Source organism: Chlorocebus sabaeus, chromosome 11, assembly GCF_047675955.1.
Source record: "Chlorocebus sabaeus isolate Y175 chromosome 11, mChlSab1.0.hap1, whole genome shotgun sequence".
Classification (NCBI taxonomy): domain Eukaryota; kingdom Metazoa; phylum Chordata; class Mammalia; order Primates; family Cercopithecidae; genus Chlorocebus; species Chlorocebus sabaeus.
The window spans coordinates 121,334,536-121,621,471 of NC_132914.1; the positions used below are offsets into that span (position 1 = coordinate 121,334,536).

Genomic DNA, 286,936 nt, shown 5'->3' on the forward strand with positions numbered 1-286,936 from the left:
GATCTCATGCAAGAAAGAATTCAGGGCGAGTCCATAAAGTGAAAGCAAGTTTATTGGAAAAGCAAAGAAACAAAAGAATGGCTACTCCATAGACAGAGCAGCACCAAGGGCCGCTGGCTGGCCATTTTTATGGTTATTTTGTTATTATATGCTAAACAAGGGGTGGATTATTTATGAGTTCTCTGGGAAAGGGGGAGGCAATTCCTGGAACTGAGGGTTCCTCTCCTTTTAGACTATATAGGGTAACTTCCTGATGTTGCTGTGGCATTTGTAAACTATCATGATGCTGGTAGGAGTGTCTTTTAGCAGGCCAATGCGTTATAATTACCATATAATGAGCAGTGAGGATGACCAGAGGTCGCTTTCATCACCATCTTGGTTTTGGTGGGTTTCAGCTGGCTTCTTTACCACATCCTGTTTTATCAGCAGGGTCTTTATGACCTGTATCTGTGGTGCCAGTCCTGCGGACCTCCTTTCTCATGCTGTGACTAATGATGTCTGACCTCCTGGGAATGGGGCCTTGTAGGTCTCAGCCTTATTTTACCCAGTCCCTATTCAAGATGGAGTTGCTCTGCTTGGAACGCTTCTGACAGTATGAGTTTGGGAAGAGATAGAAATGCTGAAGAATTGACCTGGAGACAGCGAAGGAGACACAGGGTTTACTGGGGAGATTACATACAGGGACAGTCCAGTGGTGGCAGGCTGGCCAGGAGAACCACTGCCATTGGTAAAAAGCATGTAGTTGATATACCGTTTTCACTTAGCACTCTCCACCTAGCAACCTCCATACCAAGAATATGGACAGAAAATTGACAAAACAAACATAAACTATGAAAAATATGAAACACACCTTTTAAAAGGTCAACCTAAATTGGATTCAAAGAAATGCAAATTAAAATATTTGGTCATCAAATCAGCAAAGAAGAAAATAAAATAATATGCAATGCTGTTGCAGTGAACGAGATTCTAACGGAAATATGTTTTTTGGCATAAATATATTCAACATATATAAATATTAATGTATATAAATAATATGTAAACATATTATAAACATATACACAATAATTATATAAACATATAAATGTATAAATCAATAAGTATCAGAGCAGTGATGAAGACAATAATAATTATGGTAATAATCCCAAACGTAAATGTGAACATTTGTTGAGGGCTTACTCACACTACTTGTGACATTTTATATATATTATCTCACTTAATCCTGACAACAAGCCCCATTGTCTGAAGTACATACCCAAGGCTTGTCCAAGGATATCAAGGATGCAGACTGGCAAGGAGGGAATTTAAAAGCAGAAGTTTAATAGGCAAAAGAAAGAGGAAAGCTCCCTCGTGCAGAGGAAGGGGTCCTGAACAGGTTTCCGGGTTCCCGGCAAGATGCCGTTGGTTTTATAGATGAGCTTGAGGAGGTGGTGTCTGATGTACATAGGATGCAAAAGATTGGTTGGATCAAGTGTTCCATTTACATAGCATGCAAAGAAGCTGGCTATCCCATCTTAATCTATTTTTATACAGATGTGTTCTCTACCTGGCCAGCGCCATGTTGCCTGTTCCCTTACTGCACACATGGTGACAAAGAAAAGGGAAGCCTCCATGTTGGATATGCCTGGCTCCTAGGTGTCAGGCCTCTGAGCCCAAGCAAAGCCATCATATCCCCTGTGACCTGGACGTATACATCCAGATGGCCTGAAGCAACTGAAGATCCACAAAAGAAGTGAAAATGGCCTTAACTGATGATATTCCACCATTGTGATTTGTTTCTGCCCCACCCTAACTGATCATGTACTTTGTAATCTCCCCCACCCTTAAGAAGGTTCTTTGTAATTCTCCCCACCCTTGAGAATGTACTTTGTGAGATCCACCCCCTGCCCACAAAGCATTGCTCCTAACTCCACCGCCTATCCCAAAACCTGTAAGAACTAATGATAATCCCACCACCCTTTGCTGACTCTCTTTTCGGACTCAGCCCGCCTGCACCCAGGTGAAATAAACAGCCTTGTTGCTCACACAAAGCCTGTTTGGTGGGCTCTTCACACGGACCCGTGAGACATGTGGTGCTGAAGACCCAGGTCAGCAGGATTCCTTCGGGAGACCAGTCCCCTGTCCTCACCCTCACTCCACGAAGAGATCTACCTACGACCTCGGGTCCTCAGACCAACCAGCCCAAGGAACATCTCACCGATTTTAAATCGGGTAAGCGACCTCTTTTTACTCTCTTCAACCTCTCTCATTATTCCTCTTCTCCTTTCAATCTTGGTGCCACCCTTCAGTCTCTTCGTTCTCTTAATTTCAATTCCTTTCATTTTCTGGTAGAGACAAAGGAGGCACATTTTATCCTCACTCAAAAATGAGTGAGGATATGGTGGACCCAAAACTGTGGACCAAAAATGAGTGGACCCAAAACTCCGGCGCCGGTCATGGACTTGGGAAGGCAGCCTTCCCTTGGTGTTTAATCATTGCGGGGACGCCTGCCTGATTATTCACCCGCACTCCACTGGTGCCTGATCTTCGTGGGGATGCCTGCCTTGGTCATTCACCCACGTTCCCTTGGTGGCAAGTCAATTGCGGGGACGCTTGCTTTGGCTGCTCACCCACATTGCGGCCCAGGGCTGCTCCCCACTCCCTTCTCCGTGTCTCTACCCTTCTTTTTAAACTTGCCTCCTTCACTGTGGGCAACCTTCCACCCTCCATTCCTCCTCCTTCTCCCTTAACCTGTGTTCTCAAGAACTTAAAACCTCTTCAACTCTGGCCTGACCTAAAATCTAAGGGTTTTATTTTCTTCTGCAACACCGCTTGGCCCCAGTACAAACTCGACAATAGTTCCAAGTGGCCAGAGAATGGCACTTTCGACTTGTCTATCCTACAAGATCTGGATAATTTTTGTCGAAAAATGGACAAATGGTCTGAGGTGCGTGACGTCCAGGCATTCTTTTACGCATTGGTCCCTCCCTAGTCTCCGCTCCCAGTGAGACTCGTCCCAAATCTTTCTTCTTTCTCTCCTGGTCTGTTCTTCAGTCTCCACCCCAAGCGCTGAGTCCTTTTAATCCTTCTTTTCCACAGACTCATCTGACATCTGCCTTTCTCCCCAGGCTGCTCCTCGTCAGGCCCAGCCAGGTCCTAATTCTTCCTCAGCCTCTGTTCCCTCACCCTATAATCCTTCTATCACCTCCCCTCCTCACACCTGGTCTGGTTTACAGTTTCATTCCATGACTAGCTCTTCCCCACCTGCCCAACAATTTCCTCTTAAAGAGGTGGCTGGAGCTAAAGCCATGGTCAAGGTTAACGCTCCTTTTTTCTCTATCTGACCTCTTCCAAATCAGTTAGCATTTAGGCTTTTTTTTCTTATCAAATATAAGAACTTAACCCAGTTCATGGCCCGTTTGGCAACCACCCTTAGACGCTTTACTGCCCTAGACCCAGAGAGGCCAAAAGGCCACCTTATTCTTAATATGCATTTTATCACCCAGTCAGCCCCTGACATTAGAAAAAAGCTCTAAAAATTAAATTCTGGCCCTCAAACGCCACAACAGGACTTAATTAACTTCGCCTTCAAGGTGTACAATAATAGAGAAGAGTTGCAATTATTTGCCTCTGCTGTGAGAGAAACCCCAGCTATATCTCCAGCACACAAAAACTTTAAAATGCCTAAGCCACAGCAGTCAGGTGTTCCTTCAGGACCTCCTTCCCCAGGATCTTACTTCAAGTGCCAGAAATCTGGCCACTGGGCCAAGGAATGCCCGCAGCCCGGGATTCTACCTAAGCCGGGTCCCATCTGTGTGGGACTCCACTAGAAATTGGACTGTCCAGCTGACCCAAGGCTCTGAGTGACTTCTTCCCAGATCTCCTCGGCTTAGCAGCTGAACACTGCCCGATCACCTCAGAAGCTCCCTGGACCATCACAGATGCTTCGGGTAACTCTTACAGTGGAGGGTAAGTCCGTCCCCTGTTTAATCCATATGGAGGCTACCCACTCCACATTACCTTCTTTTCAGGGGCCTGTTTCCCTTGCCTCCATAACTGTTGTGGGTATTGACGGCCAGGCTGCTAAACCTCTTAAAACTCCCCAATTCTGGTGCCAACCTGGACAGTATTCTTTTATGCACTCTTTTTTTAGTTATCCCCACCTGCCCAGCTCCCTTATTAGGTCAAGGCATTTTAACTGAATTATCTGTTTCCCTGACTATTCCTAGGCTAAAGTCACACTTCATTGCTGCCCTTTTCCCCAGTTCAAAACCTCCTTCACATCCTCTCCTTGTATCTCCCCACCTTAATCCACAAGTATAGGATACCTCTACTCCCTCCTTGGTGACAAATGATGTACCCCTTACCATCCCATTAAAACCGAATCACTCTTACCCCACTCAATGCCAATATCCCATCCTGTAGCACGCTTTAAAATGATTAAAGTCTGTTATCACTCGCCTGCTACAGCATGGGCTTCTAAAACCTATAAACTCTCCTTACAATTCCCCCATTTTACCTGTCCAAAAACCAGACAAGTCTTACAGGTTAGTTCAGGATCTGTGCCTTATCAACCAAATTGCTTTACTTTTTCAACCATGTAGTGCCCAACCCATACACTCTTTTGTCCTCAATACCTTCCTCCAAAACTCACTGTTCTGTTCTTGATCTTAAAGATGCTTTTTTCACTATTCCCCTGTGCCCCTTGTCCCAGCCTCTCTTTGCTTTTACCTGGTCTGACCCTGACACCCATCAGTCCCAGCAGCTTACATGGGCTGTGCTGCCGCAAGGCTTCAGGGAAAGTCTTCATTACTTCAGCCAAGCTCTTTCTCATGATTTACTTTCTTTCCACGCCTCCGATTCTCACCTTATTCAATATATTGATGACCTTCTACTTTGTAGCCCCTCCTTTGAATCTTCTCAACTAGACACCCTCCTGCTCCTTCAACATTTATTCTCCAAAGGATATTGGGTATCCCCCTCCAAAGTTCAAATTTCTTCTCCATCCATTACCTACCTTGGCAGAATTCTTCATAAAAACATACGTGCTCTCCCTGCTGATTGTGTCCAACTGATCTCTCAAACCCTAACACCTTCTACAAAACAACAACTCCTTTCCTTCCTAGACATGGTTGGATACTTTCGCCTTTGGATACCTGGTTTTGCCGTCCTAACAAAACCATTATATAAACTCACAAAAGGAAACCTAGCTGATCCCATAGATCCTAAATCCTTTCCCCACTCCTCCTTCCATTCCTTACAAACAGCCCTAGAAGCTGCCCCCACGCTACCGCTCCCTAACTCATCCCAACCCTTTTTTATTACACACAGCCAAAGTGCAGGGCTGTGTGGTTGGAATTCTTACACAAGAGCCGGGACCACGCCCCTGTAGCCTTTCTGTCCAAACAACTTGACCTTACTGTTTTCGCATAGCCCTCATATCTCTGTGGGGTGGCTGTCGCTGCTTTAATAATTTTAGAGGCCCTCAAAATCACAAGCTATGCTCACCTCACTCTCTACAGTTCTCATAACTTCCAAAATCTGTTTTCTTCCTCATACCTGACACATACACTTTCTGCTCCCAGGATCCTTGAGCTATACTCACTCTTTGTTGAGTCTCCCACAGTTACCATTATTGGTAATGTACTGGCCCGGACTTCAATCCGGCCCCCCACATTATTCCTGATACCACACCTGACCCCCATGACTGTATCTCTCTGATACACCTGACATTCACTCCATTTCCCCATGTTTCCTTCTTTCCTGTTCCTCACCCCGATCACACCTAGTTTATTGATGGCAGTTCCACCAGGCCTAATCGCCACACAACAGCAAATGCAGGCTATTCTATAGTATCTTCCACATCTATCATTGAGGCTACTGCTCTTCCCCCCTTCACTATCTCTCAGCAAGCCAAACTCATTGCCTTAAGTTGACCCATCACTCTTGCAAAAAATTATGTGTCAATATTTATACTGACTCTAAATATACCTTCCGTATCCTGCACCACCATGCTGTTATATGGGCAGAACGAGGTTTCATCACTATGCAAAGGTCCTGCATCATTAATAAAAACTTTAATCTCCATCTTTAATAAAAACTCTTCTCAAGGCCGCTTTACTTCCAAAGGAAGCTGGAGTCATTCACTGCAAGGGCCATCAAAAGACATCAGATCCCATTGATCAGGGCAATGCTTATGCTGACAAGGTAGCTAAAGAAGCAGCTTAGCATTCCAACTTTTGTCCCTCACGACCAGTTTTTCTCCTCCTCATCAGTCACTCCCACCTACTCTCCCACTGAAACTTCCACCTATCAGTCTCTTCCCACACAAGGCAAATGGTTCTTTGGTCAAGGAAAATATCTCCTTCCAGCCTCACAGGCCCATTCTATTCTATCATCATTTCATAACCTCTTCCATGTAGGTTACAAGCCGCTAGCCTGCCTCTTAGAACTTCTCATTTCCTTTCCATCGTGGAAATCTATCCTTAAGGAAATCACTTCTCAGTGTTCCATCTGCTATTCTACTACTCCTAAGGGATTGTTCAGGGCCCCTCCCTTCCCTACATATCAGGCTCGGGGATTTGCCCCTGTCCAGGACTGGCAAATTGACTTTACTCACATGCTTCGAGTCAGGAAACTAAAGTACCTCTTGGTCTGGGTAGATACTTTCACTGAATTGTTAGAGGCCTTTCCCACAGGGTCTGAGAAGGCCACCGCAGTTATTTCTTCCCTTCTGTCAGATGTAAGTCCTTGGTTTGGCCTTCCCACCTCTATACAGTCCGATAAGGGACCAGCCTTTATTAGTCAAATCACCCAAGCAGTTTCTCAGGCTCTTGGTTTTTAGTGGCTCCTGGTTTTACCTCAAATCACCACCCTTAAGTCTCTCTTGAAGTGGATAGAAGATCTTCAGTGGCACGGTACCCTCCAATAATTTCAACCTGATGAAGTCCTATTCTTTACTTTTATACTCACTCTTATTCTGGTTCCTGTTCTTATGCCACCCTCTACCTCTCCTCAGCTATCTCCACTACCCTATCAAACTCGCTCTCTCCTAGCTGTTTCCATTCCTTCTTTAACAAACATTTGCTGGCTTTGCATTTCTCTTTCCTCCAAAATCGCTGAGGCCCCGACTTACTGACTGCTAAAAAAAAAAGGGGGGGACTCCATATTTTTAAATGAAGAGTGTTGTTTTTACCTAAATCAATCTGGCCTGGTATATGACAACATAAAAAAACTCAAGGATAGAGCCCAAAAACTCGCCAACCAAGCAAATAATTGTGCTGAACCCCCTTGGACATTGTGTAATTGGATGTCCTGGGTGCCCCCAATTCTTAGTCTTTTAATACCTGTTTTTCTCCTCCTCTTATTTGGACCCTGTGTCTTTCACTTAGTTTCTCAATTCATACAAAACCGCATCCAGGCCATGACCAATCATTCTGTACGACAAACGCTCCTTCTAACAACCCCACAAATCACCCCTTACCCCAAAATCTTCCTTCAGCTCAATCTCCCCCACTCCGGGTTCCCATGTCGCCCCTAATCCCGCTCGAAACAGCCCTGAGAAACATCACCTCTTATCTCTCCATACCACCCCCCAAAATTTTTGCCACCCCAGCACTTTTCCACTATTTCGTTTTATTTATTAATATAAGAAGACAGGAATGTCAGGCCTCTGAGCCCAAGCTAAGCCATCATATCCCCAGTGACTTGCATGTTTACATCCAGATGGCCCGAAGCAACTGAAGATCCACAGAAGTGAACATAGCCTTAACTGATGACATTCCACCACTGTGATTTGTTTCTGCCCCACCCTAACTGATCAATGTACTTTGTAATCTCCCCCACCCCTGAGAAGGTTCTTGGTAATTCTCCCTACCCTTGAGAATGAACTTTGTGAGATCCACCCCCTGCCCGCAAAACATTACTCCTAACTCCACCGCCTATCCCAAAATCTGTAAGAACTAATGATAATCCACCACCCTTTGCTGACTCTCTTTTTGGACTCAGCCCGCCTGCACCCAGGTGAAATAAACAGCCTTGTTGCTCACACAAAGCCTGTTTGGTGGTCTCTTCACACAGATGCCTGAGACACTAGGTAGCCCTCTTCTATTAGCACAGCTGCCGCCATTCACCTGTGCAAGCTTCTAGCTTGCTTTTCTATGTCTGCAGCTGATTTTTCAGGCTGCTGTTTGTTAGAAAAGAAATGACTTGGGGGCTGCTTTTTATTAAAAGAGAAGACTTGCCGAGGACCCTCTTACCCTCATTAACTGCCTAAAGAATTTCTTTCTGGCTCCCATATCAGATGGACTGTTATCATCATCCCCATCTTACAGTGGAAGAGAGAGAGGCAAAGAGCATTTAAGTAGCTGTGCCGAACCCCTATGGACTCCAGTAGGGATGACATTGTGTCTGAGAGCTGAAGAAGTGACCTGGAGACAGCGAAGGAGACATAGGGTTTATTGGGGGGACTTACATACAGGGACAGTCCAGTGGTGGCAGGTTGGCAGGAGAACGACTACCATTTGTGAAAAGCATGTAGTTGATATAGCATTTTCACTTAGCACCTTCCACCTAGCAACCTCCATTTAACCCACCCAAAGAGGCTTGACCCCCTGTACAGCTTGCATTCCACGGGATGGCTGGGGACTTGGGTGTCCTTCTTAGATAAGGGGTTGGCCACTCCTGGATTCCTTCGCTTAGGACTCTGAACTCACATTCTTCTTAGACCACAAGGTTATTCTCAGACGATGCTTCAGCGATTGCTGTCAGGTGCGTCTGCCACACAGTAGTTTGCCGAAGATCACCCGGCAGCAACGTAAGTGGGATTTGAACCCAGGCAGTCCTCTAAAGTCTATGCTTTACTGTCCTACCTAAAAAATGTTTATGCCCCTTGGCCTTCTGATTTCACTTCTGGGAGTCTAGCTCAAGGAAGCATTTCTAAATAAAGATTATCATGCACAAATATGTTCGCAGAACCATTATCCATAGATGATTCTGTTGTCTTTAAAAAGGTGTTTACAGCTGGGTGTGGTGGCTCATGTTTGTAATCCCAGCACTTTAGGAGGCCCAGGTGGGAGGATCCCTTGAGGCCAGGAGTTTAAGATCAGCCTGGGCAACACAGCAAGAACCCCATCTCTACAAAATATTTTTTAAAAAGTTAGCAGGATGCGGTGACTTGTGCCAGCTACTCAGGAGACTTAGGCAGGAGGACTGCTGGAGTTCAGGAGTTCAAAACTGCAGTGAGCTATGATTGCGCCACTGTACTTGATCCTGGGCAACAGAGTGGGACCCTGTCTTAAAAAATACATATTTATGATGAATACAAAACAACATAAAAACATTTGATGAAATTTTATGTGGCAACAAGCTCAGACTTACACCATATAGGATGTCAAACTGCACACTAGCCACACTAATCATAAAACAGAATCTATAAGATACAATATTTTTTGTTTTGGAGATGGGAGTCTCACTCTGTCGCCTGGGCTGGAGTGCGGTGGAGTGATCTTGGCTCACTGTAACCTCCGCCTTCCAGGTTCAAGCGATTCTTCTGCCTCAGCCTCCCAAGTAGCTGGAATTACAGGCGTGCACCACCACGCCTGGCTAATTTTTGTATTCTTAGTAGAAACAGGGTTTCACCATGTCGGTCAAGCTGGTCTTGAACTCTTGGCCTTGTGATCCACCCGCCTTGGCCTCCCAAAGTGCTGGGATTACAGGCGTGAGCCACCGTGCCCAGCCCTATAAGTTATAGTGTTAAGTCGTAAGAGCTAGATCCAAAATTAAATGCATCACATGATTACCAACACAACTATGCCTCAAGGAAGGACTGAAAGAAAATCCACCAAAATATTAGCGATCAGGCTTGGGTGGTGAAATAATGGACAATTTTCATTTCTTTTTTGTGCTTTCTCTGATTTTCCATTTTTTTCATTCACAAACACCATGGCTTTTATAATTAAAAACATTGTTTAACATAAAGGGAAACAAGGTTTGTGTGAGGGGGTAAGTTGACAGGGTAGCAGAAAGGGGAAAATTTGGCCTGGAGGAAACTGACGGATAGATATTTCTCACTGTGTGGATATCCAAAGAGGCTGAGAAGTGGGTCCTTCTGAAAATATTGCTTCCGGAGCATTTGGGGACTGTGCCACCTGCAAAGGCCTTGGGGTCTTGAGCACTTCACTTTGTAATTGATGGCTCATTGCAATGCCCTGCAGTACTGACTTGGGAGAAGTATCCTATAGCTGTCTGTTTTGCAATTCCCCCCCACCCCCCACCATCATTTTCTTTCTTCTCCTTTGGGATTGATTTGGAAGGCATCTGGAGTGACTCATTGTTCTTGTCCAAAAATATGACCCTGCCTCTGGGATCCTAAAAGCAGGTGCTCTGAGTGCTGGTGTCCCCTCATGCTGTCACACTGTAGCATGTGGTCCGTGCCGCTTGTCTCCTCAGTCTCCTCCTCCCTCGCAGAATTTCTCTTGGAAACCTTATTCTCTAATCACTGAAACTATTGGCTAGAGCCCCAGCTCCACCGTCTCCCCTTCTGTGAAGTGTCCTGAGTCACCCCTTCCTTCGCACTCTCTTAGTCCTTCTTCACCCCCTTTATACTCATGGCATGCTGGAGTGGGACACACCCCACTGTCCATGCCTGCCGCAGCCATGTCCTCTTCCTGTTTGTTTTGTAGAACAGACACTCCATAAACGCTCATAGCAGAAATGAATAAATGGATGAGTCTCATTATCACATTGGCGGTGACAATTTTCTGATTGCCCAGAGGCTCCAGAATTGGATGTCTTTCTGATACTGGAAGATCTACTTAGGAGGTATGGCTATGAAAGCTTAGCTCTGTATTAGAAAAATTATTCACCAGATACTTGTTAAAAATGGCAAGGAAAACTTTATTCAAGACTCTTGCGACAGGGGTGAAGACTGCTGAAGAGGGCAGAGAGGTTGAGCTCCACTCTGCACACAACAGGGACAGCGAGGCGTTGATAGCTGGAGTGAGGGAGTGAGTAGAGGGAACATGACTCAGAGGAACTTGATTCCACAACCAGGGTAGGCGGAGTCTTGCTTGACTGGTTTTGTAGGATTCTCACTAAAGGCAGACCAAGGATGTAGATATCAAGGGTGGGGAAAGAAGAACTTGATCAGATATCAAGGGTGGGAGGATTCTTGATAAATGAGCAGGATTCTTTTTCTAAAACTGGCTTGGGCAGGTGAAGGGCTGGGGGAGGCCGACATCAAAGCCTAGCTGAGAAGAGGACTCAGAGGAACCTGACTGAAGTTTGGTGGAGGAGGAAGTCTCTGTTAGATCCATGGAAGACATATGCAGTTTTCACTGTCATGTGCCACTGTACAGCATTTGACTGCAAAACCCATGGTGCAGGCATCCTATCTCTAAGTGCGATTTTTAGACAAGGAAGATGTATCAGTTATTCACAGCCACAGTAATGCTGTGTAACAAACATCCACAAACCCCTGTGGCTTAGAACAAGACGTATGTATCTAGCTCACGGGTGTGCAGGTCTGTGGGGGCTTCTGCTGGGCTTGCTTATATGCCTGGGGGTTGGCCAACTCTGGCTGATCTAGGAGGTCACTGCTGGGAAGCCTGAGACAGCTCTGCCTGCTTTATGTATTTTTCCTCCTGAAGCAGGTCAGTCTGGGCATGTTCTTGTGGCCAGGAGGTCAAGAGGCATGCAGAAATGCCAAGGGCTTCTCTGAGCTTCTGCATGTCTTAAGTCTGCTGAAATCTCATTAGCCAAAGCAGGCCACACAGATGAGCCCAGAGGCTGTGAAGTGTCCTGAGTCACCCCTTCCTTTGCACTCTCTTAGTCCTTCTTCACCCACTTTATACTCTACTCATGGCCCTGGAGTGGAAGGGCCCTGGAGGGCTCCATGGACCTGAGTTGAGGCCATTAATGCATCAAGCTACTAGACAAGAGGGAAAGTCATACTCACACTCACAGCACTGACCCGGGACTCCAGCCTCACTGGCACCCACCACTCTGGTTGCATTAACGAAGCTATCTTAACCTGATTTCTTTTCTTTGGTCATTTATTTTTTTTTTCCCTTTCTTTCATTCTTTTTTAAGTTTTGTAAGAGATAGGGTCTCACTATGTCATCCAGGCTAGAGCACAGTGACGTGATCACAGCTCACTGCAGCTTTAACCTCCCAGGCTCTAGAGATCCTCCTGCCTCAGCCTCCCACGTAACTGATACTACAGGCATGTGCCACCACACCCAGCTAATTTTTAAACTTTTATAGGCTGGATACGGTGGCTCACGCCTGTAATCCTAGCATTTTGGGAGGCTGAGGTGGGAAGATCACCTGAGGTCAGGAGTTTGAGACTAGCCTGGCCAACATGGAGAAACCCCCATCTCTACTAAAAGTGCAAAAATTAGCTGGGTGTGGTGGTGGGCACCTGTAATCCCAGCTACTCAGGAGGTCGATGTAGGAGAATCACTTGAACCTGGGAGCCTGGGAGGCGGAGGTTGCAGTGAGCCAAAATCATGCCACTGCACTCCAGCCTGGGTGACAAGAACAAGGCTCTGTCTCAAAAAAAAAAAAACTTTTTATAGAGACAGAGTCTCACTGTGTTATCCAGGTTGGTCTCAAACTCCTGGCTTCAAGTGATCGTTCCAGCCTCAGCCTTTAAAAGTACTGGAGTTACAGGTGAGAGCCACCACTACTGACCCTCTCTTTTATTTGTGGAGCTACAGTATTTTTCCCTGGACATGCAAAAAGGATCCGAGACCGTTTCAGAAGGCTGGTATTTTGGAAGTTAACCATGTGAAATAGGGGTTTTTCCTGTGTTCCCTCCTCATGCAACTCACAATATGACAGTGGAGAGGGATATATATTTAGAAAATTGTACTATAATATGGCACATATTATAGACGTGGTATATAGAAGATTATTTTTATAATACACAGGACATGGTATTTAGGTGATCTTAACAGGCAAGTGGCCCCTCTCTATGATTATTTCCAGGACAAATCAGGGTATCATTTCAATTTTTTTTTTTTTTTTTTTTTTTTTGAGACAGAGTCTCACTCTCTCCCCCAGGCTGGAGTGTAGTGGCACGATCTTGGCTCACTGCAAGCTCTGCCTCCTGGGTTCACACCATTCTCCTGCCTCAGCCTCCCGAGTAGCTGGGACTACAGGTGCCCACCACCACGCCCGACTAATTTTTTGTATTTTTTTTTTAGTAGAGACGTGTTTCACCATGTTAGCCAGGATGGTCTCGGATCTCCTGACCTTGTGATCCGCCCACCTCGGCCTCCCAAAGTGCTGGGATTACAGGCGTGAGCCACCGCGCCCGGCCTTCAACTTTTTTTTAAAGCCACTGTTAGTAACTTTTAACAGGTGAATAAATAGCAAACTTTTGTTTTGTTTTGTTTTGTTTTTGTGATGGAGTCTTACTCTGTTGCCTGGACTGGAGTGCAATGGCACCATCTCGGCTCACTGCAACCTCCTGCTCCCCAGTTCAAGTGATTCTCCTGCCTCAGTCTCCCGAGTAGCTGGGATTACAGGCACCCGCCACTAGGCCTAACTAATTTTTTGTAGTTTTAGGAGAGATGGGGTTTCGCCATGTTGGTCAGGCTGGTCTCGAACTCCTGGACCTCATGATTTGCCCATGTTGGCCTCCCAAAGTGCTGGGATTACAGGTGTGAGCCACTGTTCCTGGTCACAAACCTTTTTTTTTCCCACCAACTTTTAATAGGTGAATAAATAGCAAACACCAATGGTAGGACATATGAGTTAATGCATTTATTGTAGAATGTAAATGCTCTGTCTTTGGAGGGTATATGCCAACTTTGCATTCCCCTAATGCAGATGCTGAGACAAGCACTTGGGGGCGGGAAGTATAGGCAAATGGGGACTGTGGCCTGGGGAAGGTAGAAAGCTCCAGCTGAGTGCATTAAGGAGCTGGTTACCAGTGGGCAACTGAGGTTTAATCCCAGGGGTCCCCTGAAGAACTGCAGAGCGGGCCTCGGAATTGCCCCACAGAGGGGCAGGCAAGCTGGCCTAGCTGTCTACTGACTGCCATTTCTTATTGGTTGATGGTTTGCCTTGGAGGCATTAAATCCCTAGTCCTGCAAGCTGCCCTGGAGACAGGCTGAGCAGCCTGCAGAGAAGGCCCTGAGTGGGTGAGAAGCAGAGAGGCAGTCATTGGAGAAGCACTGTCAGCATGCACAGTTAATGCTCAGTGTAGCTGCAGTCAACCCAGGTGAGCCAGGGGATGGTGGGTAGGGCCTCAAGGTACTGAGACCCAGCACCAGAGAGCACCTGTCACAGTGCTGAGCAGTCCTCCAGGCTTTGTTGAGGAGTTTGATTTGGGTACATGTATTCTTTTTTTTTTTTTTTTTTGAGATGGAATCTCGCTCTGTCACCCAGGCTGGAGTGCAGTGGCACAATCTTGGCTCACTGCAGCCTCCCCCTCCTAGGTTCAAGCAATTCTCTGCCTCAGCCTCCTGAGTAGCTGGGATTACAGATGCCCACCACCACGTGCAGCTAATTTTTGTATTTTTAGTAGAGACGAGGTTTCACCATCTTGGCCAGGCTGGTCTTGAACTCCTGGTGCATGGATCTTAAGAAATCTCTGGGCTAGGGCCGGGCATGGTGGCTCACGCCTGTAATCCCAGCACTTTGGGAGGCTGAGGTGGGTGGATCACGAGGTCAGGAGTTCGAGACCAGCCTGGACAACCCCATCTATACTAAAAATACACACACACACAAACTAGCCAGGTATGGTGGCGGGTACCTGTAATCCCAGTTACTTGGGAGGCTGAGGCAGGAGAATTGCTTGAACTCGGGAGCCGGGTTGCAGTGAGCCGAGATCACACCACTGCACTCCAGCCTGGGCAACAAGAGCGAAACTCTGTCTCTAAAAAAAAAGAAACGTCTGGGCTAAAACGAGTGTGGCCATGCCCCACAGACAGAAACGTGAGTTGTAGGGTGCTCGTTACCTGTGTGTGAGTGGGGATGCAGTTTTTTTTTTACAAGATATACTTGGCTCTGTCAACGGAAGCTCTCTTCTCTCCCTGCTGAGCGATGGCACAGAGGTTTCCTATGTGGGCACCTGCCCTTGTCACAAGTCTGAAGGTTGACATACAATGTTAGCTCAGGCATGTGGTTCCATTTATAACTGCCAGCATAGAGTGGCACATTGGTACTAGCCAGGAGATGCAATCTTCACCTCACTCCTGCCACGTATCTACTGGGAACCTGGCTGAGAACAGCCCTTATGGAGGGGTGACATGAAGGACATGTGGTCCCCCACTCTTCTAGACTTGGGGTTGGCTTTTCTTTTTCTTTTTTCTTTTTTTGTTTTTGAGACAGAGTCCCACTCTGTCATCCAGGCTGGAGTGCAATGGCGTAATCCTGGCTCACTACAACCTCCGCCTCCCAGGTTCAAGCGATTCTCCTGCCTCAGCCTCCCAAGTAGCTGGGATTACAAGGCGCCTGTCACTACGCCTGACTAATTTTGTATTTTTAGTAGAGACGGGGTTTCACCATGTTGACCAGGCTGGTCTCGAACTCCTGACCTCAGGTGATTTGCCTGCCTCGGCCTCCCAAACTGCTGGGATTACAGGCGTGAGCCACCGTGCCCCTGCCGGTGTGCTTTTTCTATAAAGGGCCAGACGGTAATGACTTTAGGCTTTGTGGGCCAGAGAGTCTCTGCTGCAACTACTTAGCAAGGCTTCTGTAGCTCCAACACAGCCACAGACAATACATTAAGGAATGGGTAGGCTGTGTGCTGATAAAACTTTAATTACAGAAACAGGATGTGAGCTGGTTCAGCTCGTGGGCCATAGTTTGCTGACCTCAGAGTGCTCCGGACAGTAGAGCCTAGTGCTGGATAGCAGTGACAGCTGTCCTGGGACTGTGGCATGTCGCTCTTTAGAATTAATTTAGTCACATGACCTAGCATAGGGGATTGTGATTAACCTGTAATTAATTGCCTTTACTGGATTGCGGGAAGTAGGATGCATTGAACCATGACATCAATGCTGGAGAAGCTGCCCCATCCAAGTCTCCTTTCAGATGGCCTGGAGGGTGTCTGCCCTCACATTCCATGCCGTTCTCTTTTGTTTTTTTTTTCCGAGATGGGGTTTTACTCTTGTTATCCAGCCTGGAATGCAGTGGCACCGTCTCAGCTCACTGCAACCTCTGCCCCCCAGGTTCAAGGGTCCAAGTGATTCACCTACGTCAGTCTCCCGAGTAACTGAGATTACAGGCGACCACCACCACACCCAGCAATTTTTGTATTTTTAGTGGAGACGGGGTTTCACCATGTTGGCTAGGCTGGTCTTGAACTCCTGATCTCAGGTGATTTTCCCGCCTTGGCCTCCCAAAGTGCTGGGGTTACAGGCGTGAGCCACTGCGCCCAGCCCAGAACCCTGTTCTTTAGTGCATCACTCCTCACCATCTGGTGCTGGCCGGTTGACCTCTGACTGTGGCATACAGGCCCATCCCTTAGTTCCCCAGAGCACTGTGAAGAGCAGGCGGTAATTTGTAAAAACAAAACAAAAACAAAAACAAAAACACAAAAAACCCCAAAAAACATGGCTGAGGTCTGGGGGTGGCAGAAGGGACTGCAGTGTAGCAAGAACAAAGCAACTTGAAGAGATTTTTCAAGAGCTGCAGATGTGGGGTCCGTCAACGAAGGCCCGTGGGCTGAAGCCAGCCAGCTGAACGGCCCTGCCAGCTAAAAATGATTTTTGCATTTTTAGATGGTGGGGGAGAAAACATCAAAAGAAGAATAACATTTTATAACATCTGAAAATATGCAATCCAGTGTCCATGAATAAAGTTTTATTGGCACACATTCGATTAGCATCTGTCTCTGCCCCAGACAGAATGCTCCATTCCCCAAAGCATTTGAAGGCAGTTAGAGGGAAACATAACACACAGCACGGGGAGAATGCAGGTGCCTGTTTTTGCTCAGAGTCCCAGCACCTCCTTTTTTTTTTAAAGACAGTATCGCTCTGTCACCCAGGCTGGAGTGCAATGGCATGGTCTTGGCTCACTGCAACCTCTGCCTCCCAGGTTCAAGTGATTCTCCTGCCTCAGCCTCCCCAGTAGGTGGGACTACAGGCGTGCGCCACCATACCTGGCTAATTTTTGTATTTTTAGTAGAGACGGAGTTTCACCATGTTGGCCAGGATGGTCTCGAACTCCCAACCTCAGGTGATCCACACAGCTCGGCCTCCCAAAGTGCTGGGATTGCAGGTGTGAGCCACCACGCCCGGCCTGTTTTTGCTCAGTTTCCTAGCACTTTGCCCAGGACCTGGTACCTGGAAGACCTTCAACATGTATATATGAACTGACCAGATGAAGAGTTCGGATGAGAAGGGGAAGGAAGATGAAGGCATGGAGTTGAAGGGACTGAGGGCTGAGAAAAGGGGCTGGTAGGAGAAACTGGAGAGGCAGCGTGCACAGTAGTTAGAGCTGGGGTGGGTGTGACTGGTGGGATTTGGGTTTTGGGCTCTGCCACTGATTAGCTGTGTGATCCTGGGCTAATTACTTCACCTCTCTGGGCTTCAGCTGTAAATCAGGTACCATACTAGTACCTGCTCATGGGGGGTGTGTGAGACCTAAATGAGTGAATGCATATAAAGCACTTAGGGTAGAGCCTGGCCCGAGTCAATGCTTGTGGGTTGAGTTGCATGCTCCAACAAGTTACATTCAAGCCCTAACCCCGGTACCTGTGAATGTGACCTTACTTGGAAATAGGCTCTTTGCAGGTGTGATTGAGTTAAGATGGGGTTGCACAGGATTAGGTGGGGGAGGGTGCCTGATCCAATGACTGTTGTCTTTATAAAAAGAAGGAAATTTGGACACACAGAAAAGAAGTCCAGGTGACAACAAAGGCGGAGACCTAAGTGATGTGCCGGCAGGGACAGGGAGAGATCCTCCCCTTGAGCCTTTGCACTGCTCTGCTCACACCTGGATTTGGACTTCTCGGCTCTGTTCTAAGTTTGCAGTTTGTGGTCATTTGTGACAGCAGCCACAGGAAATAACTCCCGGGGTCCACAAACCCTAGTGCCATGGCTGTTCCAGGTGACACTGGGCTGGGGGAACAGGGTGATGGGGGCTGCGGGTGGACTGCCGCCTGTGTTCTCTCAGCACCTATGTCCATGTATGGAAGGCAGAGAGCTCCCTCTGCAGCCATCCATGGTGTGCACGTGGCAGGCCAGAGAGCTGACGCCCCACTGCAGCCTCCACCAACGACACACACCTCGGTGTCCTTCGCCATGGTTGGGCTGACGCCGGGGTGTGCACTAGGTGGGGCCGAGTTCCAGTTGTCCCCTCAGTGGTATTTGCCTGAATACACATCCTTAGTGACTTCCTTCCCCTCCCTGCAACCTGGCTGGGGCTTCCTGGGGTCACCTCCCCAGTAAACACCTGCACTCACTCCCTCATCTTGGTGTCTGCTTCTGGGGCAGCCTAGACAGAGACAGAGCTTGTGGATGGTGGATGAACAAGGCCTGTCTGAGGGCACAGGGTATCCGGGAACCTGAGGGAGGTGCGGGCACCGGACCATGGGTCTGGAGGAGGAAAAGGGACTCTTGGAGTAGAGAAGAAAAGGTAGGTGGAGGGGATATAACCAATAAGAAACCCGAGAAAAGAACCTCCAGGGCAAGAAATCCAATAGGGCTGATTTCTTTTCTTTGCACTCTTTAAACCATCATTATCATAGTAAAATATGCACATAGTTAAAAAAAAAAAAAACTGCCTAGAATAGTGGTCTAGTGAAGGCACAGCTCCTCACTCTACCTCCTGCCTCCAGCTCCTGCCTGGCTCCCTGCAGGCAAAACTTCCTTTGAGCAGTTTTAGGCTTTGGCTCTGGAGGTCACCCCCAGGTCTCTGAATGACAGCTGCTGTGGTTATTTGGACTTTATCAGCCTCAGGTATTGTCTGTTGACCTGCTGTGGTGAAGGATGGCATAGTAGGCGGAATTATAAAATGGCCCAGAGTCCGGCCCCTGGTGCACAGCTACCTCCCTGTTCCCGTGCATTAGTCAAACACGGTTCTGGGTGCAGCTGATAACAGCCGAGATCATTGGACTTTAAGATAGGGAGTGAGCCTGAGTGGGCCTGGTCTAATCACAGGAGCACTTTACACTTGGGGTTGGAGGGCAGCTGTGGAGAAAGTCAAAGATTCAAAGCACAAGGGGAATCTGAAGGGTGAGAAGTGCCCCGCTGCTAGCTTGAAGATAGAGGGGCCATATGGCAAGGAGCTGTGGGTGGCCTCTGGGGACTGAGGGTGGCCCCCAGCTGACAGTCACCAAGGAAACAAGGACTGAGGTCCTATAGCCCCAAGGAACCGAATTCTGACTCAGCCATGTGACCTTGGAAGAAGACTCCATGCTTCAGACTGCAGTGCAGCTTCAATTTCAGCCTTGTGAGGCCCTAAGCACAGAACCCAGCCATACTATGGTCTCCTGATGATTTTTGTTGTTGTTGTTGAGACAGGGTCTTGCTCTGTTGCTAAGGCTGGAGTACAGTGGCGTAATCATAGCTCACTGCAGCTTGAATTCCCAGGCTCAAGTAATTCTCCTGCCTCAGCCTCCCGAGCGGCTGGGATCGTAAGTGTGCGTCACCACATCTGGCTAAATTTTATTTTATTTTTTTAGAGATGAGATCTCACTATGTTGCCCAGGTGGGTCTCCTGGCCTCAAATGATCCTCCTGCCCCAGCCTCCCAAAGTGCTGGGATTCCAGGCGTGCACCACTGCCCTGGCCTATGGTGGTTCTTTATGCAGAACAGGTAGCTAGCACAGTGGTGTCAGATGGTGTAAGGACTGAGCTGTCACACCATCACCCCACCGCACCTGGGCCAGCCTGGCGTGTTGCTACTTTAACCTCCTCTGCAACTTCCAACAGTGCCTTTCCATGTCCCTTGCCAATTCCAGCCGTGACAGGCAGAGTCTCTTGGCTCCCCATGTTATAAGTTGTGGACATCTTCAGTGTTGCAGGCCATATGGTCTCTGTCAAAATGAAACTCTGCCCTTCCAGACAGCATCCATAGGCAGTATGTAAACACACGAGCATGGCTGTGTGCCAATAAAACTTTATTTACAAAAAAGAAATAAGGGCCCACCCACCCTTCAGGCTCCTACTCCACCTCTCGTCCTCTGTCCAGGGAACCATTACTGTCACCAGATCCAGGTTGCTACCCTTGGGAATCTCTTGGCCTCATTCTTAGTATTCCATTTCCAATGTATGAAAAGCAGATTTCTGATTAATGTGTAGTAATAGGAAGCGCTGGGAATATCCAGGCTTATCTCTCCTGGCCAGTGACTTTTAAAACGGTTGCTTCTATCCAGTTCTGTCTGAGAGAGGCAGAGGCCCCATGGGGCATGAAGCTGGAGACCCAGCTCCTGCTGGCCCATAGTATAGGATTCCTTGTCTGAGACTGTGTGTTTGAAATACCCTTTATAAACAAAGTCAAGCCTCCTTCAGCCCATGCATTGCAAGCCAGGGGTCACAGCTGGAAGCATTTTCATGGGAAATTCAGAGTTGTCAAAGGCATTTATCTGGTATTTTATTGTAATTGGTTAATTTATACTTTATTTACCTTGTGGATAGGATCTGAGAGCTAAGGCTGGGTACTGCTGCCTTTTTCTGTTCCACACTGTCAGGGAAATATATGTCTCCTTAGGCTTAAAAGCATTTTTTTTTAAATGAGAAATGGAGCTTTGGAATAAATTTTTCATTGCTCATGACACAGAGCCCCCGGGTCACCATGGCCTGTGTTCTTTAAAGTCATCGAAAACCAGTTTCTGCTGAGAACATGCAAATGTTTCACCTTGTGCTGAGGAATTTGGAACTAATCTTCTCAGATCAGTGTTGCTGGAAGTCAGTCCAGGAGCTTTTTGGATAATCCACCTCATGAGTGGAAAACAAGGAAGAAACCCGGTAGCTTCTTTGCCGTGTGGATTCAGACCCCAGGAGCCCAGGCCTGCACCTGGAGAGCTTCTCCCTGCACGTGGCCGGACATATGGAGTATGGAGCCCCGCAGCCTTGGAGTCAGAGAGCTGCCAAGTAGAATTTGCATGTAATGCTGCTCATGATTTTCAACTGCTCTCCCGGTAAAACTGGCCCCGGAGCAGAGATGAATGCCGTAGAAAGCATTTTTCCCACTGGGTGTGGGTCCAGAATAAATAATCAAAAGAAAATCCGCTCATCCAAGCGGCTTCTTGGAGATAGGTTTTAATTCAGACCAGTTGGAGGCCCCTGATAGATGCAGACTAGAGCGAGGAGCATCAAAGCCAGCGTCGGCGGGCTGCCTCACTTGCTCCACCAAGGACATCACTCCCGAGTGTGTCATCTGTGACCCATCTCTCCTTCTCTCTCCCTTTCCATCCCTCTTGCCTCTTTGGCTGTGTCTGACCTCTTTCTGCCTTCCCTCTCTCCCTTGCTCCTCTTCCCGACCTCCTCCTCTTTCAACCATAAGTCCTTTACCTCAAACAAACAAACAAACAAAAAAACTTTTCTAATCTTGCAATCAGTATATATGTTTTTATTTTTACTGTTCTGAGACAGAGTCTTGCTCTTGTCACCCAGGCTGGAGTGCAGTGGCGCGATCTCGGCTCACTGCAACCTCCACCTCCTGGGTTCAAGCGATTCTCCTGCCTCAGCCTCCCGAATAGATGGGATTACAAGTGCCCGTCACCATGCCCGGCTAATTTTTGTATTTTTAGTAGATGGGGTTTCACCATGTTGGCCAGGTTGGTCTTGAACTCCTGACCTCAGGTGTGAGCCACCGCACCCGGCCTGCAATAAGTATAGACTCTACAAAAGTTGCAAAAAATCTGTGGTGGAGCTGGTCCCCAAGTACTCTGCACCCAGCTTGCCCCGTAGTTGCATCTCACATAATAACCGCACTATGTCACAACCAGGAAATCAGCACAGACACAGGTTATCTCTGTCATCAAGCCCTTCAGCTTCTAGTACTCACTTTTTTATGTAAGCTTATTCCATTTTCAGGCCTCTTAACTTGCTCAAAGAACATGTATCTAATATGTATTTTCTTCCAGATAGAGGTGCCCTCTTTTCTCCATTTGCTCATTTTTGAGTCATGTGACAGGGCCCCGGGTCCTCCCGCCAGACACACCTATGGGAGAAAAGGGGAGTTTGAGGAATGGGGTCCTGACCTTGCTGGGCACCATTTGAAGTGCTCACACGTCCTTTGTCTTATGCAGTCTCCATTTGTTTTCATTTATGAGTGAAAGGAGATGAAATTTAGATGGACTCACCTTGCTCTTGGTGCAGAGCTGTGATTGCAGAGTTGATGAGAAAGCTGTTCCAACTGTTCACGGAGATGCATTCCGCATTCAATCTGCACACACCTGTCAGGTGGGCAGCCTCCCGTGACGAGGGTCATTGCAGGCTGGCTGATCTGCAGGGAGCCTTGGTTCCTGCAAGGGCCAGGGGAGCCCTCTCTTCAGTCCCTTGGCCTGGTCACTTGGCTGGAGCTGGTACCAGCATGGAATTTGCTGGTAAGCTGGAGAGTAGATGGACCCTGTGTTTTGCTGTCTGGCTGAGAAGTTGGATCTGTGGGTGCTCTGATGACTTCACTTGAGTGAATGAATGTGCAGCTTCTGGCCCCTTTGACCTCTAACAGTGGCTTTGCATGGAGCATGGGACAGTTGGTTAGGAGACCATGGACTAGGTACCCAGGCGTGATATGACTGGGGCACTCAGACAGGGGCTTGGGCTGATCTTGGCTCTCTTTGCACTTGTCTCTACTTTCTTCCCCAGGAATTAGCAGGAGTCAGCAGGAGAGAGAGCAATGCATTGTCCATCCATCCAAGTGGGGCTCCAAGAGCTTCCAAACCAATAGATAAGAAGGAGGAGCCACAGAGGCTGGAAAAGACTGCCGACCACAGTTTGTCCTATGTAGAACTTTCTGGAACATTCAGCTGCAGAAAGTGAATGGACTTGAGGTTTTCTTTCTCCTTCTGAACAGCCTGTCTATAAAAACAAAGGAAGCCCAGCTGCCTGGGAGACAGTTCTTGATGATTTCAAGACAGGCTGCAGTGTCTCTCTTGGTTGCGGGATGGGATGGTTACCAGGAGTGAGGAGCATAGTTCAACTAGGCTGCCCTTGTCGGGATGGGGGAAAGGTGAGAACAAAAAATTTCATTCTCAAATCCATGTGTGTGCATAGCTCATGGAGAGTAAAACATCTCAATCAAATTGTTTGCCGGGAACGTTTATTTCAGCTAAATGATACTTCAGGGAGTCCATCCTTCTTCATGTTCTCTGAAACAATCCATTAACATGGCATAAGGCATCCAGGAAATAATGGCTGCAAACAAGCCTGGGAGCCAGAAAGAATGGCTTTGGTGGGTGGACTGGTGTGGAGGGAGCCAAGACCAGTAAGAAGCCTAAGGTCACAGAGCGTGCACCAGGATCTCAGTGGTGGGAGTAACAGAGAAGAGTTGGGTCTAAAAGATGTCAAGGAATGAAAGTCCATGGGACTTAAGCGGTGTGAGCTCACATGAGTTACTTAACCACTCTCTTTTTTTCCCATTTGTAAAGTGGGATGTGGGAGGCAGAAAAATGTCCTCCTGCATAGGTCCATGTCCTAATCCATAGAAACTGTGAATGTGTTAGGCTACCCAGTAAAGTGTTGGATAAAGGAATTAAACACTTAGGGAAAATAAGAATATAGATGACCTCATTAATAATTTGTTATGTTGATTAAGATTACTTACCAGCAATCTTACCATGTTGAGATGGTAAGACTTTGGATATATCAGGTTAAATGACACCTATTCACTGAATTAATTTCACCTCTTTTTACTTTTAAAAATATGGCTACTGGAATTAAGGTTGTTAATCAGGTAATTTTAAGGTGAGGGGTTATCTTGTATTACCCTAGTGGGCCCAATGTAATGACAAGGGTCCTTAAAAAATGGAAGAAGAAGCCAGAAGAGGAGATCGGAGAGATGGGATGTGGGAAGGAATCAACTGCTGTAGCTGGCTTTGAAGAAAGAAGAAGCCATAAGCCAAAGAATACAGGCAGCCTCTAGGCTGGAAAAGGCAAGAAAATGATTTTCTCCTAGAAGTGTCAGAAGGGAATGTAGACTGCTGACACCTTATGCTGACACCTTAATTTTAGCCCAGTGAGGCCCACATCAGACTTCTAACCTACAGAACTACAATGATAAGACATTTATGTTGTTTTTAAGTCCCTGAGCTCGTGGTAATTTGTTACAGCAGCAAAAGGAACCTAATACATGAAAGGCAATAATAGTGCCTTCCTCTTGAGGTAGCTGTGAGCTTTACAGGAATTATGACATGGCAGCACTTAGAACAGTAGATGACTCAATATAACACCAGCACTGGTGATGATGACGATGACATGATGATGATGATGGTGACGGTGATGATGGTGATGGTGATGATGATGGTAGTGGTGATGATGGTGATGACAGTGATGATGATGGTGGTGATGGTGATGATGATGATGATGGTGATGGTGATGGTGATGGTGATGATGATGATGGCGATGATGATGGTGGATATGGTGATGATGATGATGGTGATGGTGATCATGATGGTAGTGATGATTGTGATGGTGGTGATGGTGATGATTCTGGTGATAGTGATGATGGTGATGGTGATCATGATGGTGATGGTGATCATGATGGTGATGTGGTCATGATGGTAGTGATGATTGTGATAGTGGTGATGATGGTGATGATGGTGATGGTGATGATGGTGGTGATGGTGGTGATGGTGATCATTATGGTGGTGGTGGTCATGGTGGTGATGGTGGTCATGATGGTAGTGATGATTGTGATGGTGGTGATGGTGATGATGATGATGGTGGTGATGGTGATGGTGGTGATGGTGATCATGATGGTAGTGATGATTGTGATGGTGGTGATGATGATGGTGATGGTGATGATGATGATGGTGATGGTGGTCATGATGGTAATGATGATGGTGATGGTGATGATGGTGATGATGGTGATGGTGATCATGATGGTAGTGATGATTGTGATGGTGGTGATGATGATCATGATGGTGATGATGGTGATGGTGATCATGATGGTAGTGATGATTGTGATGGTGGTGATGATGATGATGGTGATGGTGATGATGGTGATGGTGGTCATGATGGTGGTGATGGTGATGATGATGGTGATGATGGTGATGGTGATCATGATGGTAGTGATGATTGTGATGGTGGTGATGGTGATGATGATGATGATGGCGATGGTGATGATGGCGATGGTGATGATGGCGATGGTGATCATGATGGTAGTGATGATTGTGATGGTGGTGATGATGATGATGGTGATAATGGTGATGGTGATCCTGATGGTGGTGATGATTGTGATGGTGGTGATGATGATGATGATGGTGATGATGGTGATGGTGATGACAGTGATGGAGAAGAAAGTCATTACTATTTTCATTGATATACTTACCTTGAGGGATGTCCACATTTTAAGAGTGTTAAGAGGAAAGCGGAGTCAGGAAGGCAGCAGGAAGAGGGGTTAACATGAAAACCCAAAGGATGCAGGATTGCAGGATCATGGGAGGTGAGAGTGGACAGAAGTGGCGATGGCCCAGGGTCAAGTTATGTGGGGAAGTCAAGTGGGGAAGGCATGACAAGCAGAGACCAGAAGGGCCTCACTAAGCTTGGCATCATAGAGAGAGAGCAATGGACTGGGAGTCTGGCACTTGAGCACTAGAGGTGAGCTGTTTAGCCTGGCAGCCACCAGCCACACGTGGCTATGGAGCACTTGAGATGGGGCCAGTGTGAATCTAGATGTGCTGGAAGTGTAAAATGCTCGCTGGGTTTCAAAACCTAGAGGAAAACAACAAGGTGTTTTTCTCTAAAATGATCTTGGTGACAATTTGTTATGATGGTTACATGCTGAGATAGTAAGATTTGGGATATATCAGGTTAAATGAAACCTATTAAATTAATCTCACCTCTCTTTACATTTTGAAATGTGACTACTTGAATATTTAAAATGGCATCCATAGCTCACATTCTATTGCTACTGGACAGCACTGTGCCAGGCCTGACTGTGCCACTAAATATAGGTGTGACCTTGGCCAAGTCCTTTGTGCATTCTGGGTTCCTGTCTCCTTTGTTTGTAAAGTCAGGTGCTCTTCAAGGTCTGTGCAGGGCATTCTGGGTGTGGTGTCTAGGTCATGGGGAACACAGAGAGAACATGGAACTGTACCAGCACGCAGGTATATTTAAGGACCAGGGCCAGTAGAGGCATAAGAAAGCCAAGGTGAGGACTGCTTGCTGCGGAGGGTTGACAGTGCTGGTGAGAAAAGGGAAGGGGCTAAAAATCATTATTCATGTTCCTGCAGAGACTTGGCAGTTTGTAATTCAAAGAGAGGGAAGTAACGTGGAGAGAGATTAGATCGACGAGAGAGTGGGTGAATTGATGGAAGAAAGTGCCGCGAGAGTGGCAGAAAGGAGATTTAAGGTCAGGGCAGGAATTAACCTTGGAGGGCCAGGAGAGAATGAACAGGTGAGAAATAAATTAAACAATTAGCACACTCATCAAAACGGTGTCTCAAAGCACAAATGAAATGGAATCGGTGCCTCCGAGGACAGCACAGCCAACAGGTGTTGTAGGAAGTCAGGACAGCAGAGAGGACTTCCTGCAGAAAGGGAAATTGGAGCTGGCTGAGGAAAACGAGTGTGCTTGCGCAGGACGCGTCACAGAGGAGTGGGGAGGCGTGGACTCGCTGGGATGGGCAGGATGTAGGCCAAGTGAGGCCATGATAGGAAAGGCCCCAAAGCCCAGATAAAAGCTATTGCAGCCCAAATGCCAAAGAATAGAAAATCAAAGGCAAAAATAAATGTGCTGTGCTCTTTAACCCTATCCAACCTCTTTTTCCAGTTTGAGCTGGGGGCTGGAAAGTCAGGCCAAGGAGGTGCTTTGCTGCTCCATGCTGAGGGCAGTGGCTGGGCATGGACCCAGACATCGGTGGGTATTTCATTTCAGCACCTCCACTCACTTGCTGTGTGGCCTTGGGCAGATGACCTAACCCCTCTGAGCCCAAGTGTCCTTAGGGGGTGTTTTGGGCTTAATTATGTCACCCTGCAATTCATATATTCAAGCCCTAAGTCACAGTAATGTGACTGTATTTGGAGACAGGGACTTTGAAGAGGTGATTTAGTTACAATGAGGCCATTAGAGTGGACCCTCATCCAGCATGATGGGGGTCCTCATAAGAAGAGATTAGAGGCTGGGTGTGGTGGCTCATGCCTGTAATCCCAGCACTTTGGGAGGTTGAGATGGGCAGATCACGAGGTCAGGAGTTCAAGACCAGCCTGGCCAACAGAGTGAAACCCCGTCTCTACTGAAAATACAAAAATTAGCCAGGCGTGATGGCGGGCACCTGCAGTCCCAGCTACTTGGGAGGCTGAGGCAGGAGAATGGCGTGAACCCGGGAGGCAGAGGTTGTGGAGAGCTGAGATCGCGCCACTGCACTGCAGCCTGGGCAACAGCGAGACTCCGTCTCAAAAAAAAACAAAAACAAAAAGACAAAAAACAAAAAAAAGAAGAGGTAAGTTATGACACAGATACACAGAGGGAAGATTGTGTGAGGACACATCTTGGTGAGAAGACGGCCATCTACAAAGCAAGGAGGGAGGTCTCAGGAGGAACCAGCCTTGCCTACGTCTTGATCTTGAGCTTGTAGCTTCCAGAACTGTGAGGAGGTCATTTCTGTAGTTGAAGCTGTTCAGCCTGGTGCTTGGCTATGGGAGCCTGAGAAAACTAACGTAGGAAGATGGCAGGACCCTTTACGAGGTATTGTGAAGACTCAGACATGGTATGTAAGTGTCTCAGCACACAGCTGAGAGCCAGGGAAAGACATTTCCATTCACATGGCTTGGAAGCTTCTGTAAGGGAGTGAGAGGGGGAAAACCCAGGTCTTCATGGTGTCCCCCTCTGGGGACAGTGCTCACTTCTCTTCAGGCTGGTGAACGTCTTGCTGATGTGGACACCACCAAGGGGAGTGTGGGTCACTGGGGTGAAGTCCTGTACACACAACAGCCTCGGAGACACACACAATTGGACCAAGCGTTCAGGAACACCGGCTTAGCGTGCTGCCGGCATCGGAGGGAAGCTGCCCCTAGTGACGGTCGCCCTGGCTGTGACAGCTTCCTCTGGTGCCCTCCCTGGAATCCCAGGGTGTCCTGGGGGGAATTAAATTAAATCCTGCCAAGGACCTCAGGGGCAGCTGCTGGCCAAAGCTCTCCCCTCTTCTCGACTCTCCACCCTGACGAGATAAACGGGCGGTTTCTCTCCTACTTTTCTCTGTGGATCAATTCACTTTAGACCAGACCTTGTGTCTGTAACATCAATACTGTTGCTGATAGAGACTGTCCTCAGAGGAGGTATGGTTCCAGCGTGTCTACCTGCCCATCTGGAAAGGGCGAATATTCTCTGAATTCCTCCAAATCTTTTGGGGCTGGAGCATCCTTTGCAAATCACTGATTCTAAGATCAGCGTTGAGGGGCACTACCAGAACCTCATGTTCAACCCAAACGTGGAGAAATTCCTCCTCTTCTTCAGAATCTCACTTCTGGCTCATCTCTCAAGTGTGTGAGAAATCATCATTTTTCCATAGTGTCTCAGCTTCAGACAGAGTTTGGGAAAGCCACCATCATTGCCTTCTTATTTTGACTCTGTTACCTGTTCCTGTCTGTCCGTCTCTCCCAGGAGGAGAGGGCTATGGTTGGGCTAGGCCATTCCCAGGTTTAGCGGGTTGATCTAGACTTCATCCTCACGACCTTGAATGTCTGGCCCTTCCATTCTCTCACCTCTGTGTGCAATCCTCCCTTATGCTCCTTTAGTGAGGGGAGCCAGCCTGCCAGCTGGTAGCAGCACACAACAACTGATCAACAGTCTTTCCCGGCTCAGAGCCTTTGTTCCTTTCTTTGTTTAGAGACGGTCTCACTATGTTGCCCAGGCTGAAGTACAGTGGAATGGGTCACGGCTCACTGCAGCCTCAAACTCCCTAGCTCAAGTGACCCTCCTACCTCAGCCTCCCAAATAGCTGGGACTATAGGTGTGCACCACCACACCTAGCTAATTTTTTGTAGAGATGGGGTCTTGCTATGTTTCCCAGGCTGGTTTTTTCAAACTCCTGGCCTCAAGCAATCTTCCCGCCTGGATCTTCCACAGTGCTCCGATTATAGATGCAAGCCACAGTGCTCAGATTATAGATGTGAGCCAGAGTGCTCAGATTATAGATGTGAGCCACTCTGCCTGGCTCTATTTTTCTTCTTTTCCTCTCCAAGAAAGAAGACAAGGAGATGAGAAACCTCAGCACTATTTCTTTTTACTCTGCAAAATCCAAACCCCATCTTTTTCACGTTGCCACCAAATTGAGGGCAGCCCCATGTTCCTTTCGCTGGCTTCTGACCCAAAATTCAGACAAATAAGATCTTGGCATTTCGTGGGTCAAACATGAGAGGTTTCTTTTCTTTCTTTTCTCTCCCCTGTCCCCCTTTTAAAAGTGGGCCTCGGAGGTGTTGCTTCTCCTGCTGAAAGTTCCATCCGATTGGATTTCATGACAGGAAATACCTCACCTTCTCTCCCTTTCTGTCTCCCCACTGTTCTCTCCCTTCTCTGGTATGGCCTGTTTTGGGCTAAGGAGGCCAGCAAGTCAAACTGAAACAATATATTACTTGGAGCCAGGCGTGTAAAATGAGGATGCTTGAAGTCGAGCCCAGTGTCTTCTCTTTCCAAATAAACCCCGATGCCCCCAAATGGAAAAATCCAGCTCTCAGAACACGAGCCTGCTGGCTGCTCTCTGGCTGAAAGGTGCTGCATTTGAGCTATTAAACGGACTCTTTCTATTCTGCAAAGACCAAAGCTCTCCTTGGCGGTTTATGCTGTTCCACGGGGGACTGTTTCTTAGCTGAATGCTGAAAACAAAGGAAACACAACAGTGGCGCTTGCATGTGTGACCTCTGATGGATTGTGGAGAGGCTTTGACAGGGCTTGTCTCAATGAATGCTGAGGACACTGTGAGGACGTTGGGGCACAGGGTGGTGAAGTGCCCAGTGTCACATGATAGGAAGCAGCCATGGCTGCACTGGAGCTAAGGCTTCTGACGCTGGGCGCACACCTGTCCTCAACCAGCTGAGGCTGTCTGGACGCTCTGGTTGGAAGGAGAGAAGGAAGAGTGTTTCACAGCCCTGGGTCATGCAGTCTGGTCCAGATGCTCAGTCCTGATCCCCGTGGGTGTTCCACTTACCATATGTTGGTGCTTCCAGCCTCCAGTCCTAACCCAGGGGCATCACCCTCCAGGAATTGCCCATCGGCCTCTGCGGTGTTGACTCTGCTCTTTTTGGATGCTGACTCTGTGTGAGGGTGGGAGATCCACCTTGGATCCCAGCTCTGGCTTTTGGATGTGAGGATAAATTCAGGGTCTTTTCGTCTTTAGAGGAAAAAAAGGCTGCATTCTTCCTACCAGCCCATCAGAGCTTTACTTAGGAATAAAGTGTCCTGAGCTTCCAAGAAATTTCCTATCCCTGGGGAGCGCCCCCAGGGTTCTCTGTGAGGGACGGGAATGGTTGCCTTGGAGGAATTCTGAGTTGCTGTTAACTCCCAACAGCCTGCCCGACTGGGGCCCCTCTCCTCCTGCATCCTGAACTTGATTCAGGTTTTGTCCTTGCTAAGGAAGCCAAAAGAAATGGTCTTACTCCATCTTTCTGCTCTTGGCTTCCTCATTTTCCTTCTCCTGTGAGATCTTGAACAAGCTGTCTTGAATGGCTGCTTATGAATAGCCCGGGATGTGGGCTGGGTCCTCCTTCCCTGTCACCCGCCTCCAGGGTGGATACGCCTGCCTGCCGCCCCCACCTCTCTGCTGCGTGACATTGTCTTCATAATAAACATCTCTGGGTGACACAAGATTGATGCCTCCATAAAGGCTTCCCGCAGCTCACACAATGCCCCTTTTATAGGAATTCATGTTTTTCTGCAGGGCAATGCTTGCTGACACTGAGCTGCTTTTGCCAAGATCATAACCCCCACTCCTCACCCTAAAGCGTTCAGGAATGAAGAATTTGGAGCTGCCGTTAGGCCTGCATCTCCGCTGGGTTTCTGCTCGGAGCTGATTGCCACTGAAGGCTGCTTGGACCAAGTCCAGATCCCATGGAACTCTGGGCTAGGATGATCGGCCCCCTTACAAAGGACTGTCCCCAGGAATGCCATGCAAAGCATGGTCCCCAGCCTCCTCATTCAGATCTAGAAGCCCCTCAGTGTCTCCCAGCTCGTGACATTTTGCTGAAATACCAGAGCTATCCCTGCCCCCATTAGCCTCAACTCTGCCTAACCCTCCAAGGACACAGACAGGTTGGCCAACCTCCACTCAGCAGGCTGGCCCTACAGTATCCAGGCTGGGAGCTTGGGCTGCTGCTTTTCCATTTTCCGTGGGAAATGTCTGAAATGTACATTGGACCTTACAGATCATCAGAAAGATCTCAGGTGGTCTTTGGGAGGCAGAAGGCCCCTAAGGGGTGAGGGGATGTGCCTCACTCTAGTGCTGGGACGGTGACAAGGGGATGTGCTTCACTCTAGTGCTGGGACGGTGGCGGGGGGATGTGCTTCACTCTAGTGCTGGGACGGTGACAAGGGGATGTGCTTCACTCTAGTGCTGGGATGGTGACAAGGGGATGTGCCTCACTCTGGTGCTGGGACGGTGGCGGGGGGATGTGCTTCACTCTAGTGCTGGGATGGTGACAAGGGGATGTGCCTCACTCTAGTGCTGGGACGGTGGCGGGGGGATGTGCTTCACTCTAGTGCTGGGACGGTGACAAGGGGATGTGCTTCACTCTAGTGCTGGGATGGTGACAAGGGGATGTGCCTCACTCTGGTGCTGGGACGGTGGCGGGGGGATGTGCTTCACTCTAGTGCTGGGACGGTGACAAGGGGATGTGCTTCACTCTAGTGCTGGGATGGTGACAAGGGGATGTGCCTCACTCTGGTGCTGGGACGGTGGCGGGGGGATGTGCCTCACTCTAGTGCTGGGATGGTGACAAGGGGATGTGCCTCACTCTAGTGCTGGGACGGTGGCGGGGGGATGTGCTTCACTCTAGTGCTGGGACGGTGACAAGGGGATGTGCTTCACTCTAGTGCTGGGACGGTGACAAGGGGATGTGCCTCACTCTAGTGCTGGGACGGTGGCGGGGGGATGTGCCTCACTCTAGTGCTGGGATGGTGACAAGGGGATGTGCCTCACTCTAGTGCTGGGACGGTGGCGGGGGGATGTGCCTCACTCTGGTGCTGGGACGGTGGCGGGGGGATGTGCCTCACTCTGGTGCTGGGATGGTGACAAGGGGATGTCCCTCACTCTAGTGCTTGGACGGTGGTGGGGGCTTGGCTGTAAAACTCTGGGGAGCAGAAAGCACTCATGGGCTTGTCTCCTTTGTGCCTGAAGCTTCCCTCGGGCCATGTGTCCCATAGGAAGCTGACTCTGATTTGATTAGTAATTATAACATCAATGTGTGTGCTCCCTGCAGAAATTTCAGAGGACACACAGGACAGCAGAGGATTATTAGTACAGACTTAGAATTCACCTAGACCCCTCCTCTTTTTTATTATTTTCTCCCTTTATTTATTTATTTATTGTGAGACAGGGTCTCACTCTGTCACCCAGGCTGGAGTCCAGTGGTGTGATCATACCTCACTGCAGCCTCGACCTCCTGGGCTTGTTACCGGCGGGTCTTCGTTCTTAGAGCTCCCAAGATGGCGACAAGCCTTTTGTTCTCTGACCTGGGGTTCTTGGCCTCATGGATTCCAAGGAATGGAACCTCGGGCCATGCAGTGAGTGTTATAGCTCCATTAGAAGCCGTTGGTCATGGAAGAGAACCGTGGAACCCAGCGACGAGTGTTCAGCTCCGTTAGTATGAACCAGGGCACTTATCCACACAGGAACAATGGCCAGCCTCTAGCCCCATCAGGAACAGCAATGGGTGCTTCCCTGCATCAGAAAAGCAGCGGACACCCTGCCGGATCCGGAGGGGTGGAAGTCAGTGCGGGTTTGCGACAGTGGCGATCGGCAGTGGTGGACAGCGAGCAAAAGCTCAGCTCGAGCCGGAACAAACATGGACCAGAAGAGTGTGCAGTTGTAAGCTTTAATAGAGTGAAAACAGAGCTTCCATACAATGAGAGGGGGCCCAAAGGGGGTTGCCACTGCCGGCTCGAATGCCTGGGTTTGTATCCCGATCATTGTCCTCCCCCTGTGCTCTCAGGTGAGAGATGATTGACTATTTCTTTACCTCCTGCTTTTAGCCCAATTGGTATTTCAGTGAGTCACTTAGGTTTTTAGAAAGTTTATTTTATACTAACATGATGATGGTATAATGTACATATGATAAAATGTATCCACTTTAAATGTACAGGGTGATGCGTTTTGACAAATGTATGCACCTGTGTAACCTCTACCCTGGTCAAGACTTAGAAATGTTTCCAGCATCCCAGAGAGTTCCCTCCAGTCCTTTTGCAGTCAGTTTGCCCCTCCCACTTTTGGGCAACTACTGTTCTGATTTCTATGAGTTTTGAAGTTCTAGAACTGCAAATCAACGGAATCCTGCAGGATGTTCTGTGGCCATCTTTCTTCACTCAGCAGTACCTTTTTGATCCCCCTGTGTTCCTTCATGGGTCTGCAGGCCTGTTCTCTGTCACTGACTACCATCCAATTGGATGACCAAACAAACAGTGTGAATATAACTTTTTATGAATAAACAAATAAGTAAAAAGTTTATCCATTTGTTCTCCTATCGATGGATGTTTCACGTAGTTCTGTTACAAATCTTTTCTGTGTTTCTAATAACTTCACAATTTTTTTTTTGAGATGGGGTCTTGCTCTGTTGCCCAGGCTGCAGTGCAGTGGTGTGATCTCTGTTCACTCCAACCTCTGCCTCCCAGGTTCAAGTGATCCTCCCTCCCCAGCCTCCCAAGTAGCTGGGACCACAGGTGTGCACCACCATGCTTGGTTCATTTTTGTATTTTTTGTAGAGACAGGGTTTGACCATGCTGTCTAGGCTGGTCTTGAACTCCTGTACTCAAGCCATCTGCCCGCCTCGGCCTCCCAAAGTGCTGGGCTTACAGATGTGAACCACCACGCCCGGCCAAACATCACAATTTTTAATGCCCGCCTCATTCATAGGGTGCCTTTAAGAATTATGCCGAATGGCTGTTTTATTCACAGGTGTTTGTCTGTTGTGATAAATATCCTTATACGCAAAGTATTGTCCAGGAGAGATGCTTAAAAGCAAATGGCAAAACCAAAACTCAGAACATTTTAAAGGTTCTTGACACACACTGCCACCTTTCTTTCTCTGCACATTATGTGTATAAAAGAGCCTAAATCAGCCATCTCAGCAGTGTGGAGGAGTTTGGCTTTTTCATCTTTTGCAAATTGGATGATTTGAAGAATGATTCCAGTGTGAGCAGAAATGATTCTAATTTGCTTTTTTATTATGAAGAGAGACTGAACATTTTCCCCCATATGTTTATTTGACTCTTATATTTCTTTTTTGTGAATTAACGTTCATTTTCTTTACCCACTTTTCTTTACCCACTTACCTATCAAAGAGACAGTGTTTTCTTTTTTCTTTCTTTCTTTTTTTTTTTTTTTGAGATGGAGTCTCATTCTGTCACCTAGGCTGGAGTGCAGTGGCGCGATCTTGGCTCACTGCAACCTCTGCCTCCCAGGTTCAAGTGATACTCCTGCCTCAGTTTCCCGAGCAGCTGGGTCTACAGCGTGTGCCACCATGCCCAGGTAATTTTTGTATTTTATTAGAGACAGGGTTTCACCATATTGGCCAGGCTGGTCTCGAACTCCTGACCTCGTGATCCACCCGCCTCGGCCTCCCAAAGTGCTGGCCAGAGAGACAGTGTTTTCTCATGTATCTGTATGAAGTCTCCCTCTATGAAGGCTATCGACTCCTTGTCATGTTTGTTTCAGGTATTTCCCTCAATTTGGTATCGTGGATTGGTTTTGTTGATGATGTTTCTCAATTCAAGGCCAATGACAAAATTATCTAGCCAGCCTATTGTTTTCCATGGTTTCTTTGTGAATTTCTTTCATTGTCTTAAATCACATAAAGTCCTCCTGTACCCCAAGATTAAAGAACTGTTGTATTTTTTACAGTTTTGGTTTATGCATTTAACCATCTGTAATCTATTTTGGTATACAGTTTGAGGTAAAAATCTAAATTCATTTATTTTCCCCAATTGCTACCACCCAGTTGTCCCAGCACTATTATGAAATAATTTGTATTTTCCCCCAGTTAACACTACCTTTGTCATACATCAATTCTTGAATTTCTGTCAACTGTTACATTTATTTATGCAGGGTGTTCTGTTTGTTTGTTTTTTGAGATGGAGTCTCACTCTGTCGCCCTCAGGCTGGAGTGCAGTGGCACGATCTTGGTTCCCTGCAACCTCCATCTCCCAGATTCAAGGTTCAAGCCATTCTCTTGGCCTCAGCCTCTCGAGTAGCTGGGATTACAAGCACCCGCCACCATGCCTGGCTAATTTTTGTATTTTTAGTAGAGGTGGGGTTTCACCATGTTGGCCAGGCTGGTCTCAAACGCCTGACCTCAAGTGATCCACCTGCCTCGGCCTCCCAAAGTGCTTTGATTACAGGCATGAGCCACCACACCTGGTCATTAATGCAGTTTTATAAGTGTAGTTTATTGAGACAGTTTTAATACATGGAAAGCCTAGATCCCCTCTCTTACAGCTTCTTTAAAGTTAGCTACTCTTGCCAGGGCAAGTTTTTAGATGAATTTTAGAATTATTCTGCAAAGGTTGAAAAATTCTATCAAGGGTCTTGACTGATTTACACTAAACCAACACACTGATTTGGAAAGAATCTGCATCTTGGCAAAGTATCATTGTAAATGAGTTGCATTGTGTCCTTCCTTGTTCGCAGAGCTCCCAAGATGGCAGCAGGCCACTTCCAAGATGGCGGCAAGCCTCTTACTCTCTGACCTGGGGTTCTTGGCCGTAGGATTCCAAGGAATGCAATCTTGGGCCATGCAGTGAGTGTTCTAGCTCCGTTCAGCTGGATTAGGACGAATCCCGGGCACTTAGCCCGCACCGGAACAATGGCGAGCCTCTAGTCCGATTGGGAGCGGCAATGGGCACGGCCTCACTGGATCAGGAGCACCGCGGACACCCTGCCAGATCCAGAGGGCTGGAACTCAGGGACTGGTCTGCGATGGCGGCAACCAGCAGTGGTGGATGGTGAGCAAAAGCTCAGCTCGATCTGAGACCAGAGAGAGTGCAGTTGCAAGATTTAATAGAGTGAAAATAGAGCTCCCATAAAATGGGAGGGCACTCAAAGGGCGTTGCCTTGCAGGCTTGAATGCCTGGGTTTATATCCTGATCATTGTCCCTCCCCCTGTGCTCTCAGGCGATAGATGATTGGCTATTTCTTTACCTCCTGTATTCGCCTAATTAGCATTTCAGTGAGCTCTCTTTACTACCTGATTGGTCGAGTGTGAGCTAAGTTGCAAGCCCCATTTTTAAAGGTGGATGCAGTCACCTTCCCAGCTAGGCTTAGGGATTCTTAGTTGGCCTAGGAAATCCAGCTAGTCCTGTCTCTCAGTGTCTAGGGTATAGTCCCTAGAGCTCACCTGAACTGGCTTATAGAGATGAGGGGAAGGGGCAGGGGAGAGGCGTGTTGGCACTTTGTTTTTAGGCCTTACATCTGGAAACTTGTTAAAGCTTTGGCAACAGAATTTCCAAATTTGGCGACACCTGATGATGAAACTCCCGCTGTGGAGCTCTGTCGGGGCCATGCTAGAGGGTATTTATCATTCATGTGTGAAACCAGCACCGCCCAAAGCCTCCAGTGCCCACACAGAGCACCAGGCAAAGCAACAAAGAACTGGGGTGTCCCATCATGGCCCAGTCGCCCATGCCAGGGTTTAATTGTAATTTCTCTGTACCTGGCTTTGCCACTGGGACTCCCGGGTTTCACGTGCAACACAGCCACCCCACCCGACAGTCCTTTCACAAAGGGCAAGATCAATCCGGCTGTCTAGTTTGAGCTTTGCTTGGGGCAGGCCCTGGGAATGGGCGGAGCCGATCGGATAAGCCCCAGTGAACTCATATTGAGCAGTATCATGGGGGCAGAGCAGGGACAAAGCGAGAATACAGTGAGGAGATGACGTACTGGCCACAGTGAGGCTTCAGTCTTACATCGCTTCTTTTGTATTTTACCAGCAGGACCTACTGGCATTTCTCTTCTTTCTGTCTTTGTTTCAAAGGACATGGGGGCCATTACACTGTTATGCCCATCCGTGTGAAGAGACCGCCAAATGGGCTTTGTGTGGGCAATAAAGCTTTTTAATCACCGGGGTGCAGGCGGACTGAGTCCAAAAAAGGAGTCAGCAAAGGGAGATAGGGGTGGGGCAGTTTTATAGGATTTGGGTAGGTAGTGGAAAATTATAGTTAAAGGGGGTTCTCTTGCGGGCAGGGGCGGGGGTCACAAGATGCTTGGTGGGGAGCTCCTGGGACTCATTGTCTAGGAGAAGGAATGTCACAAGGTTAATGGATCAGTTAGGGTGGGGCAGGAGCAAATCACAATGGTGGAATGTCATCAGTTAAGGCAGGAACCGGCTATTTTCACTTCTTTTGTGGTTCTTCAGTTGCCTCAGGCCATCTGAATGTGGACGTGCAGGCCTGGGCTCAGAGACCTGACACAAACATGCACCCAGAGGCAGGAGCTAACATCAGCAAAAGCCCATACCTCTCTCAACAAGATTCCAGTTCCTCCCTGTTGGCCACCTCCTTCCGGGGGCTTCTGCTCTGTATCCCATTGGTTGTGTGATATCATCAGCTTCCTCTAAAAATTCCAAAGGACACAGGATCATTTTGCCTCAGAGCTGGGCTGCATGAGATTTAGTATTGCAGACAGCTCTCTGTATGTGTGGGTTCTGCATCCGGGGGTTTAACCAACCTCGGATCGAAAATATTCAGGAAAAAATGGTACTGAACATGTACAGACCTTTTGGTTATTATTTCCTAAACAATATAACAATTATTTATATAGTATTTTCATTGTATTAGGTATTATAAGCAATCTGGAGATATTTTGAAGTATACAGGAGGATGTGCATAGGTTATATGCAAATAGCACACCATTTGATATCAGGGACATGAGCATCTCCACATTTTGCTGTCTGTGGGGGCCCTGGAACCAATCTCCCACAGACACTGAGGGACGGCTGTACTTAGAACCAGTGGTGTGCTGCTGATTGTATAACAATCAGCCCTCCGGAAAGAAAGAGAGAGAGGGAGAGGGAAAGAGAGAGTGTGTGTGTGTCTTACAAGTTTCACTAATGTAAAGAATGTGTGGCACGTACTTTGCAAATAATAATAAAACATATAATATTTTTAATATAAATTTCATATAGCCAATGGATTCTTTTTTTTTTTTTTTTTTTTTTTTTTGAGACAGAGTCTTGCTCTGTCACCCAGGCTGGAGAACAGTGGCCAGATCTCAGCTCACTACAAGCTCCGCCTCCTGGGTTCATGCCGTTCTCCTGCCTCAGCCTCCCGAGTAGCTGGGACTACAGGCACCCACCACCATGCCCGGCTAATTTTTTGTATTTTTAGTAGAGACGGGGTCTCACTGTGTTAGCCAGGATGGTCTCGATCTCCTAACCTCGTGATCCACCTGCCTTGGCCTCCCAAAGTGCTGGGATTACAGGTGTGAGCCACCGTGCCCAGCCGAGTCATCTCATTTTTATATTCTGATTGTGTAGACCACGTCTGGGACATGTGGCCCAATTCTGGACCCCTGACTTCTAGAGGCACATTATCAGAAGAGGTTTTAGCAAACATTGAACTACTAGTTGCCTACCCAACATCATTCTTCCCTATTCTAGCTAATGAAACTACATCTCCCAGGCTCCCTTGTGCCTAGGGTGATCACATGGCACAACTCTGACCAATCAGCTGTAAGTGGAAAGCCAAGGGCGCCTTCTGAGATTGTTTTGCTTTCCTTAGTTAAGCACCACTTCTTCCTTTTGTCACTGTTTTTTCTTGCTTCAAGCAGGGACATGAGGCTGGAGGTGGAACGGCCATCTTGTGACCTTGAAGGGACATTCTCAATAATAGATAGGGAGGGAGAAAGATAGAAGGAGCCTGAGATATTGATAGGATCATGAAGTAACTGCATAAACTAATTTTATAAGAAAGAGAATCCCTTGTTAGTTCATGCCATAATGAATGACTGAATGGATGAGAACTAATGCTTATGGAGCACTTACTATGCAGCCTATTGCAGCCTATTTCACATGCATAATGTCAGTCTAGGTTACTGAGTTTGGAGTTTATCCTATTGCAATGGACAATGAAGTGAAGTTTTAACAGGAGAGTGGCAACCACTGGACCCAAGTCTCCATCCAGGCAGCCAAATTCAGTGCCAACTGAGAGGGTCTTCTTGATGAGGAGACTGTGTCTTAAGACAAATTGTGAATGAAACTAAGAATATTTGACCTGTTTCAGAGGGTATCACAATAGAACACTATGTGAGGGGCCAGGCATATTCTACTGGCCTCAGAGGCCAGATCCGGGACCAATGAGTGAGAATTTCAAAGAAGACAGTGAGCCTATAGAAGGAAGAAGTTGTTTTACTTAGGAAGTCAGTGAATTCCTTGTCAACAGAGATATTTACATAAGTGGACTGCCCATTTGGGAGGAATGTGGAAGCAGGTACAAGCAGGAAGCAATGTGACCTCTGAGGTTCCCTCTTACTCTGAATTTGGTTTTATGACCCAACTCTAATGGGCTCATCTTTCTGTCTTTTGATTCTGTCAAAGCTTGAAAAGTGGCCATAGGACTCCTGGGCCCCTTTCATCTTATGTCTTATAAGATTCTAGAAAGTTGGTTGATGTGTCTTTTAAACTTGAGCTCCCACTGCCCCACCACCAGGCACACGCTTATCAATCTCTTTCTTCTGTGGTTTTGTTAAAGGGTCTTTCATGTGTATTAAAAATGCAAAACATCTGCCCAATGCTAGTTTCAGAAATGCACAAATGTGAAAGGTTTGGTTTTTACAAGTTTTCTTATGACAGCTGCCACAGTGTCATTAATATGTAAATTCCATCGGCTGAGAAGGTTGACTTTTGGTCATAAATCGGCTGTTTCCTCTTGATAATCCTGTCTGACTCTCCAGCTGTCTAGACAATGGAAAAATTAACACCACGAAACAGAATAGTTTAAAAACCTTTGGAGCCAAATACTCAAAAAAAAAAAAAAAGAATCAAAATCCGTGGCAAGAAATGTGAGACCAATTAGTTAATTATGCAAGGAATCCCTCTGGGGCACCGACCTTGAATAATAATAAGACCTTATGTATGAATAGCATGATAATAGTGTGAAAAAGTACTTTCCATACTTTTTGATCCCTTGGAATGTGTGACTATTCCCGTGACCTTCCTGCGAGGTTATAAAGACCACCAAAATGTGACACCTCATCTCTCCAGCATTGCCATCACACTCTGAACTTTAATTTTTTTTTTTTTTTTTTAAGAGTTTTTTATAGGAGTCTCGTTCTGTCACCCAGGCTGGAGTAGAGTGGCGCAATCTTGGCTCACTGCAACCTCTGCCTCCTGGGTTCAAGCGATTCTCATGCCTCAGCTTCTCAAGTAGCTGGGACTACAGGCGTGGGCCACCACACCCAGCTAATTTTTGTATTTTTAGTAGAGACAGGGTTTCACCATATTTTGGCCAAGCTGATCTCAAACTCTTGACCTCAGGCAATCCACCCGCCTTGGCCTCCCAAAATGCTGGGATTACAGGTGTGAGCCACCGCGCCCAGCCTATCTTTAACTCATTTCTTGCTAGAAAATGCAACCCCAACCCATTCAGCTAGGTCAGTATGTGTCCTAATTAAGGGAAAAGAAAATTACACATAAATCATTTTTTTCAAAGTCTTAAAATCCTTCATTGGCTTTCCATTGCTTTTGATATCAAAACCCCTGAGATTTTAACATGAATACTGAGTGATTTGACCATAGTCTACCTCTCTCCATTTCTTGGCAGTTTCCCCTGAGCCTTCTCTCCTCTGTCTAAACTGACTCTTTTAAACTTCTTCCAGTGTGCAATGATTCTCCCTCCACTTGCCCGCCACCATCCATGCACCCCCTCACCTGGTTAATGATTACTTATTCAAAAGTCACTTCCTAAGGGAAAGACTCCCTATCCCAAAGTACATCAGGCTTTTTTGTTATACATCTTGATAGAAAAATGTTCCTTTCCTCCAGAATAGAGGTCAACACATGACAACCATTGGGCTAAATGTGGCCCTCCACCTGTTTTTGTAAATAAAGTTGTTTTTTTTTTTTTGAAATGGAGTCTTGGCTCTATTGTAGTGGTGTGATCTTGGCTCACTGCAGCCTCTGCCTCCTGGATTCAAGCAATTCTCCTGCCTCAGCCTCCCGAGTAGCTGGGATTACAGGTGCGCGCCACCACGCCTGGCTAATTTTTGTATTTTTAGTAGAGACAGGGTTTCACCATGTTGGCCAGGATAGTCTTGATCTCTTGACCTCATGATCCACCCACCTCAGCCTCCCAAAGTGCTGGGATTACAGGCATGAGCCACCAGGCCTGGCGTAAATAAAGTTTTATTTGCACACTGTGATACTCATTTTTTTTTTTTTTTCTGTATTGCCTATGATTGCTTCTTGCAGAGTTGAGTAGTTACAACAGACACTGTATAGCTCACACAACCGAAAATACTTTCTATCTGGCCATTTATAGAAAAGTTTGGCAAGCTCTGTCCCAGAGCATTGGTCTTGATTTGTAATGATACACTTATCATTAGATTATTTGATTATCTGTTTCCTCTTCTAGACTCTGGGTTCCAAGCAGACAGGAACTAGGTCTTGTTCACCCCATGACTCCATGTTCCCAGTGCTCAGCATTTGGCAGTTGCCCAATAAATATCATTGACTAAATGAAGAAAAAGAAGAAGAAATAAGAGAATGAAAGAGAGGCCGGGCACGGTGGCTCATGCCTGTAATCCCAGCACTTTGGGAGGCTGAGGCAGGTGGATCAGCTGAGGTTAGGAGATCAAGACCATCCTGGCCAACATGGCAAAACCCCGTCTCTACTAAAAATACAGAAGTTAGTGGGCGTGGTGGTGGGCACCTGTAATCCCAACGACTTGGGAGGCTGAGGCAGGAGAATTGCTTGAACCTGGGAGGTGGAGGTTGCAGTGAGCCGAGATCACACCATTGCACTCCAGCCTGGGTGACAGAGTGGCAGAGTGAGATTCCATCTCAAAAAAAAAAAAAAAAGAAAAAGAAAAAGAAAAAAAGGAACAAAGGTTGGGCATTACTGTGATTATCTGTGATGCTAAAAATTCAGATCTTTTAAAAACATATCTACAAATTCTTAGACACTCCTGTCTTTGAGAGCTGGAGGGTAGGTGCTCTTCTCTGGAAACTAGGCAGCATTGGACTGCTTTGACCAATAGACTAGAGTGGAAGTGCCTCCATATGACTTCCAAAGCTAGGTCATAGAAGGCCACGAAACATCTACTTTGTTTGCTGGAACACTCACACTTGGAGTCCTGAGCCGTTATGTAAGAAAACCAGTTATCCTGTGCCTGCCATGCTGGGGTGACCACATGTGACCTTCTAGTTGATAATCCGTCAGGGTCCAGCCTTTCAGCCATTCTCCCAAAGGTGCCAGGTGTATGAATGAAGCCATCTTGGACTCTAGACCAGCCTATCAGCTGGTGAGGTACTACTGAATGATCTCTGTTGAGAGCATAGAACAGAAGAATCACCCAGCCGAGCCCTGCCTGACTTCTGCATGCACAGAATTGTGAAATATAATAAAAGGGCTCTTATTTTAAGTCCCTGTGTTTTAGACTTGCTTGTTATGCAGCAGCAACTCACTGCAACACACTATGACTGAGCTGGTGACAAAAGGGTATCTTGTTAAAGTTGGTGTTTATGGAAAGTCATCAAAATTGCCTGTTTGCCGGCCCCGCCAGGCAGTTCCAGATTGGCAGAGCTCATTTTTATGCTCATTTTTCCAGGGAAGGAAATGAACACAGGTTAATTCAGTTTAACAGATGAATCAAGGGCCTGCAATGTGGATTGTTTTGTCCCTACAGGAACTACAGGTACGCTTTGTTTCAGAGCTGGTGGGGAGACATTAAGTGCTTGGAGGGGGAAGTGATATAAACCTTCCTAAATAGCCTGTCTTTCTTTCCAGGCCAGCGAACCTGTGACCTTCTCACATTTAAGTAGAACACCAAGAGTGTTTTAAAGGAAGTTTTCAAAGACTGGACAGGACAGTATTCCTATTGGGTGGCTGCCAGGGAATGCTGGGTCCGGGGAAGGATGGGTTTGACAATATGCAGAATGACATTCAGGGTCTGGGGTTCTGTTCCAGGAAATGGCAATTGTTGGCAGTACAGTTTCCACCCTACCTGTCCCACCTCCAACCCCTCTAAAAAATCCTCTTTTCCTCTTTTATATTTTTAATAAGGAGATGATTGGCATGAAGAGCAATAAGTCTTTCCTACTGTTCACTTGGCTTCTGATGGGCAGGCGCCAGGTTGCGTGGCACGAATGTTTCCTTGTTGAGTTGCTCTGTGTGGGTGGGTAACTGGACTCTGTGGGGTCAGGACCAGGGGTTCCACAGGGGTATGCATTTGGAGGTTTATGAAGGGTGGTCTATGGCCTCAGGGTTTGGAATATGTACGAGTCTAAAGCAAATGTACTAATCCATTGCAGAGCAGTCCTACTTTTTATTCCTCCCCTAAAACACAGCACCCTTTACCCAAGTGACTTTGGAAGGCAGTTATGCTCCCCACTATAAACCAGTGCCGCACTACTTAAGTGATTTGGATTCCTGTTCCACCAAGGGACAATTTGGATAGACATTTATACCCCTAAGTCTGTAAATTGTGATGAAGGAAATTTTAACACGGGTCTGGAAACAACCACCTTTTTCTCACAGCCAAAGTAATCCGATGAAAGATTTCTGAAAGGTGGAGACATCATAAATCCCAAATAGAAGGATAATTTTACAACAATTTGGAGGCTGAAGAAAAAAATAAAAGAGTGAAAAGAAAGAGCTGGAGCTCAATGTATGGGGAGTTGGAAGAAGTGAAGGCAGAAAAGTTCAGAAGGAAACCATTGGAGTTTTCCAGCCAGAGAGCAATTCTGAACTGAAACGAATGAACCAGAACTAAAAGTCTCAATTTCCTTCCTGCATTGTAGGAAAATTGAAAATCTCAGTCCTCGTTGGATTCCAGTGGAAATAATTGTCTGCTCCCTTAAAAACGGTGAAGCGCAGATCTGGATGGTGTCCCGTCTGGACATCTCCCTTTTGCCCCTGTGGCCGGCTCCAGGCCCCCAGCCCCAGCCTCTGTCTCCTGACTGCTGTCACAGTACAAAATGCTTTTAAAAGTCCCATGAAAGTGGCATTGGGATTTGGCTTAGAAAAGAATTGTTTGTTTTTTTTTTTTTTTTAAAAAAAACTCAATTTGTGCCTGTCCCAGAACAGCCCATTAAAACGTGCCAGAGACACACAGGGTCTTTGCCTCTCATCTTCGGCCAACCTGGCCCGTGAGACTTGTGATCTCCTCGGCCTCACCGGTTCTTGTCCTTCATCTACAAATCGCAGTTAAAATGCATTATCCCTCCTGTGACTGTTAGACAGGTAAATAAAAGTGATACACACAGAAGCAGCTTCAAGTTCCTGGGAAGGACAGGATTTTAAAAACCCATGTTGTGATCAGGAGTCGCACTGAGACAGGAGCAGCTGACTGCGTGGGCATCGTGTACCCCGGTCCTCCTTCTGAAAACCCCAAGTCCTGTCAGTCCCAAGGGGCCATCTCCTCCTCTGTGGCGTCCTCAGCCTTGGGGTCTTGGGGGTGAGGGTCAGAGGCACCTGGAGACACAGATCCCTGGAAATAGAACAGGATGGAAGAGATGCAAGGGCTTCTTTGCCACTGTTAATGAAGCACAGGAAAAATCCATTTGTCCCCGTGCCTTTGAAGCCGGTCGATAGAAGAGGCTGCCATTCTGTTTTTCCAGATGGGAGGAAACCACTGTGCTGCTGGTGCCTGGTCCTGAAAAGAGCTGTGTTTTGGAGAGCAGAGGGAAGGGAGGGCTGCTTCTGCCTAGGAAAACAAAAACGGGGCTCCCAGAAAGGGTATTTGGGGAATGGTGTGGAGGCAGGGATTGAGAGGTGTATTTGGGGGCTGCGGTTTCTTTCTTTTTGTTTGAGACGGAGTTTCGCTCTTGTTGCCCGGGCTGGAGTGCAATGGCACGATCTCGGCTCACTGCAACCTCTGCCTCCTGGGTTCAAGAGATTCTCTTGCCTCAGCCTCCTGAGTTGCCAGGATTACAGATGCCCGCTACCACTCCTGGCTAATTTTTGTATTTTTAGTAGAGATGGGGTTTCACTATGTTGGTCAGGCTGGTCTCCAACTCCTGACCTCAGGTGATCTGCCCGCCTTGGCCTCCCAAAGTGCTGGCATGAGCCATGGCGCCCGGCTGGGGCTGCGGTTTCTAAACCCTGTGTTATGAGGGTGGTTAGGACGTGGTATTTGGGGCCAGCAGTGCCCTTAAGCTTGGCCAGTGGGGTGGAGGCCTACCCTGGGACTGTGCTTCACAGAGCCACGCTGTGCACCTCTTTTAGCTGTGCCCCTCCCCAGGCGGGTGAGGAGTCCACCCAGAGCTTACAAAAGCCCCAGCAGGGCATGGTCAGACTAGAAAGAGCCCCAGGGGCAAACTTTAAGGAGGCACTCACACTCCAGATGGTGCAGGCGCAGAGGTGGAACCTGTGAGTGGGTGCCCCCTTAAACCAGGCTCCCCAGGGCAGCTCTTTTGCTTGCTCTCATCCCAGCCCTGGCCCTAGACAACTCCTGATACTTAGGACCCCAGAATTCTCTGCCCAAATGACTAGAGTCTGGGACAGACCACCTTGCTGGGGTGAGGTGGCTGATCCAGGGAGCATGAGGGGAGCATGGACACACAGGCTGGAGTGTCCACTGTGTGTGCAAAAGGCTCCTTTATCCAGTGTAGATACAACACATGGGATATGTGGGATATGTGGGGTAGGTGCATGTGTGTAGAATGTGTGTATAATGTTGAAGAAGTATCCTTTTTTTTTTTTTGAGACTGCACCCTGTTGCTCAGGCTGGAGTGCAGTGGCACAATCTCGGCTCACTGCGACCTCCGCTTCCTGGGTTCAAGCAATTCTCCTGCCTCATTCTTCCAAGTAGCTGGGATCACAGGCGTACACCACCATGCCAGGCCAATTTTTGCACTTTTAGTAGAGATGGGGTTTCACTGTGTTGCCTAGGCTGGTCTTGAACTCCTGACCTCAGGTGATCCACCCGCCTTGGCCTCCCAAAGTGCTGGGATGACAGGCGTGAGCCACCGCACCCGGCCTGAAGAAGTATCCTTTTATTCCCACCCTGCTCAGTTTAAGAAAATTTACATCAGGAACTGAGTTTTTCTAACACCCTTGCCAATGTCTTTTGAGCTCATTATACACATAATAAATATTTGGAAGCTGAGCGGTTACTAGTATTAGAGTTGCTGCATCTCCAGACACGACCAGAGTAGGAAAACCAGAGCACACTTGGATAGATATTGACTCTCACCCACATGTAAAGTGCTGCTATTGCTGCAATTACTCTCATGCACAAAAACAAGAACAATTTTTCTCGAAGTTCAGCAATTTAACTTTCCATCGTGGCAACCCAGGAATCCAGGCGTGGAGCACTTAGGTATCTGTGTTCTCTGCTCTTCCATCCGGCTTCCTACAACATGGTGGCAGGACTTCGTGTGGATGAGTAAGCAGGTGAGGATTCTGGGTTTGTGCCTGACTTTCCCTGCTCAGTTCCAGTGTCCAGTGGGGCATCTGGCTGTCAGGTTCCAGGGACAGGCAGACCCCATGAGAGGAGCTGGAGTAGTCTGTGTGGTAATGGGGTATCCTGGGGAAGAACCATTGTGTGTTTGTGTAGTTATCATGAGGTTTGTGGTCTGTCTTCACAGTCACTAAAATAACAGATCACATCATTTCGGAGGTTGGATTCTATTTTTTAATTTATTTAACAAATTTATTTTTCCAGGTTATGCTTGCATTTATTTTTTTCCATTACCATTAAAATAAAAACTATACATTTTCAATTTCTTTTTTTTTTCTTTTTTCTTCTTTTTTGGGACGGAGTCTCGCCCTGTCTCCCAGGCTGGAGTGCAGTGGCGCGATTTCAGCTCACTGCAACCTCCTCCTCCTGGGTTCAAGCGATTCTCCTGCCTCAGCCTCCCGAGTAGCTAAGGTTACAGGCGCCTGCCACTACACCCAGCTAATTTTTGTATTTTTAGTAGAGAACGAGTTTTGCCATGTTGGCCAGGCTAGTCTCGAACTCCTGACCTCAGGTGATCCGCCCGCCTCAGCCTCCCAAAGTGCTGGGATTACAGGTGTGAGCCACCACGCCCGGCTACATTTTCAATTTCTTATAGAACTTATATGCATCTGGATATTCATAGATATCTATAGATTTTTAAAGTAGTTTTTTCTTTCCAGCTTTAGTGAGGCATAATTGATGGACAATGAATTGCATGTATTTAAAGTATACGATGTGATGGGTTTTGACAGATATATGTACCCAAGAAACCAGCACTGTAATCAAGATAATAAGTGTTTTCATCCCCACCCCCCAGCTGCTAGATTCTTTTTGGTGATGTATTTAGTGTATGTGTGTGTGCGCGTGCGTGTGCACACGTGGTGCACCACATGTTTTGATATACATAAGTATAGTAACATGATTGCAACAGTCAAGCAAATTAACACGGGTCTGGGATTTTAAAGACAATGCTGTCCTCTCCCTCACTTGGGAACTGAGTCCAGAGAGAGGACGTGTGGTCCACAGCCACTCTTGAGTCAGATACCGGGGCTCTCGCCCCCCAGCGCTGACAGATGAGCCTGTCAGTCCTCCACACTGCATCTGTGGTTGACCAGAGAAGAAGAAAAGTTGCCAGAAGAGACTCTAAAGAGTAACTTTTAAAGTTATGTGGTGCTGCTTTGTTAATTTTCCAGACAAATTAGCTTAGGTCTCTTTTGGTTGCAAGTGACAGAAAATCCAACGAGGTTAAGCTCTAACATAATTTACTGCCGTATTTGGCCAAAGTTGCAGGCTTTGGGTGCAGCTGGATGTAGAGGCCTCAGCAGTGTCATCAGGATGTGATTTCAAGCGTCTCTTTCTCGAATTCTTGTCCCCATCTTCCCCATGTTGAGTCTGTTCTTGGGCTTCTCCTGTGGCCACCTGCAGCAGCAGCCTCACCTGGCGCTCACAAGACGGCGGCACCAGCTCCCGCTCTTGGAAGAAAAGAGGAAACCGGGTAGGGCGCCGTGGCTCACGCCTGTAATCCCAGTTCTTTGGGAGGCCGAGGCAGGTGGATCACGAGGTCAGGAGATCGAGATCCTGGCTAACACGGTGAAACTCCGTCTCTACTAAAAATACAAAAAATTAGCCAGGCGCGGTGGTGGGCCCCTGTAGTCCCAGCTACTCGAAAGGCTGAGGCAGGAGAATGGTGTGAACCCGGGAGGCGGAGCTTGCAGTGAGCTGAGATCCGGCCACTGCACTCCAGCCTGAGCAACAAAGCGAGACTCCATCTCAAAAAAAAAAAAAAAAAGAAAAGAAAAGAAAAGAGAAAACTGGCGTCTGGATCCCAGCATTCTCATTGGCTCCTGTGGAGTCATGTGTAACCCTTGAGCCAATTACGTGGCTGTGGGTCCCTGGGTTCCTGCCGCCTGGGTGGGGCCCCGTCTCACCCCCTTCTCTGAAAGCTCAGGGGGTGGGTCCCTGGAGGAAAATTGGGTGCTGTTTAGGAAGAATATCAACATGCCCAGATGTCTGCTGGATCAGTGAAACCGAGTTTGATAAAATAAAAGTATCGAGAACTCTCAAATTTGCCTAAGCCTGGACACCCCGGGTGTTTGCCCATTAGTGCCTCTGTATGAGTCACCTTGGTTTTCTAGGTTCATGGGTCTACCCCATGTCTCCACGTTCTTGGATCTTTATAAGAACCTTTCCACATTCAGAGTGGGGCCAGAGGAGGAAAAAACTTGCTTGCTTGATTAATTAAATCAATTACTTAATACCCTAAAGCTTTCTGATGCTGTAAAGTGCAGGTTTCATATACTGGGCATGAGGGGTTTTCATAGACTCCACTTGTGTTGCAAATTAAAACAACGTTAAATTCCTTAGTAATCCTAGCAGAAAGAAAAAAAAAGTAAGAAAAAAGAAAAGGGAAAATAAAACTCTTATTTCCAAATCACTACCAGTGGAATTTTAAAAATTATTTACACACTTAGCCATGAGTCCCTTTATACCTGACGGGTTTGGCAGTAAGGCCAGAGCAATAATTTAAAACAGAAGTTGGGAGTATGGATAATGAACTCCCTCTCTTTTCCAAAATAAATGTACCATCGGATCCACAAGAGAGGTGACTTTTCCTAAGAAAGGACTGTACGTTTGGGAGTCAGGGGCCCCTGATGCTGTGTGAGGTAAGCCGATAGCACAGTGTGTTACTGTCTGTGGACGCGAGAATGAAATGAGGGGTATTTCTTTGATTTATAGTGGAAGGAAACACCGATTTCTTGTCACAGATCATTACAGTTGAATTTAGGTCAAACTCATATGCTTATATGGAATTACTAATGCATGGAGGTACTTTCTGCTTTTTGTTTTTAACTCACCAATCATTATCTACAGGATTTTTTTTTTTTTTTTTTTTTTTTTTTTTTTTTGAGATGGAATTTCACTCTGACGCCCAGGCTGTAGTGCAGTGGCATGGTCTTGGCTCACTGCAACCTCTGCCTCCCAGGTTCAAGAGATTCTCATGTGTCAGCCTCCTGAGTAGCTGGGATTACAGATGTGTGCCACCATGCCCAGTTAATTTTTGTATTTTTAGTGGAGAAGGGGCTTCACCATGCTGGCCAGGCTGATCTTGAACTCCTGACTTCAAGTGATCTGCCTGCCTTGGCCTTCCAAAGTGCTGGGATTACAGGTGTGAGCCACCATGCCTGGCCATCAACTGAATTTTATACTGAATTTTATTCTGAAAACAGAGAAGACTCCATTATCTGCCTGCTGATGTACACATTCCAGAAGGGGTCATTGTTGGACAGTTGAGTGCACTGGGGTTATATTGAAATTGATTTGGAAAGACACTACAGCAAGGAAGGAATCTTGAGGTCTCTAGAACGTTCCTAGGCTGCTTCTCAGAGTGAGAGTTTGTAATGGACACTGCCAGGGTCCAACCCATATCTGTACGATGGCCATGATGCTCAGCTGAACTCCCAAACACCAGTGCCCGAAGGCTTTTCACCTGCACGTTGGAAGACCACTTTTCCCAGCCAGCAGCTGGAAGTACTGGGGGTTCCACTGCCCCCAGAAACCCTCAACCAATGGCCCTAAGCAGTTGGTATGTAAGTACCTCAGTTCCCTCGTTCCTCAGGTGGCATCATTCTTCTTTTAAAGAAAAACTTTCGGCCGGGCGTGGTGGCTCAAGCCTGTAATCCCAGCACTTTGGGAGGCCGAGATGGGCGGATCACGCGGTCAGGAGATCGAGACCATGCTGGCTAACATGGTGAAACCCCATCTCTACTAAAAAATACAAAAAATTAGCCGGGTGAGGTTGCGGGCGCCTGTAGTCCCAGCTACACGGGAGGCTGAGGCAGGAGAATGATGTGAACCCGGGAGGCGGAGCTTGCAGTGAGCTGAGATCCGGCCACTGCACTCCAGCCTGGGTGACAGAGTGAGACTCCGTCTCAAAAAAAAAAAACAAAAAAAAAAACAAAAAACAAAAAACCTTTCTTATTTTGTAATTATTTTATTTTACTTTATTTTATTTGTTTTTGAGACAGAGTCTCCCTCTGTCGCCCAGACTGGAGTGCAGTGGTGTGATCTCGGCTCACTGCAACCTCCGCCTCCTGGGTTCAAGTGATTTTCCTGCCTCACCTCCTGAGTCGCTGGGATTACAGGTGTGTGCCACCACGCCTGGCTAATTTTTTGTATTTTTAGTAGAGACAGGGTTTCCCCATGTTGGCCAGACTGGTCTTGAACTCCTGACCTCAAGTGATCCACCTGCCTTGGCCTCCCAAAGTTCTGGGATTACTGGCATGAGCCACCGTGCCTGGCCTATTTTGTAATAATTTTAAATTTACAGAAATTTGCAAAAAAGAGCTGAGAGTTTCCACATACCCTTTTCCCGGATTCCTCTAATGTTGAAATCTTATACAACCACAGTATGATGATCACAGTGAGGGAACTGACATGGATATGATACTGTTAACAAAACTACAGACCGAATCCACATTTTGTAGGCTTTTCCACGAACGTCCTGCTTCTGTCCCGGGATCCAATCCAGGGTCCTCCTCTGCCTTTAGCTGTTGTGTCTTGAGTCTCTTCCTTGTCATGGTTTCTCAGTCTCTCATGACCTTGACATTTGTGAAAAGCACTGGTCAAGGATTTTGAGAATGGCCCTCCATTTGGATTTGTCTGCCGTTCTCCCATGTTCAAGACGAGGTTATGCATTTTTGGCAAGAATGCCACAGAGGCGATGTTGTATCTGTCTCGGTGTTACGTCAACATTAACCTCGATCACTCGGTTAAACTAGTGCCTGCTGATGTTCTCCTTTGTAAAACTTCTATTTTTTTCCCTTGTAATGAATAACTTCCTTGGGGGAGAAACTTTGAGACCTTGCAAATATCTTATTTCTCTTAGAACTTCCGCCTACTGATTATGGCATCCACTGAGGGGCCCAGCACACAATGGCTAGTGTGGTGTTTGCCTGTGTGATGATTTTCTATTTTCTTTGCTTATTTATTTGGAATTTGTTAATTTATTGTTTCATTTTATCTATTTGTATTTTAATTTATTGATGTGATTATTTATTTTTAATTTATTACATTTATTAATTAGAATGCCTTTTCTAAGGAGGATGTCCCTTCTGGGTGGCGTAATTCCAGGTCATGAACTTTGCACCGTTGCCCAGTTTCCTCGTGGGGTCAGCTCCATGGCCCACAGGGGTAGCTTGCTTGAAACTCAGGACACCCCTGTGGCTCTCTTCCCTTCCCTGCCTTATTTTCTGACTCCCCAGGGGTACATCCTGCACCTTCCAAACAGCATCGCTGCACTTAAATCCTGACTCAGGATCTGCTTCTTGGATAGTCCAAACCCAGACAGCCCCTCTCACAGTACAGCACTTCTCCCTACCCCCACAGATGGGACAGGGACGGAGACCAGGTCACTCCAGGGAGAGCCATGGCTAGTGGAACAGCTCCACTGTGAAACTGGTTGAGGTAGAATCCACAATCTGAATGAAACCTTTATTCCACCTATTTCCCCAGCAGCCTCTTTTCTTTGTGAACGCTCCTATTTTCCCCTGTATTTTACCTAAATGAATGCAACCGAACAGACCGTGTTTTAGAGCCTCTGGAAGACACCCAGCAGAACGTTCCGAAAAATGCGATTACTTTTACACAAAATTGCCAATGTAAATTCAACTTCTTGTGACCAGCCTGGGATTCCCACACAACTGCATGCTGAGGTTGCTTTCCAGAAGGACTGAGGGTGTCCAGCAGAGACTGACGGAGCTGTGAATAGCCCAAGGTGCTGTCTTACATTTTAGGCAGCCAAGGGGTTGACAAAACAAAGGCTTTGGAGCTAAATGGTGGCTGATAGACTTTGGCAATAGCTGAAATCCGTGAATTTCACAGATTTTGAGCTTCTGATTTCAGAGACACGTGGTGTCTTGATCTCTGGTTTCTAGGAAGCTTGGCTGGGGGGATGTGTGGTAGTGTTTGGCTGGGTGGATCAACACACCAGATTAAACCACTAGATGGTCGTCCTCCCTCCCCACTCCCTCTTCCAGCCCCCTCCCTCCCCCAGCCACTGACAGTTGGCGAAGAGGCAGTTTGGTAGGGCTCAGGTCAGGCATCTGCCTGAAAAAGGGGTCAGGGATGTGGATAAAACAGAAATTGACCCACTCTTCCCATTGAGCCTTTGCCCAGTTTTGAAATTTTCATGTCATTTTCTGCTAAAAATATTCTTGAGGGAAACAAGATTTTTTTTTTTTTTTTTTTTTTCAATCTTAGATTCCTAGGAGGACACAGAGGGGGAAAATGCAGATGTAATGAGAGACGCAAATCTAGAACAAATTCACACTGCATTACCCAAAAACTTCATGCTATCCAAAGTCAGGTATGTTTAGAGATGTGGAATTTTCTCTAAACTTTGGAAAGTAATATGTTACATATACTGTATATTACAGAACACCCCCCAGCCAGCAGGGTTTGGGAAAGAACTCTGTAATAGCACATTATTTTCTGTAGTAAATTTCAGGAATAATCACACTAAGCCGGATCAATAAAAGCTCTAAGTCAACTCACATCAACTCAGTTCAGGTTTTGGTGCCAAATGATTTATAAGAAAACTTGTGGTTTTAAGACCTTTCTGTTTTTTCTTTTCTTTCTTGTTTTTTTTTTTTTTTTTGAGATGGAATTTTACTCTGTCGCCCCCTGGAGTGCAGTGGTGTGATCTTGGTTCCCTGCAACCTCCACCTCCCAGGTTCAAGCAATTCTCCTGTCTCAGCCTCCTGAGTAGCTGGGATTACAGGCACCACCACGCCTGGCTAATGTTTTGTATTTTTAGTAGAGACAGGGTTTCATCATGTTGGCCGGGCTGGTCTCGAACTCCTGACCTCAGGCGATCCACCAGCCTCGGCCTCCCAAAGTGCTGGGATTACAGACGTGAGCCACTGCGCCCAGCCTGAGACCTTTCTTGATTCTGGATTTGTGGATGTGGATAAGGGATTGTGGACCTATTTCTCCTTTCTAGCCTAGCATTAGAAATTAGGCTGACCCAGAGAAGCCTGCAGTATTATTTCTGTTCGCTGGAAAAGTTTGCATCAACATCTTTGATCAGACCAACCAGACTCTGGTACAAAAGTTGCTTCCCTGTTTTTTGGTAAGCCAGGGTGCGCTTCTGGGGAGAGAGACAAGAGTGTGGGTGACCAAGAGAGGCCTCTGTGCTATGGGATGTGTGTGAGTGGGGAGAGGCATGAACCTGGAACGTCTGCGTGGGTTTGACCTCCTCTTCCCCAGAGTCCGGCCAGGTTCCCTAGGGCTGGCTACAAACACCACCACCTCGCTTGTCATCCTGAGGATCTCATTTTTGGGCAGCCAAGATACCGCAAAGTGGCCTTATTTCCTTAGAGGGGTGGCTCAGAAAGGGAGAGCAGTTTGGCAATGAAAGAGACACACCACTGCAAGGAAAAACATACGCCCACTGTCAGTTTATTTTCATTGTAACCCCAGAGTCCTCTCGAGGGTGCTCACTGAGGACTATCATTTGCTCTGCACCATTTAGAGAAGAACTGAATTGAAACATATAAATAGGACTTTGAAAATAGAATGGAACACAGATCTTTTCTTTTTTTCCTTTGCAGAAAAGATACTTTGAATAAGTCTTTCAGGCTTTTTGATTTATAGGTTTGCTATTAACCATGGCATTGACCAGTCAAATACAAAGCATGCACGGCTGGAGTTCACCGGGGCCCGACGGGCAAGGGTTTCTCAGTATCAGCAAGTCAGGGCTTGTGCTGGTTTCCTGCTTCTGCTGTAATAAATCACCACAAGCTTAGTGGCTTCGGACAACACTCATTTATTATCTCAGAGTGCTGGAGGTCTGAGGTCTGAGCTCTGAAACGGGCCTCATGGGCTAAAGTCAAGGAGTCAGCAGGGCTGTGTTCCCCTTGGAAGCCCCGAGGAGGACCTATTTCTTGCCTCTTCCCCCTTGTCGAAGCCACGGGCATTCCTCAACTCGTGGCCCCCTCCCCCATTTGAGTCTTTCTGATGCCGCATCGCTTTGAGCTTCTCTTCTGCCTCCCTCATCCATCTTTTAGGGACTCTTGTGACTACACTGGGTTCACCTGCATACTGCAGAATATTATTATTATTATTTGAGACAGGTTCTCCCTCTGTCACCCAGGCTGGAGTGCAGCGGCATGATCGGGGCTCACTGCAGCCTCGACTTCCCAGGCTTAGGTGATCCTATCACCTCAGCCTCCCAAATAGGTGGAACTACAGGCGTGTGCCCCCATGCCTGGCTAATGTTTGTATTTTTAGTTGCGATGAGGTCTCTCCATGTTGCCCAGGCTGGTCTCAAACTCCTGGGTTCAAGTGGTCCACCTGCCTTGGCCTTCCAAAGTGCTGGGATTACAGGTGTGAGCCACCGCACCTGGTCAATCTCCTTACTTTAAAGTCCACTGATTGACAACCTTAATTTATATGTAACCTTAATTGCCCCTTGCCATGTAACCTATTTGCAGCTTCCCAGAATTAGGACATGGATATCTTTGGGTTAGGACCAGTATTCTGCCTACCACAGGGTGAATCCCAAAGATATGGAGTGAGCTGGACGCCGGAGAAGCAGGAAGATGTGGGCAGGGAGGAGAGAAACTATCGTGTATCGAATACCATTACTCTTGATGATGGCATGTATTAAGTACCCACCAGTAGCTTGGCCCGGTACCTACTCTTCTCATCTAACTCGATGAAGTAGATACTGTGACTGTCTTCATTTTACCCATGAGGACAAACAGAAGCTTATAGAGCAGTGTTGTTCAATACGGTAACCCCGAGCCATATGTGACCATTAACGTGTAAATACATTGGTTAATGAAGATGAGTTCATCAAACTGTGGCATTAGACAATATCTTAAGCCATACCCATGTGGCTGGTGGCTACCATACTGGACAGCACAGGCACTGGTCGTTTCCTTCGCTGCAGAGTTCTCTGGGACAGGGCTGTTGTAGAGGATAAATATGGGTGCCAACGTCACATAACTGGAAAGTGGGAGAATCAAGATTAGAACCTGGTGCCTTAGGCTTGAGAGCCTCCTCTTGGAATCACCCATTACACGGATGTCCGGTGTTCACTTCTCTGACTACATCTGGGACCTTTAAAATCTGCCATATGTTGGGTAAAACTACTCTACATCTTAGCCACGCCATCCTTCCTTAACCCCTTCTTAAGAACACGTGGTTCTGGCCATGTTTGTCCGATGTTTGCATTTAGCACCTGGTGTAAGTCGTAAGAGGAAACCAAATGACGGTCAGCTTGGCCTTTCTGCTTCCCCAGTAAGCTGCACGGCAGAAACTGGTCGCAGCTGTCTCTTTCCTACCCCTTCACTTGTCTCCCAAAGGTGGATGGAAGCCTCCTAGTTACCAAATGAATAAGAAGTGGAAGGTGACCGAGGGCCATGCATGATCAAATCAAAGGAAATGGTACGTATTCCTCAAGCAGCCTCCTTGTGCTGCAGTGTTGGCGGGACGAGAAGTGCTGCTCTGCCGAGCCCAGTGTGGAAAATAATCCAATTTTCCTCTGACTTTTTCTGTTGAGGATTGCCATAGAAGATGGCCCCTTTGGCTTCAATAATAGGAACAGCTAACGTTTATCCGGCACCCAGAACACACCCTTGTCCTAATAGCTCCCCGTGGATTAATCCATTGCCCTATGAGACGGGTGCTATTAATTTCACTGCCCCGAGGTCACGGGGCCAGTCATGGTGGTGCAGGATGTGGACCAGGAAGCCTGGCTTCAGGATCTGGGCTTTTTAGCCTGTGTAGTACTTCTTATCTACCTTGGGTATGTCAACCCGGAGGCAACTTTCTTCCCTTTTTCAGATGCCTGTAGTTTGCTGATGGAGCCAGAGACTGATCTGGTACTGAAGAGAGGCAAGCTGGGCATGCCCAGCCCTGTCTGTGGTTTGAAGCAGGCTCTCCACCTCTTCATTGCTGGGTCTCAGCACTGGCCCCAGGAGGTCTCCAGGATCTGTGGCATGTTCCGAGCTACAGGGAACACAGTAGAAGTGTGAACCAGGCTGAGTGTGGTGGCTCACGCTTGTAATCCTAGCACTTTGGAGAGGCTGAGGCAGGAGGATCACTTGAGCCCAGGAGTTCCAGACCAGTCTGGGCAACATAGTGAGACCCCATCTCTGCTAAAAATACAAAAAATTAGTCGGGCGTGATGGTGCGTGCCTGTAGTCCCAGCTACTCAGGAGGCTGAGGTGGGAGGATCACCTGAGCCCAGGAAGTTGAGGCTGCAGTGAGCTGTGACTGTGCCACTGCACTCCAGCCTGGGTAACTTGGAGTGAGACCCTGTCTCAAAAATAAATTTTTTTTAATTCATAAATGTACGGATTACACAGTCACTAAAAGTGTCAATGATTCACTATTGTCGCTATTCTGAAGATTAATTATTAAGATTAATAGTTAAGATTAATAAGTAATATTAAGATTAATATTAAGATAATAATAATGATTAAGATTAATAGTGCAATAATAGTTTGAAACCAGAATGATAGGAATGAGAGCGCATCTTATGATTTCTACTTTGAAAAAGAGAGGAATTTCATTTGTGGCACAAGAGTAATTTTAACAAAACCCCAACAACCTGGGAGCATTCGGGGCTGGTTAAAATGAAATGTGGAGTCAGCGCACGGGCCACCTGACAAGTACTCCCCTCTGTTTCCACTTCTCTCTTGCTGTGTTTGGCTTGGCTTCCATCTCTGGGATTTTCTTTCAATTCATTGACTATTCAAAGGGCCTTCATTTTCAGGTCATTTTTCACATAAGATTTTAACCCTTTCTTCTCTCTGCCCATCAGCCTGGAAAGTGCTTCTTTATTGCCCTTCTTTTCTACTGACATTGGGCTGAACTGTTAAAACTTTAAAAATATGCACATAACATTTAAGAGCTTTTTGTTTGTTTGTTTGTTTGAGACGGAGTTTTGCTCTTGTTGCCCAGGCTGGAGTGCAATGGCGCGATCTCGGCTCACCGCAACCTCCGCCTCCCTGGTTCAAGTGATTGTCCTGCCTCAGTCTCCCCAGTAGCTGGGATTACAGGCATGCACCACCATGCCCCTGCTAATTTTGTATTTTTAGTAGAGACGGGGTTTCTCCATGTTGGTCAGGCTGGTCTGTTACTCCCGACCTCAGGTGATCCGCCCGCCTCAGCCTCCCAATGTGCTGGGATTACAGGCGTGAGCCACCGCTCCTGGCCAAGAGATTTTTATAAATTACAAAGAACAAAGAAGAAAACAAAATAAACAAAAATGGTCCATACCTCCCATAATCCCTGTTTACATTTTGTTGTTGTTGAGACAGGGTCTTGCTCTGTGGCCCAGGCTAGAGTGCAGTGGTGTGATTGTGGCTTACTGCAACCTCTGCCTCCCAAGCTCAAGTGATTCTCCCACCTCAGCCTCCAGAGTAGTTGGGGCTATAAGTGCGTGCCGCCATATCTGGCTAATTGTTTTAATTTTTTTTTTTTTTTTGTAGAGACAGGATTTCACCATGTTGCCCAGCCTAATCTCAAAACACCTGTACTTAAGCAATCTGGCCGCCTCAGCCTCCCTAAGTGCTGGGATTACAGGTATGAGCCACCATGCCTGGCCCTGTTTCTATTTTTTTAAACCCACTAAAATTTTTAATGTTTGATAATTTGAACAATGTAGAAAAATCCAACATAGAAAATAAGCTCCTCTCTCCTGTTTTTCCTGCAGATTCTGCTTCCTAGGACTGTGTAGATTTAGTAAATTAAAATACAGGATGCCCAGGTAAATTTGAATTTCAGAGGAACAACAAATAATTATGTAACATAAGTATATCCCATTTAAACATTTCAGGGAACAAATAATTTTTTAGTATAAGTATGTCCCATATATTGCATGGAATATACTTACACTAAAAATTATTCCTGAAAAATTATGGCAAGACACAAGGCTGGCAGCATTGTAGCAAATGGATTTTTTCTAGGTCTAAGGGTTGAATGATACTCGCCACTTGGAATTCATGAAATTACTGGTTGTTGTTGAATCTTATTTCAAACAACAGAATTTGCTTCTTTTTTTTGAGGCAGGGTCTTTTGCTGTCACCCAGGCAGAAGTAGTGCAGTGGCGTGATCTTGGCTCACTGTAGCCTTGACCTCTTGGGCTCAAGTGATCCTCCTGCCTCTTTTTTTTTTTTGAGACAGAGTCTCACTTTGTCACCCAGGCTGGAGTTCAGTGGTGTGATCTCAGCTCACTGCACCCTCCATCTCCCGGGTTCAAGTGACGATTGTGCCTCAGCCTCTGAGTAGCTGGGACTACAGGTGTGCGCCATCATGCTTAGGCAATATTTGTATTTTTAGTAGAGACAGGGTTTCACCAAGTTGACCAGGCTGGTCTTGAACTCCTGACCTGAGGTGATCATCACACCTTGGCCTCCCAAAGTGCTGGGATTACAGGTATCAGCCACTGTGCCTCCCCTGCCTCATATATATATATATTTTTTTTTTTTTTTTTTTTTTTTTTTTTTGTAGACATGAGGTCTCTATGTTGCCCAGGCTAATCTTGAAGCCCTGGGCTTGAGCAGTCCTCCCACCTTGACCTCCCAAAGTGCTGGAATTACAGATATGAGCCATCATGCCTCCCCTCATATGATGAGGTCTCACTGTGTTGCCCAGGCTGATCTTAAAGCCCTGGGCTTGAGCAGTCCTCCCACCTCGGCCTCCCAAAGTGCTGGAATTACAGATGTGAGCCACCGCACCTGGCCAGAATTTGCTTCTTATTTAGTGCTTAAAGAGCTGGTCGATTTACATTTTCGTCATTACTGGATGTTGATCATGCTGATTTAGTGGATAAAGGCAGCAGCTTGTCTCTTCCTTCTGCTGTTAAGCAGGATTCCTCCCAAGCCCAGACGTCTCTGGATCATCTCTGGATGTTAGCCAGAAGTTGGACCTTAGCTGCAAGGTCATGATCATCTCCTCTGATCTTCTGTCCTCGCCCCCTCGCCTTCCGGTGTGGGGCTCAGCGTGTGTATTTACTCACCTCGCACTGTTTGTTTTCAGATTGAATCCGTGGGAAGGAAGCAAAGGCCTCTGTGTGTTTACTTTGCCCTGTGAGAGCCAGCCCAGGAGGTCAACTCCCTCTCCCACAGCCAGCGTACCCACCCCTAACCCACACCGCCCCCTGAGAGACCTTGCCCCTTGACAACATTTTCAAACCTTATACATAATCTCAATCCATTTTAACATTCCAATCCATTACACACACCGACGTGCATGGGGGTGCGAGCCAAAATATTTAACATCTGGGAAGGCCAGGAGGCTGAGCCATCAGATCTGGTCTCAAAGCTGAGCTGCGTCCTGGAAGTCCCCTGCTGTGCCAGAATCAACATGAGAGTTTGGGGAGGGGTGCCCCAAGGCAGTAGGGGGGCAGCAGGTGGGCAGCAGCTGTCTAAAAACCTGTAAAAATGCGTTTTGATAACCAGTAGGACTGTAAGGCTGAGCACCAGCTGAATCTCAGCTTTGCATATGTAAGGCTGAAACCAAAGTTTCACAAAACAATACCAACCTTTGAAACCACCTTTGCAAAATTATAACTCAGGAAATGACGACAGTGAGAGAAATCAGACCTGACCGACTCCAACCTTTAAACTGTCCTTGTTCATTCCTGCGCGTGGGCCGAACGAACTTTGGGACACAATTCAGTTCATGGTTTGACTCTGACACAAAATTGATAATAGCCCTTTCCGGAACCCTTCTTGCCTAGGGACCACCCTGCCTTTGCAGGACTAACAAATCAGCTACAAGATTAGAAGTTACAATTTAGGGGTCATGCAGCCTCTGGCTCCAGGAGTCTCAACCTCCCCAGATTGCACCTAGGAATCACACCACTGTTGTAAAACCTGAGACCAGTGCTGAGGTATTCTGCAGCCCCTGCGTTCTGATGTGCCAGCTAATGCCACCCCAACTGGTCATCTGGCTCAACCAGTTCTGCCATCCCACCTGGGAATAGAAGACAGCAAGAAAAACTCACTTCAAACCCCTGATTCCATCTCCAGCCTGGCCAATCAGCACTCCCCATTTCCCAAGCCTCTACCCGCCAAATTATCTTTATTTTATTTCATTTTTATTTTATTTATTTATTTATTTTTGAGACGGAGTCTCGCTCTCTCTATCCTAGTCTGGAGTGCAGTGGCGCGATCTCGGCTCACTGCAAGCTCCGCCTCCTGGGTTCACGCCATTCTGCCTCAGCCTCCCGAGTAGCTGGGACTACAGGCGCCCACCACCACACCTGGCTAATTTTTTGTATTTTTAGTAGAGATGGGATTTCACTGTGTTAGCCAGGATGCTCTCGATCTCCTGACCTCGTGATCCGCCCGCCTCGGCCTCCCAAAATCCTGGGATTATAGGCGTGAACCACCGCGCCCGGCCTGTCTTTAAAAGCTCTGATCTCCGAACGCTGGGAGAGTCTGATTTCAGTAATAATAAAACTCCGGTTTCCCACACAGCCAGCTCTGTGTGAATTACTCTTTATCCATTGCAATTTGCCTGTCTAGGCACCGGGCAAAGTGAGCCCATTGGGTGGTTAATCTTTACCTCTGTGACACATTCTCAGGTGTTTTGTCTGCTTCTGTTTTGTTCTGTTCCATCCTATGCCAACTCATTCTGTCATTAAAAGAAGAAAAAAGCTGGTCAGGCATGGTGGCTCATGCCTGTAATCCCAGCACTTTGGGAGGTCGAGGCTGAGGTCAGGAGTTTGAGACCCGCCTGGCCAACAAGGTGAAACCCTATCTCTACTAAAAGTACAAACATTAGCTGGGCGTGGTGGCAGGCGCCTGTAGTCTCAGCTACTCAGGAGGCTGAGGCAGGAGAATCGCTTGAACCCAGGAGGCGGAAGTTGCTGTGAGCTGAAATCGCACCATTGCACGCCAGCCTGGGTGACAAGAGCAAGACTCTGTCTTTAAAAAAGCAAAAACAGGCCGGGCACGGTGGCTCAAGCCTGTAATCCCAGCACTTTGGGAGGCCGAGATGGGCGGATCACGAGGTCAGGAGATTGAGACCATCCTAGCTAACACTGTGAAACCCCGTCTCTACTAAAAATACAAAAAACTAGCCGGGCGAGGTGGCAGGCGCCTGTAGTCCCAGCTACTCAGGAGGCTGAGGCAGGAGAATGGCGTGAAGCCGGGAGGCGGAGCTTGCAGTGAGCTGAGATCCGGCCACTGCACTCCAGCCTGGGTGACAGAGCGAGACCCTATCTCAAAAAAATAAAATAAAATAAGAAACTGCTTAAATAATTTCCCAAATCATAAATGCATGATGTTCTTATGAAAATTCAGGGAATACTGTAGACTAAGAAGTAAACATGTCTTGCCTTCTATTCACCTTTCAATCTTTCTTCTTTCCCTAGAAGTTAACTATAGTATTGTTACCAGCTTGATGTGTGTTTTATTATTGTTACTAATTATTCAAAGACAGGGTCTCACTCTGTCACTCAGCTAGAGTGCAGTGGTGCCATCATAGCTCACTGCAGCCTTGAACTCCTGCACTCAAGCAATTCTCTTGCTTCAGCCTCCCAAGTAATTAGGACTAGAGGTGCGTGCGGCCATGCCCAGATAACTTGCTTTACTTTTGGTAGAAATGGGATCTACTGCGTTGCCCAGGCTGGTCTCCAACTGCTGGCCTCAAGTGATTCTCCCAACTTGGCCCCTCAAAGTGCTGGGATTACAGGCATGAGCCACTGCACCCAGTCATGTTCTAGTCTTTTCTTAACATTTGTATATACTTATAAGTACTCATAAAAGTGTTTGGTATTGTCTAACATAAATGGGATCATATGTACATATCATTCTGTAATTTGCATTTTTGTTCAATGATATGATATGTTTTGGATGTATTCTCATTTTGATTTGTATAGTAGATACAGATCAGCCCCCCACGTTCTTTCTGACTGATTCAGGAATTAGACTACATGGTGTTCTTGTACCATAGTTTATTTCACCAGTCCCTAATGGACGGCATTTATATTGTTTTCGAGTTTTTGCAATTGCCACAGATACTGGACTGAGCATCCTTGTGGTGCCTCTTTGCGCACCTGTGCTTATATTTTTCAAAGAGAGACCTCTATACGTAAAATTTCTGGTTCTAAAGCAGCAGTTTGTGGACCTGGTTGTACATCTGAAACACCTGGGGACTCTTTCAAACACCCTGTCAGGGCCACATCCCAGGCCCCCCCCTTTTTTTTTGGACAGAGTCTCGCACTGTTGCCCAGGCTGGAGTGCAATGGTGTACTCTTGGCTCACTGCAACCTCCGCCTCCTGGGTTCAAGCTATTCTCCTGCCTCAGCCTCCCAAGTAGCTGGGACTACAGGTGCCCGCCACCGTGCCCAGCTAATTTTTGTATTTTTAGTAGAGACGGGGTTTTGCCATGTTGGTTAGCCTGGTCTTGAACTCCTGACCACCAGGAGGTGATCCGCCCACCTCCCAAAGCGCTGGGATTACCGGAGTAAGCCACTGCGCTAGGCCCACTGGACCCATTAAGTCTGAATCTCTGGGATGTGGAGCTGGTCCTCAGAATTTCTTCAAGAACCCCCTAGGTGATTCTAATTTGTAACCAGGGTGAGAACTGAAAGTGTCTGTGTTTAAAACCTAACTGCGGCCCTCAAACAGGAGTGTGGAATGCCTGTTTCCCGGACCTTTCCCACACTGAACATTGTCAAACTTGTAGTTGTGCAAACCTAATGGTGAAAAAACCAAATCTTGTTGTGCCCATAGTTTGCATTTGATTTAACTACCAGCATGGTGGAGTAGCTGGTCAAATGTTAGGCACCGACCTTTACTTCTTTTGTGAATTATTCGTTCACATTCGTTGCTCACTTTCTGTGGTGTGTGTTCCTTAATCTTGTGTAGGAGTCTTTTATAAAATCTTAATGTGAATCTTTTGTTTTTATGTATGTCGTAACTAACTTTACCTGTAATGTGAACTTGTGTCCTCTTTTTTTTTTTTTTTTTTTTTGAGACAGAGTCTCACTCGGTCAACCAGGCTGGAGTGCAGTAGTGTGATCATAGCACACCGCAGCCTTGATCTCCTGGGCTCAAGTGATCCTCCTGCCTCAGCCTAACTGAGTAGCTGGGACTACAGGTGTGCACCACCAAGCCTGGATACATTTTTATATTTTTTATAGAGACAGTGTCTCACTATGTTGCCCAGGCTGGTCCTGAACTCCTGGGCTCAAGTGATCCTCCCACCTTGGCCTCCCAAATTGCTGGGATTACCACACACTTTGAGGCACCATGCCCAGCCTCTTTTATCATGTAAGCATTTTACATTTTAATTTCTATGTTTTTCGCTTTATGGCTTCTAGGTTTCCTGTTTTGCTTTAGAAATCTTATTTACCTCAAGATTATTATTTTTTAAAAAAACAACAGCCATGCCCCCCCCAAAACCTATCTCATTTATTTTCTTTTAATACTCGCATAGGATTTTTTAAAAATGGTTGGCATTTTAATGCATTTGAAATTTCCATTTGTGAACAGTATGTGGCAATAATCTAATTTTATTTTATTTTCAAAATGGGTAGTTAATTTTCCTCATACTATTTATTAAATAATCTATCTTTTCCCCTGTGATTTAAAAATGTCATCTTTCTCATATACGAAATTTATATTCACATACATACACACATATGGTGCACATGTGTACATGTGCATCCCTCCCCACACACAGCTTTTTCTAGACACTCTTTGCTGTTCCATTTATCTATGTGTTCAATCTGTATTGACGCAGGGTGGCTACTTTTAGTTGTAAACAGCTAAAAACTCAATGTAAACTGATTAAAACAATAAAACGAATGTGCAGCTCATAGCTGAGACGTTCAGGGCCTCAGACCAGGCAAGATCCAGCAGCTCAGGTGATATAATAAGGACCTGCTTTCTTTCTTTGTGTTATTGACTCCACCTCCTTCATGTTGGTGCCATCTTGGTCTGAAGCCAGGAGCTTCCAAGGCTAGATGCTTCCATGATCATATCCAACATGAAAAAGGGGTAGTCTACCTAAACAAATTCCAGAATTGGGTCTTGTCCTTTGACTTGGTTTGATCCAAGCACTATGGTTGGAAGAATGGAATATACTGACTGCCTTAAGCCAATCAAATCCCCACTAGTGTTGGGGATGGGGTCAACCACACATTCATCCATTGGCTGGGATATTCAGGGTATTCTTTGGGAGCAGGAAGAGGGCATTAGATGCTGGAGATGGCAAGGAATCGCCAAAGCACCTACATGTACCAGTATCACACTATTTTAATGGTTAGAGCTTTGTAGTATATTTTAACATCTGACTGTTGTTTTTTTACACAATTGTATACCTTTTCATCTTAGACGGATTTTGGAATCAGCTTCTCAAGTTATATTTAAAATCCTCAGCCAGCCATGGTGGCTCACACCTGTAATTCCAGCACCTTGGGAGGCTGAGGTGGGTGGATCACCTGAGGTCAGGAGTTCAAGACCAGCCTGGCCAACATGGTGAAACCCCGTCTCAACTAAAAATACAAAAAAATTAGCTGGATGTGGTGGCAGGTGCCTGTAATCCCAGCTACTTCAGGAGGCTGAGGCAGGAGAATTGCTTGAACCCAGGAGGCAGAGGTTGCAGTGAGCTGAGATTGCACCATTGCACTCCAGCCTGGGTGACAAGAGTGAAACTCTGTCACAAAATAAATAAATAAATAAATAAATAAATAAATAAATAAATAAATAAAATCGTCCTAGGAGTCTTCTTGGTATTTCATTGAAGATCTGGATTAAAGTCAACATGAAATCATCATCTTTACAAGGTTGAACCTTCTTACCTAAAGAACTAGATAATCCTCCTGTTTATTCAGATCCACTCATGGTATCCAGTGAAGTTTTGTAATCATCACACAGGTCTTGGGAATTTCTTGTTAATTTTATACCTCATTATTCTTTGTTTTTTTTGTTGTTAATAAGATGGATCTTTTTGCCCCTGGCATTTTGTAATTGGTTGAGGCTGCTGTAAAGGAAAGTTACTGGTATTTATATATTTATCTTATATCTGGCCACTGACTGAACCTCTCAATTGGCTATAATGCTTTTTCAGTTGATTCTCCTCCAAGCGGTCTTTACCTCCTTTTCCTCCTCCGTGTTCTGCCATTTGGCTCATTCTCTCCTCTTGGAGTCATATGTAGTTCCTTAATTGTCAGCTCCCTCAACCTCCTCTTATAGTTTCTCCTTCTTTACTTTTCCTCCTCCATCCTACACTACCTTCGTTCCCCAAGAACTGTTCCATTCAATGAGTCAAAAACATTCAACACCTTCAGGTTTGGTGTGTAGTACGAAGTAGACAGTTTCCCCCAAATGTATAAAATTTTTTGCAGAATAAATTGAAGGCTATCATTTACAAGCTGCCGTACTTTAGGGTAGTAATTAGTCTTATACTTGTTATCCAGTTTAACTGTCTAATAGGTCCAGTGAAAATACCACCATGTTTCTGGAGAGAGAAACTCTTTTGGGGGTTATAGCAGGGTGTAATTTAGCTCTCTTTGTTAGAGCTCCAATACATGTTTTCTTGCTGCTGCTTTTGGAGATAGGGAAGCAAGTATTTTTGCCCAAAATTCATTAGATTTTAAAAAATTGCATATTTTACTCTTTACCACAGGCTAGATAGCATAGAAACAGGTTGCTCATTGGAACAGTTCAATAACATAGAAATAAAAAGCATATTAATAATCCCCCTAACTCCCACCCCCAGGTAACAAATAGTAACAATTTAGTGTGTGCCCTGCTATGCCATGTTTATACATATGGACCTACTATAGGCTTTGGTTTTTTAAAATAAACAAGAGTATACTATTCACATTACAACTTGCTGCTCTTTTTAAAAATACACTGTGTAGAATAGTTTTATTTTTACAAGAAAGTTGCAAAAATAGTAGAGAGTTCTCATCTATTCCTCACCCTGTTTCCTGTATTGTACATTTATCAAAACCAGGAGATCAACCCTAGCACGTTACTATTAAAGAAGCTCCACACTTCACTGAGCCATCACCAGTTTTCTCCAAAATTTCCCTGCTGTTTTAGGGAACCAGCCAGGACACCACAGGACATTCAGTTGTCATGTCTCTTAGTCACCTCCAATCTGAGATGGTTCCTTAGTCTATATCTTTTTTTTTTTTTTTTTAAGATGAATTTTCACTCTTGTTACCCAGTCTGGAGTATAATGGCACGATCTTGGCTCACTGCGACCTCCGTCTCCCAGGTTCAAGTGATTCTTCTGCCTCAGTCTCCTGAGTAGCTGTGATTACAGGCACCTGCCATCATGCCTGGCTAAGTTTTGTACTTTTAGTAGAGGCAGGGTTTCACCATGTTGACCAGGCTGGTCTCGAACTGCTGACCTCAGGTGATCCACTCACCTTGGCCTCCCAAAGTGCTGGGATGACAGGCATGAGCCACCGCGCCTGGCCAGTCTACATCTTTTATGACCTTGATACTTTTGAAGAATACTGGCCAATTATTTTGTAGAACGTCTGTCAATTCTGGTTTTTCTGACATATTTCTCATGGTTAGACCAGGGGTATATGTTTTGGGGAGGAAGACACCAGGGTAAAGTGCCATTTCCATCACATCGTATCAGTAGGACATGCTATTGATGTGTCACTGATGATGCTAACCTTGACCAAACACTGGTTGTTTCTGAACTTAATATATCAGCTAACCCTTCAGGTGAACACCCTGCCCTCGTGCACTCTTTTTAGCAACTGCATAATATTCTATACTGTTGATAAAACATGGTTCATTCAAGTCTTCCAAAGTTGTCATACACATGTGAAAATGCGGTGAAAATTCAGTTCACTGTGTGGATAACTCAATACGTGTGTTGAACTGGAATGCACCTCTGTGTCACTGTGGGTGAGTTAACGTTTTGGGGTCCTGGTACAGGGAGGCACTAGGTAGAAGGTAGCTTCAAGGAGGGGAGGATGAACCCACAGAGGCTGATGGAACCAAGTGGGGAACCTTCAGAAAGTGAATAAATAGTTGGAAAAAAGGATTGGGTGAAAATTATGACTTGACTTCAGGTGAGAAAAGAAAATCATTATAAATGGTGGCATGCAGGGAATGCTAGGGCACCATGGAGGACCATGGGGAGGACTTTGGGAAGGGCCAGATTAAACCCCAGCTTGATCCAGGCACTTCAAGATCATTCAGTGACATCTCCCTGTCTAATGGGGCAAATGGAAAAAGGACTCTTTGGGGTAGGGTGCGGTGGCTCACGCCTGTAATCCCAGCACTTTGGGAGGCCAAGGCAGGTGGATCACCTGAGGTCAGGAGATCATCCTGGCCAACATGGTGAAACCCCGTCTCTATTAAAAATACAAAAATTAGTCTGGCGTGATGGCGCACACCTGTAATCCCAGCTACTTGGGAGACAGAGGCTGAGGCATGAGAATTGCTTGAACCCAGGAGGTGGCAGTTGCAGGTGAGCCGAGATCGCACCACTGCACTCCAGCCTGGGCAACAGAGCAAGACTCTGTCTGGGGTTAAAAAAAAAAAAAAAAGAGGCCGGGTGCGGTGGCTCACGCCTGTAATCCCAGCACTTTGGGAGGCCGAGACGGGCGGATCACAAGGTCAGGAGATTGAGGCCATCCTGGCTAACACGGTGAAACCCCGTCTCTACTAAAAATACAAAAAACTAGCCGGGCGTGGTGGCGGCGCCTGTAGTCCCAGCTACTCGGGAGGCTGAGGCAGGAGAATGGCGTAAACCCGGGAGGCGGAGCTTGCAGTGAGCTGAGATCCGGCCACTGCACTCCAGCCTGGGCAGCAGAGCCAGACTCCGTCTCAAAAAAAAAAAAAAAAAAAAAAAAAAAAAAAAAAAAAAAAAGAAAAGAAAGAAAGAAAAGGAAAAGAACTTTTTGGAAGTCAGGAGGCCTGGGCTTGGTCTTCTGTCACATCATCTGTGAACTATCTCTGAGGGCAGATGCCAGCCCAGTGACCAAACTGGCAGCCAATGCACAGGGTGCTCCAGGTGTGTTATCAATGGTGGCTCCTGCAGAAGCCAAGAATCCAAATATTTTCCAAAAGTTCTTTGTTTCACGTGGGAAGCTGGGGTTCCCCTTTCCACTAGATGAAGGCCTCTCCCCACCCCACTCCCCCTTGGGAAATCTGGAGCCACACCACAGGGTGGCTTTGTCATTGACATGCCAGCGTTTCGGACATGCAGAAGGGTCGCTCAGTTTTTGAAAGTTAAAAGTTAGGGTCACTGCAATTTTCCTTTCCTTTGGATGTTTGTGGCCAGGAGCTCTCCACGCAGGCCCCTTCTTCTCTGCCTGCTCTTGCCCTCCCTGTCCCAAGCAGACAGAAACCAGATCTCTCCCCCCATCCCCGAAATGAAATTTCAAATCAGGAACACGTGAGGCTTTGTCTAAAAGGTAACCGATGTCAGAGAAAGCACATTGCCAATTCAATTATTCTCCTTCCTGCTTGAGACCGCAGCTTATTTCGAGCCTAATGATTGCATTTGGGGCCACATGCTAATTTCATAGCTGTTTCCTGGGGCGGAGGGAGAGTTAGCCGGCCTTTCTGATGGTCATATCCATCAATGTGGTGTTTTGCTGCTTCCTGAGCCGGTTCTGCAGAACTTCGGCCCTCAAACAGTAATACCCTGGTTTCTTAAAATGATGATAAATGGTTAGATTAGGTCACTCTATATACGGCAACAAGACTTGGTGGAGACAGCCCAGTGCCTGAGCGCTTCCTCACAGCAGCATCCATGCTCCTTGGAGTATCACCTCTCACCCCACCTGTTGGGAGAGGACTGGCTGTGTTGCTTTCAGAGAATGTGATAATTACTGTAAACCCAGAAAGTCTGAGACAGGTCTCAGTTAACTTAGAAAGTTTATTTTGCCAAAGTTGAGGATGCACCTGTGACAGCCTCAGGAAGTGCTGGCGACACGTGCCCAAGGCGGCTGGGGCACAGCCTGGCTTTATACATTTTAGGGAGACATGAGACGCCAATCAATACATGTAAGAAGTACACTGGTTCTGTCTAGAAAGGTGGGGACAACTCGAAGAAGGGAGGGGGCTTCCAGGTCACAGGTAGGTGAGAGACAATTGGTTGCATTCTTTTGAGTTTCTGATGAGTCTTTCCTAAGGAGTCAACCAGATATGCATCTATCTCAGTGAGCAAGGGGTGACTCTGGATAGAATGGGAGGCAGGTTTGCCCTGAGCAGTTTCCAGCTTGAGTTTTCCCTTGAGCTGAGTGATTTTGGGGGCCTGAGATTTTCCTTTCATATTATAAAGCTGGAGAGTGACTTTCTCTTTTCTTCTTTTCTTTTTTTTTTTCAAATTGAGCTGAAATTCACATCACATAAAACTAACCGTTTTAAAGTGGACAATTCAATGACATTTAGGACAGTCACAATGTTGTAACCACCACCTCTACCTAGTTCCAGAACATTTTCTTCACCCCAAAAGGAAACCCCGTATCCATTGAGCAGTCACTCTGCATCTCCCCTCTTCCCAGCCCCTGGCAACCACTGATTTGCTTTCTGTCTCTATGGATTTACCTACTCTGGATATTTCACATGAATGGAGTCATGCACTACGTGGCCTTTTATGTCTGGCTGCTTTTACTCTGCATCGTTTTTGTGGTTCATCCATGTTGTGCCTGTGTGAGTGAGAGAGGAAAGAAAGAAACCAGTCAGGCAGGCAGTTTGGGTGGGTCCTCGGTTGAATTCTTCCAAACAAAAGAACAGCCTGAAAAATCAAGCTGCAGGCACAGATGAGGGAACGTGCACAGGGGGGCTTGCCTAAGACATGCCCACAGCCGCACAGATAAGATTACACAGGTGACTTGCCCAGACATGCCCACAGTGGAAAATTCCATCCCCTGACACATGTGCAGGAAGGGGAGCAAAGCAATATGGAGTAATTCAAGCTAAGGGTCCTGCAGGCGCATTAGGAGGACAGAGTGGAGCTACCAGAAATTCATGCCTTATGCAAAGGAGACACTCAGCCCTCATCAGTTTCATATAAAAGTCTTCGCAGTCTACTGTAAAAACGGCAACCCTCTTTCAGGCCCGCTGTCTGCAGCAGAGAGCTTTCTTCTGCTGCTTATTAGACTTTAGCACCAACTTCACCCTTGGTGTCCACGTTCCTTAATTTTCATGAGACAAAGAACTCCAGGTGATACCTCAGACAAGGACAGACTGCGGATTGGGGTGCATTGGCGAGACTGTAACACTAGTGCTTCATTCCTTTTCATAGCTGAATCATAGTCCGCTCTGCAGAGATCACAGTGATCACATTTTGTTTACCCACGTATCCTTTTAAAAAACGTTTTCGTGGAAATGAGGTCTCACTATGTCACCCAAGCTGGTCTCAAACTCCTGGCCTCAAGTGATCCTGCCCTGCTTGGCCTCCCAAAGCACTGGGATTACACGCGTGAGCCACTGCACCAGGCCTAACCATTTATCCATTGATGGGCATTTGCGTTGTTTCTACCTTTTGGCTTTTATGAATAAAGCTGCTATGAACCTTTATGTATACATCTTTTAGAGGAGTGAGTGATTTTTGAAACAAAGGGTCAAGAAGACCACTATCTCCCCAGGAAACGTTTCCATGCTCTTTTCTTCCCGGCATCTTTACACACCAATTCTCTGCATTGCCTCCATGCACGGCCATTAACTGGATTACTGGGGATTCCTAAATAATGATGACAATGCCGAGAACCAGCCTCATATATGATCTTTGCTGCCTGTCACCAGCATCCATGCCTAAGAAAGTATTCCAGTGCTAATAAAGTGCCTGATTCCAGTGCCTAATAAAGTATTTCATCCATGCCTAATAGAGTGTTCCAGTGCTAGGAAGATGCTTGGAATGTCACAGAGGTGGGAATAGCTTAAAAGCAAGCAAATAATTATTGTTAGGCTTAAGTGAAACTCCGGGCTCTGCCACTTACTTGCTAGGTGGTAGCCTCAGGTGAGTCACTGAACAACTTCTCCAAGCTGTTAATGTGTATTTGCAAGCCAAACCCTAAAGATAACACCCACCTCCCAGCATTCCTGGGAGGGGCCAGTGAGGTGAGGAATGGAGGATACTCCATATAGTGAGTGAGGTGAGTAAGGATACAGTGAGGTGAGGAGTGGAGTCAGATACTTGGCACAGGGCGACAGCCTATCACAGAGGGGACTTTTCTTATTCTGATTTTTTTTTTTTTTTTTTTTTTGAGACAGTTTCGCTCTTGTTGCCTGGGCTGGAGTGCAGTGGTGCGATCTCAGCTCACCACCACTTCTGCCTCCCGCGTTCAAGCGATTCTCCTGCCTCAGACTCCCTAATAGCTGGGATTACAGGCGTGTGCCACTATGCCCAGCTAATTCTGTATTTCTAGTAGAGACGGTGTTTCTCCATGTCGGCCAGGCTGGTCTCGAACTCCTGACCTCAGGTGATCCACTCGCCTCGGCCTCCCAAAGTGCTGGGATGACAGGCATGAGCCACAGCGCCTGGCCTCTGCTTTTTAAAAACAATGGCAGGTTTGGTGTTAGGCTCTGTGCATACTGATTCAGGGCTAGTGGGGAGACTTTGCAAACACGGCTTTGCAGTTTAGGATGCAGGACTGATTACAGGGTGATGTTGTTAGATATTTGGGAATTCTTTGAGGTGTTCTGTGTCTTGAGAGTTCAACTGTCCCTTTTTTTGGAACAGTGAAGCCATATCTTTGCAAGGGGAAGAAGACAAAAGACTGGCTTGAGTTCTCTCCCATCTCTCTGGATCTTTCTCTCTGTCATCTTTCTGGCTCTTTCCCTCTCTCTTTCAGACCCACTTCTGAATCAGGCTAAACTTTGTGTGACCCCATACTGCTTATATGTGACACCAGTCTTTTCTAAACACAGGCTGAGCTCAAAATCCATTACAGAAACACCCAGAACGTCTGTACGTAGTTATCTCTGAATTGAATCGAGCCAGGAATTTGGGCCCTTTTTTGTCTTAACCTTATCATTATTGGCACTCGATCAGATAGAGACTGTCAAGGCAAAGCTTTGTCTGTCAAGGCAAAAGACCAAAGGGCTGGGAAAAGATTAATTTCACATGTTTTGCATTTAGAACAGGTAGTTTCCCTAGCCTGCAAAGAAGCTGAGTATAAACTTGTTGGTGTGACGACTCTCTTAGTTGGTGTGATGACTCTGTTGGTGTGATGACTCTTTGTTGGTGTGATGACAACTCTTAGGTAAGAATGTGTCATGAAAGAAGCTGATAAAGGCAGAAGATGTTGGTTTTCCATCTAACAGTCATGTTCCCTTCTCCCATGTCTTACTTGCTCTACCAAGTAAGAAGTACTGTCAGGAGTCTAACAACTATTTGCTCGCTTTAAAGCTGTTCTCACCTCCATGACATTCCAAGCATCTTCCTAGCACTGGAATATTTTACTAGGCAAGGATGGTGGTGGCAGGCAGCAAAGATCACTTAAGAGGCTGTTTCTTTCTTTCTTTTTCTTTTTTGAGACGGAGTTTTGTTCTTGTTGCCCAGGCTGGAGTGCAGTGGCGTGATCTCATCTCACTGCAACCTCTGCCTCCCAGGTTCAAGTGATTCTCCTGCCTCAGCTTCCCGAGTAGCTGGGATTACAGGTATGCACTGCCACATCACCCAGTTAATTTTTTGGATTTTTTAGTAGAGACGGGGTTTCTCCACGTTGGTCAGGCTGGTCTCAAACTCCCGACCTTAGGTGATCCGCCTGCCTTGGCATCCCAAAGTGGTGGGATTATAGGCGTGAGCCAGTGCACCTGGCCTAGATCAATACTTTTTTGTTGTTGTTTTTGAGATGGAGCCTTGCTCTGTCACTCAGGCTGGAGTGCCATGGCGTGATCTCAGCTCATTGCAACCTCTGTTTCCCAGGTTCAAGTGATTCTCCTGTCTCAGCCTCCCAAGTAGCTGGGACTACAGGAATATGCCCGGCTAATTTTTGTATTTTTGGTAGAGATAGGGTTTCACCATGTTGGTTAGGCTGGTCTTGAACTCCTGACCTCAAATTATCCACCCACCTCAGCTTCCTGAAGTGATGGGATTACGGGTGTGAGCCACCATGCCCGGTTGGCAGAGGCTGTTTCACAGCATCATCCTTGTTTAGGAATCCTCAGTAATCCACTTAATGGCCATGCATGGAGGCAATGAAGAGAATTGCTGTGTAAAGCTGCCGGGAAGAAAAGATCATGGAACCATTTCCTGGAGAGATAGTGGTTTTCTTGACCCTTTGTTTCAGATTCGGATTGGTTGAAGTTGTTGACAAAAAAGCCAAACTGTAAAATATTTAAAGAGGTTTATTCTGAGCTAGTACGAGTGACCATGGCCTGAGGAACAGCTTCAAGAGATTCTGAGAAAATGTGTCCTATGTGGATAGGTTGTAGCTTCATCTTATACATTTTAGGGAGACAGAAGTTACAGGCAAAGACATAAGTCAGTACATGGAAGGTATATATTTATTTGCCCCCAAAAGGTGGGAATCTCAAAGTGGGAGGGGAGACTGGTTACAGGTCACAGGTGGATTAAAAGATTTTCTGATTGGCAGTTGGTTGAAAGAGTTAAGCTTTGTCTGCAGACTTAAGGTAAATGCTTAAGTTAAGATAAGAGGGGTTGCAGAAGCCGAGGTTCTTGTTATGTAGATGAAGCCTCCAGATGCAGCCTCAGGGAGAATACAGTAAATACCTCTTTTCAGACCTTGAAGATGTCAAACTGTCATTTAATCTCTTCTAGATCTGGGTAAGATGGAGAAAAGGAAGAAGATTCTCTTCAGATGCAAATTTCTCCCACAAAAGACAACTTTGGGGCTGGACGTGGTGGCTCACGCTTGTAATCCCCGCGCTTTGGGAGGCCGAGGTGGGCAGATCATGAGGTCAGGTGTTTGCGACCAGCCTGACCAACATGGGGAAACCCCGTCTCTACTAAAAAATACAAAAAAATTAGCTGGGTGTGGTGGCAGGCATCTGTAGTCCCAGCTACTCAGGAGACTGAGGCAGGAGAATCACTTGAACCTGGGAGGTGGAGGTTGCAGTGACCTGAGATCGCACCATTGCACTCTAGCCTCGATGACAGAGCAAGAGTCTGTCTCAAAAAAAAAAAAAAAAAAAAAGACAATTTTGAAGGGTCATTTCAAAATATGTCAAGAAATAGATTTTGGGGTAAACAATTTTGATTTCCCTCAGGGTCTGCTGTCATGTGATGTTATATTAGAGTCAGGTTAGAATTTAGTATCTTATGGCCACAATAAAGTCTTCTGTCAACCTTATGATCTATTTTATTTTATTTTATTTTATTTTATTTTATTTTATTTTATTTTTTGAGACAGTCTTTCTCTGTCTCCAGGCTGGAGTGCAGTGGCATGACCTCGACTCACTGCAACCTCCACCTCCTGGGCTCAAGCAATCCTGCCTCAGCCTCCCAAATAGCTGGGACTACAGGTGTGTGCCACCATACCCAGCTAGTTTTATATTTTTAGTATAGATGGGGTTTCACCATGTTGGTCAGGCTGGTCTGGAACCCCTGACTTTGTGATCCACCTTCCTCAGCCTCCCAAAGTGCTGAGATTACAGGTGTGAGCCACTGCATCCAGCCTATGAGCTCTATTTTAATGTTAATGCCAGTCAGCTGTGCCTAAACTCCAACAGGGAGGGGGAATAATGAGGTATATCCGACCTCCCTTCCCATCATGGTGGGGAATTCATTTTTTCAGGTTTCCCTTGGCCCAGAGAGAGTCTGTTCAGTTGGTTGGGGGTGCTTAGGATGTTATTTTTAGTTTCCAAAGCAAACATATGGTCCCACTCTGTTTGCCTGTTTTTGGCTCAGGCAGGAACATGTGACCCAGTTGCAGCCAATGAGATGTCAGGAGAAGTCAACTGGGGGCTTCTGGGAAATGGTTCTTAGCTCCTAGAAAGAGATAGAAGGAAGAGATGGCCCCCTTCTCACCTCAGGATGTTGTGTGTGGATGTTTGCCTGGAGCTGTAGCAGCCGTTTCAATGCCATGAGGAGAGACATGAAGATAGCAGTGAAGACAGAAAGAACTGGAGTCCTTGCTGTTGTAATTAGCTGCAGAATTAACCACCTCTCGAACTGCCCTACCTCTGAATGCCTTGTAAAGGGAGAGGATAAATGTCTTTACCATTGAAGCACCTTTTGTTGTGTTTATTATTTGCAACCAAGCAGATCCTGACTGTTAAAATGCTTGATGCTCCATTTCATGCCAGCTACCAGAAAAAGGTGGGACAGTTGGTCAGCCAGCTGAGTCTAGGGAGAATCCTGAGCTTATTAACCCGTTGCTGCCTGCGTCATTGGCCTGTGCCTATAAAACGAGAGATGTTGCTTCCTTTTTAGGTTCACATGATGACAGCACAAGCCTTCACCAGCCTCTGTAAAGGAAATGAGATTCTTTACAATCCCACTGGGGAGTTTCGAGAGGGCCCCCTTACAGACATGGTGGAAGAGGAAGCACTCAGTCTCTTTTCTTCAAAGCTTCTCATCTGAATGAGGCTGCTCTCTCCCTCTGCCTCCTGTGTTAATCGGGGACAGCATTAGGGGAAGTCTGCATCTGCAGACCATTTTGGAGGAGTGAGCTAGTGACTGCAAAGTGCTTAGAACAGTGCCTAGCACATAATAAACACTCAGCAAATGTGGCTGTTGTTATAACTAATTTTTTCGTTTGTTTTGAGATGGTGTTTTGTTCTTGTTGCCCAGGCTGGAGTGCAGTGGCACAATCTCAGCTCACTGTAACCTCTGGTGCTGCACGAGGTGATGTGTTTGCAGAGTTTTTTTTTGCCCTTGAAGAGCACTTATGACTGGAGAGCAAGATACATGCCTACAAGCAGAAGCTGACGGGCTTGCTGTCATGTGGGAAAGTCCTTGGACGAGCTGTCTGCTTGCAGGGAGGTGTCTGCAGTTCAGGTAGGGTGTCCCAGCTCGGTGGATCTCTGGGTTCTAGAGTTTATTTGGTGTAACCTCTGCCTCCCAGGTTGAAGCGATTCTTATGCCTCAGCCTCTTGAGTAGCTGGGAATAATTATAGGCGCCCACCACCATGCCTGGTTAATTTTTTGTATTTTTACTAGAGATGGGGTTTCACCATGTTGGCCAGGCTGGTCTCGAACTTCTGACCTCAGGTGATGCGCCCATCTTGGCCTCCGAAAGTGCTGGGATTACAGGCATGAGCCACCATGCCCAGCCTGTTATAACTAATTATTCTCCTCTTTGTCTTAGGGATGTGTTTGGCTTTAAATGCCACACAATCTGCAATGCTTGAGGGATGTCCCCTGAGAGGACTAAAGAACTGACAAAGGAGGAGAAGGAAATAATGGGACAGGAGGAAGAAACAGTGAGAAGAGGAGGGGAGTGGGCAGGAGGAAATAAGGAGAGGAAGAAAAAGAGGCCAAAGTGGGGGAGAGAGGGGCAGCTGGTCCCTGGAGCCATCTATGTCCCTGGTTTGCAGAGAACATTCCCAAGGGAGTCATGTTCCTGTTGCTCATTAATTCCCTGATCAACTGGCCCCTTGTCGGGCTCTTGCTGGGAGCAGTTGAGTGTCTTCTAACTGGGAGCAGCTGAAACTTAAAGGGTTTTGCATCGTATATTGTTTCCGGAGCTCCCTTTTTCCTGTAGCTTCTGTTTTTCGTATTAAATGCTGCTGCTGAATTTGCAGCTGAAAGAAAGACAGAAAGTACTGAGGAAGGCCTTGCCGCCCTTAAAGCTTCAGTGGAGCAGTGGGTCTCCACGCTCAGAGGTGCTTTCTAGCTGTCCAGTTTACAAATGAACTGGCAAGGCAAGCTAGACCTTTCATCCAAGAGTCCAAATTAATGTTGCCTCTGAGTGTTTGAAGGAGCCACGAGGTCTGACTTACGCACGGCTCTTTCTTCCTGGCAAAACCTGATGGGTCTGTTTCTGTTGTTATATCTGGGGAGCTTCTCACCAGGAAGGGACAAGCTTGTTGTAAAAAACTTGGTGAGTTTCTGTCTGGTCGGCAGTCGCAGGAATACTGGACCACTTGAGGGAGGCTCTGGGATCCCTACATCTTTCCACTGCTTCCTGAGCCAGAGAGTATAAGGGGACAGGAAAGAATTCACTCTTCTCTGCTGAAGTTCAGAAGCTCTAATGGGGTAACAGCCAGAACAGGGGAGCCTTGGGTTTCCTAGAGGCCTAGAGGCTTGGGTTTCCTGCTTATGAGTGCACCCCCCAAACATCCAGAACTGCGGGGGCCTCCCAGGGTTGAAGCAACAAGCCACAGGTCCAGCACTTGGCTTCCGGACCCCCTGGTCTCAGCAGTGGCTGTGTGTCCACCCATACATTTGTTACTCAGCATCACTGTGGCCACTGCTGACCCATACTTACGAGGTGTTCAGAAGTCACCGACAAAGTAGTTGCCTGAGCTCAGCTTCTCCTCGTCACCTTTTCTCCTTTCCAGGCTGTACTTGTGAGAGTCTTCGTGGACCATGGTGCTGCACGAGGTGATGTGTTTGCAGAGGTTTTTTTGCCCTTGAAGAGCACTTACGACTGGAGAGCAAGACACATGCCGACATGCAGAAGCTGACGGGCTTGCCGCCACGTGGGAAAGTCCTTGGACAAGCTGTCTGCTTGCGGGGAGGTGTCTGCGGCTCAGGTAGGGTGTCCCAGCTCGGTGGATCTCTGGGTTCCAGAGTTTATTTGGCGAAACACAACAGGGGTTATCACTGTGGCCCACTGTGGCCCATGGCAGGGCTGAGCTGCCAACTTGATGCCCGTTGTTAGGAACAGATGTGAATCGTGTGTCCGGATGAATAAGCCTCACCCTGTGGAGCCTCCATGCTGTAGAGAACTGGAGGAGCCCAGGTTTGCAGAGTCTGCAAGCTGATTGTGTCTATGCGAGGAGAAATCCCTCACTCAGAGGGACTGCGTTCCAAGAGGGCTGGGAAGTGAAGCCCAGTCTTTGTGACTTCTCTTTTCAGACCCAGGAAACATGGGTTCTGTGTTCCCTAAAAGCACTCTGTAGACCATTTATCACGTGAGACCTAGTTATTTGTCTACTATATGCCAGGCAGTAGAAGTAAAATGATGATGAAGTCATGGACCCTGAGTTCAGAGAGCTCGGTGGCTAATGAGAGAGGTGATTACAATGCAGCATGATGAATGAGATAACAGGAATAAGAGGAGGCTCACTTGGCCCAAGCATGATGGCTGGAGGGAGTCTTTTCCCAGGAGACAAGGGGGCCATTGCAAGAGGAGGCCAGATGGGGAGAGGAGGAGCGCGGCCGGCAGAGGGAACAGCCCTGCTGAAGACAGGCAGGCTGGAGAGAACTCCATGTGCTATGGACCTGGGAGTAATTAATTTCCCCTGAAAGCAGAGGGGGGCTGTTTTCGTGCTTATTTGTATCATATATTTCATCTTTTGTAAATTTCCCATTGTGTTTTAACATTTCCCTTTGGGTTTTAAAAATGCCTGCACACATTGTTTGATACTCTTCCCTTCAAAGAAGGGAGTGTGGGTTGGATTTAATGGCCAGGTTCTAATGAATTAAGTTAAGTGGAAGTGCCTGTGTGTCTTTGGAGACTAGGCAGCGGGCGGTGAACTCACTCTCTCTCTCTTTCTCTGTCTCTTCATATGTATCTGTCTTTCTCTCTTTCATTTGCTCTGAAGTGAGCTGCCATGTGGAGAGGCCCACATGGTGAGAGACTGAGGCCTCCCGCCGACAACCAGGAAGGAGCTGAGGCTCTCACTAACAGCAGAGGTGTGACCTTGGAGGCCCAGCAAGCCTTTTAATGGCCACAACCCCAGTGTACCTCCTGACTGCATGAGACACCCTGAATTAGAATCCCCCTAGTTAAGCTGCTCCTGGATTCCTGACCTTCAGACAGTGTGAGATAATACATGTTTGTTGTTTAAGCTGCTGAGTTTTGGGATAACTTGTTACACAGCAGTAGGTAACTAATACACCAGTCCATGTTCCCTGCTCACTTTGTTTGAGGGAGTGTTTGTCTTTAATTGATTTTTGGAAGTTCTTTATATATTAAATTATGAACCCTTGGTATAGATACATGTTGCAAAAATTTTCCCATTGTAATCTTGTATATGCTTTTGAAAACATATATATGTATACTTTTTAAAAACCCAAACACCATTCATTATATTTTCTGTCTTTGGTGACATTTAGAAATGTATTAGGTTGAAATTGCTAATATTCAATTGTTATTGACTGGCAAGAAATTAGACCTAATAGTCCCCACCACAAAATCATGTACATTTTTTTCCCTGTATTTTTCTCTCCACACTTTTATGGTTTTGATATTAAAATTTAAGATCATTTGTTGCAGGACAGGTGAGCACCAAAACTGGGGCTTAGCCTGGGAGGATTCTTAGCTCTGCCCAGGAAAGAACCGAAGGGCGATCTGGTGGTGTTAAACAGCAATATTTTATTCAGTGCTATTTCTCCTTGTGGAGCAGGGCTAACTGATAGGCAGTGTGCCCAGAATCTGCAGCCTATGAGCTACTGCAAACTGTGTTTATACCCACTTCTATCCGCTTTCAATAACATGCAAATTAAGGGGCAGGTTAATGCAAATTGAGGGGTGGCTTATTTAGAACTTTCTAGGAAAGCAGCAGTAACTTCCGGGTCATTGTCATGGAAAGGAGTGATAACTTCTGGGTCGTCGCCATGGCATTTGTAAACTGTTATGAGGCTGACGGGAGTGTCCTAGGTTAATGAGCAATGAGGACAGCCAGGGATCACTTTCATAGCCATCCGCTTGTTCCTGCCTCTGTTTCTTTACTTTATTCTGTCTGAACCAGATTTTGTCTTGGTCAACAGGGTCGTGATCAGAAAATAAGTCCTGCTGGTTTCCTACCTCGTCTTGACTTGTCTTTGGCTTCTTCCTTCACCTGCTTCTTAAATGATGCTATTTCCCTGACCATAATCTATTTCTATCCCCTCTTCATATTCTCCTTGGGCAACTGTGTGCAGCCCACATGTCCGCTCCCTCCTGTGACGATGGCTCCAGCTTCACTTCCCAGCCTGGACCCACCTCTCCAGGGTGGGCTAGGCATCTCCACTTGGGTGCCTGGAGACATTGTAAATTCCACATCTCACCCTCAGACATGTTCTCACATTCCCATTTCTTAGCAAACAGCATCCCTAGACATGCAGATCCCGAATCCTAAAACCCTATGCCCAGTCCTTCACCAGCTGTCACAGGCCACCAACTGACTCTTCTCTAAAATGTCCTCAGCACGCTGACTCCCCTATCTGTCAACATAACCACTTCCCAAGTTGAATTCTTCCATGTTTTTCTCCAGAACAACAGCCGAGGCATCCTAAGAGGTCTTCCTGCCTCGGTTCCAATTCATACGAGTGATCTTTCTAGACCCCCAAAGTGACTTGAGAAGTGACTTGCACAATGTCACGCAGCAGAAACAAGAATCCTGCTCGGTGGCCTCCCAGTACTTCCTTGCTCCATAATTCATGAGAGAAGCATCTGCAGAACATAACCCTGTCCCAGCTTTCAGGGTGGTGTGCAGCTCAGACAGGAGCCAGACACGTGGCTAGCCAGTCCCATGAGATGTGAATGCCGTTATGGAGGAGTGGGGGCAGGTCGTGGAAGCAGGGAAGCGACTCAGCTACTCAGCCTCCCTAGTAGCTGGGATTACAGGCACCCACCACCATGCCTGATGCTGTTAACTCTACATCATTCCACGGTTTCACATTCCTGGCAGGACAATCTCCAAGGTTCCTGGCTTCCCATAAAGGCACAGCCACCCTGAAGCCAACCATGTTGGGCGTCCTGTGGTTTCCCAAGCATACCACACTCCTCCTGGCCCTCTCTTCTGGGAGTCCCCTCCCCTTCCTTGCCTGTCAACATGGCCACTTCCCAAGCTGAATTCTTCCACATTTTTCTCCAGAACAACAGCCTTCAAAACTCAGCAGGAGCATCCTCTCCTCTCGAAATGCCGAGCCAACACTTCCCTGCTTCCACGACCTGCCCCCACTCCTCCATGACAGCATTTGCATCTCATGGGACTGGCTAGCCACGTGTCTGGCTCCTCTCTGAGCTGCAGCTTCCCTGAAAGCTGGGACAGGGTTATGTTCTGCAGATGCCTCTTTCATGAATTGTGGAGCAAGGAAGCACTGGGAGGCTGCCGAGCAGGATTCTTGTTTCACTTCTCAGGGTCTCAAAACATTTCACAAAGTTCCATGTTTGTTGTTGTTGTTGTTGTGAGATGGAGTTTCGCTCTTGTTGCCCAGGTTGGAGTGCAATGGCACTATCTTGGCTTACCACAACCTCCACCTCCCAGGTTCAAGCAATTTTCCTGCCTCAGCCTCCTGAGTAGCTGGGATTACAGGCACCCGCCACCACGCCTGGCTAATTTTGTATTTTTAGTAGAGAAAGGGTTTCACCATGTTGGCCAGGCTGGTCTCGAACTTCCCACCTCAGGTGATTCACTCACCTCAGCCTCCCAAAGTGCTGGGATTACAGGCATGAGCCACCGCACCTGGCCTAACTTCCATGTTATTAAGGGAAAAAAGGTAGAAATAAAAAACATGCCTAAAGAAGAAGACAAAAGGCAAAAACATTTCTGTTGTTTCCCCTGCCCCAACACATACAGCCTAAATACTTCCTTTCTCATATGAGGAAATCCTACGTAAAGGGACCAGATTGGTTTTCAGTTATGTGAAACATCCACTGAACTAAGGAGTTTTGTACCAGTGAAGCAATGGTGGTGAGGGAGGGAGGGTTTGGGAGTTGACTAGTTCTCTAGACAAGTTGGGGGAGAGAATGAGGTTTGGCCTCGGGTAGAGTGCCGTGGATGTGTTGGGGAATGCAGCTTAGGAAAGGTGAGTAAAACCACAGAGGAGGTGAGTATGACCCCAACAGATGGGATGGTTAGGAATGGGAGGCTAAGGACAGCTGCACTGTCTTCTAAATAAATGTCTCTCAACCTGGGGAGCATGACTATGTGTCAGAGCAGTGGTCCCCAACCTTTTTGGCACCAGGGACCGGTTTTGTGGAAGACAGTTTTTCCACAGACCGGGCTGGAGGGTGCAGGAATGGTTTTGGCATAATTTAAGTGCATTACATGTGCTGTGTGCTTATTTCTATTATTATTACATACTCATTATAATGTAGAATCAGTGGGAGTCCTGAGCTTGTATCCCTGCAATGAGATGGTCCCATCTGGGGGCGACAGGAGACAGTGACAGATGATCAGGCATTAGATTCTCAAAAGGAGCACAGAACCTAGATCCCTCACGTGCGCAGTTCACAATAGGGTTTTCACTACTGTGAGAATCTCATGCCACTGCTGATCTCTGACAGGAGGCGGAGCTCAGCTTTGCTTTGCCCACCTGCGGCTTACCTCCTGTGTGGCCTGGTTGCTAACAGAACTGATACCCATCTGTGGCCCAGGGGTTGCGGACCCCCATGTTAGAGATTCTGAAAGCTCTCTCTGAGAATGTTTTTATTTTGTCTCCATTTCAATGAGTTTCAGTTCTCTCTTGTGACTTAAAACCCAACAATGTCTATTTCTCACCATTGTGGGATCAGCTGGGTGGCTCTCCTGTTCCCCGTGGTGTACGCTGCATCTGGAATGTCCGAGATGGCTTCTTTCAAGATGGCGGCTGGCCCCTCAGCTGGATGATTGGCAGGTTGGCACCTGGACGGTCATCTCTCTCTCCTTATTGCTACCGTAGGCTTTGCTGTGGCACTGTGTGCTCAGAGTAGCTCAAACTCCTCACACGGTGGCTGTCTCCAATAGAAGGGACGTGGAAGCTGCCAGTCTCTCGCACAGCCTCACTTCTGCCCGTTTTATTGGTCAAAACCAGTCCCAGGCCTGCCCACATGGGGGGTGCAGCACACACATCTGGCGTGGGGGAAGGCGTTGATGGCAGCTGTCTTCGGAGACACTTTACCTCACAATGACAATATTCCCAATCACTTGCTTGAGTGTTTTGTGACTGAGGACATGTGACTTTGGTGTCCACGACTGCCTTTGTATTTATGATTATATTTGAACCAACTACCACTACTTTAATTGCTCTGGATGTTAAGCAAAGAACAGAGGTTGACTTACTGTGCCAATGACCATCCCTGCCCAGTGAGGCCTGAATGGCCGTGGCATATGGTGCCAATGTGGTTTCCCACTCCTCTGGTGGACTTAGCTCCCCACAGCGGGTCCAGAGGCCAGCACCTTATTTGAGCTGTGAGAGGTGACTCCATTCCAGGACAATGGCATCAACTGCCACATTATATCACTGTTTTTTTAATTAAAAAAAAAAGTTTGGCCGGGTGCGGTGGCTCACGTCTGTAATCCCACAACTTTGAGAGGCCAAGGCAGGCAGATCACCTGACATCGGGAGTTTGAGACCAGCCTGACCAACATGGAGAAACCCCGTCTCTATTAAAAATACAAAATTAGCTGGGTGTGGTGGCGCAAGCCTATAATCCCAGCTACTCGGGAGGCTGAGGTTGTGGTGAGCCGAGATCACGCCATTGCACTCCAGCCTGGGCAACAAGAGTAAAACTCCATCTCAAAAAAAAAAAAAAAAAAAATTATTGAGAAGATGGTATAGAAATTCCCCTATACCTCCCCTCGACAGTTTCCCCATTATTGACATCTTGCATTTAGCACAGGACATTTGTTACAATGAATGAGCCACTATTTATACATTACAGTGGTCCCCTATTATCCTCAGGGGACATGTTCCAAGACACCCAGTGGATGCCTGAAACTGTGGATGCCACCAAGTCCCATATCTCCTATGTTTTTTTCCATCTGATAACTGAGGCAGCGACTAAGTGACTGACAGGTAGGTAGTGTCCACGGCGTTGATATGCTGGACACAAGGAAGGCTCATGTCCTGGGCAGGATGGCACGAGATTTCCTCACGCTGTGCAGCATGGCGCGCGGTTGAAAACTTACGAATTGTTGATTTCTGGAATTTTCCATTTAATATTTTCAGGCAGCTGTTGACGGTGGGTAATCAACCACGGAAAGCAGAACTGCGGATAAGGGGGAACTCCTGTGTTACTAATGAAAGTTCTTAGCTTACATTAGGGTTCCCTCACTGTTTGCTTTCTGCAGGCACTGGGTTTTGACAAATGCATAGTCCCAGAGCCCCCATGACAGTATCACATAGAGTAGGTTTACGGCTCTGAAAATCCTCTGTGCTCCGCCCACTCAATCCTCCATCACCCTAAACCCCTGGCAGCCACTCATCTTTTTACCGTCTCTATAGTTTTGCCTTTTCCAGAATGTCATTTAACTGGTATGGAGTCTTTTCAGATTGGCTTCTTTCACTTGGCAATATGCATTTAAGGTTCTTCTAGGTCCATCCGTGGCTTGATAGCTCATTTCTTTTATCACTGAAAAATATTCCATTGCATGGGCATGTCACAGTTTATCCATTCAGCTCTTGAAGGATGTCTTGGCTACTCCCCGGTTTTAGCATTTATGAATAAAGGTGCCATAAACATTTGTGTGCAGGTTTTTTATTTTTTATTTTTTGAGGCAGAGTCTCAGTCCATCGCTCAGGCTGGAATGCAATGGCGCAATCTCGGCTCACTGCAACCTCTGCCTCCTGGATTCAAGCAATTCTCCTGCCTCAGCTCCCCGTGTAGCTGGGATTACAGGCACCACCACCATGCCTGGCTAATTTTTGTATTTTAGTAGAGACAGGGTTTCACCATGTTGGCCAGGCTGGTCTTGAACTGCTGACCTCAGGTGACCTGCCTGCCTCAGCCTCTCAAAGTGCTGGGATTATAGGCATGAGGCACCACACCCAGCCCATATGTAGGTTTCTGTGTAGACATAAGCTTTCAGATCAGTTTGACAAATTCCTAGGAATATGATTTTTGGATTGTATGGTAAGATTATAATTATCTTTGGAAGATGCTGTCAAACTGTCTTCCAAAGTGGCTACACCATTTTGCATTCCCATTGGCAACCAGTGAGGGTTCCTGCTGCTCTATGTCCTCGCAATGTTTGGTGTATTTCGGATTTTAGCCATTACATAGTGGTATGTAGTGGTAAAAACAAGTAATTGTTTTATAAATTTAAAAAAATGTAGTTTTATGTTATTTATAAGTTGGTTTTAGATGGATAATTGTTTAAGAAGTCTAAGCATCCTCATTCATTAATTCAGTAGATATTTGTTAAGCACCTACTATGTGCCAGATATGTTTTAGTAGCTCAAGACATAGCAGTGAACAAAGTAGACCAAAATACTTGTCCTCTCAAAGCTGAGATTCTAGTGGGAGCAGATGGGAGATCTATAAGGTCAGCAAATAAAACAAATAGGAAGATGAGTGGGGATCAGAGCTTTGGAGAAAGAGATCAAGGGAGTGGGGTAAGGGGATGCTGGGGAGGGCTGTGTGCATCATCTCAGATGGGGGCCAGGAGGGGCCTCCCTGGGAGGGACATCTGCATGGCCTTAGAAAGGTCAAGACAAGGAGTAGTGGGTGTGGATGGCCTGCCTGAGGACCAGCAGCACCACCAGGAGGCAGGAGTGGAGGGAATGAGGGCACCATTAGGAAGGGCAGCCAGCCGAGCGACTGGGAGGAGATGGGGGATCACACAGGGCCTCCTGGACCATTGTGAGAACTTAAGCTTTTGCTGTGAGTGAGATGTGAGCCCTGGCAGAGTTTTGTGCAGAGGAGTGACAGGAACGGGTGAATGCTTTAAAAGGATCATGTTGCAGTTAAAATACAAGCCGGAGCATGTCACTCTTCTGTTTAAAGCCCTGCAATGGTTCCGCCTGAGATGCCAGTGGCCTTGCCGGGAGTGGACAGCAGGCGTTGCATTCTAGAGGTGTCCAGAAGGCAGAACCAATAGGATTTGCTGACAAATGGCACAAATGATACAAATGACAGAGAGCAATTGGGGATGGCTTGAAAACATTTGACTTGAACAGCTGGGAGGCTGGATGGCGACTTTATACCTGGTTTCAGGTTTTTGTGTTTTAAATCACATTCTCTGTTGCATAGTTTAAATAAACAGCTTGAGGTGTCTTTGTGGGAATTTTAATGCCTTGCCATGGAGTCCGGCACATTGTTCAAGTTGATGAACTCTGGCTCATAAAGGGTATTCCTGTGCAGCAGGACCATAGAATTTATTGTCCAAACTGGGGCATCTCGAGTGAAAAGGCTGCTGTTTCTAATCACACTGGGACAACCCACGTAAACCTGGGCTGCCCCAGGCAAAATGGGATGTATTGATGGTTTAGTGGGTGATATTTCCTGAAAACCCAAAGAGCGAGGCAAAAGGCAGAAAGACGGGGAAGAAGGGAGAGAAAAAGGCAAGGATAGACCTGCCCACAGGTGAAGGTTGAGGGGCACGTTATCAGGAGGGACGGAAAGTGAAAGGCAAGGTTTCTTCTGCCCAGGGAGGTCTGGAATGGCAGGGGCCCTGCTGTGGGTGTTGAGCCCCCAAGTAGCTACCACCCTCATTTTATCTAGGGTGCTCTCTCTGTCATCACTTCACTTCCAGGTATGTCAGCTCCAGATGGCAGTCAACACGTGGGACTGGACACAGGATAAAGAGCTCGGGAAAAGGAAGTCTCTAATCTGGAGCGCAAGGGAAGAGCTTGTAACTGATCACGCATGCCTGTGGGTCCAGGTGTCGTTTTGGAGGCAGCTCTGTTTCCTGAGACCCCGGGCTGTGAACAGGAGCCAGAGGGCTGGACTAGGCTGAATGTTGGTCCTCCCAAAGATGTGTCTACCCAGAACCTGGGAATGTGATTTTATTGGGAAAAAAGGTCTTTGCAGATGTGATTAGGTTCCGTGTCTTGAGTAGTAAACAAAACAAAGTCCCCTGCCCTCGGAGCGGGCGCCATAGCACGGTGACATCCCTGATGTCATGCTGGTTAGTGTGGGAGCTGGGAAAGAATGTGTCCCAACAAGGTCCTTTCCACTCAACCTGCTGACATCTCTGATGAGACCTGCAGGGGTTCCCCATGTCTCTCCAAGCAAAAGTCAGAGCTTTTTCCAAGGTCTCTGTCACCACACACACCAACCTACTCCCTCTCTCATCTCTTCCTCTCATCCACACTGCCCCAGCCACCCCAGCCTCCCCACTGTTCCTGGAGCCTTCCAAATATGCTCCCTGCCTCAGGGCCTTCACACCTGCTGTGGCTGTGCCTGGAACACTTCCCCCAGCTTGCCTAAATCCCTGTGATCGCCTCCTGTTGCTGCTGTAACAGATGATCACAAGCCGAGTGCTTAAAACAATGCACATTCATTATCTCACACTTCTGGAGGCCAGAAGTCCAAAATGCTTCTCACCAGGCTAAAACCAAGTCGTCCACAGGGCTGCATTCCTTCTGGCATGCTATGAGAGGCTCTGTTCCCTGACCTTGTCCAGCATGTAGAAACTTCCTGAATTCCTTAGCTCATGGCTCCTTCCTCCATCTTCGAAGTGCACATTCCAACCTCTGATTCCGTCATCACTTCTCCTCTGACCTGATCCTCCTGCCTCCCTCTTTTATTTATTTATTTTTTTTGAGATGGAGTCTCGCTCTGTTGCCCAGGCTGGAGTGCAGTGGCGAGATCTCAGCTCACTGTAACCTCCACTTCCCGGGTTCAAGAGATTCTCCTGCCTCAGCCTCCTTAGTAACTGGGATTACAGGTGTGCACCACCACATCTGGCTAATTTTTGTTTGTATTTTTAGTAGAGATGGGATTTCACCATGTTGACCAGGCTGGTCTCAAACTCCCGACCTCAGGTGATCCGTCTGCCTCAGCCTCCCAAAGTGCTGGGATTACAGACGTGAGCCACTCACCACGCCCGGCCACATGTATTCTTTATTATCTGCTTCCCCCAGTAAAATGCCAGCCCCAGAGGGCAGGGATCTTGACCATTTTCCTGCTTCCTCAACAGGAATTCAGAGGACCTGAACAAGGGTGCTATTTACTGAAAGAAAACACGAGAGCAATTAGCCAGTGCCACCCACAGGCACGCCTAGCTCAGACTCCAGACGGACGATTCCAGACTCAGACAGCTCTGTGCTGTTCCCCTGCACACGTGGCTTTGAAAGCAGCTGGCTCAGTGGCCCGGGTTCTAGGCTTGCCACAGCTCTGCTCTTCCTGACCTCCAGCCTGGGGCCTGGGGCCTTTTTCCAATGTCAAAAAGATAGTAAAAGGAAATTCAATAGCACTCCAGTGATGATGGGATGTTTTCTAAGATACAATTTTCTAAGTCTTGATGCTTCCAGTTTCTGCCATGTTGAGAGCGTCTGGCCATCTTTTAGAAGCGAAGTCTGTTTTATTGGTCTTAATCTTGTTCAATTGTTTCTCCGGGCCCTCAGGACACTGTCAGGGCCTTGGAGACAGCTTTGGCAGGCCTTCTGGGGGAAAGTGCCTACTGGTGATAGAAAAAAACGGGGCCTTGGTCTGCTGGATTCCCAAAAATGCAGGCATTCCCAGCTGCTGGCTAGCTGGCACTCAGGGCCCAGGCTGCAGCTGCAACTGGAAAAAGAGAAGGGAAAAAAAGGGAGGAGGAGGCTTTGAGAGCAGCTTTTCCGCATGGTTCCAGGAAGCTAGACTGGGTATATCCGAACGAGGTAGTTCATGGGAAAATCAGAAAAAAAAAAAAAAGAAAAAGAAAAACCACAATGGAAAAGCAAGGGAAAGAACAGTTTCTTCTAATGAGAAACCCACAAAGGCCATGTGAGTTAATCCCACCCTCCCCTTCGCTAGTTATCTTTTTGCTGGGTTGCATAACTGGGGAGGGAAAAAGATCCTAGGACTGAGAGTTGGAACACAGAGGTTTTGTTTCATTTTTTTAATTAAAAACATTTTTTTATTTCCATAGGTTTTTAGGGGAAAAGATGGTGTTTGGTTACATGAGTAAGTTCTTTAGTGGTGATTTGTGAGATTTTGGTGCGCCCATCACCCAAGCAGTACACACTGAACCCAACTTGTCGTCTTTTATCCCTCACCCCCTTCCCACCCTTTCCCTGAGTCCCCAAAGTCCATTGTATCATTCTTATGCTTTTGCATCCTCATAGCTTAACTCCCACCTATGAGTGAGAACTTTTGATGTTTGGTTTTCCATTCCTGAGTTACTTCACTTAGAATGATAGCCTCCAATCCCATCCAGGTTGCTGTGAATGCCATTAATTCATTCCTTTTTATGGCCAAGTAGCATTTCATTGTATATATATATGTCATGGTTTCTTTATTCACTCGTTGATTGATGGGCATTTGGGTTGGTTCCACAATTTTGCAATTGCAAATTGTGCTGCTATAAACATGTGTGTGCAAATATCTTTTTCATATAATGACTCCTTTTCCTCTAGGTAGATACCTAGTAGTGGGATTGCTGGATCAAATGGCTGTTCTACTTTTAGTTCCTTAAGGAATCTCCACACTATTTTCCATAGTGATTGTACTAGTTTACATTCCCATCAGCAGTGTAGAAGGGAACGCGGAGGTTCTAACCGAACTCTGCCTTGAAGATGAGCTGTGTGACTTTGGGTAAATCACTCACCCTTTCTGAGTCTCATTTTCCTAATCTCACCCTTTCTGAGTCTCATTTTCCTAATCTGTACAATGAAAGGATAGTAATTACTCCAGCTTCTGAGACTGTGGGGAAACTCAAATGAGATAATGTACAGTGTTATTAGTATTAGCATCGCTATTGTTATGATTCCAGTTTTGCAGATGGAGAAATAGGGCTGGACTGTTGAGATGTGGACTCCCAGGTCATTACTTCTAATTTCTAGAATCCTTGCTGGATTCCTCCTTTAAGGCAACTTATCTAAGCTAAATTTAATGTAGTCTATTTCGGTAATTGTTTAAAATTTTGAAGATTCACCTGAATAGCAGAACTTTCTTACCTAAAGCAAATAATATCTAATTTATAAAAAGTTAACTTCTCAAGAGTGTCACCTCTACCTTCAGGAGGTTCATGTGTTTATAAAGATGTGGTTTCTACTTGCTATTTGGACATAAAAAAGAGGTTCTTAACTAGGGAGAGGTTTGAAATAATGATTTCAGGATGTTATAATACACATTTGGTACTTAAAAAAAAAATGGAGTAGGGGAGAGGTTTGACTGGGAAGAGTAATGTTTCACCACCAAGTGGCTCAATTAGAGCCTGAATGAGAATTGCTTCTCACCTCCTATATTCATGCCTTTTGTAATGTGACCTTGAAGTTTCTCCAGTCCACAGGTGGCAGGTATTCCCCACCTTCTGTGACTTGCCTTAGCCAGGAGAATGAGAAGAAAGTGATGATGTGCCAGTCCTCAGGCTAGGCCTCAAGGGGTGTTGTATGTTTCCACTTAATCGCTTCAGTCTCTGCCACCATTGTGAGAACAAGCCTAGTTAGACATGTGGAGCATAGGTGAGCCATCTAGTGGTTCCTGCTGAGGCCAGCCTGGATTAGCCAACATCTAGCCAACTCCTAGACATCCGGGAGAGCCCAGCCAAGATCAACAGAGCCTCCTACCAACCACCCCAGATGTGTGGATAGTGAACGCTCACTGGTGTTTGCCTCTGAACTTCTGCAGTTGTTTGTTTTGCAACGATAACTGACTGATACAAGTACCAAAGCCAGAGGAGTCTCAGAGGAGCCATTGAACCCACCCTCCTTTACCAAAGCCCCTCTAGGAGAAATGTCCTATTCCTGGAGCATTATAGGTACATTAAAGACTGTGCCTGACTTTGAGTGACACATGTGAGGTGTTTGGGAATGTGCTTGGTGCAGCCTCTGCTGCTGCCAGCTGGTGCCCTGCCCTAAGTCACTTTCTGGATGTGGCTTGGGTTGGGTTGGCCTGGAGGGGAAAGAGCCACCTCATCTAGTTTCCCTGCACTTTGTGCTGGCTTCTGGAGGTTCCATATCCACTGAGTTCCGCAATAGGAAAAATAGTAATCATTGTCATCATCATCACCACATATATTTATCAGGCCCTTACATACTAGGAATGAACTGGACTGTTTCGTTATATTCTCTCATTTCTTTGTCACAATAGTCCTCTGAGGAAGGTTGTTATCCCCCATTCTATAGATGAGTGTATTAGTCCATTTTCATGCTGCTGATAAAGACATACCTGAGACTGGGAAGAAAAAGAGGTTTAATTGGATTTACAGTTCCACAGGGCTGGGGAGGCCTCAGAATCATGGTGGGAGGTGAAAGGCACTTCTTACATGGCAGTGGCAAGAGAAAAGTGAGGAAGATGCAAAAGCAGAAACTGCAGATAAAACCATCAGATCTCATGAGACTATTCACTACCACAAGAACAGTATGGGGGAAACCACCTCCATGATTCAAACTATCTCCCGTTGGGTCCCTCGCACAGCACACGGGAATTATGGAGTGCAATTCCAGATGAGATTTGGGTGGGGACACAGCCAAACCATATCTTTCCACCCTTGGCCCCTCCAAATCTCATATCTTCATATTTCAAAACCAAACCAATCATGCCTTCCTAACAGTCCCCTAAAGTCTTAACTCCTAACAGACCTCCCAAAGTGCTGGGATTACAGGTGTGAGTCACCTCACCCAGACTGGAATGCTTTTAACAGCACTCAAGTCACCTCTTGAATGCTTTGCTGCTTAGAAATGTCTTCCAGCAGATACTCTAAATCGTTTCTCTCAAGTTCAAAGTTCCACATTAACCCCAAAGTCCACAGCCCAAAGTCTCATCTGAGATAAGGCAAGTCCCTTCCACCTACGAGCCTGTAAAATCAAAAGCAAGCTAATGACTTCCTAGATACAATGGGGGTACAGGTATTGGATAAATACAGCTGTTACAAATGGGAGAAGTTGGGCAAAACAAAGGGCTTACAAATCTGACACCCAGTGGGTCAGTCAAATTTTAAAGCTCCAAATGATCTCCTTTGACTCCATGTCTCACATCCAGGTCATGCTGATGCAAGAGGTGGGTTCCCACAGTCTTGGGCAGCTCCGCCTCTGTGGCTTTGCAGAGTACAGCCTCCCTCCTGGCTGCTTTCATAGGCTGGCGTTGAGTGTCTGTGACTTTTCCAGGTTCATGGTGCAAGCTGTCGATGGATCTACCATTCTGGGGTCTGCAGGACAGTGACCGTCTTCTCACAGCTCCACTAGGCGGTGCCCCAGTAGGGACTCTCTGTGGAGACTCTGACCCCACATTTCCCTTTTGCACTGGCCTAGCAGAGGTTCTCCATGAGGGCCCCACCCCAGCAGCAAACTTCTGTCTGGGCATCCGGGCGTTTCCACACATCTTCTGAAATCTAGCTGGAGGTGCCCAAACCTCACTTCTTGTCTTCCATGTGCCTGCAGGCTTAACACCACATGAAAGCTGCTAAGGTTTGGGGATTGCACCCTCTGAAACCATGAGATGAGCTATACCTTGGCCCCTGTTAGCAACAGCTGGAGCACCTGGGATGCAGGGCACCAAGTCCCTAGCCTGCACACAGCATGGGGACCCTGGTCCTGGTCCACAAAACCATTGTTTTCTCCTAGGCTTTCAGATCTGTGATGGGAGGGGATGCCATGAAAACCTCTGATATGCCCTGGAGATATTTTCGTCATTGTCTTGGGGATTAACAGTCTGCTCCTTGTTACTTATGCAAATTTCTGCAGCCAGCTTGAATTTCTCCTCAACAAATGGGTTTTTCTTTTCTACTGCAACATCAGCCTGCAAATTTTCCAAACTTTTATGCTCTGTTTCCCTTTTAAAATGGAATGCATTTTTTTTTTTTTTTTTTTTTTTTTTTTTTTTTTTTTTTAAGAGATGGAGTCTCGCTCTGTCATCCAGGCTAGAGTGCGGTGGTGTGATCTTGGCGTACTGCAACCTCTGCCTCCCAGGTTCAAGTGATTCTTCTGCCTCAGCCTCAGTCCCGAGTAGCTGGGACTACAGGTGCCTGCCACCAAGCCTGGCTAATTTTTGTGTTTTTAGCAGAGACGGGGTTTCACCATATTGGCCAGGTTGGTCTTGAACTCCTGACCTTGTGATCCACCTGCCTCAGCCTCCCAAAGTGCTGGGATTACAGGCGTGAGTCACTGCGCCCGGCCTGGAATGCTTTTAACAGCACTCAAGTCACCTCTTGAATGCTTTGCTGCTTAGAAATGTCTTCCACCAGATACCCTAAATCATCTCTCTCAAGTTCAAAGTTCCACAAATCTCTAGGGTTGGGGTAAAATGCCTCCATTCTCTTTGCTAAAACAAAACAAGAGTCAGCTTTGTTCCAGTTCCTAACAAGATCCTCATTTCCATCTGAGACCATCTCAACCTGGACCTTATTGTTTATGTCACTATCAGCATTTTTGTCAAAGCCATTCATCAAATCTCTAGGAGGTTCCAAACTTTCCCACATTTTCCTATCTTACTCTGAGCCCTCCAAACTGTTCCAACCTCTGCCTGTTACTCAGTTCCAAAGTTGCTTCCACATTTTCGGGTGTATTTTCAGCAATGCCCCACTCTGCTGGTACTAATTTACTGTATTAGTCCATTTTCATGCTGCTGATAAAGACATACCTCTGACTGGGAAGAAAAAGAAGTTTAATGGATTTACAGTTCAGTCATGGTGGGAGGTGAAAGGCACTTCTTACACGGTGGTGGCAAGAGAAAAATGAGGAAGATGCAAACGCAGAAACCCCTAATAAAACCTTCAGATCTCCTGAGACTTATTCACTACCACAAGAACAGTATGGGGGAAACCATCCCTACAATCCAAATTATCTCCCACTGGGTCCCTCCTACAATATGTGGGAATTATGGGAGTACAATTCAAGATTCCAGATGAAATTTGGGTGGGGACACAGAGCCAAACCATATAAATGAGCAAAGTGAGGCTCAGGAGGTGACTTCATTTAATTGCCCAAAGCCACCCAACTAGAAAGTGCCGCAGTCAGCTTTGCACTCAGACAGTCTGCTTGAGTGAGAATCCCGACTCCACCACAGCTGGTTGTGTGATCTTGGGCAACGCACTTCACTCCTCCAGACTCAGTAACCTCCACCAGGAAACAGTGGTAAGAATAGCGCCTCTCTTACTGGGTTGTGGTGAGGACTGAAAGAGGTGCTACTTGGGAAGGGCTTGCAACATGATCTGATGTTCAAGAAGTACTCTAGTTGTGTTAGCTACCACTATCATTGTTATTATTGTTGCTATTTTTATTACTCAAGGTCATGCCTTTTCTCCCCCAGGGTCAAGGATGGTCTCACTCAAGGTGAGAGAAGGGACCATGAACTAGTGGGGTTTTCTTTTCCTTTTTTCTTTCTTTCTTTCTTTCTTTTTTTTTTTTTGAGATGCAGTCCCACTCTGTCACCTAGGCTGGAGTACGGTGGTGTGATCTCAGCTCACCACAACCTCCACCTCTCAGGTTCAAGTGATTCTCGTGCCTCAGCCACTCAAGTAGCTGGGATTATAGGTGAGCGCCACCACACCCTTGCTAATATCTGTATATTTAATAGAGACAGGTTTCACCATGTTGGCCAGGCTGGTCTCGAACTCCTGACCTCAAGTGATCCACCTGCCTCGGCCTCCCAGTGTGCTGGGATTACAGGTGTGAGCCACCTAGCCTGGGTTTTTTCTTTAATTTGGAGGAGGGAGGGGAGCTTTGGTTCTGACCACAGAGTGTGAACAAATTTTGGTGTCTGTGGCAGAAGTAGTCTAAGGTGACCCATTGTCCTGTGGTGATGTCTGTGATGGGGGGGTTTCCTGGGATTTGAGATTGTCAGTGCTAAAACTAGGAAGGTCCTGGGCAAACCAGGACAAATGGGTTACCCTACAGCAGAGCCAACTTGCCTGAAGCTGTTTCCCCGGGCTTGGTTCTGACTTCCAGAGGTTCCACTTCCAGAGGTTTCCTAATAATAAACATAGGTTAGATTAAAAGCAGACTGGAGGGAGAAGGCAGCTGCCCTCTCAGGAGGAAAGTGAGCAGTGGCTGCTAAATCACAGACCTCACCTTAATCCAGGGGGCTGGATTAATCCAGGTGTCCCTGGACAGCGGCCTGGACCTCTGCATGTGTCCCCTTGTTGGGTCCCCATTTTCCATCATTCTTGGGGCTTCCTCCAGGCCTACTCTGGGCAGGCAATATAACAGCCTCCTCCTGAGGGTTCTCTGCTGCTCTGACCCTGAGAAGGAAGCTGGGGTTCTTGGGAACCTATGGCCTGTCACAGCTGCCTTAGGGATCATGCACCTTCATCTCTCCATGTGAAGGTGCACAAAACCTTACTGTTTGGACATGTCACGAGTGCCAGCAGCCCCTCCTCTGGTTTCTGGTCACACATGATGGCTTGAGCTTGGAGGCTCTGCTGTGCAGGAGACAGATTCTGCCGCTTTCGCCACTCAGGTCTGTTTTTCAGCCATGGCTCTGGCAGTGAGTCTGATTTTATCCCGCAAAGTGATGTCCTGTGACCGTTCGATAGTTCCCTGAGTCACTCAATAAGCTGGTTGGGCCCCATCTCCCTGCCCTCTTGTGAGTGCGGAGCAGAGCCATGCTTCTTCGTCACCCCTCTTTCTGGCTCTCACATTTGCCGGCTCATTTTAGAGTTTTCTGAATACATGGGAAATTTTCACATCCCACAGTGTTCCCTCTTCCAGCCTGGTGCAGAGGCTGTGTGGCCTGACAGTCAGGAACCTGTGCTCCAGGAATCTTGGTTCTGCTGCTTAGCAACTGAATCGGGCAATTCTTTTCACCTCCAAGATCTCAGTTTCCCCAACTGCAAATGGGAAACAAGTATGTTCTAGTTATCCATTGCTGCACTAAAAAATCACAGCAAAATATGGTGGTTAAAATAATAGTTGGTTACTAGTTCTTATGGTTCTATGGTGTATTAGTCCGTTTTCACACTGCTGATAAAGACATACCCGAGACTGGGCAATTTACAAAAGAAAAAAATTGAACTTACAGTTCCACATGACTGGGGCAGCCTCACAATCATGATGGAGGGCAAGGAGGAGGAACTCCTGTCTCACAAGGGTGGCAGCAGGCAAAGAGAGAATGAGGAAGATGGAAAAGCAGAAACTTCTGATAAAACCATCTGATCTCATGAGGCTTATTCACTACCATGAGAACAGCATGGGGAAACCACCACCATGATTCAATTATCTCCCACTGGGTCCCTCCCACAACACATGTGAATTATGGGAATACAATTCAAGGTGAGATTTGGGTGGGGACACCAAGTCAAACCATATCATATGGTGTGAGTAAACAGGGCTCCATCACTGTTCTTGCTAACAGTGTCTCCTGAGGCTGCAGTCAGATATTGGCTGGAGCTAAAGTTGTCTGAAGGCCCGCCTGGGCTGGTGTCCAAGATGGTGCACCTCTACGGCTGGTGGTTGATGCTGGCTGCGGGCTGGGAGCTCAGCTGGGGTTGTTAGCCTCAGTGCCTATACATGGCCTCTCCATGTGGCTGGACTCCAAGAGGGAGTGTCCTCAGAGCAAATATTTCAAGAGAAGGGAAGCAGAAACTTCTAGATCTCTTGAAAGCTAAGCACTGGGCTGGCATGACATGATTCTATTAGTCAAAACCTTCACGGGGGTAGCAGAGTTCCCCGTGTTGGGGGGGATGGCAGTGTGTACAGGGAAGGGACAAGTGGGCGGCAGGCTCCCACAGAACATAATATATCCTAGCATATATCACAGCATGACACCCAGCCCACAGTGCTGTGGCAATGCTTTGAAGGGATATGCAGGGGCAGTGTCTGGCACTTAGCATGTACTTGTGAAATGCTGCTTGCTCCCAGCATTCATTGTTAAAGAAGCAGAGGTTGGAAGAGTCTTACACACATGTATCAGTCTAACCAGGCAGGAGTGAGGCTGGAATCTAGGGGCCCCATCTGCTGAAGCCAAGCTCTCCAGTGCTCCAGAGAATAACCAAAGACAAACTCAGGAACAGAATAATAATCATAATAGTTACAGGTATTATATATTATCGAATGGAGAATAAGATAACTGTAATAATATTAGTTGTAAGTATTATATATTATAGAGGATAATATAACTATAATCATAATAGTTACAAGTATTATGTATTATCTAATGGAGAATAATATAATTATAATCATAATCATTATAAGTATATATACTATATAGAAAATATTAACTATTTTATTAATTATATGCTATATATACTGTATAGTATATATAATATAATTAACTATTATGTATTTGTTATGGTTTGGCTGTGTCCCCACTCAAATCTCATCTTGATTTGCAGCTCCCACAATTCCCACATGTTGTGGGAGGGACCTGGTGGGAGGTAACTGAATCATGGCGATGGTTTCCTCCATACTGTTTTCCTAGTAGTGAATAAGTCTCACGAAATCCGATGGTTTTATAAGGGAGAGTTTCCCTGCACATGCTCTCTCTTTGCCGGCCGCCATGTAAGATGTCACTTTGCTCTTCATCTTCTGCCATGATTGTGAGGCCTCCCCAGCCTTGCGGAACTGTGAGTCCATTCAATCTCTTTCCTTTATAAATTACCCAGTCTCAAGTATGTCTTTATTAGCAGTGTGAGAACAAACTAATACAGTATTATATATACTACATCACATATAATTATTGCATGTAATATGTATACTATTATATACACCTTCTTGTATAGAATGTATAACACTCTACCTGTTGTTATTGTTGATCCCCCTTATCGCACCCTCATTCCCTTTGTAGAGCTGGGAAACTATACAAGTAACAGGAAGCCTCTCCTTGCCTCCCTGATGACAAAGGCATCTTCTGCTTTGCAGACCTGGGTGGAAGGGGGGTGGGGTGGGGCCTGACTGATTACCAGCAGTGCTGGGCTATCTCAACTCACCACACACCTTCAGTGTTGACCTTTAATGGCCGTACAGCACCCTGCTCCCCAGCCCTCCACGCCTCTGATATCTCACCCAGCCCAGGCAGCCTGCAGGTTTTCAGGATCCATCTGCACTAGCACCATGAGGCACTAGCATCTTGGGGGCCCACGTGCTCCAGTGCTGATATTTACAAGCACTCAGCATTGGAGCTGCCTTTGTTACATCTAAAAATACAGTAACTTCTGGGATGGGGCCAAGGCACAGAATTGTTCAGGTAGTTATTGGAGGACAGAGAAATAATAATAGTAGAGATAAGAAACCATCATGGTAATAATACTGAACAGATCAGCAGCAGCTGCTTTGCCACTTAATATTTCACAGGCATTGTAATCACTTCATCCAGTCCCAGCCCATCTTACAGGTGAGACAATGAAGTCAGAGAGAGGTAATCATTTACCACATTCACATGGCTAAGAAGTGACAGCACTAGACCCCCGATGGAAATCACTCTAATTCCAAAGCCCCTACACTGACCACCCTCCACAAAACTGTCAATCTGTACAAATACATAATTATTGAGTACAATGGAATTTTTGTTATATTTGCCTTTTTCACATAATATTATTTTATTAAGATTCATTCTGGTCCTTAAATAGTCTTTGGAAACATGATTTTAATTGCTGTATAATATTTAGCCACATGAATATACCATAACTTGTTTACTCTCCTTGTTTTGGATATTGGATTGTTTCTACTTTTTTTTTTTTTTTTTTGAGACAGGGTATTGCTCTGTCACCCAGGCTGAAGTGCAGTGGTGCAATCTTGGCTCACTGCAACCTCTGCCTCCGGGGCTCAAGCCATCCTCCCATCTCAGCCTCCTGAGTAGCTGGGATTAGAGGTGTGTGCCACCACACGCAACTAATTTTATTTTTTGTAGAGACGAGATCTTGCTGGGTTGGCCAGGCTGGTCTCAAACTCCTAGGCTCAAGCGATCTTCCTGCCTTGGCCTGCCAAAGTGCTGGGATTACAGGCATCAACCACTGCGCCCCGCCTACTGGAATCATTTTTATGAGGTTGGGTGTTCTCTGGAGAGACCTTCCAATCACAGGAGAGTCTCAGAGATGATAATTGTGTCTTGACCAAGAAAATGAGCCTCTAGGGGTGCCTTTCCTGAGAGAAGACTCCCCAGATCCAGCCCTCGAATGCCTGTTCCCAGCGAGCTCCCTCCGTGAAATCGTAGTTTGCTTTGCACTTTCAAATGAGCACCACCACCTCCCCGGCTGGCTAAGCCATACCCTGTTTCAAATTGTTTTGGTTTCACGTTCCACAGAGGTATTTCCTGATGTTCACTTCATACAGCAGTGTCTGTCTAGCCCCGGGATTACTGAGAACCAAGAGACAACCCTGAATTTTTCCTTTTTTTTTTTTTTTTTACTTTCCCCTAAAACCTCACAGTCTTTTGCCACCTGCCTTCCTTGACCATTCCCTTCTAGCTCCCTTAGGGGTATTGTGGGAGAATCATCTAAAGCAAAGTCGTTTGGGGTTTTTTTTGGTTGTCTTCTCAGAAAGTGTTTTGAAATCCAATCTGAATCTCAAGTATGTTTTGAGTTGTGTTCAACTTTTAATGTTCTATGAAAATTTGGATTTAATTAATTTCCCTTGCATTCTGAAACAGTGTGATACTTTTCTTTTTTCTGTTTCCTGGACCAAGGCCTTACCACATTCGTGGAAAAAATGAGGTGGTGGGGAGTATTTTCTCATAAGGCTTCATATAAAATGGATTGGGCAGGCATGGTGGCGTGTGCCTGTAGTCCCAGCCACTCGGGAAGCTGAATGGGAGGATCACTTGAGTGCAAGAATTTGAGTCCAGCCTGGGCAACATAGCCAGACCCTGTCTCTAAAAAATGATAATAATTTTAAAATGGATTGAAATTGTTGCATAAGGGGAAATGACTGATTTCTGACCCTAAGGCTATGCTAGCAGTAATCTGCAGGTGAATTTGATTGGGCGTATTTCAACCCCAAAGGGGAACTTGTCATGTCATCTGGTGTAACTGACACTGGTGGTGGCCTTCGTGACTTCATGGGCCAATAGGCTTGTATTTCTTTTGTGTGGTGGAGCCCCATCCACTGGACTTGAGTCTGTAATGCTGTGTGCTTGAGTTTCCTCTTGCAGCTGTAACAAACTGCCACAAACTTAGTGGCCTCAACACAAATGTGTCACCTTGTCCCAAGTTCCAGAGGGCAGAAGTCCAAAATGGGTATTATGGGGTTGAAATCAAGGGATCAGCAGGGCTGCTCCTTCTGGAGGCTCTAGGAGAGAATTCATTGTTGTTTGAGACAGGGTCTGGCTTTGTTGCCCAGGCTGGAGTGCAATGGCATGATCTTGGATCTGCAACTTCCGCCTACCAGGCTCAAGCCATCCTCCCACCTTAGCCTCCCAAGTAGCTAGGACTACAGGTGTGAGCTACCACACCTGGCTAATTGTTTCTGTACTTTTAGTAGAGATGTTGTTTCACCATTTTGCCCAGGCTGGTCTCGAACTCCTGAGCTCAAGCAATTCACCTGCCTTGGCCTCCCAAAGTGTGGGATTACAGGCATGAGCCACTGCATCTGGCTTCTAGGAAAGACTTCATTCCTTGCCTCTTCCAGCTTCCAGAGGCTACCACTTTCCTTGGCTTCCAGCCACATCACTCTGACTTGGGTTTCCATGGTCACGTCTCCTCTGAGTCCGACCCTCCTCCCTCCCTCTTGTAAGTGCCCTGGGACTACATTGGGCCCTCCCAGATAACCCAATACCATCCCCCAACCCCAAGATCCTTCACATCATCACGTCTGCAGAGTCCCTTTAACCATGTGAGGTCAAATGTTTGCAAATTCTGGGGACATCTTTGGGGACCATTATTGAGCCTGTCCCTCCAGGCTCGCCACCCTAAATGCCAGGACATCCCAACAATTGCCTGTCAGTGTTGGGAGAGGAAGTCTTCCCCTGCTATGGATTCCAGCTCACAACCTCACTTCCAGGGTGAGTAGGTATGATCTGGTGGTACAGAGGTGATACTTGAGGACACTTCTGAAACATTTGCGGGGCAAAGTGAGTCAGGAGCATGCCCAGATGGTGGTGGCATTTCCTGTGGGAGGAGGCCCCCCTGGGGAATTTTGCTGTTAAGAGACTAAGAGTTGAACCCCACCCTGAGTCACCAGAATGCCTTTGGGCTTCAGAGTCTCCATCTCTAAGATGCGGATGAGAAACTGTCCCTGGGGTTCTCGTGTGAATTAATGGATGTGAACGTAAATCCAAGAAAGCGCCTGTCATCCCAGCACTTTGGGAGGCCCAGGCAGGTGGATCAGCTGAGCTCAGGAGTTTGAGACCAGCCTGGCCAACATGGTGAAACCCCATCTCTACTGAAAATACAAAAAGTAGCCGGGTGTGGTAGTGCACACCTGTAATCCCAGCTACTTGGGAAGCTGAAGTGGGAGGATGTCTTGAGCCCAACAAGGCGGAGGTTGCAGTGAGCCAAGATCACACCACTGCACTTCAGCCTGGGTGACAGCAAGACCCTGTCTCAAAAAAAAAAAAAAAAAAAAGAAAGAAAGCACCTCGCCTGTGTCCTGTGATCATGCTATTGCCATCGCAGACCCTTAGTACTGGCATATGAAGACTTGGTTGATATTGCATACTTTATAAGGAAAACCTGAAATAACCTTTTAGATTCTAGTTAAAACAACAACAACAACAACAACAACAAAAACTAGCACATGAACCCCTGAAGGACCAGTTAATCAGAAAGGCAAGTCCAAGAATTCTCTACCTCCCTTTGCACGTGGTGGGGTGGCACCTTTGCAGAACCATGCCTGGTGCTGATAGATTTGGTGGACTTGTGGGGCCAGTGTCAAAAGTGCTGTGGGAAGCCGGGTGGGGAATTTTCAGGCTGCTCAGTGGCAGACACGATGGTCTAACTCCAGGCAAAGATCTGAATCTTGGCGATCGGTTTATTTGACCTGCCTGGGCATCTGTTCACTTCCTTCATCTCTTTTCTCCCAAATCTACCCTGCTTGCTGAACTCAGAAGGCTCGGCGACAGAGCTCTGGCTTCAGCATCAAACACCCCTGCATTCAAATCCCAGCCCCATTCCTTACTAACTGGGAGACTTCGGGCCAGTTACTTAACCTCTCTGATCTGAGTGCTAAATTGTCGAAAATGCAAACAGTCGAGAACAAGTGCTTATTGGAGTTTCTAGGACATAGAGGGTGATTGGTGAGGGCTAGTTTCTTTCCCTCCTGTTGGGAGATTTTTACTCAGTAGAGAGAGTTGAGCTATGGTGGTCCGGGAAACAGAGTCCTGTTAGACATATTGAGAATGTGTGTTCCCATCTTGGCTTCAGGGCCATTCATCTCTCTAGGCCTCAATTTCCTCATTTCATCAGTAAAATGAGAACAAAAGTGGTCTCTCCGACCTCACAAGGATACTCAAGAAAATAAGGTAGTGATCTTTGTAAAATCAAGTATAATAGCCCATCATTGAAGAAAAAGAAAAGTATTTGTTTCCAAAAGCTTTCAGGATGTACATATGTTCTACATTCTCTTTAAAAGCATTTGCTTTTCTTGGGAAAAAAATGAAGTCTACAGCTTTTAATGATCAACCACAATGGTCACCATCCATTTGAGAATAATACACACTGATCACGTCCCCTGGCGTGTGAGCTACCCGCGGAGTACCCGCAAGCACAGACTGCATGGTTGTCCTATGTGCGACTGGCCTTGACCTCTGATGCTGTGCATCTTGGCACAAAACCAACAGCTTCCTTTTGCAGAGAGCCCATTTACGGGGCGTCCTGGGCTTGGGGGCTGACTTAGGAGAGGAAAAGGTGGCCACCCAGTTGGCTTAGAGGCAGCCACTTCAGCCAGTTCCAGAGGAGGATGTGTAAGAATGGTCAGCCCCAGTGGAAGGCATTTCCTGCAAGGTTGGGGCAAGGATTTCATGACCGGTGGGCCCACCCTGACTGCACAGCCATGACAAATCCTCCAACAGAGACGGGAAAGAGAAAAGGGAACCCACCCTATCCAGAGATGAGGCTGGGCTGAGCACAGATGGTGCAGGCTGATATGGGCACTGCCAAGAAGTACAGACCAAAGGAGACACTTCCAGCTGCCACCAAGCTGCTGGGACATGGGCGTGCTGTCCTTCTGGTGATAGTGAGAGCCATCCGAGGGCCACCCTTGGGATCTTGTGCAAATGGCAAGTATTTCAGATGACTGTGGGTGTCCGAGGGAAGGGAGCAGTTTCAGGGCTTCTGTTTGAGAGGGTTTTTTTTTTTTTTTTAATGGAAAAAAACACCACCCACTTTGCCTGCAGAATCATCAGAAGCTGGTGATGATGACAGGAACAGGATCTCAGAATAGGAACCAGCTGGAGATTCATATGGAGGAAAACAAAGGTCTTGATGATTTATTTTCCTCTCTTCTCTCAGCATGTTAGCAAAACAAACAAACAAAAGGGGAAAAAAAGCTTCAATGAACTCTTGAGAAACAAAAATGAAAACGCACAGAGCATCAAGGGAACCAGCTTTGTCCTTCCTGCTCCTGCAGGATTGGAGGGAACTGCAACCATTGTGACCACTGGGAATATTGGCCTCTGTCCATCACACTCCAAGAGCAGAGCCCTAAATGGCATCACCAGGCAAAATGGCGGGCCAAGTGGAAAGGTAGGAAGTGGCTTCCATGGGCTGCAAAAGCTTGGCTCAACACCACGGGCTGTGCTGACCATGGAGAGGGCAGCACCTCCAGCTTCGCAGAGGCTGTGTTCTGGGGGCAACCACAGATGTCTCCCACCTCATCCCTCCATTCATACCTCCCTTTCCATAGCCAGTCGGGGACTCTAATAATCCCCAGCAATGAGCCTGGGCCGAGGTGGTCATGGATGGGTGGTGGTCATTGGTCATCGCTTTGTGGGATGTCAAACTGGAAGACAGGAATGGTGAAGACAGGGATAGCTGTGGGAGCACTACCCTTGGGGGCTTGCTGATTCTTATGCGCTCTCTCTGGCATTGGAAGGACTTCAGACTGTTTCACATTATCTATGAATAAATTTCCTTTTGGATCGTCAGGCAATCAGGCAGCAGAAGTGGAAGATGCCTCCTGAGCCAGCAGAGCCCCTCCAGGAAAATGCCTGCCAGACGCTGGGAACTTGGCTCGAGGTTGGGTCTTCACAGCCAAGGCTCTGTTGTGGAGATCAGAACGGAGGGTTCTAATAGCAACCAGGTGGATGCAGAAGGGCACCCGAGAGCCAGCATCCCTCCAAGGCAGAGCATCAGAAAATAAAAAGCCCTATGATTGCAGGAAATCATCCTGCAGTAGGAAAGACAGCGAACTTTGCCCCCAAGAGGAAAAACATACTTTTGTTAAAGATTTACTATGGGAAATGGAAGTAAATTGTAGAAAGCTGTCTTGTGTTCACAATAAAATTCAAGGATATGTGACCTTAAAATGAGATAACATTTAGATGCAAAGACACAGGATTGCAATGAAAAGGAAAGATGGCAAAGATGAAGGCAGAAACAGCCAGGGAGCGCCGTGTGTCTAGGAAGGCCCTGAGGAAATACACCTGAACAGCGGATGGCGGCATGTGCAGCAGAAACAAGTGAAACAGTAGAAAATCGAATCAATGATGTCCAGAAATGAGGGGGAAATCTATTGTTTGCTGACCAAGAGCCATGTTCCCACCTCAACATTTTCCAGGCTAACCGTATTCTTATCTTCCTCAGAGTCCTGAGCCCTTCTAGGGGGTGGGCGCTGGCCCCTCTTTGGCCCCAGGATGTGAATCTGGTTGGTTTAAGTCAACCACGGTGGTCTCATTCACCTTCATCAATGACCCTCTTAGGCCTGGTCATGGGATGCCCAGCCGGCCAGGGACTCGTGAGGTGGCCTCTGTAGGGGGATGTGTGGGGAAGGGTGTCCTCACCAGGAAGAGGAAGCACATGGAGGAAGTGTTTTTTTTCTATGAGACATTATCTTATCTGCACACAATGCCTATAACTATATCCCCCTCTATCCACCAAAGATGGGAGAGAAGAAAGAGGGAAGGAACCTGAATTTAAGCTGTTGTTACTGAGTTAGCCAGTCCTGGAGTCTTCTACCTCTGATGCCCTTGTTATGAGACACAATGAATATTCTTACTGTTTTAGTCACTTGCAGGAGGGTGTCCTACTGTACGTAGCTAAAAATACCCTATCTGCAAGCTGGGTGTGGTGGTGCATGCCTGTAGTTCCAGTTTCTCAGGAGGCTGTGGCGGGAGGATCACTTGAACCCAGGAGCTCAAGACCAGCCTAAGTGACATAGCGAGACTCCTGTCCCTAAAAAATAAAAAGTGGCACATGCCTGCCTGTAGTCCCAGCTATGTGGGAGGCTGAGGCGGGAGGACTGCTTCAGCCTAGGAGTTTAAGGCTGCAATGCTCTATGATTGTGACATTGAACTCCAACCTGGATGACAGAGGGAGCCCCGGTTTCTTAAAAAAAAGAAAAAAAAAAAAAGAAAGAAAGAATAGAGAAAATACCCTATCTAGGATAAGTTTAAGCTACTCTCCTAGAATGCAGAAGGAGAGAAAACAAGAAGAGATGGTGATAAGCTATGAATGAGAAAAATGAGAGTCAAACAATGGGTGACATCCTGAAGAAGAAACCAGAACAAACCCACACAGGCAAGATAGAAGCTGAGAAAAGAATCTGGGTCTGCAAACTGAAAATAACGCCTGGCTGTGGGTTACACTCAGATGAATCCATATGAAAAAGACGGTAACACACTGGGCAGAAAGGCAAAGGATATGGACAGAATTCACAGGAAAATACTGTTCAAATGGCTCTTACGTTTATGAGCAGATCCCTGGCCTTCCTCCTAATAGGAGAATTGCAGATCAAAACTAGATCCTGTTACCATTTCCATCACCTGTCAGGCTGGTGAAGGTGCAAGTTAGAGAGAATGCTGTGGGTCCTAAGCTGGGGCGCCAAGGATGCTGGCCCATTGCTGGTGGGAACATCAGGGCTTCAACCTCACCTAGGGGCAATTTGTCACGTAACAAATACACGCACACCTTCTAGGAATTTATCCTACAGTGATATGCACAGGTGTGGAATAACACTTGGACAAGGTTACACAGTGAAACTTATTCCTACTAGCAGAATATTGGAAACAACCTGAAGTCCATTCATAAATTATGATCCATCAAAAACTAGAGAATATTTCATATCCTGGTATAGAAACATCTCCAAGCTGGAGTGTGAACTTTAAAAGGCAAGATGTGAATAGCATACTGCCATCTGTGAAGAAAGGAGGAATCAATCAATATATCTATTTATCAATCAATAATTATCGATCAGTCATCTATCAATCTATTATCTATTTATCAATTGATTAATTTTCTTAATTTTTTTCTTTTTTCTTTTTTTTGAGACAGAGTCTTGCTCTGTCACCCTGGCTGAAATGCAGTGTCACGATCTTGGCTCACTGCAACCTCCACCTTCCGAGTTCAAGCGATTCTTGTGCCTCAGACTCCTGAGTAGCTGGGACTACAGGTGTGTACCACCATGCCCAGCTAATGTATTTTTGTAGAGACAGGGTTTCACCATGTTGGCCAGGCTGGTCTTGAACTGCTGGCCTGAAGTGACCCACTCACCTTGGCCTCCCAAAGTGCTGGGATTACAGGCATGAGCCACTGAGCTTGGCCCTGATTGATTTTTTTTGTCTTCCTATTACCTACCTATCTATTATCTATCTCTCTGTCATCTATCAATCTTATCCATCTATCTATGCATCTATCAATCATCTGTCCATCTCTTTGCTTCTTGTTAAGTACTGAATTGTGTCCCCCTCGAATTCATATGTTGAAACCCTAACCCCAATTTGACTATATTTGGAGATAAGGCTTTTAAGGAGGTCATTGAGGCTAGATAAGGTCATGAGGCTGGGTCCCTGATCCCAATATGGCTAGTGTCCTCATAAGAAGAGGTACCAGGGATATGTGCACACAGAAGAAAAGGCTGTGCGAGGGCCCAGCAAGAAGGTGGCCATCTGCAAGCCAGGGAGAGAGGTCGTGGGGGACACCCAGCTGCCAACACCTTGATCCTAGACTTCCAGTGTCTAGAATTGTGATAAAATTAATTTCTATTGTTTAAGGCACACATTCTGTGGTATATTCTAATGGCAGCCCTGACACACACAGATTTTGATACCAAGAAGTAGGGTGCTGCTGTAACAAATACCTAAAAGTGTAGATGTGGCTTTGGAATTGGGTAAAAGGTAGCGGAGGAAGATTTTTGAGGGGCATGTTAGGAAAAGCCTGGTTTGCCTTGAAGAGACTGTTGGTAGAAGCATGGATGTGGAAGGTGATTCCACTGAGGGCTCCGATGGGAAGGAGGAGCATGTTATTGGAACTGTAAGAAAGATGGCGCTTGTTATAAAGTGGAGAAAACGTGGCTGGATTGTATTCTGGTGTTTGCAGAGAGAAGAGAAGTTAAAAGTGATGAACTTGGATATTTAGCTGTAGAAATTTCCTTTTTTTTGAGACGGAGTCTCACCGTGTCACCCAGGTTGGAGTGCGGTGGTGCAATCTCGGCTCACTGCAACCTCTGCCTCCCGGGTTCAGGAGACTCTTCTGCCTTAACCTCCTGAGTAGCTGGGATTACAGGCACGTGCCACTGTGCCCGGCTAATTTTTTGTATCTTTAGTAGAGACGGGGTTTCATCATATTGGTCAGGCTGGTCTCAAACTCCTGACCTTGTGATCTGCCTGCCTCAGCCTCCCAAAGTACTGGGATTACAGGTGTGGGCCACCACGCCCGGCCTTAGCTGTAGAAATTTCTAAGCAAAGTGTTGAAGGTGTGGTCTAGTTTCTCCTTACTGCTTATTGTAAAATGTGAGAGAACAGAGAAATATAAATTGAAGGAATTTTTAAGCAAGAAGGAACTAGACCTTGAAGATTTGGAAAATTCTCAGCCTATTTATATTTCAAAAAATGAGGAAGCAGGTTCTGGAGAGAACAGCAGGGGTTGGCTAGAAATTCATTTTACATAGATAATGTGGGTGCGACGTGTGGATTTAATCAGTCATTTCAGCAGAAGTTAGCCAAAGAGATGGGATTATACCAGCAGAGACCCTGCCAGGCCTGGACCAATGGGGACAGAGACAGGACATAGTGTCCCGTGGAGATGGATGTCCTGGAATTTGACAGGACAGTAGAGCTATTCATCTGTGAGCATGCATTATCCTTGAAGAAAAGAGAAGAACCCTGGAGGCAACTCAGAGGTTGGCAGGGCTGGCACTGCCACCACAGACCGGGGAACAAAGCTGTGTCCTTCTTGGTTTCAAAGGGTTAGACCGATGCTCAGAGACTTGGGGCTGGGGCCGCCGCCTCGGGCCATGGCACCCGGACTACAGGCTACTGCCCCAGTGGGCCTGGAAGGCAGGATGCTGAGCCAAAGAGGATTATTCTTGAGGCTTAAGAGCAAATGGAATTTGCCTTGCTAGGTTTTGGACTGGCTTGGGACCCATCACCCCTTTCTTCTTTCCGACGTCTCCCTTTTGGAATGGGAATGTCTATCCCATGTTGGTCCCACCACTGCGTCTTGGAAGCACATAACTTGTCTGGTTTCATGGGTTCAGAGCTGGAGAGGAATTTCGCCTCAGGATGAATCATGCGTTAAGCCTCACCCATACCTAATTTAGATATTCAGACGAGACTGGACCTAGAGTTAATGCTGGAATGCGTTAAGACTTTTGGGGTTATTGGAATTGAATGTAATTTGCATGTGAGAAGGATATGAATTTGGGGGGCCAGAGGGTGAATTTATATTACGGACTGAATTATGTCCCTCCCCCAAATTCATATGTTGAAGCCCTAACCCGCCATGGGACTGCATTTGGAGGTAGAACCTTTGAAGAAGTAATTACGGGAAAATCAGGTTGTAAGAGAGGGTCCCTAACCCAGTACAGCTGATGTTCTTATTAGGAGAGAGAGAGAGAGACACCAGGGATGTGTGTGCACCTAGGAAAGGCCATGTGAGGACCCTGTGAGAAGGCCCCATCTGCAAGCAAAGGAGAGCAGCCTCAAGAGAAACCAGACCTGGCGCCATCTTGATCTTGGACTTCCAGCCTCCAGAACTGGGAGAAGTGAATTGCTGTCGTTTAAGCCGCCAGTCTGTGGTCCATTGTTGTGGCAGCCTTAGAGACTAATGCAGGTGCATAGGCACCGACCATCTCTGGAAAGATACCTAAGAAACCAAGAACAGAGACTGCAGGTGAGAAGGTGAACTGGGTATCTGGGGATTGGGAAAGAATTTCTGAGTAATTTCTCAGTAGATCTGTTTTTATGCTCCGTTTATATTAAAATATTTTAAAATAACAGTGATAAAACTTAGAAACTATTTTTTCTTTTTGAGATAGAGCCTCACTCTGTTGCCCAGGCTGGAGTGCAGTGGCACGATCTTGGCTTACTGCAACCTCCACCTCCTGAGTTCAAGCGATTCTCCTGCCTCAGCCTCCCGAGTAGCTGGGACTACAGGCGTGCACCACTACGCCTGGCTAATTTTTTTATTTTTAGTAGAGATCAGGTTTCACTATGTTGGCCAGGCTGGCCTCGAACTCCTGACCTCAAGTGATCTGCCTGCCTTGGCCTCTCAAAGTGCTGGGATTATAGGCATGCGCCACTGCACCTGGCCTAATATTTTTAATTGATATGACAATGTATTTTAAGAGTAGCCGTCAGCACCGTAGTAAATGATGGAGTCATGCAGACATTCCTATTAAAAATTAGGAACAAGACAAGAGTGCCTGTTATCACTGCATGACTGAATGTTGTTCTGGTTAAACCACATAAGCCAATGCAATAAGACATGGATATTAGAGGCCGGGCGCGGTGGCTCACGCTTGTAATCCTAGCACTTTGGGAGGCCGAGGTGGGCGGATCATAAGGTCAGGAGTTCGAGACCAGCCTGGCCAACACATTGAAACCCCATCTTGGCCGGGCGCGGTGGCTCAAGCCTGTAATCCCAACACTTTGGGAGGTCGAGACGGGCGGATCATGAGGTCAGGAGATTGAGACCATCCTGGCTAACATGGTGAAACCCCGTCTCTACTAAAAAATACAAAAAACTAGCTGGGCGAGGTAGTAGGTGCCTGTAGTCCCAGCTACTCGGGAGGCTGAGGCAGGAGAATGGCATAAACTTGGGAGGTGGCACTTGCAGTGAACTGAGATCCGGCCACTGCACTCCACCTGAGCGACAGAGTGAGACTCAGTCTCAAAAAAAAAAAAAAGGTGGCGGGCGCCTATAGTCCCAGCTCCTCGGGAGGCTGAGGCAGGAGAATTGCTTGAACCCTGGAGGTGGAGCTTGCAGTGAACCAAGATTGCGCCACTGCACTCCAGCCTGGGTGACAGAGCTAGACTCCATCTCAAAAAAAAAAAAAAAAAAAAAAAAAAAAGACATGGATGTTAGAAAGAGGAAACTGATTGAAAAGAAGATGGGCTTATTATTTACAGAGGAGAGTGCTTTCTACTATGATTGCTTTGCTATTTGGTGGTTGTGATACATATTTTATATATTTTTTGAGATATGGATCATTTTTTAGGGGCATCTTCTATCATTTGTTTATAAGCACAGATATGGGGAGGTGGATATAGGCAACATTTAAACTTAAGTGGCTCTGAAATGTATTTTACATTAATTGCAATAATCCTACTTGCAGAATTTTTAAATGGCGACATAAGGAGGCCATATTTATTTAAAGGAGAATGTTAGGGCAAAAGGCAAACTCATAGGAGGCTGGGTGGTGAGAAGGATGGAAGGAGGCCTTTTTGGGCCGCTCATCTGTGAATTTCTCCCACCTCTAGAGGCTTTCAGCAAGCTGAAACCCAACTAGTGCATGGAAGGTAATTGGCTATAATTAATTCCACAACCTTGGGCCCCTTGCAAGGCCGCCTGGTTAAACAAAAGCAAAAACACATTGCAGCAAACTCTTCTCTGCTGCCTAACTCTGGATTCGTGAGACTAGAGTCCTTTTGACCGTGCCCTGCCAATTGCCAAAAACCCGTCGACAGGCTGGGTCCTAAAGGACCCTCGCTCGGGAAGCCCTCGCCCTGGGGAGGGAGCACGGAGGCCGGCTCTTTGCGGTTGCTGTGTCTTTGCTTTCTGCAGGCCCAGCTGTGTAAGCCCCTCTGGGTCCCAGTTGGCCAAGTTGCTTTTGTTCCTTCTTTATTTTGGTTCTAGTAGAACAAAGTGGTTTCAGCTGCTTACCCTCATGGGCCCTGAGCTGCTGGAAAAGGGTGGCAGCGTGGGGAGGGGGTGCCCCTTAGAATCGCTCTACTTCTGAGTCCTCACTTTGCCCAGTCAGACCCCACAAGTGGCTGACCCCAAGAGATGGCGCTCAGGGGCCTTCTCGCTGCATTTCCTCTTTGCATCCTCTCCCCTATAATTCATTCTACACACAGTAGCCGGAATGATCTTTCAGAAACATAAATCACATCAGCCTCTGTTTAAACACATCCCCCTCCTAGCCCTTCCCCTGGCTTTCTTTTGCTCTTAGTATCAAATCCAAACTCCATTCTCAGGTCCTCAGGACCCTCCCTGATCTCCCTCTGTCTACCTCTTCAAGTTAATCTAGCATCACTCCCTCTGGACCCATTGGCCTTGCTGTTCCTTGAATACTCCATGCTTGTCCCTTCACTTCCTGTTCTCTTTGTCTGGAAGATCTGCCCTCAGGGCGCTACAGGGCTTGCTCTTTCTTATCCTTAAAATCTCAGCTTTGAACCTTCCCTGAGTTCTCTACCACCGGCAGACCCCTTCCAGCTCATTCTCTCCCTGTAGTCTTTTACATTATTTGTTGGTTTGCGTATTTATTTCCTGTATCTCCCTAGCCCACCCCTGACCATGAAGAAGAGGCCGCTTCCCTTCCATGAGGGCAGAGACTCTGTCTTATCGCTGCTGTGCTTTGCACAGAGTAGAGAACAAAAAACACACATTCAGTGATTTTAGTTGATTATTTAAGGAGACGCATATGCCTGAGGACTGAGTTTATCAGAACAAACTCTAAACAGAGGTGGTTTACTTCAAAGGCCAGGAAGTGAAGCTTCAGCGTCCTCACCTGAATAGCCACCTCCAAGGCCCTGGATCTAATCTTGCTCTTGTAATTTTGTACTTTTTTTTTTTCTTTTGAGGAAGTCCCCTGAAATTGCATAAGCTTCAGATGCCTCAAAACCTGGACCTACTCTGGCCACCAAAGATGAGTTAGTGGTCAGATGCCAGGCTGGGTAGCAAAGAATGGTGATCATCATAATAAACAATAACAATAATAACAGCCTCCTGGTAGGAATAATAGTAACAATCATAGCGGAACTGTCACTTAGCAAGCCCCGTGCTTGTGCTAACAGCCACTCTGCAATGCTACACCCATTTTCAAGATGAGGAAACGGAGGCTCGATGGGTGGAGAGGCTCGCCAAGCAAGCTCGGGCCTGGCTGCTGCTTGAACTCATGCTCACGGCCATGGCTTAGTTTTCATCAAATAGCCCAGAAAGTGGCTTAGTAACCTGTAGGAAGTGTTTCTTGGGCTGGGCGCGGTGGCTTACGCCTGTAATCCCAACACTTTGGGAGGCCGAGGGGACGGATCACGAGGTCAGGAGATGGAGACCATCCTGGCAAACACAGTGAAACCCCGTCTCTACTAAAAATACAAAAAATTAGTTGGGTGTGGTGGTGGGCGCCTGTAGTCCCAGCTACTCAAGAGGCTGAGGCAGGAGAATTGCTTGAACCCAGGAGGCAGAGGTTGCAGTGAGCCAAGATTGTGCCATTGCACTCCAGCCTGGGTGACAGAGGGAGACAGTCTCAAAAAAAAAAAAAAAAAAAAAAAGAAAATGTTTCTTTTCAGGCCCCTGACTCCTATGGGCTGAGCAGAATTTTGCAGAGGGGCCCCAGCCCTGTCCATTGAAGGACCCTCAGTCCCTCTCCTTTCTGGTGACCCTGACTCATACCCCATGAAGCTAGATGTGGGCAGTGGTGGAATTCCACTTGTGGGGAAGCCCTGACCCCTATTCTGCAGCTATTTCCAGTACAGCTGGTCCTCACTATTTGTGGTTTCTGTATTTGCGAATTTGCCTGCTCACCGAAATGCATCCATAACTCCAAATCCAGTACTCACGACACCTTGGCCGTCATTTGACGCATGCCGAGTGGTGAACGACACACACGCTCTCAGCTGAGGTTGCACAGGGCAGCGCTCTGCCTCCCGGCGTCGGCTCGCGCACCCCTAACAAGTGTCCTTTTCACAGTCTGTTTGGTGTCATGCTTTTTGCACTTGTGTGCTTGTTGTTGGTTTTGCTGTTTGCGATGGCATCCTTGTGGAGCGGTGAAGGGCGGGTCTGGTGTTCCTGAGCTGTGGGGTGCCTGGTAGAGAAGATGCGGGTGTTATGGACACTTCGTTCGGCCTGAGTTAGAGAGGCTTTGGCTATGGGATGCATGTGGATGAATCAACATTGGACATTAAACAAGGTGTCTTCAAACAACACACACATAAAACAAGGTTATGCATTGATCAGTGGATGAAAATATGGTGCCTAGAGGCCTGCAGGAACCTAACCCTGTATTTTCCCTGAGAGCAAGGGTTCAGCATTTGTGAATTCAGTGTTCGCAGGGACCTCCTAAAACATAACTCCTGCGAATAGCGAGGACTGCTTTATCTCTTTTCTGGCCCCAAACTGGATTTGAGTAGGTGCTCTGCAAGCCTGTTCTGCAGCGTCTTTCGCTTCTGAATTCGCAGCATCATGCATATTAGGTGCAGTGGAGTTTTGCCAACCACGGGTGCCTACAGATATCTGCGGCCTTTGGGCAAACCTGTCAAGAGTGTGTGCCGTGGCTTCTGAAATGCACTGGAATATTCCCTGGCTGCATGCTGTGCTTCTTTCCACGGGGCTGTGTGTGTTACCCACTCCATAAGAAGGAAACAGTTCAGTAACATACCTACAGCCCATCTTGAGCTATTCAGAGCCACACCGAGCGAAGGTGCTGGCACTGGTTGAACACCACACCTGAGTTATTCTTTGTCATGTTGATTGCAGGCCGCTTTATACAAAGATCGCGAAAAGGACAATTTCTAAAAAGGTTGAGGCTGGGCGCGGTGCTCACACCTGTAATCCCAACACTTTGGGAGGCCGAGGCAGGTGGATCACCTGAGGTCAGGAGTTCAAGACCAGCCTGACCACCATGAAGAAATCCCGTCTCTACTAAAAAAATACAAAAATTAGCCAGGTGTGGGAGCTACTTGGAGGCTGAGGCAGGAGAATTGCGTGAACCTGGGAGGCGGAGGTTGCGGTGAGCTGAGATCGAGCCATTGCACTCCAGCCTGGGCAACAAGAGTGAAACTCCATCTCGAAAAAAGAAAAAAAAAGATTGAGACTTAAAATGGGACCCTACTGTTTTGAATCAAATTCCCTTTAAAAACATAGACTCAATTTCTTTCCCTTCATCCTCCCTGCCCCTGCCCCAGGTCTGGAACCGTTCTCCCCCATCCTTCCCTGGACCCCAGTCTGCTTCATCACACATCAGGATTGGCCATTCAAATTCTCCTTTTATAGGACGTGTGCTGCACTGACGGGCTTAACATTCCCTCCTTGTTTTCAGTGGGCCAGAGCGTGCAGGGGGCCCTGGGCGGGAGCAGGAGGCTGAGGAGAGCCTGCCGCAGCCATGAAACGACCAGGTTCCTCTTTCTCAGGTGCAGGCTCTCCTCTGCCAGGCTGTGCAGCCAGTTCCGCCTGTTTACAAGCAGAGGTTGGCTGCCTGCAACCTTCCTAGAGGTGGGAGCAAGCCAGGGGGTTTATCAAAAACTGGGGAGGGTGAACACGGTGCAGGGAGAGTTGGGGAGGAGGGAGAAGGAGGGGGCAACGCCGTCTGGGAGCCTGAGCTTCCATCTGTCCTTGCACAAAAGGACCCGTGCATTCAGTGTGTGCGCGTGTACACACGTGAGCATGTGTGAGCAGTCATTTGGAGCCACGGAGGAGAGGGGGTGTGGTAGATTAAGGGAGTTCAGCCACAGAAAAGAAAGTTGATAACCAAAGAATTCTGTTTGGATTCTTACAGGCAGAGCAAGAAAAGTACCATTTCGTGTGGACGCTATCTTCCTAATATAAAACAGAAACTCAGGGGTCTGGTTTCGTAGGCAGTGGGTTGGGCCAAGGCCTGTGCGAGATATGAGTTTTCCAGAAACTGAAGTTATAAGGAAAAATGAAATCGTTCTCCCCGGCGCGTCCCCTCCCCAGACTCCAGGACACCGCAGCCTGCTGTGGTCCAGAGTTCTTCCGCGAGGCCGACCCTTCTGGACAGTTCTTTGCCGCTCAGGCTAAAATCAGATCCAGAGTTGGCCTCAGTAGCTGACAAAGCTTCTTCCCACATCTGCTTGGGTTGACATAGCTTAGAAATCCTTTGGGAAGAGAATATGTGGGCGATTGGAGAACTCTGAATGTGGCCTGGTATTAGATGATATTACAGAGGCCAGAGAGAAAGAGAGACAGAGAGGGAGGGAGGGATGGAGGAAGAGAGGAAGAGAGAGAGAGGGAGGAAGGCATGGAGAGAGAATAAACAGCAAAGTGTTAACCATTGTTGACTCTGGGTGGTGCATGTAATTGTACATGTGCTACTAACTAAACATTTACATAATAAAATGTTTTCTTTAAAAAGTACTTTTAAGAAAAATACTTTGAAAATAAATCTAATGTCTGACATTTAAAAAAAAATCCTTTGGGATTCTTTTTTGTTTGTTTTTTGAGACAGGGTCTCACTCTGTCACCCAGGCTGGAGTGCAGTGGCACCATCTCAGCTCACTGCAACCTCAACTTCCCCGGCTCAAGTGATCCTCCCAACACAGCCTCTGAGAAGCTGGGACTACAGGTGCTCATCACCACGCCTGGCTAATTTTCATATTTTTTGTAGAGAGAGGGTCTTGCCATGTTGACCAGGCTGGTCTCAAACTCCTGAGCTCAAGCATTCTGCCCGCCTCAGCCTCCCGAAGTGCTGGGATTACAGACGTGAGGTCACTGCACCCTGGCCTGAGTTTTCTTAAAGAGAAACTTGGGCACAGAAAACCTCCTGCTTTCCTGGGCACAGGCCTGGCACTAAGGCTGGTATGGGGAGAGTTGGCCTTGAGAACCAGATTGGTTAGGTGGGGGTGGGTGGAGGGGGAGAGTGGAGGGCAGGCCTGGCCTTGCTTCCTGATCTTGTCTGCCTGAGCATATCCAAAATAAAATACTGGGGTAACTTGAGCTAGGACGCCTGTCGGCCTGGACATTGAACAAAGCCAGCGGCCTTCTCCATGCTCCTAGGGACCGTTTCTCTTGGACTCCAAGATCATCCTGCTTCAGAAGTTTTATCTCTATCTAGGGAGTCTGATCCAACTGAGATGGAATTCACTGGAAGGAAGAGGCTGCCCTTCTACACTCTGAGCTTGATCAAGTGTGACGCTGGCAGGGAACGTGGTGTGTGCCAGGGACATGCACATTGTCACATTCAACCCACCGAACCCTCTGAAGGGAGAGCCTTGATTACCCCCACTTACAGACGGGAAAACAAGCCCAGGGAGGGCATTTATTCCTGGAATTCACCTGGACAGGTGAGGCTGGGATTCACCTGTGAGATCCAAAACCAGCCCTCTTGCTGCTATGTGTTCATCACAGCCGTAATAACGGTGGCAGACACATTGCAAATGGCTCTTGGCCACCATGGCGGAATCTGGCTGAATGGCCATGGAATATTTTTGCCAGGTTTCCCTGGACCTTCTGAGCACCTTGCTTAGAAAACGATCTCCTTGAGAATAGAAACAGCGCGGGCTCTGCAGAGCAGTCCCCGACTCCAGGCTTGTGCCTGCCCAGTTTAGTTTCCTCCTCCTTTTCCTCCCAGGAGAACGGAAGGAGCTGGGTTTCCAGCAGGTTTGAGAAAGGCCGGCAGTTTCTCTTTATAAATCACTTTCCTCTCCCGAAGACAAATGGCTTTCTCCTCTTTCTTGTGTTCCTTTGTGTTTTTTCTCCATTTTAATGCTGCCACGGTTACTTCTTTTAACCTGATCTAGCTTGTCTGAAAACATTCTGGGGGGTGTCCATGTATTACGGGGTAACTTGGAAGTTACTGCTCATGAATTGTTTCAATCAGGGGCTCCAAAGCTCCCTGGGGATGGCCCTGGCCCTGCCTTACGATCTTGCAGGCCCCCATGTGCCCCAGGTCATGAGACATGTTCAATAAACCTATTCCGAGTCATCTCCCAGCACCTAGCACAGTTCTTCGCATACCACAGGCTCTCAATAAATATTTATTGAAGGAACAAATTCGCTTGCAGTGCCTGACACTATAGAAAGAATCACTGGGAGAGTCCCTTGGGTGCCACCCTGGAAACACAGCTCACAAATCTGGGACCATCTGTCAGGCTCCTGGAAGGCCCAGGGAAGAAAAAAAGAAAAAGCCATCTATTTTTCCCAAAATAGCACAAACAGGATTTCCTGGAGGGAGCGGAGCTGGGGAGCAGGCTGCGTTTGGAAATGGAAAATGCAGGCTTGCTCGCAGCATGAGTCCTGCTGGCTTGACTTCTGCCAGGAATCCCACAGGCTCCCCTGCCCTGGGTGCTTCTTGGCATTCAGCGGTGACTTCAGAGCAGGTGGACACAGGGAAATTGGTGAACTGTTAATCCACTTCAAAGAGTTTAATGTGCATGTTGATAAAATTGTCCTTCACCATGGACAGCCCAAAGGAGCCCCAGGGGCTGCTTGTCTTGGGCCAGTCCCTTCTCCTTCTCCAGGGCCCCTCATGCCTGCTTTCTGCCCGTCTCTCCCCAAGCCTGGCCGTTGCACCGGAGGCTGCACACCCCGGGGAGAGGTGTTGCAATGTTTAGACAGCCGGGGCTCAAATCCAGGCTCCTCCATCTACCAGGTGTGTGGTCTTGTACAGGTACCGCTCTGTGCCTCAGTTTCCTCTTCTGTGTCATGGCGATGAGTATCTCCTACTCATAATGAGGCCATGGAGGAAATGAATGGAGCTAATAAAATAAAGCATTTAGAATAGCATCTGCATACTCTGTGCTTGCTAAGTGTGAGCTGCTTGGATTTCTGCAGCCTCTGCACACAGTTCCTCTGCCCTCACAGCTCCCATTTCAGCTGATGGTGTCATCATCTGCCCACTTGTGTGTCCTGAAGTCTGGGGTCTGCTGATCTCCCATATCAGGGCTGTGGTGCATCCGTTTTCCTGGGGGCTGCTGTAGCAAATTACCATAGGATGGGGGTTCACAGTGGCAGACATGGATCCTCTCACGGCTCTGGAGGCTGGAGGTCCACAAGCATGGTGTCTGTAGGGCTGCACTCCCTCCAGGGGCTCTCTTTGCTCCTTCCAGCTTCTAAAGGTTCCAGCTTCCTTGGCTGTGGCTGCGTCGCTCTGGTCTCTGCCTCAGTCCTCCCACAGCCTCCTCCTCTGTGTCTCTGTGTCTCCTCCTTTTCTTTTTTTTTTTTTCTTTTGTGATGAGGTCTCACTCTGTCACCCAAACTGAAGCACCGTGGAGTAACCACGGCTCACTGCAGCCTTAACTTCCCGGGCTCAAGGGATCCTCCCACCTCGGCCTTCCAAGTAGCTGGGACTACAGGTGCATGCCACCACACCTAGCTAATTTTTTTTTTTAGTAGAGATGGGGTCTCACTATATTTCCCAGGCTGGTCTCGAACTCCTGGGCTCAAGAGAACCTCCTGCGTTGGCCTCCCAAAGTGCTGGAAGTACCAGGTGTGAGCCACGGTGCCTGGCCCCTCGCCTCTCTTCATAAGGACAGTTGTGACTGGGATTAGGGGCCACCTGGATCATTCAGGATAGTCACAGCTCGAGATCCTTAACTTAAACACATTAGCAGAGACCTTTTTCCCGAATAAGATCACAGTCACAGCTTCTGGGTGGATGTATTTTTGGGAGGCCATCATTCAACTCATTGTAACCACCGACTTCTATCTCCAGAATGTCCTTGGAACTCATCACCTTCTTTCCATTCCAGAGAACACAGCTCAGGCCTTATCATCTGTCTGAGCCTCTCCTGGAACTCACCACCTCCTCACCCTGTCTCTAATCTGTCCTTCCAAGTCGTCCTCCAGATCGCATCAACCTAGAACTGTCTTTCCCAGATGGCAGCTGCTATTCACAAGCGACAGCTGAGCACTTGAAACGTGTCCTGTTGGAATTGAGATGAGCTGAAGTATAAAATACATACTGGATTTGGCAGACTTAGTACAAAAAAAGAGCAAATATCCCATCCACCTTTTCGAAGTGGATTGTCTACTGAAACAGACGCTATCTTGGATATATTGGGTTAAATGTGTATCACTCTCTGATGCTCTGTCTGCTGGTGTCAGTTACCTAGACCTGGGTAACAGGCTGCGCCCTACACCCAGTGGTTTCAAAGATTAAATCGCTCGTGCTTTTGTGGTTTGGCTCAGAAGTTCCTGTGCCGATTTCGCTTGGGTTCACTCAAGTGTCTGTCTTCAGCCAACAATCCCTGGGCTGGAAGATCTGAGATGGCCCCACTGGAGGGCCTGATGGGTGGCTGGTGCTGGCCTTGGGTCTCCCCAGTGTGGTCTCCCGCCCTCCAGTCAGCTGGACTGATTTCCTGACAAAAGTCATGGAGGCCTCAGGGTACAATTCCAAGAAGATGGGAAGCTTCAGACTCTTAAGGCCTGGGCCCTAAGATGATGTCACTTCCCCTGCATCCTATTGGTCAAAGCAAGTCACATGGCCAGCCCAGATTCCAGGAAGTAGAGAATAGACTCGCCTCTGGGAGGGAGCAGCAACTAAGCCACACTGCCAAGGGGCCTGCCTACTCTGTGGCCATGGAAGAGTCTGCTGCCCAGCCTTTGACTCCTCTGTCCACACGGGATCAAGCCCATGCTTCCCCCACTCACTCCTTTCTGTGCTAGCCCCTGGCCTACCATGCCTAGGCTGCCTACGGCCAGTACCTGCCTGGCCTCTCCCCATGGAACCCCCAAACTAGGGCCATCTGGTCATCCCCTCTCATGGACAACAGCCTGGCACCTAAGATGCACTGGAGGGCAAGAACAGAGACGTCTCTCGCCATCCCTCTTGCACCTGCTTTCACCCACTCCCACGCCCCTGCATGCCCAGGCTCTGTCCCTGTGATTCAGGCATCTGCCCATCATTTTCTCCTCCCGTGGCCCTATCAACACAAATGCACAACACTCTGTGCTCACTCCTGGCTGCGGAGTAGCCCTCTCTCTTTCAGGGAGACTGGGAGATGGTTGATTGGCGCCCACATTCCCGGAGTCTCAGACAACAGTCCCTTCAGCCTGGGCTCCAGAATAAACACGGCGGTTGACTGGGTTTTCTCAGGCGGAGTGAAGGTGGAGAGAGGTTTCTGTTTGTTGCTTTTGAGTTGGCTGCTGGGCTGTAAAGACTCACAAAGGGTCCAATGTTCTGTCCCCATGATTCAAGCATACTCATGGATTTTTTTGCCTCTGGGTTACTTTATCAACACACCACTGGCACAGCACCTACATTATTTTCTCAGGTGTCATGTAAACCCATCAGACTTCTCAAAAGAAGGAAGCTGGCAGCCTTGACTTCAATAGCATCTCCCAGCCCACCTTCTCATACAGGGCTTTTCCTAAGAGCATGACGGCTATTGATGCGGCGTGCCCACAGACTTGCCGTCGAAGTCTTCCAGCCTCCAAACATTCAACAAGTCACTTCTTTTTCTTGGATCAAGGGGCCTGGCCAAGGAGGGGCCGAGCCAAGCTTTCAGGAAGATGTTAAGAGTGAGCTGGCAGGATGCGGTGGTTGATTCTGCCAGGCAGGAGGAACGCATAGGCGAGGTCGTGTGCTCAGGGGACCAGCCTGGGGGAGGATGGGGATGAGGAGGCTGTAGGCTGGACTGGGGGTAGGGCAGGGAGGAAAGACCGTCAAGGGAGATTGAACAGGTTCTGGAATCAGGCAGATTCACTCATTCATTCAGTTAGACCAGGGGTCAGTGTTCTGATCACCTCTTATTCACCACACTGATGAAGGCCCTACCCTAAATAGCGTGAGACAGCTGCAGCGCCCAACACTGGACAGATGAGGCTGGCAGCAGTTTGTTGATCGCATATACTCATAGCCTGGGGAAGGTGCACACCTCATGCCACTCGGGGTTGCACTGGAGAGCACAGGGAGCCCACAGGGGCCATGGGAGGCAGGCTTGGTAGTAACAAGAGGATGGGGTGACACTTGGTTCTGTGGGAGGATGTGATGCACTTGTTTGAATAATGTCACGTGCTGGCAGGGAGGTGACACCTGCTAGGCTGATGACTCAGTGGGTGTGTGGGGGCCTTTCCTGCTAGATGGGGGGAGCATTTCTGATGAGGGCAGGGGAATCCATGGTCAGACCTTTGAGGTCCTGCGAGGCTCTGAGATATCAAGGCAGCACTTCGGATTGTAGATCTCACAATACCATCAGCAAACTTGTTTTGTAAAGGGTCGAGTAATATTTTAGACCCAGATAGCCAGGAGACAAAATCAGGCATAATATATAGACCCATGTAACATGAGGTAGAACAAATTGCCACCAAATGTTTATTGACAAAATTCAAAATATTGTCATTCTAATTGAATACGACATTTTACAGTCAAAGTCTCCTATTGAGAAGAATAGAATTCTTTTGGGGAGCTGAGGAACAACATTTTGCTGAACAGGAGTTTAAAGTTAGTGTCATCTGACGTTCATGCGAAATCCATCCTTAGCTCACGGGCCATGCAAAGCAGGCAGTAGTGCAGGCTGGATGTGGCTGATGGGCTGTCGTCTGCCGACTGTCCTTTAGATAAGTCTTTACCCTGTGCCGGGTGCCGCACTAGGCTGCCAGTGGATGAGGCAATCATTTTATGCTCGGATGTTCATAGTCTGGGTGATGGGGTGACTCACAAGTAAACAGCAAGGAGAAATCAATATCATCAGGATGTGATGGCAACTCTGCTAAGGAGATTCTAATGCCTCTTGGTGATATCAAAGAAGTGTTCCCAGGAAGGACCCCTTGGGAAGGAACTTCGAGATGCAGCTGGTGTTTGTACATTTTTGCTGTGTGTATGTGTATGATCCACATGTGTGTATGTGTATGATGTATGCCTTAGGAAGGTCACAGTCACGGCTGTTAGAAAGCTGGACTGCAAGAGATGGAGACCAAGAGGGATGCTATTGCAGTCACCCTGGGGAGACATGAGGAAATCTCGTTCCGAGGGAGGGATGGTGGAAATGAAAAAGGAAGGTGCAAACAAGAGAGGTTTACAAAGTACAGCCAACAGCAGATGGGTTGCTGGGGCTGTGAGGGCCTCTGAAGCGGACAGAGCAAGAGTCAGAAAAGGAAGAAACTGAAGCAATGCAGGGAACAGAGAGGCAGAAGCTGTGGTTATCTGGGGTGGGACACCAGAGTCTAAGATTTCAGAGCTGGGCCAGGTCTGGATATTGAGAAGGTCCAGTATGTGGGCTCAGGAAAGAGTTGCTGCAGTAGACCAGAAGGGACAGTCCTCAAAACAAAAGAAGTCAAGGCTATTTGACCTGAAAATATTAGGTGACTGTGTGTGTGTGGAAGGAGCTGGGTGTAGGGGAGTTCCTGGGCCAGGCACGTAACTTGGTCAGGGTTTCCTGTTATCTACTGCTATGTAACAAGCATCCCCGATTCAGCTTAGTGCCAAAGACAATTTGTTATATATGCAATAGCCCATGAGCTAAGAATGGATTTTGTATGAACATTTGATGATACGAGATACTAGGTTTAAACTCCCATTCAGCAAAATATTCCTGAGCTCCCAAAAAGAATTCCGTTCTTCTCAATAGTCGATTTTTACTATAAAACATAGTATTCAATTATAATTACTATATTTTGCAATAGCATATGTAACAAATATATAACAAATCATCTTCTTTGTTTTGCTGGCCTGAGACACCCTTCCCCAGGTACTGGTGTGACTTTGGCCTTTGCATCTTTACCAAGATGTCACAGGCGGGATGGGGGGGCTTCCTCTAAGCAGGCCCTGCTCTGCATCTTCCACAGCCTCAGCCTCAGCACTCTGGTTGCTTTCTCCCTGCCCCACTGTTTCTTGTTCCCATTGCATTTTGTCGCCTTCTAACACTTAAGAGAATGTGTTTATTAGAGGATTGTTTATTGCTCAGCTCATTTCACTCCTGGTACCCTGTTGGTTCCATGAGAATGGGGATCTTTGTCAATTTCATTCACTGATGCCAGTGCCTGGCATCTACCTGGTCCATACTCAATAAGCCGAGGCCAGCCTCAGACCACCTGTTGCCTGATCAGAGAGGCTGTCTGCGGCCATCTCCCCAAAAGCTGCTCTTCCATTCAAGTCCTTTCTATTTCATTATCCCAATTTATTATCTTCCCAGGGGCACTTATCTAATAGTGTTCTTGTTTATTTATTTACTGCTTTACTGCCTGTCCCTGTGGCTGGAATATAAGTGTCATGATACCAGGAAAAGCCTCTGTCAGTGTCTTATCCCGAAAACAGTGCCCGGCACATAGTAGACGAACATTCGGTGTCTTTCTGGAAGTGTCTACCGAATGCCTGGCACTATCAGCCTGCTTCCCACTGAACTCTGAGACCCTGTTCACCACCACACCTCATGCATGGCCTTGCGTACGCAGCCCTTGGTCAATATTTGCTGAACGGTTGGTATTTCCGTTTACCTGCCTCAAGATAGAGGGCTGGGTGGAAGGATTTCAAATTCTCTCTTTTAGCACGATGGTTCTTTTGGATCAAGGGAACCCAAAGGCAGGAATGTGAGGCGCCCAGAGCCCCCTCCTGCCCAGCCAGTTCACAATGTTGCTTTTCACGTCTTCTCAGATGCAGCCGTGTGCCAGCCCTTAGGAGCGGCTGGGCCGGGCCTTCCTATGTGTCGGGGCCCACAGTGGAGCCTTGTTTCCACTCAGTCCTCTGCGTGAACCGTGCTGGCCAGCTAGTGCCTCCCTGGGGTCTGGCTCCAGCTCTGTGGCAGAGACTTAGAGCCCATGTCTGCTTTCTGTCTCATGGCAGATTTGTGGGAAGTGATGTGTGAACGTGTGTGATCAGGGAGTGGCTGGATGGCCACAACTCCTGGAAAATGAGTCCTGCTTCTCGTAAGATGTGTGTTCCGGTCTGCAGCCTTGCCCCCTACACACTGGTTATTCCCAATTACCTGTAGAACCTGTTATGTATTCTATCTTCCCATAGTCCCCAAACAGCCCCTTTTTTATCCTAGAGATGTGTGACTCGGCAATTAAATTCAGCTAAAAAGCTGCCTCCTCTAGGAAGTCACCCCTGAATGCCTCCTGCTTATCTGCATTACATGTGTTCTCTGACTTCCCAGGGCTTACACTTGTTTGTTTGCTTGTGTCCCACTAGATCGTAAGTTCCTGGGGACAGGGCCGGGAATTTCCAGCACCTGGTGGGCCTGAGTGATTGTTCGGAAATGAAGGAATAAACAAGTGAGTGAGTGATAGCTCTTATAGCAGCCATATCAGCCATATACTGTCTTGGAGTCTTGGTTTGCCTGTGTGTTCTGTGAGGGCTGGCCTGATGGTTTTTCTAAAATCCTTTAGCGCAGCTATTTTCAGTTGGCGGCGTTTTTTTTCACTCCTCAGGAGACATTTGTCAGTGGCTGGAGACATGTTTGGGTGCCACAGCTGGGTGAGGGATTCCTGGCATCTGATGGGTAGAGGCCAGTGATGCTACTGAGGGTCAGCCCCATAGCAAAGGGTGATCCAGCCCAAATTTCAGCAGTGCCCAGGCTGAGAAACCCTACTAGCCATTTCTATGATGTTTTCCTTTCAGTCTGGGACCCAGGGAGGGAGACTGGTACAAAGAAATAGACGATATCATCAAAGTTCTGAGAGTGTACACAGAGGGAGTGAGGACAGAATGGTGACTTATTTTGTACCTATCTGTCTTCTTCATTTTGTGTATAACATTTCCAAGTCCACAGCTGGGTGCAGTGGCTCACGCCTGTAATCCCAGCAGTTTGGGAGGCTGAAGAGGGTGGATCACGAGGTCAGGAGATCATAACCATCCTGGCTAACATGGTGAAACCTTGCCTCTACTGAAATTACAAAAAAAAGTTAGCCGGGTTTGGTGGTGGACACCTGTAGTCCCAGCTACTCGAGAGGCCGAGGCAGAAGAACGGCGTGAACCTGGGAGGCAGAGCTTGCAGTGAGCCAAGATCAGGCCAAAACAAACAAACAAAAAAATTTCCAAGTCTACGAGCTACGTGGAACAGACCTCCCCGACTTATTTCCCAAGTGTATCAGTTACACATGCTGTGTAACAAAACATCCCAACACATAATGGCTTGTAGCAATGCCCACTTACTCTTACTCATGAGTCTGTTGGTTGGCTGTGCAGTTCTGCTGATGGGGCTGGGTTCAGCTGACCTCTGTGCCTCTATGGGGCAGCTGGTGAGTCAGCTCGGGGCTGGTTGGTTCAACCTGGCCTCAGCTGCGATGACTCAGTTCCATGGGGTCTCTTTTCCTGGGAGCTTGTTCCCATGGCACAGGCAGGCGCCCAAGGCTCAGAACTGGCCTACCATCACTCTCCCATATCCCATTGGCCAAAACAAGTCACATAGCTGGGCCCAAAGCAAGAAATAGACTCTGCCTCCTAAAGGGAGAAGCCGCAAAGTCACTTTGCAAAGGAGTGTGGATATAGGGAGGGTGAGAGTCGGGGTCATTTCTGCAATCAGTCTGCCCCAGTCAATCAAGTGCAGTTTGTTTCGTTCGTTCCCCTCCCGACTCCTGACTTTCCTAATTGTACTCTCAGCCCCTGGAGGAGCTGAACCACCCTAGAAATTGGCCCTTACCTTTCTTCACGCATTTGATGTATTCTGTTAAACAGTGACCTGTGTGCTTCTGACTACCATAGCGATATCTGACTCCCTCCCTCCCCAGATGGAGAATCTCACCCACCCAAATACACACACACACACACACACACACACACACACACACACACAACATTCCTGGCTGGCTGGCTGCCCAGAAACACATCAAACTGAAACTATCCTTAAACAAACTCCCATCACCATCCACCTCCCTAAACTTTAGTTTCAGTTCATGGCCTCACCATCCACTTACCCAAGCCAGAAATGTCAGTGTCCTCCTCCCTCCACATCCAGTCAATACCCAAGCTCTGCCAATGCTACTTCCCCAATATTTTTTGGACCTAACACTGCTCAGGTTTGCAAGCTCTTCATCTCTCAGTTGGATATAGCAATATCCTTTTAAATCATGTCCTCCCCTCTTGGATTGTCCCCTCCCCCATTAAATCAGTGAAGCCATCCTTTATCCTGCGAAACACACCCTGACAGTATTTCTTGATAAGGGGTGAAGACTTCTGTGTTGTTAGATGGAATTACAACCACAAATGTCTGGATCATGCCCCACCCATTACCTCTCCTGTCCATGGGTACCCCAGAGGAGTTGTGCACCCAGAATCGATGTCAGAAGAGGAATTAACACAAAGCTTTATTGTTAGCTGGGTCGGGGCTAGTAATCAGATCCACAGCTCTGTCTCCCCAGGAGAGGGGCCAGAGGTTGGCCTGGGGTTGGGAGAAGAGCTGCAGGTACCCCCTTCTCTATTTGACTCCCTATTTCAACTCTCCAGGGCTCCCTCTGCTCTCCTTGGATGGTTGGTCTTGGAAACCAGCCACCATGCTGTAAGGAAGCCCAAGCAGCCGTGTGGAGAGGCCATGTATAAGTGCCCCAGCTGATAGGTCTGGCTGAGGTTCCAGCCAATAAGCAGCATCAGATCCTAGATGTGTGAGTGAGTGATTATTATTTTAGATTTCAGATCTGAAAACTTCAGATTGTTTCGGATTATTTCAGACCTGAGCTGCAGACATCATGAAACAGAGATAAACTACCCTCACCATGCCCTTTAATTCCATGAACCACCAAGTTTGGAGTGGTTTATTATTTGGCAAACATAACCAGACTGAAGGCTGTGAGGTTTGGGTATTATTCTATAAGGAGTAGTAGGAGCCCTGAGTCGTTGAAATGGGGAGCAAAATAGAGAAGGAGATACCTGCAGCTCCTCTCCCAACCGCAGGCCAGCCTCTGGTCCTTTCCTGGGGAGGAGGAGCTGTGAGTCTGATTACTGGCCCTCACCCAGCTAACAATAAAGCTGTATGTTTTATGCTGCTTGGAGCACTGTTATCTGGAGTCTCACTCTGTCACCCAGGCTGGAGTGCAGTGGCGTGATCTCGGCTCACTGCAACCTCTGCCTCCTGGGTTCAAGTGATTCTCCTGCCTTAGCCTCCTGAGTAGCTGGGGTTACAGGTACACCACCATGCCCAGCTAACTTTTGTATTTTTGGTAGAGACAGGGTTTCACTATGTTGACCAGGCTGGTCTTGAACTCCTGACCTCAGGTGATTCACCCGCCTTGGCCCCTCAAAGTGCTGGGATTACAGGCGTGAGCCACTGTGCCCGGCCTGGAATTTCTTTAGCAGGAATATCAGAGTGTGCATTTTGCAAGGTACCAGAGCAGACCCTCGCTAATTAATCTGAGTGCTATAACCTGACTTAGAGGCAAAGTCTTTAGATTTACACTCAGTGATGCAGCTGCTTTGAAACCCAAACCTCTGTCTTCCTGGTCTCCTAATCAAGCACCCAAGGGAGCTACCCCAGAAGAGGGCAGGGCGCTGAAGAAGTCATTTCCTAGCTTGCTTTCTTCCTGGGCTGGAGAAGAACAGCTGCGGCCTGACCTGAAACCCTGTCTCCCCAGGGCTTTGCTCAGGAGGCTCCAGAGAGGTGGCTTCTGTCCTGCCAAGTTATGGAATGCCACCTTGTTGTGGAATGGTCCCGTGCAGAACACACACCACCCCACGGAAACACCCACTCCAGGCGGGGGCCAGAAATCCATCGTCTTCAGTGACTTCCTGACACAGGCCAGTGGGTGTGGTTCCAGTTTCCAGCTAGCCAAGTCCATTTTCACCCCCGAACCTCCTGCTGAGCCTTTCTCCTGCATGCCACCACCCACAGACTCAGATCAAGACCCTGACTTGCCTCTCAGACTCCGGGACGACACACAGAAGGCGGAAAGTCGTGTCTCCCGAATTTAGCTTTTCCGTGGGCTTAGATTGCCGGCGATCACCTTGCTGGCTTCACCTGGCATTCCCAGCCTCCTTATTCTTTTTCATCTTCAAAGGATGGTGAAGCTGTTGAGCCCAACCACTGAGAAGTCAACAAAGGAGATTTTGAACGCTTCAAGAACAGCAGGTTCCTCACTGAAACTCAGTGGCCACTTTGAACCGAACTGTGTGCGTTTTCAGAAGTATTTCTTCTTGCTGAAGACCCGAGGGACTGGGTGTTTTGAGGGTCATTTCTCCAGTAGGTTTAGCCTGCCTGGGAAAAGTTTTAGACAGGCAGCAGGGGACAGGGGAAAATAAAATCCTGGAAGATGGCTCCTGTTCTGTGATTGCATTTGCTTTTCTCTCTTCGTGAGAAAAACATCTCCAAATAAATTCTCTGCTGTGGAAAGGTGGACATCTGTTCACTTCTGTACTTAACAAATAAGACGACGAATTGGGAGGGGGTGGATTTTGTTATGGATTCAGAATTGAAATTTCATGTTTAATCATTTTTAAAATTTTAATCTTTTTTATTAAAACGTAATTTACACATAATAAAATGTACCTGTTTGATGTGAACAGTTGAATGAGTTATGACAGATGCATATACACCCAGCTAACCACCACCACAATCGAGATTCAAAATATTGTAACCTCCCCAATCAGTAGGTACTGATTTCCAGCCAGCTCCCCACCCATCCCCAGCCTTGATAACCACTGCTTTGCTTGCTTTTTTTTTTTTTCTAGACAGAGTCTCACTCTGTCTTGCTCAGGCTGGAGTGCAGTGGTGCGATCGCGGCTCACTGTAGCCTCCGCCTCCCAGGTTCAAGTGATTCTCCTGTCTCAGCCTCCCCAGTAGCTGGGACTACAGGTGTCTGCCACCACACCCGGCTAATTTTGTATTTTTAGTAGAGATGGGGTTTCACCATATTGGCCAGGCTGGTCTCGAACTCCTGACCTCAGATGATCCACCCACCTTGGCCTCCCAAAGTGCTGGGATTACAGGTGTGAGCTACCTCACCCCGCCTACTGCTTTGCTTTCTATCTGTGCATTAGATTTGTCTTTCTAGAGCTGCATAGAAATCATACGTGTGTAAAACATGCACTCTTTTTCTTTTTTGAGACAGGGTCTTGTTCTGTTGCCCAGGCTGGAGTGCAGTGGCGTGATCATGGCTCACTGCAGCCTTGACCTTCAGGAAGGCGACCTCCCACCTCAGCCTCCCAAGTAGCTGGGACCATGGGTGTGTGCCACCATACCTGGCTGATTTCTTTTTGAAGAGATGGGGTCGCACTGTGTTGCTTAGACTGGTCTCGAACTCCTGGGCTCAAGTAATCCTCCCACCTCTGCTTCCCAAAGTGCTGGGATTATAGGTGTGAGTCACCATGCTGGGCTCTTGCACTCTTTTTTGCTCTGGCTTCTTTCGCTCACCATAATTATTCTGAGATGTAGCTACATGATTGTGTGTGTCAATAGTTTATTTTTTTGGTTGCTGAGTACTGTTCCATTGTATGGACATGCCATGAGTAGTTTGTTTATCCAGCCACCTGTTGATGCACATTTGGGTTGTCTCCAGTTTTATGCAATTACAAATAAAATTGCTGTCAACATTTGCGTACAGATCTTTGTGTGGATTTGTATGTCTTCACATCTCTACATAAATACCCAGACCTGGAATTGCTGGGCTGTATGGTAGGTATACACTCAACTTCACAAGGAACTGTTCAGCCATTTTCCAAGGTGGCTGTCTGATTTTAGCATGTGTGAGAATTCACAGAGTTTTTTGTTTTGCTTTGTAAAAATTTTAAATAGCTCCATTAAGGAGTAATTGACAAACCACAGAATTCACCCATTTTAAGTGTAGTTTTAGAAAATGTATAGTTTTACAATGTGAATTTTAGAAAATTTATACAACTATGCAACCATCGCCACAATCCAGTTTTCAAAATTTTAATTACTCCAGAAAGTTCCTTCATGATTTTGCTGTCAATCCCCGCTTCCTACCCCAGGCAAAAAGCAGCCATTGGCCTGCTTTCTCTATCTATAGTTTCGCCTTTTCCAGACGTTCCATTTAAGTAGAGCCATATAATATGTAGTCTTATGTGTCTGATTTCTTCCCCTTAGCATGCTTTTGAGGCTTGCCTATGTTGTTGTTGTGTGTATCAATAGTTTGTTCCTTTTCACTGCTGCATAGTATTCCAATGTACGGAAAGATCACATGATACGGTCTGGGTCTACATCCCTGCCCAAATCTCATATCAAAAATTGTAATTTCCAATATTAGAGGTGGGGCCTGGTGGGAAGTCATTGGATCATAGGGGCAGATTTCCCCTTTGGTGCTGTTTTTGTGATAGTGAGTTATTGTGAGATCTGGTGGTTTAAAAGTGTGTAGCGGCCGGGCACAGTGACTCAAGCCTGTAATCCCAGCACTTTGGGAGGCCGAGACAGGTAGATCACGAGGTCAGAGATCGAGACCATCCTGGCTAACACGGTGAAACCCCATCTCTACTAAAAAATACAAAAAACTAGCCGGGCGAGGTGGTGGGCACCTGTAGTCCCAGCTACTTGGGAGGCTGAGGCAGGAGAATGGCATAAACCCGGGAGATGGAGCTTTGCAGTGAGCTGAGATCCAGCCACTGCACTCCAGCCTGGGCAACAGAGCGAGACTCTGTCTCAAAAAAAAAAAAAAAAAAAAAGGTGCGTAGCACCCCTCCCCTGTCTTCTTAATCCTGCTCCAGCCATATAGGTGCCTGCTTCCCCCTCACCTTCCTCCATGATTGTAAGTTTCCTGAGCCCCGCTCCCCAGCCATGCTTCCTGTTCAGCCTGCAGAACTGTGAGCCAATTAAATCTCTTTTCTTTACAAATTACCCAGTCTCAGGTATTTATTTATAGAAGTGCGAGAATGGACTAAAATATTATATTTTGTTTACCTGGTCACCAGTTGATGGACATTTTGGTTTATTTCCAGCACAAGGCTATTGGCTCAACTACCAGTAATGACCCAAAGAAATTAATATATTACTCAGGCTGGGCGCAGTGGTTCACACCTGTAATCTCAGCACTTTGGGAGGCCGAAGAGGTCAACTTACTTGAGGCCAGGAGTTCGAGACTAGCCTGGCCAGCATGGTGAAACCCCATCTCTACTAGAAATACAAAAATTAGATGGGTGTGGTGGCACATGCCTGTAATCCCAGCTACTTGGCAGGCTGAGGCAGGAGGATCACTTGAACCCGGGAGGCAGAGGTGGTTGCAGTGAGCCAAGATGGTGCCACTGCACTCCAGCCTGGGTGACAGAGTGAGACTCGATCTCAAAAAATAAATAAATAAACAAATAAATAAATAATGTATTACTCAGAACAGTTGTCTAAGTGGTCAAGAAAGCAAACGCAGAATGTTTCAAAATGATATACCCAAAAAATATTGCCATTTATCATACTGATAGAAAATGGACAGACCAGCTTGTTGAAATTCCTGATTTATGGGCCAAGAACTGGGGTCTGGAGAGAGCAAGCTTGTGGGCAGTTTCATGGTGACGGTGTTGGGGATGCAGTCTCATATGCGAACATTACATGCCATGCAGTGTGAAATACGGCCCCTCTCTCTTCTCTTCGAGACTCTAGAACTGGCTGTCAGGCCTTATGTAGTGAGTCGCTAGTTACTGGGCACCTCCTATGAGTGGAGTGCTGTTGCAGCCTGGTGGCTCTCACCTGTGGTCCCTGGACACGCAGCATCCACAGTCCCCGGGACTTGTTAGATGCATCCTCTAGACCTGGGGGTGGGTCCTGCAGCCTGAGCACCCCCAAGTCCTCCGGGGAACTCTGATGCTCACTGACGTGGGAGAATGGTGGATGTGAGATGTTGGGGTGAACTGGAGCTTCTATTCTAGGGGTCAGAGATCATCAGTGAAAAGAAACACAAATAAGACAGTTCAAATTATTTTACATGTTAATTGCAAAATGAAGCAGGTGACACGATGGGGGAGATGAGAGTAACTTCCTTAGGGAGGATGGTTGGTGTAGAGGAACTTGCTGTGATCTGAAGGGCTGAGGATCAGTGTTCTAAGCAGAGGGAACAGCATATGCCAAGACCCTGAGGCAGGGACAAGCTTGCCCCGCTGGAGAAGGGGCAAAGAGGCTGGGGTGGGAAGAGGCTGGTGGGCTCGGGGAAGATGGGAGCAGTGTGGTCAGGTAGGTAAACAGGGGTCAGTTCAGAGACAGACTTACTGATCTGCAAAGGAAATACAGACTTTTTACACTAGTACAATTGGGATCCCTTGACAGGTTATGAAATCAGTTTAACGGGTCATGATCAGAATTTAAATGAAGTAGGATACAATAGAACAGAAGATATCAGAGTGTGTGGCTTGTGGGAAGGATGGCTTTAGTGGCGTGTGACACATTCACAGGACATGAGAGATTCACAGGCAACACAATATGGAAGAGAGGTCAGAGCCAAGATGGTTGGAAAGACCTACTTCTGCAGAGATCAGAAGCAGTGGTTTGAGGGCAGTGGCATAATGGGATTCACGTTTTTACAGTGGTCACGCTGGCTCTTGTGTGGGAATGGACTCTGGGCAGCAGGAGCGGAGCTCAAGCGGAGGCTGCTGTAGTCGGCAGGTGCGCAGGGAGGGGTTTGCACTGGGCGGTGCAGGCGAGCGCGGGAGCCGTGGCTGAATTGGAGACAGATTTTGGAGTCTGTAGGCAAAAATTTGGGAGAGAAAAAATAGAAGCAGAAACCAGGAGAAATGAAATCAAGGGTTATTTGAGAGGTGGGGAAGCCAGGGAGAGAAAAGAGGTGAGTGGCTCTTGGAGGGTGTCACAGGGCCAATTGGCAATATCGCCGGTGGCCTTTGTGAGAGGTCAAGGGTCAAGGGTCAAGGCTGGTGGCCTTGTGAGAGGTCAAGGGTCACTGGTTTCCAGTCCTGGGTTCATTACAGATTGGCCAAGTGACTCTGGATGAGTCATTTTACGATCTTTCTGGCCTCCTCTTCCCATGAGCAGTACTGTTAAACTAAGTCTTCCTCCCGTAACTGATTCATGGCACTACCACAAGGAAAAAAGAAAAGTGAGATACTCCGTGGTTGAGCCATCCACTGCAGTGAACCAAATCACCCCAAGACTGAGTGTCTGAAAACATCCACAATTTACCCTTTCTCATGATTCTCGGGGTTGGCTGGGGTCGCTGGGCAGTTCTGCCCAGGGTGGCTCATGTGGCTGTATCCACGGGCCCCTGGAGGGTGGGCAGCATGGCAATGGCACGCACGCTCTCTCTTGCTCCTGCTCTCTCTCTCCCTGCCTCCCCCACACAATGTGGTATCTATTGTCTGAGCCTCTGTGTGATGACTGGATTCCAACACACTGAAAGTGAAACCCGCCAGGCCTCTTAAACCCAGGGTCCAGAACTGGCACGGAGTCACTTCCACCACCTTCTGTTGGTCAAACCAAGTACATACTAAGCCCAGATTCAAGGTGGGGAAGTGGACGGATTTCCTCCTTTCATGGCAGAAGTGGCCTGCACCTGCGGCAAGGAGAGGAATGCTTGGTGGCCACACTGTCATACCAACGACTTAGTCCCTAAATAAAAGCCGGGGGGCTTTCAGTTTAAAAACAAGAAAGTACGCAAAAGTAAGGCACATTGGCAGCTGGTTCCCCAGAGGGAGATGATGCCTGACATTTATTGAGTGTGTATTACCTGCCAGGCACGTGCTAAAGCACTTTGTATGCACCATGCAATTTGATGCTCACAGACCTTTACAACATGGCCATTTATAAGGAGGCACCCAGAAAGGTTGAGTAACTCACCCAAGGTCACACAGCCCTGGGTATAGCTGAGGCCAATCCTAGGCCTTTCCGGGTCAGGAGTCCCCACTCTTGGATAGCATCAGTACTGCGGTTAAATTCCCTGTCCCAGTGGGCAGGGAGGGAGGCCCTGAAGTCCCTGGGAGCAGGGGGGGCTCAGGGAAGGTCCTCTCAGGTGGCTCACGGAGCACATGGCTGCAGCTTTGATTTTTCAGCACATTTATTCTGTGCTTTCTGAGAGTAGAGTGGGGCCCTATTCACTGTGGGGTTTACAAAGATAGGGAACCCAGGCCCCAGTCTCCTAGAACAATGCCATTCAGGGGATGTGATCCACACAGAAGAGGGCCAGGTGGGAGGGGCTTCACCAAGTTTTCATTCATCCTGGAAGCGGTGATTGAGTGCCCAACATGTGCCAAGAAGCATTTCAGGTGAGGGGAATGCAACAGTGAACAAAACAAAGACCCCAACCCTCACAGAATGGATATTCCAAGGGAACAGGAGACAGGTAATTACCCATATAAATTCGCAAAATAGGTCAGGCACGATGTCTCACACCTGTAATCCCAGCTCTTTGGGAGGCTGAGGTGGGTAGATTGCTTTGAGCCCAGGAGTTCAAGACCAGCTTGGGCAACATAGACCCTGTCTCTGCAGTGCCTCTAGACCTACTAGGCAGCCAGATGTCCCCAAACTCTGCAGGAAAGTAATGCTACACTCCTTTGATATCAAAGGCAATCAGGAGATAGGGTATGCAAAAATTAGCTGGGCATGGTGGCATATGCCTGTAGTCCCAGCTACTCGGGAGGCTGAGGTGGGAGGATTGCTTGAGCCTGGGAGGCAGACGCTGCAGTGAGCCAAGATTGTACCACTGCACTCCAGCCTGGGTGACAGAGAGACCCTGTCTTGAAAAATAAAATAAATAAGTAAAATATACAGTATGTTAGACAGTGTTAAATAAACCACAGGGAGAAAAATTAGGCAGGCAAGAGGGCTATGAAGTGGTGTGTGGTATGGCTTGTCTATGTGTGTGGTGTGTCTATGTGTGTGGTGTGTGGTGTGGTGTGTGTGTGTGCGTGTGTGTGTGTGTGTGTGTGTGTAGAGACAGAGTGATCAGGGAAGGCTTCCCTAAGGAAGTGATGTCTGAACAAGACCTGAATGAAGTGAGGGCCTGGTCTATATGGACATGTGAGGAAGCGCATTCCAGGTAGAGGACACAGCAAGTGCAAAGGCCGTGAGGTAGGAGCGTGCCTGGTTTTGTGAAAGGGGTGAATCTGGCTCTGGGTTCTGGAAGATGCATTGGGTTGCTGTGGGGATGTGGGAAGCATTCTGGAGCACCAGGGCCCAAGGTATATTATGCAGTGGAGGACTAGGGTATTAGCTGGTCTGGTCCCAAAGTGGGCACACTGTTGAGAAGGAGGAGCTTGCATTGGAAGGGTGGGTGGGTTGGACACTACCAAGATCCCAGAATTATAAGGCAGATGTGGTGGATTCCATGGGGGATGGAGGGATAGCACAGATGCGGGTTTTAGGAAGATGAATCCTGGGGTGTGGACTCTGGTCAGGGTGTCTTGTACAGAAATTCAGAGTCCACTTCTCAGCAGCCATACAATGGAGCAAGTTACTTAGCCCTATTTGTTCCTTTGTAAACGGACCAAACACAGCCATCCCTCTCCTGGAGTTGTTTTGAAAATAAAAGATGAGAAGGAGCCTGGCGAGACCCGCTCATGAGACCTGGCGCCTCTTGGTACACAGCACTTGACGCATTGTGTTGCTGGCTTTCTGCACATAGTGTACCCAGGGTTTTCCAGCTCCTGGGCCTCAGGGAAGTGGGGCAAAGTCAGCCAATCAACTAGTATTTCTCTATGAGAAGCATCTCCCAAGATTCTATGAAGGATATAGAGAAAAGGATTTGGTTCTGCAGTTTTTTAGAAATAAAAATACAAATTGCCTAGAAACACAGGAAAAATGGTTGCATTCCAGTAGCAGTAAATGCTACTGAAAAGGATGATATGCTTCTCAATTTGGCACACTCCCCTTTCAACTTTGGACACCCACCCAGTTTTGGTAAAGGTGCAGGAAACTGGGTCCTTTTCTATACACAATGGGAGTAGACTGTGAGATATTTCTAGAAGATCTTTTGCTAAAGCACTAAACCTTTGAAGTGTTTATAGTCTTTGACTGCCTGGTACCACTTCTAGAAATGTGTCTTAAGGAATGACCATAGGCATGTATGTCTCCGTTCCAGCTGCTGTAACGAAGCACCAGAGACTGTGTGGCTTAAAACAGAGACGTTGACTTCTCACACATCTGGAGGTTGGAAGTCTGAGATCAGGGTGCCAGCATGGTCAGGTTCTGGTTTTCGGGGTTGCAGATGGCCATCTGCCCTTCATGTCCTCACATGGTGAAAAGGGGCAAAGGGGCTCTCAGGGCCCTCTTTACAAGGTCACTAATCCCATTCATGAGGGCACCACCCGAAAAGGGGCAAAGGGGCTCTTGGGGGCCTCTTTACAAGGTCACTAATCCCATTCTTGAGGGCTCCACCCTCATGACTTAATCACCTCCCCAAAGCCCTACCTTCTAAGGCCGTCACAGTGGGGGTTAGGATTTCAACATGAATTTTGGGGTAACGCAACCATCCATATCAATGTGTACGAAGATTTATTTCTGAGAACGTTTGATAAAGTTTTGTTTCTGTGAATGTTCCAAAAAAGAAAACAACTGAAAATGTACAGCAGTAGGTGATGGGTTATGTAAGTGATAACACATATCTTCCTAAGGGTCTGATTCCATATGCTCTTTAAAGGTTATGATGAAAAACAATAATTATAAGAGAAAATATACCCAACACTGTCAGAAAGATTCAATATTATGTGTGATTTGTCTATCAAAAAGTCTATGTTCATATAAACTATTATAAAAGTACTTCCATCTTAATGAATAATTTCAAAATAAATGCCAAAGAATCACCTTCCAACATCTGATAATGAATCATCTAATAATGAATAAACAAAGACAGACAATCCTACTGGCACTCTGAGGAATAAAGACATTGTTTCTTTTCTTTTTTTCTCTCTCTCTCTCTCTTTTTTTTTTTTTTGAGATGGAGGCTTGCTCTGTCACCAGGCTAGAGTGCAGTGGCACAATCTCGGCTCATTGCAACCTCTGCCTCCCAGGTTCAAGCAATTCTCTTGCCTTAACCTCCTGAGTAGCTGGGATTACAGTCGCCTGCCATCATGCCCGGCTAATTTTTGTATTTTTAGTAGAGATGGGGTTTCACCATGCTGGCCAGGCTGGTCTCGAACTCCTGACCTTGTGATCTGCCCGCCTCAGCCTCCCAAAGTGCTGGGATTACAGGCACGAGCCACCTCGCCTGGCCAAGACATTGTTTCTTAAAGGTGAGCTAAAAATCGTATTTGAAAATAAAAATAAGATTCGTTTTTACTGAGAAGAAAAATCTTTACTCACTCCATTCATTACATGCTACAATAAAGGAGAAAGAAATCTTCGGAAATAAAGTCTTTTCTAAGATCTACCTCCTATAAAAAGTCTGTAAATTTGTTTAAAAATGGAGTGGCGCACATCAACATTTTAACTGTGAAGATCTCTGAAGCATGATTATGCGTAACGTTTTCTTCTTCGTCCCCTTCTGTATGTTTTCAATGTATTATTTCCACGTACACTTTTATAATCAGAGAAAAACCAATAACAATTTTTTCCCATTTTTAAAAGAGTGAAAGAACCTGTAAAATAATAAAACCAAACTTTAAAAACAATGTATGAAAGCTTTTAGCTCAAACAAGTGTTTTCCTTCAGAGTAATGACCTTGGAGTGTATTACACTTATTCTAGCAATGACCCAGCTATTAATATCATCTTTATAAATTCCTTTTCAAAGCAGCCTGTAAATTACACGTGGAAATCAATCTCATTGAGCTATACCTGCTTTAATAATGACATCATTAACAAGATAAATTACCATGCTTATTCACCACAGTGAACTCAGAATTACTTTAGGCTGTTTACAAAAACCTGGTCCACCTTCAAAAAGGTTGAAGATTTGTCAGAATTGCAGATTTTTCACAAGAATGTAGAATGGGTTTTGAACATCGTTCCAAAAAACGGTGGGCGCCAAACATTTGTTTCTTCTCTTTCTCTTACCCCTCGACCTCTTTACTGTCTGTGGAGAACACAGCTTTGTAAGAAAATGTCAACATATCCACCAGCCTCCTTTTCCAGAAGTAACATGTTTTTTAAATTAAGGCTTCACTGCAAAGTGGAAATCTCTTCCCACAGTTCAAAAGTTCTAGGGAGCCTCCTGTGCATGAAACTCTCCAGAGTCTGCCATATAAAACCCCAAAAGACCTGCTTAGGTGGGGCATGAACAAGAGACTGCAACCAGAGCTGTGGATACTTAGAAACGGACCTCCTTTCCTGCATGTTCATGCACACACAAGCACACATGTCCATGCACACACACACACACACACACACACACACGTACACAGGGATGCAGGGACCAGGCCAGCTACTTGGGTTCCTGAATTGGAAGAAATGGGTCTCCCATCTTTGGGCCACTTGGTTTGGCATCTAGTAAATCATGTCTTCATTTCTGTCCCAAAGGAATAATTATCAACCAGTTTTGACCTGTCCAGGTGATAAAAAATTCAGATTGTCCCTTAGTGCCAAAACCTTAACTACCCAGGGTTTATAAAATATTTAAAAACCCACTGAGAGAAGGTAAGATGTCAAGTAAAAGACAAGTAAAAGAGTCCTATTTTCTTTTCCTTGGATTTTTGTTTTATTTTGACTTATTTTGTAAGCCAAAATTTTAATATATGTATTATATATATATTTTATATATATGTGTGTGTATAAAACAATATAATAACATTAATCTAATAGAGCGATAATAATCTGGTCATCCTGTATATAGCTAGTTTTATTTTTTGACATTTTCTTCCACTTATTATAAAATAAATGTGTACATAAAATGTATTGGTACATTTTAGCTTGGCCTATCAAACATTTTCCCATTTCCACCTGGCCCTCATGATGACCTGTAATATTTCATCATGTTGCTATGTCATGAACTATGAAACCTTGCAGCTTGTTTTCAAGTATTGACTTTTATAGAGAGGCTTGCACTGAATATTGGTATACATATATATTTTGCTTCTGTTAAAATGCATTGAGTTTTTGTGGGTAAGTTTTTTTTTTTTTTTTTTTTTTTTTTTTTTGAGACAGAATTTACTCTTGTTCCCCAGGCTAGAGTACGATGGTATGATCTCAGCTCACTGCAACCTCCGCCTCCTGGGTTCAACCGATTCTCCTGCCTCAGTCTCCCGAGTAGCTGGAATTACAGGCACCCATTTTGTGGGTAATTTTATGCAAGAACTATGAACACTCAAAAGGAGGTTGCTATGGTTTGAATATTTGTGTCTCCCTAATATTCAAGTGCTTAACCTAATGATCAATGTGATATTAGGAGGTAGGAGCTTTGGGACACGGTTAGATCATGAAAGCAGAGCCCTCGTGAATGGGATCAGTGTCCTTATAAAAGAGACCCAGGAGAGCTGCTTTCTTCCTCCCACCACACAAGGACACAGCAAGAAGGTGCAATTGTTAACCAGAGAGTCGATCCTCACCAAACACCAAATCTGCCATCACCTCGATCTTGAACTCCCCAGCCTTCAGGACTGTGCGAGAGAAATTCCTGTTACTTATAAGCCGCCTAGTCTATGGTATTTTGTGATAGTAGCCTTAATGAACTAAGACAGAGGCCTAATTCCTGCTTGTATGGTATAGGTTTGTCAAGACTGTAAGTTCTATGTATTCAACTTTTTGTTAATTTCCTTTACTCATAGACTTGCAGATCTTTAATATACTCTGCCTTTATTAACTTGTCCCTAATAGAATACTAGTTTCTATTCTATTCATTTTATACTATTGTTAGTTTATAGTTCATGAATGCCTTATCTTTAGTCCATTACTAACTATAACTTTTTAATAATAATCAATTTATATCCTGATGAATATTTTGTTTTTCAAAGTACATTATTAATCTGTTTCTTGTTATATGAATTTGAAAATTATTTGTCATATTTTTAGCCTTTCTATACCAATTTCTCTTGTAAAAGTCCACTTTGAGACCCTATGCCTCTTTATAGCTGAATTTGGACTATTTATATTTATTGTTATAATGGTTTTGCTTTCCTTGATGGCTACTTGGTTTTGTTTTCTCTTAGCTAGGCTTCTTCATTGTCCCTTTCTTACGATGGTTTTAATATGTAAGATATGTTCTGTTGTCAGTGATATAATAGTATATTTAAATGGCAAATACCTGCTTTTTAGTATCACCCGTGAGAAGTGGACTTTCCTTTAAGTTATCAGCTTTCCCCACTACGGTTTAGGATTTGGCTTCTTGAGTCTGCTAAGTCAGCTACTACTCATCCATCCACCTCTCAGTTTCCAAAATTTTTTTGCAATTCTCTCCTCTCCTTCCTCTTTTTACCTTGAAGATTTAAGCTTTTAAAACACCAAAAAAAAAAAAAAAAAAAAAAAAAGAGCTGCCCTTTTTTGTAGTTTTGCTAAAATTTTGAGAAGGAACATTAGATGTATATGTCCAATCAACCATCCTAACCCAAAAGTGCCCCATCCTAATTTACATTATTTATTTTTGTCCCAAATATCCTGGTCTTCATAGATACTTTTCCAACATGGGAAGGGTTTTAAAAACCCTTTCTCCTTTTCTTTAGTCCTTGGAGTTCTTTTTTATAAACATTTTTAACACCTCTATTAAAGCAACCTTGCAGTTCTCAACAAAGTGTTTTCCACTGATGTCTGCTAAAATGGTACTTAGGAGGTAAAGTCTGTAAGAATATCCTTCTGATATAATTACATTTAATAACAATGTCAATGTGGGCCACTTTCTTAGCTACCACCAGTTCTTTAATGTTTTTGAAAATTAACTTCTGGTCTTGGTCACAGCAGCCTAAGAGTCCCCAGAAGTAGCCAGTTTTAGACATATTTGAAAGGAATCTGTCTTTTCTGCTTGGGAGGTTGAGGAACTTTCACCTTCTTTCTCATTCCTCTCATTTCTGTTAACTTCTTCCTCAATCTTTCTTTGTGCTTTCAGGATCTTCTGTTTTATTGACTCTCTTTATTGGTTCCATGTGTTGATTGCTTTCTGCAATGATTCAAAATTTTTTATTTTGGGAATTCTAGCCTAGCCTGGTCCTTGTCCCACTGTGTCATGTCCCTGTTGATTGCAGTAGTGAGAAGTCTGTGCTCTGGGACTACATTAGATAAGACACATAAGGCATTTAGAACACTGCCTGGAACATAGGAGACGCTCCTGGAAGGACTGTAGTTGTTTTCGAAAACTATTGGGTTATCGTGGAGGATTGCTCATTTATGAGTAGGGCTGATTTCTGCGCCTTTTCTGGGTCCTTTTCTTTTTTCTTTTTTTGTAGAACTTTTCGTTAGGGTCAGCTTCCCCTCCACCCCTGATGAGGTCAGATTTCCTTGCAATTATTTTCTAATCCCACAAGGCCAGTTCCACTAGGGCCTGTGCTGAATTCTTCCACGTACTCATCTGATGGAAAGGGGTGAGTTTGGGGCTGAGGAGGGCTTCTGGGGATGCTGAATTACCAGATCTAAGCCCACTCTGTCAACCTGAAATCTGGAAAGTTGACCACTTGAGAAAACTAGAGATCCTTTCTCCTCTCTTCTTTTATGTTTTTGCTGTAGAAGTTTCAGCACCTGAGAAGGGTTTTAGCACAGAAAGGATTAAGAACTGGATAATCCCAGATTTGAAAGTAGAGTAGTAAGCCAGCCTGAAATAATGACCCCATTTCCATTTCACCTAATTCCCCTTCTTGTGTCAACCTTTGCCAGAGAGACCCCATCCTCAGAACTGAGGTTGGGAACCTGGACATTGAGACCTTTTCTAATCCTGGTCACAACTTGATTCTGGCTTTTTGAACATGAATCATGTCACAAAGGAAGCTGTGACACAGGCACAGAGCTACAAGATAGTGTGATGTCTTCAGTGCCACTCTGATGGGCAGGTCGTTCCAGCAAAGCATGACAGTGTGAAGATGCTGTGAGGTTGACTGAGACAGCCGGGCGGAAGCCAGGACTTCCAGAATTCCAACTGGCCCCGGTGGGGGAAGAACTGGGTTTCGGGGAGATGTTGATTTGCACGTGATTTGCACAAGACTTAAACTCTGCAAGTGAGGGTGGCACCAATGAGGTCTTTCTCACCTCAGTATCACTGGCACTTATGTGCTGGGGGCTCAATACATGTTCCTGGAAGGAACAGAGGGAAGGAGGAGCTTTTCACGTCTCTGCTATCTTGACTTTCTCAACACTGCAACGTGTTGATCTCATTCAGTTCTTACAAGTGGAGGGAGAAAGGACGGTTTGTCATCACCCTTACTTTATGGATAAGGAAACCAAGATAGCGTGGCTTGGCCATTTATCCAGAGAAGCAAAATGACCGACAGCGATGAACAGTGAAGCCCAGTGTTGGGAACCGCAGACGGAAGCCGAGCATTTCCTCTACCTGTGGAACCTGCACTTTTCCTAATGCTCTTTCCCATGTGTTCTCTGCAGGCCCTCAGGTGAATCCTGTGGAGGAGAAAGGGCAAAGTCATCCCAGTGTCTCATTTTTGAGGGAACTCGTGGCTGCCATGTGGACAGTAGCCGGGGATATGTCTCAGCAGCCGGCCGGGAACTCTTGGCTGCAGATGCTTGCACAACTCATTATCTTGACACCAAAACAAGAACCAAGGACCCTTTTCCATTAGGAGAACTCTTGGCAAGCAGGACTCCAGCAGAGTCCAGCTCACCTGGAGGTCCAGTAACAAGTCAGGCCTCTGTGGGGAGCAAGGCAGTGGCAGGAAGGAGGCGGAGTAAATGGAGTCATTGGAGAAAGTGCATTCAGAAAGCCATGGCCCATGGGATTTTAGGATGTGGGATCACAGGGTATGGGTTTTGTCAGAAGCCTGGCTCCCTCTCCTCCTCCCCTTGGGGTGGTCTCTGGAGAGTGGGGGATGCCATGTCACCAGCATTAGTGGCTCTGGGCTCTGTGAGGCGTGAGTTCTGGGATTCTCAGGGATGGTTTATGGGATGGTCACGGAGCACAGTGCTTTGAGGCTGGCTCTGCATCCCTGACTAGTTAACTCTGGCCCACACAGGCCACGTGGTGTTTAATGGGGAGGGACGGAGACACGGCAGCAGAGCTGGGGCCTCTGGTGTGGACCCCCCACAGGCAGGGAGTTCCCTGGAGGAATGCTTCTTTAATGTCTGGCTTAACCAAAGATGGCTGGATTCTCATCTCTGCTTCTGCATTCAATCCCTTGTAAGACTTTTTTTTTTTTTTTTTTTTTTTTTGGTCGAGGCATGAAAAATTACAAATCCAGCCACCCACTGATAAGTAGCTGGAAGAAGACGCAGGATTCGAATAATCTTTTCAGATAATTGTGGATGCACCACGTAGCCTCTGGAAAGCTGCACCGTACACTCGTGAGAGAATGAGAGCCAGAAAGACAATTCCTGTAGTATTAATACAAAAGTAGATTTTTAAAACATTATCTATTTTTAATATTATCATTATATTATGTATTTTTTATATTATCAAGGATTGAATCCATCCCGTGAGATGTGTGTGACCCGTATCCTTAGCGGGCTTTCTTGAGGGCTTCTCTGCCTTAGAGGAGAGAATTGAGGGTGCCAAGAGGTAGAGGCCCTGTGTGGAGCCAGCTCACGAAATCAGGGAGCTGGGAGCTGCCGCGCTGACAGCACCCAGGATGTGTCTCCGCCAGGCCCACAGCTCCTGGCTGCGCTGCCACACGTGAACAGAAAGTCACACAGCTCATGGCCTTGGTGCCAAAACGAGAACTGAGCACTTTTTCTAGCAGGGCTGCTGGGAGCTGCCTGGGAGCTCTGGCGCTGGAGGAGCAGACCTCTCCTTGATTGGGAAGCTCTCAGCCACGGCCCTCCAGCCAACGCTCTGCCACGGCAGGAGCGGGAGAAAGGCTTCACCTTGGCCAAAACCAGCGTGGATTTTCTTCCTTTGGTTTACTTTGGTCAACATCAGAGAGTCTTGATTTCTTGTCTTTCCTTTCTCTTCCTTCCTCGTTGGCACTGATTCTCAAAGTATGGTCAAGGAACCCCTGAGGGAACCCCTTCCAGATCAAATCTATTTTTATATTAATACTAAAGGAATTGTCTTTCTGGCTCCCATTCTCTCACAAGTGTACAGTGGAGTTTTCCAGAGGCTACATGGTGCATCCACAGATCTGAAAAGATTATTCAAATCCTGCTTCTTCCTCCAGCTACTTATCAGTGGGTGGCTGGATTTTTTTTTTCACACTTGGACCAAAAAAAAAGTCTTACAAGGGATTGAAGGCAGAAGCAGATATGAGAATCCAGCCATCTTTGGCTAAGCCAGACATTAGAGAAGTGTACGAAATGTAAACCCATGCCACTCTTCTCCCCTCTCAGTCTTTTATTTTGGAAAGCAGTTATTTGTCCTGAAAAAAAAAAAAAATGTGCTATTTATGTCAACATGTACTAGATACATAATTGTTATTTTAAAATACATAATTTTTTAAAATTCTGTTTTAATTTCAAATACAATAAATATCAACAGATAAAGGGTATATCAAAGTAAAAGCTCTTTGAGAATCCTCAGTTAAGTTTTAAGAAGAGGCCCTGTGTATTAGTTTCCCAGAGCGTCTGTAACCAATTGCCACACATTTAGTGGCTTGAAATAACAGAGGTTTATTCTCTTGCAGTCCTGGAGGCCCAAAGTCCAAAATCAGTATCACTGGGCCAAAATCAAGGTGTCAACAGGGTGCTGCTTCTTCCAAGGGCTCTAGAGGAAGGTCTTCCAGGCTCTGGGGGCTGCTGGCTTGTTGGCTTGTGACTGCATCACTACCTCCATCCTCACACAGTCCTCTCCTCTTCTCCATCTTAAATCTCCCTTTCTCTTATAAGGACATGTCATTGGATTTAGTACTCACCCGAAAAACTCAGAATAATCTCATCTTGGATCCTTAATTACATCTATAAATGCCCTTTTTCCAAATAAGATCCCATTCACAGATTCCAGGGATATGGATGTAGACACAACTTTTGAGGGTCCATTGTGCAGCCCACCACATCCTGCAACCAACCAATTTGAGAGCGGCTCCATGTTCTTCCTCCAGTTATCAGCATCCCACTCCCCAATTTGCTTTCTAAAGAGATAATCAGGGATAAAGATCGCATCCAGTGAAAATTCAACTGCCATCTATTTTAGATTTTCCCCATGCCCCTGTGATATCGATGAGCCCCTCTGCCATCCACTATTACCCTGGCTTTCTTAGGATTTTTCTGGAAATAGTCTGCCTTCTCCTATCTCTTCCTAGGCTGAAGTGGGTGAGAGACCCCCAGGCTGCCTTCCCCTTGGGAACCTGGTTGGGTCATATTGTCTCCTCTACTGAAGAAAAAAGAAATTACAACCCAGAATTTCCCTGGATATCGGACAACTCTGTCCAAATGTAGTTAGGATGACTTAAATGAAAGAGGGTCAGGAACATATGGAATAAATTCTTTTAAAAATAAACATAGGTTTTAAGAAGAGTGAATGGGAAAGAGACTCCAGGCAATGAGTCTTAGGTTTTTGCTGAGACCCAAAATGTCAGTCAGGATTAGAACAATCATGGGGTAGTGGTTAACAACTGGAATTCCAGCAGCAGCCTTCTTGGGTTCAAGTTCCATTGCTATCCTTTGCCAGCTGTGTGTGCTGGAGAAAATAACTAAGCCTCTCTGTGCATCAATTTCCTCACTTATATTGTGGGAAAATGGATATTAGCTACCTTGCATCAGTCAGGCTATGCTGCGTTATGCTGCAGTAACAAACAACCCTAAAATCTTGGTTCATGCAACAAAGGATTATTTCTCACTCTCACTCCATGTCCTTTGCAGGGAGGCAGGGAGTTTTGCTCCCCTTCATCCTCACTTCAGGACCAACGGAGCAGCTTTAATCTAGAACATGGCCAACCTCCTGACAGAGGGCAAAGATGATGAGACAAAGCACATCCTGTCTTGTAAAGTTTTCAAGTGGAAGTGAAACACATCACTTATGCACACATTGCATTGGCCAAAATATGTCACATGGTCACACTTAAGTTCAATAGGGTTGGATGGCATCATTTTTCCATGGAGGAGGGGAAGTAGGGTGGTGGGGATGGCATACTTTGGTGAACAGTGATACGCTCTTCGGCTGACCCTATAAGCTGTTGTAGGGATCCCTGAGGATGGTGACTGGCACGTTGTTCTTGTTAAATATTATTACGTGCAAATAATCACATATACCTGTCCCCTCCTCCCCAGTCACTTGGCCCCCATCACCATCCAGTGTCCTATCTGAAGAAGATTTTCTTTCTTCCTGTAATAAGAAAGAGGAGGAGAAGGGTTAAAACGCAGTCCTTTTGCTGAGCCAGGTGGCTTCCTACAGCTGCAGCAGTAAAATGGGACTGCTTTTTGTTGTTGTCTTGTTTTAGTCTTCTTCTTTTCATTGTTTTTAAAATAATGAAGGTGAGGAGATAGGTATTTATCCCCCTTTCCATATTTCCATATAATGCATTTCTTTTTTTTTTTTTTTTTTTTTTTGAGACAGCTTCGCTCTGTTGCCCAGGCTAGAGTGCAGTGGCATGATCTTCACTCACTGCAAGCTCTGCCTCCTGGGTTCATGCTATTCTCCTGCCTCAGCCTCCTGAGTAGCTGGGACTACAGGCGCCCGCCACCATGCCCGGCTTTCTCTCTCTTTCTTTTCTTTTCTCTTTTTTTTTCTTTCTCTCCCTTCCTTTCTTCCTTCCTTCCTTCCTTTCTTTCTTTCTTTCTTTTTTTCTTTCTTTCTTTCTTTCTTTCTTTCTTTCTTTCTTTCTTTCTTTCTTTCTTTCTTTCTTTCTTTCTTTCTTTCTTTCTCCTTCTTTCTTTTTCTTTCTTTCCTTCTTTCTTCTTTCTTTCTTTTCTTTCTTCTTTCTCTCTCTTTCCCTTCCTTCCTCTTTCTTTCTCTTTCTTTCTTCCTTCCTTTCTTTCTTTCTTTCTTTCTTTCTTTCTTTCTTTCTTTCTTTCTTTCTTTCTTTCTTTTTCTTTCTTTCTCTTTCTCTCTCTCTTTCTTTCTTTCTTCTTTCTTCTCTCTTTCATTCTTTTTTTGAGAGGAAGTCTTGCACTGTCATCTGGGCTGCAGTGCAATGGCACGATCTCAGTTCACTGTAACCTCCATCTCCTGGATTCAAGCGATTCTCCTGCCTCAGCCTCCTGAGTAGCTGGGATTACAGGCAGCTGCCACCATGCCCGGCTAATTTTTTGTATTTTTAGTAGAGATGGGGTTTCATTATGTTGGCCAGTCTGGTCTCGAACTCCTGACCTCATGATCTGCCCACCTCGGCCTCCCAAAGTGCTGGGATTACAGACATGAACCACTGCACTGGCCTATAATGCATTTCTTAAAAGCAGACACTCCGTCACTTGTTTGGTACCCAATACCCAGCATGGTGTCAGGTGTACCGTAACTGCTTGTTTAGGGTTTGTGGAATGAACAGATGCATGAATGGATGGATGGATGAATTAATGACTCTTAGGAGACTGCTGATAGATGTTGAATAACTGGCTCTCTTGGGTGGAGGGAACCTTGGTTTGTAGAATTTGCCAATTCTTGTAGTATAAATCCTCTTAGTGTGACTGATCTTGAGCTACCAATGAGATGTCAGTGAACATGGCATTGGGAAGAGGTGTGCAGGTCACCTCCCATGAGCTGTATGAGCCAGTGTGAGCACAGTACAGATTTCCCTCTTGCTTTCTATCAAGGAAGAGCTCACTTACTCAAAATCAACTCATTCCATTTTCGAACTATTCTCATGATTATCAAACTCATCTAAAACAGGATTGATGTCTTCCTTGTAGAAAGAAGATTCCTCTCTTCTTAGCACAAAAGACTAGAATTAAGAAAGGGATGTAGATTGTTTTGCTGTGTGATCTCAGACAAGTCCTTTATGACAAGGATGTGAAAGTTGTGCAGATTCAAGTTGACCCGGAGGATAAATGGTGGCCTGCTTAATGGTCTGCGGGAGATGCTTTGTGGTTTTGTTCAGCACCAGCAGGGCCGTGGACATCTGCCCAGCTTGAGCTAAGGAGGACCACCTGGCGTGGAACCTTCGCTCCTAAGCACACTGTGATCACAAATCAGAACTGACAAACGGGCTTAGAAATCCTTCTACAAATTTTCCAAAACAGCCCAGCCCAGCGACCGAGCAGCAGGTAACCAAGAAAAACAAAAGAGAAAAACAATAATCGCCTTATTCTGGAAAGTTCAAATGTGGGCCAGAGCCTGTTCATATGATTTTAGGGCAATGAAGGGAATGGAAAAGTTCATGTTTTTTTCTTAAAAGTCCCCCTAGTACCATTGTTGGCCCCAGCAGGGGTCACATCATGTTGCAGAATGAATGTGAAAATCTCACGCAGCCCCCCTCAGCTTCCTAATCTCCAGATATTAGAGATGACGGATGGTAGCAGAGGGTTGGATTTCATCCATGGCTTCTGCAGGGCCGACAGCTATGCTGGCTCTCTGCTCGGTGTCAGATGCTGGTGAAATTCAGGGTTGTGGAGGCTCTTGGTGTCCTCCCTGGTTTGCAAAAGGGACTGATTCTCTTTTGGGGGTTTGTCCTTAGCCCTGAAAATGGTGCCAGGCTCTGCTGGGATGCCTGAGTTTCCTAGACCTCAGGGAGTAAATGAGCTATCAGGACTGTGAGTGTCCTAGTGGCTTCTCTTCAGAGTTTCCTGAATCTTGACCTCTCCTGCATTGCCCAGACATCAGGTACTGGGGTGTGGACCATCTTCCAAGTTTATCCTGCCCCTACTGCTCACAGGAGTCATCAATGATTCAATCTTCTCCTGAATCCCCCACATGCCCTCACCAGTAAACCTTGAACATTTTCTCTCCCGGATTTGCTCACTTCTCCATCTCTCCTGCTTCCACCAGAGTAGCAGATAGACAAGGACTGGGACTTCTATTCCATCATGAAAACCCAACCATGAAATCAGGCTTCTTACCCATGTATGTCCCATGTAGGCAAAGCTATGATTTTTCACTAAAAAAGCAGCTTTAGCTGAGCTGGCAAGTGCTAGACTAAGACCCTCAGCATGAGGCTTGTTTACTGAGTTTCTCAGAACAAGATTTTGAAATGAACTTGCACATTATTCTTTTTTGCCCAGGAGATCCCAACAAGTAGAAGCATCCACTTCTAGTCCTCTCCAGAAAGCCACTGCAGCGGGGGCAAAACTCAACCTCTGCCCTCTTAGGGTTGTCAACTGGACCTGAGACTTAAATGAATATAAGACAGATTCACAGGACAAAAGCAAACAAGTTTATCTATCTATCTATCTATCTATCTATCTATCTATCTATCTATTTATTTTTGAGATGGAGTCTTTCTCTGTCGCCCAGGCTAGAGTGCAGTGGCATGATCTTGGCTCACTGCAACCTCTGCCTCCTGAGTTCAAGTGATTCTCCTGTCTCAGCCTCCCACACCCATCTAATTTTTGTATTTTTAGTAGAGACAGGGTTTCGTCATGTTGGCCAGGCTGGTCTCGAACTCCTGACCTCAGGTGATCCACCTGCCTCAGTCTCCCAGGGTTCTGGGATTATAGGCGTGAGCCACCATGCCCGGCCCAAACAACTTGATTTAATAAATTTTATGGGACACAGGATCCTCCCCCAAAAATGTGGCAACCCCTAAATGTTTTTATACTAGGTTGAACAAAGAGAGGCAACCTCTTTTGGAAAAGGCACTAAAAGATATGGAGAAGCTAAAGGAAGAGATAAGTGATTTTAACAAGGTCAGTTTGTAGAGCTTTCTCTCAGCCTCGCCTCCCCATCTCTGGTGCTGAGAATATTTCATTTCTCCTGGTGGAAAGAGGGCAGTTCCTGCATGGGACTTTCACCAGGCCTGGCCCCTCGGCTCCTCAAGCCTCATCTCCTACCACACTCCCTTCACCATGTGCTCGGTCACTGGGGCCTGCTTCCGGCTCTTCCACCACCCCAAACCTTTCCCGACTCCCTTGCTGACTGCTCTGCTGGAAGGCTCTCTCCCTTCTTTGCATAGCTGGTCTTGGTATTGTTTCTTGGGCCACTGCCACAAGTATCCCAAATGAAAGCAGTCTCTTCTTTCACAGTTCTGGAGGCCACAAGTCCAAACTCAAGCGTGTTTCCCTCTGGAGGCTCCAGGCCTCCCTCCTAGCTCCTGGGGGTTGCTGGCCACCCTTGGTGGTCCCTGGCTTGCAGATGACCCCTCCGATTTCAGCCTCTGTCTTCATGTGGTCTCCTCCTTGTGGATCTTCCCATCGTCCGTACTCTGTATGCGCCTGTCTCTGCATCTCTGTCCTCTTTGTATAAAGACGCCAGTCATACTGGATTAGAACCCACTCGAATGCCTTCATCTTACCTCGATCACATCTGCAAAGACCTTGTTTCCAAATAAGGCTCCATTCACGGAGGCTAGGACTCAGTGTAGCTTCCTTGGGGACAGAATTCCACCCATAGCTGTTCTTATTGTGCAGGTCTTGGCTCGAATGTTATCTCCTTGGAGATGCTTTCCTTGATGATGCCATGGCAGGAGTTCTCAGCCTCCACGTCGGTGACATTTGAGGCTGCATCGTTCTTTGTGGTGGGGCTGTCCTGGGTGTTGTAGACTGTTTAGCGACATCCCTGGCCTCTACCCACCAGATGCTGGTAGCATCCACTTCTCCTCCAGCTTCCCAACACACACAACCAAAAATATCTCCCTGGGAGGATGGGGGCACAATCACCCCAGATGAGACTCACCTGCTGCTCAGTGAACTGTGATCTTCCCCAGACCTTTCCTTTTTATTCTCCCTCTTTTTTCCTTCCTTCTTTTTTCCTTTTCTTTTTTGTAGCACTCAGTACAATCAGTTATTTTCTTGTTTAATTATGTCTTCTGTTTTATCATCGGTGGAGGTTTTATTTTTTGTATTTTGTAGAGATGGAGTCTTGCTGTGTTGCCCAGGTTGATCTCAAACTCCTGGCCTCAAGCGATCTTCCTGCCTTGGCCTCCCAAAGCCCTGGGACTCCAGGCAGGAGCCACCATGCCTACCTCATTTTTATATCTTTACTGGTAAAAACAAGGTTTGGCCATGTTGCCCAGGCTGGTCTTGAACTTCTGGCCTCAAGTGATCCTCCTACCTCAGCCTCTCAAAGTGCTGGGATTCCAGGCAGAAGCCACGGTGCCCAGCCCATCGGTGGAGGTTTGAAACGCGGCTGCATGTCCACGTCCTTTGACAGTCATTTTCTCTTCCCATTTCCCTCCCTTCAGACCCTTGGGCCCTCTCTCTCCTCTCAACACATGTGGGAGGAGGAATGAGAGCAGGCAGCCAGGAGACCCGAATCAAGGCTCAGTCCTTTCTTTGCCTCCTTAACCCCCAATGGTCCTCCTGCTTGAGTGAGCCTCAGAATCCCCAGGGAGCTGATGGGAACAGACCACCGGGCCCCACCTCTGCCTTTCTTATTCAGGGGTCTGGGTTCCAGTTGAGAAGCTGCATTCCTGTCACTTCCCAGGGGATACTGTTGATCCGGGGACCACACTCAGAACCACGGTTCTGCTTCAACTCATAAGCACCAATGGTTTACGTTCTGGGCTATTCCTAAGTCCTGTCTGCTTTGTGTGTGTGTGTGTGTGTGTGTGTGTGTGTGTGTGTGTGTGTGTGTGTGGCATTTTTCAGATAGAAGAATAGCAGCCCCGGGAGTATAATGGAATTGCTGGTGCAAATCCCTTCCCCAGGGGTGAGAATTGAGAATTGAGCACAGGGGCAGCCCGGTGGCCTGGTGTGCCAGGGGAAATGCCCCCCACAGCTCACCCCCTCAGAGCGATGCCCTGCTGGCAGCTTGAGCGGCCTTTTCTTGCAAAGGCTCATTAGAGGACACAGTGACAGGTCTCGCCCGCACCCCAGCTCTGGAAACAGCCAGAGAACCTACATAGCCGTGGGAGGCTGTAATAGGCCCCGTTAATTATGCTGCCATTTGAAGGAACATAATCGTCCTTGCAAAGTGGAAAAATGACGGGTTACCAGGCTGTCAGAGGCGGCTCGGGTGAGCTGTCAGCCCATGCACAAGTGACTTTTTAATTGAAATCGGTTTCTGTTCTGCTTCACTGGGTCCCTGCTCTCTTTTAGAAGGCTCACAGCCTTCGGCGAGGACAGACACAGACACCACCCAGGGAGGTGGTGTCAGGAATAAAGTGAGCTTGTCTCAGCCCACAAACAGCCGCGAATGTCAGGGCATGGGAGAATAATTAGCTATTCCAGGAGATAGATTTGTTTTTATTTCTAACTCCAAAGCTGATTGTAAGAAATGAAATCTGTGTTTGTTTTTCTTTAGGTTTGTTTGAATTTACAAGTCTTAAGTCTTCGGGAACTAGGTCAACTAGACCTTGCATATGCTTACACCCTGGGTGAATGAAGTCTTTATTTACACCTCTGCCTCTCTCCAAAAAAAGAATTTGAGACCGCATACAACAAAGACATCTTCAAATTATAATTTAAAAGATTAGCGTGACAGAAATGGCAAGTTAGGTCCAGTGAAAACAGGAGTCACTGCCAGCCCTAGGAATGAACAATACCTATGATGAAGCATCTGATTCAGCCTTGAGCTTCCTGGTAGTGAGGTCAAAAAGAGAAACCCAGGACGCCTCATCCCTCTCACTATAGAAAGAAGAAAACAGCAATTCCTTAGTTTATTTCTGGTACCAAACTCTAAAGTAAATTCTTATGTTGGGCTTTATATAAGGGATATGAAGTTACAGGTCTCTTTATTTTTATTTTTTATGAGATGGAATTTTCACTCTTATTGCCCAGGCTGGAGTGCAGTGGCATAATCTTGGCTCACTGTGACCTCCGCCTCCCGGGTTCAAGTGATTCTCCTGCCTCAGCCTCTCGAGTAGCTGGGATTACAGGCATGTGCCACCAAGCTTGGCTAATTTCTGTGTTTTTAGTAGAGATGGGGTTTCACCATGTTGGCCTGGCTGGTCTTGAATTTCTGACCTCAGGTGATCTGCCCGCCGTGGCCTCTCTATGTGCTGGGATCACAGGCGTGACCCACCGCACCCAGCTTTGAGTCACAGTTCTCTTGACAAACATTTCATGACAAATGTAAATACAGGATTCCCAGGATGGTTTCTTGAAATAACTTTGGCTAGAAGCCAATCCAGTTAAGGTAATTCATCAAGAAGCTAATCTGACATGGCTCAAGGGTGAAGGTTCCATGTGGCCTCATTTGATCTGAAGATGAACCTTTCTGAGAAATGGAGGAGTAATATTAAGACTCCGGCAGGCTGTGCTATTTTAGCTGTTTTCATTGCAAAGAAAAAGGGCCTGTGCTCGCTTGCTCAGATATTGGGAATGTCGCAAGGCTGTAAAACATGCTTAATGCCTTCCACACGCTTTTCATCAGAAATAGAATGAACCCTATGCAATCAGGCCCTGTCTGGGTGCAATTCATGCCTCAGAGCCTTTGCCCTCGCTGTTCCCCCCACAGAACACTGTCCCCTCAGTTTTTACATGCTAAGCTCATTCGTTAAATATGTGCCCAAATGTCTCTTCTTAGAGAGGCCTTTACTGACTACCTAATGAATACAGCCTTCTCACCCACAAGCTACTCTCGATCATATCACTCTTTCATTTTGCCTTCATCGCAGCTGTCACTCTGAAATCACCTTATTTTCTGTTGCCTCTCCTCATGAGAACAGGGACCATGTCTGTCTTATTCACCCATGAACTCCCAGCGCCTTAAATAGTGCCAGGCAGTTAGAACATGCCTCAAAATTATGTGTTGGATGAACAGATAAATAAATAAATAAATAATGGATATTTGGCAGTCACCAAATGCTAAGAAGCCAGCCCTGGTCAGAATCCTCATGTACAGTTGTAAATGTTGTACACTGCACAGCTGCAGGAGGTGCTGTCAATTATGTGGCATTCCCCCTCCCGGAAATGCACACTGCACATCCTCTCCAGTGAAATGCAGCAACCCTGGACATAACATCTCTCAAAGGAAGGAGCTAGAAAGCCCTAACTCCCAAGAAGGTACAAAGACTTCAGCGGACATGAGGATGCTTTCCTCCAGGGCAGGCTCTAGTGGGACTCAGCTACCCTCTGTTTCTTTATCTCTGGGTGTCTTCTTGCATATTCTCTCGCTATCATTCAGACATCCTGAGTTCTATGCAGACTGTCTTGGTCACAGCTTTGCCTTGCTCCTGGCTTCCCCCATTCACGTTTCCTCTCCACCTCAGGTCTTTCTGATCCTATTGCCAACCACCTGATCCCCTCCACATTCCTAATTCAAAGAAGGAGAATTTTATTGGGCTTGCTTATCCTGTTTGGGAGATTCTTCATTCTAAGCCTCCTCACTGGTTGCCTGCCAGCCAATGGATTGGCTGCTGACATTGAGGTGCCCCCTCGGTCCAATCAGCTTCACCCATGAGGCAAGAGGCGTCTGGTACAAAGCTGGGGCTGTACGTTGGATATGGACTGATGGTGTGGCAGCCTGTCTTCTCCTTGAATCATGGAGCAACACATTGACTTGGCCAGGCTCAACTTCCCCTCTCTAAGGTGAGCCAGGTATCGGCCACAGACAGACAATAGATCTGTGTGTTTGAAAACCAAATGGACAAGGGGCAGGGCTTCTATTTCACTGTGAAAACCAAACCAGGAAATCAGGCTTCTTACACACTTCACACACAGGCAGAGCTACGAATTTTCACCAAAAAAGCAGCTTTGGCTGTATTAACAAATCCTAGGTTTAGACGGTCAGCATCAAGCCCGTGGGATATTTGTGTGCAGGTTTTCTCTGAAGGAGATTTTGGAGAATGAAGTTGCAATTTATTCTCCTCTGACAAGGAAGTCCCAACAAAGGAAGCTCCTAACTTTTCATCCTCTTGCTAGCAAGGAGGCTGCTTTCCCCTGAACTTCGCTGTCCCACTGTCCACATCGGCAAGGGCACCCTCAGGCCCACTTGAGAAAGGCTTTAGGAAGGCTCCCTGGGCCTTGGTGGCTACCAGGGACAGATGCTCCTGGGGAACTACAGTCCTTCCTTCTGTGTGGCTGTCCCCAAAAGTGGATTTTTTTTTTTTTCTTTTGAGACTGAGTCTTGCCCTGTCACCCAGGCTGCAGTGCAATGGTGCCATCTTGGCTCACTGCAACCTCCACCTCCCGGGTTCAAGCGGTTCTCCTGCCTCCACCTTCCGAGTAGCTGGGATTACAGGTACTCACCACCACACCTGGCTAATTTTTTGTATCTTTAGTAGAGATGGAGTTTCACCATGTTGGCCAGGCTGGTCTCAAACTCTGGACCTCGTGATCCGCCTGCCTCAGCCTCCCAAAGTGCTGGGATTACAGGCGTGAGCCACCGCGCCCGGCCTAAAGTGGAATTTTAAAACCAGGCCTCATGGCCAGTGGCTCACTCTGAAGGGTGAGATCCTTTTTAAACTAGAGAAAAGGGAAGTGCAGAGGAGTTAAGAGGCTTGCCTAGGGTCACTCAGCACCGAGCTGAGGGCCCAGTCTTCCACCTCTGTGTCTAGAATCCCTTCTGTGGCGCCATATTGTCTTTCCGGTAACTGCTAGCTGAGGATGCTCACCTTCACTGGCATCCCTACTGATACGGTTTGGCTCTGTGTCCCCACCCAAATCTCATCTTGAATTGTAATCCCCACGCGTTTCGGGAAGGACCTGGTGGGAGGTGACTGGATCATGAGGACAGTGTCCCCATGCTGTTCTCATGGTAGTAAGAGAGTTCTCACGCGCTCTGATGGTTTTATAAACGGCAGTTTCCTTGCACTTTTGCTCTCTTTCCTGCCACCTTGTGAAGAAGGTACTTGCGTCTCCTTTGCCTTCCACCATCATCCTAAGTTTCCTGAGGCCTCCCCTGCCATGCAGAACTGTGAGTCAATTATACCTCTTTCCATTATAAGTTGCCCAGTCTTGGGTATTTCTTTAGAACAGTGTGAACCACGGACTGATACACCTACAATGCCTAGTGTTGGCTTCCAAATGGGGATGGTTGCAACTGGCTGAGATGAAATCTCTCCGGCTCTTGCCTCCTAAGCATTTCAGTGCTAGCACCCTCTCACCTCGGGGCCTCTGCACCTGCTGCTCCAGCCTGGATCCCCTGTCTTCCAGATGATCCCATGGCTCATTCCCTTCCTTTATCTATTTGCCTCCTTAAAGGATCCTTCTCAAAGCTCCCATCCTGGTGTTTTCCCTAACTGGGGCAAACCTCTGCCTGCCAGCAGCCACTACCACCTGCCATCCAAGGATCTGTTGGTTTGTTTATTATCTGTCTGTCCACTGGAACATCAGCTCCCTGAGGGTAGCAGGGACATTGTTTTATTCTCTCCTGTGTCCTCGGCACCTTGAACAGTGCCTGGCATAGAGTAGAAGTTAGTAACTATTTATGGAATGAATGGATGCCTAATCAATATTGATTTCTTAGTTTGGGCTTTCTGTCAGAGTGAAGAGAAGGGACTCTGCGGGCTCATCCAGTGCTATGTAGGGTAACTAACTTGTCCTAGTTTGCCAAGACTTTCCCAGTCTTAGCATTGAAAGTCCCATGTCCTGCGAGCTCCTCAGTCCCCAGGAAACTAAAGGTCAGTCACCTTAGGGCTATGATTTTATGAGCGCTGTCATCCATGCTGTCCATGATAGCAGCTCACCCTTACTGGGTGCCAGATGTTGCTCTAAGCATGTCATATGAACGACTTTCTTGAGTCATCATAGTGGTCCCATTTAACAGGTGTGAAAACTGAGGCACAAAGAGTGTGGCAGTGGGTAGAGGCAGGTTTTGAATCCATGCAGTTCACCTCCCCAGTCCAGGCAGTTTGCTCCGCTGCCAACCAGCCTCTTGATCAGACAAGAAAGCCCTCCCAGCACCCAGAGCTCTAACGTCTGTGTTCCACCCCTGCTGGCCACAGAAAGCCGGCCCCAGAGGGGCCGATCTGTCGGCTCAGAGTCCCTGAGTCCACCGCAGCTGCCACTGAGATGCCTATGAGGTCATGCCTATTTTGTTTTCATCACACTAGCTCCAAATGAAGTTGGAAAAAAGAAAAAAGTCTGTGTATAACTAACTAAAGTGGGCAAAGGAACAGAAAGTGGCAAGAGACATAAATAACCCTGTGAAATGGGGAACTCAGTGAGCTAGAGAGAAGATCAAATATTGGCTGTCAGATCAAATGTTGGCTGTAAGTGCCAGGGACACGTTTACAAACTGAGAATGAGCCTGCCCCCCGCCTCGCCCAGGACGGCTCCCATGCTCCCCTCAGAATGGGAATATGGCAGGGTACCTGCCCAGGAGCTCACCTGGCCCCCAGGGTGGGCTGTCCCCCGGAGAGAACAGCTGCCCAGGACTGGAAACCAGGGGAAGGGATGGAGAGGGAAGGATGGCCCTATGTGTGCTTTAATCAGAGACACATCTTCTTCACCATGTTCCTTTTTATACATGTTGAAGTCTGAGCCATGTGAGCCTGCTTGAAAAATAAATTTAGAATTAAATAAGAAAAACATCTCTAGGCACCTTCCTGACCTTCCCACACAAAGGAAATAATCTTGTCCTCCTTCAAATTTCCAAGTCCTTGGACTTTTTATTGTGGGTGTTTAATAATCATTTCCACCGGTACACACCCACAAGGATGGCTGGAATGAAAAGGACTGACTGTACTAGGTGCTGGTGAGGACAGGGGTCTATGAGGGCTCTCATATGGTGCAGGCTGGGTATAAAATGGTACAGCTGCTTTGGAAGATAGTTGGGAAGTTTCTTAAGAAGTTAAACAGGCCAAGCAAGGTGGCTCACACCTGTAATTCCAGCACTTTGGGAGGCTGAGGCGGGTGGATCAACTGAGGTCAGGAGTTCAAGACCAGCCTGGCCAACATAGTGAAACCCTGTCTCTACAAAAATACAAAAATTAGCCGGACACGGTGGCGCATGCCTGTAATTCCAGCTACTTGGGAGGCTGAGGCGGGAGAATCGCTGGAACCGGGGAGGCGGAGGGTGCAGTGAGCCGAGATTGCGCCATTGCACTCCAGCCTGGGTGATAGAGTGAGACTCTGTCTCAAAACAAAACAACAAAAAAGTGAAACACACCCTTACCCTGTGACGCAGCCATTCCACTCCTGGTACACCCCATAGAAATGTGTACATGTGTTCACCAAAAGTCACATCCTGGAAAATTCGTTAACAGGATTCTTTGTCACAGCCATAATCCTGAGAATTACCCACAGATCTGTTAGCAGGTGAACAGGACAAACGTGGTAGACTTACACAGCGTGACCTAGCAGAGCGATGACAGCCAGTGTCTGCTGCACAAGATGTGGATGCAGCTCATCAGCACGATCTTCAGCCAGACAGGAAAGTGCATGATCCCATAGGATCCCATTTGCATTGAATTTAGAAACAACAAGCGGCCCCGTAGCATTAGGACTCGGGATGGCAGTGCAGTGGAATTGCTATAGGACCTGGAAGGTGGCCTGCAGAGGGCATTTGGGGAATTAAGAAGGGGCTGATTTTTCATCTGGGTGCTGGTTACATAAGTGTGTTCACTCGTGAAAATTCCTTGAGCTGTGCACATACAATTTTTCTGTATATGTTCTGTTTCAATAAAATGTTTGTTAAGACTGGATGTGGTGCCTGGCGTCTGTAATCCCAGCTACTTGGGAGGCTGAGGTGGGAGGAGGATGGGTCAAACCCAGGAGTTTGAGGCTGGAGTGAGCTGTGATCACACTACCACACTTCAGCCTGGGTGACAGAATGAGACCCTGTCTTCCCCAGGAAACTTTTTAAAAAGACAATGCAAAATGAGAGACACAGAGCACCGTGGTGGTCCAGTGCTGCCTGTGACTTGGTTTGGGGGCGATGTCTTCCTTCCTCCTCTTACAGACAGCACATCTGCACCGTCTTCAGGCTCTGGGTGAGAGATTCTGTATCTCCATGCAAAATCCGGCAGCAATTCTACCACAAGCAGGTGAGCGTGACAGGCCCGAAGGGCTGTGTGCCCTTCTGGGGGCTCAGATGTCCCGACCTTGGACAGTGGCACTGGTTTGGCTGCCCCGCTCGAGCTTGCCTGCCTGTGAGGTCACCCCATGGCCCCAGTAATGACATCCCAGTGTGAAGTCACAGGCTGCTTCCTCCGCCCCCATCTAGCGGTGGCCAGCCCTAGAGTCAAGGACAAAGCCATTTTTAGAAGAGTGACTGAGACACATTTTGGCGGCTTTTCCAGGTCTGCCAGGACCTGCAGCATACCTCAGGGTCAAACTGGAAGGTATTTGCAGTCCATAAAATTGACACGAGGCATCTTATTACCAATGTTATTCTTGGATGGAAATTACATTTCAGAGACACTGGAGACCCAGGTATAGAATCCTTGGTCCACGGACCTTCCCCCAGCTAGTGTGCAATGAGCATGCTGCGGGGTCATTATTTGGATGGTGAACAGGGCCAGGGATTCCCAGGGGGCTCGCAAATGAGCTCAAAGAGATGCTTTGTGGGGTCTGCCATGGCTTGGGTGTGAGGAACCACCTGTGAGTCTTGGTTGAGTGATCTGTCTGAGCTCACATCTGAAGAATGCAGAACTTTCCAGGTGACACAGGACAGAACAGGCATCCCTAACAGAGAATGGCATGTGCGAAGGCCCTGCAGCAGGAGCATGCAGGAAAGAAGGCAAGGTTGGCTGGGCCCAGAAGGGGACAGGAGTGTGGAGAGGAGGGTAGGGACCAGACCCCACAGGGCCTTGCAGCCACATTGAAGAGTTTTGCTTTATTTTAAAGCCAACAGGAAATCATCAAAAGGGGTTAAAGGAGACTGGAGCTGGGGGTGGGAGGGCATTAACTTTATTAAACCCACTTTTGGAAGGATCACTCTGCCTAAGTTTCTTTAAAGCCACCCTGGGCTGGCGGCAAGAAAGATATATGGGACATGGCCTGTCCTGCAAGGAGTTTACAGTCGAGATGGAGACATGGAAATAAACTGTCTGGAGAAACACGTGATGAGGCAAATGAATGACCTAGAATAGCACTGTCCACAGGAAATAAAATCTAGACCAGCACCATCCACTGGAAATAAAATCTAGACCAGCACCCTCCTCTAGAAATAAAATCTAGACCAGCACCCTCCTCTAGAAATAAAATCTAGACCAGCACCCTCCTCTGGAAATAAAATCTAGACCAGCACCCTCCTCTGGAAATAAAATCTAGACCAGCACCCTCCTCTGGAAATAAAATCTAGACCTGCACCGTCCTCTGGAAGTAAAATCTAGACCAGCACCCTCCTCTGGAAGTAAAATCTAGACCAGCACCCTCCTCTGGAAATAAAATCTAGACCAGCACCTTCCTCTGGAAATAAAATCTAGACCAGCACCTTCCTCTGGAAATAAAATCTAGACCAGCACTGTCCTCTGGAAATAAAATCTAGACCAGCACCATCCACTGGAAATAAAATCTAGACCAGCACCCTCCTCTAGAAATAAAATCTAGACCTGCACCGTCCACTAGAAATAAAATGTGAGCCACAAATGCAAGCTACAGTTATAATTTTAAATTTCCTAGTAGCCACATGTTTTAAAAAGAAATATTTCCTGTACTGGGATTCTTCTGAAGACAGAGTGGCTCTAATCACTAGGAGAAGCTCTACCCCACCAAAAAAAAAAAAAAAAAAAAAAAACAGAAACAGGTAAAATTAATTTTAACAAATATTTTATTTAACCCAATGTATTTAACACGTTTTCAACATATAATCAGTGTAGAATGTTATTTATGAGCTTGTTTCACAATCTCTCCATATTTTACGTCTTTGAGATCCGGGGTGTATTTGATGCTTCCGGCACATCTCAACCTGGACTAGTGAAAACTAGCACCGTTTTTCAAGCACAGCAGCCTCGGGAGTTTAGAGGCTGTCAAATTGAACGACCTGGGTCTCGGCGATGGATGCTAGAGGCTGTGGCTTGAGCTGAGACTTTTAGGCAGGAAGGGCGTGAAGAAGGCAGAAAAGATGGGAGTGGGATAGAGAAAAATCCAAAGTCAAGTAACACACGCCAAGCGGTCACATACAAGAGCATTCACGACTCCGTGGTGGGTGACGACCAGAAGTGAGAAACACCTGCGGATGATGGACAGCGGCCTGAGCATCTGGTGTGGTGGATCAGTCCAAAGGAACAGTAACCCTCACACCCACGAGGATGGCCAGAATGAAAAAAGCAGAGAATAACCAGTGCTGGCGAGGAGGCGGAGACATTGAGACCCACATACATTGCCACTGGGAGTGGAGGATGGTGCAGCTGCTGCAGAAAGCAGCCCGGAGGTTCCTCAATCAGTTAAATGTGGAATTACCCTAGGACCCAGAAATTCCACTTGGGTCTCTATCCGGAAGAATGGTAAACAGGTTCTAACCAGAATGTGTGCACGAATGTTCACAGTGGCACTATTCACAGTAGCCAAAAGGTGGAGACCACCGAAATGTCCTTCCCCAGATGAACAGGCAAAATGTGGTGCATGCTTGCGTGTGTGCATGTGTGAGTGTGCACTGGAATATGATTCAGCCATAAAGAGGAATGAGTTCCAATCCACGATACCACGTGGATGAACCTTGAAAATATGACATGAGTGAACGAAGCCAGACACAAAAGGCTGCTTGGCGTGTAATTCCATTTATACCAAATATCCAAAATGTGGCTAGAGCCAGAATGTCGATAGATCCATAGAGACAGAAAGCAGATGGAGGTTTGCCAGAGGCTGGGAGAAGGGAAGGAATGGGGAGTAATTACTTAATGGGTAGGGGGTTTCCTCTGGGGGTGATGAGAACATTCTGGAACTAGATAGAGGTGACTGCACCACTGTGATTGTCCCCAATGCCCCTAATGGAAAAGTGTATTTATGTCTATCTTGCCATAATAGAAATAAATTTTCCAAAAGCTAAAAAAAAGGAATTCTAGAGCTACCTCTCAGTCAGTGTGGACCTATTTCACAAAACAGCATTGAGAGGAAAAAGTACAACATTGAGAGGAAAAAGCAAGTCGCAAAAGAATACGGTAGCAGGTGTTGCTGCCGCCACACCCCACACCTCCTCAGCCCACCCGAGCCCCTGGTTCCTACACACAGTGGCTGCTTTCCACTCCAGGCACCTGTGTCGCCCTCCCTGAAGAATTCCTCTGCCCACACAAGCAGTTCTTGACCAACAAGACGGACGGGAGGTATCAGAACACTGAAGCACGCAGGAGCGGCCATAGACTCCAGCTTCCCTGGCCCCGGGTGGGGACAAGGCTGAGTTGTGTGCACCACTCTCTGAGCCCCAAGGGCCAGCCCCCTGCCTGCAGCCGCTCCACCAGCTCCCCTTCGTTGCCTCTTCTCCCTTCCGTTCCCCGCCTCACTGGGCTCCCAGGCTCACCTCCCACAGAGACTTTGCACCAAACCCTCTCTAGATCCGCTTTGGGAGAAGACAAACACAGACAGACCCGCGTGACATCAAACCACAGAGGCCAGGCTTGAAATCGTGCACCACAGCAGACGCACTGCATGAGTGGTGACAGGCTCAAGACACTCGCAGGAGTGACAACACCAAGTCCGGGGTGGTGGCCGCTGCCACCCCTGCTGCATGGGGGTGGGCTGGGATAGGCTAGGGATGCCCCCTGTGAAGGGCACCCCAGGGGTCGCACACGTCGTGGAATCATTTACCTTGTAAGCACGGGTGGCAGGTCCCTGGGGGTGGTGATGCATGTATTTCTTGAACGCCTGAAATATTTCATCATCATCACGAAGCAAAGCATGAGGTAGGTGTGTTTGGCAGCCAAGGCGTTGAGAGGGATGGGGCATTTCGAAGTGGAGGATAGGGCGAGCCTATCCCTAGGAGTGGAGGATAGGACTCCTGCCCAGGCGAAGTGGGGTGGCACTGGGTGTCCTACGGTGGGGAGGCCGAGAGACAGGGCTCTTTGTGTCACTCTGCCTGGGAGCCACGGGTCCAAGGCTATGAGGGGCTCCCAAGACAGGGAGGCCACCGTCACAGCTGCAGTCAGATGGCACCATGGTGGGGGTGGTGCAGAATCAAAAGAGAAAAAGGTGTGTGAATACGCTTCAAAGGCGGGTCCTAAGACCTCTGGGCTTAATTGGAAGTTGGCGCCAAAAGTGAGTGAGGCGTTGGAAGTTTCAAGTCTGGGTGACGAGGTGAATGGGAGGACCCTTGGCAGGCGTCGGGACACCCAGAGGGTTTTATTTATTTTCATCTGTCAGGGCAGGGAGCTGGCATGGGGTTGTGCAGGCTCACACGCTATTTGTCCTGATTTTGGAGACAGGCTGAGACCAGGAGCCCTCTGACCTCATCATGTTGGATTTCCAGGTAATCACGCAGCCCCTACGTTGTCCCCCGCTTAGCTCAGAGCCCCATTTAGCCCTCCCAGCCCTGGCCACGTCACCTGTGGAACCCCGGAATGCATTTCTGAGAGGCAGGCTCTGGCTGGGGTCTTACCCCACCTTTCTCAAGCCATTTCTGTCCTGGGGTCCATGCACTCACAGTTCTTAGGGAGATCTTAGCGGGGTTCTGTGTCCCCTCTGACAGAGCCCGAATGCCCCCAATTCTTCACCCCCTTTTTCTAACTGCACCCTTTGCTATGTAACTTACTTTTTCCAGGTTTAATGGGCTTTATTTAAGTGTGATGGATTTTGATGATTGTATACAGTCATGTAACGGCCACCACAGATGAGATCGAGAACACTTAGAAGGCCCCCAAAAGTTCCCTGTGCCCCTTGGCAATCAAACCTCACCCTGACCGCCAGCTCCAGGCAATCACAAACCTTTCTGTTGCTATCACTCTGCCTTGTGTAGCATTTTCTATAAATGTCTCCTCTTGAGTTTAGCTCCTTTCCCTTCCATAACGCTTTTACATTCATTCATGTTCTATGTGCATTGGTAATTCACTATTTTTCGTTACTGAGCAGGATTCTGTAGGGTGGATAGACTGCAATGTGCTTATGCACTCACCCGCTGATGGACATCTGAGTTGTTTCTGTTGGGGTGATTGTGAAAAGACAGCCCAGTGCTATAGACATTTGCATACTGGTCTTTGTGCAGACATAACTCGTTTCTCTGGGGTGAACACTGAGGAGAGCAATTGGTGGGTCGCATGGTCAGTTTAGGTTTGATTATAAGTTCTGCTAGACTACGTTCCAAAGCTCTATCATTTTGCATTCCTGTCAGCAGTGTATGCAAGTTCCACTTGCTCCACATCCTTGCTAACACTTGCTATTGTCGGTCTTTTTAAACTTAGTCATTTTAGGGGGTGTGCAATGATAACTCCCTGTAGTTCTGATTCCTGCGTTAACTTTGCAGCACCCTCTCTGCTGGCGCTGGTCTCAGTCATATGACTGGATTTGACTAACAGAATGAGGCAGAAGTGGCTGGGTCAGTTCCACGTCTGAGTCTCAAGAGGCCTTGCATGTTTCTGCTTGGTTTCTTGCCCTCTGCCACATTCTTGAGAATGTCTGTGGGCTGGCCTGCTGGAGGGTAAGGGACATGTGGAGGAGTGCTGGTGGCCCCAGTTGTCCCAGCAAGACCAACCTAGATCAGCCAATGGTCAGTCCTATATCTTTCATGACCTTGACACTTTTGAAGAATACTGGCCAATTATGTAGAAAGTCCCTCAATTCGGTTATGTCAGATGTTTTTTCATGGTTACATTGAGGTTATGCAAGAATGCCATGGAAGTGATGTCGTGTCCTCAATCCATCTTACCAGGGGTGATGTCAACCTTATCACGTTTTCACTGGAGACATTGACCTTTGTTGAGGTGGCATCTGCCAGGTTTCTCTCTGTATGTAATAAGTATCTTATGGGGAGATACTTGAGAACTTCCAAATATCCCCTTTCTCTTCATATTTTTACTTGATGGTTTTAGCATGCATCAATGATTCTTGCCTGCAGCAATTAAGACTGTCAGATTTGCTTAATGATGACTTTCTATTTCATCATCTCTCCTACACTCATTCGTTAGAACTCTACCATAAGGAAGAGCTGTGTGTTCTCCCCATCCTATCTATTAGATCAATCATTTATTTATAGCAGTATGGACTCATGGATATTTATTTCATTCTCTGGGCAATACCCCTTACTATCATTATTTGTTTTTCTTGGCTTGAATATTCTCAGATTTGGGCTTTGGGTACTTCTTGTAGTTTTCCGCAATGCCCTTTTGATGTGATGCTATCATTATTTTTGGTACATCCTTACTTTCCAACAGTATGGACTCATCTTTGTTTTCCCCATCCCAGTCTTGAAACCAGCCCTTTCTCCAAATGTTCACTGGTTCCTTGGTTGGAGAATGGTGCATAGGAACCAAGATCTGAGTGCAAGGGTGCTCTTCACTGTTGGGATGTCATTGCTTCTGGGTGTGTTGGAGTCATGCATGCACACATTTGCATTTATACATCTATCCATCTGTGTGTGTATACGTGTGTGTGTATGTGTTACCATGAGTTAATACCAATTACTCTGATTTCAAACCAACACAATGGGATTTTTCTAGTTATTTTTAACTTCTTTCAAAATCACTTTGGTTCTTCTAGAAAATGAGCTCTTCACCTAGCTTAAGAACGTAGAGATGTCATGTATGGTTGGGCAGGTTGTTCGCTGTCCAAGGGTGTTCCAGCTCAGGAGAGCAATGGGAGCCGAATGCATCCATGCTCTACTCCTTAAACTCTGCACTCTAACATGTGCTCTGGGTCCACCAGAGGAAGGGATGCCCTCCTTTCACTTGTGCAAAGGCACTGGGTGAGCTAGCAGCAGCCTTGGTCTACTGCTGTCTCGGGATATTTTTGTGTTTACTTGTGAAACACCCTGGCTTGGGCTGGATTCCCCCAGAGGCAGATTGTGAGCTGAGGATTTGAGGGCGAGGAGTATTTTGGGACATGATTCCAGGAAACTCCCAGAGAGAAGCAGTGGGAGTGAGGCAGGAAAGAAAGCATGCATCAGGGAGCTGGTTACTACTGGGCCGCCGAGGCTCCATCTCAGTAAGGAACCCTGGAAGACGGGGAGGAACACGCCTTGGAGTTGCTTCCCTAAGGGATCAACTTCTGTCGGTCGCCACTCAAGGCTCCTCCTGATGGGAGCAGGCACACAGTCCCTGGTACTTCTGGCCCTGAGTGCCTAGGGGATGAGTGCCTGACATCGATGGCATCTGCTGTCCTCTGTCTCCTGCTTTCCCCATGGGATGAACTAGCTTGAGAGGCACAAGATCCCTGAGCAGGCAGAGGGACTCTGTAGGAGTCTCAGAGCTCCTGAGGCTGCACCCTCCCTCTGGAGCCCTGCGAAATCTTCAACATCCGGTTTTATGAGCCTCACAAACCTTCCAGGGGCCTCTCCGGCTCTGGGCGGGCTGCGTTGGAGGCCTGGTGCCCACGTGTGTCCTGGGCCCTCCACCTGTGCCCCGCCTGTTTGCACAGCATGCGTGAGCTGAGCACCTGAGTTTGCTCTTTGACTCAAGTGTTTCACTCACTCACGGTAATAGTGGCTGATAATTCTTTAGCTAACACACTTTCTACTTTGCAGTCTAGCTTTGTTTGCCTTGCAGCCCTGCTTTATTATCTCCGAGATCGGATGAAGCTTAGGGGCACCAGCACTGCCTAAGGAAACCCTGGCCCCTCCTTGCCTGGGATCAGCTGGGTCCCCGGGGCTCAGGCTTCACGACCCCTGCTGCTTGGTTACCCACCTCCCCCCTGGGGCCCCTGACAGGTCGGGGGACAAGCAGATAGAGGGCTCCCCAGTGCAGTCCAGACAGTGTGTGCTGCTGGGCAGACCAGAGCAGAGTGAGTCAGATTTGGCTTTTTATAATCATCCAGGTGCCAGGGTGGGCACGCGTCCTGGGTCATCCTTTCAGCAAGGGCTCACATCACAGCCTGTCACCAGCAGTAATTCAGCAGGAGTGTTTAGGTTCCTCCCTATGGGATCAGCGAGGGCAGCTGTCTAAGCCCCAGGCACACTGCCTAGGGCGGAGGTGGGGGTGGGGGCCGTCCTCCTAGGGCTGCCTTGCCTCTTGGCAGGTGATCAGCCTTGACCTCCTTGTGTGGTTTGGGGGGCTGCCTCCCATCTTTGTCAGAGTTTAACCTCTACCATAAACGAAACCAGGGTTTCTCAGAAACAGGCACTGCTGTCGGGGCAGCAAGATGACTTCACGTGGAAAATGGAATGGACCTAAATGAGATCAAGCCACCTCGTGGAGAAGCCATTCGCCTTCCAATTTGTTTTAATCCTGCTGATTATTGCAAAGAGAAAGACTTAGCCTGGTGCAAATGAGTCTTTAATGCCTCTGCGGACTTCCTAATTTTTCCTTTTTTCCTTTTTTTTTTTTAAATAAGAAAAGTTAAGCCTCAGGCTGTTCATCCTTCCAGTTGGAATTTAATAACCGTGTTTTGTTTTCATAGAATTTACTTTTGCAGTTGTTTATTCATGGCAGGGCCTCCTGGTTTTCCATTTAGGGGAGTGATAGGAAGTTTTCCTTTAAATTAATTTATTGTATATATCTTTTTACAGTGAGTCCTTAATATATTTTGTAGGTAATAATATGGGTGAGGTTGGACCTCTGACCCTGTACAGAAAAAGCGTGCTGATCTCTGTTATATAGGGTACATGACTGGTAATAGGTATTTTATCAGTGACATTGATAGAGTAAAAATGTGGAAGGTAATATGCAAATAACTAAAGTACTGGAAAATACTTGGCAAATCCCAAGAAACTAAACAGAAATTCCATTGGGAGGGCCTTTGGTAACCATAGAAAATTCCCAGCCTTTCAATTGTGTGCCTGGCTGTTTGCCTGATCACTTTATCACTCTTGAGATACTGCATTGATGACTCCATGAGCTGGAATTCACTGTGTTCATATCCTTTCCTGGTTCTGGGAGGGTTGTGGTTGGGTAAACTGGCCGGCATAAATACGCAGTTTCTCCCTCTCTTTTTCTGTATGGTCAGCCTTTAATTTTCTTTTTTAACTTGGGCTCTAGACCTATGTCTGGTTTCCCACGCAGTCCTCTGGTAGCTCTGGTTTCCAGTTAATTCCTTAAGCACAGTATCTACCTCCACTTCCGCAAGCATTTCCTGAGCTAAACGCTGAGTTGGAGATACACAAGTGAAAGACATGACCTGTCCCCATGGACAGCGCACATCGCAGGGAACTCATCACCACCACCTCAGGGAGCTCTCATCACTATTGTCATTGCTGCCACCACCAGCAAGAAGAAGCGACTAAGCCCCAGTTGTTATCTACAGTGGACCAACAAACACTTGCCTAAATCACCAGGCTGGCTTAACAAAAGTGGCCCACTAGACAGGAGAGGACAGAAAACCAGATGTCCTGGCATGCCCATAGGGCCTCTGTGCTAACTATGCCCCAGGCCAGGAGTGCTCTCCCTTGCTTTCTCATGGGTGGATCTTTCTCAATGTTCACTTTTCATTTTAAATATACAAAAGGCCTTCCCTGCCTCCTTGATCTACTAAAGTCCCATGGTTACTTTCTGTCACTTTATTCTGTTTAATTTCTCTTGCAGCACTTCTCACTATCTGAAGTGATCTGGTTTGTTGATCAGCTTCTTTATTTCTGTCTTCCCTGATGTGAATACAAGCCCCCAGCCTGTCTGCTCAACAGCTGTACCCTCAGGGTGTAAAATAGTGGCTGGCACAGTGAGTGCTCACTAAATGCTTGCCAAATGAATACATGAATCCTGTGGGTTTTTGAAAAAGGAACGAACATGCAATACTACCACCTGTGATTCTTCACAGTTAAAAAGGAAAAAGAAGTTTCACCTATGAGTTTTCTTATACAGTGAAAACATCAATAGGTTTGGTCAAGAGCCACAACATAAATTTTAAAGTCAAAAATTAACATCATTAGAGATTTTTTTTGGCGAATTATCATGCCTGATGATCCTTCTGCATCACTTTAATTCTTAGTATTGTCATCATTGTCATGATGACCATCACCAGGACAGAGCATTGCAGTTTGGGGATAATAAAATGTTAAAGACCCTAGAGAATATCTGGGGAGAGGCCTTGTCATACTCATGAAGAAATCTGAGGTCCAGAAAGATGACATGAATTGCTAAAAGATTTTTCCATGCAGTCCTCTGGTAGTTCTGGGTTCCAGTTAATTAATCCAGTTGTCACCACCCCCACCACCATCACCACCATCACCTCCATCATCACCATTACCATCATAATCATCATCATCAATACCACCACCACCATCACTACCATCATCACCATCACCATCATGACCATCACCACCATGACCATCATCATCATCATCATCACTATCGCCACCATCACCATCACCACCATCACCATCACCACCATCCCCACCACCATCACCATCATCATCACCTCCATTATCACCACCATCACCACCACCTTCATCACCACCATCGCCATCACCTCCATTATCACCATCACCACCACCATCATCACCACCATCACCATCACCACCATCCCCACCACCATCACCATCATCATCACCTCCATTATCACTATCACCACCACCACCATCACCACCATCACCATCATCACCATCACTATCATTATCACCTCCATCATTACCATCACCACTATCACCATCACCATCATCATCATTATCACCTCCATCATCACCATCACCACCATCACCATCATCACCTCCATCATCACTATCACCATCACCATCACCACTATCACCATCATCACCTCCCATCATCACCATCACCACCACCATTGCCACCATCATCAGGGTCATCACTGTCATCACCACCATCATGACTACCATCACACAAATGAGCCAACTTTAGAATGCCCCAATGCTTGAAATACCCTAAGGTTGCCACAAGGGGTTCCATTGTGAACCGTTATCTTGTCATAACACCAACACTCTTGTGCAACGCCCCCTAGGCTGAAAACAGATCAGGGTGGTCTCCTGCCAGGAAGAGAAACTTCTTATGGCTCTGTTCAAATTCCCTAGAAAAATATCTGTGGCTGAGGAATTTGTATATTAAATTTTAGTGGTTTGTACATACAATTTCTAAAACTCCCTTTCTCCTGTTATTTATTTGCTTACTCTAATTTAGGCACTTAAAGAAGACCCAAAATTCAGTGAGCAAGTCCCCATCAACCACCAGAAACAGAAAACAGGTGTGTGGTGCTGAGAGCCACATGACCAAGGCTGGGAGGACTCCCCTCCCTGAGACGCCAAGATAAACACACTCACAGCATCGCCATGGAAATAGTGGCTTATAGTTCAAATGCTCAGGAGGGGATAGGAAAAAAAAATCAGGACAGCACCATAGAGAACAATTTCCCTCATCAACTTCTGTGCTCCTCCCAAGGGCAGAGGACCTGCAAATTACATCACGGCCTCTTGAGTAGTTTCCACAAGGACCGATGTTGATGGGGATCTAGAAAAACAAAGGCAAGCCGTGCCCCAGACAAGTCTTCATCTCAGAAGCGGAAGTCCTTGGCATAAGCCAACCATATTGGCAAAGCCCTCGCTGGGTGAAAAGTGCAAAGCGAGGACAAAGAGATGATGAGAAAACCAAGTCTGAACATTTGCTTGGACAAGTTAGAGTCAAGGAGACAGAGCTGGAGCTGAAAAAAGAAATCCAGTGTTAACAGGAGGCGTCCAGTGTGTTAACGGCTGTTGTCCAATATGGTAACTGCTGGCCACATGTGGCTATTGAACCCTGAAATGTGGCTAATGCAACTGAGAAACTGGACTTTTAGTTTAATTTAACTTTAATCAACCTAAATTCAAAAACTGATACTTGATTCAGTTGTTAGGAAACTTTTGAAGTATGTTTGACACAACTTTAGAAGGTGAATCTAGCTTTTCAACTGTGACTGGAGTCTTTTATGGAATTTACAGTTTTTAAATCAATCATAAAATGTACATAACTTTACACATTTTCCGTTAACATATAACATGCAAATTGACATACAAATAAGTATAAAATGCACATCGAATTTCGAAGACTTGGTACCAAAAAATAATGTAAACTGTCTAATTCGTATTTTTTAATATTGTTGGCCTGTTGAAATGGTAATATTTTAGATGTGCTGGGTTAAGGAATATATGTTATTAAAATTATCTTCACCTACTTCTTTTTATTTTTTCAAGTTGCCAATAGAAAATTTAAAACTACATAGGCAGCTTGAATTCTGTTTCTATTGGACAGGGCGGCTACAGTCAGTCGGGAGCTGACAGATACTTCAGGCCAGAGAGGCTGTTGACACCGGTCAATTGTTTTGGTGCCTCCTGTCCTGTGCCCACTCCCCAGTCACCACCTTGGGAGTAAATGTTAGCTGAGAAGCTGTTGCTCACCCAGAGAGGAAGTATGGTGTAATTAGAAAACTGAATCATAACTTAGATATTTTACAGCTCCCTCTGTTATCATGGACTCTGGAACATTCCATAGAGTCTCAATACCCTGAGTAATTTCTGGGGAATTTTGACTCTGATCACCCAAGTAATTGGGTCAGGCTTGGTCTGACTTCTCAAAACCCCAAAAGTCCTATACCCTGAATATGCCAGACTCTGTGGACCAGCTGATGTACCCTGAGCTGCCGCAGGTAGATTCTAGAGTTTGAGATACATAAGAATGCAATGGTTTTATAAATCTAAAATTATTTCAGATTAAAAAGTTTATTTTTAAAAATATGTAACAAGTCTTGGGCCTGAAGCCAACCTGAAGATTTCTCATTTTATGACCACAAGATACGGCTTAGTAGTTCCTGAAGGAGTCATTCTCTAGTTCTCTGCCTACCAATATGGCGGCCACCAGCCCTGTGGGGTACTGAGTGCTTTCTCCCTTCGGGTGGAGTTGGATCACATGGAGATATGCCACACGTGTGGAATACACACTGAATTCCAAAGGCTTAGTATGGAAAAATCATGCAAAATATCACCTTAATAATTTGTATATATTGAGCACGTTTTGAAATGATAATATTTCAGATATACTGGGCTAAGGAAAATACATTATTAAAATTAATTTCATCTGTTCACCTGTTTCTTTTTTACCCTTGTTAGTGTGGCTACTAGGAAATTCAAAATACACACACAGTTTGCACCTGTGGCTCAAATTCTATTTCTTTTTTTTCTTTTCTTTTTTGAGATGGTGTCTCACTCTGTCGCCCAGGCTGGAGTGCAGTGGTGCCATCTCGGCTCACGGCAACCTCCGCCTCCCGGGTTCAAGCAATTCTCCTGCCTCAGCCTCCTGAGTAATTTTTGTATTTTTAGTAGAGACGGGGTTTCGCCACGTTAGCCAGGCTGGTCTCAAACTCCTGATCTCAGGTGATCTACCCACCTCAGCCTCCCAAAGTGCTGGGATTACAGGTGTGAGCCACTGTGCCTGGCCCTTTTTTTTTTTTTTTTTTTTTTTTTTGAGATGGAGTTTCCCTCTGCCGCCCAGGCTGGAATACAGTGGTGCAATCTCGGCTCACTGCAACCTCTGCTCCCTGGGTTCAAGCGATTCTCCTGCCTCAGCCTCCTGAGTAGCTGGGACTACAGGCGTGTGCTATCATGCCCAGCTAATATTTAGTAGACATGGGGTTTCACCATGTTGGCCAGGCTGGTCTCCAACTCCTGGCCTCAGGGGATCTGCCTGCCTCAGCCTCCCAAAGGGCTGTGATTACAGGCATGAGCCACCGTGCCTGGCCTCAAATTCTATTTCTATTGGACATTGCTACTCCAGGACATCCTTCCTCCACCCTCAGAGGATGAGCTGTTCTCCTCTGATGGACACCTCACGAGATCCTATTCTGCATCTGCCCAGTGTGGTCACGGACAGGTCCCACCTCTGTACGCCTTGTTCTCCTCGAGGAGAGGAGAGTGCCTGTCACAGCTGAGAGAGCCTGGAAAATGGGTACTATAGTATTGTCTACGTCAGGGAGATGCGATGAGGAGTATTACCTGCAAAACGCTCGCTGCCCTACCCACGGCATCAAAACCCTTCAGTCAATAAATCAAATGTTATTTTTCATCTCTAATTCCACCCTTCCACCCGTTCTTGAGTCTGACCCTTTTTCATTTACTTCCAAGTTTTGCTTTCTTTCTCAACCCTCCTCAACATCTTCCCCTCTTTCCCTACAAAACCCTTCCATCTTCAAAGATGCTTGGTTCTTCCCAGTTCTTAAAGTAAAACATCTCTTTCTTTGGATTTGTTTGACGACCAACTGTTCGATTTCTCTCCTTCCCTTTGCAACTCATGTGAGTGACCCGTGTTTCCTTTGTCTGTTTTTGACCCATCCACTCCTTTCGGGACCCCTGGTCAAGCCAGCCTCTGCCCATAGCCTAGGACTGACAGCCCTCTCCAAAATTCACCGGACCTTCATCTCACCACGCCTAAAGCCCCTTCATCTCACCACGCCTAAAGCCCCTTTACCCAGTTTCAACCTTCTCAGCTTTTTAATTTTTTTAAACCAAGAACAAGAAGACTTCAAAATGCTCGTTTAAAAGTACTTTCGATTATGACAATCCAGGGCTCTCCCAGTGGGTCCCTAGGACTCTGCACCTTCCTGGGATGAGTGGGTAGGAGGTTGCCTGCATTTTTCATCTCTAAGCTCTTTGCGTTTGAGGAGTGAGGTTGTTCTGTTTGGAAAGGGCTGTTCTTATCTGGATGGAGCCCCGCCTGTTTCCCTGGAGGGCAGAGGTCGCTGGGGAGTAACAAGCGTTAAGGCCTCCAGGTCCTCACAATCTTCATGCCACATGAGCTAAGCAGTAAACAGCTCTCCAGGACCCAAATAAAAAGGTCTTTATGGAGAGAACAAACACAAAGAAATGTCAGGATCCAATTCAAATGAATAAATAAACCCAGTTCCAAGGCTGCAGGCCACAGGATTTCGGAGAGACTGAGCCAAGCAAGTTGGTTTCTCGAGAATTGTTTCTGAAAGGGAGGGAGGAAGAAAGATCTCGGGGCCGTCAGCAGATCCCAGAATCTCTAGACTCATGTCCAGGAGCCGTCTAGAAGTGAAAGCAGATTCCCAACCGACAACTATCCTACCAAATGTTGCACTGGAAAATCAAAGTGAGATGACTCTCACGGGACCCGGGAACAGGGGACTCCAGGCATCCCGGGCCTGTGCCAGAGTTGGGGACCTGGGAGGTGACGGCAACCAATGCAGGTTGTAGCAATCAATGTCCTGTGATCTCAGTCATGCTGGGTCATCTGTCCCCTGCCGGCTTGGGGGGCTGGCCACTCTCTGTCCTGGCCTCTGCCACTCCATCCTTGCACAAGTTCACCCACCTCACCCCCTCCTCTAATGAGCTTTTCTTTTCCCCGCTGTTTCTCGTACTCATAATGTTCACACAAAGCTTCTCACAGCCCCGCACCTGATGGTCCCAGCACTCTCTGCCTTCTCCGTGTCCAGGTTTCTGCTTCAGACACGATGGGCCAACTCTCTGTATTCCTGATCTGAAATCGTGAGACTCAGATTATGGGGACAGAATCTCCTGGGTCGCTGGTCCCTTCTCATGAGCATCTTGTCAGACCTTGCCCTCAGCAGGAGCTATGCCGCTGTGGCCCTGGCTGGGGAGCCTGGGTCCAGCAGGCACCTTGATTGGACAGGCTGGCACGATTTTCCTTCTGCAAGAGACAAAGCAGCTCACCCATCCTTTCAGCCCATCAACATTTTACAAGTAGTTTGTATGTGCTGAGCACTCAGCAAGGAAGCGTGAGAGAAATACACACCATTCTTGCCTTGCAGGAGCTCTCAGTGTGGACAGAGGGACAGAATCACGATCAGCGCCTAAGATGAGGTCCCAGGTACAGTGATTGAGCTGGGGGCACCAGGAGTGAGGGTGAGTCGCGTAGCAGAGACCACCAGGAGCAGGGCTGAGTCCCTAGGGCAGGTCGGAGTGTGGCCATAGTAGGTGCGGGGGAAGAGAGGCTGAGAGGCACACACACACAGGGTGGGTGGGATGTGTGGGTACTGCTGTCCCATAAAACAGAGACAGGAAGTGGCAGGAAATGAGTAGAAAGGGACTCTGGATGCCATTTTAAGGACCTGGGTCAGTGCATGGCAAGTGATAAGGGAGCCACTGCAGGATTCTAAGCAGAAGGGTGTCCTGTCCATCCTGGCATTGAACATGAGTCACTCTGTGGAGCAGTGAACTTGGTTAACAGAGACTGCCAGTGGCCTCTAAATCCCTTGTTCCTCTCTTTCCTGGGCTCCTCTCCACTCCCCAACCAGACAACATTTCCCAGCACCCCTTGACTCTAGGCAAGGTCATGTGATTAGTTCTGGCCGATGGATCATTAGCCAGAGTGATATGGCCACTTCCAGGCCTGGGCCCTAAAAGCTCCGGAGAGAAACTCCAAGCTCTTCTCTGTCTCCCAGCTGGACACAGAGGATCCAGTGGAGGATGCTGGGATGGAGCCACAACATGGAGGAAGCCTGGGCCCCTGAACCACCGTATTGAAGACCATCCTATGCCAGCACGAATGGGAAACACATTTTCCCTGTGTTAAGCCACTTCAGTTTTGAGATTGTTATTGGAACAGCGAGGACTACAGCAGCTGCTGTTGAGAGATGATAGGAGCCTAAATCAATGGGTGGAACAGATTCAAGCAATTTTAGGGCAATACCATAATTACCAGTTGGCAATCAATTCCATGCAGGATGTGATAGAGAGGGAGGCACATCTAGCACAGGACAGGTGGACTGAGAATTTAGAAGGAAGAAAGGGCTTAAAAGGAAGGCAATGAGCCAATGCTCAGACTCCAGGGAACTGTGAGCTCCAGTGGAGATGTCTAGGAAGCTTGGGTAAGAAGTCTGCACCAAACGTGTACGTAGATGGTACTTTGAGCCAAGAGAGCCAATGAAATCCCAAAGGGAGAGGCAGGTGAGGTAGAAAGAGAAGTGACGTTAGACTTAGGGTCCAGCACATTTGAGGGGTACTCGGGGCAGGAGGATCCCACAGAAGAGATGAAAGAGGACGAGTCCATGAGGTAGGGAGATAACCAAGGGCAGTGAGCATCATGGAAGCCCAGAGAGAAGCCAGGCTGCTGCAGTCCCCAGTGCTCTGTAACAAGTGACCCCCTAACTTCACAAGGGCAATGTTTATTTTGCTGACATTTATTTCAGTAGGGCTAGGTGGGGACAGCTCATCTCTGCTCCACTTGGCCTCAGCCAGAATAACTTGGTGGCTGACAGCTAGAGCCACCTGAAGTCATGCACACTGAGGGCCCGAAGTCCACTGAGGCTCAGGCCAAATGGACAGCGATGGCCCTGGGAATGTCAGAAGACAGGAGGACAAAGGCCATCAGAAGTGGCTCTCACTCCATTCTCATCCCATTGGCTAAGGCAAGCTTTGGGCTGAGCCCTTCAATGGGGAAGGGAAAAAAACACTGTCCACTGTCATGGTGGGCACTGCCAAGTCACCAGAAGGGGTGGGCATGTGACTGAAGCCCACAGGTGCCCTTGATGGACCAGAGTGGCAAAGCTGCCCCATTTCCATTAAAAATTACAATATTTGTGCACTGCAGCAAAGCCAACAGTCCCGGCAGGTGAGGCTACGTTACAGGCACTTCAGTGAGAGCAGCAGGGACGGCAGGGAGCCGCGACTCCATCTGCTGCAAGGGGTGCTGCAGGCATATATTATTTCCCTCTGCCTGGTCAAAACAAAGAGAAAGGCAAACGACAAGGAACTCTGCAGACAACAAAAGAAAAATCCCGGAATCCCTGTCTCTAGAAGTGTATACCTTGAGGCGTTGGAGTTGATCTTTGGCAAAAGCTCCAGCCTACTTCACCAACTAGAAACACATGAGTTAAAAAGGAATGTTCTCTGCTGAAGCAAAATTTTGAAAAAGTCTAGAACTATCCGCCCATCTCTTCAAAGCTTACCTGGGGTCCCATTTCCTGACTTCAATGCCTGTAACAGCTGAGATCTCTCTTCCCCAGCCAGGACCTGGTGAGTCCCTGGTTGGCTTTGCTGCTGTGCAGAAACAATGGGGTGTTTTTTGAGGGAAATGGAGCATCTTTGCTTCTCTGGTCCATCAGCTGCACCCCTGGTTTTGACTTACGATCTGACTATCCAAGGGACAGCAGGGTTGGGGAGGGGCTCAAAATAATGATATCTGTGTCTTTGCCCCAGACATCCACCCACCACACTGGGCTCTTGTGTGAGAGACTAGGAGCAAAGTGGAAGGGCAGGATGCAGAGCCTGGGGGCCGCCCAGAAGGCTGGGGAGCTGGCCCAACTCTGGGCTCCCTGAAATCCTCAGACTGTTTTTCAAACAGGTGGGGGATTGCTTAACACCCATAGTCAGTTTTTCCAAGTTCTGCTTTCCTCCCCTTGATTTAACCCTATACGTAGCTTGGTGGAAATTTCACCTTTGCATGGGCCTGAATGTGCATGCGCCTGTGGGCACTTGTGCCTTTATGCATGTGAGTGTGCGTGCATGTAGGTGTGTATGTCTATGTTTGCACATACCTAGGGCAACAGTACAGAGAATAGGAACTTGGGAACTGGGTACCGAGTCTACAAAAATTACCAGCAACAAATTCATCTCAATTTCTATCACCCACTGGTACCCATCGAGGATAAGTTCAAATCATTTTTTAAAGTTGACACTATATCATTCCACAGTGAAGAGGAGGGTTACAGATTGAATTGCACTCCTGCCCATTTGTACCTCAAAGTACTAATCCCCAGCGCCTCGGAATATAACCCCGATTGGAAACAAGGTTGTTGCAGATGTCTTTAGCTAAGATCATACTGGAGTAGCGGGGCCCCTAGTCTGGTATGATCAGTTTCATTATAAAAGGGAGAAACTGGAACAGAGGCGCACACACAGGGCGACCCTGTGGGAAGACTGAATTCTGCTGTTATCAGTCAAGGAAGTACCAGGAGCTGGAGAGAGGTGTGGAACAGAACCTTCCCTGGCGCCCTCCGAGGGAGCATGGCCCCACTGACACGTGGATCTCAGACGTGAATCTCAGACGTGGAGAGCTGTGAGATAATAAATTTCTGTTGCTTAAGCTGCTCCGTGGATGGTACTTTGTTACGGCGGTCCTGGGAGACTAACACAGGAGTTATGATGCTGTCGATTTCCAATGACGAGTCGTTAAAAATGCACTCCTTTTTGGTTCTTTGGGATGTATTTTATATATTCTTCTAAGACTCACGTTCCTTTTTTGCTTGTTTGTAATTTTGTCAGGGAGATGTAAACTAATACACAAATGAATCCATGTTTCCTCACCACGCATGTCTGCATTCCTCTTTCCAAGGAACATTACTTTCTTTACTCTCCTCCAAACTGTGTGTTTCACTCACATTCTCCTTATGTTTCCTTCATCACCTTTTTCACTCTCGGCTTTTGTTTTAGATCCAAGGGGTACATGTGCAGGTTTGTTACATGAGTAAATTGTATGTTGCTGAATTTTGGGGTACCAATGATCCCGTCACCCAGGTAGTGAGCATAGTGCCCGAAGGGTAGTTTTTCAACCCACATCCCCCTCCCACCCTCCTCTGTCTAGTAACCCCAGTGTCTATTGTTCCCATCTTTGTGTCCATGTATGCTCACTGTTTAGCTCTCACTTATAAGTGAAAACACACAACATGGTTTTCTGTTCCTGTATTAGTTCACTTAGGATAATGGCCTCCAGCTGCAACCATGTTGCTGCAAAGAACATGATCTTGCTCTTCTTTATGGCTGCATAGTATTCCATGGTGTGTATGTACCACTTCTTCTTTATCCAGTCCACCAATGATGGGCATCTAGGTTGGTTCATGTCTTTGCTATTGTGAATAGGGCTACAATGAATTGGTGGAACAATTCATTTTCCTTTGGGTGTATACTCCATAGCGGAATCACTGGATCGAATGGTAGTTCTGTTTTAAGTTCCTCAGGAAATCTCCACACTGCCTTCCATAGTGACTGAACTAATTTATGTTCCCACCAACAGTGTGTAAGTATTCCCTTTTCTCTGCAGCCTTGCCAGCAACTGTTATTTTTTGACTTTTTGATAATAACCATTCTGACTGGTGGGAGATATCTCATTTTGGTTTTGATTTGCGCTTCTTTAATGATTGGTGATGTTGAGCATCTTTTCATATATTTGTTGGCTGCATGTATGTCTTCTTTTGAGTAGTGTCTGTTCATGACTTTTGCTTTTTTGTTTTTGTTTTTGTTTTTGTTTTTGTTTTTTCAGACAGAGTTTTACTCTCGTTGCCCAGGCTGAAGTGCAATGGCGCAATCTCAGCTCACTGTAACCTCCGCCTCCTGGGTTCCAGTGATTCTCTTGCCTCAGCCTTCCGAGTAACTGGTACCTGGGATTACAGGTGTGCACCACCATGCCCGGCTAATTTTTATATTTTTAGTAGAGACAGGATTTCACCATGTTTGCCAGGCTGGTCTCAAACTCCTGACCTCAGGTAATCTACCCACCTTGGCCTCCCAAAGTGCTGGGATGACAAGCATGAGCCGCCACACCCAGCCCTTTCACCCATTTTTAATGGGGTTGTTTTTTGTTTGTTGAATTGTTTAAGTTCATTGTATTCGAGATATTAGACCTTTATTGGATGCATAGTTTGTGACTATTTTCTCCCATTCTGTGGGTTGTCTGTTTACTCTGTCGATAGTTTTTTTGCTGTGCAGAAGCTCTTTTGTTTAATTTGGTCCCACTTGTGAATTTTTGTTTTTGTTCCTTCAACACTTAAAAAAAAATACCACCACCTTTCCTCACCCCAATCAAGTGGGGTGTGAGGCAGTGGTCTTGATAGCCAAGAAAGTGGTTGTCTGGATAAACTCCCCCAGCCTCACCATCTCAGCTCTGTAATTTACTAGCTTCAAGACTTCAGGTAAGTCACTAAACAGCCAATAGCTTCAGTGTCACCAGCCATAAAACAGGGACAATGACACCTTGTCAGTAGTGCAAATAAAGTAGTACGAATAATGCATTATCCAGACCATAAGAAAATGAAAAAGTTGAGTTTTCCAAGATGCATTGAATTTGCTCATTCATCTGGCAAACGCAATCAAGAATCTCCTCCTGCCTGTCATGCTGTGTTCTGGGTGCGGCAATGCAAATGTTGATGAGAATAGTCCCCACCCTGAGGACTTTACCATCCTGTTCTTCACTAGAATGTGATTAGGCCTGGGAGAATTAGAGGAGATGGGGACTTTTCAGCAACACGTGATAGAAATCCAGCTCGAACCTACTGAGACAGAAAATGACATTTACTGGCTCACTTCACCGAAAAATCCAAGGGCAGATGGCTTCGGGCGTGGCTGGATATGGGCGCTCAAACACTGCTATAAGGAATTGACCCCTCTCTACCCATTGGTTCTGCTTTGCCTGACATTGGTGTCCTTCTCAGACAGGTGATAAGGTGGCTGCCAGCTGCTTCTGGCTTATATTGTACTCATTTAGAAAACCAGCAGTAGAATCTTTTGCCCAAAATACCAACCGAAGTCTTATGGAGTGCTCGCATTGGCTTGGCTTTGGTCACACCCCTGTTTAGTGACCCAGTTATGTGGCCATGGGTTGGAAATGTACTGAATGGCCAGGTTTGGTTCATGGACCCATTCATGATGCCAGGAGGGAAGAATCAGCCCCTCCCAAATCAGATGGATTGAATATAGAAGAGCAGTGATTCGGTCAGGTGTGGTGGTTCACACCTGTAATCCCAGAACTTTGGGAGGCCGAGGCAGGTGGATCATGAGGTCAGGAGATCAAGACCATTCTGGCTAATACAGTGAAACCCCCTGTCTACTAAAAATACAAACAAAATTAGCTGGGCCTGGTCACGGGTGCCTGTAGTCCCAGCTACTCGGGAGGCTGAGGCAGGAGAATGGTGTGAACCCGGGAGGCAGAGCTTGTAATGAGCCAAGATCACACCACTGTGCTCCAGCCTGGACAACAGAGCAAGACTCTGTTTCAAAAAAAAAAAAAAAAAAAAGAAAGAAAAGAATAGAAAAAAAGAAAAAAAGAAGAGCAGTGATTCCCCCTAAAAGGAAAATATGGGAATAAATATTGAGCAGGCAGAAACAATAGATGTCTGTTACAGAAACAGGGAGGGGACCAAGTGCTCTGCCTAAGAGAAGAGTAAAGGTGCCAGGGGAAGCTTCAGGAAGGGGAAATGAAACTGTAAGAGTTTCCCCGGGATAAAAATGGGTTATAAAGGGAGGAATTGTGGCAGAGGAAAATGGTTTGTGCAAAATACTTAGACATGTTCCCTAGAGGACAAGTCATTCTGTAAAGCTAGGGTGAAGCTAATCTAACAGGGAACTTGATTTACCTGCTTGCAGTTAAGAGAACAGGCTGACATCCATAGTTTTGTTTCCTAGATTGTATGCTTTGGTTCTAGAATTTCTATTTGACTCTTTTTTATAGTTTCTGTTTCTCTGCTGAGATTTCCCATCTTTTTATTCATTGTGAGTATATTTTCCTTTATAGTACTGAACGCAATAATAATAGCTGCTTTAAAATCCTCATCTGATAATTCCAAAATCTGGATCATTTTAAGGTTGGTCTACACAAATTGTCTTTTCTCTTGAAGATGGGCCCATGTCCCTGGTTCTTTGTATGCCAAGTAATTTTGGATTGTATCTTGGGTCTTATGAAAGTTATTTGTGAAGACTTTGGACTCTTATATTTCTGCAAAGAGTTTTGTTGTCTTGCTGTTAAACGGAGGAATGAGTTGCTTGGGCTGAACCTTCAGACTCTGTCTCTCTTGGAGTTTTTAGGTATGTGGAGATTAAAAAGGGCTGGTGACAGGAAGAGCAAAGGTCATTGTCATCCTCTTTCCCTGACTTGCTGCCTTCCTACTAGGACAGCATGCCCAGAAGAGGAACTCTCTCGGGATATAGATCTGCTTATCCTGGGGAGCTTTAACATCAAGGAAAAGTGGTTGGTTAATGGCTGCAGAGATTGATCTCCGTGCTGTCTGAAGCTGTCTAATATGCTGTGATTTTCATGTCTAGCCTTCCACAGGGCGATAAGATAGGTCTTAGCTCTCATTAGCAAGCTTTGTGCTTTAAAGTCCTAAGAAGGAGCTATGAAAATTTAATGAAAGTCAAGTGTAAATGGTACAACCATTTGAAAAGCATTTTGGCAGCATCCAGCAAAGCTTAGGCTGTGCACACTCTGTAAGCCTGCAGTCTCTCTTCTCAATATATCCCCCAGAGAGCTGTGTCTCTCAAACTTTTCAGATCATGACCCACAGGAAGGAACATCTATATCCCAATCCAACTGGCACATATGCATGCACACACACATACCTCTGAAGGAAAAGTGCCATGACATATTATTTACTATGTGTGATGCATTTCTAACACTGTTTTTTCCTATTATTTTTAATGCTGGACATGGCTCACCAAATTGATTTCAATATTTAATAACAGCTGGAACTCTCATTTTGAAAACTACTACCCCCGAGAAACAAGGAGACATGGACAAGAGTATCCCAGCAGCATTGTTTGTGATGGAAACAGGAAACAACGGAAGTAGCCATCAACAGGAGTATAGTCAAATAAACGGCAGAATATTCATACAAGGGGACATTACACCATAGTGAAAGTGGATGGACTACTGCGGTGTGTGTCAGCGTGAATGGAGTTAGAAATTGTAATATTAAGGCCAGGCGCAGTGGCTCACGCCTGTAATCCCAGTACTTTGGGAGGCTAAGGCAGGTGGATCACCTGAGGTCAGGAGTTTGAGGCCAGCCTGGCCAACATGGTGAAACCCCCTCTCTATTAAAAATGCAAAAATTAGCAGGTTTTGGTGGTGGGTGCCTGTAATCCTAGCTACTCAGAAGGCTGAGGCAGGAGAATCGCTTGAACCTGAGAGGCAGAGGTTACAGTGAGTCAAGATTGTGCCATTGCACTCCAGCCTGGGAGACAGAGTGAGACTCCAACTCAAAAAAAAAAAAAGAAGAAGAAAAAGAAAAGAAATTATAATATTGAGTGGAGGAAGCAAGCTGTAGAAGAGTAGATAGAGTAAGATACAGCTTAAAACATATCATATGTGGTGTTTGGGGAGATTTTCAAGCTTATGTAAACATGTTTCAAAAAATGCACGTGAATAACAGCAAATTCAGGATAACTGTAACTTTTGGAGGGGGACTGGGGCTTCTATTATTTTGTCTGGTGACATTTTCTCTCTTTCTTTCTTTCTTTCTTTCTTTCTTTCTTTCTTTCTTTCTTTCTTTCTTTCTTTCTTTCTTTCTCTCTCTCTCTCTCTCTCTTTCTCTCTTTCTCTCTTTCTTTCTTTCTTTTTTTGAGATAGAGTCTCGCTCTGTCGCCCAGGCTGGAGTGCAGTGGCCAGATCTCAGCTCACTGCAAGCTCCGCCTCCCGGGTTTACGCCATTCTCCTGCCTCAGCCTCCCGAGTAGCTGGGACTACAGGCGCCCGCCACTTCGCCCGGCTAGTTTTTTTTTATTTTTTAGTAGAGACGGGGTTTCACGGTGGTAGCCAGGATGGTCTCGGCCTCCCAAAGTGCTGGGATTACTGGCGTGAGCCACCGCGCCCGGCCAACATTTTCTTTCTTAACCCAGTGGAGGGTGTGTGGCTCTTTGCTGTATTGCTCTCTGAATCTTTTTGATCATGTTAAGTTCTTATTTTTTAAAAAACTCTAATGAAAGATCACAAGATTGCAAAACTGGTGCCAACTTTTCTTTCTCAATATTCCAGCTGCCAATGTGCCATTTTGCCTGCGGTTTGAGTAGCTCCTGCCACATTCTAGCCCTTATGAACTGAGAATTTGCTCAAGCCCTTTGTAAAATTTTAAATTACAGACGCTGTATAGAGGAACCAGAGAGCTCAGCCACGGTGACCCCACGCCCATCTCATGTTGCCCATTATAACGTATTCATTTATACGGGAAAATCTGTAGCACACCCCTTGGCCCTGGGCCCATAACTGAGAAAGATTGCCCCAAAATGTGCAGTCTTTAGTGCTTTTATGTATTTAATGGCCTAGGGAATGAAGGAGGGGGTGGGGTGGGGGCGCAGGGCAGGGAACTCAACGATTTACTCTGCCCCCAGCCTTTTTCCCTCCTACAAATGCTTTCCAGTCCTCTTTTTAAAAGTTTCATGGTGAACCAGTGAATAAATACCCCATAGTGGGCTGGCCTTTAAAAACAACAAAACTAGGCTACTGTGGAATAAATTATTGACTTAGCAGCTAAGACACCTGAGGGAGGGGGAAAAAGAATGTGTGTATGTAATTGAGTGTCGTTGGAGAGCAAATTAAGGTGGTATGTGTCTCATTACTTAATGGCCCAGCTTAGGAAGGTTCTGGAAGGTTTCCAAGAACAGGAAATAAAGCCCCACTAATGTGCATGAAGAAAGCTTAGAGGGTCAGAGGAGGGTGCGGGCACCCCGCAGCAGACGGTGGACCGAGGCAGGAAGCCCGTCTCACCTTTACCTGGCTTTCTTGTGCTAGCAAGGGTGATGTCCAGGAATGCCATGGTTCCCCTGTGAAATTGCTTGGTCTCATTAGAGAATACCTCAGAGTGCCAGCCTGTCCTGCCTTCATTCCCATCCTACCAGAAATCCAATTTGGTGATCTGTCTTCCAGGTGTGTGATATTGGAGTTCTCCACCCTTTAAAGCCTCATCAGCACAGGCACAGAAACCGAGAACCTGGGATGTCTTCCCAGGTGACCGGGAGAAACACAGGCAAGTGCTTGATCATGACAGGACGTTCACATCGGCCTAAGTTCTGTGCCCCTAATCGGTTGGAATCGGGGCCAAGACCTCCATGGCAGAAGGACGTAAAAGAGGCAGGGATCCCTGAGAAAGAAAAGGGGAGGCTGACAGTGCAGAATATACAAATGACAAAGAGAGGAGATAGACTGCCTGGGTGCGAGGTTTGGCCCTGAGGATAACCTTGGCCAAGGGTAAACTTGCATGTTCCCTGAACACGACAAGCCTCCATTCCCGAATCTGCATGGGGTGGGGGGAAGTGATAGTAGCTGTCTCAGGAAATGAACAAGGATGAAGGGGAACTCCCACAGCAAGCCCTCAGCCAAGCACCTGGCTCCCCTGAGTGCTCCAGAAACACCCGCTTTATCATTGCTGGAAGGGAGGAGAGCAGACCCCGCAGCTGGGGAGGGTGTGGCTGGCGGCAGGACGGGCAGGTAGCAAGCCGCCCACACGGTAGTCTCTGGCCTGCTGAAGGAGTGGGCGCCATTTTTCTCTGCATCCTCTTTCTCTGAAAGGCAGACGCTCAGTGCGTCTCACTCAAGGCCCAATCCAGAGTTTACCTGCCAGGGAATCGAATTCCCTGAACAACATAAAACCGACTTCTAGCTGTTTCTTTCTGCAAACCCTTCAGCCCTGGAGTGGACTTATGAATGCAGCATGTTTTTATTTTCCCCAACTTAGCAGCCTGTTTTTGTCCTCTGTTTCTTTCTCCACGTTGTTCCTGGTAGGAGAACAAAGTTAAAAAGACCCACAATACGAAGTGTCACCAAAGATGGGAGCAGCTGCAACGGAACATTTACTTGTTGCTGTTTGGGGTGCAAAGCGATGTGACCCAGCAATCCCACTGCTAGGTATTTCCCCAAAAGAAATGAAAGCTCGTCACACAAAGGCTTAGGCCTTTACTCATAACAGCTCCACCCTGAGAAAAAAAACCCACTTCCCCATCAGTAGAGACATATGCATAATAAAAAGTATTTGTTGGGGCTGGTGGCTCACGCCTGTAATCCCAGCACTTTGGGAGGCCGAGGCGGGTGGATCACCTGAGGTCGGGAGTTCGAGACCAGCCTGGTGGTGAAACCCCATCTCTACTAAAAATACAAAAAATTATTCAAGTGTGGTGGTGGGTGCCTGTAATTCTAGCTACTCCAGAGGCTGAGTCAGGCAGGGGAATCACTTGAACCCAGGAGGCAGAGGTTGCAGTGAGCCGAGGTCATGCCACTGCACTCCAGCCTGGGCAACAAGAATGAAACTCCATCTCAAAAAAAAAAGTATTTATTGTTTATCTAAAATTCAAACTTAATTGAGTGTCCTGCATTCTCTGGCAACTCTGTTTATGAGGAACTCACAGAACAGCTGCAGGGAGGCAGTGGTGGGATCCACAGCAACACATGAAACATAAACATACAGTAATAAACGTGAAGTACACAATAATAGAGATAGGGTACCATTTGCTGAGAACTTACTATGTGCCGAGGGTCTAGTGGTTAAGAACAGGGGCTGCTTAGGTTGGAATCCTAGCCCTGCTACTTTCAAACTGTGTGATCATTTTGTGCTTTTGTCTCATCTGTAAAATGGGTGTAATAATAGAACCTACCTCATAAGGTTTTGGGAGGTGTCATTTTTCTGACAAAATTATGAAGTACCGTGAGAGAATGTCCTTTCTTTTGGCAACTCCCATGGCAAGGCCTTAAAGCAGTTCCCTTCTGAGGAAGTGCCCCAGGACAACACGTGTCCCCTGGAGTTGCTCCTAGCAGGCTGCTGAGGCCACCGCAGCAGCAGCACCTTATCAATGTTCTCCTCAATCGTCAACCAGTCTCCCTCATTGACCCACCTTTGCCGGTGGCTTCCAGTGGGAATCAGGCCATTTTCCAACATCGCTTTCACTAACTTCTTGAAATCGACATTTTTGCCCAGATTTACCATTTCCTTATGCAGCCATTTTCACAAGGTTTCTGCATTGCTTGATTGGCTTTTGGAGACATAGGCAAGAAAGTGACCAGAAGATGCCTGGACAAAGAACAACAGGATGACGTCGAGTTACCGCTGGGCCCAGTGTTTCCACTCCTAGGTTTATGTCCAAGAGAATTGAAAACGAAGGACGCAAACAAGCACACACACATCCAAGCGGCACGTTCACAGCAGCCTGAAGGTGAATATAGTCCATCGGCTGAAGAATGGAAAAGCAAATTATGGTCCCTCGTTTTAGTGGAGTATTATTCAGCAAGGAAAAAGGAATGAGGCTGGGTGTGGTGGCTCATGGCTGTAATCCCAGCACTTTGGGTGGCCGAGGTGGGCAGACCACTTAAGGCCAGAAGTTTGAGACCAGCCTGGGCAACCTATTGAGACATGATCTCTACAAAATAAATAAATAAATAAATAAATAAATAAATAAATAAATAAATAAGCAAATGAAAATAAACAAATATGCCAGACATGGTGGCACGTCCCAGTAGTCCTAGCTACTTAGGAGGCTGAGGCAGGAGGATCACTTGAACCTAGGAGTTCAAGGGGTGAGCTATAATCGCACCACTGCACTCCCGCCTGGGTGACAGAGCGAGACCCTGTCTCTAAAAAGAAAAGGAATGAAGGATTGATGCCTGCTACACCATGGATGGACGTCAGAGACATCGTGCTAAGTGGAAGAAGTCCGACACAAAGAACCCCGTGTTGTCTGATTCCTGTATACAAAATGTCCAGAACAGGCAAATTCATAGACAGCAGATTGGTGGTTGCCAGGGGCTGGGGGCAGAGGGAAGCGGGAGTGGCTGCTGGCGGGTACGGGGTTTTCTTTGGGGTGGAAAATGTTCTGAACCTAGACAGAGGCGGTGGTTGCACAATATTGTAAATGTACTAAAGGCCACTGAATTGTCCACCTTTAAATGGCCGATTTTATGTTGTGTGAATTTCATCCCCATTGAAAAAACAAACAACAGAATGGTCAAGTGGGGCCTAATTTGACAAGAGGACAGTACATTAGTGAACGTGTTCTTGGGATGATAACATTTGCACCCCACTTCAGAAGACAGGGAGCAAGCAATGGGGGCTGGAACAGTGAGGACTCCTGTCTTTCACATGGGCCCCTGGGAGCTTCTCATCCAAGTCTGGCTCTGGATGGACCCCAAGATGAGTCCAGAATCCAGGAAGGTTGTGGACCTAAGAGGACCACGCTGTAGCCCAGATTTCATGGGGTCTGAGCTTGGGCTGTGGCTGTGGATTGGACTGGCCTCCACATGGCCTCTTGTCCTCCTCCTGTGAGTTCAGGTGGGCATGGGAGGGCCCAGGTTGGGGACTGCCACATTTGCTCTTTCCTCTGAGGGAGGGACAGGACGCTGACTCCTGTCACATCTCCTGATGGGCTTGGCGGCCTCAGGGATCCGGAAGCAGGCTTCAAGGGATCAAAGACACCCAGCGAGCAGATGAGAAAGCCTTGGACAGGAGCCAGGGACCTGAACTGCAGCCGCAGGCAAAGCTGTGCCCGACACTGGGCTCCGTCCTCATCAGCCATGTGGCCCTGGGCCAGTCCTTTAGCTTCCAGCCCCTCAGTGACCACATCTGTGACATGGGCACGGTAGCAGCACCAAGCTCCTCCAGGTGTCGTGAGGGTTCAGCGAGGTAAGGTTTGCAAAGCACTCAGCCTTAGCGTTATTATTGTTGTCGCTGTTGCCATTGCTCCTTTACAACCTCAGGTGCCACACATTGAGGAATGAAGGCCTTTTCAGAACCGTTTTTGACCTGACAAGTCCACAAAAGCTGCCATCAGCCTCCCGCATCCGCACATGTCAGACCTAAAGAATGGAACGGTGCAGATGGAGCCCCGTGCTTGCTCATTTTCCACTCCAGCCTGAAAAAGCTCAAGTGTGCAAAGCAATTACAGGCGAGAGGAAAAGACCATCCACTCCCCGGACTAAGAGAGGAAGCAATTAGGGAGACGGTTGCCGAGGTGTTGGCAGAGAGAGCCCCGGAGAAGGATGGGGCAGCTGATGGAGCTGAAAGAGGAGGGATACCCAGGCCGGGAACTGTCCTTGGAAGCTGCCACTGTGGGGTCTGGTCTGCAGGGGCTGGTCAGGGAGGGAGAAAGAGGCAGGGGACCCCCTTCTCCAGCAGTCTGGAGGCACCCCAGGAAGGTGAAAGGCTGGATACTTTGCATGGGGGCTCGAAACCTGGGGGCTAAGAACTCAGATGAGGGGAAAAAAATCCTCTGTCTTCATTCTCACCAGACTCTAATGCATTCCCTTCTGTTACAAATGCAGGCAACAAACCATGATAATTAACGGAAACTGGGACTTCATTCCTCGTTTAAAAGAAAATCGGAGATATTTTCATGTCATGTTACAGCTGTTACAACTATGTCAAAATACCGTTTACTCTTGTTGCTTCTTCAAAGTTACAAAAGTTCCAGGCCTGACAATAGAGTGTTCTTGAATCCATCTATAAAGAAGCCCATGTCAGGCCAGGCACGGTGGCTCGTGCCTATAATCCCAGTGCTTTGGGAGGCGGAGGTGGAAGGATCACTTGAGGCCAGGAGTTTGAGACCAGCCTGGGTAACATACAGAAATTCCATCTCTACAAAAAATTTAAAAATTACCTGGGCATGGTGGCGCACACTTATAGTCCCAGCTACTTGGGAGGCTGAGGTGGGAGGATCACTTGAGCCCAGGAGCTTGAGGCTACAGTGAGCTATGATTGTGCCATTGCACTCCAACCTGGGCCACAGAGCAAAACCCTGTCCCTAAAAAAATTTCCTTTAATAATAAAAAAAGCCCACATCATTATGATATTAGAAACCTGTTTAATATTGTGATAACTGTTTATCAATGAGTTTTCTCTCTGCAAACCTAGGTATTTTATGCTACACATTTAAAGACATTCTTCTGAAGAGGGGTCCACAGGCTTCATCAAACTGTCAAAGGGGTCAGTGGCACAAAAGAAAAAGACAACTGTCCCCACCACCTTAAGGCATGATGGAGTGTGGACTGGGTGTTTATTTGGTTTCATCTTGGCTTTTTCTTGGCATGAATTAAGTTTGTGGAAAACATATAGGAGGCAGGAATGGGGAGACCCTTTAAAACTGCGGGGGTCAGTCCTGGCTATACTGGGACACGCAGGCCACACCCCAGACTAGGGCAAAAAGGAATGTCTGGGTGTCCCACTGCCCCAGCCACGAGGGCTGCCCTGCAGATCCTGAACACAGCCAGCTCCTTCCTGCCCTCAGGACCTCTTGTTGTTCCCGCTGATGGGAAAGTGCTTTTCCCAGATGTGGGCTGCCTTGCTCACTGGTTGTTGTTTGTTTGTTTGTTTGTTTGTTTTTGAGACAGGGTCTTGCTCTATTGCCCAGGCTGGAGTGCAGTGGCATGATCACCGCTCACGGCAACCTCTGCCTCTCAGGCTTGAGCAATCCTCACTCTTCATCCCCCATCCCCATCCCCAGGTAACCAACCATCTATCTTCGTCTCTAGGATTTGCCTGTTCTGGACTTTTCATATAAACAGAGTCATATGGTGCATGTGCTATGCGGTCCTTTATGTCTGGCTTCTTTCACTCAGTCAGCATCGTGTTTTCAGGGTTCATCATTATAGCTTGGATCAGGGCTTCATTCCCTCTGTGGCTGAATAATCTTCCACTGTGTGGAACATTTATCTGGGTGGCTTCAGTGTCCAAGGATCTCAGCGGGAGAAAATCCCAGATATTTAATCCACAAGCTCAGGAATGTCAGGGCTAAGTCCTTCTGGAACATTCCTCTAATTTTCAGTGGGCTCAAGGTGGAGTTAGCTCAACCTGTTGGCATAGACAACAGCCTCCAAGTGTCCAAGAGGAACACGATCAGAAAGTTGGACCTGGAAATGGCACTGACTGTGGGCCATGTTTGTCCCTTACCAGGGGTCACTGGAGTGAGTCTCTAAGAGGCAATCCGTTCTGTTCAAGCAGGGCACCTTCCACTGGAGCCTGCAGGGAGAATGAGCTAGAGTGACCTCAGTCATGGTGGCTCTCATCTCATGGCCTCAGTCACAACACGCCCAGAATGTCAACTCCACACCTTCGCTGCCACTCTGATCGTTCCCCCGGGAGCTGGGTCTGTTTCCTGGCACAGCGATCAGATCCCATCCCCTGCAGCCTCCTCACAACCTGTGAGTCCCAAATGCACCTCAGAGTCTTCCCATCCCAAACGCATCTAGGTCTTGACACCACAGTCCCCCTGTGGCCCAGGCTGGAAAATTGCAGCTATGCTTTCTTCTTCTCTTTCCTCCTTTCCAGATTTCTCCTTTAGCTGGTCACCGAGTCTTGTTCCGAAGGCAGAATCACTGTCTTTGGATCTGTTCTTTCTCTTCTGTTCCCGCTGTCTCTGGGTCCAGCCCTTCATTCTCTCATCTGCACTCTTTTTTTTTTTTCTCGCAGTCTCGCTGTGTCGCCCAGGCTGGAGTGCGGTGGTGTGATCTCGGCTCACTGCAACCTCCACCTCCTGGCTTCAAGAGATTCTCCTGCCTCAGCCTCCTGAGTAGCTGGGATTACAGGCACGTGCCACCATCTCCAGCTAATTTCTATATTTTAAGTAGAGACTAGGTTTCGCCATGTTGGCCAGGCTGGCATCGAACTCCTGACCTCAGGTGATCCGCTCGCCTCGGCCTCCCAGAGTGCTGGGATTACAGGCGTGAGCCACCGCGCCGGTCCCACCTACACCCTTTTTCAATGTCTTCCTTATCTCCCACCTTGGACCAATTCCTCCTCTCTGCTGCAAATTTGATAGTCTGGATTTGGGCATAGTGGTTTTTTTTTTGGTTTGTTTGCATATTTGTTTTTTAATGTAAAGGACCAAAAAAGAGTCACCAACTTTTACTAACATTTTATTTTGCCAACTAAACATGTCATAAAAAAGAACAACTGAACTGTATCTACAATGCCTGCTACTTAATGAAAAGAGATGGTTACATAAAATGCATTGTAACCCCTCCCAGATGAACCCCATGAACCCCAGAAAAGCCTCTTGATGCCCTTCTTTGTCTCACTTCACCTGAGGCTGAACAACCTTTGCCCGGTACTGAGGAATGACGGGCATGTGGAGCCACGGGCCCATGGAATATGATCCAAACTCCAGCATCACCCCCAAGACAGCTGCCTGTGTGAGAAGAGATGAAGAATAAGAGGATAAGAGAAAAAGCTAAGGTGACGTTAAAAAAAGAGAGAGAGAGAAGGGCCAGGCGTGGTGGCTCATGCCTGTAATCCCAGCACTTTGGGAGGCTGAGGTGGGCAGATCACTTGAGGTCAGGGATTCAAGACCAGCCTGGCCAACATGATGAAACCCCGTCTCTACTAAAAATAAAAAAAAATTAGCCAGGCGTGGTGGCGGGCGCCTGTAATCCCAGCTACTCGGGAGGCTGAGGCAGGAGAATCGCTTGAGCCCGGGGTACGGAGGTTGCAGTGAGCCGAGAACACACCATTGCACTCCAGCCTGGGTGACAAGAGCGAGACTCTGTTTAAAAAAAAAAGAGAGAGAGAGAAGGAGAGAGTTGAAAGGGGAGGGAGCAAGACAAAAGAGAGAGAGAGCGCGCGCTGGGTAAGGGATGAGGAAGTCATAAGGAAACTAAAACTGTGAGATAAAGTGACGTTTGGACACAGAAGAGAACCAAAGCATGTGAGAGCAGAGAGCAAGACTAAGGCTCTGCCCAGGCTGCGGGAGGACAGCGAAACCTATGAACACAGAATGAATGAATGACGTTTACGACAGCGTCTTTGTAACTGGAGAAAGTGTGACTACCAACAAAAACAGTACGCCAAACATTGTGATGGAAAGAAAATCTCGTCCTGTTTTAAAGATGGAAATGGTATTAGAAATTCACAGCTTGCACGCACACACACACACACAGACACACACACACACACGGAACAGGCAGCAGAGGAATGGGAGATAGTTCAATGTCATTGATCTCACTTTACACAGATACGATTTCATTCCTGACTTTGATCATGACAGACAGGCTTGAATGTTTCGTACTTAAAGCCTCATGTTCAACAAAAAAAATTTGACCTCCTTAGAGAGAAAAAGAAGAAAATAGTTTCCGTATATAGAGAGTACTAAACAGCAGAAATTGCAAAGAGAACAGAACAGAAAACAAGATGAGAGAAGGAACACTGAGTGGATTCGTTAGGAAAATAAATAAAAATGGATTAAATGGCACAAAGATGAACTCTAACACCAATGTGAAAAACCAACATCCTTATAGAAGGAACATGCCTAAAATAAGGTGACACAGAAATACAGGGAGGGACAAAAACGCATCTGGCGCTGCAGAAGGGAAAACAAGACGGACATACACTGAGGGAGGTAAGTGAATACATCATCCATCAGTTAAGCCGATGAAGCATTGAGTTTTTCAGAAGATGGAGACTTTGATGGAAAAGGCGTCAGACGGATCATTCTGTATTGATAAAAATCACTTTGCACCAAATAACTCAGCCGTGATAGATGCAGAAGAGATAGGCTGAAACCCACTTGAAAAGCTGAACTTCTTCCTTCTCTCTCTCTCCCTCCTCCCAGCACATTTCTGAGTCCTCAGCTCTGACAGTGAACTTTATTATATTTTTTCACGAGTCTTTAACTCAAAGATTTTTTTATCTCTCTCTTTCTCCAAGAAACTTCTATTCAGAAACCATTCCAGGCACTTGGAATTCAGAATCTAAATATGCCTGAGGCAGCCACAGGCCCTAAACACCACCGCTCCCCCACTCCCAGCCCCCACCCCCACCGTGGTATCTTATTTTTTCTTGCCATCTGTCCTCACTGCTCAGTCCTAATTCCCCGAGCTGCTGCCCTCTTCCTGCCCCAGACGTGTTGTGCTTATTCACGAAGCCAGAGCTTTCTCTGGAGATGAGAAATAAGTTCACCCTTCCTATTCACTGTTCAACCACACATACCCTCTGGGGATTCGAGAATGCTGAAGTGTTAAGCAATACAGTCGTCAAAGTGGCTTTCCTTTCACAGTAGCCGAACAGTGGAAATAACTCAGCCGTCCATCGACGATTGAATGGATAAGCTGTGGTCCAGCCACACAATGGAATATTATTCAGCCATAAAAAGGAACAAGGTTCTCACACATGCTGCAACATGGATGAAACTTGACAACATCATGCTTAGGGTATCACCTCATCCAGTCCATTCTCTCTACTGTTGCCTCCCTTGACCCCCGGCATGCTGCACCTTGGGGGCAGGCCCAGCCCCAGCTCAAAGGTCACAAGGCCAGAGTGCGGCCCGACAGCCCAGAGAACAGCAGGTCCTCCACAAGAGACCAGTGTACGACCCAATGCCCAGCAAGAGCAGGGTCTGGAAACAAAGGTGTGCTCGGATCTGGGCTCTGAGTGGGGGCTTTCCTCGGAAGGTGGGACAGGGGCTGCCCCTGGGGACAGTGGCTTGGATTCTGTGAAAGGGGCCACACTCGCTTCATCAGAGTAGCCCAGAGCAACCGTTCCTACCCTGACTCTGCAGTGGCGACCCCTGTGTTCCCAGCTCACTTGAAAACAATATAATTTTTATTTTAAGAAATACAGGTCTGGTGTACTTGCACAGGGGAGAGAGTGTGGGTGCTCCTCAAGCCAGCGAGGAGGGCTCGGTGGCTCCTGAGAGGCAGGGACCTGCTGGTGGCCATTCGGTCACCTGTGTGCTTCCCTGGAGTTTCCTGGTGTCATAAACACGGGAGGGTGCTTTCTCATCCAGGCCTCCTGGGCTGGGTTCTAGATGATTCTGTAGGCGCCGTCATCACGGTGTTGGGACACCAGACGTGGAAGACAGTCTCCTTGTAAACATGTGGGAGGGTCTGAATGACATGGAGCACAAGACAGTCTTGGGAGACCCTCAGCCCCAGGGGACAGACTCAGAGCAAGCACCTCTTCACAGGTGACAAGCAGCACCATTTATGGCATGCTGGCCAAACATCAGACACTGTTCTGGGGTTTACACATACTGAAGTCAGTTTGTCCCCACAATGGCCCAAGGAGGCAGGCTTGGAAAATGACATTCATTTTAGAGATAATGAAACTGAGGACAGAAAGAGTAGGTAACTTGCCCAAGAACATACAGAGAGTAAATCATAGATATGAGGTTCCAAACCAGGCAGTCTAGGAGCGCAGGCGTGTAACCACTGCACTGTGTGGCCTGTCTACCAGTAACACTGGAACCTTCCCACTGAAGAAGACACAGAGAACGGTACCCTCCTACACAGACAAACAAACCTGCAAACGCACACACTACTAAAATATTCTTACCTTAGACAATCTACATCGCAGGGGCCTAGAGAGTTCATTGCTGTTGTTTGGTTTCTCATTTCATTTTAAAATAGTTTAAAACTCACAAGAAGTCAGAGAAATAATAGAGTTCCCTAACCCCAGCTCCCGCCAGTGACAGCACCTTTCCCTCCCACTGCCATTGTCCAAATCGGGAAATTGACATAGCTCAATACTATTAACTGAAATACAGGTCTTATTTGGATTTCACCAAAGAGCCAAAAGAAGTGAAAGTGTGATTGAATAGCTCAGCCTGTTGGTTGGAACTCACCAAATGTTAGGATCCAGAAGGATTTTAAGACGCACCACCTCTGTGTCCATCCTCTTACAGAACATCTCAGTGAGGGTGGAGGGTTGGGAACACAGGTGAGACACGGTGCCTCTGAGGATCCCAGATTCCACTGCTGGGTGTGGAGGGACGATGCGGCCCTGAGGGTCTCAGGATATTGGGAACTTGCTCAGGATTTCAGTCCAGAACCTCCTGCTTCTCCATCTGTCCATAGCACCCCAAAAGCCGTGGAGTAAGAGTGGGGACCAGGAGGTGGGAAGTGGGGGTGATCATTAGTTTTGCTGCGGGGGTGGGTCCGGCCACTTGGGGCTTCCCCTGCTCCAGGTGGGAAGCTGCTGTGAACACACACACCAGCGGCGAGAAGGAGCTCCCCGACAGAACAATTGTGTCTTGGCGGTGTCCTCGAAAATAAATCTTGAAAGTGCTTTTCAAGAATGGAGGTGTCATTTGCACACAGATTCATGAAATGCACAGATTTTATGTGTACAACTTATGGGGATTTGAGAAAAGTATACGCCTGGGTAACTAACACCCCAATCGAGATTTAGAACAGTTCATCATTGCCTGCCTCTTCTAAATCATCCCTCCAGGGGTAAACACTATGCTGAACTTTGTAGAATCTCCTATAAATGGAATCACAGCAGGTTCCCTTTTGTGTCTGGTTCCCTCCATCATCGTCGGACATGTGAGGTGTCCCGTGCTGTTGGGTGTATCAGCACTCAGTTCATCATTACTGTTCACTGCACTTCATAGTACGAGTACACCACAGTATGTTTATCCACTCATCTGTTGATGGATATTTTGGCTGTCTCCAGGTTCAAGCTGTTGCAAAGAAAGCTTCTGTGAGCATTCATGCAGAGATCTTTGTGTGGACATAGGGGTTCATTTCTCTCAAGTAAATTATTCTAATGGATTCTCCTGGGGATAAGGCAAAGGAAAAAAAACCCTAATTCTAACACTGACCCTAATCCTAACCCTAACCCTGAGCCTAACCATAACGCTAGCTCTACATTTAACCCTACCCCTAACACTAACCTTAACCCCAACCCTAACCCTAACCACTAACCCTTAACCCTAACTCTAATACCCAAGCCTAGCCCCAACCCTAACCCCAAACCCTAACCCCAACCCCAATCCCAACCCTAACCCTAACTCCTAATTCTAACCCTAGCAAAAGTATGTTTAACTTTGATTAACAAAAAAAGAGACTGTAGCCTTTTACCAGCTAGGCTATGACAGAAACTCATAATTTAAAATAGCCTAGAAAGCATTTGTTTTTTGTCTTTAGGATGCAGGTTCTGATATTTTGGGGGTAGATTTATTACCCTGTTGGTTATGAATTAGTTGAGATCCACCTCCCAGTTAAAGGTGAGGAGAGGATTTTCAGGTGGGGAAAAGCTAACCTGGAATTTAAAATGTGTTTATGGCCCAGAGATGGGAGAGCTAGAGAGTACCTAAAAGGTCACTGTAACGGATTGAAGAGTCCCCTCGACTCAAATTCAAGTCTACCCTAAATCTCAGACTGTGACCGTGTTTGGAAATAGAGTCTGTGCAGGTGTAATCAGTTAAGGTGAGGTTGTACTGGAGCAGGATGGGTCCTAAATCCAATTCTATTCTCAAGGAGTTCCTGGGATTGTCGCTGTAGCCCAGCCCCTTTGGGCACCAGGGTCCTAGGAACGGTACAGGTGAAGTGCAGCCTATATAGCTCATCCCAGAGAAACAGAAATAATTTGTTCTAAGTAGAATCTGACAAGCAAGAGCTCAGCTTTCCTTAAATCATTACCCATCATATTGCTTCCTAAGGCACTGGATTGAGTTTCCGAAGACAAGTAGAACCCCTGACAGTTGGAAAGTCAAGCTTCTGGGGGTGGGACAGGAGCATCCTATGACCCCAGACCAGAGAAGAGTTGAAACGTGGCCTTTCCTAATGTGTTGGGCAAGACCAAGCTTTATTTTACTTGTTTCAGCAAAAATTCTCATGAGAAAGTCCTGAAGGTCCTCCCAAGCCCCCATCTTAACTCAGGGTCCACATTTTCACCTTCTTGGCAGGATGTTTCTCCTCTTAAGGAACTTCTAACACTTTTCCTCTTGTAAAAATCTTCAGAGGGCCGCCCTAGTTTGTGCATTATGTTGGTGTGTGTCTGTGTCGATATTTCTTCCAATGGTATGTCTGTGGCTCTGTCCTAGGGTGGAGGGTTAGTTCAGATCTCTTTGAGTCGTCCAGTGATAATATCAATAACGACAATAGCAAACACTTATGGAGAGCTTTCCTTGGTAATGGCTGCTGTATTAGTCCGTTCTCACATTGCTATAAAGACACTCCTTGAGGCTGGGCAGTGGTAATTTACAAAGCAAAGAGATTTGATTGACTCACAGTTCTGCATGGCTGTGGAGGCCTCAGGAAACTTACAATCATGGCAGGAGGTGAAGGGGAAGCAGGAACCTTCTTCACAAGGTGGCAGGAGGGAGGGAGGGGGAACTGCCAAACACTTTTAAACCATCAGATCTCATGAGAACTCACTCACTATCACAAGAACAGTATGGAGGGAACTGTCCTCATGATCCAATCACCTCCCACCAGGTCCCTCCCTTGACACATGGGAATTACAATTTGAGATGAGATTTGGATGGGGACATAGAGCCAAACCATATCAGCTTCCATCATCCCCACTAATACTCTCCTCTCCCAAACCACCCCAGTCAATCTAACTAACAACAGTGGGCTTGCTATGGAACAGCCCCCAAAGATGTCCATGTCCTAATCCCAGACCCTGAGTCTATGTTACCTTCCATGGCAAAGGGGACACTGCGGATGGGAGTAAGCCAAGGATCCTCAGATGGGAAGATTCTCCTGGAGTATCTGGGGTGACCTGATGTCATCACAAACATCCTTAGAAGTGACAGTGGGAGACAGGAGGATCTGAGTCACAGAGAGACTGGGCAATGCTGTGCTGCTGGCTTTGAAGACAGAGGAAGGGGCCAAGAGCCAAGGAACACAGGCAGCCTCTGGACGCTGGAAAAGTCAAGGAACGGATGTACCCCAAAAGCCTCCATCAGGAACACAGCCCCACGGCGCCTGGATTTTAGGCACATTTCCCACTTCTGACCTCCCGAATGATGAGAGAATATATGTGAGGTTTAGCTGCTTTAAGTCACTACGTTTTTGGAAATTTGGAATAGTAGCCACAGGAAGCTCATCCCTTATGCAAACCCAACTTGCAGATGAGTCCTTCAGTCTGTTTTCCTGACAGCTGCCCCAACCCTCATTCACACAGATCCTAGACCCACCGCTCCTCCCATGTGCCAGGAATGTAACTGAGCCTTTAGATTCCTTCTGTTTTAATCTTCATACCTTTCTTAGTTATTTTAGTTATTGTTCCCATTGACAGATAAAGGAATTTTGCACAGGAACTTTGACTCTCTCCAAAGAGGAAGCCACCTTTCTTGCCTCAGGTAGACTCCTTGAGTCATGGGAACCTTTGGTCTGGGTGCCTGAGATCTGAAATCAACGTGAGAGCCCCAGACCTTGGAATGCATCTTTCTCCTCCAGCCCCATTCCCAGAATGTACTGAATTTCACCTTCCAGATGCAATGTGGCCCCCAGCTAACCATGTTCCTCCCTTTGTTTCTCCATCTCATGTGCTCGGTCTGAATTCTAGCACTTACACCAGGATATACATCTTTCTGTATATACTCAGGCTTTACCACCAGAGTGTGAGGCTTTGGAGTGGGGAAGCACGCTTTGTCATTCACTCCACATTCAATACATATTCACTGAGCACCTCCTGTGTGCCAAGTACTGTTCTAGGTGCTGGGGATACAGCAGTGGGCAGGACAGACAAAGATCCCTGCCCTGGAGTTCAAGACCAACCTGGCCAACATGGTGAAACCCTGTCTCTACTAAAAATACAAAAATCAGCCAGACGTGGTGGTGTGCACCTGTCATTCCTGCTACTCTGGAGGCTGAGGCAGGAAAATCACTTGAACCTCGGAGGCGGAGGTTGCAGTGAGCCGAGATCATGTGCACTCCAGTCTGGGTGACAAGAGTGAAACTCCGAGGGAAAAAAAAAAAAAAATCCCTGCCCTTGGGGAGTTTATGTGCTGAGAGAGCAAACAGACATTCAGTAGCAAACACAGAAAATAAGTCCATTATAGAATCTGCTAGAAGGTAGAAGTTACATGGGATCAAACAGAGAAGAACAAGGTGGGCAGGCGGTCCAAGTGAGGTTGGGAGAGAGAAGTTGAAATGCAGATAGAGTGGGCCATAGTCTTTCCTGAGATGTGCAGAGACCTGAGAGAGGTGAGGAAACAAGACATGCAGAGATCTGGGGGAAGTGTCCCAGGTAGGGAGAAGGTGAGTGTAAAGCCCTGGGGCAGGAGCGAGCTTGGTGTGTCCCAGGACTAGCAGGAGGGCCCGGGTGGCTAGGGCAGCTTGGGCCGAGGAGAGAGCAGTGCCTGGGTCAGAGTGAAGGACGAGGGTAGAACTGGGCCTTGCAGGGCCTTAGAGGGGTGTTGCGATGACTTTGATGTCAACTCCGAGTGAGACAATCCCACTCCAGCACCAGTGTAAGCCCAGGCCCCTAGCCATCTGGCAAATATTGAAGTAGATAAAGAAGTGCCCCAGCAAGTAGAACATTCACAACATGCAAAATTGTTAGACTGAAAGGAGGGGAAGGCTGAGAGAGATGGAGATCTCTTTTTCTTCTTACTTTTCCTGGTCCTTTTCATGGGGCTTGCTAAGGCTCCTGGGACAAATCACCGTGTCAAGCAGGCCTGAAGCAACAGAATTTCATTGTCTCACAGTTCTGGAGGCCAGAGGCTGAAATTGAGGGGTCCACAGGACCACACTCCCTCCAAAGTTCTCTGTGGAATTATCTGTCCCGGGCCTCTCGCCCAACTTCCGGTGGTTGCTGGCAATCTCTGCGGTTCCTTGGCTGGTAGCTGTGCCACTCCAATCTCTGCCTCTGTCTTCACGTGGTATCCCTCATGTGTCTGTGTTCTCTCCTCTTCTTCGTCTTCCTTTTTTTTTTTTTTTTTTTTGACAGGGTCTTGCTCTTTTGCCCAGGCTGGTGTGCAGTGGCAGTATCTCTGCTCACTGCAACCTCTGCATCCCTGGACTCAAACGATCCTCCTGCCTCAGCCTCCCAAGTAGCTGGGACTATAGGCATGTACCACCACACCTGGCTAATTTTTGTATTTTTTGTAGAGACAGGGTTGCACCATGTTGCCCAGGCTGGTATGGAACTTCTGAACTCAAGAGATCCACCTGCCTTGGGCTCCCAAAGTGCTGGGATTACACTCTCCTCTTCTCGTAAGGACACCAGCCCTTGATCAGGGCCCACCGTAACCCAGTATGACCTCCTCGTAACTTGATCACATCTGCAAAGATCCTATTTCCAAGTTAAGTCACATTCATGGGTACCTGAAGTTAGGACTTGGATATATCTTTAAGCAACACCATTTAATCCACTACAGAGCCCTTATTTGCATGTCATTTGTCCCTGTGTGTGTTCCTGTGTATGTGTGCATGTGTGTGTGTGTATTAACTCGTGGGAGTTCACCTCACTGTCACGTCCTTCAGCACATAATAGGGCTGTGTTTCTCAAACACTCCAGGCACAAAAGCTCACACTCAAATGATGTATGTGCAGGCTGCCAGCAACATCACAAAACCCTGTATCTGAGTCTTCTCCTGCAATGAGCCTGGAACAAGACTCCCCGAGTCTGAGAGCCACGGCTCAGTGCTTCTTGTTGCTCATTTCCTTCCCGGGAGACACCAAGCCAACATGCTGGGGTGCCCTTGTCCTCGGGCAGGGCTGAGAGAATATCGTTGAAGAGCTCTAAATGTCTTACTCTCCCCACCGGCTCCACAAAAGGGGAATTCAGAGCTCCGGTGGGAAGCAGACAGGTGGAGCATGTAAGGGGCTGTCTGCTGAGAAGAATGTGGCAATTCATCCTGAGGATCCGTGAGCTGGCTGGGACAGTGGAAATCGGGCCTGATCCTCAGAGTGGCCCAGAGGAGCAGGGAAGCAGGCATGGGTTACCCAGAGCCTCCAGAACATCATCCCCCTTGGGAGGAGGCAGACTAGCCTGGACCAGGGCTCACTGCAGAATAAAGTGAATGGTGTCCCAGGCGTCAGGATCAGGGGCCTTTGCAGCCTGGTGTCCTCCTGCCCAGCGCTCAGCTGATGGGGAGGCTGGTAAGGCTGCAAATGGCATTGGAGGGGGCCCACTTCATCCATTCCTGACCAGTTAGTGGAGATGAAAAGGCTAGCTCTCCTCAATCAAACAGAGAACCTCTTTGATGTTTAGTGTGAAGGATTCAAACACCATTTTTCACCATGACTGCAATGGACTGAATGTGTCCTTCCAAAATTTATATACTAAAACTTTAATCCCCAATGTGATGGCATTAGGAGGTGGGGCCTTTGAGAATTAGGTCATGGGAGTAGAGCCCTTGTGAATGGGATTAGTGCCCTTACAAGGAGTTACAGGAGACAGTCTTCTCCCTCCTCTTCTCTCTCTCTCTCTCTCTTTCTTCCCACCCTCCGCTACCTCTCTCTCTCTCTCTCTCTTTGACCTCCCACCATGTGGTGCCTTCTGCCATGTTGTGACACAGCAAGAGGGCTCTCACCAGATGCCAACACTTGATATTGGACTTCCTAACTTCCAGAACCATGAGACAATAAATTCCCGTTCATTATAAATCACCCAGTCTGTGGTATTCTATATTGCAACACAAAACAGACAAAGACAGGAAGACAAAAAATTAAATTGGGATAAATCATTTTAATGTTCAGAATATTTGATTATTAATTTCTTGGGCAAAATCTTGCCCCAAATTGATCTCAGGGAAGCTTCATCCTATCCTGCAAGAAGCTTTTCCTAACACCACTGTATCAGTTTTCCATTGCTACCATAATGCCACGTAACGGTCATACGACCTCAGTTCATTGCACACACTTATGGAATCAGTGAAAGGACAGTTTAGTGGCTTGACTGTCTGGTTGGGCTTGCTTGTGTGTCTGGGGGCCAGCTGACAATTGACTGATCTAGGCTGACCTCAGCAGGAGTGACAGGGACTAGCCTGGGCATGTTCCCATGGTGATGACAGAGGCCCTCAAGAGCAACAGGAAACCTGGAAGACCCCTGAGGCCTAGCTGGGAACTGCCACACCATCGTATCTGCCTCAGTTCTATTGGCCAAAGCAAGGCACATGGGTGGCCCAGAGTCCGGATAAGAAAGTACTGCAAGGTTCTCTCTGCAAGAGAGCTTGGATCTGGGACAGGGACGAAGATTCAGAGCCATTGTCATCACCTAACATAACTGCCTCTCCTCAAAGACCCCTGAGCTCCAATGTGGCTCAGTGCTTCAGGACCCAGTGAATTCTATATTTACTGAGACAGGTCACAACTTCTGGTCCACAAGCTCAGACATGCCACTCTCCAAAATAAATTCATTTTTCTCTAACTCAATTTCTACGCAAAGCCCCCAATCCACCTCTTGGTAGAACAGAATCTCAACCAATATAGGGTCATTTTGTTAAAAGCAGAATGTTCTAGGGGTAGTTTATGGTATCTCCTTCCATTCCTTAAGGGGTTGGGTTTGAGATCTACAAGGTCTTTGGGGATATTCAGCAGGGAAGCCCTCTGACATTTGCTGAGATTTCCAAATTTCCTGGGTGGACTGGGTCACTGTCCCACAGTTTAAGGGGCCCCTCTCTCTCCTGGTCTTCACTTCAAGGCCTTCTACCTCAGGACTGCCAGGCCCTTCTGGGGGAGGGAAGGGCGAGTACTCCCCAGGGACCCTCAGATATGCTCGTGCCAAACTCTGGGGCCACGGGGCACCCATGGGAATAAATCCAGACCTACTGTCCCACTCCTCAGAGTGTTTCTGATACTGTGCAAGCTGGCATGAGGAAACTTCTAGAAAGGAAGGCTCTGGTCTTCTTGGCTGTCAAATCCCAGGACCACGTCATCTCAGCATGGCGTTCCAAGCCTGAGATGGTCTGCAGGAGGTCAGGAGCGGCCCCTCTCGGATGTCCTGGCTAATTGCCTCTGTGGTCCCCTTCTCCGAGGAATTTCCATTCTCTCTTGGCAAGAGTAGGGAGAGGGCTGTATTGGCCCTGGAAATATCCAATCTCCCATTTAGGCCCAACTCCCAACTTTTGATGCTCAGGAGTCAAAAAATAATATATTTTGTTCTTCTCTGTATTTCTGCTGGAACATCCCTTCCCAGAAGCTGTACTAGCAGAAAACCAGGGAAAGGAGTTCATATTTCAAACTATGGCCACATCATATTTCTATGAATGGTACTATGGGACTGGGCCTTATTCATCACCCAGGGAGGGATTGTAAGTGGTGGGAAATACTGGATCCGGATGACCTCAATTCCAGTCCTGGACCAGTCACTTGCAAGCTTAACCTCTGAGCTTGCGTCTACTCAAGCAGGCTGGCAGCGTATCTGAAAAATGCATGTGTTAGGCAGAATAATGGCCCTCTCCAAAAGGCGTCCCCACCTTCATCCCAGGAACTTGCAAATATGCTGGGTTACATGGCAGAGGGGAATTAAAGTTGCTCATCAATGACCCTGAGATGGAGATGTTGTCCTAGATTATCTGGGTGGGCTCAGCATCATCACAATGTCCTTCAAAGTGAGAGAGAGAGAGAGAGGCAGAAGTAGAGAGAGAACCAAAGGAAGATGTGGCCATGGAGGGAAGATCTAGAGAGGGTAGCATGAGAAGGACTCAGCCATGAGCCTGGGGCTGGGGGTGGCCACCAGAGCTGGAAAGGTAAGGAGGTGATTCTCCCCAGAGCCTCCAGAAGGAACCAGCCCTGCTGAGACCTTGGTCTTAGCCCTGTGAGACCTGTGTCAGAGTTACAGTGCTGGAAAATGGCAAATGTGTGTGTTTTTAAAGTCACTAAGTTTGGGCTGGGCTCGGTGGCTTACACTTGTAATCCCAGTACTTTGGAGGCCGAGGCGGGTGGATCACTTGAGGTCAGGAGTTCAAGACCAGCCTGGCCAACATGGTGAAACCCCGTCTCTACTAAAAATACAAAAATTAGCCAGGTGCGGTATTGCACACCTGTAGTCCCAGCTACTTGGGAGGCTGAGGCAGGAGAATTGCTTGAACCTAGGAGGCAGAAGTTGCAGTTAGCTGAGATCATGCCATTGCACTCCAACCTGCGTGACACGGCGAGACTCTGTCTAAAAAAAAAAAAAAAGAATAAAGTCACTAAATTTGTGATAATTTGTCACAGCGGCACGAGAAACCCACACAGTGGCTGTGAAAGTCCTTGTGAGTGGAAAGTGTCAGCAGAGGGGAGACATCACTCAGTCCAGCCACGCACCACCAGTGCCAGAGGTGGAGCCCGAGCTCCCGCAGGAGAGAGGCCTGGGTTCTAATGTCACCTTCACTGCTGGTGAGCACAGAAACCTCAGGTCTGTCACCCCACCTCACTGAGCCTCTCTCCTCTTCTATAGAAATCATCCCTGCCCTTGGGCTGAGGCGAGGTTCAAGGAGATGATGCGTGTGACATGCTTAGTGTGGACCTTGCCCAGGGTGGACCTGAAAACATTTAGTGGTAAAGACAAAGAAGAAAGGGCAGCCAAAAAGGAGTTACCTTGTTCTGTGTATGAGTGACCTCCAGTTACACAGAGATTGACGGATGCTAGGGATGGATGGATGGACAAACGGATGGATAGATAGATAGATAGATAGATAGATAGATAGATAGATAGATGGACAAACAGATGGATAGATAGATAGATGGATACATAGATAGATGGTAGATAGATCAAGATAGATAGATCAAGATAGACAGATGATAGATCAAGATAGATGATAGATCGAGATAAATGATAGACACATAGATACACAGATAGGTCAAGATAGACGATAGATAAATAGCTAGCTAGCTAGATTAGATAGATACTTCAAGGTACTTGGATTAGAAATAGTTTCTTAGACATGTAGAATACAAGAATATCCATTGCAGTTTTATTCATAATAACCCCAAACTGGAAATAACCCAAATGACCACAAGCTAAAGAATGGACGAAGCAGATGATGGTATTTTCACACAAAAGAATATCATTCAGCAAGTAAAAGAACAAACTACTAACACACCCAGCAATGTGGGTGGATTTCAAGAGTATTATGTTGGCCAAAAGAAGCTAGGCACAAAGAGGCCACGTTGTGAGGTGCATCTACAGTTGATCCAGGTAGTCGGCATCTTCGTTCAGGTGAAAAAGATGAAGCTTAGTTGTCTTCAGGCACAAGCCATCAGCGGTGATGAAAGCCAACATAATGGATGCCCTGGGGGTCGCTGCCTGGGAGGGGGAGTGAGGGAGCCCTTGGGGCGTGGGCGGTGTCCTGTGCTTTTACCTGGGTGCTGGTCACTTAGGGGCATATTTGTAAAAATGTACCAAGCCACACCTTCACAATGTGTGCACTTTACCTTTGAAAATTACACCCCAATAAGAATGAAGAAGATAATAAGAAATTATAGATTCTACACCCAGAGCCCACAGACGGACTTGGTTCTAAGTGTTTGGGGAAGGAAGATAAAGGGGGTTCCCAGGTGTGGGTTCTGGTGTTACTGAGCCTCCCAGTGTCCTTTCTAGATCCTGGGAGCTGGTGAGCATCTCCAGGATCCTCAGGTTCGTCCCAGGAAGACAAGCAGCCTGTGAGTCGGTGCTGTCCCTGGCTAAGAGCTTTCCCTGGCTGCCTCCACAACCCAGGACCTGCCACCCACAAGCAAAGTAGGGAGGATAGCCTCTCCTGTACCCGAGCCCAGCAGGGAAGCCACACCCTCCCCACTGGACTTCTCCTGCTGTTGGCCCTGGGGACTCACCCAGCAGAGAAAGCTACCTCCTACCCAAGCTGCCCCTACAGTCCCGATCTTGGCCCCCTTCCTCCTCTTTCTCCTCCCCTTCTCCCCTCTCTCCTCCTCCTCCTCTTCCTCCTCCTCTTCTTCCTCCCCTTTTCCTTCCTTCATCCTCCTCTCTTTCCTCTTCCTCCTCCTCCTTTCCTTCCCTCATCCTCCTCTCTTTCCTCTTCCTCCTCCTCCTTTCCTTCCTCTTCCTCTCCTTCTCCCCGTCTCCTTCTCCTCCTTCCCTTCCTCTTTCTCCTCCCCCTTCCCTCTCTCTTTTTCCTCTTCCTCCTCCTCCTCTTACTTCTCCTCTTCCTCCTCCTCTTTTCCTTCCCTCTTCCTCCTCTTCTACCTCCTCCTTTCCATCCCCCTCCTCCTCCTCTTCCTCACTAGGGAGGAAGAGACCGTCCAAGTGTCCCCGCCCACCTGCGGTCACGTGGCCTCCATCAGCACAGGGCCCTGGCACAGCTGTTTCCTCCCACCCTCCAGCTAGGACTGCTGAGCAGGGCAGTTTTCAGAGCACAGAGCTGGAGGGTGGGGCCCAAGCCAGGCAAGTGTGGCCTGTAAGGCCCTTGGAGACCCCGGGGCAGCCGTGGGCCACATGGCTTGCCCCTAGACCCAGGGCCCCAGGGGCTTTGTGAGAACAATGCTGGGGGAGAGTGGCCAATTAGGGGTACCCTCCCGGCTCCCCAAACTCCTGCTGAGCCTCCCTCTCACTGGTGCTGGAGCTCTCAGGGTCCATGCTAATGTGGGTAGAAAAGAACCTTCTGGAAGGCATATTCAGCATCCCCTTACCACCCAACCTGGAGCCAGGCATGAAAAATGATGGTGGTCAGAGAGGCAGCTGCTATTGAGCTGACTTTGAACTTGAACTATTTTGAAATCCAGCTCATAAATTTCCAGCCCAGCCCGGGGCCTCCCCTTCAGGTCTGGGTGTGGAATCTGTCGAGGGGCCCTGGGTCTGCAGCACAATGCCGCATTGACAGAGCTGCGCTGCCAGTGCCTGAGTGTGTGTGTGAGTGTGTGTGTACCTGGGGACAGAGTGTTTGTGCACGGTGCCAAAGGGAGGGCCCCACACATCTGGAAAGTGTCAGGTTTAATGCCCAAAGCCACGGGCCCAGGTCAGCTAAAAGTACATGTTTGCTCCCAGCCGCAGCTGTGCAAACTCCCGCTGCTCGGGCTATGCTGGGCTCAGTCAAGTTCCCTCAAAGACAGTGGCCCCTTTGTCAGACTCCATTCCAATCCCCCGTTTCAAAGTCACTGGCCTGCCACAGGGCCCCCTGCCACAAACAGCTGCGGGGCAGCATCTGTCTGAGGCTGCATTCATTCCACCAGGAGAAGGAAAACACAGCAATTTAGGGTCTCAAATCTACGGCTCATCCAACAGACTGCACCCCTCCCGTCCCTGTGAAACTCTCTGTCTCAGTGGTCACACCCCCGCCACCTTGGTCCTCATCAGGCACAGCACAGCCGACGGCAGATGCAGCCCTTGCCCGCGGGGAGCTGGTTCTGCTCCATTTGCTAAATCGTGGTTGTCGCTAGGAAAATCGTCTCCCTGCAGATGTGGTTTGGTTTATGTTTGGCGGCTGAGAGGAGCACAAACCTGTGTGTGTGTGCATGCGTGCGTGCGTGTGTGCACATGCGTGTGTGTGCACACGTTTGTGAGCACGTGTGTGCATGCACTCATGTGCATGGGCATGCACACACGTTCGTGCATAAGAAATGGGGGTAGATTAGGAGCAGTGGGAGAAAACCAGTATCAGCCTGGGCTTGCCCCTAAAGCAAAGCTATAGCTGAAGGCTGATGAGCAGGCCATGTATGGGAATTGGGCCCAGAAGCAGGGCTGGGGCTGGGAATTGAAGGAGGGGGCGCCCATGAACGGATCCTTAGGGACTGGTGCAGCATCCTGCAGGAGCTACCGAGGGGTCTCCTGAAAGCAGCCGCAGCAATGTTCCCTAGGAGATGAAAACGGAAGCATTGTCTATCAGCTGTTGTCCCCATTGGTCACGGGGCAGGGAGGGGGGCTCTGTGGATGTCAGCCCTGGCCCCACACTCCTGGGTTTCCCAGGTAGGGGGTCCAAGCAGGTTCTTGCAGGTACAACACACACCACAGCATCCGAAAAGCCCTGGGGGAGGAAGCAAGAGGTGTGGGGTGTGCACTAAGGTGAGAGCCATCCCATGGCACCTGCACAGAGCTGCTCTCTGCAGAAACAGGGGGTAAAACATGGGTTGAGAAGAGTCCAAGTGGGCACGGGAGGGGGCCCGGGCCGCCAGCTTGGGTCCCGGGCAGCCAGCATGAGCCCAGCCAGCGTAGGTCCCGAGACAGCCAGCGTAGGTCTCGGGTGGGCATGGGAAGGGGGCCCTGGCAGCCAGCATGAGTCTTGCCAACATAGGTCCCAGGGCAGCCAGCATGGGTCCCCGGCCTGCACCCGCCTGCTCTGCCTTCTCCTGGAATCTTGCTCTTCCTGCTGCTGCCGGCCTGTGGGAGCACCACCGAGAAGAGGCCAAGAGCTTCTCCCTCACCAGCCAAAGGGTTCTGGGGCTTTCCAGTCTTGGACCTTCTCCCCAAGGAGGATTGACAAGGGCTGGGGAAGCTCACCAGGGCACAGCCCCTCAGTGGTTTCCCAGCAGTCCTGGAAGGAAGCTCACATTGTTTGCACAGCTGGTTGTTTTTCAGGTAGAGAAAACGTTGCTGCGATTGGCAGCCAGTGTCCCAGGGTTCTGTCTGCTTTGGGGGCTGGGTGGATAGCACCCTTACCGGCTCTGTTCTCCCTCCACTGCTCAAGTTACAATCGCCATCAATGCCCCTCCAGTGGATGCACGGATGATGATGATGGCGATGACGATCACCGCAGCTAACACTGCGACAGCACTCACTTTGTGCCAACCACTGTTTGACATGCTTCCCACTTATGAATTCACTCAGTTTTTATAACAACCCTATTTGGTAGTTGCTATTATGATCCCCATTTTACAGACAAGGAAACTGAGGCAAGGGAAGCTAAGCCACTTTTCCAAGTAATAAATAGTATGTTAGATAGCGATTTGTAGGTAGAGGACAGTGGCTATTTTGAACCATACAACCTACCAGCTGTATGTTATGACATTCATGAACAGTGGACTCCACCACCTACCTCTTTAGAAAATTGGGATATTTTCCCAATACTACAGTGTCTGGAGTTAACAAACTAACAACAGTTCAATTGTCTCATCTATCAGCATTCTGGCAACTATAGGGTATTATTTGGATATTTTTGGGGAGACCCTGACCTACTGGGCACTTGCAGGGGTGGGGTGCCCCCCAAAATATCCAAATTATATTCCAGAGTTGTCAGAATGCTGATAGATGAGACGAGTGAGCTGTTGTTGCCTTGATAACTCCAGACGCTATAGTATTGGGAAAATACCCCAATTTTCTAAAGAGGTAGGAGGTGGATTCTGCTCTTCATGTCCATAGTAACATGGAGCTGGGAGGTTGTATTATTGTTCCAAATAGCCACTGTCCTTCCCTGGGGCTCCATCCCACATTTTTGTGTGTCCTTGCTCCATTGATAGCAGGCTTTGCCATGTGACTTGTTTTGGACAATAGGTATGAGCAGAAGAAACATGCTTCACTTCTGGGCAGAAGCCCCAAGACCTACCATGAGGTCCTCCACTTCTCTTTCTCCCTACCACAAGACTGACATGTCTTCAAGAGGGACTGCTCCTTTAGCCTGGGTCCCTAGAATGAAGACTGATACGCAGAAAAACTTCAGCCAGCCTGCAATGGACTTGTGGGGTTAGCAATAAGCTTTTGTTGTTATAAGCCACCAAGAGCCAGGGGCTGTATGTTACTGTGGCAGAACTTAGCTGAAGCTGACTAACACGGTCACTAATAGAATCATTTTCAAATGTAGAAAATAAAAGAATGGACTCTGAAAGCTTCTGTGAGTTCACATAGAACAAGTCACACCTGGCAAATGCCTTTTATGTATTTGATAGGGTTACATGAGTGATACAGAGAGGAATTTTGTAGTATAAGGATATCTGAAGTTCAGCTTGCATTAACAAAAGCTTTGCCTCTGTTTCCCATAAATAACATACAGAAATGTGAGCTCGGTAAGAGCACGATTAAATGGTTTCATAATCATTACAGTGAGGAACCAAGAAGGGCTGATTTCATGTGGCTGATGCCAACCTGCCGGAAGGTCTCTCTAGTGGTATGCCACAGGGCTCTGCCCTTGTTTCACTCAGTTCAATGTTTTCATTAATGATTTTTCACAAGGCCTTCAAAAGCTAGGCTGATCACATTAAAAAATGATACAAAGCTGGGAAGAACAGTCTGGTGAACCATGAAATATTTTTGGCAGAGCAGAACAAGATGAATTATAACAGAGATCAAACAACGTCTTAAAAAACCAGAAGGGGTCAGTGGCTTATACCTATAATTCTGGCACTTTGGGAGGCCGAGGTGGTGGATCACAGGGTCAGGAGATCAAGACCATCCTGGTCAACATAGTGAAACCCCGTCTCTACTAAAATGCAAAAACTTAGCTGGGCATGGTGGCTGACACCTGTAGTCCCAGCTACTCAGGAGGCTGAGGCAGGGGAATCACTTGAATCTGGGAGGCGGAGGTTGCAGTGAGCTGAGATCAAGCCACTGCACTCCAGCCTGATGACAGAGTGAGACTCCGTCAAAAACAAACAAACAAACAAAAACCCAGAAGGACTGGAAATGGAAGTCATAGATTCATAGCAGCATGTGTGAAAATGATGAGACTTGGTTGACCATAACCTCAGTGTGAGTTATTATTATTAAATGCCAATATTCATTGAGCATTCCCAGTGTATCAGACAGTGTGCCAAGGACGGACTTGACACAATTCTCTCATTGTATTCTTCCCCAGGATCCTGAGTAGTTCATGCTGTGCTTTAAATAAGAGGTACATTCATTGCATCACCTATAGGGAAAAAAAAAAAAATCAAAGCATATAAATTTTTCCATAAAGAAACTTTCAGGAGGTAGAGCCCAGTCATTCTGGAATGCAATGGCATTTTCTATCATTTCTTCTCACATGCTTTTAGATTAAGGATTCTATTTAACTCAACAAATGCTTATTGAACTCCTACTATGTGTCCAACATTCTTCCAGGTACTGGGAATGGGTTGGTGAATAACACAGGTAAAATCTCATCCACCATGGAGTTTCCTGCCAAGGTAGAAGACACAAAAAATAAGTAAACCCTCTAATTTTCGGTGGTGATTCATTCTATGAAGACCATCAACAGGGTGAGAAAATACAGAGTGACTAGGGAAGGGGAAGGGGTAATTACATGGGAAGATCAGGGAAGGCTTCCCTGAGGAGGTGACTTTGGGCAGAGTCCTAACCGGTGACAAGAATCCAGCCACTGGTTCCAAGAAAGACATTCCCTCATATTCTACTTCCCGTTTGATTAGAAGCCTGCACAGGGAAAGAAACAGAAAAAAAAAAAAAAAAAAAAAAATACCCAGCACGCTACTTCTTGAGCCCAGGTGAGGGAAACAATGATAAGACGCTCCCAGGTGTCCAGAATTCTCTCAAGCAGGGGCTCCCCTGGTACCCGGACATCAGCAGATACCAGGAACCTCATTGTGCACTGAGTCCAGCACAAATACAGAAAATAAATCTGAAACGGGGGTATTTTCTTCAGCTTGGATTATTTTTGCAGCGATCGCGTTTCCTTGTATGTTAAGAAACCCTGGGAAATTATTTGCTTAACAGGAGCACTTGGTATTTCTCAAAGTCTTTTTTTGTTTTTTAACCTTCCTTCCCTTTACTCTTGCTTTCCTCCTCTTTGTTTGAGTTTTGAGCAAAAACTTCCTACCTGCTGTGATATTTTCCCCATGAATGTCACCAAACTAAGTAGGCTAGAAAAACAGTCGTAGGAAATATGAGGAATGGCCAGGAATCAGGGTAAACAGCAGCCTGGGAAACTTCCAGAAGAAAGTGCAGTCAGCGACTCTGACCTCGACTCCTGTCAGCAAATTACTCCAAAATCAAGTTGGCCATTTGAGTTCCATGGAGGGTTTCCCCTTGCAAGACACTGCTTCTTTAAGTCCCTTGGGCAGGAAGTGGCAATTCCAGAGGTCCCCCTTGGCATGTCCTTGAGGGAACAAAGAAAGGGACGCACTTCGGACCCCATCTGTGTGTGAAGTTGGTGAGGGGGCATCTCGTGTCTGGCTGATCCAAAATTCACCCAGCAATATGAAAGCTGGCCTGGGTCTGAACTCATGAAAGATAATGATTTGAATTTCAAAGGATTAAAAGAAGTCCATGGAAACGATGATTAAGCCCTTGAACATTTTACAAAGAAAAAAAAAAAAATTATTTCTGAACCAAAGAGCTGCAAAAAAAGTCAAATGTGTAGGGAAGAATGTCAATTGTGCCCTTAGAAAGTCTTGCTGGGAAAAAATACGGAAAGTAAAAGAAAAAAAAATTCATTCTTTGTCATTTTTCTGCTTTAAGAATTAGAGCAGAGTTCCCAAACCTTGTAAAATTAAAATAAAATTAGCTCATTGTGTTTTTATCATTTTAGATTTATTTTTCAAGATGAAGTTCAAAAAAAACCTCTTTTTTCTCTCTCCTTTTAACAATATGTGAGCTTTGACTCCATGTCAAGTGGCTTGGCTTCAGGTGCCCTTTTTCTGGTACCTATAACCCTTGGAAAAAATAAAGCCCTCCTGTCCTTCCTTTAATGGATTTGTCTACCAGACTGATGTCACTGAGAGAATTCTTTCATGTCTCTGTCCTGTTTTCCAGCAGTTGGCATCTAGACTCCACTGAACTGAGGTCCCCTTCTTCTAGAGTCTTCTGCAAGAAGAAGGGGTCCCTTCTCACCTTCTTCATCTCTTCTATATTGGTCAGGATAAGTAACACCAGCTACTGTAACAAACAACCCCTGCATCTCAGTGGCTTATGGCTCAGCTCTCAGCTTGAGGGCTCTGCTCCACACAGTCATTCAGGGACCCAGGCTCCTTCCATCTTGTGGCTCCATCCTCCTTGATACCCTCAGAGTCCTCTTTAATCAGTCAGTGAATGGAGAAGGAATGCGAGGGAGGTTTCTATGGGTCTGGTAGTAGTGCACGTCCATTCCACTCACATTCTAGTGTTCAGAATTCAATCACATGGTCACACCTAACCACACAGAAGCCTGGGGAATTTAGTACAGTGTGGTTTCCTGGAGGAAGAGAAGAACTTGAACACCAGTGAACATTAGTGATCTTGCCACATTTGCTACTTTTTCTTTCTCTCTTTGGTATCACCTCCCTGTTTTAGTTCATCTCTACATTGATGTACCTGGCTAAGGCAGTTCAGGCTGCTGAAACAAATGACAATAGACTGAGTGGCTTAAACAACAAACATGTATTTATCATATTTCTAGGGGTGGGGAAGCCCAAGATCAAGGTGCTGGTAGAGCCAGTGCTTGGTGAGGACTTGCTTCTTGGCTTGTAGGCAGCCTCCTTCTCACTGTACCCACATATGATGCAAAGCAGAGAGTGACAGGAAGCTCTCATGTCTCATAAGGGCACTAATCCCATTCATGGGGCTCCACCCTCATGACCTAATCACTTTCTAAAGGCCCTACCTCCTAAGATCATCATATTAGTCATTGAGATTTCAACATATAAATTTGGAGGACAACACAGACATTTCATAAAAATAATAAAAAAACAGCATAGGTGCTCATGTTTTTCCCTACATAGCAATAATCCTTTTTCTTACTAAACCTCCCAGATTCTGTTGACCAAATTGGTCTTCCTTGGTTCAGAACAGCCTGAGTGTCAGAAATGTTAAGTTATATGAGCATCCATGTCCATCCATCCATCCATCCATCCATCCATCCATCCATCCATCCATCCGTCTATCCATGTGTTCATCCATCCATCCGTCCATCCATCTGTCCACTTATCCAGACAATAGTTAATGATCCCCCATGTGCAAAAGCACGGTGTGAAGTGCTGTCCAGAAAGAAAAAAAAGCATAAGGTGTGCTTTCTGCCTTTGAGGAGTTGATAATCCAATTGGGGACATAAGAACTAAGCACACACAAAACTAGCAAAGACGCCAGACCCAGGCATGTGGAGACGAGCAGGAACCACTGAGGAGCAGAGACCTTGTGGGCTGCTCCCCGTGCACCCGCGCCCCCCTTTCTCCTTCGATGAGCACGAGGATGTGTCTGGGAGTTCTTCCCTGGTGCTCTCTATGAATTCTCTTCCTCCCTTCCCTCCGGTTCTCCACAGTTGGTCTCCTTGCCCTCCCATACCCATTTCTCTTGCCTTTCTTTCTCTGCTTCTTTTTCCCCACCCATCTCCCCAAGCCTCTCTTCACTTTCTTCCCGGGACACAGATGCCTCCATTGTGTGCCAGCCTCAGAGCCTTTGTAGGAACAGAGGTAGCCTCAGGGCCTTTGCACCTCTGTTTCTCTGCCAGGATGCCCTTTCTCAGGCTCTTTGCAGAGCCGGCCCCTTTTCCCCACCAGGCTCTCGGTTCAAAAGCCACTTCTGAAGGATATTTGTGACCTGGCCTCTGCCGTGGAAAGCTGCTCCACCATGGTCTTTCTCTGCCCCATCACCCGTTTTATTTGCATAGCATTTATAACTCTCTGAAATTACCTCATTTAACTGTTTTCTTCCCCCAACCCCCACCCCAGACTGGAAGTCCCCCAAGAATGAGGACCAAGTATGACTAGTCCAAGGCTCTATCCCCCATTGACCGCACACAGTAGGCACTTACTCATCACTGCTGATTGAGGGGATGACAGACAGCCCCCTTCCCCTCCCCTCCCCTCCTTTAGCATCTCAAGACTGCACCAGGAGCATCACTGAGCCCCAGCCGCTCCAGGACCCTGCCCTCCTGCTGGGCCTGGTCCCCAGACTCTACCCTTTCCTGAGCTCCGGGCAGCATGCCAGGAGCCTGGAGCCTTGCATTAATTCCTGTTCAACGCCCTTTGTTTTCACTTTCAGCTGAAAAACCACACAACCAGAATATTTGCCTGGACTTGTGTCTTCCTTGAGGAATGGATGGAAATGGTGCACATTTGCCACGCTTTCTGGCGTACTCACCCTGCAGCATTTCAGGGGCCAGTGTGCCCCTGGAAACTGTGCTTCCTCCATGCCATCTCTGTGTTTTCATCAGCTGGGAAGGACTTAGTGTCGCTCCTGAAAGTTTTCAGCCACTGGCTCTTACCTGACTGAACTTCATGCTATACATACTTTAAAAAATATTTTTAAACATTTTTTTGCATGACTCAAGTAAGCATCAGAACATCCTATATTACTTTTAATGTGCACAGATGTCCTTCTGGTAATTTACTCAGCTGTAGTTCAAAATGACTGTTCTATTAATGTTTTGTTTTGTTTTTGCCATCATGGCTCTTAAAAAACCACAGCACTTTTTGGAGGCCTCTTTTTTTTTTTTTTCAATATAACAACTTGTTTATCCCAAAACCTGCTACATCAACAAGTGATGTTTTGGCATTATGGATTCAGGCAGACACAGTCACCAATTTATGTGACATCACAGTTTCTAGTCAGACAAAATAACTGGAAAGCAATCTGGATGGCGTGCTACATTTAGAAGATCTCAAAACATTTGCTTTGCACAGATTCGCCGAGTGAGAGGCATGAAGAGGGGGCAGTGCCCACGCTTTTCGTCTGCTGTGCACGGGCGCCATTTCCAAGAGTGTCACGCACTATTGTGTTAGCCAGAAAGGTATATGTGTTTCACTTTAAGCATTCTACAACTTGAGAGCAAGAGAATCATGAACCCCTAGAAAGCTGAAAACTGATCAAGAAAGTGGTGTGCAAATGTGGGTGTATTGAAGCAGATTTCTTGAAGGTAACTCTAGACTCACTCTATACCACCCGCTACCCACTATTGCAGGGGTCAGCCAACTTTTTCTATACAAGGCAAGATTGTAAATAGTTTAGTCTCTGCAGACTGTGTTCTCTGTTGCAAGAGGAAAACATAATAGTCATAGTATCTGGGGCTATCGTCTAGCACAAAGCTCTTCACCAATGAATCAGCTGGGATTTGTGGAGTTTAAGGCTTGTCATGGAGCAGGATATCCCCAAGATGTCAAAATATCTCCCCACAGCTTCCTGATAAATCACAAAGGGAAAGGTACCTTTAGCACGAAGAAATAAGGTGGATACCACCTCTACCCAGTGATCACGCCCAGCATGACCAACAGTGGGGCAAGCTGACGGGATGTGCTTCCTGAGGGTGATGGCACAACATGGACCCTGAAAAATTCCTGCAAAAGTGTTTATCCTACATCGAATCCTAAGACAGCAATCAGGCAAATCCAGATCATGGGACGCTCTACAACTGGCCCAAACTCGTTAAAACTATTTATGTCAGGAAAGGCAAAATAGGTATGGGGTCTGTTAGGGTCAAAGAACTAAAGAGATGTGACCACACAGAACTGGGAACGGTCTGAGATTTCACCCTGCTGGCCAGGGAAGACATGGCTCTGCCGCAGTCTCACAGACTCAAGCAGAAGATACAAGACTCCTGGGTCAGAGACAAAGGACGTTATTACTCACAATAATCACAGAAGCCAGGGAGTCAGCAAGTTCTTAAGCCAGTTCCCCAGTTCTGGTTTCCACAGGGCCACTCGAAGGGGCCCAGGTGACCCTTGCACATACAGCTGTTTGCACGGCAGGGGAGGAACCCGGAGTGTAGGGAACCCGAATCTTTCACAGTGGGCAATAATCCTGCCTGACCTTTTCCCCAGAGGGAACCATTATTTTTATTACAATGGACAGGCAGTATGGCTATCCTTTGATTTGAAGAGAGACACTATCTCTGCCTTTCAAAACTGTTCTCCCTACAAACGTTCTTGAAGTGATAGCCCAGAACGAAGGGTGGCCAAGGCCTCTGTTTGCAAGATGGGAATAAACACGGGAAACTCATGAAGAATTGTCTCCTAATAGTGACAACGAAATGTAATGTGTGTGATCGCTTCTCCGACTTTCGGCTAAGATCAAGCGAAATGCAACGTGTGTTTGAGCCCTGGGTTGAGAAAGAAAACAGCTTTAAAGGACATTGTTGGGAAAATTGGGGACATTTTGATATGGAATATAGGTTATATAATTGTACCAATGTTAAATTCCCTCAGTATGATCGCAGTATTGTGGTTCCATATCATCTTTCTTCTTAGGAGGTACCGCTGAAGAGTTTTGGGGCAAAGGGGCATGATGGTTACCACCAATTTTTACGTGGTTTATCAAAACACAAAACAAAATAAACAGCACACACACACGAGAGAGAGACACAGAGAGAGAGAGAGAGATCCGATGTGTCAACACCCAACAAACCCAGTGGTGTTTGGGTTTTCATTATACTATTCTTGCAAAAATTCAGGGGGACCCAGCTTCCCCCAAGAACACACAGCTGGCTCTTGGCCAAGCCTGGCCGGAGGCGACCTTCTTCTGACTTTAAGGACTGTGTTTTCACTACACTCAGTCTCTGATTTTATCCCTGCCCTGGCTTAATTAAGTGCTCTAAAGACATAAATAGGCTTTTTGTTTACTCAAGCTCGGGAGAAGCTGGCAGAAAAGGCCTTTTCAGCTGAACGCTGCTTACAGCCGGAAGGTGTGAAGCGGTGAGTTTCCAGCCAGGAAGAAGCCTCTCAGCCGTGGGCGTCTTTGCCCGGAGCTGTGCGGTGAGTCCAGCAGCCCCACTGTGGAATGGGAACGGGAGGGGCTGTGGGAAGCCACGCCGGGATGCCGGGTGGCAGACCCTTAGAACAGCTTTCGTCACTCACTGAAAGCACTGGGAATCCAGACGCTGTCCTGGACACACACATACAAATGGCAGCAGAATGTATGCCCAGGTCAAAGGCACTTTGAATTCATTTTGTCCCCGCTTCCCTGTCTTAGTAGGGCAGGTGGTCAAGAGCTGGTTTTATGTGTGAACACCCAGGGCATGGGCCCTGACCCCCAGACAGCTGCCCAGCAAAGGCGGGCTGCAGGCTCTGAGAGGACACGGGCTAAAAATGAAGAGGTGAGTCACTGCTGGAGCTCTGAACAGGCTCGGACGTCTGTGGTACAGCTGGGGACTGAGCAAGGGCACTGCGGAAAAGTCCCTCGAGTGAGACGGGCCACCAGGGAACATGCGACTCCCTGGGGCAGGGAGGCATCCCCCAGCCAGGGACCAGGACCTGGCCTGCTGAGGATGCACAGTCCCAAGTCTCACGGTCATACAGTCACCTGGGCCTTCACTCTGAAACATTTGATCACATGCCCGGCTGGACAGCTCAGACAGGGCCTATATGGAGCGTGTGATCAAGAAGCTGCTCTTCTTGGCTGTGTTCTCGCCGCCCTTTGAACGCCTCCACTTCAAGTTCTTCTGTGGCTACGTTCAAACCCTCAGTGATGTTAGTGTTATTTCTGCATTCCTTAAAAATAGGCAAGAGCCCGGGATGCTCCCTATGAAAGACAAAGACTTTGCTGACGCTGCAGTTCTCTCGTCTTTTCTTCTTCTAAAAAGTGTATATGCATATGTGTGTGTATGCATATGGGTGTAGGTGTGTAGATGTGTGTATACGTGTGTGAGTACATATGTGTATGTGTATGTATGCGTATGTGTGTTAGTGTGTATATTTGTGTGTCCATGTATGTGCATTTGCATATGTGTGCATATATGTGTGTATTTGTGTTTATGTGTATATGTGCCTACATGTGCATATGTATGTACATGTATGTATGTGCATACACATGTGTATGCGTATATGTACATTTATGTATTTGTGTGTATATGTGTGCTTGTGTACGCATGTGTATTGTGTATGCATCCATGTGTATGTGTGTATATTTGTGTGTTTATGTGTATATATGTGTTTATGTGTGTACATGTATATGTGTGTGTGCATATGTGTGGTTGTGTGTGTATGTGTGTATGTATATGTGCATATGTGTTTATGTGCATGTAGAAGTGTGTGTGTGTATCTAAATGTATTGATTATCCTGGTGATTTCACACAGCAAGGCATGAAGTGCAGTGATTAGAGCAGGGCCCAGCTGAGCCTGAGGAAATTTCCCTGGCACCATGCCGAGGGCTCAGCTTGTGCCTAGTGCACCTGGCAGCATACCCTTAATATGCTTATATTTAATCCCCATTCACTAGCTTTATTATCATCCTGCTTTATGGATGGGAACACTGAGGCATAGAAAGGGCAGGCCAATTGCCCAGATCACATAGCCGGGACCTGGTAGGGCCAGGATTCAAACCCAGACAACCGAGTGTGCACATGACAAGAAGACCCCTTCCTTGTCTGGGCGTCTCCTTGGAAGGCGAGCGGCCTCCAGTGCTCTCAGATGGCCTTGTTTCAGGGCTCTCTCTGCAGGTTACAGAAAGGCCTTGTTGTTGTCAGGCATGACAACCTCCGTCCTCCTGCCGCCATGTCACGATCCATTGGGACCCACTGGCAGCCTCCCCTACGTCCACCCTAGCAGCCTCCAGTGTGGCTTTCTACTTAGGGTAGGCTGTGTGACCTCAGGCAGTCACTTAACCTCTCTGAGTCTCCATGACTCCATCTGCTTTATTTATCTATTATTTATCTTTTATTTTATTAATTTATTTTTTTGAGTTGGAGTCTCACTCTATTGCCCAGGCTGGAGTGCAGTGGCATGATCTTGGCTCACTGCAGCCTCCGCCTCCCAGGTTCAAGGGATTCTCCTGCCTCAGCCTCCTGTGTAGCTGGGATTACAGGTGTGCACCACCACACCTGGCTAATTTTTGTACTTTTGGTAGAGACGGAGTTTCACCATGTTGGCCAGGCTGGTCTCAAACTCCTGACCTCAGCTGATCCACGCACCTTGGCCTCCCAAAGTGCTGGGATTACAGGCGCGAGCCCCCATTCCTGGCCTGCTTTATTTTAAAATGGAAATAATATGCAGCCAGGGTTCAAGTGCACGATGGTGCGTGTGCAGAGCTCTGTAAGTGGCCCAGGAATGCGCAGCCCTGCTTCTAGGAGCCTTCCTTCAATGCTGCTTGGAACAAGTGGCTAATGGCGCTCCATGAAAAAGTCTTCTTTTCTCGATGCCCTTCCCTCTGGCCTTCCTTGCAAAGTTGAGCTTCCCCCACACAAAGCAGCCTGGGAAAATCCCCCTGATATGGGAGTGCTTGGGGGGCCCTGGGCTGGGGCTTGGGGTTATCCCAGGTCACTTTTCTTTCTTCTTCAACATGTGCTTTTAAAAGCCAGTGACTTCAGAAGCTTGTGGAGGAAGGTCTTCCTTCCCAGGGGTGTGCGGTGAAGGGGTCTTCCCTTCTCCCCTTCTCCCCTTCTCTCCAACACGGGACCCACTCTTTACAACCCCTTGTCAGAGATACCCCAATACCTCTTTTCTATTAAATATCCACTTTCTCTGCCCAATTTCTCTCTGCCTCCAAACTCTCCACTCTTTAATCCAGCTTTGTTTATGTGTATATATGTGTACATGTGAGGAACTTTGGAAGCGATTTGGATCAGATCATTCTTTACCTGCTTCAAAACCTCTGCAGATTCTCCCATCCCTGGCAGATAAAGCCCCAATCCCCTGGCACGGCATAAGGGCCTCCATAGACCTGGCACCTCCTTCCCTCTGCCCTTTCCTCCAGCACTGGGCCTAGAGCAGCTACTCCGATCTTGAAAGACCCCCTTTTCTGCTCCTCAAACTTCCCATTTCAGGGGCTCAAGCCCCTTTTCCTCCTGAGACTGGCCGCAAGAGACTCCTGCCCTGCCCACTGCCTAGCCCCTGGCTCCAATGAATTTATGGAAATTTCGGCCTTTCCTCCCGTCTTTGACATTTGCAGACCATCTGGTGCTATGAGAAATAGAAGCTTCCACAGTACTGGCTTTCAATTGAGGGGCGGTCCCCAGCCCGCAGCAGGATCCAAATAGGTCAGAGGTCACGGTCACTGGGGCCATCAGTGTGGGCTGCTCTCTGGGGGTCTGACATTTGTAATGCACTCATGTTCTGCCTGGCGTCTGGCGTGCACACATCTCCAACCATTTACCACATAGGGCAGCCTGTTTCAGGGGAAACTTCCAGAACCCAGATGGGCATAGTCATGAAGGCACTCTTGATAAGTGGGCTTCTAGATCAAGATGAATGGCACAAGGAGGACAGGATTAGTAGAGTGGGGCAAGAGAATTTCAGGACATCCCCCAAACACAGAAATCACCACAAATGATATTTTGCTGCAACGTTTTAAAAGTCAAAATGGATGCAAACAGTTCAAGAGGAACAAAACATCAACATTTTATTTTATTTTGAGACAGAGTCTTGCTCTGTTGCACAGGCTGGAGTGCAATGGCATGACCTCAGCTCACTGCAACCTCCACCTCCTGAGTCCAAGCAATTCTCCTGCCTTAGCTTCCTGAGTAGCTGGGATTACAGGCGCCTGCCACCATGCCTGGCTAATTTTTTGTTATTTTTAGTAGAGACAGAGTTTCACCATTTTGGCCAGGCTGGTCTTAAACTCCTGACCTCAGGTGATCCACCCGCCTCAGCCTCCCAAAGTGCTGGGATTACAGGCGTAAGCCGCCACACCAGGCCTCAAAATATCAGCATTTTAAATAAAGACAGAGGAACCCTGAAATTTTGAAACTCTACCTTGCCCGCATTCTGCCCTGCCCTTGGTAGCTATTGTGGCCAAGGGGTCATTAGTCCCTGAGATAAGAAGAAATTCGTTCTTGCCAAAGACTTTCTCCAGGGAAGCAGAAGACTACTGGGGCTGGCTGGGTGGGCATTTGGGAAATGTGAGTTTCCATGTGTCTGTGTTCCAGAAAGAACACCCCCTCTCCCCACCACTTTCATCCTAGTCAGTGACAGCAGTTCAGTCACTCATTCTGGTCAAGTGGCCCAAGGGCTGAAGAAGGCCTGTCTTGCCTAAGAATTGAAGCAAATGGAATCCTATTTTGTTGTCCTATTTTGTTTTTTTCCAGAATGTTCCAGATATTCAAACCTCTGGTTAGTTCTGTTTGGGCAGCAGACTTCCAGCGTTCTTTCCTGGGAGATATGGAAATGGACTGTAAATTCACCTGGTGACAGGTGCATGCCTGTCACCCTCTGGACTCTCAGGAAGCGGCCCCACCCTCTGTCAGTGTCTGGCATACACCTTACTCCTGCTGCTGCAGGGCCTGCGCCCTGCTGTTCCCTCCATATGGTGGGCTAATTCTCACTGCTTGGCTATTCAGATCTTAGCTTTAAAAATCGCCTCCTCCACGAAGCCTTCCCTGAACACCCCAAGCCTTAAGTTGTCCCTTTGGCTATTCTTGGTTGCAGCACCTCGTTAAGTTCCTTCCCTTAGACTCACAGCCTTAGCTTCCTGGTACGTTGACAGCCTCCCTCATCAGACTGGGCCCTCCACAGGCCAGGGGCCTGCTGTCTTACGCGTGCCCGTTCTGAGGTCCGGCCAAGGCTGGGTACAGAATGGGAGCCTGAGAACATCTTCAAAGTGCTGCCCACAGTTTGGGGGTGTCCAAAGAGCGGATTCTGACACCCGGCTTCCCGCCCCTGATCTTGGGCTTTCTGCTCGAAGCAGAATGGAAATGAGTGTGCTGTGCACACTTTCACGCTTCCTGGAGTCTCCCTCTGCTCTCTTCGCCCTATTAGCCTCTCCCACATTCCTGCTTTTCAAAGCAGTCCGTGGACACCCCCAGCTGCCCCGCTTGCAGAATGGAAGGATGGATCCTCAGGAGTGAGGCGGGGGGTGTCTGTGTCGCTGGGCGCTGGAAATGCGGAGACGCCTTGCCAGGCATCTGATAAGAAAACAGTAAGGAAAGGAAACACGTGTTCTTCTCTCTTGGGAGGAAGGAAAAGAAGGGAAAGACGAGCAGGACCCTTGTTCATGAGCAAGGACCTGCCCAGAAAAATGCAGGAGCAGCCGGATGCCTGGGGATTCCCGGAAGTGCTTCTCATCGCCGCCGCCCCCCCCACCCACAAGTTCCACCCAATGCTTTCCACCCTCAAGGCCCAAAGAGCTGGCCCTGGTTGTGCGGGTAGCGGAGACGCCAGTACTAGGGCAGTGGTGGCACTCCTCCCCATCGATTGTAAGTTACAGAGAAAAAGAAAACTTCTCTAAAATAAAGTTTCTCAAGCTGCTTTTATTGGGACTTCAAATGAGACAGAAAACCTCCAAGAGCACCACGAAATAGGATGATGATGATTATTACTCGTATTTCTTGGGATAACTTGGGGACCCCACAAGGCACCCTCGGTGCGCGAGTATGGTGCTTGTTTCGGGAGTGGGGGACACACGCGCCTCGTGGGACTCCGGCTGCTGGCTGGGCGCGCAGTCCCCTGGAGCGGGAGGGCCTCGGCAGAGGCGCCGGCCCGGGGCGGTTGCCCACCGCGCAGGCCGGGGCGGGGAGAGGAAGGGGGAGGAGGAGGCGCCTAGAAAAAGAGGCGCGGGCCGGGGAGGTGCGGAGAGGGCCGGGCGGCGACGTGCGCCTCGGGGCTGGGCCGGCCTGCGGGAGCGCAGCGCAGCGCAGCGCGGAGGCGAGGCCGGGCCCGGCGGGCGGGCGCCGCGGAGGGCCGAGGGCGGCGGCGCTGGCAGGAGCGCGGCCCGCGGCGGGGAGCAGGCTGCAGGCCCGCGGGGATCGGGGGCGCAGGGGTCGCCGGGCCTGATCGCCGCCTCTCGCGGTGCCCGCAGGTTCCCGGGCGCGCAGCCGTCCCCCCGCCGCCGCCTGCCCCGTGCCCCGGAGCGCGGTGGAGAAGCCCCCGGAGGAGCGGGGGGCCCGCGCCCCGCGCCCCCCAGACATGGTGGGCCACCTGCATCTCCAGGGCATGGAGGACAGCCTGAAGGAGCAGGGCCGGGAGGGCTTGCTGGACAGCCCCGACTCCGGGCTGCCCCCTAGCCCCAGCCCCAGCCCACCCTTCTACTCCCTGGCGCCTGGTATCCTCGACGCGCGCGCGGGGGGCGCCGGCGCCTCCTCGGAGCCCCCGGGACCCAGCGAGGCAAGAGCGGTAAGGAGGCGCTCTCGCTCCCAAATGGGGGACCGCGCGGGCGGGTGAGTGAGGGTTGCCCCTCGAGACGCACGCTACTGTAGAAGCAGGACGGACCTCCTCCTCTCCCTGCCCCGCAGCCACGAAGGTGGCCAGTGACAGCCACGCTTCTCAGGTGGGGACCAGGGTGTGTAGCGGGAGGAGGTCCAGGCTGACCCCTGAACCTGGAGACTGCTCCCTGGCGGTAGGCCTCCCTCCAGAGTGATTCTTCCTATTGTCAGTAATAATGGGGGGCTCATGGGGCGGGGTAAAGGACGGTCCGAAATTCCCAAAGAAGTTGGCTGCTGGCTAGGTGGGCTTGCACCCAGAGGCCCGGCATGTTGCAGACATCTGGACCCGGCCCCTCTGCTGCTCCGGGTGCCCTGTTTACTGTCCAGGCGCTGCCAACGTGAAAGCCTTTTCTTTCTTTCTTTTTTTAAATAACCAAATCCAGACAGGATCCCTTCCTTCCCGGGATGTTAAGGCATGTTGACGTGGAGCTTAGGCGGGAGGGGGAGGCTGGAACCCCGGGTCAGGAAACTCAGGAGTTTGTCTTCTGCCAGACTAAGCCCAGCCTGGGGGTGGACTCCGGTGGGGACCCAGCTTGGCGCCTGGCCTGAGACTGGGCGCCCCCCTGGCAGGCGGGGAAGCATGTGGGCCCAGCGGGCGCCTTTGCAGCTTGAGGAAATGACAAGTTGAAATGAGTGATTGCCCGTCCCTGCCCGCTCTCTGGCTGCGCCCTGCCCACCTTAACAGCTTTTCTGCTGGGGCATGTGTGCAGGCTCCACTCCCCTTTCCTGGGGCCCCAGGGATACTTGCCTGGCACTCACAGGGCAAAAAAGGCCTCCCCTCAGCTGAAAATCCTCCTCCCCACAGCAGAAAGGAGTGGCTCCCCACCTCAAGCCTCAGGACATGACCTTCATGCGTACCTTGCTTGTTTCTTCTCCTGGTGGGTCCCAAACTTGGCCGCCAATTGGAATCACTTGGAGAATCTTTAGAACCTACCCACACTCACCGCCCAGATAGTCTCACTGAACTGATAGTGGGTGCAACTGGGCATCAGGAGAGTCTGTGTCCCTGGGTGATTGTACCGTTCAGCCAAGTCTAGGAGTCACTATCTTAGACCAAATCATGCAGCGAATTTGAACTTTGGTCTCTTTATGGGAGCCTGGCGGGTGGAAGGGGCAGTGAGGACTTCCAGGAGTTGATAGAGGTGACCAGGGCTGTTTGCAGTGAACCTGATCTTGCTGTCGAAAGGGGACCAGCTTTCCTGCCAGAGCGTCTGGGATTTGGCACTGTCACACATTTGGGCTGCACAGGTTGGGACTGAATCCCCGTGGTGCCTTGCACAGTGGGGCTTGGAGAAAAAGGACGGGGAAACCGCCTTCTCCTTAGTTCCTTCCGTGACCCAGAAGCCTCCTTACAGAGGGTTTTCTGGAAGCGTTCTCTGCCATCAGGGCCAGCCCGTGGCTGCCGCAGGAATAGCATGGCTGGCTTACTTGTCTTGGCTGTTCTACTTGACTTTATTTTTTCCCCTTCCTGCTCACTGGATGCCAGGTATGGAACTGTGTTGCCCTGATCTTTTAATTTGGCTTAAAAGCAAAGCCCGGGGCTGTTTCCTCATGGATAATGATACTTGGCATTTAGATAGCTCACACCGTGTGCCAGGACAACTGTCCTAAGTTCTTTATTTACATCAATTCATTTAATTTTCACTATATTCCCATGAAGCCTACACTCCAATTAGCCCCGTTTTCCAGAGGTGGAAGCCAAGACACAGAGGAGGTTAGCAACCTGCCCAAAGTTGCCCAGCCAGGAAGCGGCTGTGCTGGGCCTGGCTGCAGAGTCTGCCCTTCAACCTCATATTATTCCCCTTTTCACTGTGCAACTAATTAACTACCTGTGATTTTTTTTTTTTTTTTTTTTTGGAAAACAAAATGCCTGTGTTCAAACTGGGTTTGAAGGGCTGCTTTTAATAAAAGGGAGAAAGGATTGCCTGGCGCCCCCTCTTCTCAGCTTTGGGGCTTGCCGCTGTGGCCATGCCCAACCACCCCCACCCATCCCGCAGGGCACCCCACCTCCCCGTTAACTCCTGCTGAACTTTGCTGAGTACTCGCTGACGACTCGGGGAGAGTGCTTTTTAGGTGCACATATCGGCACCCCATATTGTCTCAGGACAAAGAGGCGGAACCTTTGATGCGCCTCACGCAGCTGATGCTTTCCAACACCCGAGGAAGAGGCTGGGGTGAGCGGTGCTGGGTTTCCGTGTGGGCCTCAGGTTCAGACTGCGTTTGGCAGGGTGGGTGTCTTTGTTCCAGTATCCAGTGACCGACACCAGCTTTCTGATGAAAGTTGGTGGCCTACGCCTCAGCTGCTGGGGTAGACTGCAGTCCTGCCCCCAAATCTAAGCCACTGAGGTCCTCACCACCTTGTCACCTACTTTAGGAGGTTGGACGGACATGCATGTTAAACCTGCCTACGCTTCACTTCATTAAAGAGGCCCCCCACTTTGTTTGAATAAGCTGGACTTGCCTCCTGGATGCTCCCCACCCACTGAGGCAGGGTATCTGGGAAGCAGCTGGCTGCAAGATCAATCCCCAAGACATCAAAGGCCTTGGGGGCCAGGCTGGATATGAATGAACCCGGTCCCCACTCACCAGGGGCTTTTCGTGCTCACTGTTGGAGCAAAGGTGGGAACGTTCCCAAACACTCCCAAGCCAGTCGAAGAGCTGGGAGTCAGGCCTCGGTCCCCCCAGAACTTACTGAGCACCTACTGTGTGTCGCGCTCTGTTTGGGGCCTTAGAGGACACAGCAGTGAACAAGATGCTGACGGTCCCTGCCCTCATGAACTGGCATCCTAGCGGAAGAGACACAGCCACCAGCTGAAATATGTGCGGCAGCAGCAGGTGGATGGAGAAGTGCCCTTAAGGCCAGAAGCTGGGTGAGAAGTGAGCTTTAGGCAGGTGGACAGGGAGGTGATGGTTAACAGAAACCCACATACACTTAGGGTACGAGCTTTACAGTGCTAGGTCTGAGGTGTGCTCAGTCCAAGAGAATGGCACGTGCAAAGTTCTGAGGCAGGAGCAAGCTAGGCTCGGCCTGTTTGGGTGATGAGTGCACCAAAATCTCAGAAATCACCACTAAAGAACTTACACATGTAACCAAATGCCTCAGGAGCCACAAAGAGGCAGGGGCCACCGGAGGGGCTGGGAGAGGCCAGGTCAGTGACTTCGAGGCGAAACTGAGGCCAAAAATTAAAATTCCATTTGGTCTTTTAAAAAGTACTTGTGACTGTTCTATTTTTATTTTTAAAAAGGCATCATGAGCTTCCACACTCCCCAAATTAGAAAGTCAAATGAAAGACTCGAGTGAGGAGGGTGCCCGTGTGGGACGCAGAAGGTGGCGCTTTTGCATCAGTGTAGGGCACGCCTCCACGCGGGTGGGGACTTGTCTCCTGCATGGCCCAGAATAGCGGAGCCTGCCCACTGGCCTGGTGGCAGAGGGCATTGTCTGTCAGCTGCATTCAGCCCACACATTTTTTTAAAATTTATTTTTTAATGTTTTATTTCCATAGGTTTTGGGAGAACAGGTGGTATTTGGTTACATGAGTAAGTTCTTTAGTGGTGATTTGTGAGATTTTGATGCACCCATTACCCGAGCAATAGACACCGAATCCAATTGGTAGTCTTTTATCCCTCACCCCCTGCCACCCTTTCCCCTGAGTCCCCAAAGTCCATTGTATCATTCTTATGCCTTTGCATCCTCATAGCTTAGCTCCCACTTATAAGTGAGAAATAGAGTATTTGGTTTTCCATTCCTGAGTTACTTCACTTAGAATAATGGTCTCCAATTCCATCCAGGTTGCTGCAAATGCCATTATTTCATTCCTTTTTATGGCTGAGTAGTATTCCGTGGTGTAGATATACCACAATTTCTTTATCCACTCTTTGATTGATGGGCATTTGTCAGCCCACAGATGTTTAAAGCTGGGTGGGTGAGGGACACAGCTGAGCAGGACAGATGCTGCCTCTGCTGCCTGTGAGCTCCCAGGGCCAGGACTGTGACTGCAGATTGAGCAAACACCCATACCCTTCTTCTCCTCCTCGCCCTGCCCGGCAGAGCTGTGGGCATTTAGGGGTTGGCATCGTGGAGGAGTGAGGATGACTTTGAGGCAGACCTATCTCCGCAAGTGAATATGGACAGTTTGGAGAAGTAGCCCTGTGTCATCTCACTGCACTCAGAGAGACTGAAAGTGGCATTTGGGATCTTACATTATGTTCTCTGGGGTGCATGTTCAAATGAACAGCACCCCTGTGGCAGGCAAAGGACTCAGCCCGTTATGGGGCAATGGCAGGTGGTGACAGATCTGAGCTGTTGCCACCTCCCAGATGCAGAGACGGGGCCTCTGGCCCTGGACTGCACCCACAGCTGGTGGCCTGGGCTCTGTCACCTTCAGGGCTCCCTCCCTCCATCCAGCCTCTCCCAGTCTGTTTATGCAGTGGGTGGATTTCTAAAGACCGTACGTGAGAACTTCCCTAAGGAAGATGTGCTGGATCCCTGGACCCAGATTCCAAGAGAAGCCCATCCCTGAAAACTCCCCGGGGGTGCCCAGCTCTTTGAGACCGCCTGTGGTCTCAGTCATCCCTTTGGACCTTGGCTGGGACCCTTGGGACTCTTGGATTTTCTCATTTCTGCTTCTTGTCTGTGATGGTGAAACTGAGTATGACAGAGGAGGGAGAAGGGAGCTAGTGAGGTAGTGCTGGGGTTGGGAAGGAAGGAAGGATGGATGGATGGATGGATGGATGGATGGATGGATGGATGGATGGACGGATGGATGGATGGACGGATGGATGGATGGATAAATGGATGGATGGATGGACAGAAGAATGGATGGATGGATGGATGGATGGATGAGTAAATAGAAGGATGGATGGATGGATGGATGGATGGATGGATGGATGGATGGGCAAATAAATAGAAGGATGGATGGATGGATGGATGGATGGATGGATGCATGGATGGGTGGATGGATGGATGATGAATGGATGAACAGATGGCTGAACAGATGGACTTAGGAAAACAGGGATCAGCCCCCATGGCCCCCTGGCAGGCTCACAGGTGTATTCCTGTGAAGGTGTCTGAGCAAGCTAAGGTGGAAGACAGCCAGGTATGTCAGGACAGGGTGGGAGGGAGGAGCCTGTTTGCAGAAAGGGAGGCTGTGAGGAGGGAGAGGAGAGAAGGGAAAGCCGGAAGCCCTGGTGCCTCCTTCCAGACGCGTCTGCTCAATCCCAGGCCTCCGGCGGAAATTCAGCAAAGCGTCTGACAGCCCTGGTCTTGGGGGCAGGCTTACCCAGCTGAGAAACTAAGCTATAGCTGTAGCTTTAGCATGAAAAGAAGACAAAGAGACTCATGGCCTTCCAGGTGCTCTGGAAACAAGGGAGCCCCCTGCATGGGGAAAATGCTGCCAGACAGACTGGGGGCAGCTTTCCTGGGGGCAGCTTTCCTGGGGGCAGTTGTGGTCTGTCCTGTCTGCCCTCCAGTGCTCGGCCTTCGTGTGGGGCACGGTACATGAACGGCAGACACCTCCTGGTGTGCCATCTGTATCTTAGGATGCACAGGAATCCAGAGGGGATATTTGTCCACTTTGCAGCAAATCCAGCCTTTATAAGGGCAGGATCTGGGTTCGCTGTTCTTTGGGTACAGAGACAGGGGTCCCTATCTGGGAGGTTGCCTGACCGTTGTGAGTGGTATCTTTGAGAAAGGACAGTGTTCTGAGTGTCGGGGGAAGTGGGAGACCCTGCCCAAAGCCCTGCAGCCTGCGCAAAGTGATTCTTGTGCCCTAGGTTGGTGGCCCCCATTCTGTTATTGGCTGGCAGAGCTGTGGGTCCCCGCACTCACTTCCCAGAGCTGCCGTGACAAAGTGCCACAGACTGGGTGGCTTAACACTGAAGAAATTCATCCTCTCACAGTTCCAGAGGCCAAGAAGTCTGAAATCAAGCTGCTGGCGGAGGCACACTCCTCTGGAGGCTCTCGGCGGGTGGGGGGCATCCGTCCCACCTGCCTCTCCTAGCTGCTGGCCACATCACGCCAGTCTCTGCCTCTGTCTTTATGCGGCCTTCTTGTCTCTGTGTGTGTCCCCATGTCCAGATATCCCTCTTCCTATAAAGACACCAGTCCTTGGATCAGGGTCCACCTTGATCTAATCTGACCTTGTCTTAACTTGATCACATGTGCAAAGACCCTCTTTCCAAATAAGGTCACAGTTGCAGGTACCAGGGTTCAGGACTTGAACTTACCTTTGTGGGGAACACAAGGCAGGCCACACCCGTCTTGCTGACTTGGGTGCATCTGGCCTGCCCATCTCAGGAGGGAGCCCAGCCAGAGCATCTCAGGAGGGAGCCCAGCCGGAGCACCGCCTCCAAGCTTGTGACGTTTCTCACCGTTTGCTCACGGTTTCTCTGCTTTGGCTGTCAGATCCTGGGCCCGTGGGTTCCTTGCTGGGCCCTTGATAGTTCTTGGCTCTCCAGTGAGCAGCCTGATCCACTCAGGGTCTCCTGGGATCCCCCACAAGCAGACTGTGTCCTTTCGACAATCACATTCAGGTGCCCCGTTGTGCCACATTGGGGGAGATTGAAAAAGACCCACCCCTGCCCCAGGATTCGCCAATAGCCAAGGCTGTCATCAGAAGGGTGGGAATTCTTGGTGCTTAAATGCCCCCTCCTTGGTTCATCTTCCTCATGGGTGATGGTCCAGGTTAACATTAGCCCAGCCCATGTGCTTTGGGCTCAGATTCCCTGTGTATATCCCAATCAAGTTCTGACAGCACTGGAGGTTCTCACCGCCAGGGAGGTCAGGAGCTGAGCTCAGGGGAAGCTGCTGCAAGGCTCCATGTGGCTTTGGCAAGGACGCCTCTCCTGCGGCCCATGAGGGGCTCCCTGGCTGTCCTGCTGTCTCCAGGAGCAGCAATGGGAGGGCTCTGGGTACCTCCTCCTGCCTCCCACTCCTGCACTGATGGGCCGCTAGTTGGCTCCTGTGTGAAAAAGCCCATGGTTCAGTGAACTGGGCTGTAGTATCTGTGGATGGCCCTGTGTCACCCAGGCTGTGCCTTCCTGTGAGTCCCTGCCCAGCCAGGCCCAGACTCCAGGTCTGGCAGGCTGTCACCGCGAGGCACTGAGCTCTCGACAACAGAGCGGCTATCTTTCTTCACCGGCCCATGTGCTATGGCCTGTGTAGCAGCCAGGAAGGTAGGGAGCTCCGAAGAGCCCCTGTGTACTTTGACTTCCAGCCAGTGAGTGTTCATCCCTGCCCCAGTGTCTCCCAGGGAAGGCTCCTGGGTCAAGCGGGTGGAGCCTGGTGGGCCCTTGGCGAGTGTCCACAGGACCCAACACCCTCCAGGGCCTGTCCTGCCCCCAACACTGTCCTGCTGCCCAGGAGCCTGGGAGTAAGCCCAGCCTCCCCAGGCCACAACAGGCTTGCCCTGGACCCTGGAAGGAGCTGGGAACCTGGGCTTGGGCCAGCTCTGTTGTCCCTCCTAGTGGGGAGGGAAGGATGGCATCTGGGTGACTCTCCCATGTGCCTGAGACTCACTCGTTCTCCCCTGTCCCGACATCCCAGAGCTTCGAGGTGGATGCTGAGCCCCCTAGGAAACTGCCAGCTTGTGCCTTGGGCATCCCTGATGGGCCCCCAGCCCCAGAGTGTGGGCCTTGCCGACGGCACAGCCTCGTTTCACAGATGAGCAAACCGAGGGCAGCCAAGGGTATCTCACCGGATTCTGTCTAGACCAGAACAGGAGCCTGGGCCTGTGGGAGGGCACTGAAGCCTGACAGACCAGCTGAGGATGGGAGTGGGGAGCGGGTCTGTCTAGGGGCTTCCTGTGCTCAAGGTGGCCGCATGGCCAGGGCAGGTGAGCAATGACAGGTCCCGTGTGCGTGTGCTCGACTCCTTCCCTGGCCCTCCCCTGCCCTGCCAGCCCCCATCGGACTGTGTGTGACCCAGTTTTCGGGAGTATCTCGCTCCCGCGTGGCTGGAAAGTCGGACTTCCAGGGCGGCAGCCTGCCTTCTTGGCCGCGAGAGACACGGCACTTGCCCACTCCCCAGGCTGGCTGGAGTCCGCGAGGCGCCACGACCATTTCGATGTTCAAATAGCCCTGCAGCCAGAAAGACGAGGCTCCGAGCCTCCCGTTGAACTGGTGGCTGCCACCATCTTCCCTTGGCGTCCGGCCCTGCAGCTCCGTGGGAGTGTCCTGGGCCTTGCCGGGGCCTTCCCGAGCTGTCTCACCACCCAGGCCCGCGGGACGCCCGCCTGCACCGGTCTGGGCTGCCACAGCTCCTGGTGTCTCCCGGGCAGTGCTTCCAGCTTGGGTGGATTTTGGTGTTTTTTCAGCGGGACCCTTTGGCAAATGGTGCCCAGAGCTCTGGCTTCCCGGGCCAGCCTGTGAAGTAGGCCTTGTCTGCTGCTGGCAGCCAGGTGGGGAGCGGGACCCGGCAGAAGGTGGCGGCCTTTGTCGGCACCCACGCTCCAGGTGTGGCGGTATCTGGAGGGTTTGGCAGTGTCTTCATTCTGCATGCACCAAGGAGAGATGCTGGGGCGGGGGCTCTGCCACAGCACAAAGGCTTTGCCTCTGAAATAAGCCCTCCCTGCTCGATGGGTGAGGAGTTAGCCTTTCCTGGCAGCGTACAGGGGGGTCACGCCAGCAGCAGGCTGCCTCTCTCTCCCTCCAGCCCTTCCACCTGTCTGGACAGAAGAAACACCTCCCCAAACCTTAGTGCCCATGTTACTGTCCCCTTCCACACAGTGTTGTCCTCTCTTCTCCCCTGTGGCTTCATGTCACCCCCTCTTGCGGGAGAAGGGCCCTGGGGGTTCCTGTGCCTCATCTCACTCCCACCGGGCCCAGCACACAGTAGGTGCTCAGCAAACAAACACCTGCACGCACTTGGGAAAATGCCAAGCTTCAGATCACATTTTCTGGGGAGTGTGTATTATTTCTAGAAACATGGAGTCATACAGAGTCTTGCAGCTGGGGTCAGTGTTGACTGGACGGTGAGCCATAGAAGATGACGATGGGCCAGTCTTGTCACTGCCTTGTTTGTGTGAAGTGACTGTCCTGAAATGATGCTTGCTTGCTCCTGAACGTAAGGAGAAGCGTTGTTTTAGGTTCGAAGGGTGCGCACTATGCCTCTGTCCAGAGAGGCGCTTCCTCCCCAGACCTTCATGGGAGAGAAGGATCCCTGCTGTGGGCCCACTGGCACCCAGTGCCACCCCTGAGCTGGGCGCTGTTCCACATCGCTGCCAACTCTGACCCAGCCACACCGAAGCCTGGGAGGCGGGTCCTCCTATCGCCCCACTTCAGAGACGCGGAGGCCGTGGGGGCCCAGAGACCGGAAGTCGTTGGCCCGAGTCACAGAGCTTAGTAGTCTCTCATGGCTGCTGCAGCCAGCTACCAAACACAGACTGGCTTCGAACTGCAGGAATTTGTTGTCACGTTCCAGCTCTGGAGGTCAGGAGTCCCACAGTCAACGTGTCGGCAGGGCTGCTTCCTTCTGGAGGCTCAGAGAGAGTCCGTTCCTGTGCCTGTTCTGGCTCCTAGAGGGGCCCATGCTCCTTGGCTTGTGGCCCCTTCCTCCTCATCAAAGCCAGCAACACAGCATCTTCTGGCCTCTCTCTGACTCTGACGCCCTGGAACGCTGTGATGACATCGGGCCCACCTGGGTGACCCAGGACCATATCCCATCTCAGAATCCTTAATCACATCTGCAGAGTCCCTTTTGCACATATTCCCAGGTCCTGGAGATTAGGATGTGGACAGCTTTGGGGGCCGTTGTTCAGCATGCCACACCCAGGAAGGGAGCAGCTGCCTCTCTTTTGGGCCACTCACTCTGTGTCAATGCCAGGGAGAGATGGGGCCACCTCGAGGCCATCTGCTGGGAGCTTCAATCCTCTCCCTGTGGTCCTCAGCCCTTGTTCTGGGGTGACTGTGACTAGCAGGGATGGGGCTGCTGGTGATGTTTGTCCACAGGCTGCTGCCAGACTTGAAGACAGGCATGGGCCCAGCCTCGGGGCTCTCTGGATCGGGGCAGGGGCTGCCTTGCAGGTGTGGAGCCTCCCCTCCCCATATTGCAGGTGCTAGGCCCTGGGCTTAGAGGTGATGAGGACTCCAGCCTTAGGGAGCTGCTTCTCTGGGGGTGACAGAAACACAAAGGGGTTACTGCAATGGAGGCCAGTAGATGGGAGCTCCTGTGTCCCCACAGAGGACTCCCCTAAGAGTTGGAGCGGACTCTGAGTTGGCTCTCGCCAGGCCGAGTGAGAAGGAGCCAGTGCAGCAGGGAACAGTGGGAGCACAGAGGCAGCCTCGGGTCACAGACAAGGGGCCGAGAGAGAAACGGGCGGAGGTCCCCAGTGGGAAGCCTTGAGCCTGTGTCAGGGGAGCTTGGAGCTGAGGGGGCAGTGATGGGACAGGCCCCTGGGCATGAAAAGCAGTGGAGGAACGAGGGTGAGGGCCCGGGCCCTGGAGCCACGCCACCAGCGTCCAGCGCTGGTCTGCCTCTTCCAGCTGTGTGGCCTTGGGCAAATTACTTCGCCACTCTGGGCCTTGGTTTCCACATCTGGCAAATGGGGGTGCTGCCAGCAGCTGTGTGCTGGGGTTTTTATAAGGATCAGATGAGTAGGATATGTGGTGAGTGCCCAGAATGGTGCCCAGCACCGTGAGAGCGCAAAAAGCTCTCCATCCTCATTGTCCAGGCAGGTATGGGGGCGGCAGGGAGGGGACAGAGGTAGGAAATATCAAGCCAGGCCCGGGCAGGACTTGGCTCTGAGTTCCTGGTTCCCGCTCGGTCGGCCCTCTACTCCCTCTGCCCGAGGCCGGTGTGCATGTGGTCGCCATGGTTACAGGCACCAGCCTGGAGGAATAGGGTCCCCACCGCCTGCTGTCCCCCATGGGAGCCAGCTGCCCCCTCTTCAGCCAAGAACAAAGCACCGAGCATCACCATGCACTAGACGCTGGGGTGTGGGGGATGGAGACCGTGCCTCCCCATCCATGGGGGCATCATAATCTAGGTAGGGCCAGAGAGCAGGGAGAGGGCTGCAAACTGAGAAATCAATGCGTAAGCAAAACCTGCTGAGTGCCATGTCCCAGTGGCAGTGGTCAGGGAGGTGTCACGGCCGCTGTGCACGGTGCCTCACTGCCTCAGTCCCCAGTGGCCATGAACCCCGGCTGCCCACGGCTGGCAGCTCTCCCATTTCCTAGAGAGCTGTCCTTGGGGGAAAGGGAGCTTCTTCCCGCAGGAGGTGACTCCCACCGCCAGGAGTGGGGCAGCCAGTGGCCAGCAGCCCGCTGTCCCAGGAGGGACCAGTGCTGGGGCAGCCACACTCCTGCGCCCCTGGTGTGACGGGCGCGGCTGGTCACGGCTGTGCCCCCGCCTGGCCTGGCTGACATCTGCTTGGCCCCTCTCTCCCATTCCCCTGGGAGGACTCCACCGATAAACTGGTTTCACAAGCCATCCCCAGTCCCTGATCAAGATGGGAGGAGGCCAGGCCAGGGACCCACGGGTGGTCTCAGCCAGCCCCGGCGCCTTCATGGAGGGCTGGGAGGCACAGGCCCCAGGGTTCGCTCCAGTCTTGATTTTTAGCATGTGGCCTTTTTGTGTGCTCTTCCTAGAGCCACTGTAAAAAAACCAAACCAAACCAAAACAAAAAAACAACAAAAAAAACTGCCACAAACTGGGGGGTTTGAGACAAGAGAATTCTATTCTCGCACAGTTCTGGAGGCCAGAGTTCCAATCCAGGTGTGGGCAGGGCCACACCGCTTCAGAGGGCCCCAGGGGAGGCTCCTTCCCGCCTCTCTGGCTCCTGGTGGCTCCAGGTGCTCCTTGGCGTGTGGTTGCACCCCTGCCATCCTTGCCTCCATATTGTCCCTGTGCATCTGCGTCTGCTTTTTATTTTTATTTTTTAGACAGAATCTCGCTCCGTTGCCCAGGCTGGAGCGCAATGGCGTGATCTCGTCACACTGCAACCTCTGCCTCCTGGGCTCAGGCGATCCTCCTGCCTCAGCCTCCCTAGTAGCTGCGATTACAGGTGTGAGCCACCACACCTGGCTAATTTTTGTATTTTTAGTAGAGATGGGGTTTCACTGTGTTGGCCAGGCTAGTCTCGAACTCCTGACCTCAGGTGATCCACCCACCTCGGCCTCCCAAAGGATTATAGGCGTGAGCCGCCGCCTCCATCCTGTGTCCACTCTTGTAGGGACACCAGTCATTGACTTTAGGGCCCACCCTCCTCCGAGATGACCTCATCTCAGGAGCCTCAATTCCATCTGCAAAGGCCCTCTTCCAAATAAGATCCCATTCACAGGGTCTGTGTGGACATGGGGTTTGGGGGGGGACCCTATTTGACCCACACTGCCCTTGTCCTTGGGAAGCTACCTCTGGCTGTGTTTTTGGTGTGCATGCCTTGACCGTTGCTGCTTCTCTCAAGGACCCCTGTGGGGCCATCTCGTCCTGGCCACACTGGGCCATGCCCCATCTCCCAGGGAGAGGGTCTGCATGTTTGAGACGAGACTGTGACCTCCCTTGGATCCCTGCCTCTACCCCAGGCACCTCCAGCCCTTCCCATTTTGACACAGGCAGACAGAGCCAGGGGCAAACCCAGGACCTGCCCAGCCAGCGGCCTGAGTGGCTCTGAGGAGAGCAGAGCCATTGCTGGGGCCACCTTGGGGGCCTTTTCTTTTAGGGCGTCTGCACACTGCATGCAGTGGTCATTTGGGGCTGGGGCTGGGGCTGGCCTGCCGCCTGGAACCTCACCCACAGCCTGCATCCCCCTAGGGCAGCCTGTGCAGGGTGCTTGCTGAGACCGTGAGCGTGTTCTGGATCTTCCCCGGCCAGTGCAACAGCTGTCAGTGTGTAGTGGGTGTGACTGAGGAATGTAACGAGGACTGCTGAATTGTAATGAATTTAAGTTGAACAGCCCTATGCGGCTAGTGGCCTCTGTATTAGAAGCCCTAGAACAGGGTCCCAGGGTGGCCTGCATGCCAGGGGGAGGCAGGGCTAAGGGCGTGTGGGTGTGCTGGGTGCTGTTTGTGGCTGTGTAGTCCCGGTGCCCAATGTGGGGGGCACCAGGACCTGTGGGCCCTGGGGCCACAGTGAACTTGGCTTCACCCCTCAGATCACGTCCCAAGTGGCACTGCACAGGGAAGCCCTCCCTGATTACCTGGTGGTCAAACCCTTCTTGTGCCCTCATCACCCTGACGATCACAGCCCTCCCGACAGCTGGCATCTTAGTCCATTGGTGGGGCGTCGGTGAGAGTAGTAGGGGATTCAGGCAGCAATCTCCAATGAGGTGAGGAGACCCTCTCTGTTTACCACGTAGCAGCAGTTCAGAGCGCAGTGCCGGCACACAGTAGGTGCACAGTGAGTGAGCTGAACGGAAGACGTTCTGCCGTGGCCGCGAGCATCTCTTCGCATCTACACTCATGCTTTCTCCAAAGCTATGTGATTCATACGCTCTGGGTCTATGATTCATAACCTCAGTGATGAACAAGCTATCTGAAAAATAGGCGGGTTATTTAAAGCCCTGCCCTTCACCTCCCTGAGCCCTTGATGCGGGCACATGTAGTTCCAGTACAGGTCCTAAGGAGTGGCCTTGCCAGGCCCCCTGCTATCCCAGCATAGGCTGGTCAGGCGGGGGGATGCCTCGTAACAAACATCCCCAATCTAAATGGCATCGAAGAGCAAGGGCTTCTTTCTGGCTCTTACTATGTGTTCCTCACGGGTTGGCCGTGACTGGAGTGTCACAGCAACACCTCAAGGAGAACAACTAGGGCTGCCTTAAAAGGCTTTAGGGGCCAGGCGTGGTGGCTCACGCCTGCAGTTCCAGCTCTTTGGGAGGCCAAGGTAGGAGGATCACTGGAGCCCAGGAATTTGAGATCAGCCTGGGCAACATAGTAAGATCCTGTCTCTGCAAAAACCGTTTTTTTAATTGGCTGGGGCATGGTGGCATGCACCTGTAGTGCCAGCTGTGTGGGAGGCTGAGGTGGGAGGATCGCCTGAGCCCAGGAGGTCAGGGCTGCAGTGAGCCGTGATTGTACCACTGCACTCGCGCTTGGGTGACAGAAAGAGACCCTGTCTCAAAAAAATAAAAATTAAAAAAAATAAAAGCCTTTAGAAGCAGAGCCTCCTGGCCCTGCCCTAAGTGAAACTTCTACTTCAAGACGCTTTCTTTGCTGGGCTGGCCCTGAAGGACCCCCACGTGTAGATGGACAGGGTTTTCCTGGGTAGGTGGAAGAGGGGAAAGGCCTGTGAGGCTGAGTCTGGCAGGGAACAGTTGAGGAGGGAAGAGTAGGGTAGGGGAGGGCAGAAGTGTCACCGTGTTGGCATGAGGAGAAGCAGCAGAGGCCAGAGGTCTGTGTTTTCAGAATCAGTTTGGGGCTGAACCAGTGGCTGAGCTGGGGGGAGGGGGAGGTGGGCCGCAGGATGGGGTAGGGGTCCTTAGGCCACTTCCTGTGAGGAGCACTGGGCAGGGCCATGGCCCTGATGGTCTTTGCTTCCACAGGGAGTGGAATTTTGGGACAGACTTTAAAACAGACCAGAGAAAGAACTTCCCAGCATGGAGCTGCGGGGTGGATTTGGGAGGGAAACAGAGAGTGCGTTCTTTGTGTCTGTCTGAAGGGGGGCTCTTTCTGAAGGGACTGTGGGTGGCTTCTTTTCCCATGGAAATCTCTTTCCCCACCTTGCCAAGATTCTTCCCGCTGCAAGTGACAGAAAGCAGCTCAAATGGTCTGAAGCCTCCCTCAAAATGGATTTGCTGGTGCTCACAACTGAGGGACAGTTTCAGGTGTGGCTTGATCCAGGCATTTGAACAATGTTGGAAAGACTTGATCTTTCACCGTCTTTGACTCCTGCTCTCCTCAGTGTAGCTCCATTTCCACATGGTTTCCAACCCCCCGCCCCACATTCTTAGCCCCCACAGGGGGGCTGTCTCCACAGCTCTGGAGGAGAACCTGGGTAGCTCTCATTGGCCCAGTGTGGGTTACATGCCCATGTCCAATCCAGTCCTTGTCTTCAGGGAGATGTGGTGCCATTTCTAGGCCCGCCCTGCTCTCCTGCAGACATCTGCCATTCTGATCGGCTTCCTGTGCCCCTCTGCAGGCCTGGCCAGCTCCCACCTGTGTGTCCCTCCCTGGCAGGTGTGCCACAGACACAGATGTAGTGGGGTCTCTACCCCTCTGGAGGTTACCTGAGCCTTGGGTGGCATCAAGAAGGGCTCGGAACCCTTTCTCCAGGCCGAGTATGGTTTCGGCCCCGCAAAGAGCACAGAGGGATCCCAGTTCTCCAGGGCTCTGAGCTGGGCTCCGGGGTGGGTGTGGCCTGGAGGTTGCAGTGAGAGGCCGTGACCACACCTGTTATTGAGATCTGGGAGCCGGGGGCCAGGCTGGTGGTGGGGACTGGGCAGACCCCTGAATGCCTGGATCCCACGGGGGAGCTCTGGGGTGGGCTTCCTGATGGGCCCCACGAAACAGCTTCCAGACCAAGCCAGGGCCAGAGGGTGTCAGGTGGTCCTATGTGCCCAGCAGGGAGCTGAGGCCACTGCGACAAGGGGCTGCATAACCTTGTGTCCCTGGCTCTCCCCACAGCCCTCCTCCCAACTCCCGAATCCTCCGGCGCGGGAGATGAGGCCCCGCATGCTGCCGGTGTTCTTTGGGGAGAGCATCAAGGTGAACCCGGAACCCACGCATGAGATCCGGTGAGTGGGCCGCTGGGCTCTGTGTGGGAGGAGGGGGCGGGGGGTTGGGTGCTGGTCCTGACTCTCTTGTGGGATGGGGCTGGGGACTAGGCCAGGCTGGGGGCTCAGGAGGCTCCCTACCCTCGAAGCGGCCCCTCTGGGTGCTGCCTTCTGGGGATGGCCGTGTCTTAGCCAGAGACAAAACTGATTTTAAGAGACTCTGACCCCAAAGGACCCTCTGTATCCACCCCATGCCCCCACCCCAGGCCTATTCAGCCATTTCCCATTTCCCCATTTACCGTCTGCTCCAACAGGCTTTTATTTTAAATCCAACCTCTCAGAAAAATTGGAAAATATATAAACATAACCACTTGTGCACCCTAACTCTCCCTCCCTTCTCCTGCCAGATTTTTTTTTTTTTTTTAGATGGGCTCTCACTGTGTCACCCAGGCTGAAGTGCAGTGGTGGGATCATGGCTCACTGCACCCTCAACCTCCTGGGCTTAAGCAATGCTCCTAACTCAGCCTCCTGAGTAGCTGAGACTACAGGTGGGCACCCCCATGCCCAGCTAATTTTTGTATTTTTTTGCAGAGATGGGGTCTCACTATGTTGCCCAGGCTGGTCTCCAGCTCCTGGGCTCAAGTGATCCTCCTGCCTCAGCCTCTTAAAATGCTGGGATTACAGGTGCGAGTCACTGCGCCCAGCCCCTGCCAGATTGTTAGGTATTCACAACCAAACCATTCAGGCAACTCAGGCCCCCTTTTCACTCTGTTGTCTAAGAGTTAGGGGACACTCAGCTGCTCCATGTTCTTTGTGACTGTAACTTAGGTTCTTGAGGCCACCCATGAGCTACTGCACTCTAAGTGTACTGGGTGCCCTCCCAGGCACATGACATCTTAGGTGGTATGTGAATTGAATTAAGGCACCCCTGCTTGGAAACATCCCACGTCGATTTGCCCTCTTCTGAAGCTGCTGGGGCTCAGGCTTCCCGAAGGTGGACTGTGGGATCTGTGATTTTTCCCACATATCTATGGGGCTCTCTCCATCCGCTTGTCCCTGTCGAGTGGGGCCAGCCAAGCATCTGAGACCTACTGCCTCCTGCCCCTGCCAGCCATGCAATGGTCCCAGGAGACAAACGGGTCCACTTCTAAATTATTTTTCAATCCCCAAACAGCCTTCACAGCCTAGTTTTTAAAATGCAAGCCAAAACTCGATCATCGGAAGCCCAGCAAGGGTGGAGGACGGACGGCTTGGCCCTCAGGACCTCTGATCCCGTCATGAGTCTTTTGTGATCACCTTCGGGGATTCGACGGGGAGGATTCGCTCCCTCCCAGAGCTTGCAGTTTGATTTCCTAAAGCTCTGGACGTGGAACTGGGGGATTCTAGTCAGTGACTCCTCCAGGGGTGCTGAAGGGACTTTTTGGTATTTTGATATAATTTCAAACTCTTCGAAAGGTTGCATGTGCATCTCAAACAGATTCACGGGTTGTTTATATCTTGCCCTATTTGAGAGGCGATTGGTGACGTCCTGCCCTTTAGCCCCCAGATACTTCAGTGTGTCTCCTAAGAACAGGGACATCCTCTTCCATGACAGCAGCATAGTTGTCAACATCAGGGAAGTGCACACGGTGATGCTAGCACCTAACCCACACGACACGGCTCAGTTTCACCCGTCGTCCCGATAAGGTCCTTTCCCGGCTTACTTTTCTCCCCAGTTCAGGATCCAGTCCAGGTCCTTCACTGCGGTTAGCTGTCTTGCCTCTTCAGACTCTGTGAAGCCAGGACAGTCCCTCAGTCCTTCTTTGACCTTCTTGACCTTGACATTTCAGAGCAGTACACACTCGTTAGGCTTCAGAGCGTCTGCCCAGGGCCCTTTCGTGTCCATGCTGTGGGCAGGGAATCGGGGTGCTCCCCATCCTGGGCTCACTCCGCTTCCCTCCTGTCCTTTCCAGCTGCAACTCCGAGGTCAAGTACGCCTCAGAGAAGCATTTCCAGGACAAGGTCTTCTATGTGCCCGTGCCCACTGTCACAGCCTACAGCGAGACCATCGTGGCAGCACCCAACTGCACGTGGCGCAACTACCGCAGCCAGCTGACCCTGGAGCCACGCCCGCGCGCCCTGCGTTTCCGCAGCACCACCATCATCTTCCCCAAGCATGCCAGGAGCACTTTCCGGACCACCTTGCACTGCAGCCTGGGCCGGCCCAGCTGCTGGTTCACCGCCAGCGTGCAGCTGCAGCTGTGCCAGGACCCTGCCCCCAGCCTCCTGGGCCCTGCCACGCTCTGACGGGGCTGGGGCCGGCCCGGGGTGCTGGAGGAGCTGGGAGCCCTGGGGAGGAGCCGGGAGGACGGACAGGATGAGCTCGGCCTGGCACTCTGGCAGGAGGCAGGCAGGGAGGATGCCAGGCCAAGGACCCATGTGGAAGGAGGTGGCTCTTGGCTGCCTGCCCTGACCTACAGGCTAGGTGGTGGTCTCCTTGTTTTGTAAAAGCATCTATGTTTTTTTAGCACTTAAGCTGGCAAGGCAGTAGGGGCACACACTGTTAAGTGGTGGCCACCTTCAGGGTCAGGGGAGAAGAATGTGTCCATAGCGTGCCCTTGAAGCAGAGAACAGCCCAGAGCAGTTCGAGGACAGAGGCATCCCAGCCTCAGCTGGTGGGAGTGGCTGCCACTCCCTGAGAGCCCTGCTGGTGGCCAAGGCCGTGTGTGAGGGAGGAGGGGTGCCTCTCTTCCCTGCTGCTGGCCTGGGGTGTTTCCAAAACAGGCTTTCGCACACGTGCAGGTTGCACCGAGAGGTCTGAAGGCCACCTCTGGCGGACGCTGAGCCACCTCTGGCGGACGCTGAGCCACTTCTGGCGGACGTTGAGCCAGGAGGTCGGACAAAGGCCAGATGCTGATGCCAAGGCTGGAGTTGGTTATATTGGGGGCGGGGAAGGCCTAGAAATACTTTGAGCCATGGCCTTGCCAGTGTCCCATGCCCTCCAGTATTGAAGATTTGGGGCACTGCCTGTCAAAATGGAAAGATTGGTGCTCAGCCTTGGAGCCTCACCTGTAGGGCGTCCCCAGCTAACACCCGTCCACGCACCGCCTCCAGGACTAGCACCCCTGATGTCAAAACCAAGTGCCCAGCGGAGGCGGTGAAGCTCTCGGAAATGCTGCCACCTGTGTGAGGTCGGCTCTGAACTCAGTCAAGGGAGTCGGAGCTCAGCTGTCAGTGTAAAGAGACACTGAGGGGACCAGGTTGCCGCCCTCAGCCTGCGTTCCTGTGTGTGATAGATTCTGCAACGACAGCACCTTACTCCTTCCTGCAGCAGGCTCACCCCTGCCCCTGGGATGTTGTGGGAGGAGCATGAGCCAGACGAAGGCTTGGCTCAGGGCTCCCTGGAACAAGGCAGTGTGCACAGGGAGCTGGGGGAGCCCAGCAGGCCGCTGAACAAACAGCCCAGAAGCCGGCACGGTGGCAGGGTGCCGAGGAGATGCCCCTCTGAGCCTTCCTCCCTACTCAGACCTGAACGCACTCCGCAGTTGGGGGCTGCCCCTGCCACCTCCCTGGTAACCCCCAAAAGGGGAGGGGAAGGTTCCCTGGGGCTTGAGCTCCCTCTGTGGAGGTGAGGAGGGGAGATTCCGTTCACATCCGGGAGGGGCGAAATGACTGATATATTTTTATGTATCTACACAGAGAGTGCATTTTCTCTCCAGAGATGCTTTCCGGTTAACAAAGGAATAACTTAAGAAATTGATTATCTTAATAAACTGCAAACCCAACGGGACTTCCTCTTCTGTCTGTGAGACCCTCAGCTCCCGCTGGGGTTGGGGAAGGGGAAGACAGGTCTCCAGGCCCCTTTTCCTGTGAGGCCATCACTTTTTTTCCACTCGGAGCTTGTGCCCTAAGGAGCCGGCCTCGGCCCTGATCAAAGGAACAAAGAAGGACTTAGCCCCAACCCCTGTAGACAGCCTCAGGGTACACCAGCTCCACCCAAGAGCCAGTTAATAAATGCAGAGGCCTGGGCCCTACCTAGGGACTTAGATCTGGGGGGCAGTTCCTTGGATGGGCCCGGGCATCTGGACTTTTGATGGCGGGCATGTCTTCAGCTCCACATCCCGGCCCTCAGCTCTGGCAAGCCCCTCAACCCACAGTGCCCCTGGAGAAGAGCCCTGGCTGCCGCTGCAGAGCAGGTGGCTGGGACGCACCTTACAATCTGTTTCTCTCCATCTCGGCCTTGGAGAGGCCCCTGGGGCTCGGTGGAGATCGTGAGTGCGTTAAGGGCACTCGGCAGATGGGACAATGTCCTCAGTGAGTCAGACTGGAAAATCAGACTAGAATTTGTTCCGAGGGCCGGGCGTGGTGGCTCAAGCCTGTAATCTCAGCACTTTGGGAGGCCGAGACGGGCGGATCATGAGGTCAGGAGATGGAGACCATCCTGGCTAACATGGTGAAACCCCGTCTCTACTAAAAAATGCAAAATACTAGCCGGGCGTGGTGGCGGGTGCCTGTAGTCCCAGAGGCTGAGGCCGGAGAATGGCGTAAACCCGGGAGGCGGAGCTTGCAGTGAGCTGAGATCTGGCCACTGCACTTCAGCCTGGGTGACGGAGCGAGACTCCATCTCAAAAAAAAAAAAAAAAAAAAAATTTGCTCCGAGGTTCTGCAGTTGGTGGGGGCAGGGGATAAGGGAGTGTCTCTTGCCACAGAGACGGCTGGGGACAGGTCCTCCAAGGGGATGTGTCACAAGAGTGCCATGGTCAGGACTGGTGGTGGCCTCTTGAGGTCCACAGCCCAGCCTGGCAGTGGTTGAGCTAACTAACACGAGTGGGAATGCTATACGTGCCAACTCAGAGCACTCACTGGATTCCAGGCTCTGGAGGAAACATTGCATATGAAAAGTTCCACACCATCCCTGCCGCTGACATGGGGGCGACTGCATCTCCACTCCACAGAGGAGAAAGCAAGGCACAGAGAGGTTAAGTCATTTGCCCACATTGGTAGGACACAGCTTGTAGGGGGCAGAGCCAGGATCTGAACCCAAGATCCCTGACACTCTTAGCCACAGGCTGCCTGCTTTGATGGAGGACGGCCCCTAACAGGGAAGAGGGGATGGAAGCTAGAGAGGCTGAGTCCAACACTGGTTCACATCAACTTGAGGACGAATCTTGAGGTCTCCACTGGTCTACACGGACAGAAGCGTGCCTCAAGACCTGAGCCCTGCTTTAGTCATGGGATTCCCTACAGATGCTGCTGGGGGTGGCATTCTTTGCACCTTCCTTAATCCATGCAAATTCAACTCCACAAGCCTGATTTTCAGTCACAACCTTGATCTCTCACCATCTCGAGGGGAACATGGATAAGGCTTTCTGACACATTCAATTATAGTGCCAGTGAATTCAACAAACATGGAGGTTCTCCTGGGATCGGTCTTGCTCCGGAGCCCGGGCGGAGTCAGGTGAGACCGTCAGGTCTGCACGACCTGCAAGACTCTTCCTGTCCCGTCCCATCCTCACTCCTCTTTCACAGGCATTACCCCGCAAACCCCTGACCCTCCTAACTCCACCTCAGCCCATTCCTGGAGAACCTGGAGAACATGCCTGCCTCCGAGAGCCTGCAACTGGTGGACCTCCTGGGGTGGCTCTACCACACAAATGGTTTTTGCCTTTCCTAATGATGCTGGAGGCCCAGCCTGCCTGCTGGTCATGTAGGGGCCTAGGGAAGCCCAGCCAGGCACAGGGTGGAAGGAGAGGACAAGGGCAACTGCTCTAAGGCCCTCAAGTATGCATGCTTTTCCCTTGAAGCAGCTCATCTGTCCTAGGGGAACCCAGCATACCTGGAGACAGGCAGAAAGAGACACCGGTTCTGTCTGGATCCTAGGCCTTGGGAATATCCACCCCTGAAACAGAGACTGGCTGCTGTCCTGAACTGCCCAGCCTTCGGGTGCTGCCGGCTATAGCGCCTTTCCCCATCTCCCCCCAGCCCAGGCACACCAGATGTGCGAGATTCAATGTGCCATATGCAAGACCTTGGTGATGTCCTCAGAAGGGCACCTGTCACTCACTAGGCCCCGGGGAGGGGAAACTGACACAGGATGGGCTCCGCTGCTGGAAAAGGAAGAGGTCACTTCACTTCCCTAAGCATCTGTAAAATGAGCGTAATGTCTGTGGGCGGCAAGCCAGCCAGGTGCCGAGGCAAGAGACTGAGGGCACGAGCTGTTCCAGTGTAATAAAATACGTAAGATAGCAAGAGTTATACTAGATATGGGCCCACAGACCCTGTAGGGCTGGCCCCTACAAAGGTCTCTACCTCCCAGACCTAAAATCAGATTCGGCAGCCCCTGCCTTGCACTGCAAACAGTGCTCCTTCCCGCAAGTCCTTGAACTTGACACTGGTCCCATCTCTTCCTTGCCAGAATGGGAACAAGAACCAGGGCCTGCGTAGCACCCACACTGTGCCTGGCCCTGCCGCGAGCATGTCGCATATTTAATCTGTTTCATCTTCACGATGGCCCTGCAAGGGGTGGGGAGGATCCTGCGAAGGAGGCGTGTGCCCCCGGCCTCCCTCCAGAGGAAGTGCCCGTGTGAGGACAGCTGGTGGCTTGTAGACTGCTGAGCCCTCTCGGCTTTCTAGAGAATCTGTAAACAACAACTGAATTTTCTTTGATGGCCCTCCTTAGCCTCTCAAGGACAGAATGGCCAGAGAACCCTTCCACAAGCACCAGCTCCCCAGATGTGCAAATGAGCCACTGCTGCTGACCACCTGCAGCTTCTCCCTCCCCACCTCGGCATTTGTCCCTTGCCTCTGGCCACTATCTGATTCCCATACAGGTGAGCAAACAGCGGCTATGTAAAAACAAACAAACAAACAAAACAAACCAAAAAAAAAAAAAAAAAAACCCGATAGCTTTTAGGAAGCAGTCACTCCCTAGAGCAATATCACCACCCCATTCGAGGGAAACTGAGGCATGGTGGGGGTTAAACGACAGGGCCAGGACCAGGCAGCTGGCCGTGACATGCTGCCCTTGCATCGTGCTGATCTCTGAGCCCCTGCCCCTCACACCATGGTGTCTGGTCCCCTACCCCCTCCCCAGGGCGAGGGGGCTGCATCCTGGCCTCTGCACTGTGCCAGTCCCTTATCCTGGTCCCACACTGGCCTCCCAGGTCTAATTCTCCCTCACAATCCATCAGCACCCTTGCGAGACAAAACTGCCCTGATTTCAGAAAACCGGCAAGTTACCTTATTAAGCAACGGCTCACCACCCCAGACACTCCTGGGCCCCCACAGGGACTCACGTCCAGTCCATGGTGGTAGGCTCCCAAGGGTCCCTGGCTGGGCCTCACCTCCCAGCCATTGCCACACAGGTTTTCTCCTCTTAGCCTATTCCTTTCCCTAGACCTGCCTCCTCCAGGAAGCCACCCGGACTGCTCCAGTTTATCTGTGTCATCCCAGGAAGGCCTGTCCGGAGCCAACCCCAGGGTCTTCGGGACCAGTCCGTTGCTGCCCTATGGGCAGCAGCTCTTCAGGCTGGTGGCCAGGCCTCCTTCTACAGAGACTTTTGTGCACTTACTGGAGACCTCCTGATCAGATGGAAGCGAAGGAGCCAGGTTCCAGGTGAAGGCCTAGCTCCAATCTTGGGCACCGCCCCTGCCATCATAGTGAGGGTCGCCAACTACTCCCACCAGAAGCCCCTGGGCTGCTTGTTGAAAACACAGATTCCTGGGCCCCACCCTGGACCTAGAGCATCAGACAGTCTAGGTGGACCCAGGAATCTCATTTAACCAACTTCCCGACATCCTAAGTCATGCTGACGTTTGCCACCAACTGTCCTTTACAGCGCTCTTTCTAGCTTTTTCTACTGAGAACTAGACACTTGCAGCGTCAGTTCACAACACACTTGCCAGGGAGGTTCACAGCCAAAGACAGGGTCAGGAGGGGAAAGACAAGAGCTCTGCCCCTCAAGGGTTCTGTCGGATTTGAGACAAGGATTGCACTGTTATCAGAGACGCAGAGGGGAGAGAAGATAGGCCAGGGTAGTGTGCTCTTCAAGGAAGTAACGCCCCAGCTGGGTTTTGAAGTGTGTATAGGGGTTTTCCAGGGAGATAGGGGTCAGGGGAATAGCATGAGTCTTCATTTTAAAGATGGAGCAGTGAAAAAGCCACACAAGACAGGGGTGGGATGACATCTCTGGGGGTAAGTGGGATGACATCTTTCTTTGGGGGTAAGTGGGATGACGTTTTTCTTTGGGGGTAGGTGGGATGACCTCTTTGGGGGTAGGTGGATGACATCTTTCTTTGGGGTTATGTGGGATGACATTTTTGGGGGTAGGTGGGATGACGTCTTTATTGGGGGGTAGGTGGGATGACGTCTTTTTTGGGGGTAGGTGGGATGACGTCTTTCTTTGGGGGTAGGTGGATGACCTCTTTGGGGATAGGTAGATGACATCTTTCATTAGGGGGTAGGTGGGATGACCTCTTTGGGGATAGGTAGATGACATCTTTCTTTGGGGGGTAGGTGGACGACCTCTTTGGGGATAGGTAGATGACATCTTTCTTTGGGGGGTAGGTGGGATGACCTCTTTGGGGATAGGTAGATGACATCTTTCTTTGGGGGGTAGGTGGGATGACCTCTTTGGGGATAGGTAGATGACATCTTTCTTTGGGGGGTAGGTGGGATGACCTCTTTGGGGTAGGCGGATGACCTCTTTCATTAGGGGGTAGGTGGGATGACCTCTTTGAAGGTTGAGAACCAACTGACTGTAGCTGGGAGACAGAGTGGACCCTCTGAGGGCAGCAGGCTGCAAGCTTTCCATGCACCTGCAAACAACCGCCTGGGTTGGGTATGAGTCCCTGGTCCTCAGAGAAGACATGCCCTGGTGCTGAGTGGTACCAATTTAGAGGCACAGAGATGGGGGCTGGGCTGAGCCCTGTGGTCCACTCCTATCTCTCCGTCTCACTGGTGGCTGAACAAGGTGCTGTGGGATCTTGGGCCTCACCAAGTGTGAGTGGGCAGCCCCTGGCGGCTGGCATGACCAACACCCCAACCCATCCTGGATTCCGGGTGGGGGCTGCTCTGCGCCCTGGGTGGAGGGCAGGCCTGCCCGGGACAGGGCTCTCTGCTGGCCCCACACTGCCATCTGCCTGCCGGCCTCAGAACTACAGCCTGGTGCCAGGCTCAGCCCTGTTGGGACGGCATTAGAGCCCAGTGCACAGATGAGAAACCAAGGCCCAGAGGGCACCTGAAGCGTCCCCAGGTTCACATAGATCGCAGTCACCAAGCTGGAATCCAGGTCCTGCATAGGCCCAAGGCTTCAGCTTATTTTTACCCTGGGCACAGTAATCAGGGTGGGACACTGAGAGCCAGTGAGGCTGGGCAGAGCCCCTGAGGATGCCCCTCCACCCTGTTCCCCATTCCAGGGGAGGCAGGACTCTGGGCAAGCCTGGGCCCTGGAGGCTTTTGGTCCCCTGGGAAGGTTGGGGTAGGAGGTGACAATTTCTGCTTCCAGTGGACTGTGGTTCTCCCCTCCATTGCCCCTCAGTCCTGCGGGGCTGGTATCTGCAGTGCTGAATGTGAGGCTGCTCAGACACCAGCACAGGGCCAGGGACCCCCAGCTTCAGCCATCCTTGCTGGCAAATCCCCACTAGAGTCCCCAAGGCTGGGTCCCATCTGTGTCAGCACCACCTCTTTGTCCCTGCTCACCAGTAGCTAGGCCCAGGTCGGCCCTCTTTGGGGATTTGGGACTGCCTGTTTCTGGGTGAATTGAGGCCAGCACCCCAGACTGCCTGGGCCTGAAGGCTGAGGGATGGGGACAGGCAGAATTCCAGGACCCTGGGACTCCCACGCTTAGCATGACTCAGATGCAGTTCTGAAGGAAGAGCGAAGAGAGAATGCCCTGCTTTGCAGGTTATCTTGTGCCCATGAGGGGCAGAGGGCCCACCTCCCACCTGTTTTGCACTCCCAAAGGTTTTAGGGGCCTGAGAAGCTGGCGCCATCCTAGGAACACACCCAGCAGAAGGACTCAGCTTTCGCAGGGCAGGCGTTTCCTGGCTGCCAATTGTCCACACGTCTGGTGGGTCTTGGGTGGAGTGGGACACGAACTGGGGGTCTTCACTCTACAGTGGCTCCAGGAATGCCATTGGGGCAGAGCTGACCTCATGGCTCTGCCAAGTGGAAAGGTTCTCTGATCTGTGCTCTAGGATGGGGGCAGGCCTCAGAGGCCACACTCAGGCCAGCGCTGTCCCCATGGACTTGGGGACATAGAATGGCTAAGAGGTTGTGATGGGGCTGTCCAGACGGAAGCCTTAGTGGGAGGCTTCAAGCCACTCCAGACCAGCAGGGGAAGCTCCAGGGCAGGGGTGGGCTTCCTCCCTCTAGGAAAGCAGGCAGTGGCTCCACAGGGGGCCCCAGTGCACTCCCCATGCCAGGGCACCTGTAGCTATACCTGGGGGCCAGTGGGCAAATGAAGTCTCTTCCCGCTCAGCCACCCAATCTGGCTCCGGGGACTGACACTGCACACGGGACCAGGCACCAGCTGTGGTGTCAGACTTTGGGGAAGTGTAGAGGGACAGCCGTGCTGCTGTGGCAGCATAGGGAAAGGGCAGGAAAATGAAGGGGAGGGCCAGGCCACTGGCACTGAGGGACAAGGCCAAGGGTGACTGGGTCAATAGCAAAGAACTGTGGCCATTCCCAGGTTCCATTCTGCTCCAGAAGGGATGCTGCGGGCACAAGACAGGGCACACCCAAGATGTGGTATACCTGAACTCAAGAGGCAACTGAACGAGCTGGCAAGGGTTGCTCTCTCTCCTGCCTGTATTCAAATCACGCCAGGACATCCCCTATCATGATCTCCATGGGCAGGGATGACATTAAAAGACTCCAATTAGGATGTGATGGCCATTCTGGACTCCACACGTGTGAATATTAGATACCTTCACTATGGGTGTGAATACCCAACACCCTCACCTTGTGTATATTTGATACTCTTGCCATGAGTGTGAACATCTGACACCCTCACCATGGTATGAATATCTAACACCATGAGTATGAACATCTGACACCATGGGTGTGACTACTTGACACCCTCACCATGGTGTGAATACATGATTCATGGGTGTGAATACCTGACACCCTCTCACCATGAGTGTGAATGACACCCTGTGTGAATACCTGACACATGCATGTGAACCCATGTGAACATCTGACACTCAGCATGGGTGTGAACACTTGATACCTTCACCACAGATGTGACTATTTGATGCCCTCGTGATGTCCTTACCAAGGGTATAAATATTCAACTCACAAAAGGATCCACTTCCTGGTGACTCAGAGGGATGTGGCCTTAGCCCTTCAGGGGTATACTCCCACTGTCCTCTAAACCCCAGCTGCCTGCCCTATTGGCTGCCCAGTGTGAGGCAGAGAAGAAACCTTTGTAACTGGAGTATAATTCGCTTTTTAATTAGAACGACGTGTGTAAATGACAGAATACCACCACCCTGTGCAGATGGCGGCCACAGAATACGCATCAAATTCATTCTGCCCAAGGAAGGGAGAGAGGGAGGACACAGCGGGGCGTGAGCCAGCAGTCCCCGCCCCCTTGGTCCTGCGAGTGATGGGGTCACCGACTGTCGGCCTGCACACGCCTCTTGAACGGTAAGCAGAGATCAAAAGCACAGCAGCAGTAATACTGGGTAAGTCCTTCCTTGCGTAAAACATCTGAATTAATTCATTGAAGGTATCAAAAATATACCCTGTAAACCAATACATCATTTACATCTGCCTTTCCTTCCCACCGCTGCGGCAACGATGTGTGAAAAAAACAGTCCAGTCCTCGGAGCATCCGTTCGCCCCAGGCTGCACCTGGCCCTTTTGTCCGCCCACCTGGCCTGACTTTGTTTCCAGCAATCTCGTTGGCTGGGGCAGCCTGTGGGGACCGGAACGAGCGCACTGGGGGCTGGACAGGGCCTGCGTCCGTCTGTCCAGAGCGCTAAGCGGGATGGGAGGCGGAGGGAGGGCGCGGGGGCTGCGAGCTCAGTTTAGACTTTGGTTCCAAATGCATTTGGGGGAGGCAGTGGCGTGGAGGTGCGTGGTCGTCCTGCTTTGGGTCCCTGGCCGCCCCGGCCGCCTGCGTGTGGCTGCCACACGCCTGCCATGCCCCTCCCCGGCCCCTTCCCCTCCCTTCCCGAGCACCAGGTAAACATCCCCTGAGTAAGGTCTGCACAGGGCCAGCCCGGGGCGGGAGTCTTAGTTAAGGCTTTAGACAGGCAAGGATGCCGGCTCTGGACGGACGGATGGATGGAGGCGCAGGCGTACTCAGGGGCTCCTTCCTCGGTGGGGGGAGTCGGCACCCGCCCTGCTCCTGCCGGGCTGTTCCTGTGGCTCGCTGGGACCCGACACCGCCCCCCTCCCCCGTTCTGAGTCACTCGCTGTCGGACAGTGTCTCGTACTGCGAGCAGAGCAGTGGCTTGGGCTCCTCGTCCCAGGCGTGGTGGGCGCCAGCGAGGGGCCCGCTGCCCGCGGGGAGGCCCGGTGGGGGTGGGGAAGCCATGACACCCGCCTGCAGCCGCATGATCAGGGGATTGTAGGGGAATGGCGTGGAACCTGTGGGAAGAAGCAAAAGATGCTCAGGAGGCCTCTGTGAGCCTGGCAGGCCCTGCCCGTGGCCTGCCCACCACACTGGGAACAGAGGCCTTAGCGGTTCTGTCCAACAGCCCTCCCAGCCCTTTCTAATTGCGAACAGCTCTCAGAACCATCTGCCTCTCTTCACCTGTGCTACTTCCATCCCCGTTCACACCCTGCTGTCTTTTGCCTGGACTATAGTAGACTCTCCACCATCCCTCTGGTCTGTTCTCCCAGGGGCCTTCTGACCCTGTGTTAGATCAGCATTTCCTTTCCGAAAGCCCTCCATGGCTCCTCACTACCCATCAAAGGAAGTCCAGGCTCCCCTGCGTGGTCCGCCAGGCCCAGGTGATCTGACCCCAGTCACACCCTTTTCCTCTGCCGGTGCCCCTGGAGGAAGCATGATGACTGTTCGTGAGCCAGGCTTAGCTGCCCAGGCCCCTGGACGGCATCCCCACAGAACACGCCTGCGTCTGAGCTCTGCATGCAGCAGGCGCTCGGCATTCAGTGCCCTGTCCCCACCTGGTGCCCACCTGCTGACGAGGGCCGGTCCTCCCACACACGGTTGGTGAGCGGCGTCCGGCGGTTGCAGTCTCCCTCTGAGTGCACTGAGGAGACGGAGGGTGGCCGGTCCCCAGACGCCAGGCCCGGGGCCGGGGACTTGGCTTTTCGGCTGCTGGGTCTGCCAGAGACCTTGGCCTTCCCGCCGCCGCCTGCAGGGAGACAAGATAGGAAGGGGCTGTGTTGGGCAGTGAAGACAGCACTGACACTGCGGTGGGGCCACAGTGGCGGGGTGAGGTCCTGCCATGGGCCCTCCAAAGAGGGACAGCAGCGATGTAAACCCCTCCTCCCTGCTGCCCACCCCAGCTGGGAAGCCAGGCTTGACCAGAGGGCCAGCCATGAGCCTGGAGGGTGGAGCTCAGTTTCTGCAGGGTAGGGGGAGGTGGCTAAACTGTCTGCTGTTTGCAATAGCCCCCTGGGCTGTCCTGCAGCGACCCCAGCCCCAGGGGCTGGAACCCTAACCATGAAGCCTGGGCTTCCGGTTTGACTCTGAGTGTGGCCCCAGGACCATGCTAAAGCTAGGCAAGCTCCAGGCCCCGTGCAGAGAAGTCAGGACCCCTGAGGCCAGGCCTGACCCCCAGGGAGACTCCAGAAGCTTCTTGGGGCTTCAGTGTCTAGGTTGGACAACTGCAATTCTCTCCTCAGCTCCCTGCTCCGATACAGACGGTATTGATGGGGACCCAGGCAGATGGGGGGCTGACCCCTAAGGCTCCCTGACTCCTGGGGCAGACACAGACCCTGGGCTCCTCCCCACCAGGCTAAGGGGCAGCTGCGGACACACAGTGGGCCTGGCAGATGCTGAGCACAGGCCTGGCTGCCATCCCCCTGTCCACGCAGTGTGGGTGGGCCTTCACTCCAGCCTGGTCTCCCCCAAGGAGACAGACGGGCCAGGAGGCTGGCTCCCTGCAGGGAGGAAGGCAGCAGGACTAGGGGGCAGACGGCAGTGTGAGTGTCCGAGGGAGGCGGCAGCACTTCGGGCCTAGTGGTCAGGAGGGCCGGGGCTGGGGGGGCGGAGGGTGCAGACACTTGGGGGGTGTCAGCCCAGCTTCAGATTAGCAAACTCCAGAACAAGGTCAAACACGCACAAAAATAAAGTCACAAGCTCCAAAGCTTGAGGAGGGGGTTGTCAGAGGAGCGCGGAGGAGCGAGGATTAATCACACCGGGGGTGGGGACAGACGGGGGCGGGGCGGAGGTGGCCTGCAGACCTGGCGAGGTGAGTGTGTGGTCACTCCGTCCGTCAGCAGCGGTTATGGGCATAGCAGCGGGCAGGCTGGCACTGGCATTCAGAGGGTTAAAAGCATTGGCGCTGAGCGGCGGGGACTCTTCCCACTGGTCATATTTACCCATGAGTGCCTTTCTAATTATGGCCTCCAGCCCCATGTTGGTGCTGGCATGTTCCTGCACCGCCTGGCTTCTATAGGTCATAAGGCCTGGGAGAGAGAGACAGACAGACAGACAGACACATGGGGGCCAGGGAGGGGGAGCCAGAGGGGTGACGGAGAGAGAGAAGGGAGAGAGAGAGGGGAGGAGGAGTAGGAGGAGGAGGAGGAGAGAGAAATACACAGTGAGCACATTTCGGCAAAGCAACATATTTATTTCCCTATCCCTCCCCACCCTTTTTTTTCCTGCTGGGTGGTGATAAAAGGGGAGAGGCTGGTTCCTTCTACCTGGGGCCCCGGAAGCTCTTGGGCACTGCCAGGGAGGTGGGGTGGGGGAGGTCAGATGCCCCCGCCAGCCCCATCCTCATTCCTATTCTGTCCTCTGGGAAATCACAAGCCCTGTCTGCACCTCCAATCCTAGCTGGGCTGCTTTTTTTTTTTTTCTTTTTTTTAAATCCCAAGTGGCCTTAATGGAGAGGGTGGGAGATGGGAGGGCTGCCCTGTTTGGGGAACAGGCTGCTAGAAAATTGGGTCAAGCCAGAGCTGGGGGCTGGCGGGGGGCTGGGGAAGGAACTGAGAGAGAGAAGGTGACCAGATGGTCCTCCCGCTGCCCCACCTCCACCTGTGTGACCTGGGATGTGCAGCCCCCTGCCTCCCCCGAAAGCTGGGCCTACTCTCCTCCCTCCGCCTCTCCCCACCCAGGAGCCACGAGGAGAAAGAGGTGCAGAGACGGATGCTGAGGAAGGGGTCGTAGCCATGCAGTTACGGTGCGTGCAAGGGACAGGGCAGAGGTAGACACAATCACGGGACCAGCCCTGGTCCGGCCCCAGCTGGCCCAGCCACCCAGTCCCAAGGACAAAGTGGTCGAATCAACAAACCGGTCCCAAGAGGATGCTTCCAGAACATCCCCTGACAATCGTGGGAAACCTCCTTTTCTGTGAACCAGATTTCCTTTCCCTTCTTTCTTTCCTGTGAACCATGTGGAGGTGGGGGACCTTTACAAACCCCCATAGGTGCTGTCTTTTCAGAATTTTTGTGAAACCAAACCAGACTTTGCTTTCAAAAGCCCCCAGTGAATCCCCATCCCACCCTGCCTACCACGGGGCAGGAGGTTCACGGATTTTTAAACTTCTGCTCTGAATGAATTGTATGAATACAAAGTGGTCAAATCGTCTTTCTGACCACTTGCTCCTTTGTAAACTAAACTGAGGCTTCCATGAGGTTGCAGGTGACGCAGATGCTTTGAAAATCACGTTTCTGTAGCAACTGCTGGCTGCCTGGCATTTTCTTTTCCCCTTTGGTTTCAAATGCGTTTGTAGCCAGGGATGCTCACACCTTTTCTGCTGTCTTGGCCACATTTCTGCAGCCCTTTAAAAAAACAGCCATGTGCATGAAGAAAAAGCAACATTTCCAACAGGGGTGAGTGCTGAAATCACAGCAGCGCGACCCAGTCTTCTACCCAAGGCCACGAGTCCATGACCTGATGGAGTTTGCTCCAGGCTTAACAATCTCCATTTATAAAGGCGAAGTCTGACACAGGCTGAGTGGCAAAGACTGGCACCTGGAAAATTTCTTCTTGTGGACGAAAACTGCATAAAAAGAAAAAATCAGGCCAGGTGCGGCTGCTCACGCCTGTAATCCTAGCACTTTGGGAGGCCAATGTACGTGGGCCATCTGACGTCAGGAGTTCGGGATCAGCCTGGCCAACATGATGAAACTCCGTCTCTACTAAAAACACAAAAATTAGCCAGGTGTAGTGGCCGGTGTCTGTAATCCTGCTACTTGGGAGGCTGAGGTGGAAGAATTGCTTGAACCTGGGAGGCAGAGGCTGCAGTGAGCCGAGATTGCACCACTGCACTCCAGCCTGGGTGACAGAGCAAGACTCTGTCAAAAAAAAAAAAAAAAAAAAAAAATTCAGTTGAGGTGGGAGGATCCTCAGCTTGAGGACAGGAGTTCAAGACTAGCCTCGGTAACATATCGAGAGCCCGCCTCTACAAAAAAGTTAAAAAATTATTTGGGTGCAGTGGCGTGTGCCTGTAGTCCCAGCTGCTCAGGAGGCTGAGATAGGAGGATCATCTAAGCCTGGGAGGCAGAGGCTGCAGTGAGCCGTGATCACACCACTGCACTCTGGCCTGGGTGACAGAGAAAGACCGTGTCTTAAAAAAATAAATACAAAGTATTTATATACAAGTGTTAGCATAAATCTTCATTGTACCATGCCATGAATTTGTACATACAGATACACCTGCGTGTCTAGCACCTACTTCAAGATTTAGAACATCCCAGGAACATTCATTTCTAACCCTCTTGTTGTTTCGACCAAATTGTCTTCTTCCCATTGCCTGAGGCTTGGCAAAGCCCCTGGTGTCTAGTCACTGGGCGGGTGGAGGTGTCCTAGTTGGGACTCCCATTTAGAGGCCTTGATGACACCTGATACTATCTGAATGACTGTCCTTTGCTCATTCCCAGGGCTCAAGGCCTGGGAACGTCCCCCGGGGAAGATCAGGAAACCTCTCCGACCTCCATCCCGGCCTCGGCTTCCACCAAAGGGCCAGAGGACAACCAGGCACCCACACAGAGGCAGCTGACCCCGACACTGCCTCAGCCCCACTGGGCCAGGCCTGCCCATGCGGAGTGGCCCCCGGAGGCCACACCCCAGACTCACCAAGGAAATACACAATGGGGCCCTCCTAGAGGATGGGGCTCCAACCCCAAGGGACCCCTAAGTCCAAAAGATCATAGAAGTCTTAAGTTTCAGCTTAAAAGTGCATGTCAATTTTATACCTATCTCTGCCATACACCTCCATTTGATCTTGAAAAAAAAGTAAGGCCTCCCAATTCCCTGGCTGGAATTAAGGAATGAAGCTCTGGCTATAACAAATGCCCGGGTGAACTCGGAGGCTTGTGCTCTGAGCTCAGGCCCACTCCTTGTCCAGACACGCACATCTCCAGCTGAGACTGGTGAAGAAGCAAGGTGAGTTTCCAGCTGGTGAGGATGCATCTGACACTTACTAACCACCCGAGGGGATCTTAACTCCAGAGACTCCCTGCACAGCGAGGGTCCTTTCTACAAGGGGAACAAGCCTCGCCTGCCTGTTATGTGACTGAATCCTGCTGTGCGGTTAGTTCATCCCAGAATGAGGGGGTGCACTTGGACTAGCGAAGGCTCCTCGTCCCTTAATGACAGCTGGAGCAGGGGTGGGGAGAGAGCGCCGGGGACCTGGGCGGCCATATAGCAAGGGCTAGATGGGTTACCTGTTCCGGTGATGGCGGGCATATTGAAGATCTCCGTCCCAGGCTGGCCGATATCTGGAAGCGGGTGACAGAATGGGTAAGGCCCCCAGGTCTCTGGGAATCACCTGCCCTACCAGTCCTGTGTGGTCCAGGCCAGGTGTGCTGGCATCACCTGGGGAATCTTGTTCATTGCAGGTTCTGATGCAGCAGGCCTGGGACAAGGCCAAGGGTCTGCATTTCTTTTTTTTTTTTTTTTGAGATAGAGTCTCGCTCTGTCACCCAGGCTGGAGTGCAGTGGTGCAATCTTGGCTCACTGCAACCTCCACCTTCCAGGTTCAAGTGATTCTCCTGCCTCAGCCTCCTGAGTAGCTGGGGTTACAGACACCTGCCACCATACCTGGCTCATTTTTGTATTTTTAGTAGAGACAGGGTTCACCATGTTGGTCAGGCTGGTCTCGAACTCCTGACCTCAGATGATCCACCTGCCTCAACCTCTCAAAGTGCTGGGATTACAGGAGTGAGCCACCGCGCCCAGCCAAGGGCCTGCATTTCTAACCAGTACCCTGGGGATGTCAGTGTACCCTGGGGATGCTGATGCTACGGTTCCCTGGACCACACTTACAAGGCCCTGGAGTTACCAGCCTGGGTCAGAGATTTTTTTTATTTTTTTTATTTTTTTTGAGACGGAGTCTCGCTCTGTCACCCAGGCTGGAGTGCAGTGGCCGGATCTCCGCTCACTGCAAGCTCCGCCTCCCGGGTTCACGCCATTCTCCTGCCTCAGCCTCCCAAGTAGCTGGGACTACAGGCGCCCGCCACCTCGCCCGGCTAGTTTTTTGTATTTTTTTAGTAGAGACGAGGTTTCACCATGTTAGCCAGGATGATCTCAATCTCCTGACCTCGTGATCCGCCCGTCTCGGCCTCCCAAAGTGCTGGGATTACAGGCTTGAGCCACCGCGCCCGGCCGATTTTTTTTTTTTTTTTTTGAGACAACTTCTTGCTCTGTCGCCCAGGCTGGAGTGCAGTCGTGTGATCATAGCTCGCTGCAGCCTTGACCTCCCAGGCTCAAGCAATCCTCCCATCTCAGCCTCCCCAGTAGCTGGGACTATAGGTGTGTGCCTGGTTTTTAAATTTTTTATTTAAAAAAAGAGATGGGGTCTTGCTATGTTGCACAGACTGGTCTTGAACTGCTGGCTTCAAGCAATCCTCCTGCCTCATCCTCCCGAAGTGCTGGGCCTATAGGCATGAGCCACCATGCCCGGCAAGCCAGTGACTATCTGCAAGGTTTCTACTCCAGCCCCAGGAAGGGAAGAGCATCTGTGATTTGCCCAAACTCCCCTGGCAGATGAGGCTTCTTGGGGTCAGGGACTGTGACAGATTCTTTATTTGCCCACCCACTCACATATTCTCTGGTGGATCTGCTAAGTGCCAGGCCCTGTGCTAGGTACTGGGAAGCAGAGTGGGACGTTCATACCCAGAAACCACATCAATGGGTGCAAAGCCACACAGGTGCTGAGTGTGGGAGGCGCCCAGCCCTTATGTGGGAGGGACCCAACCCCTGGTCCCAGTATTCATGCAGGTATTCACTGGGCACCTGCTATGTGCTGGGTGCTATTCTGTGCCAGTAAGCTCCTACGGAAAGCCCAGCAAATCAAGAAACTGCCCTAGGGCTCTCCAAATGTGAGGCTAAGGGCCTGGGGGAAGGCGGTCAGTAGGGCCACTTAGTTTTCGAAGGTGCACCGTGGGTTACTGGGCGGCTTCAGTGACCCAGGCAGGCCACCCCCCACCTGTGGCCCCATGCTTCCCTGGGAGCCTGCAGGCCCCTTACTGTATTCAGGCTCATTCCGGTTGTGGGTATTCAGCTTCTTGTTGATCTCTTGCTTCTTGGACTTGACCATGGCGGAGTTGCTCTCGGTCAGCTTGCTGAAGAAGGCTGGCGGCTGGCTGGTGTTGCCTGGAGACTTGGAGCCCATCCTGCTGTGAGGATCAGAAACCTCACATCAGTTCACTTGGTGCTGAGCTTGCATGCCTTTGATGACAGGGAACTCACCACCTGAGATGCCTTAGACATTTGGAAGCAAGCTTCACCCATCCCCACGCCTGTATCCCCTGGCTGGTAGAAGATCACGGCTCCTGAAATCTCCTCTGTGGTTCACCCATCCTGGGGCTAGGGGTGTCTTGGGAGACGCCTGGCTGTGGGGTGGGCTGTCTCTGACCACTTGCTCCAGCCTGACCCTCTCAAAAGAGCCCCAAGGATTGAAATTGGGTTCCGATCATGCCCTTCCCCAAGGCCAGTGGGCCCAGCTTCCTTCTCAGGCCCCACCTCACCCATTGCCCCCAGTCTGGCCCAGCACACCTAACTCATTATTTCTTAGAGGTTCAACAGGGGCCGGCAACAGGGGCCTGGGCCAGTTGAGATTCCAGCCCAAGGCACGGAAAACTACCACTGAGGTCTCCCCAGGGAGGGTGGGCATGTATTACACCCCCAAGTTGGCGAAACTTGCTTAGCAGGCTCGAGGTCACCCAGCTGAGCCCTGTGCCCTTGTCACTCTCCACACAGCACCACGGTGGACTGGGGCCAAGGATGGGCAAGGAGCTGATACCAGAGCATCTCAGGGGCAGTCCATGTACCCACAGAAGTACCTGGGCTCTGTCTGCTCCCCATCCCGGTACAGCAGCGGGTACACAGCACTCCGGGAGTGCCCTGGCTCTGTCATGCCCTCCGGTGGGGACACAGGTTCAATACCGTCCTCACCACCACCCAAGACCGACGTCTTGCTTGGCTCTGGAGACCTGGAGGGAGAAAGGGCCCCAGATATGGTCAGAGGTCTACCTCCTGAGGGGATGCACTCCTCCACTCTAAACCAGGGCCCCGTACGCTTTCCTGTACCTGGCCAAATCATAAACGTTTTAGGTATTTTTGACCACAAGTAATCTCTGGCACGTATTGTTGTTATTTTTATTTTTTAAAACAACTCTTTAAAAATGTAAAATCATCGTTTTAGTTCATGAATTGTACGAAAACAGGGCTCAGGCTAGATGTGGCCCATGGGCCATAGTTTACTGACCCCTGCTCTGAATTCTGGTTGGACCCCAGTGCCAGCTACACCACTGTCCCCCAAAGATGTCCTGCTGTCTTGCCATATCTGTCCTCACAAACACATTCCCCGCCGCCCCCAGCAAAATGCCTCCTTCACCCTGGAGCTCAGGGCCCTCCCCTCTCTTCCTCTTTGGACCCCCAGAGGCCCCAGGGTTCACAAGGGTGGGAGTGTGCGTGAGCATGTGCGTGTGTGCAAGCATGTGCATGTGTGTGCACTGACAGGTGTGCGTGTGTGTGTGTGCGCATGTGTGGAAAGGCTGCTCTCTAATCATACGGCCCTGGATCAAACCCCGTCTGTCACCTACTGACTGTGTCCCTGTGGGCAAGTGAATTCACGTCTCCAGGCCTTAGTTTCTTCATCTGTGAAATGGGGAGAATGCTGCCTGTGTCTCCTGGGGGCTGTGTGTAAAGGGTACACATTGAGTGCCTGGAACCCACTGAGCACAGTGTGTACTTTTATCGGCTATTATTGGTTATGTATCCGCTCTGTGACTTCCCCATCTCCCGGAGCTTCCATTTCTTGCCTGTGCAATGGCACCAGGCGGGCCTCGTATGCAGCTGAGCTCAGACCCAGCTCTGAGGCAGGCAGCTGACGAAAGCCTCCCACCGGCTGACCAGCAAGAGGCACCCCCACCCCACGCTCACCTCTTGCCCCCTTCGCTGTTGGGGGAGCCACGGGCCGGGGCACCATGGTCCGGGGGCGGGAGGTAGAGGTCACTGGGTGGGCGGCGGAGGTCCAGGACGGGGCAGCTGGCCCCGGGGAAGGAGTACAGGGGGGCGGGCAGGGGTGCGCTGAGCTGCTGCGGGTGGTGCCGGGTGTAGTCCTGTGTGATAACCTCCTGCAGGCAAGTGGGGGGCCCAGGGTCAGGCAGCACCCTCCTGCCAGAACCTTCTGGGGATGGGGAGGGGCTAGATGGAGCTTGGGGAAGAATCCTGGCTGGGGCCAGCTTCCTGGGCGACTGTGGACCTGCCCACCACCCTCTGGGCCTCCGTGTCCCCGGGTGCATGGGAGTCGGGCTGTGGTCAGTGGTCCCAAGCTGGTAGTTGGCAGATGGCTGATATGACCAGCCCACGACACTGAGAAACCCGGGCCACCAGGAGGGCTTCATTGCCCGTGAAGATGCTGTTGGCTCGCATCGCAGGCTCCACCCATGGATGAGGGGGTGGTGATGGTATGGGTGCTTGGGGCTCTGGGATCTCACCCTCACCCATGCCCTGGATCCCCCAGCCACCCCACCAGGACAGAGGGGCTGTGGGGTTCCCCATCCCCTCTCCAGGCCCAGTGCCCCCAGGGGCAAGGATGACAAGGTGTGGCAGAGAACACGTAGTTACACTGATGTGCTGGGCCAGAGTGACCACCCGCTGGTGACCTTTGACCCCTGGGGCAGTCTGGAGCAGCGGGCTGGACGAGGGCTGATTCTCGGGCAGCGGCCGCAGGTGTGGGAGGTGGGCGGCCTCCCCGCCAAGCTTCACGGGGCCTGCAGGCAGAGCAGAGCTGGTCAGGGGGTGTCTGCTGGCCCCAGGGCTGCTGGGCCCAAATCCCAGCCCTGTGCCTTTGAGCCTCATGACCCAGCCGATTCCTTGGCCTTTAGGCACCTCTGTTTTCCCATCTGCGTGATGGGGCCGTGAGGGTCCTCATTGTGCAGGGTTTCTGGGGCCTGGGTACTGGGCGGGGCGTACCTGGCTGCTTGGGCCGCAGCTCCCCCTCCAGGTGGCTCTTGTCCAGCTCTTCCAGGTGCTTGGGGAGCCCCTTGTCGTGTGTCAGGCTGGGTGAGCTCACAGGGCTGATGGGCTCCACCCCTTCAGGGCTGTAGCTGCTGCTGTGGTAACCTAGGGCAGGCGGGGTGCAGAGTCAGGCACCAGGCTCAGGGGCTCGGGGTCCGAGGGGCAGGGCTGCCCTCCCAGCTGGCTGGATCCCCGTGGGGTCAAGGGGAACGCAAGCTAGGGATGGGGTTTGGGCACCCAAAGAAAGTAAGGCAGAGAGGGGTGTTGGGGAGAGAGAGGGAGGCCAAGGGAGAGGTGGAGAGAGATGCAAAGCCTGGGAGAGACAGAGACAGAGGGAGATGGAGCCACAGAGAGAGATGAGGCCAGAAGGGACAGAGATGGGCTCAGGTGGCAGAGACGGGGCGAGGCCAGCGTGAGACAGGGACAGTGTGGGTCTCTGGGGGAAGGAGTGTGTGGGGCAGAGTGAGAAGTGGGGGTGTGGCTGGGAGTGACCCTGGGTCCCCGGGCCCCGCCTGGGCTATAGCCTTGGCCATCCCAGTCCAACAGAGAGGAGCCATGAACTAGGGCCAAGGCAGGGGGCCAGATGCAGAGGGCTCCCCTTTTTCTGGGGTACATGGGCTGGGGACAGGGCAGGATGCAAGACCTGGGCCCAGCTCCTCCTCGACAGTGCAGGCCCCCGCCCCGCCTCAGCTTCTCCCTGCACCGCCTGCCTCCTGCACCGCCTGCCTCCACTTCTCCCTAGTCCAACTGCATCCAGGCAGCCGACAGGTGGGGGCATAGGCCCGAGCCCCCCCGAAGCCCCATCCCTGCTCCCCAGACACAGGTGCAAAGTGGGAGATGGGGGCGCAGTCGAAGTCAGAATCACAGATCCATTCATTAAAGAAAAAAAAGCAAAAATCCAAAAAAAAAAACAAAAAACAAAAAAACCATGGTAAAATGATGTGCAAATGATGAGCGCCCCCAAACCAGAGGGGCGGGTGCGGCCGGAGTAGTCGTCAGCACGTGCAAACCGGCGAGGACGGACGGGCTTCAAAACAAAATACCGAAACCAACAACGAAAAAAACGGGGGCCAAAGTAAAAAGCAGAGATCTGAAAATATCTTTGGACCACGAGACGGGGTGGGTGCGGGCCGGAAGTCTTACCATCGCGAGGGGAGCCGTTGGCCAGCGCACCTCCTTCTCGCGCCCCTTTATCGTGAGCAATTTGACGCATGATAATCGCGTCTATGAAGGTGGCCGCTGTCAGGGTGGTCTTACCCAGAGAACGGAGTTCCAGTTCCTGGATGGAAAAGGGTTTACTTTGAGTCTTTTCCCGGTGCGGGTCCGAGGCCGAGGCGGGCGGCGCCGGCGGGTCCGGGCTGGCGTGGTGGGGTGCGAGGTTCTTCGCAGGGGTGCGGGCGATGGTGGCGTGGCCAGAGACGGGGGGTGCTAGGGGCCGGGGCTCCGAGCCCTTGCTGGGGGAGGAGGCGGGCTCCAGCCCGGAGCGGGCTGGGGGCTTGGCGAGGAAGGCATGGCCGGTGTCTGCTCGGGGCCGCTCTGGCCGGGCGACCCGGGGAGCCTCCTTGGGCAGCAAGACGGGCTCCATGAGGGTAGGGTAGACCCCATCGAGGGTGCCGCCCAGTGGGCAGTGGGTGGCGGGTGGGAATGTGGCAGCCGGGCGAACGGGTGAGGAGGTGGAGGTGGACCTGGGGGAGGAAAGAAGACAGTCAGGCGGTCATGGGAGCTGCCCCCTTCCTCCACCACCCTCGGTGAGTCCCCATTGCCCTGGAATAAATCCACATTCCCTGCTGCTCCCAGAGTGAACCTGCCCTCCTGATGTAACCTGCCAGACTCTGTGTGGTATGGTTTGACCTCTCCCACTCATTCGTTCATTCATTCCTTGCATCATTCCAAAACTTCTGATTCAGCAGCTACTGGCTGCCAGGCACTGTTCTAGACACTGTGAATACAGCGGTCACAAAATGGACGCAAGCATCTTACCATCTAATTCAGAAGAGAGACTAAAACAGACATCCCAAGCCCTACAGAGCCTGGTAACTGTGTGGAGGCAGTCAGTAAGGTGCCAGGAAAGAAGGGCAAGGAAGCTGAGGCAGGGCTAGGAGGTCTCCAGGGAGGGGGCACACGAGGGAGCTGGGACTGCTCAGGATACCGGAGGAGCTAAAAAAGCCACGTGAGGAGCAGGAGAGCAAGAGGAAGGACCCCGGGGGGCGGCCAGGGTGGATGCTGAGAACAGGGAACGCTGCTGTTCCCAGCTCTGTGAGTGAGAAGCTGGGGCACAGCTGCCCCTGCACAGGGCTGAGGCTGCAACAGGAGCCGGCTGCTCCACCCACGCGGCCTTCCTGGAGCCCTGTGTTTCCATGGGAGGGTGCACCCATCTCTCGCTAACTCTAACTCCCAGGGCCTCATTCATGAGCGGGCAGTGGGCAGGTGCATCCCACAGAGCCTGTGTGTGGAACCCTGCTCTCCACAGCTGGGGGTTAGTGCTTCATGCAGCTGCTGGGCCTCTGAGTCAGGGGTGACAAAGTCACCACTGCTTTTGGGAAATGATACCATTTTTCATTTTCATTGGAATCATGATTAGGGGAGGGAGGGTATGACTTCAGCCACTCAAGCAGAAGTTGGGGCATGGGTATTTTGAATGAAAATTCATTTTGGAGGAGTAAGTTGCCTCTAAATAGGTCCTGGAGGCTGGGTGCAGTGGGTCACGCCTGTAATCCCGGCACACCGGGAGGCTGAGGCAAGCAGATCACTTGAGGTCAGGAGTTTGAGACCAGCCTGGCCAACATGGTGAAACTGCATTTCTACTAAAAAATACAAAAAACTAGCCAGGCGAGGTGGCGGGCACCTGTAGTCCCAGCTCCTCAGGAGGCTGAGGCAGAAGAATGGCGTAAACCCGGGAGGTGGAGCTTGCAGTGAGCTGAGATCCGGCTACTGCACTCCAGCCTGGGCAACAGAGCGAGACTCCGTCTCAAAAAAAAAAAAATTAGCTGGGCATGGTGGCATGTGCCTGTAATCCCAGCTACTTGGGAGGCTGAGGCAGGACAATCGCTTGAACTTGGAAGGCGGAGGTTGCAGTGAGCAGAGATCATACCACTGCACTCCAGCCTGGGCGACAGAGTACAACTCCATCTCAAAACCAAAAACAAACAAACAAACAAAAGTCCCGGGCAGGGAAGGGTGTTAAGGAGCGATCCCACTCCACTGGTGAAGCAGCTCTGACCACAGTCTCTGGAGTGTATGTCACCAAAGGGCACTCAGGGGCCTCTCCCATCTCAGAGAAACTTGGGACTTTGTCCAGGCAAGAGGGACACCTCTTTTCCTTGCTGGCCTTGCTAAATGTGGGGGACCAGGAAAGCCTTTCCTCACAGCCCCCATTCAGTCTCTCCTTCTCCACAGATTCTATTCTCAAACCAAATAACCTCCCCACCTACTCATCCCACCGCCCAACCCATCGTCCATCCACCTGAGCCTCCATCCACTCATGCCCCCAATTACTCATCCAACCATCCATTCCATCATCCACCTCACCCTACCACCCACCCATCCATCCACCCACCCAGCTAAGCCAGCCATCTATACTCTCACTCACCCACCTACCTCCCTAACCCAACCACCCACCCACCCATCCACCCACCCAGCTAACCCAGCCATCTATACTCTCACTCATCCACCTACCTCCCTAACCCAACCACCCACCCACGCATCCACCCACCCAGCTAACCCAGCCATCTATACTCTCACTCACCCACCTACCTCCCTAACCCAACCACCCACCCACGCATCCACCCACCCAGCTAACCCAGACATCTATACTCTCACTCACCCACCTACCTCCCTAACCCAACCACCCACCCACGCATCCACCCACCCAGCTAACCCAGACATCTATACTCTCACTCACCCACCTACCTCCCTAACCCAACCACCCACCCACCCATCCACCCACCCAGCTAACCCAGACATCTATACTCTCACTCACCCACCTACCTCCCTAACCCAACCACCCACCCACCCATCCACCCACCCAGCTAACCCAGCCATCTATACTCTCACTCACCCACGTACCTCCCTAACCCAACCACCCACCCACCCATCCACCCACCCAGCTAACCCAGCCATCTATACTCTCACTCACCCACCTACCTCCCTAACCCAACCACCCACCCACCCATTCACCCACCCAGCTAACCCAGACATCTATACTCTCACTCATCCACCTACCTCCCTAACCCAACCACCCACCCACCCATCCACCCACCCAGCTAACCCAGACATCTATACTCTCACTCACCCACCTACCTCCCTAACCCAACCACCCACCCACCCATCCACCCACCCAGCTAACCCAGCCATCTATACTCTCACTCATCCACCTACCTCCCTAACCCACCCACCCACCCATCCACCCACCCAGCTAACCCAGACATCTATACTCTCACTCACCCACCTACCTCCCTACAACCCATCCACCCAGCTAAGCCAGCCTTCTATACTCTCACTCACCCACCTACCTCCCTAACCCAACCACCCACCCACCCATCCACCCACCCAGCTAACCCAGACATCTATACTCTCACTCACCCACCTACCTCCCTAACCCAACCACCCACCCACCCATCCACCCACCCAGCTAACCCAGCCATCTATACTCTCACTCATCCACCTACCTCCCTAACCCACCCACCCACCCATCCACCCACCCAGCTAACCCAGACATCTATACTCTCACTCACCCACCTACCTCCCTACAACCCATCCACCCAGCTAAGCCAGCCTTCTATACTCTCACTCACCCACCTACCTCCCTAACCCAACCACCCACCCACCCATCCACCCACCCAGCTAACCCAGACATCTATACTCTCACTCACCCACCTACCTCCCTAACCCACCCACCCACCCACGCATCCACCCACCCAGCTAACCCAGACATCTATACTCTCACTCATCCACCTACCTCCCTAACCCAACCACCCACCCACGCATCCACCCACCCACGTATCCACCCACCCAGCTAACCCAGCCATCTATACTCTCACTCACCCACCTACCTCCCTAACCCACCCACCCACCCATCCACCCACCCAGCTAACCCAGACATCTACACTCTCACTCACCCACCTACCTCCCTAACCCACCCACCCACCCAGCTAACCCAGACATCTACACTCTCACTCACCCACCTCCCTAACCCAACCACCCACCCACCCATCCACCCACCCAGCTAACCCAGCCATCTATACTCTCACTCATCCACCTACCTCCCTAACCCACCCACCCACCCATCCACCCACCCAGCTAACCCAGACATCTATACTCTCACTCACCCACCTACCTCCCTACAACCCATCCACCCAGCTAAGCCAGCCATCTATACTCTCACTCACCCACCTACCTCCCTAACCCAACCACCCACCCACCCATCCACCCACCCAGCTAACCCAGACATCTATACTCTCACTCACCCACCTACCTCCCTAACCCACCCACCCACCCACCCATCCACCCACCCAGCTAACCCAGACATCTATACTCTCACTCCTCCACCTACCTCCCTAACCCACCCACCCACCCACCCATCCACCCACCCAGCTAACCCAGCCATCTATACTCTCACTCACCCACCTACCTCCCTAACCCACCCACCCACCCATCCACCCACCCAGCTAACCCAGACATCTATACTCTCACTCATCCACCTACCTCCCTAACCCAACCACCCACCCACCCATCCACCCACCCAGCTAACCCAGACATCTATACTCTCACTCACCCACCTACCTCCCTAACCCAACCACCCACCCACCCATCCACCCACCCAGCTAACCCAGCCATCTATACTCTCACTCATCCACCTACCTCCCTAACCCACCCACCCACCCATCCACCCACCCAGCTAACCCAGACATCTATACTCTCACTCACCCACCTACCTCCCTACAACCCATCCACCCAGCTAAGCCAGCCTTCTATACTCTCACTCACCCACCTACCTCCCTAACCCAACCACCCACCCACCCATCCACCCACCCAGCTAACCCAGACATCTATACTCTCACTCACCCACCTACCTCCCTAACCCACCCACCCACCCACGCATCCACCCACCCAGCTAACCCAGACATCTATACTCTCACTCATCCACCTACCTCCCTAACCCAACCACCCACCCACGCATCCACCCACCCAGCTAACCCAGACATCTATACTCTCACTCATCCACCTACCTCCCTAACCCAACCACCCACCCACCCATCCACCCACCCAGCTAACCCAGACATCTATACTCTCACTCACCCACCTACCTCCCTAACCCACCCACCCACCCACCCATCCACCCATCCACCCACCCAGCTAACCCAGCCATCTATACTCTCACTCACCCACCTACCTCCCTAACCCACCCACCCACCCACCCATCCACCCACCCAGCTAACCCAGACATCTACACTCTCACTCACCCACCTACCTCCCTAACCCAACCACCCACCCACCCATCCACCCACCCAGCTAACCCAGCCATCTATACTCTCACTCATCCACCTACCTCCCTAACCCACCCACCCACCCATCCACCCACCCAGCTAACCCAGACATCTATACTCTCACTCACCCACCTACCTCCCTACAACCCATCCACCCAGCTAAGCCAGCCATCTATACTCTCACTCACCCACCTACCTCCCTAACCCAACCACCCACCCACCCATCCACCCACCCAGCTAACCCAGACATCTATACTCTCACTCACCCACCTACCTCCCTAACCCACCCACCCACCCACCCATCCACCCACCCAGCTAACCCAGACATCTATACTCTCACTCCTCCACCTACCTCCCTAACCCACCCACCCACCCACCCATCCACCCACCCAGCTAACCCAGCCATCTATACTCTCACTCACCCACCTACCTCCCTAACCCACCCACCCACCCATCCACCCACCCAGCTAACCCAGACATCTATACTCTCACTCACCCACCTACCTCCCTAACCCAACCACCCACCCACGCATCCACCCACCCAGCTAACCCAGACATCTATACTCTCTCTCATCCACCTACCTCCCTAACCCACCCACCCACCCACCCATCCACCCACCCAGCTAACCCAGACATCTATACTCTCACTCATCCACCTACCTCCCTAACCCACCCACCCATCCACCCACCCACGTATCCACCCACCCAGTTAACCCAGCCATCTATACTCTCACTCACCCACCTACCTCCCTAACCCAACCACCCACCCACGTATCCACCCACCCAGCTAACCCAGCCATCTATACTCTCACTCACCCACATACCTCCCTACAACCCATCCACCCAGCTAAGCCAGCCATCTATACTCTCACCCACCCACCTACCTACCTAACCCAACCACCCACCCACCCATCCATCCACCCACTCAGCTAACCTAACCATCTATCCTCCCACTGACCCATCTACCCACCTAACCTAACCACCCACCCACCCATCCATCCACCCACTCAGCTAACCTAACCATCTATCCTCCCACTGACCCACCTACCCACCTAACCCAACCACCCACCCATCCATCCATCTATCTGGCTAACCCGGCCATCTATCCTGCCACCCACCCACCTACCTACCTAACCTGACCATCCACCCATCCACCCAGCCAACCCAGCCATCTATCCTCCCACCAACCCACCTTACACACCTAACCCGCCCACCCACCCATCCATCCATCCACCCAGCCAACCCAGCCATCTATCCTCGCACCCACCTGCCTAACCCGACCACCCACCCATCCATCTACTACTCACACATACTCTATTCTTCTACCCCCACACATCTGCCCACCCACTCACCTCCCATGTGCCTCCCAGCAAGCATCCTCTCATCCGCTCATCCTCCTACTGACCACCCATCCACCCGCCCGTCCCCTCCCCCCCCCCGCGCCAACCTGGCCCACCTCAGGACCGTGGGTGTGCTGGGCTCTACAGCGGTGATGATGCCCTTCATGCCTGTGTTGTGCAGCACACTGGGCCTCTGCTGGAGAGCGTCCTGGGTCCGGGGGGAGATGGGCGAGTGCTGGTGGGCATGGGAGTGGGAGGCGGGGCGGCTGCTGCTGCCCCCACCCCCGCCGCTGCTGCCACTGCTGCCGCTGCTCTGCTCTGTACCTGGTGACAGGCAGTGGCATCAGCAGGGGGAGGCCTCCTGCGGCCCACAGGGAGTCCCGGGGCGGGGGTGGTGGGGGGCTCTGATGCCCTACCGGGCCTCCAGATGGGCGCATGCTCCACCGTCGTGGAGGATGTGAGGATGGACTTTTCCCGCTCCCGATCCCGGTCACGCTCCCGATCCCGGTCTCGCTCCCGCTCGGACGAGGACGTGGTGGTTGGTTTTGTCAAGTGCGTGGGGCCTCCTAGGAAACCCAAAGGCCAGAGACTCAGCCCCAGGGCCCAAGAAGAGTCTGGCTTTGTCTTCTACGCTGGGGCAGAGAGAGCAAGGCCTGCCACCCATCCCCAGCCACCTCCCATGGATGCCGGGGTCCCCACCCCGGACTGGGCGGTGGCGCTACCTGGGGAGAGTGGGGAGCTGCTGTGGCGGCTGCTGAAGGGCTGGGGTGCGGTGGGGAGGTAGGCAAGGCGGTCCATGGCGGTGGCTGGGGTGCCTGGCGTTGGGGGCACCAGCACGGGCAGGTGTGGCACTTGGGACAGGTCGATGATGCCTGCGGGAGGTGTTGGGCCAGGGCTGTAGCCACAGGGAGGAGAGAGGCCAGGCTGCCCACCGGCCAGATCACCCTCCTGGAGAGCATGGCACACACTCCTGGAGCCAGCAGAGCTGGTGGCGGGCACTCCCTCCTCAGCTCCCAGCACCAGCCATAGAACCCTTTCCTGAATGCTCAGGTTCTCCCGGTCCCACCTCCTCTTCTGCTCCCAAGCCTGAGCTGCAGCATCTCCTGCAGCTGCCCTCACTGGTTCCCATCTCAGGCCCTCTGTGTCCCTTCAGCCTCTGACGCCTACACAATCCATTCCCTGTATTCAACCCACGCTGTTCAAAATACCTAGTATGACTTCGACTTTTCCAGCTGAACCCCAACTAGAACTTGGTTATTCCAGAAGCATTTCTGAGGACAGCCCTGGAACACGTGCATGCAAAGCAGCTGTGGGCTGTTTACGAGGCAAAGGAACAAACTCCAAACAGCCTCACCTCACATTTTCTTTTTTTTTTTTTTTTTTTTTGAGACGGAGTCTGGCTCTGTCGCCCAAGCTGGGGTGCAGTGGCCGGATCTCAGCTCACTGCAAGCTCCGCCTCCCGGGTTTATGCCATTCTCCTGCCTCAGCCTCCGGAGTAGCTGGGACTACAGGCGCCCGCCACCTCGCCCGGCTAGTTTTTTGTATTTTTTTTAGTAGAGACGGGGTTTCACCGTGTTAGCCAGGATGGTCTCGATCTCCTGACCTCGTGATCCGCCCGTCTTGGCCTCCCAAAGTGCTGGGATTACAGGCTTGAGCCACCGCGCCCGGCTTCACCTCACATTTTCATCTTTTTTCTTTTTCTTTTTTTTTTTTTGAGACAGAGTCTCGCCCTGTCCCCCAGGCTGGAGTGCAGTGGCACAATCTCTGCTCACTGCAACCACCGCCTCCCGGGTTCAGGTGATTCTCTTGCCTCAGCCTCCTGAGTAGCTGGGACTACAGGTGCACATCACCATGCCTGGCTAATTTTTGTATTTTTAGTAGAGACGGGGTTTCACCACGTTCGTCAGGCTGGTCTCAAACTCCTGATCTTGTTATCCACCCGCCTCGGCCTCCCCAAGTGCTGGGATTACAGGCACGAGCCACTGTGCTCAGCCACATTTTGATCTTTCTTTAAGCTCCTGACGCCCCTGTATCCTAAGAGTATACACAGATGCACGCACACCCACTGAGGATGCAGCCAGGAGGCACACGCCGGCACTCACCTACCAGATGCCAACCAGCACCCACGGCATGCACAACCCCAGGCCACCCACTCAGGTCTGTTCACACAAGGTGACCCACAAGGTGACCAGGTCTAGCTGCCTCCGCAAGGCCACAGGGTACACGCATGTCCTTTGGGAATAAGGCCAAACCCAGTGGAGGTGGTCTGCCCGCCCACACACCTCGGGGGCCGGCAGCGTAGTTGAGCGCCAGCGAGGACTCGCGGGGCGAGAGGCCCCTCAGCATGTCGGCTCGCTGGGCCATGGCGGTGGCTGCGTTGTGGTGCATCTGCTGTGAGGTGATGTAGTCATTGATGATGGTCTGCCGGTTCTCCAGCGCCGCCGTGTCGGGGTAGCCGCGGATGAGGTAGGGTGGGTACAGGTGCGGGTAGGTGGGGTTGGGGGCCAGGTGTCGGGGCAAGTAGTAGGCAGCAGCTGCGGGGCAGAGGGGAGCTCATGTGAGGCCAGCCACACCTAGGCCTGATGGTGTCACTCCACCTGTCTGGATGCCCCCTACTTCTACACCTGGATAGCTTCTCCCACCCACATGTGCGGCTGCCCAAAGCATAAGCCAGAACTGAGCGCCGGACAGCAGGAAAACATGGCCCCAGGACACAAGGCGGTGACTTCTATGAAGGATGCTTTTTGCACGGAAGTTGTCCCAAACATAGGACATCCCCATGCAGATGAACACACTAAAGGGATGCGACATTTTAAAAAGATTTTCAGATCATGTCTATTTGAAAAACGCATATACACAAGTCCTCATTCGATACCACTGCATTGCTAAAGGCACTGATAAGTCCTGCAGGAAAAGAAAACCACTGAAATGTTTAACCCCACATGTCCTGCAAACTACTAAGAGAAATTCTGCTCCAACCTAAGCTGGTCATGATTACACTGCTGGGTCTTCCAATCTCGAGGCCTCAGTTTCCCCATCCAGGGGAACCTGACAGTTGATGCCTAAGGAGTCCCTGAGGGAACACTGATGAGGTCCCTGGCCCTGTGCAGCACCACCGCAGGGTTCTGGGAGCCCCGGGGCAATCACCTGCGTCCAGAGGGATGCCGCGGGGTATGGAGGTGGGGTCGAAGGCCAGGGGGATGTGGCTGCGATACAGGTCCACGCCACTCACGCCCCGAAGTAGGTGCTCATAGGGCGAGATGGGGTGTGGGTGGTGCTCGGGCACAGTGCTGTGCGGGGACTTGGCGATCTCACGAGGCGTCGACGTCAGCTTTCGGTCCTGGGATGCCTTGCTGGATGAGAGGCTGCCTGTGGACGGGCAAGGTGGATGCATCAGGCCTCTGCACCGGCTCCCCATGCAGGGCCTCTGGGGCTGGCATTTACGGGGAGTCGTTTGAGGGTAGGGTCCTCGGGATCCCAAGGACCAGGCCTCTTCATTCACTCCATTTCTTCATTGCCTCAGTTCACTTTTTTGCTTTGACTCATTTGCTTTTGTGTTATAATTTTTAAAAAATTCATTCTTTCATCCATTCACTCAATCAATAAAAAAAAAATTGATGCAGCCTCTACAATGTGGCAAGCATTGTTGTGAGAACTGGGGACACTGCAGTGAACAAAGCAGACAGCAATCCCAGTCCCCACGAACTGACATTCAATGGGAGAGACAGGTGATAAACTAGCAAACAAATGAGAATTACAGAGTGAAACACCCGCGGAAGAAAATTTTCTTTTTTTTTTTTTGAGATGGAGTTTCACTCTTGTCGCCCAGGCTGGAGTGCAGTGGCACGATCTCTGCTCACTGTAACCTCTGCTGCCCAGGCTCAAGCGATTCTCCTGCCTCAGCCTCCCAAGTAGCTGGGATCACAGGTGCACACCACCACACCCGGTTATTTTTTTGTATGTTTAGTAGAGAGGGTTTCACCATGTTGACCAGGTGGTCTTGAACTCCTGACCTCAGGTGATCTGCCTGCCTCGGCCTCCCAAAGTGCTGGGATTACAGGCGTACACCACCATGCCTGGCCGGAAGACAATTTTAAAACATCACAGCATGTGATATCAAGTGGGGAGAGGGGGTTTGGTTAGAAGAAGCCTCCGCAAGGATGTAACATTTAAACAAAGACCCGAGGGATGGGAAGAAACCTACTCTGTAAAGATCTGGAAGGCAGGGACATGGCAGGCAAAGAGGAGGAGCCATGCAAAGGTCCCCAGCGAAGACGGAATTGACCCAGCTGAGCATGGCCAGGGAACAAAGACAAAGGGGGCCTGGGACTGGGGCTGGGGAGGACGAAGGAATCTGGTTGAACAAGAGGCAGGCAGGGCCCCAACATGCAGGCGCCCCAAGGCCATAGCAAAATGTGTGAAGTTGCTAGAAGGATGAAAGCAGGGAAGTGGAATAATTTGATTTGCATTTTTAAAAAGTATTCGGGCAGCTGTTTGCAGAGTGGATTACAGCAGGAAGAAGGAGGGGCGTGGGGGAAAGTAGGTGAGACACCATGGTGGTCTGGGAGGTGGCAAGAAATTGGACAGGGTTTGGAATTGGAGGCAGAGCCCACAGGACTGCAGGTGGTTTGGATGTGGTGGACAGCAGGTGGCGAGGATGACCCGGGTGCGAACTAAGCTAATAGTGGATGGGGAGGTACAGCTTTCCCAGATAGGCGCCCACCCCACTCAGGCCCACGTACACCCCACTCACTCACCCTCCTGCAGGCGTGGCGTGGGCTCCCGCGTGGTCACAGGCGAGCCTCGCGGAAGGTGGCCAGCGAAGGGTGCCCCATGGTCCTCATAGGTCAGGGGGCTCTGCCGCGGCTTGCCCAGCTCAGGCACAATGACCGGGGCACCACGCGCAATGGAGCCCCCCGAGGTGCCGGCGGTCCCCGGCCGGCTCTTCAGGCTCTCCTCGTAGCAGGCGCGTTCCAGTGCCCGGGCGTCAGCCATCACGTCCAGCGGGTGCACAGGTGGGAACGTCCGGCCGGGGCTGCCGATGAGGGAGCGTACGTCGTGCTTTTTGGAGCCAGTGGTGGACGTGCCGGTGTCGTACTTGAGCGGGGTGCCCTGGGGCAGAGGGGGTGTGAGCTCCAGCCTTGGCCACAGCCATAGCCCAGGCCAGCTGCATCCCCCTTCTGAGCCTCAGTTTGTCATCTATAAGATGGAAGTGACATCTTATGCCTCCAGAGGCAGGGAGACGGAGGGCTTTGCTAACCCTGAGATGGGCACACTTGTTACTTACTGCCCTGCCCACCCCGGGCGTGACCCTGGTCCCCAAGCTCCCTGGGAGGACTGCTGAAAGAGGTAAAAAGTTCAGCAGTCGGCTCTCCCTGCTGCGAGTGGTAGGCCCTCTCATGGTCCCTGGAGTTCGCCAGAAAGATGCCCAACACCTGCATGTGGGTAAAAACTTTCCTCTGTTCAGCCTGAGACCCTCCGTGGCCCACCCAATGCCGAGCAGAGAAAGTCAGCACCCAGGCTCAATGCCACCCGCCCTGAGGCTTTCAGCCCCGGGGACACTGAGGTCAGGGCTGAGGTGTTTGCTCTCGGGACCGAAAGGGTGGCTGAGGAAATGGCGGGGGTTACAGTCCAGACTGGGACCTTCGTAGCCAGGCCACCAGGTCCCCTGCCCCTGTTCAGCAGGCTTGGGAGACAGTGATGTGGTGGGGCCTTAGGGTTTTGCATGCAACAAAACTCTATTTAGGGATGTCTTCATTACTTTCATAAAAAGGGGGAACTGCCCTTGTTTTTCAAAAGAATATTCTAGAATCTGGCCCCTGTCTTGGTAATGCGGTGGATGCTTGCCAAGGACTCCATAATTGCCTAGGGGCTGAGAGCCAAACCCTTCCCCTGGCATTCAGGGATCTCACTGCTTCCACCTTCTCCCCGGCTTCAAAACCTTCCTGCAAGCTGGAACCCCTCCCGGGACACCCACCCCAATCCTTCCGCCTCACAGCCCCACAGCCCCAGAGTGGCTCCCACTCTTCTTCCCCTTCACAGGAGGCCACCTCTGCCTACATGGAAGGACGGTGGCCTTCAGGGGCTTTCCACCAAGCAGCTCCTCGGACCATTGGCACGGAACTTCCCCTACTGCGCTGGGGCTGCCTGGTGGGACTGGGGCCTCTCATGGTGCAACCTGCTGGTGGGTGCAGTGGATGCTGCAGCTGTAGGAATATCTGGATTTGGGTTTCACAACTGCATTTGCTGCATGACTCTGGGTGAGTCGCTGAACCTCTCTGAACCTCCATTTACTCAGCAATAAAATAAGGTCATTAAGAAAACGACCTCAGAGCATTGCTAGGGGGTGAAACAATGAACGCATGCAACATCCTCAAGCCGCGCCAAAGATTCAACGGAGGCAGTTATTCAGTTACTCGTGACTATGTTGAGTCCTGTGGCCTTGGAAGCCTGCCTGGCTTCTCTGGGCCTCAGTTTCTCTCCCTGATGAATGGGAACAATGGGAGTTCAGTGGAATGAGGTCAGGAGCCTGATGCCCCCTGCACAGCCCCAGAACTTGCACAGCCGAGGCCCAGGGATGAGCAGTTGGTTGACCGTAAGGCAGGCGAGGGCTCTCAGCCTCGGTTTCCTTATGTGGAGAGGCCCAGGGCAGTGTCCCATAGCCACCGCCGCCCCTCCTAGAACTGGGCCTGCCTGCCTGGCCCCAGGCTGTACCTGCGTGATGGAGCCCTCCTTGAGTGGCCGCGGGGCCAGGGGCAGCTCGGGCGTGTGCCGCAGCTCCTCGCGCGGGATCTCATGGATGGAGCGGCCCGCCTCCTTCACCGTGGCCACCAGGCCCTCATGGGCCGGCTTTAGCTTCAGGGGGCCCAGGGCCTGCGTCTTGTAGGCCTCGGTCAGGTCCCGTGGGGGCGGTGGGGGTGGAGGCGTGCCCTCCCGCTTTAGGAGCTTGGCCTCCCGACGCAGGTAGTCCTCCTGTGCTTCCACGTAGGACCGAGGGATCCCTGCCGGGCAGACAGCACTGACCCTCACGCCCTGCCCCGCCCAGACCCACCAAGAGCTTCTGCACCAGTGGGTTCTGGAGCTAGACTGCCTGAGTTCGAATCCCCACTTGCTGTGTGACCTTGATCAGGGAATCTGATCTCTCTGGGCCTCAACTTCTTCATACATAAAACGAGAATATTAACTGAACCACCTCAGTAAGTCGTGAACACTATGAAATCATGAAGCTAAAACCACAGGCTGGGTGCAGTAGCTCACGCTTGTAATCCCAACACTTTGAGGAGGCTGTGGCAGGCAGATAGCTTGAGCTCAGGAGTTTGAGACCAGCCTGGGCAGCAGGGTGAATCCCCATCTCTACAAAAATACCAAAATTAGCTGGATGTGGTAGTGTGCATCTGTGGTCCCAGCTACTCGGGAGGCTAAAGTGGAAGGATTGTTTAAGCCTGAAAGGCAGAGGCTACAGTGAGCTGAGATCGTGCCACTGCACTCCAGCCTGGGCAAGAACGAGACCCTGTCTCAGACGCCGACAACAACAACAAAATAAAGATAAAAAAATAAAGACCACAAGCTGCCAAGTTCACAGTAGCTGGCTGTGCCACGGACCAGCCACGAGAACCTGAAAGAGTTCTCAGAGCTCTCCAAGCCTCTCCCTATCGCATGTGCCTCACCAGGATGTTCTGTAAAACGATATGCAGGGGGCACCCGGGTTAGTGCCAAGCACAGGGCAGTTGCTATGTAACACCTAAAAGCAGAGGGGTGATCGGCGGTCTTTTGCTTTTCATTTTTGTTTTCAAATAAGTAAGAGACACCCTTGCTCCGTAGCTCACGTACTGATCACGTACGCATGTAGTACAGGCCTTTCTGCACTCCTGTCCTGGGTTCCCACCACTCTGGCTGTGTCTCTCCCCTCCCGTGCCCTGCTTGACTGTACACCCGTTGGGGGCACCCAGGGAGCAGGGGACAGGGCGGTACCTTGTGTGATTGACCCGCGGATGTGGTGCTGCTCTTTGAGGTGGTGGGGGCTGTGTCGCTCAGGCGGGATGGCACGGCCCATGAGACCTGGGTGGGAGGGGGCAAGGCCATCATTCCATGGGTCTCTGAGCCGACACTGGGCAGTGACAGGGGTCAGTGTCTACAGCCACCAGTGGTCATCCCCGCGATGATGGTGGAATAAGACCCAGCACGTGAAGGTCCCTGCGCTGCCTCCAGATGGAGCCTCAGAAAGCCCAGCCTCGGTTTCCCCTTCTGTAAAATGGGGTCAGCCATTCCCCCCCACTGCCCTGCAGGGGGTGCTGAGATGACGTCTCTTCCCTGCTATCACCTTCAATGCTGGCCGAGGAGATGGGTCTGCCCACACGGCCTTCCATCATGTCGTAGGTGCGCTTGGGGGCAGCCGTCTCGTGGGGGGGTCCTGAGCTGCTTCTGCCGTCCTCCTTAGAGCACTGGGTCACAGACATGCCACCTGGAAACCACACAAACACCTGGTGAGGAGCTGGGCACGGGGTGACTGTGTGCATAGGCCCAGGACCGCAGTGGACAGGCAGGACAGGCAGAGTTGGTGGGCAAGAGCCAGCAGTGCTTCTATGCTGGCCTGTCACAAGGCCTCACAGCTGAGGCCTCCAGAGGGAGCCCACAGCCTGCAGCCCCCGGGCCTGCCAGCAGGACCCAGGAGCTTTTCCAGGGGGTTACACAGTGGGAGAAGCAAGGCACGCTGCCTGCGCTCCGTACCCCAGCCCTCCAGGGTGCTGGTCTGCAAGCAAGGGTTTGCCTGTGACCACACAAGAGCATGCGAGTCTGTGGTCACACACACGGGTGCTGACATGGGGCGTGAACATGTGCACACACATGCACGTGAGCAAAGACGCATCAGCAGAGTGGATGTGCCGGCAGGCAGGAGCACGCGTGTGGAAAGACGCATCAGCAGAGTGGATGTGAGGGCAGGCAGGAGCACGCGTGTGCAGAGACACATCAGCAAAGTTGGTATGCTGGCGGGCAGGAGCACACATGTGCATTGACACATCAGCAGAGTGGATGTGAGGGCAGGTAGGGGCACGCGTGTGCATTGATGCATTAGCAGAGTAGATGTGTGGGCAGGTAGGGGTACATGTGTGCACTGACGCATCAGCAGAGTGGATGTGCGGGGCAGGCAGGAGCACGCGTGTGCACGGGCATGGGTCTGTGTGTGCAGGAGTGGATGTGGGCACACGCCTGGCTGCTGAGAACTAAGTGGGTCCATGCACACACATGTACCAGAGTGCCAGGCAGTACACGGCTTTGCATGTGTACACGTCACACCCAGAAGCCTGTGTCGATGTGCATGTGAGTGTCCGACCACGAGTCTGCATGTGCATGGAAAGGTGTGTGTTGCAGGGAGTGGTGAGGGAGTCTCCGTGGCAGGAGTGGCCACGCCAGGTCAGAGGAGCCCAGACTGATCCGGCTCACCACTCCCCGGACAGGCAGAGGGTTGAACAGATGGAGGTGGCCCCCAAAGGTAAAGGCTTGGCTTTGCCCATCAGCCAGGGCTCTCCCTCCAGGGCAGCTGAGTCCAGAGCTATCTGAAATGAGCCCCCGCCCCACCCCTCAGAGGGAATGACAAGCTGACAGGCTCTCAGGCTTTCAACCACTGCTTCATGTGGCCCGCAGCCCATGAGCTACTCCAGTGGTTGCCAACAGGAGGGTACTGGGTTGCTGTTCAGAAAACACTCCAAATTAACCGCCGATGTTTAAACATTGGGGGATTGCAGATAAAAACGGAGAGATGGGAAGCCTGGCTGACCGGTGGCTGTGGGGGAGTGGACGGCATGGGCAGGCACCAGAGTCCTCCGCACTCCCTATAGTCTCACACCTGCCGCTGCCCGCACTGCCTACCTGGCCCGGGGAGCGGATGAGAGTTTAAGGGCCCGGACTGAAACCCATGATGAAGACGATACACTCAAGGCCTATAAAGGCTCAGGCACTGGTCGGGGGTCCCAAGGTGGGATTCTACCCAGTGACCTCTCAAGACAAGCCCTTGACTAACCCCGCCACCAGCCCTTCCCAGGCTTCCCGCCACCCCCAGGGCACTCAGTCCAGGGGCACCAGGGCATGAGCTGGCACCCAAGACACGGCTGCAGGCCTGTCTCCAAGGCTCTCTCCGTGGCAGCCAGGAGCGCATATGTTCCTAAGCCACACAGTGACACCTCCACTTCCCAGGCCTGGGGAGGGGACCGTGGGCACAGGCGGAAGCGGATGGAGGAGAGGCAGTTCCGGGCCTTGCAGCTGCAGTGCTGAGAGAGGCGCCCATTAGCAGCTTTCATCTCCACGCCCCTGGGTGCCCTAGGCTGCCAGGCAATTCTCTTTCCCGGCACTCGACTCCCTTAACTCCTTCCTGGCAGGGTCTCCTGGTTCTGGAACCCAGAGCCTAGAGAGGGAGAGGATGGGGGCTCCGCAGCAAGCGCCTGGGGCACGGCGGGGTGAGGCGCACCCTGGCCATGGCCTCTTTCACGGCCAGTGAGAGACTGCGTGGTCTGTCAGTACCGTGCTGGAGGTCTGGCGGCGTGAGCTTGGGCTTCTGCTCTGGGCCTCAGTTTCCCTCCTATGCTTCTAAAGAGGTTGGCCACAAGTTTGTTTCCTAAATTGTAAAGAACTAGGCGGAGGTGGGATGCAGCTAAGGCCGACGCTTCCCTGCTGCTGGCTTGCATACCTATGAGACTGTGCTTTCTGATGTCAACCCAGCCCTGCCTCCCTGTGAAGCTACTTCAGTGGGCCAAGCACATTCCTGCCCTGGTCCTGGGCCTCCTCTCCTCCCGCGACTCACCCTCATAGGACAAGACGTGGCCCTTCTTGCCTTCGTAGATGACGTGGCCCTTGGGCAGGCTGTCCTCCCGGCCGCGGTCCAGGCGACTTGGGCTGTCCTCGCCGATGATCCTGGTGATGGTGCCCTTGTACAGGACATCAGCTGGTGTGCCCTGCAGGTGCAGAGGGGTGAGCGCCCAGGAGGCTGCAGCCCAGGACCCCTCTCAACTCAAATGCAGACACAGACGTGCTTACAAGCCCATGTGCCCACCGATGCACACGTGTGTCCACACACACACTGTCTCAAAAGGGTAAGAGCTTGCACGGAACAAACTCTGTGAGGAAGCTGAAGAATGAGGATCCCTCGTCCAGTGCTTCCCATGAGCACTGGACACTCTTCTGGGTGCTCTCTATGGATTCGCTCATTTAATCCTTGAAACAACCCTAAGGCAACCCTATTGATTATGCCTGTTTCAGATGGGGAAACCGAGGCACAGGGAGGCACGGTGACTTTACCTGGGGTCACCTGGCTAATGAGGGGCAGGCGGGGACTTGAACCCAGGCATTTTGGTCCTGGAATCTGTGTCCCCACCACTGCATGGGTTTGACTTCTCAGAGCCTTGACATTCAGTTACTGAAAACGGTAACTGGTGGGGATGCTGGGGTTTCTGCTCCTGGTCTGTGCCCAGGACCACGTCATGCGCTTTGGTTTCCTAAAACCAGGACAAGGACTCACGTCAGGGCAGGACACCAGAAATTTTAGTTCTAACCCAGGTTTTCCACCTCGGCCCTCCTGCCAGCTGGAGCTGGGCCCTTCTTTGTTGCAGGGCTGTCCTGTGCACTGCGGGCTATATGACAGCGCCCCTGGCTTCAAAGCACTAGATGCCAGTAGCACACACCTCCCCAGTGTGTCCCCCACCAAGTCAGGACAACTGAAAATGTCCCCAGACAGTTGGAGGCAAAATTTCCCCCGACTGAGAACCACTACCATATAGGGAATGAGGTCCCCGTCGGAGGACGTGTTCAAGCAGAGAGCCGAGGCCACATGGGGCAGCATCCTGCCGCACGTGACTTTCAAGAACATAAGCATCCGAGTTAGAATACGACTTTGGAGTCAGAATGTTGGGTGTCAAACAGCAACTTTACTACCAAGTTACCGTGGGACCTCCTTTCTGAGCCTCAGTTTGCACATCCACAAAATGGAGACATTCTGCATTGATGGTTCTCAAAGGCATCTGGCACAGACAAGGGATCCCCAAATCTCAATATCCCTCTTCTCTTTCTAGGATTCCAGGAGCAGATTCAATGATAGGGGCCCTACTATGTCCCAAGACCTGGACCAGTGAGCTCTGAGTCTCTGGCTGGACTTGCTCAGCTGGGGACATCCCCTACAGAGGGCAGCACCTGGTACCCCAGGGTGCTCATCGCAGATCCTGGTCTTTGTGGAGGGCAACAGCAAGATGCCCTGAATTCCAGTGAGCTACCCCCAAGCTTCTCAAAGCAAATACTCTGAGCAGCATCTCCCTGCAGTGCTGTAAGTCACCTGTGCACTGAAGTATGGCACAATAGGTGCTAAGTCAGGTGACAGCTCCGGGCAGCCACCGCTCCCATCCGGAAAGCACAAGGGGAAGCCTGCAGCATCCTGGCGGGAAAAGCCCCCGCCAGAGGCAGCTGATACAAGTGCCTCCCTTTCTGTCTCCAGCCCTAACATCAGATGGTCCATGTCAGACTGGGTTTGTACTGTAGAAATCAGTGGCTTACTGAATACCACAATAAATGAATTAAAAGTGTGTGGGGGGGGGGGCCTCTCCATGGTGAAACTGAGGCAACTGATTCTTTTTTTTTTTTTTGGAGAAGGGATCTTGCTGCATTGCCCAGGGTGGAGTCTAGAGCACCGTCATAGCTCACTGCAGCCTCAAAATCCTGGGCTCAAGTGATCCTCCTGCCTCCCAGTCCCGAGCAGCTGAGACTGCAGGGATGTGCCACCATGCCCAGCCAATTTTTAAATCTGCTGTAGAGACAGGCCTCTTTTTGTCCAGGCTGGTCTCAAACTCCTGGGCTCAAGTTATCCTCCCACCTTGACCTCCCAAAATGCTGGGCTGACAGGCATGAGCCACCGTGCCCAGCTTGATGTTTTTGAGCTATAGTATTTTAGAGGTGCCATCTTCAGGGACATGGACAGAGAACAGAAATCCAGCCGGTGGCCCCTGCTCTTGGGAGAATACATGGCACAAACTCCCATTAACAGGAAGCTTCTGTTTGCATAACGTCGGCTTCCGGGAGATGAGCCTGTAGCCTCTTGCTCTTGGCCCCAATGAATTCTACTCCCAAGATGGGCAGGAAGTCCCTGGAGGATCAGGGAGCTGCGACTTCCTTGAGCCTCCCTCGCCAGCTGTGGAACCACATGGTCCCTGCCTGGGGCACCCACTCGGTTAATAAAACAGCTCTATGTGTGCAGGCCACACGCTGACTTCCTCACTATCTGGTAGCGAGACTGCAGGGAAGTTTGACCCTCGCCTATCTCACACGTTTTGGCAGCTGGCTCTCTGCCAAAAGCAATCAAAGAGATGTGTGTAACTGGGAGGGTTCGAGGAAGGGTGCGGGTCATGGCCACCCAGGAACCCAGAGCAGGTAAACGCCTGGGAACCTCAAAGGTTCCTATGACTTTAGGAGAATGACTCCCCCAGGAATAGTTAGCAAAGGGGAAACTGAGTCAGGGCAGGCCGCTGCCTGTCTGAGTGGGTGATGGAGCTGGCAGCCGAGGGCCCTCAGCCTGACTTTTGCCCAAAGCACTTGCCCTTCCCACTCAGCACAGTTGCCTTTGAAAGCTCCGAGTTTTCAAACCTACAGATTTCAGGGAAGGACGAAGTGTAAACGGCTCCTCTGTGGTGGGATTTGACGCTGCCTGAGTCAAAAACACCTCCCTGTGGACCATCCTGTCGCCCGAAGCTCCACTGTTAGAACATGTGTGCGTGTGCGCGCGTGTATGAGCCCACACTCTGCCACTGTGTGCTAGAGCCAGACACTCGTGGCACAAAACCCTGGGTCCACAGCTCACCAGCTGCAAGGCTGGGGCACCAGTTCTGGCATGATTCAGGAACCCTCTCACGCTCTGTCTTTGCACATGCTGTTCCCTGAGCCTAGAATGTTGTTCCCTGAGATTCCCACATGGCTTGCACCCTCAATTTCTTCTGGCCACAGCTGACATGTCACCTTCCTCACCTGTCTAAGCAATGTCCCTGGCCAGGCATTCTCCGCCGCGGTGCACTAACATTCTGCCTCTGCCTGCTCAGTTTTCACCAGCCTACTTATTTATCCTGGTCTGTTTCCTTCCACTACATGGCAGCTCCCTGAAAGCAGAGTTCTGAGCTGTGCTTGGCAACCCCAGTGCCTGACTCCATGCAGACAAGATGAAAGTTCATGGAGTGAACTGCTGTCTCCCAGTCATCACCCCATCAGCTAAGGCTAATGGTTTGGTGACAATGAGGGGTTATAAGACGGGCTGGTCCCATGCTAGTCCCAACCCATCCTTCATGCCGCACCCCAGGACACCTACGTGGGTGATGGAGCCGCGGTACGTGATGGCGCTGTCCGAGGGCACCCGTGTGCTGGGAATGCCTTTGGTGATGCTTCCGCCCGGAACTGAGCCCAGAGCTGTCCCTGGAAGACACAAGACGCGGAGCTGAGGGGGTGTCTGTGGCCCTTCCTTCCTCAGGCCCGGGTCCTGAGAGCCACCTTGACTGAGCGACCCACAAGCTGTGCTTGTTTCAACGCAGAGGGAGTCCCCCTACCCCTAAATGGTGAGGGAGACGGCTGTGAAGAGGGGCCCCGAGACCCTCTGGGAGATGATGCTCCCCAGCAGGTTTTGAATAAAGGGCCCCTTGGGCATCCCGGGAACAGGGGCAGATGGCTGGGAGTCCAGGGCAGAAGGGCCCTCACCTCTCAGCACGGACGCCTCCTGGGCTGTGGGCACCCCCAGGCTCTCTGGTGGCCCAGCCTGGCCCCGTGGGGACAGCTGCTCCTGCTTCACTCCGCTGAAGGGTGCTGAGGACCAGTAAGAGGAGCGAGTCATGCACGTGCTGCCAGGGCAGAGTCCCGGGAAGCTTGTCCCCACCCAACCTGAGCCAGGGGGGCTGGGAAGCACTGCCCGTCCTCACCATGTTCCAGTCAGGGCTGCTGAGGGGGGACCTCCCAGCTGCTACCTGGAGTACCGTGGGCCAAGATACCCCTTCCTCACCCCCGCCCCCACCCACAGGACAGCTGGAGCCCAGCCTGAGCCACCCAGATGGATGGGCCAGGAGCCTTACCCAGCTTTTTGGGGTCCATGGGCAGGGGCAGCCCCATGGTGACGGGGCCCACCGGGGCCTTGGCATGCTCTGAGTACGGGACGTGGAGCTGGACCGACATTCCCTGTAGGTGCAGAGTTGTGGGGTCACAGGGGCACCCTGGTCCCTCCCCCACAGTCCAGAGTGCCTAATGCTCTGGTTCACAAAGCCCACGTGTGGGTCAGAGGCCGGGGCTGCTGTCCAGCTGTGTGATGGCAGACAAGTCACTGCTGCTCCCAAGCCTCGGCCCCCTCCCCTGTGAAGGGGCCATACCCTCTGAGCCCCTCGCATTTGCCCTTCCATTTCGCAGTGGGGGAAACAGGAGGTTAAGTAACTTGCCTGAGGCCACACGGCCTGGTTCCTGAGCCGTGCCCTTGACTGCAACACAGAGTGAACCCCCAGGGACGAGGCCCTGAGTGCCTGGGGCAGGACCCAGCCAGCTCAGACCCCAGATGCCTGAGTGGAAATGACCCAGGGCCCCGAGAGCCTGGCCTCCACCCAGACTTCACTGGTCCCATCGCCCCCACTTTACAGAGAAGAAGACCAAGCCCCCAAGAAAGGAAGAAAGGAAGGGCTACCACTCACCTGGGAGATGGCACCTATTTGCCTCTCGAGGACGCTGGGGTGCTTGGCAGAGGAGATGAGGGGAGGCGGGTTGGAGATGGTGGGTGGGCGCGGCAGGACGGGCCGGGCAGTGTCATGGAGGCCCAGGGGCAGCGGGTGACCTGTGGAGCACATGTCTGTCCATTGTGGGGCCCAGGAGCAGTCATGGCCCTGCTGGACACACAGCCCAGGCTGCACTCCATCTCTTCCCTGTCCTGGCCAGGAAGTGCCCATCCACGCGCGCCCCTCTGTTGCCCTGCCCGGCTCTGTCCTCATTAGTGACCTGAGTCCTAGATGCAGACACCATTATCCTGGGGAAGCCTCCCACCTCCCCACCGCCCAGGTCCTGATCCAAGCCCCCTTAACTCTCACCTGGATCCCCTAACTG

At 49.5% G+C, this 286,936-nt stretch overlaps 2 protein-coding genes and 1 long non-coding RNA gene across 19 annotated transcripts in view; 2 read left to right on the forward strand and 1 right to left on the reverse strand.

Annotated features, from left to right (window-relative positions):
* Positions 1–1,149: 1,149 nt before the first annotated feature.
* On the forward strand, positions 1,150–173,051 carry LOC119622742 (uncharacterized). Its single transcript, XR_012094614.1, has 5 exons — positions 1,150–2,208; positions 10,659–10,797; positions 35,935–36,248; positions 78,327–78,521; positions 170,721–173,051. It is a non-coding gene; the product is annotated as an uncharacterized lncRNA (long non-coding RNA).
* Positions 173,052–224,311: 51,260 nt separating this feature from the next.
* On the forward strand, positions 224,312–243,431 carry RFLNA (refilin A). Its single transcript, XM_008005155.3, has 3 exons — positions 224,312–224,701; positions 240,343–240,452; positions 242,384–243,431. Exons 1-3 carry the CDS (start codon positions 224,495–224,497, stop codon positions 242,715–242,717), a joined length of 651 nt encoding a protein of 216 aa, XP_008003346.1. The 5' UTR covers positions 224,312–224,494; the 3' UTR covers positions 242,718–243,431.
* An 8,412-nt stretch (positions 243,432–251,843) lies between these two features.
* Positions 251,844–286,936, reverse strand: part of NCOR2 (nuclear receptor corepressor 2) — a 250,101-nt gene continuing 215,008 nt past the window's right edge. For 12 of the 17 annotated variants that reach the window (XM_073021213.1, XM_073021215.1, XM_037995295.2 and 9 more), the window contains 24 exons: positions 286,531–286,670; positions 285,928–286,030; positions 285,560–285,664; positions 285,177–285,280; positions 281,643–281,793; positions 279,168–279,308; positions 278,819–278,905; positions 277,562–277,848; positions 275,605–275,959; positions 273,995–274,216; positions 273,130–273,381; positions 271,570–271,719; positions 271,264–271,413; positions 270,964–271,171; positions 264,280–264,707; positions 262,978–263,127; positions 262,630–262,775; positions 261,943–262,136; positions 260,841–260,990; positions 260,026–260,174; positions 258,222–258,275; positions 254,793–255,017; positions 253,559–253,738; positions 251,844–253,007 (listed from right to left, as the gene is read on the reverse strand). In XM_073021213.1, coding sequence (XP_072877314.1) covers positions 252,826–253,007; positions 253,559–253,738; positions 254,793–255,017; positions 258,222–258,275; positions 260,026–260,174; positions 260,841–260,990; positions 261,943–262,136; positions 262,630–262,775; positions 262,978–263,127; positions 264,280–264,707; positions 270,964–271,171; positions 271,264–271,413; positions 271,570–271,719; positions 273,130–273,381; positions 273,995–274,216; positions 275,605–275,959; positions 277,562–277,848; positions 278,819–278,905; positions 279,168–279,308; positions 281,643–281,793; positions 285,177–285,280; positions 285,560–285,664; positions 285,928–286,030; positions 286,531–286,670 — 4,313 coding nt within the window. In that variant the 3' untranslated portion in view covers positions 251,844–252,825. The remainder of the gene's footprint in view (positions 253,008–253,558; positions 253,739–254,792; positions 255,018–258,221; positions 258,276–260,025; positions 260,175–260,840; positions 260,991–261,942; positions 262,137–262,629; positions 262,776–262,977; positions 263,128–264,279; positions 264,708–270,963; positions 271,172–271,263; positions 271,414–271,569; positions 271,720–273,129; positions 273,382–273,994; positions 274,217–275,604; positions 275,960–277,561; positions 277,849–278,818; positions 278,906–279,167; positions 279,309–281,642; positions 281,794–285,176; positions 285,281–285,559; positions 285,665–285,927; positions 286,031–286,530; positions 286,671–286,936) is intronic. The other 5 variants (XM_073021217.1, XM_008005177.3, XM_037995300.2 and 2 more) reach the window with 3 other exon arrangements.

Bases quoted from the DNA above. Each gene is read 5' to 3' on its own strand.
- RFLNA (XM_008005155.3), top strand. From the start codon at position 224,495: ATGGTGGGCCACCTGCATCTCCAGGGCATGGAGGACAGCCTGAAGGAG. The intron at 224,702-240,342 runs GTAAGGAGGCGC...CTCTCCCCACAG, and splicing joins GACCCAGCGAGGCAAGAGCG to CCCTCCTCCCAACTCCCGAA. The intron at 240,453-242,383 runs GTGAGTGGGCCG...TGTCCTTTCCAG, and splicing joins GAACCCACGCATGAGATCCG to CTGCAACTCCGAGGTCAAGT.